General features: G+C 41.8%; 1 protein-coding gene and 1 pseudogene across 6 annotated transcripts; one reads left to right on the top strand and one right to left on the bottom strand.

The window, feature by feature from the left end:
* The first annotated feature begins 26548 nt into the window (after nt 1-26548).
* On the top strand, nt 26549-155897 carry Akap7 (A-kinase anchoring protein 7). 6 transcript variants are annotated; one of them, XM_057763016.1, is made up of 9 exons: nt 26637-26694; nt 34424-34497; nt 36528-36659; nt 41744-41883; nt 52887-53023; nt 56740-56900; nt 82829-82941; nt 104268-104415; nt 154735-155897. In XM_057763016.1, exons 3-9 carry the CDS (start codon nt 36620-36622, stop codon nt 154938-154940), a joined length of 945 nt encoding a protein of 314 aa, XP_057618999.1. In that variant the 5' UTR covers nt 26637-26694; nt 34424-34497; nt 36528-36619; the 3' UTR covers nt 154941-155897. The 6 variants fall into 6 exon arrangements, with proteins under 6 accessions (XP_057618997.1, XP_057618998.1, XP_057618999.1 ...); XM_057763014.1 differs by lacking the exon at nt 34424-34497 and having other exon boundaries at nt 26549-26694; XM_057763015.1 differs by lacking the exon at nt 34424-34497 and having other exon boundaries at nt 26549-26694; nt 153878-154878.
* A 69761-nt stretch (nt 155898-225658) lies between these two features.
* Nucleotides 225659-226908, bottom strand: LOC130869793 (glutamine synthetase-like; annotated as a pseudogene).
* Nucleotides 226909-269872: the final 42964 nt, after the last annotated feature.

Below are 269872 nucleotides of genomic sequence, written 5' to 3'. Positions count from 1 at the left end.
AGGAAAATGTCAGGATGGAACTGGTTGCCAGGGGAATGAACCACATGGCCAGATGCTTAGAACTGTCTGACCCATTCTGGAGTTCTGGGGAAGAGAAGGGAGCTAGAAATCAAATTCAGTCATCAGTGGCCAATGATGTAACTCAGTCATGCCTATATAAACTGGGTATAGTGGTTCATGTCTGTAATCTTAGCACTAGGGTCGCTGAGGCAGGAGGATTGCCATGAGTTCAAGTTCAGCCTTGGCATCCATGACACCAGTTCCAAGAGATCCAGCTGATGGGTATGTGGTGCACATACATGCATGCAGACAAAACATTCAGACACATTAAAAAATAAATAAATCTTAAAGAACAACCCCTGCTATGTTTAAAAATAAAATCATGCCTGTATAATGAGCCTTCATACACAGTCCTGAATAACAGCACTAGATAAACACCCTCATGCCAGGAGACCACTGCATCCAACACAGGGTGGGAACTGAACTAAATTATAGGATGCCAAGTTTGTGTCAAGGGAGTTGGAGAACGTCTTGGTGGTATAGATAACCCCACCCTCATTTTGGTATCAAAAATATTATGAGTAAAAGCTACTCAGGGTATTACATTTCACCTGAAAGCAAAGCCCAAGAAAAACATGAAGGAGAGAAAGTGGATAAAGTGATGTTTTCTTGCCATCACCTCCCAAGGGGTTTCAGAGTGTTCATTCCAAAGGCAGAATCTGGGGATGGGATGTGTTGGCTAGCGTCTCAGAATTCAAGGTTATCCTTGGGTGTCTCCTATGGCTATGTGAGACTCTGTCTTAAAACAAAACAAATGACTAGTTAAAACATAGCCTCCCCCCAACTCCCCCCCCCCACACACACAAGGGAATGAGAAGAGAGCATTTGTCTCCTTGGCTCTTGTCCCAGGCAACCACAGGTACTCCATAGCGCAGTCAGTACCTTCACGCTTCCTGAACATCTGGTGTGCCTTTGAATGTTAAATAGGACCCTGAAGACTTCCTATGTGCTCATTCAGGGAAGCCCATGGTTTAAAAGAGCGAGACCCAAACAATACACCCGAGGCAAAGGGCTCTGCGGTGACAATAGTGACAATTGCATGAAGATGCTAGTTACAATGACTAGAATAAAGGATGCCAAGAGGGCGTGAGACACGACGCTGGAAATGTTCAGTGCAGGAAGTTGGTGGAGACTCTGCAGGTCTGTGAATTCCAGTCCTGACTCCAGCTCCAATCACAACCCTCAATCCAAGATCCTTCCTCTGTTTCAAGCCTTTGGTGGTTAGTGTGGGCTGTATTAAGAGAGCTGACAGCTCACAAGTCATTCACCTCTTATCTCTTAGGCTGTCTGCAAGAAATATATAGTTTTAGAAAAACAAGGACAGTTATTTTCAAAAAAAAAACTGGAAAAAAAAAATGTAACCAAGTACAGAAAGCTGTGCAGAAAGGAATTCGACTACTCTAATTCATCATGTTATTGTTTTTGCCCTATGGCAGGGTTTCATGTAACCTAGGCTGGACTCAAATTTGTCATGAAGCAATGCTCGCATTGTTCTATTGGTCCACCTGTCTCCATCCAATGAGTGCCAGGATTATAGGCATGCTCCACTTTGCATGGCTTTGTTCATTTTTTTTCCATCTTTAAGCGGGTAGATATTTTGCACCCTTCTCTATTAGTAGATGAAATTGCTCATCCAAGGACCGCTAGGTTGGTTTCATCCAGAAATGGACCACAAATAAAGTAAAATAAAATAAAAAATACCATTTTTCAAAATTTTATTGTGCAAATATATTACATACTTGTTATTTCTATACTTTGATATTTTACCATGTTGCCTGTAGGTTCCTCTCCATTGACCACTGTTTTCTCCTTCACATAGAAGACAAAGCTCTTACATCAGGGACTAGCAATTTATATTTGGCTGGCTGTCTGCTTCCCTTCCTTCCTGCTGGATTGAACTACAGCCTTGCATGCTATATGATAGGCAAGCACTCAAAGGGCAAGTTATATCCTTAATCCTATTGATGCTTTTGTATGGCTTTCAAGATAAGAATGCTTTTACATTGTAAGTGGAATAAGAAGAATAATGTTTTCATTGCTTGAAAATCATATAAAATTCTAATTTATGTTCATATATAAAGTCTTAATAGGAGACAGTCACATACATTCATTTATATATTGTCATTGACTGGTTTTATTCAGAAAAGAACAATTAAATTGTGGTAAAGGGTTGACGATGTGACTCCATTGGTTGAGTGACTGCTTATCATGCATGAAGCCCTGGGTTTGATCCACAGAACCACCTGCAACTGGACATGGTACATGTATGTAATCCTAGCATTCTGGAAGCAGAGGCAGGGGGATCAGAGATTCAAATACATCCACAATCATACCTGAATTCCAGGTCAGCATGGGCTGTATTAGACCCTGCCTCAAAAATTAATTAATTAATATCAAAATGCCACAAAGACTCCTGGCCCTTCAAATCCTAAAACAATCATATGTGACCCTGTACAGAATTTATTTTTTCCCTGACCCCTGAACTAGCTGATGGCAGGATGTTCATACATTAGCTAGCCTTAGGTAACCCATAAATTTTCAACTACTTTGCAATGGAGATAATAATTTCTGTCTGAACATAAGGGGATCAAAGGGATTCAAATTGGAAAGGAAGAAGTTAAACTTTCATTATTTGCAGACGATATGATAGTGTACATAAGCGACCCCAAAAACTCCAGCAAAGAACTCCTTCAGCTGATAAACACCTTTAGTAGCGTTGCAGGATACAAGATCAATTCCAAAAAATCAGTTGCCCTCCTATACACAAAGGATAAGGAAGCAGAGATGGAAATCAGAGAAGCATCACCCTTCACGATAGCCACAAATAGCATAAAATATCTTGGGGTAACTCTAACCAAGGAAGTAAAGGATCTATTTGACAAGAACTTTAAGTCTATGAAGAAAGAAATTGAGGAGGATACCAGAAAATGGAAGGATCTCCCTTGCTCTTGGATTGGGAGGATCAACATAGTAAAAATGGCAATTCTACCAAGGGCAATTTATAGATTCAATGCAATCCCCATTAAAATCCCATCAAAATTCTTCACAGATCTTGAGAGGACAATAATCAACTTTATATGGAGAAACAAAAAACCCAGGATAGCCAAAAAAATCTTATATAATAGAGGATCGTCTGGAGGCATTACCATCCCTGACCTCAAACTCTATTACAGAGCCTCAGTATTGAAAACAGCTTGGTATTGGCATAAAAACAGAGAAGTCGATCAATGGAACTGAGTAGAAGACCCTGATTTTAACCCACAAACATATGAACACCTAATTTTTGATAAAGGAGCTAAAAGTATTCAATGGAAAAAAGAGCATCTTCAACAAATGGTGCTGGCAGAACTGGTTGTCAACGTGTAGAAGAATGAAAATAGATCCATATCTATCGCCATGCACAAAACTCAAGTCCAAATGGATTAAAGACCTCAATATTAGTCTGAACACCCTGAACCTGATAGAAGAAAAAGTGGGAAGTACTCTACAACATATGGGTACAGGAGATCACTTCCTACGTTTATCCCCAGCAGCACAGACATTAAGGACAACATTGAATAAATGGGACCTCCTGAAACTGAGTAGCTTCTGTAAAGCAAAGGACACTGTCACTAAGACAAAAAGGCAACCCACTGACTGGGAGAAGATCTTCACCAACCCTGCAACAGACAAAGGTCTGATCTCCAAAATATATAAAGAACTCAAGAAACTAGACTTTAAAATGCTAATTAACCCAATAAAAAAATGGGGCACTGAACTGAATAGAGAATTCTCAACAGAAGAAATTCAAATGGCCAAAAGACACTTAAGGTCATGCTCAACCTCCTTAGCGATAAGGGAAATGCAAATTAAAACAACTTTGAGATACCATCTTACACTTGTCAGAATGGCTAAAATCAAAAACACCAATGATAGCCTTTGCTGGAGAGGTTGTGGAGAAAGGGGCACACTCATTCATTGCTGGTGGGAATGCAAACTTGTGCAGCCACTTTGGAAATCAGTGTGGCGATTTCTCAGGAAATTTGGGATCAACCTACCCCAAGATCCAGTAATACCTCTATTGGGAATATACCCAAGAGATGCCCCATCAAATGACAAAAGTATCTGTTCAACTATGTTCATAGCAGCATTGTTTGTAATAGCCAGAACCTGGAGGCAACCTAGATGCCCTTCAATGGAGGAATGGATGAAGAAAGTGTGGAATATATACACATTAGAGTACTACTCAGCGGTAAAAAACAATGACTTCTCGAATTTTGCGTGCAAATGGATGGAAATAGAAAACACTATCCTGAGTGAGGTATCCCAGACCCAAAAAGAGGAACATGGGATGTACTCACTCATAATCGGTTTCTAGCCATAAATAAAGGACATTGAGCTTATAATTTGTGATCCTAGAGAAGCTAAATAAGAAGGTGAACCCAAAGAAAATCATATAGTCATCTGCCTGGAGAGGGGATGTAGACAAGATTGCAGGGCAATAACTGGGAACTTGCGGGTGAAGTGGCAAGGGGCAAAGGGGAAATGGGATGAGAAACATGAGAAGGGGAGGATGGGAGGAGCTCGGGGGATTGGAATGGTTGGGATATAGGAAGGGAGGATACGGGAGCAGCGAAGTATATATCCTAACTAAGGGAGCCATCTTAGGGTTGGCAAGAAACTTGACTCTAGAGGGGTTCGCAGGTGTCCAGGGAGATGTCCCCAGCTGGTACCTTGGGCAACTGAGGAGAGGGAACCTGAAATGACCCTGTCCTATACTGATAAATATCTTACATATCACCTTAGAACCTTCATCTGGCGATGGATCGAGGTAGAGACAGAGACTCAATTTGGAGCAACGGTCTGAGCTCTTAAGGTCCAAATGAGGAGCAGAAGGAGGGAGAACATGAGCAAGGAAATCAGGACCACGAGGGATGCACCCACCCACTGTGACAGTGGAACTGATTTATTGTGAACCCACCAAGGCCAGCTGGTCTGGGACTGAATAAGCATGGGTTGAAACTGGACTCTCTGAGCATGGCGGACAATGAAGGCTGATGAGAAGCCAAGGACAATGGCACTAGGTTTCGATCCTAATACATGAACTGGCTTTGTGGGTGCTTAGCCTGTTTAGACGCTCACCTTCCTTGACATAGATAGAAGACCTTCGTCTTCCTGCAGGGCAGAGAATTTGGACTGCTCTCCAGTATCGAGAGGGAGGGGGAATGGTGTGGGGGGAGGAGAAGAGGAGTGGGGATAGGGGGAGGGGACTGGGGGGAGGGGGCAATATTTGGGAGGAGGGAAATGGGAAACGGGGAGCAGGTGGAAATTTTAATTAAAAAAGAATAAAAAAGAATAAAAAAAATAATTTCTGTCTGTGGGTTGGGGCTGTAGCTCAGTTGGTAGAGTACTTGCCTAGTATGCAGAAGGTCTGGGTCCTATAGTCAGTATCTATTAAGTGTAAGGTAGTGATGGATCCCTGTCATCTCAACCGTGGCGAGGCTGATGAAAGAAGGTCAAGAGTCCAAGGTCATCCACACTATGTAAGGAGTTTAAGGCCAGGCTGGTGAGACTCTAGCTCAAAACTAGTAGCAATAAGATTGTATATGTGCTGAGCTGGAGAGATGGCTCAGTGGTTAAGAGCACTGACTACTCTTTAGAAGAACCTGGGTTAAATTCCCAGAACCCACACGATAGCTCACAACTGTCTGTAACTCTACTTCCAGAGGACCTGACACTCATGGCAAAATGCACATAAAATTTTTATATTAATAATTAATAAAAAACCCCAAGAATTTACATGTGCCAAGTGGTGGGTGGCACAAGTTTTTAATCCCAGCACTTGGGAGGCAGAGGCAGGTGGATCTCTGTGAGTTGGAGATCATCCCAGTCTACAGAGCAAGTTCCAGGACAGCGAAGAATGCACAGAGAAACCCTGTCTTAAAAAACTTTTAAAAAAATACATGGGCTGGAGAGATGGCTCAGAGGTTAAGAGCATTGCCTGCTCTTCCAAAGGTCCTGAGTTCAATTCCCAGCAACCACATGGTGGCTCACAACCATCTGTAATGGGGTCTGGTGCCCTCTTCTGGCCTACAGGCATACACACAGACAGAATATTATATACATAATAAGTAAATAAATATTAAAAAAACGTTTTAAAAAAATACATATATCACTAGAATCACTTTTTTACTAGGCCACTTAAAATCTGTGATAGGAAATGTTTTTAGTAAGTTATTTTTATCACAAATCTAGTATATCATGGTATGGGTTTAATATGTGTTTATCAGGTAAATGACTGACTCTGGTGTGACAGGTATTGTATGACCTCAGACAGATGCCAAGGAAGAACACATTTTTTTCTTACTTCATGTTTGATTGGAGCTTAGTAATGCACTTAAGGAAGCATGTCCGTGTTTAAGATGACACTCTTTCCCATGAAGAGTTTATGCAATGGGAAGGGGAGGGGCACCTCTTGTAGAGACCATATCGTAATGAGCAATACATTCAGAAGGGAAGCCTCATATAGCTGCTAACATAAAGCAGAATTACCCTTGAATCATTCCCAAAAGATAAGCTTACTATTTAATAGAAACAATTATCCAGAGACACCTTATGATTTCCTGTGTTAGCCGGCTCAGAACATCACAGCTAAACTCTGCAAAAGTCTCCCTGATCTTTGGTTTAGTCTTTATATAGTGGATGGGCATGTTTTTAAAGCGTGTGTGTGTGTGCAAGTGTGTGTGTATGTGTGTGTGCACATGTGTGTGTATGTGTATGCGTGCATGCATGTGTGTGGTGTATGTGGAACTTACAGAAGGTTGTCAGGCATCCTTCTCTATCGCTGTCCACCTTATTTCTATGAGATGGGGTTTCTCACGGAAACTGGAGCCTAGTTGACACCCAGCAAGTTGCACTGCTCCTCTGCAGCACTGGGATTACAGTGATGAACATGGCCACACCTGACTTCTTATGTGTGTCTTGGGGATTTGAACTCCAGTTCTTATGCTTGAGCACCAAGCATTCCTACCTACTGAGCTGTCCCCTGCCCTGCATCTGCTCCTGAACTATGAAAACAATCAATTCATGTGCTTCCATGACTTTTCTTTATTTACAACACAAATTCTCAATCTGGAGGATCTAGTTTTCTGACTATTGTCTTCTACTAGTAAAAAGAATCCACCAGGAACTTCTTACTTCCTACAAAACAATGGACCTCACACAGGGCTCCCGTGTCAGGGCTGGCTAATTCCCCAGCTCTCTGTCACTGTAATAACATATAGGGATCCATGGAATTTCATAGTGGCCCACTGCTTTGGTGACATCGTGGTGACTAGAGCAAGTGACAATAATGTATAAATATTCTTCATGTTTCTGTAGACGTGTCATAGAAGGTGGAAAATAATATTCCAATAAACTTCAGGGCCTGCTAACATGGTAAAATGCCTAGGACGCCTATGAATCAAGCCACGCCAAGATGGGAGCTGAGGGCCGGGCGGTGGTGGCGCACGCCTTTAATCCCAGCACTTGGGAGGCAGAGGCAGGTGGATCTCTGTGAGTTCGAGACCAGCCTGGTCTACAAGAGCTAGTTCCAGGACAGGCTCCAAAACCACAGAGAAACCCTGTCTCAAAAAACCAAAAAAAAAAAAAAAAAAAAAAAAGATGGGAGCTGAGGGAAAAGCTTTGTTTCTGTGGCTTGTATCCCCTACCGTCAAGGAACAAACTTAAACTGGATCTTGTATAGTCTCAGAAAATTACCTGTATTTTCAGTAAATCAGAAAATAATCTGATTTGTGATAATGAGTAACACAACATTTGTTGACAACACCATTTCTGGGTCATTCCCCTGCCCCCCACCAATATTCTCCCTTCAGGTCAGGGGCTGATAAATGAGAGGTATATTTCCCAGAGTTCCTTACCAGCAGGGTTCTAAATATAGTTTAGATTCTGCCCCTGAAGTGTCACATGCTTGAATGTGAAGGCAGAGGAGAGGCCGAAGCCGTTCCTCTTTCTCTGCCCACAGTGGTATATCTGTGAACTCAAGAGGGGAACTTCTAGCTGCGTGTGATGGCATTGCTGCAACTCTAGGGCATAGAAGGCTGAGTAAGGAGAATCATGAGTTCAAGGCCATCCTGCGTTACTCAGCAAGACTCTATCAAAAGAGAGGACACACTGAGGAGATGGCTCAATGGGTAAGTGTCTGATGTGTAAGTGTGAGGATCGGAGTTCAGATTCCCGCAACCCACATACATGCCAGGCAGATGTGGCATCCCATCTGTAATCCCAGCAGGAGGGAAGCAGAGGGGAAGTGGAGACAGAAACCCCAGAACAAACTAGCTGTCTTGATTAGCCATAATGCCAAACTCTGAGACCCTGCCTTAATGTGTATAAGTGGAGAGCAATGGAGAAAGACACTCAGCGTGAACTGCTAGGCTCTACATGCCTGCGCATACACATGCATGTGAACCTGTACACATACTCAAGTACGCAATAAATACACAAAAATCAAAAAAAGAAAGAAAGAAAGGAGGGAGGGAGGGAGGAAGAGAGAGACAGAAAAGAAAGAAAAAAAGAAAAAAGAAAGAAAGAAGGCAGGGAAGGAGGAAGGAAGGGTAGGAATAAGCTTGGGAAAGAAAGGAAAGAAACAAAGGAGGAAGGGAAGGAAGGGAGCTAGGGTGGAAGGAATGACCCCAGGGCTTTCAAGTTTATATTAATTTTAGTCTCTTGCATATTCCTGATTTCTACATGAAAACAAATGGTTCAAATTCTTTGGACTTTAACAAACATGAAAGCTGGATGAAGCTTCTATAAAGTCACTCCTAAAGATACTTCAAAGAGTTTTTTTATTGTTTTGGGTTTTTTTGCTTTGTTTTGTTCTTCGAGACAGGATTTCTCTGTGTAGTCTTGGCTATCCTGGAACCTGTTCTGTAGACCAGGCTGTCCTTGAACTCACAGAGATCTACCTGCTTCTATCTCCTGAGTGCTGGGATTAAAAGTGTGTACCACTACCCACTGCTAGGTGACATTTCAAAAATTTTAAGTACTGTAAATTAAATGCCATTCTGTGCATGGTGACACTTTTCTGTGATCCCAGCACTCAGGAAATGGAGCAGGAAAATCAAATTTTAAGTCAGCCTGAGCTAAATAACTTTCAATCCAGACTGGGCAACATAGTGAGAACCTGGCTCAAGAAACTTTTAAAAAATTAAGCGCTTTTATCTCTAAACGTTTAAGTGGATCTCCATTTTCTATATGCAGGAATAGGAGCTAATTCATGTTTCATTTCCAATAGTACCCAGTAGGTATTTGTGAGTACAATACAATCAGATGAGTAACTAAATTTTTTTTATATACCGTATTGTAATCATTCGACTTGGCATTAAACTCTTTTTGAATCACGATGTTTTTATTTTATTGTTTACGTTTTTCTTTCTCTTTTAAAATTACATTTACCATATAACATTTGATACATATGGCATTCCTTATAACAGTCCAGATAATTATGTGTAAGAAAGCTAGTCTTCCTAAAGGATTAGGGCATGGCATTATCACTCCCTGCCATCTGGCTGTCTCGTATGAAGATATAAACAAGATATTAGCTGTAGCAAACAATCCCTGTGGTTTTAATAATACACACAATTTGATCCTATGTTCTTACTATGTAACCTCAAGAGACCAGATAAAAATAAAATGCTGTAAAATAATCACAAAGTGATTTTTTTTTTAACAAAGTGATGTTTTATATATTCACAATCTTTTTTTGGAAATTATTAGCTTATTGAGATATAATATAATTTAATGCCATGAATTCACCCATGCAGATCATATACAATTCTTTTGTTTTTCATACATCTATATGATTGTGTGGCTAATGTAAAAATTTAATTACAGAACATTTTTGTCATTCCAAAAAGAACCTACAACTGTAAGCAGTCATATTCACCTAGGCAACTGCATATTTACTTTTTGTTTGGGGGATTTGCTTAGGCTTATATATGTATCTGTTTACTTAGGTTTAGTAATATATCTATATCACTATTATTTTACAACATATTGTTATATTTAAGACGAAATACATTCTCTCTCTCTCTCTCTCTCTCTCTCTCTCTCTCTCTCTCTCTCTCTCTCTCTACCTATCTATCTTTGTGTTTGGGGACAAGGTGGTTCTGTATACAGCAGACTTGCTTCTAACTCACTGGCTTCGCCTCCCTTAGCATCCTGAATACCGGGATAACAGGCCTGAGCTCCCACACCCAGTTCCCCAAGTAACAAAGGCTCACTCTTGGGCTTATTGTCTAAAGGTTTCATAAACACTGCTGGTTTCATTAGAACCAATTGTACATTTATAAATTTCATCTTTTAGTAATAATCAATGTTACTAGCCAGTTCTCCAAATCCTTGACGCTTTAACCAATGGTCTAATCCATCAGGACAGCGATTGCAGCTGAAGGTGCAGTGTGCAGAGGGAGCCTAGAAGAAACGCGAGCTAAAACTGACAATGGGACTGGGAGAGAGGAGAAAGGAGTGTCCCCACAAATGCAAAACTACTAGGGGGCTCTAACCCCGCTTTGCAAACCGGTCTTTCTTCAAGCAGCAATAAAACTAATCCGGGGCTAATCCTACAAGGAGGAGTCACAGGTGTGGCTCCAGAAAGGGCTATTAAGACACACCAGGTGTGGGATTCTTTCTGCCTGAGTCAGGAGACAAACCGGTGATGCTAATGGCAGCTTTAAAATGGCTTTGTTCTAACAAAATTTCCCCAAGAGATTATGCCTCTAATCCCAGTACTTGGGGACTGGAGGCAGGAGGATCAGAAGTTCAAGGCTGTCCCCAGTTACACAAAGGCTACCATGGACTGCGAGATTCACTATCTCCCTCCCTCTGGTTTTCTTCCTTCCTTCCTTCCTTCCTTCCTTCCTTCCTTCCTTCCTTCCTTCCTTCCTTCCTTCCTTCCCTCCCTCCCTCCCTCCCTCCCTCCCTCCCTCTCTCTCCTTCCTTTCCTCCCCCTTTCTCAATCTCTTCCTTCCTTCCTTCCTTCCTTCCTTCCTTCCTTCCTTCCTTCCTTCCTTCCTTCCTCCCTTTCTCCCCTTCCTTTTTTCCTTCCTTTCTTCTTCTTTCCTTTCTTTCTTTCTTTCTTCCTTCCTTCCTTCCTTCCTTCCTTCCTTCCTTCCTTCCTTCCTTTCTTTCTTTCTTTCTTTCTTTCTTTCTTTCTTTCTTTCTTTCTATTAAGTCAGGATGAGACAAAGTCTTACACTGTGGCTCAGACTAACCTGAAGTTTACCATGTAGCCCAGACTGACCTCAAACTTGCAGTAATCCTCCTGCCTCAGCCTTCAAGCGCTAGGGCTACAGGAATGAACTTGCTAGATGCCTGGCTTATAGTACTATTTTTTCCATCCTAAAAAATAAGGTATAAAAATGGACCTTTTCTCTTAGCTTCATGAATGTCCTTTCTGTACTGTTATGCCAAAGTTACTGGTCCCAAATAAATTTACAGAGCCGGGGCTTCCAATGCAAATTACATGAGGGTCTTTATTTTACAAATTTAAGTTTGGACCACACCTTTCCAGCATCCCAGCACAGTGCTGGGATTAAAGGCGTGCGCTGCTGTTGCCACCACCACCCGGCGAGGGGAGAACTTTTAAAAGAGAAACACCGTAATCAGTGGGAGTTCATGTCCTGTCATTTTCGGATTGGGTAAGGAGGGCATAGAGTAAGGTAGTTTTTTGAAACCATTGGTCAGTTTTGGGGGACAAAAACCCTAACATAAAGCCATTAATAACTGACAAGGTATCTTCAAGGACAGGATGCCTCCTAGTAACATCTGAACCTCGTTAAATTTTATGATCCTGTTCCCTAGCTCCTTAATTGGCTATTTTCAGGGTATTCGTTCAAATTCCACTATCACAGCACATTTCTGGAGCTGAGATCGGCCCCTCTCATTATATGGCTTAAGATGAAGCCCCTTTTCTGAAATGGAGTTTGCGCTGGGCGGTAGTGGCACATGTCTTTAATCCCAACACTTGGGAGGCAGAGGCAGGTGGATCCCTGTGAATTCAAGGCCAGCCTGCTCTATAAGACAGCAAGGGCTGTTACACAGAGAAACCTTTTCTCAAAATAATAATAAAACAATAATAATAAAGAAACTGGAGCTTGCAAAGTCAGGTCCCCACAGGACATATTTCAAGAAAGTGATACAAAGAATGCAGGAGCATCCAGGTTTGCAAAGGCATTCTACCAGAGAATCAGTCATTCTCACATCTTAATGACCTGGGGACCAGTTAAACAAATGATGGTGAAAATGATGGGGGTCTAGCTCAGTGGAAGAAGAGTGGCAGAATACTTCCCTGGAGTGTTCAAGGCCCCAAGTTCTACTCCTAGCACTGAAAAGGAAGAGGAGGAGGATGAGAGGAAAAACAGCAAGTGACAAATAAAACCATCATAATTTAGTATAAATAACACTACAGGTAAAAACAAAACCAAAACCAAAACAATTGAAACAACTACTTGAAAAACTGCCCAATGAAAGTGATGCAAATAGTTTTTTGTATTGCTTCTATATACAAGTGATGTCTATGAAATCCGCTACGATGTGATAAAGATTGAAAGAGATCAGAGGATCTTGGGTAAATAAGTTTGCTGAAGGGACTATTTCAGTTTGTTTACAAGTATTTCGGTGCTTATTTCACAACTGATTAAAAGACAGTGAAAGAAAGCTTTCATAAAATTTGAAACCTTGTCATACTTAGAAAAAAAATAAAAATAAAATAATTGTAAAATACTCAAGGTCTCTAAAAGAGTCCATGATCTCCAAGGAAACATTTTTTGGTTAATAGTGAATAGACTCAAGTTTTCTCCCACTTTCCTTCTATTTGACTCTTCTGCTCTTAAATGCCCCCTTTCTTCCTCATTTCTTATACCTCCTAATTCTTAATATTCAAGGAAAATCTCATAGTATACTTGTCAATTATATCCTGTGTAGAATGCAAATGGGATTCATCTTGCCAATCCTACATGACCTCTGCTTCATCTATTGGTCACAAATAAAAAAAAAAAAAAAAAAAAAAAAAAAAAAAAAAAAAAAAAAAAAAAACAAGGAATACCTATGCCAAATGTCCAGAGAGATGACTAACTGGTGAAAGAAACAAAATGTGCCAACACAGACACTAACCTCTACTAGGCGGGTAATATCTTTGAATAAAGAACTATCATAACCTTGAAAGTGGGTAAAGAGAGTTTAAACACCAAGTGCATCACTTTCTGGCTTAACTGATGAAAACTACACAGGACATAGCCCCAGTGATCCAGAAACAGGTGGTTGATTAAGCTTTTCAACCCTGTCCTTTTAATGTCTATAACATCTTAGCAAACAATAATTTAGAAAATCATAAAAAGAGAATGATCTATTGGCAAGTAAGTTAATGATGTTAATAACAATAAAAATGGCCAGAAAACATAGCATTGGGCTAAGCAATCTTGTAAGATGAACTGTTGAATGAGGAGCTAATCCCCAGCATTAAGCACATACAAGAAACCTACTTAGAGCTGCTAAGCCTAATCTGAGAACCTGGCATTTGTTCAGAATGTGGTCAAGAAAATGAACTACTCCGGAGAATAAAAATAAAGATTGAAAATCAAGTCTCGTCATGGAGGGCTCCCATCCTCAGTCTTGGGGGGTTGGAGCTGGATGATGGTGAAAGTTGAAGGCCAAGCTGGGCTATTCAATGAGTCTGGGGCAGTTTAGTGAGACCCTGTCCCTAAACAGAAAGCAAGAAGAGGGCTATAGTTGACTGGTAGAACATTTGCCTAGCACGTGTAAAGCCCTGGATTCAATTTCCTGTATTACAGACATGAAAGGATGTATGCCTGGATGGAAATAAAAATAAATATAAAAACAAAATAAATAAATAAAAATAGATTATATAATAAATAATATGCAGAACAAATAATATAAAACAAATGACATATGTAATAATATGTAACGTAAAAATAGTTCTATTACTTTGAAGAAGTACTATATAACACATCATTATCTTCTGAATAGCAAAACCACTAACATAAGAAAATGTTATCTTGCCCAACCAAGAGCCAATCAATGTTCTTGATAAAAATTCTTACAGTGATTTTCTTACGTTCACCTAAAAAGTAGAAATGTACAAAAGGAAAAAAAAGGAAAAAAAATACTGTTTCAGGCAATCAAATTATACATAGAAATCATTCAGATTGTCATTTTAGTTCTGTATACTCACTGTCTAAGTCTGAAGCCAGGGGTGCTCCTAACCACAGGAATGGTTTCAATGGCTCGGTGCGCACCTGTCCCTTCCATACTGGAAAGAGTTCTTCAGTGTCTTCTTCCTTTACCGTAGATGAATTCACTACCTATTTCCATTAAGAAACCTGACAGCTCAGGCTTGGAGATGTAGCTCAGTTGGTAGAGTGATTGCCTGCCACACGCAAAGCCTTTGGTTCAAATCCCTGCTGTCACAGAACCTGGATGTGGGGAACACACCTGAAATCCCAGCATTTAGGAAGTAGAAGCAGGATAGTCAGGAGTTCAGGGTTATCCTTGACTATTTAGGGAGTCCAAAATAAGTCTTGGATAATTCTGTTTCAAACAAACAACAAAAAATAACAAGCTAAACCCACTGAAACTGACATGTCTAGCAAAAAGTTCTTAGCTAGAGGTCTGTGGCATAGGCGTGTAACCGCACCTACTCAGTGGTCCAAAGCGCAGCAGGGTAGTTGGTCACCCTGCTTATATGTATGGCAAGAGTCCTAGGGGCAGGAAAGAACGCAGTGCTTTCTCGTGGCTAGCTACCGTGGAAATTCACAAAGCAAAAAACGGCCACACCACCTTCAGGGATGGAAAAGAGGATGCAAACGCTCAGACCTGGTATTAGGCCTAGGGGTGAGACCATCAGCTAAGCCTGCAGCCGGAAACTCTCCCTCTTTGGAAGTTTCACTTGGGACAATTTTGTTCCCCTTCCTTTAAAAAATGAACTGAGATAATCAAGGAAGGAAAAAGAAAAAAGAAATCCTCCAGACAGAGTCTTAATAAGGATAGAAGTGGGTAGAGAAAGTCCAACCTTAAGACCAAGAAGAAAATCTAGACAGGTAAACAGCCTTTTCCTTGTGCTGCTGTTACCTTAGGAACAGGCAGAATCAGAGCCATTCACTACCAGGAAAAAGAAATGAAACCCAGAAGTTAAAACCAAATTTTCTGGTGTTTTTCTGATGCCAAGTTGAAATTCAAGATGAGTTATAAAGGTTTGGAAAAGCAGCAGCCAATGAAGGAGTAAGAGAATCATACGAGAGTCTGGGATGTGCACCGCGGTCACACTGTGTTGGAGATACCAGCCTGGTACCGTGTTGGGGATACCAGCCTGGTACCGTGTTGGGGATACCAGCCTGGTCAGTGACGAAAAGAATGGGATGGGAGAACTAATATGTGTAGCACATATATAAGTAGTTACATTAAACACAGGAATGTTAAATGTAGAGACATGACAAAAGGAATGGAAGGTTCCAGAAAATCTAATTATCCCGAGGTACTACATATATTCGAGGACCGGTGGCCACACATTTTTGGTAGCTTTTTGTGTCGGTGACAAAATATCTGAGAAAAATAAACCTAAAGGAGAAACTATTTCTTTTGGTTCATGGTTTTGCAGCTTTCTGGTTATGGTCAACTGGCTTGGTTGCTTTAGGGCTTGTAATGTAATGAGGCAGGACATACAGCCTCAGGGCCAGGAGTGTGTGGTGAAGGAAGGCCGATGATGCTGTGGAAGTTGGGAGACACACACATACACAGAAAAAAAGAAGGAGAGGGAGGGAGAGGTGGAGGGAGGGAGGGAGAGATGAGGGGGAGAGGGAGGAAGAGGTAGACAAAGGGAAAGATGGAGGAAGGGAGGAAGGGAGAGAGGGAGGGAGGGATGGATAGATGGAGGGAAGGAGGGAGAGAGAGGGAGGGAGGAAAGGAGAGAGGAAGGAGGGAGAGAGAAAGAGGAAGGGAGAGAGGGAGGGAGGGAGAGAGAAAGAGAGAGGGGGAGGGAGGGAGGAAGGGAGAGAAGGAAGGAGGGAGGGAGAGAGAGAGATTGGGGGGGGATCAGGCAGAGAATGAATGGCAATTTTGGGACCCAATGGCTTCTTCAAAGGTACACCTCAGTGACCTCACTTCCATCCATCAGACCGTACCTCCCAAAGGTTAGATCACCTCTCTTTAGTGCTACTTACTACCTTGGCATAGAACCTCTGTGTCCTTGGACTTTGGGGATATTTAAGACCTGTTCTTGTGTTTTCCTGGTTGAATAATGTTTTATAGTGACTTTGGCAACCTTTTCCATATGGGTCTCTGGGGTCAAATCCCAATTCTGGGGTTGGGGTTGTCGCTCAGTGGTAGAGTGCTTACTGAACATGTGGATGCCCTGAGTCTCTGCCTCAGCATCCTCCTAAATGAACACTTCTCAGCTTTGGCCCTCATAGCAATACCATAGGCAGGGAAGCTGATAGGGTGTTGTGAACTCAGGATGCATAAAGTAAGCAAGGTTTTGAAGTTTCACCCCATACACCACTTGCATTGTACCCTGAGTGTTTGGCTTCACCCTCCCCTCTTCTTTCTCCTGCTTCTCATGAGTATTTTAAAGCAGTTTAATGAATTGTAAAATGTGAGCACTTGAATAAAGCATAAGAGTCTTTTTAGTGGATGTGCTGCTCATGCCTGTGTTTTCAATGTTAGAAGACTGAGTCACAAAGATTGCTGTGAGTTTAAGGCTGGCCGGGGCTAGAATAAGACCCTGTTATAAAATTATCAAACAAACACAGGCTAGGGAAATGGATTAATAAGTGAAGTTGCTTGCAGTCAAGCTCGACAGTTTCCCTTGGACCCACATGGTAAAAGGGGAGAATGAGCTCTTGAATACTGTGTGCACCCCCAAATAAATAAATAATGTAATGAAAATTAAAATAAACAAAAATTGTAAAGAGAAAACACTCTAAGTCATCAGAGCAAAGTTATAAAAACACTAAGTGAAATCAATATATAAAATAATAAATTATCAAGTTTTCATAAAACTGTTGCTTATAATACAAAGAACAGCCAGGTGGTGGTGGCACACGCCTTTAATCCTAGCACTTGGGAGGCAGAGATAGGCGCATCTCTGTGAGTTTGAGGCCAGCCTGGCCTAAAAGAGTGAGTTCCAGGACAGGCTCCAAAGCTACAGAGAAACCCTGTCTAGGAAAAAAAAGAAGAGAGAGAGAGAGAGAGAGAGAGAGAGAGAGAGAGAGAGAGAGAGAGAGACAGAGAGAGAGAGAAAGAAAGAAAAAGAAACCAAAGAACAAGTTTAAAACAAAGGTTTCCTTTATATATATGACAAATTATTGAGCTCCAGATGTAGCTCAGCCGGTAGACAGTTGGCCTGGTACACTCAAAGCCCTGGGTTCAATGCCCAGCACCACATAAATCAGAGGTGATGGTGCACACCTGCAGTCGTGGCACTTGGGAGGTAGCGGCAGGAGGATCAAAAGTTCAAGGTCATCCTTAGCTAAACAGTGACTTAGAAGTTAGCATGGACTATATTAGCTCTTGTCTCTTAAAAAAAAAAAGACAAAAACGAACAACAGTAAAAACTCCTATAGCTTAAAATCATTAATGAATAGATTTGTGAAGTAGAAACAAAAGGTAAGTTAGAAAAAAACAAGCAATTGTTTTCTATATAAAGACATGCAAGTGACTATCAAATGCATATGACTCTCTAGGAGTCAAAAAAATGTCCCTTCTATCTTCTGAAGATTCACCAATATGAAAGATAATAGACAAGTTATAGGAGCAAAGCCACATATATTAATATGTAGATGTTCATGGAACTTATATAAAACTCAATAAAAAGGCCTGAGCTGGGTGTGGTAGGTACAGGAGCAATCTCAGCACTTGTGAGGTCAGGAGTTCAAGGTCCTTCTCTGCTTCACAGTGGGTGTGAGGCCAGCCTGGGGTACCTGTGAGCTGGTCTAAAAACAAAATAAAACAAATTAAAACCCAACCAAAATAAACAATAAACATGAGAACAGATAATTAGAAACACTCCTCAAAGGAGAAAGGAAGAGAACTGGGTGATGAGGCAGGTTCAAAGAGGCAGTATGTGACGTGGAGGGGTAAGAAAGACTCAGAGAAAATTTCCTGTAGTGATGAATGTTTGGGTTCTCCATCATGATTTCAGTTTAATATTCGTTGATTAATAAAGTCACCGTTCGAGGGCTAAAGACAACCTGGCTCCTCTTTGGCGGATCTGGTTTTTAGATAAGTAGACCAGTGGAGGCGCTTCCTGACGCTTGCTGCTCCCCAGGGCCTTGCCGTTGAAGTTCAAAGTAGAACATTTTCTGAGACCCAGCAAAACAATATTCAGATTCGTTAACAATCAAATAAATAAGAGCTAAAATAACTGTTTGCACTTTGTAGATGAAAATAAGGGAAGAACATCAAAGTAGTAGAATTGAATGAACTTCCAAAAGCCTGTAATTTTGGTAGGGGACGGGCAGGATCTTGCTATAGAGTTCAGGGCTAGCTTTGGACTTACCGTGTAGTGTGACCTGATCTGAACTTGTGGCAGTCATTTTGCCTTAGCGTCTTCAGGGCTGGGCTTACAAGTGTGGACCACTGTATTGAGCAAGCATATACATTTGCGTGAACATTTTGGTGGTTAATTTGACAATAAGGTTCAAAAACCTTATAAATAGTCATGCTCTTTTATCTATTAAGCCACTTTGTGGAATTTATTTTAAGAAATAAAATACTGAAGAAAAAAGAAAAAGAAAGAAAATACTGGGGCTGGAGAGATTTTTGAAGAGTTAAGAGCGTGTATAAAAGGACCTGAATTCATTTTCCAGCATCCGCATTGACTCAGATCAACAGCCTGTAACTCCAGCTCCAGGAATCCGATACCTTCTGCCAGCCTTGAAGGGAAACTACATTCATATACACAGAATTAAAAATAATAAAAGAGAACCTTTTAAAAAGTAATAAAATATTTTCAAAGAATGACAAAATTTATCATTGAAAGGACTGAGATGTGTTGCAAGGAAGTGGGCCACTTGTTCTTCCCAGCTGCCTGGCTAGCTTACACACGAAATAATCACACAGAAGTTGTATTAACTAAATCACTGCTTGGCCCATTAGGTCTAACTTCTTACTGGCTAACTCTTACATCTTAATTTAACCCATCTCCATTAATCTGTGCATCACCATGAGGTCGTGACCTACCAGCAAAGTTTCAGCACGTCTATCTCTGGTGGTGGCTCCATGGCATCTCTCTGACTCCACCTTCTTCCTCCCAGCATTCAGTTCCATTTTCCCCACCTACCTAAGTTCTACCCTATCAACAGGCCAAGGCAATTTCTTTATTCATTAATGGTAATCAAAGAAAACATAAAAGACTCCCACATCAGAGATGAAATTAAATGAGACTGAATAATTAAGTCAACAGTAAAGTGAATATATATTATGTATCTTATATAAAGTTGATATTGTGATATAGAAGTGTCGACTGCCTTGGCAGGTTACTTAGTCTAGGAGTGTAACCCACCTGGCAGGTCCAGTAATTCCAGGGTCACAGAGAGGCGCTACCTGAGAAGACATGGGCAAGAGAGAGGAAGAAGGCCAAGCATAGTTCTTGTCAAAGCCTCCGTTTATTAGAGTCATTGTTACAGCTTATATATCCTCTGAATGAGGAGTTTGGGGGGCTGGGGCACGGGATCTTGCCTCGTGGTCCACGCTGGTCATGTAGGCCAAGAGGTTACAATCGGTCAGGTCACGATTCCTCGGCCAGGAGTTCGCAGGTTGACACACCTAGTTCTCTGGATAATTAGAGTGTGAGGCGGGTTCTGCTAACAGATAGCTCTCTATTAACAGACAATTTGGGTGTGGGATAGGCTTTGTCAATAACACAATTCTCAATACAATTGGGAAGTGGAGCCCTCTGCAAACTTCTCAGGGCGATGATCCCTATAATAATTTTTTGGGGGGGGCCGGGTGGTGGTGGCGCACGCCTTTAATCCCAGCACTTGGGAGGCAGAGGCAGGCGGATCTCTGTGAGTTCAAGACCAGCCTGGTCTACAAGAGCTAGTTCCAGGACAGGCTCCAAAACCACAGAGAAACCCTGTCTCGAAAAACCAAAAAAAAAATAATAATAATAATAATAATTTTGGGGGGGGAAAATGGCTCCTGACATAGAAGACTACTAAATGACATGAGAAATTGTTTCTAATATGTTGTTCAATTAGAAGTCAGGCTACAATGATGTATATATGATTTTTATGAAATGTATGCAGTCATAGTACGTGTAAACATATGTTTCTACATCAGTGCATCAATAACACTCCTGGATACTTCTGATTTATATACTGTATTGTGGTATTGAGGACTGAGGACTGAACGGAGATCCTTGCAAATGCAGGCCAAATGTTCTCTACCTCAGAGCTTCATTTCTAGGCCAGGATTAATGTGTTATTTCATTCCATAAATTCTCCTACATTTAAAGACTTTTCTATAAAACAACACAAGTGACTCACGAGAACAGGAATTTTAGATTTGTAGTTAGAGCTGTTGAAAATAGTTTTAAAAATTCAAATTCTAGCCAGGCGATGGTGGAGCACACCATTAATCCCAGCACTTAGAAGGCAGAGGCAGGCGGATCTCTGTGAGTCTGAGGCCAGCCTGGTCTACAAGAGCTAGTTCCAGGACAGGCTCCAACGCTACAGAGAAACCCTGTCTGGAACCCCCCCTCCTCCCCCCAAATTCAAATTCTAATAGTTAATATTATCAGATTGTAAGTGCATGGCTACTGAAAAAATAGTTATTAAACAGAGATAGGATCTGGTAGTTCAGTAGTAGAGCAGGTGATTAGGTTATGACAAGTCCTGGGTTAAATTCTCAGCAACAAGACAAATGGGGAGGGGGTGATGGTAGGAGGCATCTTAAAATTGTTATGTTAAAAAAGAACACATTTTATGGTTCCCTCCGACATAATGGAATTTCTTCCTGAATTACTACCCTTGGTTACCAAGAGACTTAGTTGATATATGACTATGTCTTGTAAAACTGTATGACTTCACCCTCCTTTGAAAGCATCTGCATCTGTCATTTATATGGAGGACAAGCAAGTTTCTAGAATAAGAATTAGAAAAACTGTTCTGGTGGATGTTCACAGGGAAAGGATGGTAGCCTAAAATAGAAGTGAGGGCCTTATCTAGAGAAAGGAGTCTGGTAGAATGGATGAGCCAATTATCACCAAGTTCCAAAGGTGGCTTTAGCTGCAGGAACCATGTAGGAATTTGAACCCGAACCCTTCTAGTGTAGCCATCTTGACAGTGTACACTCTTGAAGACTGAGCAGCTACTGTGTTTTCAGCCTTTTTCAGACTACTGAGACTACCTAGATCTTACTATAACACAGGATGACAAAGTGCAAAGAGACTAAGCAAAAGAAAAGAGGCTTTAGACTTGGGGGAGCAGGGTAGCAAGGGCAGATTGTGGGAAGATGACCAGCAAATGCATGGTAAATAAAGGCATTAAGTAAAGTCTGTTATACAGGGAAACTCTGCTCTCTGCTTTCTGGTATGGGAAAACAATAGTACCAAGCAACCCAGGGTTCCTTTTGGAGTCTTAAGTTTATTTAACAGAATAATTTAGAATTAGAGTTTGTTTGCAATGAAACACCATGACCAAAAAGCAAGTTGGGGCGGAAAGGGTTTATTTGGTTTATACTTCCACATCACTGTTCATCATCAAAGGAGGTCAGGACAGGAACTTCAACAGGGCAGGAACCTGGAGGCAGGAACTGATGCAGAACCATGGAGCGCTGCCGCTTACTGACTTGCTCAACCTACTTTCTTATAGAACCCAGGACCACCAGCCCAGGGGTGTCCTCACCCACAATGGGCTGGGCCCTCTCCCATTGTCCATGAATTAAGAAAATACCTTACAGCTGAATCTTATGGAGGCATTATCTCAAGGAGGTTCCTCCTTTCAGATAACTCTAGTTTGTGTGCCAAGCTGACATAAGACTAGCCACCAGAGTCTAAGAGAAAAACAACCAGAGCAGGGAAGCTGTAGATCCTGGCTGATGTTGGGAAGAGCAAAGCTGAGAGAAATCATGCTTTTTAAATTTGGCATGGAGGTCAGAGAAACAGTGGGAAAGGCCAAAGAGTCAGAGAGCATGCTTAGACCTTGGCCAGTAACTGAAAAATAGATAAAAGGAAAAGGAAAAGCACACTTAGTGCCTGCCCTTGAATCTGAGTTCACAGGGCATCCTAGTCCAGGCTCTTTTTGTCTTTGTTTTTTAAATTCTTCTCTCATACAATAAACCCCAACCACAGTTTCCCCTCCCTCTATTCCTCCCAGTTTCCTTCCCCCTCTCTTAGATAGGGTTTCTGTTGCTCTGAAGAGACACCATGATCACAACAACTCTTATAAGGAAACATTTAATTGAGGCTGGCTTACAGTTCAGAGGTTTAGTCCATTATCAGGACATGAAGCATGGTGGCACACAGACAGACATGGTACTGGAGAGGTAGCTGAGAGTTCTACATCCAGATTGGCAGGCAGCAGGAAGAGAGTGAGATACTGGGCCTGGCTTGAACATCTGAGACCTCAAAGTCCACCCCTAGTGACATACTTCTTCCAACAAAGTCACACCAACTCCAACAAGGCCATACCTCCTAATAGTACCATTCCCTATGGGCCTATGGGGGCCATTTTCATTCAACAGCTCCCTCTCTTCCCGGGAAGTGTTATAGTTCTGAAGGGAAAGGTATTCGGGCAGTCAGGAGCTAAGGAATACCACAGAATCACAACACACAACAAACCTCCCACAAGTGATTCATTGGGAAAGACACAAGAGGCTGGCAGCCTCTGCTTAGGAGAGAAGCAGCAAAGAACTGAGCAGGAGGCAGGCTTTATAAAGGGTTTCTTTGGGGGGGGGATGGAGCTCTCTGGGTGACCTGGGATTGGTGGGATACTGTGGCCTGATCTTGGGCTTTTTTTTTTCTGTAGAGTAGAACCTGGCTGCCTGGGTCTTGAGGTGCTGGAACCAGCCATTAAGACCCTTAGAATAGCCTGGGAAAGAGCATGGCCACTCACAAGCCTTGAGGGGTTTAAAGCCCCCTCTACCTCCTCTCTCCCAGATCCATTCCTCTCTTTCCCTTCAGAAATGAGCAGGCCTCCTAGGTTATACTGAACATCGTATAACAATAAGACTAGGCACAAACTCTCATATCAGTGCCAGAGGCAACCCAGGAGGAGGAAAAGGGTCCCAAGAACAATTGAAAGAGTCAGAGACAATCCCACTCCCACTGTTAGGGGACCTACAAAAACATCAAGCTAACAACCATAACGTATTTGCAGAGGACCTAGGATAGACCAACACAGGCTCTGTGATTGCTGCTTTAGTCTTTGTGAGTCCTATGAACCCTGCTCCCTGCTTAGTTGATTCTGTGGGCCATATTTTCCTGGTGTACTCGACCACTCTGCCTCCAACAAGTCTACTCCCCTCCCCTCTCTGCCTAAGGATTGACTGTGGGTCTCTGCATCAGCTCCCATGAGCTGCTTGAGGAAGCCTCACTGATGATGATTGGGGTAGGTATCAGATCTATGAATATAGCAGAATATTGTTAAGAATCTTTTCCCCCCTCTTTTTTTCTATCCTAGGTCTCTGGGATATCCAGTCCCTGATTCCTGGTCATCCAGGCAGTTTCAAACATGGGCTCCCTTTCTTGGTATGGACCTCAAATTAGATCAGTTATTGTTAGTCATTCCCACAAATTCTGACCCTCCATTGTCCCAGTACATTTTGCAGGCAGGACAGATTACAATCTATATGGCTGGGGTAGTGTCCCAATCCCACTGTTAGAAGTTATGTCACAAGTCTAAGAATTGCACCGCAGACACAGGGTTAGAAATAGAAACACTGGGAAATAAAGTCGAGGAAAGAAACCCCAAAGCATTAGACCACACATGAGGTGCAGCACCCACTTCGCCCAGGTTTGTATAGCATTTCTTTTTCTGCATTATGTTGTTTGTTACACAAAGCCCTGTGGCGGGGCGAGGCAGGGGCTCTAGCCTTTGCGAACTGGCTTCTGGCTTCTTTTGCATGTTAATTTTGCTGTTTCAGTCTGTTGTCGCTCCTCTCCAGTCACATAGATATACCTCTAAAATGGAAAAAATAAATCCTTACTAAGACAAATGTATGTTCTACTTCCCGGCAGAAGAGAGACAGGCAAAGACTCGTTTTCCTATCTGTGGCTTCTAAATAGATTTCAGCTCCAAGTGATCCTTATGACATAGTCCCTAACCTACCCAGCCCAGGTAATCTTGAACTCCCCTTGTAGCCTAGGCTGGCCTCTGAATTCAAGATCCTTCTGCCTCAACCTCCCTTACTTATTTTTGGTTCTTTCTCTATGATTAGATAATCTGCTCCAAAACAAAACAAAACAAAACAAACAAACAAACAAAAAAAACCCCACTATCTTAAATGCACAAAAGAGGCTGGCACCGTAAATATCTAGTAAAGAACTCTGCTTTTCTTTACCAGCTTCTTGGTGCTACAGGTATGGAGAAAAACAGTTAGAGGTCATAGGATCCCCCCTTTCAGGTTTTCCAGTGTGTACTCTTCATGTCAACTTTTAATTATTGTTTTTTTAAAGCAGGGTCTCACTATATAGGTCAAGCTGACCTGAAATTTGCTATGCATCCCCAGGTTGGTCTCAAACCCCAGCTACACAATTCTGAAGTGTGGTGACACAGGGTGTCCCCGCTAAGACAACTTGTGTCAGTTGCTGTAGTTATGTGGGGGTCTTCTTTGTTTCCATGTCCATTCTAGAATATATTCATGATAAGTAAAGTGTTCTCCAAGTGGGCTGGATCAATTTGTTGTTGACACTACAGCTTCCTGTTTTCTTGAATTAAAACATACAACCCCAGTTGTTGGGGAATATTATTTCCAGTTTGTTGCTTTTGTTTATGCTGCATTTGTTTAACTCTGTGAAGCTGTGACTCTTTGCCTGTCTAAAACACCTGGTGGTCTAATAAAGAGTGGACAGGCCAATAGTGAGGCAGGAGCAAGGACAGGCAGAGCGGATAAATAAAAGGAAAAACAAGAAAGGGAGGAGCAAGAGAACAAGGAGAGCAGGACATAAGGGGTCAGCTACACTGCAAGCCAAGGAGAAAGAAGTAAAGAAAGGTATAGAGAAACAGAGAAAGATAAAAGCCCAGAGACAAAAGATAGTTGGGATATTATAAGTTAAGAAAAGCGGGCAAGAAATAAGCCAAGCTAAGGCCAGGCATTCAGAACTAAGAATAAGCCTCTATGTGGGATTTATTTATGAGCCAGGTAGTGGGTCCCTCAAAAACACAAAAGAGGAAAACATTACACAGAACCCTGTAATGAGCATAGTAAAAAAACGCCCTTTAGACATGGAAAAATTGCTTAGGAAGTTCACCTGATAACCAAAGTCCAGTGATATCAAGACAACCAGACACTCGACTAGAATGCCACACCGCCCACTGGATAGTATTTAAGCAGAACAATGCTCTGCTCTGCCTATTTGGAGACACCCCACCTTGATTTGCCCTGCGGCTGGAGAGTCTCCCCCAGGATCCTGACCCACGAATCAGAGACATTCTGCTAGAGATTGGACCTTACCTTCAGCTAAGATCCACAGGTGAGCAGATTTGGGGAGATAAGCTTAGGACCGTAGTTAGGAATTTGGAGTATGAACCTTGCATGATGACCCTCAGCATGATAAAATATAACGTTTGCTGGATCAACTATGCTTAACTGCTTGCTTGCAACAACGCCCAGGCCCAAACCAACCAACCCCCACCACCAAAACCAAACCCCAAAACGCCACCATTTGCCCCTAGCTGGGAAAAACCAGTTGTAGTTTGTAAAAAGGCAAAAAGTATTCCTATCCTACTTTTTTACTTTTTTAAATTGCTTCCGCTTCTATTTTACTCAGATACGGAGGAACCTGTTGTGCAAAACTCAGTAGATGATTTCCAATTATCGAGCTATTCCCACTTGTAGCCATTAAACTGCTGTTTTTTAAAAAATAATTCAGACTAGTCCCAGTTTGGTCTTTCTTTCCTCCTCCTTTCTTTCTTTTTTTTTTTTTTTTGGCGGGGGGGGTAAAGCAAACTAAATAAAGCATCTCTTTATATCGGCGTACAAGACTTTGTACATTTCGCTCTTCCCACATATTTTGCAATCAGAACTGTGTTTTCAAAGCTCCAGGCTAAACCAAACACTCGGGTTCTCAAGAGACAACAGGCCAAGGAATGCTTCAGCCGGTCCCAATCTCGCCCCTCGAAGCGTGGGACGGAAAGGGCCGCGCCGCAGGAAATCACGGAGGGCTGCCAGAGGTCGGAGCCCAGCGTGGCCCCGGGGACGGCCCCGCCTCCCGAGCCGGGGCCCCAATCCGGGTTCCCGCGCTCCGCCGGGTCGGCCCCTTCCGGCTCCTCCCGAAGCGGCGGGCGCCGGGGATGCTGCGCCTTGCGGGGCTCCGCGCCTCCGCAGGCCTGGCCGCCGCGGCCAGGGCCCCCGCCGCCCCGCGCCCCCCGGGCCTCCGCCTTCGTCTCCTCTGCGCCGCGACCATGGAGCGCCCCGCTGCGGGTGAGAGCGAGCGCACCGCCCTGCGCGCCCCGGGCCGCCTCTGCCGTGGGGCGGGCTCGCCACCCTGCTCCGCCTCCCAGGCCTCCCGCTGCCCCACGCCCCTCGCGTTCCTCCCCCTCCTGCATCCGACTCTGTGCTGACCCTGCAGCCCGGTGCACTCCCGTGGTCAGGGTGATGTGCTTGCCCGGATGCGTCTGGATGCACCTCCCCACACCGCGGGTGGCGAGGGGTGTGATCCCACGAGTCGTAGTTTTTTATTTCTTAATCTCTTCGGATCTCGTGACCCATGGCCCAAAGTTTTTGCAACACACCCCTTCCTACTGGGTTGGGGCAGTAAACAAAACCAAGAAAAAAAAAAACCAAAATCTCCATTTTATTTTTTTATGGCAAATAGAAATGTCTGAACACCATCTTGTATCATTTAGGGTTTTATTCGAGGTTTGGAAACGAGCTCTTTAAAGCTAGCACCAATCTACTGGATCCCATAATGGACTTCAGCTTGGCTCAGCTTTTGCTATGTGCTGAATTTGGGTAGGAATTAGGGGGAAAAAAGGTGCTCATCAAGATCGTTATATTCTAAACGTTTACAAGGCATAAGAATATTAAAATACGTTGTACATGCTAAATATGTAAATATAAATAAGATAAATAGTGTAAATGTGTTTATAACTTTCATATGAGTGGAAAGATCCAAAGTGTCGCTGCTTGAGATGATTTTTTTTTTTAATGAGGTGCAGGGGCGTGGTAAATAGGGCAGATACGGAAGGAGGGAGGACTCATCCCGCCAATTTACACAGTGTGGCTTGGCAGTTTAGGATGCAGTTAGCATGGTTTACGTCTTTTCCATATAGTAACAAAGCTTAAAGTGGTTGTCAAAGCACCTTCCTGCACGAAGTGATGCTTTGGCAATTTCTCCTTAATAATATAGATTGTTCCCTTTTCGTGATGAGAATGGGGAAGCTTGAAGTTTAAACATTTCTGGAGACCTGCTATGCTGCTGCTCTTAGCTAAATCGGAGTAGCTAGACCACAATGAAAGACAGGCCCTTTCTATAGCTATTTAGCTCGGGGATTAGAAGAGAGCCTTGCTTAGTGGGGCTGTGTATCACTGTTCAGATATGAAGCCTGTTTTGTATGACTTAGGCAGTCTGTCTTTATGTTTTCTGTTCGCCTGACTTGAATGATCCCATTGGCTGACATGGACCTATGAGTTGAATATTTGAATGTAGGAGTACGGTTTTAGGAGACACTTTAAATATACATGATCATGGTTTTTCTTATAAAATAAATATTCAATTTAAAAACACTTTAGTACAGCAGTTGGAAAGTGTTTAGCATTCAGAAGTACTTTTCAGCCATTAGTCTTTTTTCTAACTGTAAATCTTGAGAGCATGCAGTTTTCCCTCTGCCTTTTAATTAATCTTCTGTTTATTTTTGTAATGCGGGGAGCAAACCTAGGGCTTTGTGCACACTAAGTCTACAAGAGCTAGACCCTTCACCACATATTTTTTGTTTTGTTTTGTAAGATTTATTTATTTATTCAGTGTTCTGCCTGCATGTAGCCTGCAGGCCAGATGAGGGCACCAGATCTCATTATAGATGGTTGTGAGCCACCATGTGGTTGCTGGGAATTGAACTCAGGACCTTTGGAAGAGCTGCCAATGCTCTTAACCTCTGAGCCAGCTCAGCAGCCCCCATATATCTGGGTTTTTTGTTTTGTTTTTGTTTGTTTTTCGAGTCACCTTTCCCCTGTTGTTACACTTGCCCCTCATAACTGTTACTGTCCATCACCAGAGTCTCCAGAGTGAGCATGCAGTGTTTCTCTCTTTGACATTTATGTTGCCCCCCCCCTTGTCTTTTTTCTTCAAGCAAGGTTGTGAGGAGTCTTGTTTGAGTGTATATGATGGAAACCCAGATTTCCAACCCTCTTCTTGCCCCTGATCTATTGGCACATTGCTTTCTGAAAGATCTGCCTCAGTTTACAGTGCTGCAGCCGGTATATGGTAAGGGCACAGGGTATTGTTGATTGTGGAAATTGTGGGTCATGTGACAGAGTCACTTGATCCAGACAGCAGTTCCTGAATCTATGTCCTCCTGGGCAAGTTACTAAACCATCTGGCTGGTGTAAGAATAGTCTTCCCTGATAGCATAGTTGTATAAATTGAGTTACTCCCCAAAGTGCTTCTAATGGAGTATGCCTGGCCTAAAGTTCCTATTTGAATGTTGGTTAGTATTAGTAATGCTAGTTTCCAGTTTCGATTCATGTTCGTTATTAGTATAACATTTACCCCTGTGGTTATTTGGATTTGTGCAAAAGATAAATTTTGTTTTAATTAATGACATATTAAATTTTGGGTGACTTTTAAAAATGTTTCGTGCCATTTAGCGCAGGCTAAGGACAGCCCATCCTCTTGCCTTTGCTCCCCAAATTCTGGGATTGCATGTGTAACTCAACATTCCTGGCCTAGGTGACTTCATTTATTTATTCACTTTGTAGAGTTGAATCTCAGCCTGGTACAAGGTACAAGGGCAAACAAGGACTGTCCCATGGTGGTATATCCCAAGCTTCATTGACTTTTAATTTGAGACAAAAATCTCACTAAGTTAGTTGTATAAGGTTCTTTTGAATTTACAGAATTTCATAAAACAGAATTTTTGCAGTTGTAAAGAAAATCTGTGGAAATCAGCGTAGAGGTTCCTCCATATCTGAAAATACAACCACTGTCTGGCCCAGCTATACCACTCCTGGGTATGTACTCAAAGGATGCTTAAGTCACTTAGCTACGGGATACCTGCACATCCATGCTTCCTTCTGCACTCTTCACCGTTGTCAGGTACTGGCACTAGCCCAGATGCCCATCAGTAGATGAATGGGGCAAGAAAATGTGGTAATTTAGAGTCTACAGAATTCCATAAAACAGAATTTTTGCAGTTGTAAAGAAAAGTAAGTCATGACAGTTGCAGAAATATCGATGCAACTGGAAGTTTTAATTATCTTAAGAGAAATAAACAAGACTCAAAAATATCTGTATGTTTTCTCTCATGTGTGAGAGCTGAATTAAAATTATATATATATATATGTATGTATTTATATATGTGTGCTTGTAGGTCATGGAATTAGAGAGGGGGTTGTGATGGGGAGGAAGGGAAGACTAATGAAACCTATGTAACAGGAAAGAGAAGGGGCTAACTGGAGGAAGATGGGGAAGCAGCTGGAGGTGGGCAGGGTGAACCACTATGAGCAAAGGACAACAATACCTATGGATGAAGGTGCCATAGTAGAACCAATAATTTGCTAACCCCCAAATTAAAGCTATAATTTCCAGTGTCATAAAGAAGAAAAGAAAAGAAAAAGAGTTATAGGTGGCATTCTTTTTTTTGGAAATAAAACTGTGTTTTTTTTTTTTTTTTTTTTTTTTTTTTTTTACAAGTAGGTGTGTATTGTTGTGTACCACTGTAATTCCTAAGAGGCCGAGATGGGGAAATTCAAGTTCAAGATCATCCTTAGCTACATGGTGAGTTTGAGGCCAGCTTAGAGTTTAGGAGACCTTGTCTCAAAAAATGCAAAACCAAAACCAAGAAAGTGAACATACACACAGACAAAAGATGGAGAATGCTATAGAGTAAATCATATTATGTCTCCATTTTTTTCTTGTATTGGTTAGTTCCTAGGTTTGGTTTTTGGTGTGTGGGATTGAACCCAGGGCCAGGCTAACATGGCAAGCACTCTGGCTAAGCTGCATCCCCCACCCCCATTTCTTAGTGTTTATTTTTGTGCCCTTTATTCGTTCTGTGAAAATGAGGGAGCCTGCCGTGTTCAAAGGCTGCTGTTAAATACCACTGTTTTTCATGGGTATCGATACAGCTGCACTACAGTGAATTAGGAACCACTCCCAGGTGTGTACTTTGTGCAGTTGTTCAGTAAAAATTTGTAGGGTACCTGCGGCGAGCTGGCTCCGTGCTAGGAGTGGAAGGATCAAAGGGGCACTGAAGGAGCAGAGAGGAAGGGACCATGTTTGCTGATAATTGTTGGAAGTTCCCACTTTCACCAAGTGTCCTGATTAAAGTGGTAGGTTGTTTCATCACTTGGGTTCAGAATCTCAAGGAGACAACAGACAAGTGGAGAGCAACAGAGTCATGTCCTTCTTGTGTGGCCAAAGGGATCTCTAGGTTCCTGGAAGGAAACTGGATTGCTGGCACCCTTAGTGGCCTTTTTACTTTGTGATTGATCATACTTTTTATTGAAATCCATCATTTAGAGGAGGATCAAGGGATAGGAAAAGTGAGAGTTTTGGCAGTGGCTTTCCAACTTCCCTTGCACAGTAGAATCACCCAGAAGTTTTTAAAGAATCGTGGAGGCTGACTTGGTCTACCCCACTGTAGACCTGGTCTGATTGGCTTGGGGTGGGATCCCGATCCTGATGGGTTTGGGGCTGCTGTGAGAGTCTTCCCTTGGCTTCATCAAGTGACTCCCTTAGCACTTGCTTTGCTTGCTTGATGGAGATGCTTAATTGATCTTACGAGATACTAAAAATTAAACTCGATCAAGGACTTCTTAAAGAATGACTTAATTCACCATGCTATTTTAATTATTCTCTTCGCCTTCAGAATGTATGACAACCCAGAAGCCAGTTTCCTCTGTTTTGTATATTGCCAAGAATCTGTGCTGTAAGTGTTCATTGTCAAGCGGCAAATACTGTAAGGGGAAAATAGGCCTTAAAATATACCTGGCCTGCTGAACATCATTGCTTAGCAACACAGTCCCCTCTAGAGTATTGAGTCTTTTATCTCAAGATCATGGGGCTACCTGGAAGTTGGGACTCCTTCCAACATCACAAGAGGGGACCATGCCTCATGTCCCTAGTCTGGAAAGAGTCAACACCCAAAATTTGAACATTTCTAATGAATGTTCACTGCTTTCCTGAATAGCTGTCAGGAAGGAAAGTTGAACAGAAAAAACAAGATTCTGACCACATCCCTCAGACTCTGTGGGTTCTGGAGACTGAACCCACCCCACACCCTGCCTCCTTGTTTCTGTGATCCTGAGCCCAACCCATGTCCTACCTCCTTGTCTCTGTGATCCTGAACCCACCCCATGCCCTGCCTCCTTGTCTCTGTGATCCTGAACCCATTCCACATCCTGCCTCCTTGTCTCAGAGATCCTGAACTCACCCCACACCCTACCTCCTTGGCTCTGCTATCCTGAACTCACCCTACACCCTGACCCCTTGCCTGAGATCCTGAACCCATCCATCCAACACCCTGCTTCCTTGGCTCTGAGATCCTGAACCAACCCCATGCCCTGCCTTTTTGGCTCTGAGATTCTGAACTCACCCCATGCTTCCTTGGCTCTGAGAGCCTGTGCCTTTCCTTCTTATCTCTGAGATCCTAAACCCACCCCACACCCTGTTTCCTTGTCTGAGAGCCTGAACCCACCCCACGCCCTGCCTCCTTGGCTCTGAGAGCCTGCACCCACCCCACGCCCTGCCTCCTTGTCTGAGAGCCTGCACCCACCCCACGCCCTGCCTCCTTGGCTCTGAGAGCCTGAACCCGTCCCATGCCCTGCCTCCTTGGCTCTGAGAGCCTGAACCTGTCCCATGCCCTGCCTTCTTGGCTCTGAGAGCTGCCCTTCAGTCACAGTAGTAGGAATGATGGCCAACTTTTGCACCATCATGGGGTTGAGAGGTTGTACTTGAAGCCATTGTGAGTCAGGAACTTTCCACGTGAAACATGGACTAAGGAAATAGTATTGGCATGCTAGGGTCATGTTGGGACTGTGTCCTGTCTCTGAATGCTTGGACTGAGAAAAAATTAGGAGAGTTGTAGTTGGGCTTATGTACTTCTTTCATTTTAATTTCTATGCAGTCTTCATATGTTATGGGTAGTAGTTTATAGGTGATATGTTTAATTGTATTCTGATTTCTATTCAGTCTTCATATATATTATGGGTGATAGTGTATAGGTAATATGTTTAGTTATATAAGCACTTTAAAAATTCTTTACTATTGATATTGTTATTTTGAGTTGCAGTCTTAGTCTGTAGCCCAGGCTAGCTTTGAGCTCAGCGTTCTTCTGTGTGCTAGGATTAGAGGCATGTGTGTATTCCTGTGCCTGGCTTACAAGTGCTCTTTTGTTGAAAGATTCTTTTGTGTGTGTGTATATATATAAGCTGCCTGGTGGGTGATGGTCCTTTACATGGAGCTGCCTGTGAAGATTCAAGATCCATATTGATCTCTTCAAACTTTTAAGTCTAAGCTGCATTTGTGTTTCTAAAATGCTACTGTCATACACAGAAAACTAACATTCAACTTATTCTCATGATGTTCAAGTACTCTGAGCTTGTGAGGAGACTTATAGTGGCCTAAAATTTGTTGAACATATATGTACCAGACACTTTGTCTTAGTTAATTTTCTGTTGCTGTAAGGAGCAGCTTATAAAAGAGAACATTTAATTGGGGGCCTTCCTTGCTTGTGGTTTCATGGGCTGAATAATCCATGACCATCATCTCAGGGAGCATGACAGCAGGCAGGCATGCATGGCACCATCATCTCAGGGAGCATGGCAGCAGGCAGGCATGCATGGCACTGTCATTCCAGGGAGCATGGCAGCAGGCAGGCATGCATGGCACCGTCATCTCAGGGAACATGGCAGCAGGCAGGTGTGCATGGTACCGTCATCTCAGGGAGCATGGCAGCAGGCAGGCATGCATGCATGGCACCGTCATCTCAGGGAACATGGCAGCAGGCAGGTGTGCATGGCACCGTCATCTCAGGGAGCATGGCAGCAGGCAGGCATGCATGGCACCGTCATCTCAGGGAGCATGGCAGCAGGCAGGTGTGCATGGCACCGTCATCTCAGGGAGCATGGCAGCAGGCAGGCATGCATGGCACTGGAGCAGTAGCTGAGAGTTTATATGTTCAGACAACAACCATGAGGCAGAGAGACATAGGGAGGGAGGGAGAGAAAGAGGGAGAGCAAGAGAGCGAGAGAGAGCACCCTCATTGGGAATGCCATGGCATGGGTTTTGGAACCTCAAGCCACTCCTGGTGGCGCATCTCCTCCAGAAAGGCCACACTTTTAATCTTTCCAAAATAATTCTACCAAGTGGGGATAAAGCATTCAAATATATGAGCCTATGAGGGCCATTCTCATTCAAACCTCTACACACTCATACTTCCTAAAGTCTGAATTGTATAAATAGCATTATTAAGAAAACACTTTTAGTGTCTTTATGATATTGAACATGACTGAGAAAGGTACCATCTTTTTTAAAATCCAGAAAACAGGTTGGGTGGGTGTGTTTGAATAATTTTAGAAATCACTCAAATTGTGATAAAATTTTGTATTTTAGTGTGCATATTAGCTATGAACTATTATGGGAATTATTATTATATTGTAAAATATAACATATACTTCTTAAAGTACTGGGGCCTTACACTTTGCTGGGAAGGCACTGTGCCACTGATCTATATTTCCAGTCTTCTTTTTTACTTATTTTCTGTCTGGAGGAGGAGAAGGTAGAGGAACTAGAGTTTATGATTTGTTTGTTTGTTTGCTTACTTTTAAAGTTTATGTTTTTAAAACCAAGACTAGTGATGTTCAGGTTGGCATTGAACTCAGGCTGTGGAAGGACTTGAAGTTGAGACCATCCTGTCTTCTAATCACTAGGATTATAGCCTGGACAGTCCCAGTTTGCAGACAGTATTCTTTTTTTGTTTTATTTATTTAGATTTTGGAGATGCCAGAGATTGAAACTAGGGCCTTGTTCATATGAGGTACTATACTTCTGAACTGTTTCCCTGAGTAAGTAAGTCACTTTATATATGTTTATGTATATATTATATATGTATATCATATACACATATATACACACATACACATTATATATACATTTATATTTTAAAAGATTTACTTATAATGTGTGCATGTGTGTGTATATGTGCATGTTTGTACATACACGTGTCTATGTGCACAAGTGTTCCTGAATGTATGTATGGTGGAGTATCCAGGTCCCTAAGGAGGCTAGAAGAGAGTGTGAAATTTCCAGAACAGGAGTTTACAGGCAGTGGGCAAGTTTCCAGATGTGGGTGCTTGGAGCTGGACACTGGGAAATGAACCCAGGTTCTCTGGAAGAGCAACAAATGCTATTACCATTGAGCCATCTCCCTAGCCCTGTAAAGAGCCACCTCCTCCTCCTTCAGATTTATTATTTTATTTTGTGCGTCTGCCTCATTTGCTGTGTCTTATATCTGTGTACTAGAAGTTTGCAGTGCCTTTGGAAGTCAGGAGAAGGTGTTGGATCCTCTGGAACTGGAATTAACAGATTGCTCTGAGCCATGTGGGTACTGGGAACTGAACCAGATCTTCTGGAAGAGCAGCCAGTTCTCTTAAACCTTGAGCCATCTCTCCAGGAATGTAAGCCATATTCTTAATGAAATGTGTTTTGCAATTATTGCATTTGAAAATAGAGGATTACAGCAGAAGGAAATGCATGTTTTCTTTTATAGTCTTCAGGGCAGGTCAGTCTTCACTGATTACACCGGGTGAAAATTATGTAAGTATTCCTGGGTTTTCTTCAGTCCAAATAACATTTGTGGCTGTCACTAGAGGTGTGGTGAATAATGGTACCGGGGAGACCACTGACAAGTAACTTGGCATTAACTTTATCAGTTGAAGTCTTCCTTTCCTTAGCCCTCCACCCACAACATTGTGGGTGTTCCACCCGTAACAAGAAGACAAAGACTAAATGTAAAGTTTAGTGCCTGACATGGCAGTGCAAAACACTGTGAGGGCGATTTGAGTCTCATAGCTGAATTTCAAAAAATGCATAGTTAGAACCATGTGTTGAACAATCTCTTGCATATGTGGGGGATATGTGTGCTGTGACCTATGGATGGAGGTCAGAAAACAATCAGAATCAGTTTTCTCTACCCATTCATGGTTCTGGGGATCCAGCTCAGGTGGCCAGACCTTCACAGCAGGAGCCTTTATCCACTAAGCTGCCTCAAGTATTTTTAACTAGATTTCCAGTGTTAAGTTTAATGGTGGAGTGGAAGAATTTATGAAAGAAAAAAAAAAGACTAGAGTTTATAGAGATTAGAACACAAAATGTGAGTGAGAAGAGGTGAGAGGGCAAAGTGTGTGTGTGCGTGTGTCTATGTGTGTGTGACCGTGATCAAAATACACTGTGTTCATGTATGGAAATGACTTAATGAAACCTGTAATGTGTAATTAATATATGCTAATAAAAACGGTAAACGATATATTTTAAAGTCCCCTATATAGCTGATATTACTGAAAATGAACACGAGAAGACACAATAAACAAGTGAACACTTTGTTGCCAGATGATGTGAAAAAAAAATGTGGCTTTTAAAGATGAAAGATTATAGATTTTCTCTGTTGTCATCTATGCCAGATTGAACACTGCATTTTAAAAAAGGACTAAAGCTTTAGAAAGCTTACTTTTTTTTTTATTAAAGATTTATTTATTAAGTACACAGTGTTCTGCTTGCATGTACACCTGCATGACAGAAGAAGGCACTAGATCTCAGTACAGATGGCTGTAAGCCCCCATGTGGTTGCTGGAAACTGAACTCAGGACCTCTGGAAGAGCAGCCAGTGCTCTTAACCTCTGAGCCATCTCTCCAGCCCTGAAATCTTACTGTTTAATGTCAAAATGCATCTTTATAAACAAACCTGTGCTAAAAGAGCAAGTCATAACCTCTCTTCATGCAGGATGCTACGTATTTTTCGCTTAGCTGAGGTGTTTTGTTTTCTGGATAGGAGTTCAACAATTGGATAATCTTTGTTTCTTTCTCTGGTTTGTTATAGGAGAAATAAATTCCCACGAATGTGAAAGTGTGTTAAGTAAAGACAAAGTCTCAGGGGAATTAGAAGCCAGCACTGTGGACTCTCTGACGGACATGCCGTTTGCTACTGTAGATATTCAAGATGATTGTGAAAGTAAGTACTGTATTATTTAAACAAATATTTAGAAGCAGTGGACAGTACATTTAGTCATGCACTTCATCTTTATTTCATTTTAAATACTTGTCATGCTTTTGAGTGCTAACAGTTATCTGATTCTTTGTTGTCAAAACTTATAGATCACAAATTGGCTAAAAACCCAGGAAACATCCAGAAAATGTTTGGTGTTGCTGCTCTTTGCTGCTGAACGGGGAGTGGGAGTTATTTTGCTGATAGGAATAGCCCAGCTTGCTTCCTACAGGAGATGGGGGAGAGCTTTAGTTTCACTGATCATAGTCATCTAGATTGTCAATTCTAAACAATCAAGCAACATTTTAAAAATTACACTTTTTTGTTTGTGTGGATATATATGTATGTCTGCATGTATGTAGGTAGATAGGTATGAGTGTGTGCATGCCAAAACACATGTGGAGGTCAGAGGACAACTTCAGGGAATCAGTTTTCTCTCTTCTCTATGTAGGTCCTGAGAATTGAAATCAGACTATCAGGCTTGGTGGCAAGCACCCTTACCTGTTGAGCTATCTCTCCAGCCCACATTTAAATCAAGATTCAAAACAAAACAAAAAAAAAAAGATTCAAAACAAAATATTTGAAAGTTGGTTTCTAGTTACATGGCTTTCCTAAATGTGAAATTCAGCTTTGTAGAAGCTGCTAATCCTTATTTTATTGTAGGAGGAGGGCCTGCTTGTTCGTCCTGGCCGCCAGGCAAGCTTAGCCCTGAAATAATCACACAAAAACTGTATTAATTAAATCACTGCTTGGCCCATTAGCTCTAACTTTTATTTACTTTTATTTTTATATTTATATTTATTTATTATATTTCTTTTTTTAAACTTTTTAAAAAAAATTTTTCCATTCAATTATTTACACTTCCTCCCCTCCTTCCATTCCCCTCCCGCTCCCCCACACTCCCTCCTCCCTCTCCCACCCTCCTTGAGAAAGGGCAGGGAACCCTGCCTTGTGGGAAGTTCAAGGCCCTCCCCCCTACATCCAGGCCTAGGGAGCTGTGCATCCATATAGACTAGGGTCCCCAAAAGCCAGAACATGCCGTAAAAACAAGTCCCAGTGCCTTTATCAATGGCTTCTCAGTCAACCCCCATTGTCAGCCACAATCAGAGAGTTCGGTTTGATCACATACTCATTCAGACTCGGTCCAGCTGGATTTGGTGAGCTCCTATAGAACAGGCACACTGCCTCAGTTGGTGGACCAACCCCTCATGGTCCTGACTTCTTTGCTCGTCTTCTCCCTTCTTCTGCCTTTCAATTGGACCTTGGGAGCTCAACTCTTTTTTTTTTTTTTTTTAAATATTTATTATGTATACAATATTCTGTCTGTGTGTATGCCTGTAGGCCAGAAGAGGGCACCAGACCCCCAGTACAGATGGTTGTGAGCCACCATGTGATTGCTGGGAATTGAACTCTGTCAGGAGCCATGTCCCCCCCAAAATTATTATAGGGATCACCTCCCTGAGGAATTTTACAGAGGGCTCCACTTCCCAATTGTATTGAGAATTGTTTTATTGACAAAGCCTATCCCACACCCAAATTAACTGTTAATAGAGAGCTATCTGTTAGCGGAGCTGGCCTCACACTCTAACTATCTAGAGAACTAGGTGTGTCAACTCGTGACTTCCTTACCAAGGAATCGTGACCTGACCGATCGTAACCTCTTGGCCTATGTGACCGGCATGGACCATGTGGCAAGATCCCATGCCCCAGCCCCCCAAGCTCCTCAGCCAGGGGCTATATAAGCTGCAACCATGACTCTAATAAACGGAGGCTTCGACAAATTTGCCTAGCCTCCTTCCTCTTATCAGCCCATGTCTTTCAGGTGGTACCTCTCCGTGACCCTGGAATAACTGACCAGCCAGGCGGGTTACAGACCCTAGACAGAGTAACTCGCCAAGGCGGTCTACAGAACTCAGGATTTTTGGAAGAGCAGGCAATGCTTTTAACCTCTGAGCCATTTCTCCAGTCCCGGGAGCTCAACTTTTACAACTTAATTTAACCCATCTCCATTAATCTGTGCATTACCACAAAGTTGTGGCCTACCAGCAAAGTTTTAGCATGTCTATCTCCAGTGGTGGCAGCTCCATGGTGTCTCTTACTCTACCCTTCTTTCTCCCAGCATTCAGTTCCATCTTCCTTGCCTACCTAAGTTCTGCCCTATCAACAGGTCAAGGCAATTTCTTTATTCATTAACCAAGAAAAGCAACACACAGAAGGACCTCCTACACCATTTTATGTCTTTAAAATTCATTTTGATCATATTTGTGTATGTTTTGAGACCGTCTCCTGGCCTTCAGAGCAGCTTCACAGTCATTATGTAGTTAAGGCTGGCCTGAACTTCTATGATCCTCCTGCCCTAATAAGCATTGGAACATAAGCATGTATCACCATGCCAGGCTTCTTCACACAGTTCTAATATAACTATTAAGGATTTTGAGATAAAGGAAATGACCATTTTATTATCTATTAACTTGTTAAGGCATATCTTTAAAAATTTAAAATATAAACCAAAAATCATCTAATTTTTTTTTGTATAGAAAAGATTTATCTTGGTATATACAGATATCAGCGATTATGCTGTGTCAGTTAAAAAGAGATAAATTATGTTCTGTGTCCTTTATATAGTTAGTTGGGAAGACAAATGCTCCATACAGTAATATGTCCTGCATAATGAATGGCTATGCTCTGAGACTAGGCTATTTATTTTTTATAATGTAATTCTTTATTGATTCTATGGAGTTTCACATCATGCATCCCATTCCTGCTCACCTCCCAGTCTCTCCATACCCTCCCTTCACCCCTGCAGCATCCTCCCCAAAGAAACCCCCATTCCCAAATCAATTAAAAACAACATACATACACAACAGTACCCGACCCTCCATCTTTCCAACACCTCTTCGCTCCTCCTAGTGGCACTGGGTGCTGCGGTGTGTCACTCAGTAGACCCTTTTGTCCAGTCAGCCCCACCCACAAAATGTTCCCTGCAGTGAGTCATTGGTCTGGTTCAAGTCCTCTGGCACACCATCTTCCCTGGACCGTCGCCAAACTCCTCTCAGACATCCTGTTGTTGCCCCAGTCTTGGGCATCCCGTGGTTATTGTTCTACAGGACCAGTCCCTTCAAGCACTGTAGATGGGGTAGATGTCAGGGTGGGCCGACCCATTGGGCTGTTATTATTCTTCTGAACATGGTAGAGAACGCTGCCGACTCAGACGGTTGTGATATCACTAGGTGACTGGGTTTTTTTTTTTTTTTTTAGATAGTGACTCTATGCATGGCCCCAGTTGGCCTTGAACTCAGTAGCTTTCCCTCCTAAGCCTTCCCAAGTCCTCTACTTGCAGATGAACAGAGTCACTCCCAGCCTACTTGAAAGATTTTTATCTGCTTAAGTAACAAGAAAGGAAACATCAAAACAAACTCTAATTTATTCTCAGCATTTTAATTAAGAGCAAGTGTGGAAACAATCAACCCACAATAACAGATGGAGTACTTAATTAAATCAAATTAATTTCTCTTCTAATTCACTCCTTTGTAGTTTTTGAATGAATAAATAGAATTGAGGAGAAATTAGATAATTTACATAAGATGGCACGTGGTGCTTTGTTAAAAAAAAATCTGCGGTTGAGAAAGTAATGGCCCTTGTCACTGACATCAAGTTTATCAGTGTACAATAAAAGGCTACTAAAGTCATTATGAAAATTAACAAGTATAATAAATTAAGTTTATGAGTTTGCAAGCTGTATTTCCACGGATGACTTTTTGCTCACCAGTAAAATTACTATAAATAATCTGGTGAAAGATTCAGGGCAGACAGCCAAAGTTTTTTGCACTTTGTGACCTCAAGTCACCGATTTTATCAGTAAACTAGATGATTATATAAATATTTGCTTTTTATCTTTTCATGTGAAAGCAAGCAAATGAAATAACAGCAAATTGGGCTTCGGAACACAAACTGTGTTTCAAAGTTGGGAGGAAAATGAAGTCAGGGAGTGAGAAAGCAGAGAGATGCTGTGTTTTGGTTCTACAGATAAACTTGGTAAATACCAAGAAGATCCTATAAACAAGAGAAAACATGACAGTGACTCACAATGTCACAAGTGGATTGTGTCAAAGGGCACTGGATTAAAGGCAGAAAACCCAAAACACACTATATGGGTATAAAATTATACCATGTGCACATGAGTGATTATTTTTTAGAATAATGGTTCTCTGACTTCTCCAGAGGTAACTGAATTCTGGTTTTAATTTTTTTCTTTTTAGAATCAATATGAAATGGTGGGTTTGATCATATCTGCTAAATTCACACTACCAAATTTTTTATTCAATTTGATGCTCATATTGTCTCCTCTTTAGCCTGTGGAAAGATTTGTAAATTGGCATTAGAGCCTGTCTGACATGATCCTCTTGCTACAGTTTGGATCATGAATATCAACAGTGGCCTCAGTACTAGGTCACCAGTTTTGCTGGGAAGCGGTGGGACATTGTGCTAGGAGGAAGTGGGCTAGCAGAAGGAAGCTAGGTCACAGGGAATGGGTGAAATAAGCAAATACAAACCAACCAACCAACAATCCACTTTTTTAGTGGTAGAAAAACCATGTTGTCAGACGTAATGGCTCATGCTCATAGTCCTGAACTTGGTGGCCTAAGAAGGGGTATTGGTTTTTATAGCAAGACCCTTCCTCAAAAAACAAAACAAAAACAGTGAGGAAAAAACAAAACCAACCCTTTGGCATGTAGTAGAGAATGCTTGTTAGTGTTGCCCTACCTAAAGTATAAATCTGTCTGACCTCCTTTTGTAAATAAAGTTTTATTGGGACACAGCTATATCCTTTGATTTGTTTTGTCAGAGTTAGGTAGCTGCAAGACAGACCCTGTGGTTTGCAAAGCTCAAACCATTTACAATTTTGTTCTTTATGGAAATTCTTGCTGACTCTTGCTTTACATTCGAAAATGATTGCTGCTTATTATATACACTGCATGACTTCTTCCTTTTTCAACTAGGTTATCTTTGTTTAAATGTGTGAGACACTTTCTCACTTTGTTTTCCTCTAGTCACTGACGTACCTCAAACAAATTCAAAAAGAAGCAAGGAAAATGAAGGCATCAAGCATGAGCACAGAAAGAAGAGAAAAAAACCCTCGAAAGATTATCAACCCAACTATTTCTTGTCTGTTCCGATCATCAACAAAAAGGTGATAGTCTCTAAGAACCTTTTACTATGAAGATTTATTCTAAACTATCTTTAAAGTGTAGTAAATGTTTATCAGCCCAGTTGCTTTGAGAGTCTAACAGTCTTTGATAACATTTTAGTAATGTATAATTTAAATGTTTAAAATCTCCTAGTTCTGCCAGGCAGTGGTTGTATGCCTTTAATCCCAGTAGGGAAATTTCACATTTAAGTTATAGCAAGTTGTTTACATAATAGTTGTGATTATTTAATTTTTTTTCAAATTTAATGATAACATGGCCAGGTGGAAGTCAGACACTTGGCGACCAAATGGTAGACAGAAGACAGTGACTTCCCTGAAGACATGACTTGTGTCCAGAAGAGAAACCAGGTTTTTTTTTTTTTTTTAAATTATTATTTGTTGCTTAGAGATCATTTCATTAAAGCCTCCCAATGTGTTCAGATATTAGGGAGATATGAGGGTAATCAGGTTGTGATATCTGCAAGCCCACTGCTTGCCAGTGTTGATTTGGTTGATCTAAAAGCCATACTCACAGGTCCCTGTCAAGATCATTTCCAAAGTCTTGCTTAGTGGAGGAGGCCCTGAGAGGCAGAGAGCAGCGAGCATGCGGGAGGAGAGGACTCTGAAGCCTTTGGAAAGATAGGAAATGGGGCATCTTAATTCACGGGCCTTCATGTGATGGCTATCATTGCAGTGTTGTTTCTTTAAACATTCTTCGTTGCTGAGTAGATTGAGTGTCCCTTGCTCAAAATGCCAGAGACCAGGAATGTGACATGTTTTGGACTCGTCAGGTATTTGTATGTACATAATGAATCTTGGGGTGACATCCAAGTCTAAACAGGGAGCATCTGTTCCTCATACTTACCTTCTTCACATATCCTGAAGGTAATTTAATGCATGGTTCCCAGTGCTTCTGGGTCTTGACTACACCCAAATGATATCAGATATGAAAAATTTCCTTTGCTTTGTGTTTTGGATTTGAATCACTTTAGATTTTAAGTTTTTGGACGAGGAGTACTCAACCTATACTAACTTAAGATTGCATATCAAACTCAGTATAAATCTATTAAAATCTGAAAAATCAGTGTTGTATAAATACAATGCAACCAGTCAGTGATTTCATACTGGGATTTTGTTTTTGTTTCTTTTTTTCTGCACATGCCTTAGAACTTGCTCTGTAGATCAGGCTGACCTAGAACTCATAGAGATTCATCTACCTCTGCCTCCCAAGTGCTTGGATTAAAGGCGTGTGCCACCACCGCCCAGCGAGATAGTCTTAAGATAGAAAAAACATACTGTATCTAACTGGAACTAATGCTGTGATGTGGGAATGAAAGCACTTGGGAAGAATACTACGTCCTCCACAAGGCTGACTGCCTTTACATTTTAGCCTAAGGGCACGGCCAGATCCGAATCTCACTGTGACTCCACATACTCTTTGACTAGGCCAGCGGTTCTCAACCTGGGGGTTGCAACCTCTTTGGGTGTCGAATGGAATCACATTCCACAGGAATCACCTAAGACCATTCATAACTAGCAAAATTACAGTTATGAAGCAGCAATGAATCATTTTATGCCTAGGGGTCGCCACAATGTGAGGAACCGTAGTAAAGGGTGCAGCATTAGAAGGTCGGGGACCAGTAGACTAGGCAGTTTTTTAGTGTTGCTGAGGATTCAATCCAGGGCTGTATATTTGCTAGGTTTGTGCTCTACCACTAAGCTATAATTTGAGACCTGCGAAGAATTTTAATTCAAATAAATAAACACCAGAGAAAAACCAGCTAAGTTTTGTTGGCTCATTCTAAGAAGTACCCCATCTTTGAGATAGAGTTTAACTAGAGAGACGACACCTTAGGGAGACAAAAAATGACCTCAGGTTCATGTGATGGGTTTTCTAGCAGTAAGGTAGTCCTTGGAAGAGTTTAGGTGACACCAACTGAGAGTATGAGCTGTTGCACATCATCTTTAGCTGCTTGTCCGTTGTTTGCCTTGGTTTCCTCCTGCTTTAGGGCTGTGTACACATGGACAGTAGGCCAGAGCAGGAAGCCAAGCTCTGTTGCTTTAGTGGGCAGATGGAAGCCAGGCCGCAGGAGGAAACCTAGTGGTAGACAGCTGGAGTGACTTCCCTGAAGACACATGACTTCTGGCTGAGAAGGCAGGTTTTGTTTTGATTCGTTGCTTAGCGACCATTCCACTAAAGAGTCTCCCAGTGTGTTTAGATATGAGGGTAATCAGCTTGTGATACCTGTCAGCCCACTGATCACCAGGATTGATTTGATTGATCTAGATGGCTAGGCAGGTGCCTCTTCCTCCCTCACCACCCCGACCGCATCCCTTCCTAAGCTGTGTGGTTGGTAAAAAAGAAAGACCTTCCCTAATAGGAGAGGGCTGGTCTTTGTTAAGGGTATGTGAGTGGCTGCACCCCTGCTAGAATCTTCAAGTAAGCTCTCAACATTTGATTTGCACTTCTTCGCCTTAACTAGGTAGTTCATTTTATTGGTTGATTGTACCTGTGGTTGCACCGAGAGGGCCTCATAATGTTAGGGATATGCTGTGCCACTAAACTATATCCCCGGTGCCCTTCTTACTTTCCTGTTGAGAGAGGGCCTCACTTCATTGTCTGTGCTGGCCTTGGACCTGTGACCTTCCTGCTTCAGCCTCCTGGGGAGCTGAGATTCCATGCCTAGGCGCAGGAGGACATTGGACTTATATTTCTCCCTTCATGCTTCTCTGTTCTTTGTATCCATCCTCGGGTGTCTCCCCCCCTTGCTGTCAGTGCTTGACTCCTCTGCTTTTCCAGTGAGGGTTGGTGGGGGGATGGGTGGGATACAGTGCAGGGAGAAGGAGCCAAGCAGAATAAGACAGAGGAACTCTTCCTGTCTTCCACAGGATGTGGTCCACAGGGCAGGAGGGAGGAAGGATGATGGAGTCCTATGTGGCTTAGAGTTCACAGACCTGGTAGCCTGCCACCAGTCTTAAAAACTCTTCTGGTTCAGGTGACTAGATTGTGAGTTTCAGTTTGGTCAGTGGATAGGTCTAACCTCAAATGCTTATTTTCCAGGCCTCATGCTGCACACCCCACCTGCCTGCTTACTTCAGGCTTTCCCCATTGACACCGGGATAGAGGTGTACTCCGAACCCCCATTTAAAGACGGCTGTTCTCATCTTCTCCAATTCAGTCCCTCTTTCTCTTTGAGCCTCTCGTCTTCTTGACCAGGTTGCCTCCCCTCTTCTCATTCCATTCTTAGTTAGAGGTCGTTATAGTTTCTGATTGTCACTTGTTATTCTTGCAGTTTAATTTTTTTCCTTATAAGATGTTTTGTTGTGTTCTCAGTGCCTAGATGGGTGCTTTCCAGGAAGGAGTAGGTGCTGGCATTTACACACACAGCTTCCCTTCCTACTGCATTTCAGGGACCTAAGAACACTTTTACCATACCAAGCTAAAATCAGAAGTCTTTTTTTTTTTTTTTAAAGTGTGGTGCTAGGGTTTGAACTCAGGTCCTCACATATACTAGACAAATGTTTCAGTTCTAGCCCCCAAAGTCTTAAAAGTAATAAATACAAATGCTGATTTTGTAATGTAATATGAATAACAATTGATTTTGAGGGGGTAGAGTACCTTATAGCCACGGGCAGTGCAGCTTAATTTAATGCTGCTGTCTTGGGAGACTTACTTTCTGGAGGGATAAGTTTATCATGCTTACATGTGAATACGGGGAGAAGACGGAAGAACTGGACAAGAGGAGGACATATGTATCAATTCTTTTGCAGAGTTTTTCATTTGTCTGTTTTAAAGTATCTAATGTCCACTTTCTTTTTAAACACTTAGGAGGCTGGGTAGGAAGGCCTGGGAAAGAAGGCCTGTTTGTCACATTGTTTCAATGGGAGAATATATTCCAAGTTCCAGTTTAGTGACCTGCAAACAGGCTCTTGGGAGCCAGTACATTCACAATGAGTTGCTCTACTTTTGGCCTCAGCTTCTTGGCACCCAGTTTTAAAGAAAAAAAAAAGAGAGAGAAAGCATTCAGAATTACATGGCTCTTTGATTTCAAACATGTTTTTAGTAGTCTAGAATTCTTTGTTGTGGAAATTTTTCATTTCATGTTTTTAAGAAGTAGGATTGGTAAATACATTAGAATTGAAGCGAGGTAATATCCTAACTGGTAGTGTAGGAGTGTGTGTTTTGCGGTTAACATGTAATTACATTTTAGTTTAAGAGAAGGAAAAGATTTGATGGCTTGTAATAAAGCTTGTTCTTTAATGGCTATGGCTGTATAATTATTTATCTGGCTGCTGCCCACGTGTGGTTTTATGTGCTTTCATACGAGAGGTAATATGTTGTCTCCGTAACAAAGTAGCTGGCTGAGATTACTGATTCATACAAAGAAATGCTATTTTGGCTCCCAGCTTTGGAAGTTGCAGTCCTTGATGGATTGGAATTTCTTTGGGGCCTAAGGCAAAATAACACCACAGCTTGGAGCTTGTGGTGGAACGAAACTTCTTTCTTGGCAAAAGATAGAGGATTGAACTTGGGTACGGAAATCCCTTCAAGGACACTCCGCCAGTGACCCACTGACCTGTTTAACTAGGCTCCTAAGGGGTCACATTTCAAAAGTGCCACCCTGGGAACTAAGGCTGACACATGGGCCTTTGGGGGGCAGTCATGATCAGAACTATCTCAAACAAATCAGCATTGAAAGGCAGGCAAGAACTCATCAGGAGCTGCTGAAATCAGGAGTATACTAATTTTAGAATGATTTTTTTGTATGCTAATGGACAAATTTTGTTCAGGACTTTTAAAAGCATTTAATGTCATGTTTCTTTAATTTTGTAATGTGAAAGTTGCTAGTCTTAATGAACTATGGGAGATTAGTGAATTCAGTCCTAAAAATAGAAAAGTATTTGAAAAAGAACACTTTTCTGTTTAAGGCTGATCTTTTTACTTTTATTCGACTATTGCTATAGTATTGGTTCGTCAAATACTTTTCATGGTTGTTGACAGGCAATGAGAGTACTTAGCTCTCTCTGTGTATTTTGTTTGCATTTATGTCTGTGTATCACATGCATGTCCAGTGCCTGTCGAGGCCAGAAGAGGGCATCAGACCCCTGGGCCTGGAGTTACAGATGGCTATGAGCTGCCATGTGGGTGCTGAGAATCTGATTCAGGTCCTCTGGAAGAGCAGCCAGTGCTCTCAATCTCTGAGGCATCTCTCTAGCCCCTGAGAGTATTTAGCTATGAAGAAAAGTTGGGTGGCATGCATATCACATGCATTTTCCCTCTTGTCTCAGAAATCAAACCTAGGTCATCGTGTATGCTAGGCAATACACTACCAGTGAGTTATCCCCAACATCCTAGATAGCATCCTGACAAAATTCTAATAACTCTTAACAAGGCAACAGACTCAGCAATGATACGCTAGCAGCTTGGAAGACTTCTAAAACCAAGGTCACAAGGTGAGGTCAAAGATAGTCTTCTACGGTGTACTAGAATATAGCATGTCTCTTTTGTAGAAGCACGCTAATTATGCCATTTTTAAAACTTACATATACGTTGAGTTAATTAGAAGGTTTCAAAGATGTAAAGATGGCTTTTCTAATTGCGTCAGTGTAGGCTTTAGGACTATGATGTAGTGGTGACATTTACCAGATGAGGGTGTGCTTTTCAGTTAACTCAGTGTGTAGAATATGTAAGATTTCAGTCAAGTTTTTATATGTGGACATTTCTTTTAGTGTCACATCTAAGTTACACTGTTAGGGTTGGTTTAGAGATGTACTTTGCGCAGTTACGCCAGTGGCGGAGGATTAGGATGATGGATAAGGTTTAATGGTGTCGGAGAGTTTTAGTTTCTTTTAATAACACGCAGTTAAGATTCTGGAGTGTTTTTCTTTTCTTTTAAAGATTGTAATTAGGAATAAAAAGCATTTAAAAAGTCTTAAGATGGCCGGGCGATGGTGGCGCACGCCTTTAATCCCAGCACTCGGGAGGCAGAGGCAGGCGGATCTCTGTGAGTTCGAGACCAGCCTGGTCTACAGAGCTAGTTCCAGGACAGGCTCCAAAGCACAGAGAAACCCTGTCTCGAAAAACCAAAAAAAAAAAAAAAAAAAAAAAAAAAAAAAAAAAAGTCTTAAGATGGTATCAGTGAATCTATAAATTAATTGGAAAAATCAAAGCATGGTTAGAAATATGTGACTTGATTAGATTAACTTTTACATTTTCCTAGATTTGAGGTTAATCCTATATTACAAGTATCATGTGGCTTCATGGAAATAATAGTCTTCAAAGCATTTTACAGTTTTTGATTTTTAGTTTTACAATTATTGGACAATTCAAAGGCGCACAGGGTCTAAAACCATCTCACATGCAAGACGTTGCCCTAAAATGCTGAAGATGAGCATGAGGCCAACTTTATTTGACCTAAAACTTGTTCCTAGTTATCTTCTCATCAAGAGGGTTCTGGAAGAATTTTTATAAGTTGATATAAAGGGAAAACTATCAGGAAGAAATTTGGACCGAGACCTGGAGTACCCTCCAAGTCCACAGAAACCTCTCTGTAACCTCTAAGCTGTCAGTCAAAGGAACCCTTGGACTGTTTTTACTCTTCCATGTGAGGGGGAAATTCCTACAGTCAGACTGGGACCTAAGCAATGGACTGTTTCTTGATAGATCTGAAGTTTCTGTATGGCGGCCTTTCAATGCTAGTAGAGTACATGCTGTAGGAGAAGAACTGATTTATTTCAGATTCTGTTTTGGTAGGGAACATAGTATCAGATTCTCTGTATGTTAAGTAAGTGAATTTTCCCTTGAATTGCAGGACTGACAGTGTAATGCTTGAGACAGATAAGCTGGGCCTTTAGTGAACCCATAGGGCGTATAGTCTGTGTGTACTGCTGATCATTAAAGGCAAAAAATACTGGTTTTCATATACCGGAATACCACAGAAGGAAACGCAGAGGTCCACTGCTGTGAACTGGTTAGAACCTGCAGACACATCAAATAACAGTGTTAGGGTCCAGAACCACCAGAATCCTAGAAATATAATTTCATTTATTACAGAGAAGTAGACAGAAACCTGTTTCCTCTTAGGTTTTTACTTAGAAGGATTGGGGTACCTCAGGCATCAGTTGGTAGGAGCTATTACATGACCTTGTTTTGACACCTACCCCACCCCCCATGCAATCAGTGATAGTGTGTGGACTGTCTACAGTTTTAGGGAGTGGGGCAATTGAAGCAATGGCCAGTCTACTTAATATTTTATACCTCAACTTTTTCCTATGCTGGTTGAAGAGGAAACCCATAAGTGGCTGGGGTTTTAGAGAGGTCTGGGTTTCTATTTTATCAGCTTCTGTTTTTGAAGAACAGAGTAGCCCTCAGACTTCAGAGAGTCAGGGAATTCTAGAAAGTTTTCTTCCTCCAAAGAGAATGTTATGTGTCCCCTCAGGTTAGAAAGCTCTTTCCAACTGTCACACAGTGTACTTTACTGAGGGGGAACTGGTCACACAGAGATTCTCTGGATTTGATTTGAACCCCATCCTCTCCCACTTTTTTTATACGGAGGAGTTTGTTGATTTACTATAGCAGAGTGTAAAGCAGGGCGGGTGGCTTTGTTTTCTTCCAGTAGTGTGTGCATGATTTCTCCATTGATTTTGGTTTGCTCAGGCTTATGAAAGTGTGTGTTACTGGAGTAATGTAGTAGCCCCATCAGCATGGACCTTGTTTCTTTCAATAGTTAAGACCCCGCAGGTTCACCTGATGGAGATGTGTCCATACCAAAAGGCATAGTTTCTCTGGGAGACTGGTGGCATAATGGACAGGGTTTTTTCTTTTAGTGTGACTGTATAATGGTGACAGAAATCTATGTTCAGGATTTCTTGGTTTAAGACCTCTTGAGGTAAGACTTGAGGCAAAAACCTCTTGGTCTTTGTCCCTATAGCTTTTTTCAATCACAAGGACATGAGGCTCTGCATTCTTTTTCTTATTTATTTTTGTTATGTTTTATTTAGCTTATATGACCAGAGTAAGCTTGTAAGAGTCATTCTCTTCTTGCAGCTTGTGGATCATGGGGACTGAACTCAGATCCTCAGGACTGGTGACAGGTGCCTTCACTCATGGATGGCGCTGGTCCTCATCTTGTTCTTATTCTTTTAGACTGTTTGGCTGCGGTTCAGTCTTAGGTTTCTCTGCAGGTCACCAAGCCCTCTGACGAACATCCATAAAAGTCATTTCAGTGCCAGTAAGAAATGCTACCACTTTGAGTCTGATTAACTTTGGTGTGTGAAGTTTTTATTTATTTGTAAGATTTTCTTCTTTTGTCATAGCAAGGTTTATAGAATTAAAAAGAGAAACACTCAAGCTGTGTTTTTAATGAAAATGCTTAACGAGCAAGAGTTGTAATCTAGCACTGCGATCTGAGTGAGTCATTTATTTGTTTTCATGCTTACATGATTGAATAATAGACCATGCAGTCTCCTGCGGGACGACAATGGGAACAGCCCACATATAATAGACCATTCAGTCTTCTGCGGGACGACGATGGGAACAGCCCACATATAATAGACCATGCAGTCTTCTGCGGGACGACGATGGGAACAGCCCACATATAATAGACCATGCAGTCTCCTGCGGGACGACAATGGGAACAGCCCACATATAATAGACCATGCAGTCTCCTGCGGGACGACGATGGGAACAGCCCACATATAATAGACCATGCAGTCTCCTGCGGGACGACGATGGGAACAGCCCACATATAATAGACCATGCAGTCTCCTGCGGGACGACGATGGGAACAGCCCACATATAATAGACCATTCAGTCTTCTGCGGGACGACGATGGGAACAGCCCACATATAATAGACCATTCAGTCTTCTGCGGGACGACAATGGGAACAGCCCACGTATAATAGACCATGCAGTCTTCTGCGGGACGACGATGGGAACAGCCCACATAGGCCTTTCGGCTGTTTGTCAGGCCTAGAAGCACCTTTGGAAGAGCAGTCAGTATTTTACTCAGGCATATTCTACCTGCTGGAGCTATAATGGGCCTGGTGCCTTCCTTAATTTGCTGCCTCAATGTCCCTCGAGGTCCCTGGGGTCCTCCTTTGAGGTCTGCTTCTGGCACTAAATTCTTAGAGGAAAATCTTGGGCCCAATATCATTTTTTAAAAGTTTGAGTAAGTAACAATTTGTGAATCGGGGACACCAGACTTAAAAGAGGTTTAGTCAGAGGCAGGTATTTATAGGAAAAACGTGGGGGTAAAATAAAGAAGTTGATTGCGCGTACAGAGTTGCCTTTTATGGGTCACCTTGTCAGAACACCCCTAGTCACATCATCGTCGTATGTTCGTTGGGCGCTTATGATTGGCTGAGCTTAATTTGTATTTCTAACAAAACCAGAAATGACTAGAAATGAGTCAATTTTTGCTGATTTTTTTCTTTTTCAGTTTAAGCAGAGTTGAGGCTATTTTTAAACTCCTTGGACAATTTTCAAGTCTCAGTTTACCATGGTCTATGGAAATGGGTATAGGAGCTAGGAGTTAGGAAATGGCCTCATGGAGAGAGATGGACGTTGTTGTGACCACAGAAAGTACAGTGGGAATTTGTAACACGGAACAGGGATAAAGTCAGTGGATAGAACATTGCTAAGAAGAAACATGGCTTGACAGAATCACTGTCAAAGGCAGGCCACAGGGAAGGTGGTCAGGATACCAAGGATGGGAGATTTTCTCCCAAAGTGACTTCACAAGATTCTCACTCAGAATGGGTTCTACAAGAACAAAGGAAAACCAGTGGGGCCCAATTAAGCAGTGGACTTGGAGCCTGGTTCAAGGGGAAAGTCTAGGTCCCAGCACAGTGTTATGATTTGCTCAGTACATTCCACAAATAATGGGGCCATTGTTGAGGATAACACAGCGGCTCCAGAATCAGAGCAGCCTGCTATGCTCGGGCCCGAGCTCTCCTCTCCCCTCCCTTTTCTGTTTTCTTTTACTGGATGCTGTCTCTGTTGCCTGCCCAGCGTTTCCTTTTCTCTTAATAATTCTGCTGTCCCAAGGCTTTTACGATTTCTCTCAGGCCTCTCTCTGGGCTTGCTGTTATACTTTAGATTGCTCTCCAGTGCACTGACATTTACAGCTGGGCTAGCATCTGTGGCTCTAACAGGAAATGGAGGAGGGAGATACATCCTGCCTCTTCCTGTTCCAGAGGAATCGGTACTGAGAGCAGCCCAGCCTGCAGACTTTCTCCTGGATGCATACTGTTATAGTTTGGGTTTCCTTCAGTTTTGTCTCCATGGTTATGCCCCACCCCTCACAAGTCAGGAAAAAAATGCCTGCAGTCATTCTTACTGGAATTCCTCCTATCCTAGAGAATCTTAAAAGCAGTGAGGAATAGGTCCAGCAATTCACTGTGGGACAAATAAATATTACTTCTAACAGAAATGGAATGTTGTCTGCTGATTTGGCCTTTCTCTGGAAGAATAAAGCTTTTTTTCTTAGGAATGGTCATGATTAGTGAGTCAGACGCTTAGTACAAGGACACATTTCTAAAAGGATGTGCTGCCATGGGGATTTTTCCCACTCAGTCTGCAAAATAAGACTGTTGCGCTCAGGGCCCGTCAGATGGACACACATCTCGTGATTGTCTAAATGTATATAGTGTTTCAGGCCAGCCCGGTCAACTCTCTAGCAAGTGTGAGAACAAGCAGTGGTTATGTGTTTGGTTGCGGAATTTTGATGTCATTTTAATTTTGTTAGTTGTTTGCTTATGTTTTGTTCTTTTTGTTTGTTTTTGATTTTAAAGACATGGTTTCTCTGTGTAACAGCCCTAGTTGTCCTGGAACTCGCTCTGTAGACCAGGCTGGCCTCGAACTCACAAAGATCTGCCTGCCTCTGCCTCCCTAATGCTGGGATTAAAGGCGTGTGCCACCACCGTCCAACTATTTTCTTATTAATTTAAAATTTGCCTTATAAAAATTTTGCTTACTTATATCTTTTTTTTTTTTTTGTAATTAGATTACAGCAGGAATTAAGGTCTTGCAAAATACAATACTACAACAGGATAAACGACTGGCCAAAGCCATGGTTGGTGATGGTTCCTTTCATATCACCTTGCTGGTGATGCAGTTATTAAATGAAGATGAAGTAAACACGTGAGTAGTGTGTCTTTCTTGAATATAGTTGAACCCAAGGAGGCTTTGAGATTCTAAAGAAATATTCTTTATCCTGATTGATAGTCATTGTACAGGGGTGGTTTTTTTTTTTAACTTTTTATTTTATGTAACATAGGCTAGCCTCAAACTTGATGTGTTAAGTGTGGTCTTGGACTTGTGATTCTCTGGCCTAAGCTGTCTCAGTGCTGAGGTTTCAGACACATTCCACTATAGTCTGTTTACATTTTTATTTTTTCGAGACAAATGTAGCCTTGACTGCCCTGGAGCTTACCCTATAGACCAGGCTGGCCTCAAACTCTTAAGAGATCTACCTGCTTCTGGTCCCTGCCCCAGTGCTAGGGCTAAGGTATGCACTACACTGCCCTGCTTGTATAAATATTCTTTCTTTCTTTAATTTTTAATTTATTTTTTTATTGTTTTTGTATAAATATTCTTAATTCAGATTTTTTCACTTCATTGTTATCAGTGGTATTCCTTGGTTGCACAGATGTGTTGCCTATGTGAATTATGCAAACTCCTCTGGAGTCTGATTCTAGAGTCTAGATTGAGACTCTAGGTGACGATTCTGGAACTATGACATAACCACCTTTTATTAGCAGTCTGACTTAAACTTGCTGTCCCAGTAAATAGTGCTTACACCAAGCAAGAGCCCTTAGCATGTTGCCCAGCATGTAGTAGGCACTTACTCTTGGCTGTCTGTCATCAGAGCTTCATTTTCCTGGGACAAGGTGGACAATTTCCACTTCAGCTTGCCTTGGTCATTCCTAGTGCCATGGTATTCCATTCCACACCTCCCATCCCCAACTTTCCCCACTCCCTAAAGGTTGACTAGAAGTTACTGATTACAAGAGTACAGAATTCCTTGCTGTCTCCTATGGAGTTTGGGGTCCTTAAATTCAAGCTTGGGCTCTTTGTAAACAAAAGCAGGGAGGAACTGCAGATTATTTGTGTTTCTGCTTTGGCCCAGATGGCTCCTGGGGGAATGAAAAGCAAGGCTTGTGTTGGGAAGAGAGTGAGAAAAAGATAGACCAAGAGAGGAAAAACAAACATAGCAGCCATTCGCAACTGGCCACAGACGATGACTCTTGACCCTCCCACGGAAAGCCAGCAGGCTTCAAGGACAGAGGGAAAGAGTGATTTTATTTGTTTTATTTCAGTTTACCACTCTAAAACATATAAAACAAATGCTTTCATGGTTTTCAGAGAAGACAAACCAAGGGATGGGGGATAGGTGAGTGATGGAGGAAGATCATTGGTTAATTAATAAAAAACCTGCTTGGCCCTCATAGGTTAGAACATAGGTGGGTGGAGTAAACAGAACAGAATGCTGGGAGGAAGAGGAAGTGAGCTCAGACTCGATAGCTCTCCTCTCTGGGGCAGATGCGATGAAGCTCCGACCCAGGATGGACGTAGGCTAGAATCTTCCTGGTCAGCGCACCTTGGGGTGCTACACACATTATTAGAAATGGGCTAGCTCCTACTACAGGTGAGGAAGAGGAGTCTCAGCTTGTGTGATGAATCAGGGTCCTCTAAAAGCACAACAGGTGGGGTGTGTCTTCTCTGTCCATGTAGTTGTATCTTTATATGTAGAGGTTTATTTGCAGAATTGGCTATGGCCCTGAATACAGTTAGGGACATTGGACTTGGGATGTGGGTGCGGAGGTTCAGGGAGAAACGCTGGCATCTACAGAGTGCTTCTGCAGTTCTGTGTTGTCGTCAGAACGTGACCGTGAAATACGTGCATGGAATCGGCTCAGAGCCGTGTGGAGATTAACTTAGAAATATGAAAGTGCTACAAAAATCTATTTTTTCACCTATTTGATGGGGGAACAGGATAATTCAATGATAGTTTTGTTAGAAGGAAGTTTGAAAATCCTCTCCTTACTGCCCATGCTCATTTCTTTCTTAAGTAACTGCTGCCCTCTAGTGAATTTAAGTTTTTTTCATAATAAGGTATATCCACCAAAATGCTTTTCAAGATGTAATTGATCATAAATTTAAAACCAGGCAAAACTTGATAATATCTAACTCATAAAGAGAAATAAAGATTTGAAACACAAAGTGGTCATAAGTGAACGTAGGCTAAACAGCTATAACAAGCATTTAGTTTTAGTTGGGAAGTACAGTTAAACTTATACTTTATTTGAGTCCAAGTACAATAAATCATTTTAATAAAGACATTGTATTTTAAGAGATAATGCCTGATTAAGTTTTTGTAGAATCTGTTGGAAACAGTAAGTTCTATTTAAGTAAGAATTCGTACTTTTAGCCGGGCGGTGGTGGCACCGGGAGGCAGAGGCAGGCGGATCTCTGGGAGTTCGAGGCCAGCCTGGTCTACAAGAGCTAGTTCCAGGACAGGCACCAAAGCTACAAAAAAAAAAAAAAAAAATTCGTACTTTTATTTTTAAAAATCCGAGACTTGGTCTGGGGACATGGTTTAGCTGGTAGAATGCTTACCTACTCCGTCATCCTAACACCTGGGAGGTGGTGGCAGGGTGACCAGAAGTCCAGAGTCATCCTTCTCCACATAAGAGCCTGCCTCAAAATGCTACCCCCAGAAACAAACCAAACAAACACAGTTTTGAACACTCCACACAACCTAACAAAGCTCTTGTGTGTGGTAAATTGTTCTGGAATGTATCATTATTTTAAAAAAAAATTAGTAAAAATTGGAGTTTTTTTGAGTTGTAGCCCTCTTTTTTCCTGGGGTCCTGGAGGTTGAATCTAGGACCTCATACATAGCAGGCAAGTGAGTAGCCCCAGCACTTTGAGTTACACAGGTAATTTTTTTTTCGGTCAGCAATATTTTGTTTGTTTGTTTGTTTTAATTTTTATTTTTTGAGGCAAGGTCTTACAGTACTCTAGGTCTTATGTAGTCCAGGTTGGCTTCAAATTTGCCGTCCTCCAGTGGGTCTCCAGAGTGAGTTGTTTACAGAAGTTTCTTGATGATTAATGATCATGACCACAGCAACACTTTTTTTTTTTTTTTTTTCCGAGATAGGATTTTTCTGTAGCTTTGGAGCCCGTCCTGGAACTAGCTCTTGAAGACCAGGCTGGCCTTGAACTCACAGAGATCTGCTTGCCTCTGCCTCCAGAGTGCTGGGATTAAAAGGCATGGCCTCACAGTAACATTTATAAAGGAAAATATTTAATTGGGACTGGCTTACACTTTTAGAGGTTTAGTCCATTATCATCATGGCAGGAAACATGTGGCATACAGGCAGACATGGTGCTGGAAAAGGAGCTGAGAGTTACATCTTGATCAGCAGGAAACAGGAAGTGGTCTGAGACACTAGGCATGGCTTAGGCATGTGAGACCTTAAAGCCCGCTTTCACAGAGACACACTTACTCCAACAAAACCATACTTACTCCAACAAGGCCACACTTCCTAATAGTGCCACTCCCTGTGGACCAAGCATTCACACGTATGAGTCTGTGGGGGCCATTCCTATTCAAACCACCACAAGTATCTGCTTTACTAGTAATTATAATTAGAAAAAAAGACTTAATTCACCTCCTCTATAGTTATTTAAAAATTAATATTGGTTTTAACCACAGGTTAAATCTGAAAGATATTTTGAACTTTGAAATAATTAGTATAAATATATAAAATTTCTTTTAAAAACTGGATTTGTTTCTTATTTGGCTTTGTCTATTACTTACCATGTTGTTGAAAAATATTGTCTCTCACCAGTGGTACTGATGCACTTTTGGAACTGAAGCCATTCATCGAGGAAATCCTTCAAGGGCGGCACCTGACTTTGCCCTTCCAGGGCGTTGACACTTTCCGAAGTCAGGTTGGCTTTGTGAAGTTAGCAGATGGAGATCATGTTAATACCCTTACGGAGATAGCAGGTAAGACAGACAGCGCTGTACTCAGGAAATCTCCTGTGTGTTTTTCTAGTGGTTGTCATAGAGATTTGGTGTCCTTGAATTTGGGGAACCAGCATAACCTCACTTTGCACACAAACTGCTTTGGTGTTGGTTATTTAAGTAGCAGCTAAAAGTGGGGTAAGTTCTCTTGAGGACACTGTTAATTCTGGAGCTTTCTAGAGAAGACACTAGACTGGTGTCAAGAATGAACTGTAAGTCCAAAGGGTCCCTTTGCTTTTCATGAGATTTGAGATATAATTGATAAGTATTGAAACAGATAAATATTGAACAAATGAGTGACCATCACTGTGGGAATTATTATCTCTGTTACAGAGAGCCAATCAATGGATCGATCAGCCACGTTTTCATTTTGTAGCTCCCTCCTCCACTCTGGCTATTATTTGCTGAGGAGGTTATTATTTGACCCTCCTGAGTGTTGAAGGCCTCACATTTATTGGGGGTGGGTGGGTGAATTTTGAGTTTGATTCATAGATAATAGGTTGGTGTTAGCCTACAAACTACAAACAGTGCCTGTGGTGTGACCTTGTGCCATCGTATCTAGGGCCTCTCATCCTTGGTCCAAACACACTTTCAGTGTTTGGTCTGTGCTTGGTTTACTTTTATGTTTGATTTTTTTTAAATATCCTTATGCTTTTCCTCTCCCCTCTTTTCTTTCCTCTCCCTCTTAACTGCACTCCCTACTTTGTTCCCTCTCCTTTTAACTATCTATTTAAGAAATAATTTAGTAACTGAACATCTGGTGCCAAAATGAAAGCCCAGGTGTCAATGAACTGTTGTTGTCTTTACAGTCTCGCCCTTGCTCTGCCTCCGTTTAATTTGGCCATCATCCTGAAGTTGTGTCTATTATTTCCCTGTATTCTCTCTCTATATATGCATATTTATTTAGGTTGATTTTCGCATAGTAAAAAGAATACCAAGTTGTCTGTGACCTTTTAAGGATATTCTTTCATTCTTCATGTTATATGACCTCTGTGTCTTAATAGTTGCATGCTCAAAAGCGCACTGTTAGTGGAAGGATGGGTGGAGTGGGAACCAGTTCTCACTGTTGGTTTTCCTTTTGTGTTTTACAGTATTTAAGATTAGTGTTCTGTGACGGCCGTGTTTTCAGAGGATTTCTCACCATTCAGTTATCTGTTAAAGGAGAGAGGCATTAGCCATGCTGCCATTAGTATGTCTAGTGTAGCCTAAGTTTGTTTAGTGCTATCCGTTCAGGTGTCTTAAGCAAAAGGCTGTTTATTTTTCAGTAAATGATTTCTATTATTTAGTTGGAAAATATCTTACATAAGACAATTTTATCAGAGTTAAGAATATAAAATTTACTATTGATGTTACTGGTCAAAGAGCCACATTCATCTTAACTAAGGTTTTGATAAATTTATATCCTCTAAATTTATTTCTTTTGCATAATGTCAGGCTCAAGGAATTGTACTTTAGTGGGAACTTCAAGCACCAAGTAGGTGCCTGGGATAGTCAACGGAAATGAAATTATTGCTCTTCTGAGAAGCGGTCTTATACAGGAACAAATGGATGAGCACGTGCGGTGGGACATAGTGATGTCTGTACCGAGGGGTGGGTGCAGTGTGCTGAGGGCACATAGGAGCAGCTTACGGACTGAGGATGTTTTCACAGGAGCCGTATAGCACTGAGCTCAGGTTTGAAGGTACTCAAAAGGCATTCTGGTTAAGCAAAATGGAGGAGGGCATTCCAGGCAGAGGAAGAATATATGCAAAGAAATCAAGACATGTTTAGGGGCTCTCAAGTAGTTCAGTTTTTATCTTTAAGTTTATTTATTGTTATTTCTGTATGTGGGACATGTGTGTGTCTATCTCTATCAGGGTGTGGAGGTCAAAGGACAGCTTTGTGGAGTGCTTTTCTCCCACTTTTACATGGGCTCTTGGAATTGAATCAGGCCACCAGCAAGGACCTTCCTGCTAAGCCATTCCCCCAGCCTGAAGTTCAGTTTTGTCTGAGTTTAAATTGCAAGCCTAGGACTATCGGTAGAAGGAGATTCATATAATAAGGGAACAAAGAAAGCGAAACAATAATTGTAGGATGATGGTGCAAGTTTTAAATAGTGGTTAAGGGAAGGAGAGGGGACTTTATGAAGCAGCGTGTGACGAGGTGGCAGATCAGTGCTGGCGTGGTTAGGATGGATTCCAGGGGCTCATAGGTTTTTATCTTGGGTACTATTTTGAGCATGGAATGTAGCAAGGAAGCTGAATTAATGTGTTTTTGACCCTTACACTCAGATGTATTGAAGGACCAAGAAAGCACGGACACTGGCGAGAGAGAGCTGGACAGTGTGATGGTGTGTTTTATAATTTCTGTTAGAGTAAAATAAAGTGGGATGGGATTGGTGTGCGTGCTGAGCAGTGTCTGATGCTGCGCGATCCATTAGTGGAAGAACAGGGCAAGGGGGCTGAAGATTAGTGTTAAGCCTACTGGTGAGTGGATCTCTGTGAGTTCAAGGCCAGCCTGGTCTACAAGAGCTAGTTCCCGGACAGGCTCCAAAGCTACGGAGAAACCCTGTCTCTAAAAAACAAAACAAAAATGAAAATGAAAACAAAAACCAACCAACCAAACAAAAAAGAAGCCTATAAATGAGAAAACTGTAAGGGTTAGTGATGTCCAGATAACACAATATTGAATTTTGAGAATTCAGGGGAGTTGTTCTTAACTGAGGCTAAAGGAATATTCTTTCTTTTCTTTAACAAAGAGGAGCAAGTGATATATAGAAATTCAAAGACAAAAAATGTTTAAAGTTCACTGTAGAGTTCAGTAAGGTTACTAGATAAAGTATCAGTATGAAAATATGGTAGATAATTGAGGTCAGTAAGATGGCCCTGTAGGTAAAGGCACTTGCCACCAAGCCTGAATTGGAGCCACTTAGCTCACATAGTGGGAGAGAACTGATTCCTGCAAGTTGTCCTGTGACCACCATAATCACTACGCATGTGGTTACATTTAATTACCTAATTTTCTAATGGGCCATCATTTATAAGCAACAAGATTGTAAGAATGCGAACAGCCTACCCAAGGATGTGCTAGTCTTTTGTGGAGAAAATATTTTAACTATATCTTTGCTAGGTGCATTTATCAAATGCTTTTCTCATTTTCTTTTCTTTTCCTTTTCATTTCTTATGAGAAAAATCTCTTCCACTCTGTGAGAAATACATTCTAGACTAAGTCAGACCATCAGCAAATTGCCTGCTTGCGTACGTTAAACCATGTTTCTGTGGAAATGATGTGGCAAAGTTGCTTTAAAATGTTTTGCCTTCTTTTTAAGACTTTGTAAGTTCATGATTTATAGAAAGTTTATTTATGTATTTAAAAGTAAATCTTAAATAACCTAAAAAACAGACTGTAAAGGGTTTTTTATTTTTTTTTCTATGTTCTTGTTTTAAGACAAAGTCTCACGTAATCCAAACTGGCTTTGTACTTACTAAGTAGTTGAGAATGACCTTGAACTTATTATCCTGACTTTATGTGCACCATTGTGCCTGGGGTATGTAGATTGAATCTAGGGCTTTCTGTGTGCTAGTCAAATTCTCTACTAACAGAGCTATAACCCTGTTCCAATGATTTTTTTTTTTAATTTCAGTATCATAGCTGTTTTAACATTTTTTTTTTATTTTTAAAGAACAGGCTTTTTGATTTTTGCTTTTTGTATCTTTTTTTAATTCTTACTCCATATGCATTGGTGTTTTGCTTGCATGTATGTCTATGTGAGGATGTTGGATCCCCTGGAACCTGAAATATAAACCATTGTGAGCTGCCATGTATGTGCTGAGAATTGAACCCTGGTCCTCCAGAAGAATAGTCAGTGCTCTTAACTGCTGAGTCACTTCTCTGACCCCAACAGATGGTTTTGACATGATGGTATTGGACGGTTAACTTGTGCTTCCCGAGATAGAAAGGCTTTGCTGGCAGAAGGCTGAAGTGTTAATTTTATTCAGACTAGAGGACACTTCATTGTCTGTCTTGTTTTAGTCTTCCTTTGTCTCATTTTCCTTATTATCATTTACCATGCTATACAGTTCTTTGGCGTCATCTTAAGTCCTGTTCTGGGGTGAGGTAAATTGAAGTACATATAAGCAGCCATTCAGACAGTAACATTTAGAAGCCAAGTAGGATGGAAAAAGCATGAGCTGACCAAAGGGGAGGCAGCTCTCAGAGCTTGGAAGGCAGATCGTTCCAGAATCGATGCCCACGGTTAACAAACCTAATCTATTTTTTTCTGACTACTCAAGAGAAAATGCTAGACTTAAATCTTTTCTTTTGTAATATAAATATCACTGAAACATTTCTAATTAGTCATTCAGTCATTGTCCTTTTAAATAATTCAATGGGCGCTTGCAACATTAAGAATTCCATTCATTCTCTGCAAATCTTCTCACAAAAATATTTTCCAGCATTGGTGAAAGCTCCATTGTGTGGTGAAGAATGTGGACTCTCACCAGCTTTAATGGGAACAGGAACCAATGGATAGTCTTTTGTCATTTTAGCAAAGGCCACTGCCCTGGTGTTTTATTTCTTTCTTCCAGATGCATTAGAGACTCCTGCTTAGAAACATTTATATTCTGAAAATTTTAGTGAAACATTGCAAAAAATGAAAGATGTAGGGAAAATATCAGTGCATGGTAAACTTACTTTTAACTTGTTGTGTGAGTATTGTATTGTTGCTTTTGTTTATAGTTTTCACATATACTTATAAGAAATCTAGATTTTTTTAATAGTCATGGGAAATTTTCATTTATCTATACATTGAAGCACAGATTTTTGATAATTTATTTATTTATTTATTGGAAAAGAATTTGGTCTGTATCCCCTACTGGCTTGATACTATGTCACCCAGGCTGACCTTGAACTCAAAGCAATCCTAGTGTCTTAGCTTCCCAACTGCTAACATTATATATGTATGCCACTGTGCCAGTTGTTAAAGATTAAGCAGTGCACTGAGAACCCCAGGCGCTGGAATTTAGTTGGCTCCTCCATTAATGGTAGTGTTCGTATAGTTTAGACATTTTTTTCAGTATTTTATTTCATTATATTCATTGGATTATTTTTTTGATACTGAGAATTGAATGCAAGGCCTTGGTATTTCCTTTTTTTTTCAGCCTTGGGAATTCTTAGTATATATTCTATTATCGAGTTCCATTCCTAGTCTCTAGATTTAGTTTTAAAGGGATTCTTCAGGATCAGATTATGTAGGTCCAACAGTATCACTACCAGGATCTCTCTCTGGTCTCCCCTCAGTTCCTTGATCTTTGAAAGGAGCCAAGGAAGGCACACATGTAGGTAAGACTTCTCACAGAGTAATGTGAGGCCCTCTGGAGATGAGAGTGGGCTGTGGCCAAAGGGACTTCTGTCCTGTCTGCACATTCAGTGGTTTCTAAGGTCTGTGCACCAGCCAGCTTCCCAGCTGATTTTTCTGTCTAGGTGATTGACCCTTTTAGGTAGAGTCAATGGTACATCCTTTTTTTTTTTTTTTTTTTTTTTTTTTTATCAGATAAAAAGTGCCAGATAGTACCCTTATAAGGGTTAGGGCTCATGATACCATCTCTAGAGATAGTTATCCATGACCTTCAGGACAGTTCAGGATATCATATTTCCTCCCAGGGCCAGAGTTATGACTCAGGTCTCATTCTTCTATCAGTAATGGAGTCCTACAGTTCTGGTCTTTGTTTATACAGGCTGTTGATTATGAGACAAGGATCTGCCCCCTAATAGCCTCTAAGCCTGCAAATATCTGACTAGCTACCTAATGGTATCAGTGTAGTAATTTATTGTTTTTATATTATATCATAATTGTTTGTTTAAATGGTACATTCTAACTTTCAGAAGAATATGTTTCATCTATCATGATATCATTAAATAACTTTGTTATAAACTGTGTGTGTGTGCGCACCTACATAGGAATATTAAATTTTCTTTGTTCAGAACAATGGGGGTAGAGCTGGTCAGACTTTATAGAAAGCAGGAGTATTTGGAAAGAGTATACATAGTGTGATTTATCTAATTTTAATCGAGAGGAGTTTTAGTGCTTAAGTTCTTAAAGAATTGCACAGTTATTATAAAAAGGAAATGCCTTAAGATGCTATTTGCACTTATTACTGAAGATTATCAGAATAAAGAATATTAAGAAACTGGGTGCAGCCTGACTCCAGCATTAGGGAGGCTGTGTCTGAAGGGCTTGAGTTAGAAGCCTGGTCAACACAGTGGAACCTTTTCCAAGAAAGAAGTATTTAGGAATTTTAGTGTATAAAATTGGGGAAAAGTCTTGTGTGCATTTAAACATAGAGTCTAAAGTAATGAGCTTTATACATTGATGGGATTTAGCATATTATGCCCTAAAATATTTTGTGTGTGAATATTCTTATGATGTATACATGTGTGTATGGTGTGTGTGTGTGATGTTCCATGTCTTGTCTTCTTTAGTTGTTCTTCACTTTGTTTTTTGAGGCAGGATCACTCATTGAAACTAGAACTCATTAATTTGGCCAGGCATGTTGGCCAGTAAGCTCTCTAGTGCTCTGCCTGTCTCTGCTTTTAATAAATGCATGATTACTGAATTGGCCTTTTCTGAGCTCAAGGCAATTGTGTGGTACCATGGCTGACTTTTTACATAGGTCCTAGGGATCTGAACTCAGGTCCTTCTTCTTGTGGAACAGGCTTTTTACCCACTGAGCCATCTCTCCAGTTTATACCCTAAGACATTTTTAATTATTTTAATGATTAATTTATTGATGGCGGAAGTTACAAAATAATCCCACAGTAGTTTAGAATTATGTATAATAAAGAGTTGCTTATTTAGGGGAGACTCGCAGATCACTGTCCTAGATCACAGTCCTCTTCACGAACAGAGACAGGAACTGAGTCTAGCAGCTGGAAGTGAGAACCAGAAGCAAGAGAGTAAGTACATGCTTTACAGCTTCATTTATAGTATAAGAGACCACGTCCAAGTGGGCTGGTATCTTAAAGACTATTGGCTGAAGGAGCTCCCACAGCACCTCTCCCTTTTATTTAAATAACCTAACATAAACTATATACACTAGGAACAGATATCAAGTATAAGATTAGAAATACAACCAGCATAAACAGCATTAAGCAAGAAACATATGCTAAATGTTTTAATTAACATTCTATCCTAAGGAGTCTAAGTTTTGTATTGGAATTGACTTGGCTAGGTCATAAGAGGATGGTAATACGACTATCAAATCTTCAACCCCATCAAAAGCCTGAGAAGGGAGATAATATTACTTGAGTAGGCAGGAATTGCAATCAAGGTGCTTCCAAAATGTGCAGTAGATGACAGAGACAACTGGCTGCCTGAGCAATCACCCAAAATCTCATTTGCAATGTTGAAGCAACCAACTTTGGCTAAGGCCTAGAGTAACTGACAGACCATTTTCAAAGGCAGGAAAAAATTCAGAACCATCTTACCCTGTCTTGGCAAGGTTTAGCAGTCTTTTTTCTTGTATCCTGCTTGTCCAGTCTGGACATTGTACACTTTGTTAGTGGTTGAGACATGGCCAAAGGCCATGTTACCCAACGGCCAGAAGAAAACAAACTCCAAGTGGAGTGTCTTTGGTGCTCAATACTCTCTCAGGAATAGATCGGTGCTACCCAGGAGCAATAGTGTCTCACTTCAACAGAACCCTAAGTTATTTAAATGCCATCTACAGATCTTTGAAGTATTTGAAGGTTATCTGTCTATGCAGAATACAATCTCTATGTATCTAAAGAACCTAATTAGTCGCCTGACTAAAAGTGTAACAAATATGAATGACTATTGACCTATAATATTTAATACCTATATAACTTAAAGATTAAGACTTCGTATCAGAATATTAAACAATCTTTAAACAACTGTTCAGTAAAGGAGAATAATGACCTCAAAATGTAAACAATGTATAAATATCTTGATCAGAGGTAGAAATATGTAATGCAATATGATAAATATACCCTAAAAATTGTATCAATATATAAAATGTCTTAAACAGAGGTAGGAACATGCATGCATACAATCTGACAAAATAACTTTGCATAGGTATAAAAATATTGTAAACAGAAATTGGCACATAATCAATATAACATAGTTTGAACTTGTATCAATCTATAAAAATCTATACCAATATAAACTGTCCATAAATAATAGTTCACAAATATTCACTGTATTACTCACTATTATTATTAGTGTGAGTAAGTTCACACTAATCTACCTATTATCCTATTCAATTTTCCCTACTTATTTTGTGATCTCTGGGCCTACATAATTTCCACATTAACTCCCAACCCTATATGACTAATAATCAACCCTGAAATGGTGTCCCTAACCCTGAGGAAAAACTTTGTTTGGAGAGGGGAATGTCATCTTCTAGAATTGCTTTAGCTGTCATGGGGGTGATGCTCTTTCTATGGGATCCTGTAAAAGTAAAATGATGGTTAGGTTTCAAGATTGCTGTTTTGTATAATTTCAAATGGTCTCTGAGTAGTCAATAGGGTTTTTTTTTGAAGTTCTTATTTAGAGTTCTGTCCAGAACACTGTAAAAAGGTGCACCATTTCTGAAGCTGGTACCCAAAGACCAGTCTCATAGTCGCACTGTCAGCATCATAACGTCATATCAACCAGGTGGAGTCATTGTTGTGGGGCCCCATTTTCTTCCTAGAAGCTTCAAAGATTACTGCAGGAAAATCTACTGTTCATTGTTGAAAACTTAAACATTATTCCATTATTTATATGGACATATATTCAATGAAAAATACAAATAGACAAAATGGGCATGGATAAACATTAAATATTTTATTAAGATCTATCTTCTTTCTGTCCCATACTAGATGGCTCCTGAAATGAAACAGAAATTCTGAATTTTTCTTTTAACAACATGCTTGGATTTAGGTAAGGATAGCCATCGTCCAACTCTAAAGCCAGCTCTGATTTTTAAGTAGAGATGTATACATGTCCAGATAATGAAATTTTACTATGCAGATAATACAACATTATAAGTCAGATTTCTCTTTGCTTGTTGGTTCTTTCTGGATAGATAGATCTTTTCACCTTTAGGCATCTAGATGTCTAAGGTCTCTCGACTCTTTGAAGATGAATATTTTCCTGCAAAGACAAGAACATAACCTGCTCCAACCAACCCTTATGAGGTTTTCTTACCACTTGTATGGTTTTCACCTCTGTGGATGAGCTGTCATTTCTCTTTCTCAAGAAGTTTCTCTTTTTCAAGCCAAATCTTTATTTTCATGGTATCCATAGTTTTCTTCTCGTGGAAACAAGAGCGAAACCCCTTCCCCAATGTAGCACATCTCCTAGTTTCCACTGTGAGGTCAACACATCCTTGAAATACATCAGCTGATTTAATTCAGAAGAGTTTTCCATTATCCAGTGTTTCTCTGCTGCTCTTGTTACTCTCTGTCCTGCCTGGTTTCCGTCCTCCCACCAGGTCCCACAGCCATTTAGCCCCAAAGAAATCACACAGAGGTCCACAAAGCTATAAACTGATTGGCCCATTAGTTCAGGCTTCTTATTAGCTCTTATAACTTATATAGTCTATTATTAGCCCATTATTTTTATCTGTGTTAGCCATGTGGCTCAGTACCTTATTCAGTGGGGCAGGTCACATCTTGCTTCTTCGGTGTCTGGGCAGGACTAGGGAGGAATGGGCTTCTTCCCAGAATTCTCCTGTTCTCATTGACCCACCTCTACTTCTTGTCTGGTTGTCCTGCCTATACTTCTTGCCTGGCTACTGGCCAATCAACGTTTATTTAAAACATGATTGACAGAATATAGAATTGTCCCACACCAGCCGTCTTTCCATCTCCAAAAACATTTTTAACTAAGGACTCTATTTGAGAAGCTGACAGGTCTCTGACCTCCTACCCACCCTCTGAAGAAGATTATAAACTCAGGAAGAGTTTCCTTACCATCCCTGGATGCAGGTTGTCTGGCTTATGTTTGAGAGGTTGTCGTCCTTGTACAATGTCTTCTTTTCTGAAGGTATGGGGGCACACATAGAGGCTTTGCCAAGTTCTCCCAGCCTGACACCATCAGTCACACTTTCCATCTGATTGTACTTCTCTGTAACTGTCCACTTAATTAAACCCACCTTAAAAGTCACACAGGTTGGGGGCCTGGAGAGATGATTCAGTGGTGAAGAGCATTCGCTGTTCTTCCAGGGGTCCTGAGTTCAATTCCCAGCAGCTACATGGTGACTCACATAATGAGGTCTGATGCCCTCTTCTGTTACGTAGGCATGCATGCAGGCGGAACACTATATACATAAAATGCATGAAACTCCCCACTCCCAACAGAGGTTTACCTGTTTTTGGGGGGTGTTGGGAAGAGTGTGGTCCTCAATTTCTTATGAAGGGTCTCAAGTCACATGAAACTTCTATTAAATAAAATTGTGTGTGTTTCTCATTACTTTGTCTTTTGTTATAGAATTCTGAGCCCTCTCAGCATAACAGAGTAAACCATGGTCCTGGGTTTCCTTGCCCCCCCCCCCCCCATCCCAATTATGCAAGCAGATATGCTGTTACTAACTCTTTCTGTTTTTCTGATCTGAGGGCTTGTTTTGTACTGGAGCAATGAGGAGGCCGAGCCCATCTTTGTGTTCTCATAACTGTGGGTTGTAAAGGGCTATTGGACAGACGTCAGTTATTTGACCTATGGGGCCCTGATTCACATCTTCTTACCTTGATTCTCAGAGTAAAACAACACCGGCTTCTTTTCTCTCAGGATCCTGTATAGCCTGAGGGATTATGAAGATACAGGCAACTGAATTTATATGACATTTCTTTACATTTGCAATGAGGAAATTTCTCTGAAAAGCTTTTTGCATAGAAATAGATATAGAATTTTGTTCATTTTTATAAGCTGAATGCGATTTTGTTAAGAAGGTTATTAGATTGAGAGATTGCTAAAACTTTAGCTGTTGGAATTGTAATGGTCTTTGAATATTTTTGTTCAAAATGAGAAAAGTGCCCTTGGTTAGCATGATAAATGACTCCAAGTACATTTTTCTCATAAAAGAGAAAATGAAAGGCTTTGGAATGCTCATTTGAGCATTATGCTCTCTCTTATTTTGACTGTCATTTTCCTCCAAGATGGAGAAGAATTTGTAAGGAATTTGTTCCATTCCCAGCATTTCTGGGCCTGCCTAGGCTGCTGTGCATGAAGATTTGGACTTCCAAATACAATCTGCTGGTGTCTCAGGAGCTTGCTGACCCTTCACCCAATGGCCTGGGTTAGGCTCTCTCTGGACACGTCAGAACAACTTTCCCACACTTCCTTCACGTACCAGAGACCAGGATGTCTGTGTTCCCTGCCCTGAGACAGCAGTTTCATTTCTGCCTGTTTGCATGCATCATTCTCCATGCTTTCTTTCTTTTCTTATTTCTCTCTTGACCCTTTCCCCTGTCCCCTCTTCCATTTACTTTTTTTTTTCAGGCAGACATATAAATGAACTTGCTTTGTGGCTGTTTTTTAATCATTTTACAATTTTTTTTTGCAAATATTTTAAAAAGATTTATTGTATCTTACTTTCTGTTGTATGCGTGTATGCTTTGAATGTATGTATGTGTACCATATGTCCAAGTGCCTGTGGAGGCCGGAAGAGGGCACTGCATCCGCTGGATGATGGAATCTGTACCCGGGCCCCCTGCAAGTCATCTCACAAAGAGGAATTCATTTAGGTGCAGTACAGCTGGTGGTGGGGCTCACCATCGCTCTTGCTTACTTGATAGAGAAAATAAGATTAAGTAACTTGTTGGTTAAGTGGCAAAGCTATCATATAAATCCGGGCAGTTTGACTCCAGAGTCTGTGCTGGGTAATCGTATGGTAATCTGTCAGTTTGTAAATTAGCTGCTGGACTCCCCAGACATTTTCTGAGAATACCCCTTGGCCTTCTTGGCTTAGCTGAAATCAGCTTCTGTTGGGGAGACCACTCATTTCCTCAAATCCGTCATACCCAAGGCCCAGAGATATCACCCCAGGCTCCTGGTACTTTGTAGCAGGTCTTTCTCTGGACCACCAGCTCCCGAATAAGACTTTTATTAATTATGCAAGTATTGCCTTATCTTAGGCTTGTTTCCAACTAGTTCTTAAAACTTAAATTAAACCTGTTTATAGTAATCTATGTTTTTCAATGTGACTCCTTATCTCTCTGACTTCCTCTGTATCTGGCTGGCAAATCTCCCACCTCAAAACCATTTTTTTTTTTTTTTTTTGTCACAGGTTTTTTATGTAGCTTTGGAGCCTGTCCTGGAACTAGCTCTCTAGACCAGGCTGGCCTCGAACTCACAGAGATCCGCCTGTCTCTGCCTCCCAAGAGCTGGGATTAAAGGCGTGCGCCACCACCGCCCTGCACTTTTATTTCTTTTTAGGTGACTGAAGAGTGATTCTAAAATTTTATTCATTTTTTTTGTATTATATATGACATAATTGTATAGTAACTTACACTGATATTAGAAAGACTTTCCCACTGAAAATCGTGGAAAGAAATCACTTGGTGTTGTAAGACATATTACTGCATCACAGGTCAGTTTTTGAAGAGATAATGACCTCAGTTATCGTTCTTGTTATAACCACATAGTAAAACAGGGTGTGCCATAGGCCATCTAGTTTACATTTCATTTGTGAGCTTGGTTTAGATAATGTTTGCAGTTATCGACTCTGGATCTGAATGTCACCATATGAAGAGAAAAAGGCATTAACGTATTTATAAAAATGAAAAAATAAATTTATTTACATTTCGACCAAACTGGCAAGATAAAAATTTTAATCTGCCTGTCTTGCCCACAGCTGTGTGTGACAGCCAGAGAGAAGTTGAGACAAAGGGTGGAATTTTGTGTGTATATAAATTTGGCTTAGGCTCCAATTACTTCCCCGAACAGAGAGGGAGGTGAGTGTCCTGAGCGAGAAGCTGGGATTTCTGAGGTTGACCATTTTTACCTCAGCATGCTATTCCCCTGAATCCTTTGTTTTATCACCTCTATTATAATTTCTCCTTATTTTGGCGCCATTCCTCAGTCTTGAGGGATTAAAGGACCTGTGCCATCTGGCTGTCTGTCTGCACCTGATTTATGTGTGGGTCCTATCACCAGCACTTGAAGTGAGAAGGTAAAAATGTAACTTGTGGCTGAGAAGAAACTGGAGCCAAGATTGGATGGAGGCTGTCTGATAGTGCCTCTAGTGGAAGGGTGGGGAACATGCTTAAGAGCTACCTTTCTGTGACCCTGCTTTGGTAGGCCATCCTGATAATCTACCTGTCTCTGAATGAACGTGTGTGTGTGTGTGTGTGTGCTGCACAAAGTGTGAGTACACATGCCTGTGCAGGGACGTGTAGAGGCCAGAGCAGGCTGTTAGTGCAATTAAATTTTTAGGAAAATCAAAGCTTACTTCAGCATTTGCCTGCTTTTAAGTTCTTTTTTTAAAATTAATTTTTAATTTTTTAAAATTCTTTTTGAGTAAAGTTCAATTTATAACTCAGATTAAATAAGATACTACTTTTAGAACATAAGTTTTACTGACCCAACTTTCATAAAAATGTTATGATTCTGGCAATCCTAAGTAGTGTCTGTTGTCTTAGCATATTCTACAAATAACAAAAACTGGTTCCCGAGTTACTGAACTCTGTGTGCACATAGTAATAATAATTCTGTAATCGTCACTCATCTGTCACTCTCTGCCTTACTGCCATGACACAGGTCTCACGGAACTCACCCTTTCAGTGAGACTGGCCAGCCATTGAGCTCGTGGACTCTGTCTGCCTCCTCCTGCAGCTGCTGGGGTTGCAGGCCAAGGCAGCCATGCTAGACCTGTGCTTGATGCTGGCATTCACACCCTGGTCCTCACGTTTGCTGAGGAAGAGTTTACTCACAGAGCCATCTCCCTAGCCCTGGATGAACTTTGTTCTTTGAAGTCGTTGATCACTGGTCCCCTGTGAGGGTTTGGTGTGGTTCCTGTGGACAGTCTGTTCTACATAGGAGGAAAAAGCAGGCAGGAAAAAAAAAGATCCTTTGCTACTCCCTTATTTTTATTTTATTATGATATATTTTTGCCAAATTAGAACAACAAAAGATGTTTTTTCAAAATTTTCCATAGAAAGAGTGGTCCTTAAGTTAACCTGTAGTCCATTCTCCATTATTAAAATGATCACGAGCATCTTTGTGTTTCTTTCTCTCTCTCTCTTTCTTTTTTGAGACAGGGTTTTTTTTTTTTTTTTTTTTTTTTTTTTTTTTTTTGGGTGTAGCCCTGGCTGTCTTAGACCAGGCTGGTCTGGAACTCAAGACCCCCCTGCTTCTCTGCATCCCAAGTGCTGAGACTAAAGGCATGTGCCACCAAGCATCTTGGAACAGGTGTACTTTCGTACAATTTTGACAGTGTAGAGTGACATTGAAACCAGGTTATCTGTAAAACCTGCGCAGTTCTATCAGAAGATCACAGCTAAGAACCACTGTTGGAGCAGCATCTAGGAAGAAAGCTCATGCTTACGGTTAACAAATTATAAAAACAAGTAGAAATATGTAAGGGGTTATCTAAAAAGTTCTGAGTTTAGCCTTTCCCTAGAATTTAATCATACAGAATATGAAGAATTAAATTTTAATAACTAAGCTGCAGTTGCCCTTGTGTTTATATTGATGACATTTTTAGAATTCCTTAGTCACCTGCCCGGGCTGTGGACTCTGAACACAGAACGGAAGAATTATTGTTTATTCATGAAGAGCACACATATAACAAAATTAAAAAGACATGATGCTTAGAGGGAGATGGAGTGGGGCCTTGAGGGAAAATTAGAGAGAAGAGATTGTAGATGGATAGGATCCATACACATTGTATAAACAGATGTAACTTTCAAGAGCACAAAATTTATTAAAAAGCATACATATCAAAACTACCACATTTTAAGTATGTTTTGCAGTATAACTTAGTTTTCAGTGCTTACAAATGAAAGTTGAATTTATTTAAGATTTCTGCCTTCTCCCCGCCACCACCTCCCATTTCCCTCCCCCTCCCCCATCAAGTCCCCCTCCCTCATCATCCCTAAGAGTAATCCGGTTTCCCTGCCCTGTGGGAAGTCCAAGGACCACCCTCCTCCATCCAGGTCTAGTAAGGTGAGCATCCAAACTCCCATAAAGCCAGTACGTGCAGTAGGATCAAAAACCCATTGCCATTGTTCTTGAGTTCTCAGTAGTCCTCATTGTCCATTATGTTCAGCAAGTCCGGTTTTATCCCATGCTTTTTCAGACCCAGGCCAGCTGGCCTTGGTGAGTTCCTGATAGAACATCCCCAATGTCTCAGTGTGCGGGTGCACCCCTCGCGGTCCTGAGTTCCTTGCTCGTGCTCTGTCTCCTGCTCTTGATTTGGACTTGAGATTTCAGTCCAGTGCTCCAATGTGGGTCTTTGTCTCTGTCTCCTTTCATCGCCTAAATGGTTTTCTTTGGGTTCACCTTCTTAATTAGCTTCTCTAGGATCACGCATAATAGGCTCAACGTCAAAATAGTTATTCTTATAAATCTTATATTAAAATTATAATTTTAAACTTACTTGAAATGAATAAAGCATGATTATTGACTTAACAGACATGACTCACACTATTTTAAAGTTATTATAACTGTGTGTATATATAGTGCTTAGTAACTCAGCAACCCAGTTTTAGTTATTTTTAGAGCCCATTAAGACAGTAATTAGACACTGTTATATTAGGAATGTTACGATCTTAAAGATTTTATAAAAGTTATGTTAATAAAATATATACTCTAAAAATAGTAGCTATTTAGTCTGAGTTATGCACTTCATTCAAAAGACCTTATAAAGAGACAGATGCCTAAGTAAGCTCTGACTTTGTTCTTTAAATAGAGCTCTTCTGTAAATCTATTAAGAACAGCCAGTATTATTAAACATAAAGGTCTAGTCTGTGCAGGAGAGATGGCTCACTGGCTGCAGAGGACCTGAGTTTGGCTCCCACAGCACACTGGGTGGTTCATAACTGCTTATGACACCAGCTCCAAGGGATCTGATGTCCTTTTCCAGTCTTTACAGACACATGCACACACATGCATGCATGCACACACACACATGTACACACAGAGAGAAACATAAAATAATTTTTTTACTGACCAGTGCGCTCACATGTTTACTCCAGACAAACTGTGCCTGTTATTTATGGATAAGGGATCCACATGTTCATGAGAAACAGTGTGAAAAGCATGAGGTTTTTTTTTGCCTCACAAAGCTTTTCTGTAAAAACACTTAAAGATGGCATTTTTAAGAATTTAGGGCTCAGGATGTAGCTCAGTCACAGGGTAATTGCCTAACACTCACAGAGCCCTGGTCTAATCCCCAGTATTTGAAAGGAGAAAGTCAAAAAGCAGGGAAGCAGCAGCAGCTCACCTATTTCAGAAAAGCAGGGAAATCTCTGTAGTCTTTGCTAAGACGGTTAGTGATGTGGGAGTCCCCTCGGTGTGCTGTGATTACCATTAATGAATAAAGAAACTGCCTTGGCCTGTTGATAGGGCAGAACTTAGGTAGGCGGGGAAGACAGAACTGAATGCTGGGAGAAAGAAGGATGGAGTTGGAAAAGCCATGAACAGATGCTGGAAATTTTAGCCAGTAAGTCACAGCCTCGTGGTGATACACAGATTAATGGAGATGGGTTAAATTAAGATATAAGAGTTAGCCAATAATAAGTTAGAGCTAATGGACCAAGCAGTGTTTTAAATAATACAGTTTCTGTGTGGTTATTTTGGTTCTGGGCAGCCAGGACGAACAAGTGGCCTGCTCCTACAAATTGGCATCAATCACACTAACAGATCTGATTGATAGGCTAAGAAAGCTGCATTTGCCAGTTCTATTTGGAGTAGTTTTTCTTTTTTCTTTTTTGGAGAGCCTTGCCATGTAGGTCAAGCTGACTTGACCCTCAGATTTTTCTGATTCAGCATCCTAAGTTACAGGCCTACATGTGCCACTCTGCCCACTGAACTACTCCTTGATTCGGAGTAGCCTTTGCAGCAAAACAGAGAGCTATCTGTAAAAATCTCACTACAATTGATGATGGCTGTTTTATAGCTCATTTATCAAGTACAGTTGCCTTATGCAAATTAAAAAGTCTAGATTTTTAATGTAACATTAAAAAATTATTTTTAGCTGGGCAGCAGTGATATATGCCTTTAATCCCAGCATTCAAGAAGCAGAGGTGGGTGGATCTCAATGAGTTCCAGGACAGACTGGTCTACAGAATGAGTTTCAGGACAGCCAGGGCTACACAGAGAAACACTGTCATAAAAAACAAAAACAAATAAAAATTGTAATGTGTATGGGTGTTTTGCCTGCATGTATGTCTGTGTAGAATGTAGCCTGCTGCCTTCAGAGGCCAGAAGAGGGCATCAGATCCCCTTGAACTGGAGCCATAGGTGGTTGTTGACTGCTATGTGGATGGTGGTAATAATGGAAAATAATATCTGTAATCATCTTAAGTCTTTATTGTTAGGTAGTGTTCCTTTGGAGGAAATAAACCATAAACTTGTCTTCTGAATCCAGCATTATTACCTGAGATCAAAACCAGATAGAGACAGAACAAAAAAGAAAAATTATTGTTCTCTTGGACATGAACATAGAAATTATCAATCAAATACTTGCAAACTGAATTCAGGAGTGTACTAAGAAGATCATATGCCACGAACAAGTCGGTTTCATTATGGGGATACAAGATGGTTAAACATAAGCAAATAAATTAATATAATATAGTACATTACTGGGCTTAGAGACAGATATCACATGTTCATCTTAATGGATTCAGAAAATCCCAGAATGATAGAAGCCTTAAAATGGAATAAATGTGCCTCAGCATAATAAAGACTATATATGACAAGCCCATAGCCAGCATTATACTATGGAGAAAATCTGAATTTTCTCTAAGGTCAGAAATGAGACATAGGTGCTAACTTTGATCTATTTAATATAGTCTGGAAGTCTTACCTGAAGCAACAAGACAGAGAGCAAAATAGAAAGGATAAGAGCAGGAAATAGTGAGGAAATAAAAGTATCCCTACTTGTAAATAACACAAACCTACAACCTAAATAATCCAGATGCTGCTAAGAAATTTGTAGATTAGAAAACTACTTTGAGCAATGTGCCAGGTGCAAATCAACAAACAGAAATCAGTGGTTTTAGCAAGGCATAATAGCATATATATGAAGCATGGTGGCATGTATCTGAGGCATGGTGGCATGTTCCTGTAAGGCCAGCACTCTGTGTTCTTCCTGCAGACGTCCAGGCCAGCCTGATCTACACAATGCTTGGTCACAACAGCAGTAATGGTTCTCTCCCCCAAATAAAACGAAACGATCAGAAGCTTTTTAGAAATGTATAATCTAATAATGAATTTGCAGAGAAAGAAATAAAAAAAATCACAATCATAATAGCTTCACACAATCAAACAACAATGAAAAGAAAACACACACACACACACACACACACACACACAAGTAACCCCCAACCTAGGAGTAAACCTAACCAAGGAGTGAAGATACTAGAAGATTCAAAGACTTCTTATACTCATGGATCAGCAAAATTAATATTGTATAGCTTTTTAAAAATAAATGCTTAGCTGTAGATTCAGCACAATCCTCATCAAAATTCCAATGATATTCTTCACAGAACTAGGAAAAAAAATCCTGAAATTCCCTAAAACACAAAAGACCCCGCCCCCCCAGCCAAAGCAATCCTCAGCAGAAACAACACTGGTGGTGGCATTGCAATACTGATCTTAAAATCACTACAGAGTGGTAGGGGCAGAACCAGCAAGATCCATGCATAGAATGGACTCATAGCTCAGTAGCGTGGAATAGAGGATTAAGGAATCAAAACACACATAGCTATAATCACCTAATCTTTGAATAGGTACCAAAAACATATATTTGGGGAAAAGAGTGCCTCTTAAATATCTGGTGTTGGGAAAACTAGATAGGCACACGTGAAAGAGTACAGCTATATTCCTGATATGCTGTGCAAAATCAAAATGGATCAAAGCCCTTAGAGAAGATCTGGAATTCTGAAAGAGTAGAGGAAAATAAGGCAAAACATTTCAAGGTCTACGCATAGATCAGGGCTTTCTGAAAAGCGTTGCAGTAGCACAGAAAACAATCCCAACAACTGACAAGTGGCATTGAGTGAAATTAAAAAGCTTTTGTAGCAGGGCGATGGTGGCACACACCTTTAATCCCAGCACTCGGGAAGCAGAGGCAGGCAGATTTCTGTGAGTTCAAGGCCAGCCTGGTCTACAAGAGCTAGTTCCAGGACAGCCTCCAAAGCTACAGAGAAACCCTGTCTCGAAAAAAACCAAAGAAGAAAAAAAAAGCTTTTGTATAACAGGAACAGAAGTAATTGTGCTCAGTAGCTATCTTATAGAAGACAGAGTTTATTTGGACACATGGTTCTGGAGGGATGAGAGTCCTTCATGACAAGGAGAAATGGCAGCAGCTGGCATGGTTGCTAAAGCAGGAAGCTGCATGCTCATATTTTCAATGGCAAACATGTAGCAGAGAGAGAACTGGAAAAGGCCAAGTCTTTAAACTGTGGAAGTGCACTCTAGCAACACACTTTCTCCATGGAGGCTGTATCTCCTAAACCTCCCCAAACAGTGGCACCAGAACTAACTGTTGAAATAGATGAGCCTGTGGGGGACATGCTCATTCAGACTATCACAGGAATAGAATTTGTGTGACTGGAAGACACCGTCAGATAATATCCTATGTGCTTTGTGTGTGTGTGTGTGTGTGTGTATTTTTATTAGGTCCGTGGCTGTAAAGCTTGGCTCTAGGCTCCAAGGAGGCCTATATTAATAGGAAGAGACATTGTGTGGATATGTCTGCATATATACACATACCTGTATGTATACCTACACACAGATGTATATGTGTATAAAAATGAGTGTATTTGCAATTTTGCACAAAATTGGGGAAAGGAATTCTTTACCTATCTTAGCTGCCTCCTCGCAGAAGTGTTGTAATGTATAGGAAAGGTGGGAGAAGAGCTAGGAAGTGAGTGCTGGTCAGGGATACCGAGAGTTAGGCTTCCCCTAAGAGAGCATTGGCTGGACTGCTTCCATTCTTAGCGTGGTGTTTCTGTCGGCTCTAATTCCTAAGGTTCCAGTTACACTGTTCTCATAAAAACAGCCTTAGGAAATGTTCAAAGAGAAGAAAGGGAAATACGTGGTTTGCAAAAAAAAAAAAAAAAAAAAAAAGGTATATAATTCAAAATATAGGATTCTGTTAAAATCAGTTTAATAGTTTCCTTTGAAATAATGTTTATGGGCTGGAGAGGTAGCTCAGAGGTTAAGAGCACTGATTGCTCTTCCAAAGGTCCTAAGTTCAATTCCCAGCAACCACATGCTTGCTCACAACCATCTGTAGGGAGATCTGGTGCCCTCTTTTGGCCTGCAGACAGAACACTGTATGCATAATAAATAAATAAATCTTAAAAAAACAATGTTTAGTGACTTCCTTATTTTTAAGTATGAGTTTATTGCTGCCACACTTTTAAAGAATTCATTTTAATAAAACCTATATGAAGATACATATGTAAAATCTAAAAAAATGAAGCTCTTTTTTTTTTAGGTTTATCAAAGTGTTTATTAAATGGTTCTAATTTTAGCAAGGGCTTCTAGTCTCTTAAAAATGTATTTAAACATTTGATTGCATTTGTTTTTGTGCATATGTGCATGCGGAGGACAACCTGCAGGAGTCTGTTGTCGCCTTCCACCACATGTTTGGACTCTGGTTGCCAACACTTTCCCTGAGACATCTTACCACCCCACAAAACATATTTCAAACAAATTGTTCTTAGGCAACTCTTTTCACCTTTATCTCTGAGATAAATTATATTATTTAGGAAGCACCCAGAGTTGACGTTTGAAGGATGCCTGATGTATTTGTTGTGTGATTTTCAATTTAGTGCTTGAGGGAATTTCTATGTTACATTGGAGGAATTGACAGCCTCTTTAATTATTCATGAGCTCCCCTCCAGAGTAAAAGTTAACACAGATGAAAAATGACGTGTAATTTTTACATTAGTGGAAAATTTATCTCAAAAGTGATGTATGTATAATCACTACCCAAAACTCAGGCTAAGCAATAGATTATGCTGTTATTAGAAACCAGATCAGTACCCCTCAGAAAGAAGACATTGCTTTCCCCGTTTCTATAAACCTAGAAAATGTACTATACAGAGAAGACACTAATGAAGTTAAATGTGCTCTGTGACAAATATTTAAGAGTATTGTGAATAAATATCACCAATGATTTTAGGCCAAGAGAGTAATCAAAGAAGTTATGTCAAAATCAGATGTAAGTAAAACCAGTAAATTCAAACATGTTTCTTTAGATGCACTTGATTGTTATTCAAATAATGTAATATGTAAAAATCTAATGCAGGTAGCAAAGAGTGGCTCAGATGCCTCCTGTCTCTGTGTGGACTGTTAGAATCCTTTTTTCCACTGCAGTTCCTGGTGATTCACAGAACCAGGAGTCCTGTGTATTGGACACTTGCCCTCAGAAGCTACTGTACCTATGCGCTGGGGGTATGTGCTCAGTAAATATAACCAGCAAATGGCGTTGTGTGTCCACATCTTTCTGCTGGATCTGTTCCCTGGGTGATAATTTTTCTAAGTGATAATTCTTTACTATTTAAAGATTGAGATCCAAATTTTCAAATTATACCTTAATCCTATGGGTCAAACCTTAGGAATTTAGTACAGTAGCCCACCCAGGTAGGGTTAAGCCATAGGATTTTGTCAATGTTCAAGTAGTTTTGATTTAAGAAAATAACACCTTATGTATTCAGCCTAATAGTTCATCTTTGATTAGTCTTCTAACAGCCAAGAATGTGTCAGTGTAGAAATGACCAAAGTGAAATTGCAGTAAAGGATAGTATGTGTGGTGAATATAGATTGCTTGCTTCATGACGTGCCGGATTCTGGGCTTTCTGTTCGGCTGCCCTTTGTATGGTTCCTCTAAACCCCATGCCTGGTCAGATGCCCTCTGGCTTCGGTGGGCCAGCTGTGGCACCCGGTGGTCAGGAGAAGAGACTTTGACTATCTTGGGCTCCATAGACCTTGGAGCATCTTCTTGACTTCATAGCCTTCCACGCTCCCTAGCCTCTCCGAAGTTCTTATGTGAACTCCTTCCCTGCTTAGCCAGCCAAGGTTGCAGTCTCTGCTCTCAGCTAACGGGCACTGATTTCCCAGCCATTTAGTGTTTTGTTGTATTTTTGTTGTATACTCTTTACTTCTGTAGAAGATGGAAGAAAAGCCATGTGATGGCAATAGCTAGCAGAAGGGTTTTTATACATGTCTCAAATTCACATAACATAATCAGGATATGTGTCACAGCATACACTGGCATTTAGAAAGCATTTGAAAAGCAAACGACCACAATAAGGGTGTCAGTACACAGCAGGACAGCCTGAGGTCGTGACTGAAGCTTCTCCTCCTGCCTCCTCTTGCTTGTCCCCGTCCACCCTGCTTCCCCCAGTGATCCAAATGAGAAACAGAGAAAGAGTAGAGATAGAGATAGTGGTTTCGACAGCAATGCACAGTAATCAGTTTTTTTTCTGTGCCTCATGTTAAGAGAAGATACAATTGTAGATGTAGTAGAGGCCAAGCAAAAGTGTGACTTCTCCCTGCCATCCTTTTGTGACCAAACTTCAGAAAACCACAGAGGCCGGAGCCTCTGATCCCTGGAGAAATGTACTAAGGCAGAAGTCAGAGTTCCCTGTACTCCCAGCTGTCAATGGAGAGGAAATGAAGGTATGATCACATATCCTGGTCCAGGTGGCCCCATAGTGAGTGTTCTGCCCCTCCCGCCTCAGTTCATAATACTTTGCTTCTTCCCTGTGCTCAAGAGTTGCAGGAAGGCAGTGAAGGACCTCAGGCAGTCTTGTTGCTGCTCTCTATACTGGGCTGGGAGGGACAGACACTGTAGAAAGTCCTTGTGTAAGGGAATAAGGGAGGATCTAGCGTTGTTACACCATGTAGAGATATGTTACATTTGTTTATGCTGCATTTGCTTACAATGTAAAGATGCATTGCTTTGCCAAACTAAGGCACCTGATGGGTCTAATAAAGAGGTGAATGGCCAATAGTTAGGCCATTGGTGGGATTGGTGGGACTTGTGGTCAGAGAGAATGAGTAGGAGGGAGAATCTAGGTTCAAGAGGAGAGAAGAGAGAATGAGGGAGAAGAAGAGGGAGACACCTGGGCCCAGGCAGCCACCACCCAAATGCTAAGTAGGACATACAGAATGAAAGAAAGGTAAAAATCTCTAAGGCAAAATGCAGATGAAGAGAAACAGGTTAAAATAAGTTATAAGAGCTAGTGGGACAAGCATAAGATAAGGCCAAGCATCCAGAACTATTAAGTCTCGGCATCATAATTTGATAGCTGGTTGGTGGCACAAAAGAAAGCCGGTTACAGACTAGCTTCAGAAATCAGATGTGATGCAGGTCTCTGTGGATCCCACATGGAGACTAAAGAGCCAGAAGCTTTCTGCCCAACCCCCACGCAACGTATTATGACAGTCTGTGAGTTTTCAACAAAAATACAGTCTAGGGAAGAAGTGCTCTTAGAATCGTCTGGAATTTCAGAATGCTTACTCTAGTCAAAATGTAAATGAGTGAAGACAGTTATTGTCACATAGAAATTTTTCTTGCTGAGCCTCCATCCCTAATTTCTTCATTATGCTTAGAATAAAATCTAAAGACTTTAGATCCCAGCACTTGGGATGTGGCATTAGTGAACGTGTCTGTGTGGTTTTGTAGTGAGGTGATTATTCAGGTGTTTCTGTCCTGAAACTCTGCTATTCTCTCTGAATTATAGCCATAGTCTTTCACATGGGCCTATTATTACAGTGAAGTCCTTTATTTTCTTAGCAAAGATGATATGTATCTGTTTATTTTAAGTTCTCTGGCCAAAAAACTGAACTCTTACACTAACATCCAGGAGGGTGTTTCTATGCCAGACTCTGTTTTTAATCCAGATAATTTTGCTTCTATTCATCATTCATGATTTCTGGTCTCCAACCGAAATTGGGGTCTACAGCTTATGCGTACAATTGACTCTAGTATTGCATAGAAAAATCCTTCATTTTTTGCATTTATTTGTGTGTGTGTCTACATGTGCTTGTCACAGCACACATGTGAAGGACAAAGGACAACTTGCAGCAGTCAGTTCTCTCTAAGCTTGGTGACATCTTGCTGGCCCAACATTTTTCATTTTTAAGGAGTTCTGTCTGAGGACTGTGGAGGGAAACATGACTAGAGTAGAAGTTAGGCCAATGCCACCCCACTTCCTTCTCCACTGCTGTAAGAGAAAAGCTGTCTTGAGCACGGGCTCATGAGGGAGATGTGCATGTGTGTGCATGCCAATGCATGTGCCCACGTACCCACATGTAGAGTCCAGAAGAGATGGGTGACTTACCCCGTCACACTCCATCTTATTCTCTTGAAACAGGGACTGTCTTGAACCTGGAACTTGTTATTTTAAGGCTCAGCTGATTGATTTCCTTTTCTGGTTGACCCTCTTGCTTCGGCTCCCACCCCCATAACAGAGGTGAAAGCCTTGCTGGACTCCTGTGGGTGCTGGGGATCCAAGCTTGGGTCTTTATGCTTGGGAATCAAGTGCTCTTACCCACTGAACCATCTCCTCTGCACTGCTTTTTGGAGTTCACCTTTATTCTTTGAATTTACTTAGTTGTATCAACCCTCCCTCACTTTTGGATAAAGATAAACTGGAAAGGTGTTTATGAACAGTCATTCAAGAGTATGAGTTTTCCATACATGGGGCAAGGAATTCCAGGTTCCTGTTTGCATGTTCTAGCATGTGACTTGTCAGTGTGGGAAACTCTAATTCTTTTTGTTAGCTGTGTAATAGTCTTTCCAGTATGGTTGTATGGTAATTTACCAGCCATATCTTTATTGGTGGAGATTATGTACAGTCTGTACTCATTCAGGATACTGTTACAGTATTTTCTATGTAGAATTTTATGTACCAGTATTTTTTCCTTTGTGTTCTTAAAGTGGAATTGCTAGTTCAGGATGCTCTATAGTTCATGTCTTCATAGTCACTGGAGAGATCAGTGTTGTGGTACTTCCACTACCTCTGTCCCCCTCATCCCTCTCTCTTGGTATTTGACCCCTTCCCTCTGAGTCTCCCTTCTTCTTTAAAGACACATCCATTTCCTTACTATCTTCTTTGTCCCCTCACAGTCCCTTTTCTGCTTTCATGTCTAATGAGCTCCTCCTTGAGGATAGCCCATCAGACAAATGGAAAAGGAAGCATTTCTGACTCTTGTAAACGCTGCCGCTGCTCCCTCCAGTGCTCAGTAATGCATGCTTCCCAGTGCCAGGCATTTTCCTGGCACAAAGGTCCAGTACAGCTTTAGACTGAGTATTCTGGGGAATGCTCTGTAGGTCCCCAGAGTGTGGCCTTGATGTGGGTTTCACGCCCAAGTACTCTGCTCTCTGAACTCAGCTGTCTTGATCTCTTTTTGCTCACCCTGGAAAGCTGATGGGCCAGCTGCATCTGGGGTTCTCCTCTTGTATACCCGAGGTTTTAAACTGTAACAATCAAAAGGCTTAGCCCACAGTGTTTGTTCTTTATTTTATAGTGTGTGTGTGTGTGTGTAGTGCTTGCTTGTGAGTATGTGGCTGCACACAGGTGAGGCCAGAGCAGGATGTTCGATGTCTTTCTCAATTACCTTCCTGCAACATGGTCTCTCACTGAAGTGTATTTCAGCTGGAGTAGCTGGCTGGCAGCTTCTCAGCCCTTCAATAACTAACGATAACTATGCATTACAGGAGCATTTGTGCTCTTATTTTCTTCAGAGACTGCACAAAGAATATTTCAAGAAAAAGGTATCCTGGCAGGAGAAAGCAGAAGTTTTAAGCCTCACTTGACCTTTATGAAACTGTCAAAAGCACCAGTGCTCAGGAAGCAGGTGAGTGCACATTTGTATCATTGGACTTATTTTCCAGGGCACCCAGGCTTTAGCATGGTTGCGAGTGTGACGTTTTGTATTTTTGGCACCCTAACCTCCCTGTTCCTGGGACTTCAGGTCAATTCATTTCTAATCCAAGGGTGCTAAGGATCTCAATGCTCCTAGGAGGCTATTACAGCCGTGCCTGATTGCTGCCCGGCTGTGGTTTGCGCACTGACACCCCTGACGGCTGCTGCTTCTTTTGCGATTCCTCCCAGGAGGAGCCTGTAGATGGCGCCAGAGGTCAGTTGTTCTGCTTTCTTGCTTCCGCCTCCTTCAGCTTCCAGGGCTTCCTGCGCCAGCCTCTATTCACTTGCTGCCTATTGCAGTCCTCTGTTCTAGCCCGCGTTGAGGGATGCTCTGGGGCTCTACTTTTTGTAGGCTTTTCAGGGATTCCAAAAGACAGCTTTGCGCTTCCAATAATCGCTTCCACTCAGGGCCTGGAACAAGGATACCACAGACTGGATGTTAAAGTATCCGTGGGACACCCCTACCCTGAGTACTTTTCCATAAGGTTGGGTAACAGTGACAAGCTAAGACTAGTGTCTTTGAACTTCCTTTAGCTATGGTGGTTTTACCCCTACACGCACACACGCACGCATGCACGCACGCATGCACTCACGCATGCACTCACGCACGCATGCACGCACGAACGCATGCATGCATTCACGTTTTCTTGATTTCTCCATTTCAGCCCAGGGTTTCTTATGTCACTTGCTGGCCTCTGTTATACCAGACTATCTGAGATAAGCATGCAGATCAGTGTCCACTGCCTGCTCCTCATTCTCTCTGCTCCTTTTAAGGCTCATTTGCAGCTCTATAAATGAAGGCCGTGCTTGTTACTAAGTATAACCTGCTCCCTGCCAGTTTAGCTCTCAGAGTTCTTTTTGTTCTTTAAAACGTGTTTGGCTGATCTATCCTGTGCTTTCAAGCTTTCTACACACTATTGTTAAAGATTCCCTCAAAGAGATATCTTGTATAATTTTGCTATCTATTTTTAAAAAGTCGCCAGTATCTACATGAGGCCTGGTTGTAAGATATGCTAGGGGAAATGATTATTGTACGTGACAGTGTTTGAAGCCTGCAGAGTTTGTAGACTGACCGTTCACTTCTTCACTCATTGTCTCTCTTGTTTTGCTTGCAATGGATTGCCTTCTCCCAAGTGGCTTCCCATTTAATCCCAGAGTGGCAAATCAGTGGTGAAGGTAATTCCCCTAATTCACAATGTTACTTTGCCTTGACAATATTAGTTTACGACGGGAGCACCCAGTGACACTTACCAAAGGGATGCGGAAATGTTCCAGGATCTCGATTTCACCTTCCAGACTGTTCTTGTGTGCTTTCTGGGCACTTCGCTGCACAGAACTGAGTTCCTCCCATTAGAGGACAAGGACTTGAGACTCAGAAGGTTTACCTGCCTTCAAGGAGGTCACATCCTTGAGTTTCAAAGTCCCAACTCTGTGTCTAAGAACCTATCTCATTCTCAGTCTCCTGTTCGTCCTGCTCACCAGCCAACTTCCATTCACTCACATTCATTTCTATATATGAGGAGCATCTGTTAGAGATTATGATTCCATAAATATTTATTTGGTATCTGTTGCATGCCAGGGATTGACTGCTTAAGTCTGAATTGGTAATCAAAATGGAAAGTTCCTGCTGGAATGGTATACAGACTTGAAATCAAATTGCATTCTGTAGAGATTAGAAGATTTAATCTATTGAAAGATTTTTATTAAATCTATCTAAAAAAATCACAATAGACTCTGTCTTCTCCACCCAGGAGATATAACAAGATCCCCAGTAAATGCCTGAAGCCACAGATAATATTAATCACGCTATATGTTGTTTTCTCATATGTGTGCTTATTCACTTAAATGATAAGTGTACTATGGCTTATCTTTGGCCTAGCAAATGCCAGCATTACTATGCACTTTGGGGCTATTATTATGTAGAGGTACGAATTAAATGTGAGCACTGTGCTGTGTGGTCTGTTAGCTGATGTGGTTACCAGTGGCTAACAGGAGGGTCCTGTGTTCTGATAGCTGATGTGGTTACCTAGTGGCTAACAGGAGGGTCCTGTGGTCTGATAGCTGATATGGTTACCGAGTGGCTAACAGGAGGGTCCTGTGGTCTGATAGCTGATGTGGTTACCAGTGGCTAACAGGAGGGTCCTGTGGTCTGATAGCTGATGTGGTTACCAAGTGGCTAACAGGAGGGTCCTGTGATCTTAACCATGTTAAACTAAATGAAAAATTCAAAGTTGGAGCTGTAACAATTTATTTAGGAAGTTAAATATCTCATTAAGATCATGGGCAGAGCCTGGTGCTGGCCCTGAGTGCTCCAGGAGTGCTCCAGGTTGCCCCAGGAGTGCCCCTCAAGAGTTCCCATGAAGATTCTCAGTGGTGGTCAGTTTGGGGTAGAGAAGTCTCTAGGGCTCTGGGGTCCTGTTCCCAGAAGGATACGTGTTTATAGGTTGCATGCACTAAAAGTCACCAACACCAAATGGGGAGCTGGAAGTTCTGTGTGTTAGGTTTGGAAGTTTGGAAATACAGAAACTCTCCCTTGAGTCTCCTGGTGTGGAGATTCCCCTGCACCAACAGAGCTGAGTGAGGTGAAGGACAGATTTGGGAAGCCGAAGGCTTTCCCTGGAAATTGCATACTTTACTAACAAGAGGAGAAATTTATTCAGTGTACATGTGAGTTTTGCTTATTTTTTATTTCACGATATTGTACTGGGTATATTGATACTGTGAAAATGAACTATTCTGATGGTCACTGTGCTGTGTAATTAAAAAAAAAACAAACAAATTTGGCCTCAGAACATCTGAGTAAATTACTCTGTGACCTCGTAAGTGCAGGGTGTTGTGTTTTCCCCGCTGCTGTCTGACATGCTGTCTGACTGTAGTATGTGTATCTCTGTGCTTTTCATAATGAGTCTTGTTGGATTTAAATTTCTCATAATGACCTCCTGCTTCTGTGAATTAAACTGGGAAACCTGCAGGGTTAGACGTGTATGCTAACACTTGGTGGCAGAAGAAGATCACTTTCAATCACACAGGGAGGGTCTCAGTGCACATCTGGATTCCTCGAGGCATAAATATGATCTCCTCCTGCACGGATCCATTGTTTTTAAATACACCTTCTTTTCTGAGCTCCAAAGTCCCTGGATTTATGGTTTTTCTAATTTACTAATATAGCATTTACTCTAATGCAGGTTTGGCTTTTTTAACTGGTACTGAAGCGTGTCCCTACCAGATGTTTGACTAAAAACCACAGATTTCTCTTTAGCCCCACACTCTATCTAAAGCAGAAGGCCTGAAATCTGACCCTCCTTGCGAGTCTACCTGTCTCCTTTGCTGTGTCTAAGGGCACAGAGGTAAATTAATATTTTCTCTCGAGTCACCATGAATTTTTGCAGAGTCTTCATGGCCTCCATGAAGACCAGGCCCTCACCCACAAGTGGCAGAAGTAAACATCTCAGGGACAACTACCTTGTCCCCTCAAATAGTAAGGACCACTTTGTAGAACTTGAGCTGGGACAGTAACTGTGACGAAGACTGCTTGATTATGCATACCCTTTACCTCCTGCCCCAAATGCTTTATTTATTTAAAACTAAAGCACATGTCAGTACTCCAAGAAAGACCTTGGATTAGCGGATGCCTTTATCTGTTCCTCTTCCCTTGTGACCATATTGAAGAAAGCTCTCGGGTCTTCAACATTACTTGTCTATTAATTACAGCCCATGGGTCTTTGCCATAAAAACTAATTACAGTTCCTTCCTGCAGCAGCTTTTCACAGAATCAGAGAGTGTCTGACATTAGAATAAAAGCATGAAAGAAACAGCCTTCCTGTGGTTGCTCTCGGTCAGCGTTGCTCTGTGCACAGGAACGGGTGAGGCACATGGGGGTGACGATCAGGAGGAGAGCAGTGAAGATGTGGGACAACCATGGTTTCCCTGCCAGTGAGCACCGGAAGAGGGTAGATGAGTGAAAGTGGAAATGCTGTTTGAAGTGGACGGGTGGAGAAACCCCAGTCCTTGGAGTCTTTGGTGATTCACGATACTGAGCCAGGATCGGAATAAAAATGTTGTATAGCACACTGACTGAACCAGACACTTCCTCTCCATGCCTCCCTCCCTGCAACCGCCGACACCATCTTGCTTCTCCTTCCACCCTTTCTGACCCCTGTACTTATCTCTCTATCTTTGTACAATCATATTTTTGTATCTTTCCACGTTACCAGTCTATCTGATTGCACATTTTCTCAAATTTTTGTAGTTTGCCTGGTGTGATTTGATTGCTGTGTGTGTGTGTGTGATATGTTTGTGGCAGGTTTATGCAGCCTGCTTGGCCTTTCACAGAGCCGTGGATGATCTTGAACTTCTGAACATTTCGCCATGGCTCTGAGTATTGGGACTGTAGGTCTCTACCAGCCTTCCTGAGCTGCGGTGTATGCTAGGTGTATGCCTTGTGTATGCTAGGAAAGCACTCCAACCAACCTTCAGCCCCGCCCAGTGGTGGCTGTCCATAACCGTTTATAAATAAGACACCAAAACTACTACTTTTTGAGGGGAAATCTCTGTAATAAATTTGAAGGAACATCAATTATCTTGTTTTATTTCTGTCATATAGCCCCAGAAAAATCACATTGTCTTTTCTGTATTTAATCATAGGGGAAAGTGAGTCTTTGCTCTTGTTCTGAAATATCTACTTGGTAAGCACTTTTGCAAATGGTCTGATTTCATTTTATATAGAATGGTTTTTGTTTTGGTTTGAACCTCCAGCTGGCTTCCTTGTATGTATAGAAGGAGAAAGACAAGGAAATGCCTTCAAGTTCTAGGAAGGTAGAGGTGATTTAGAAACCTCTCGACAGCACACATAACAATGGGGACCATGGAGAAGTAGCACACACAATGACACAGAATCTCTTTGGTATTCCTGGCTGGCTGAGAACTCACTGTGTAGACCGGGCTGGCTTCGAACTTGTAAGGACCTCCCATCTCTGCCTTCACAGTGTTGGAGTTACAGGTGCATGCAGCCGTGGCCACTGTATACACTGCATTCTTACTCAAGCTAAGAGGTGGAGAATTAATACAGATTCCAAATCACGTACATGTCTGCTGAGAATCAGTGAGGACCAGGAGGATCTGTGTGTGAAGCCTCCTTTGGGTGGGGAAGCAACCCTGATGGTGGAAGATGAGGGTCACTACAAATTCCCACTGCAGAGGAAGAAGGCATGAAGCGTATGGGAGGATCCCAGAAGCCTCCTAGAGCCATCACCTCCAGAAAGGGAGGAAGCCCCTCCAGCCACAGTGCAGGACTCACGGATGGTAGGGAGGGTAGATTTTCTGATATGAGGAACAGGATGAGTGTAGATGGAGCTGTGGGCAGGCCTGCTTTTCGTCCCACCCGGCTCCCCGCATGGCTAGCTTTACACCCGAAATAACAACACACAAACTGTATTCATTTAAACACTGCCTGGCCCGTTATATCTAGCCTCTTCTTGGCTAACTCTCATATCTTGCTTAACCCATATCTAATAATCTGTGTAGCACCTCGAGGTGGTGGCTTACCGGGAAGATTCTAGTGTATGTCCATCTTGGGCTGGAGCTTCATCGCATCTAACCCAGAGAGGAGAGGCATGGCGATTGTCTCACTTCCCTCTTCCTCCCAGCATTCTGTTCTGTCTACTCCACCCACCTAAGGGCTGTTTCTTTATTAACCTTCCTCCATCAGATGGGTAAGCTTCCCAGATCTGTAGCAGAGGAGGAGGAAGTTCTCCAGTTCTCTGTCAGAAAACCGAGAGACAGCACAGCTCCAGTTCTACCCAGTTCCTTAAAGACCAGACATAAACTGTCTGATAACTGTCCACAAAACAAGATGGAATAGCCCACTTTGTTCTTTTTTTTTTCTCTTTTTTGGGGTCTACAGATTACCTTTGTTAAGCTTTACTCCAAGCATCCACTCCAGATAAGCTCAAGACACTGAATCCTTGAAGCCAATGCTAATGGCTTACTTATGTACCATTCTTAGTTGTTTTTGAGCCATTTTTACATCAGTAAGTAGGTTAAAAACAAATCTTGATGACCTTTTAACTCTAAACATCCAATGAAGTCCAATGCCATGTGGAATCATAATTTCTCATGACGTGCTCTGCATGCCCTGTGTCAGAATGTCACTGACTGCACCAAGTGCATTGTTGTGTTCTCTTCACTTGCAGTTTTACACATTGGGCTGCCGTGTTGTCTGTTTCCATATACATGTCTAGTGATTGGAAGTGGTATGTGAAAAAGTAAACCTACCAGAATGCAAACTTTGAACCTCTCTGTACATCTTTAGGAATCATGAAACTGTTGAAAGTTTTCTGCGTCAGAATCAGCCAGAAAGTCTTTCTACAACATCAAAATTCACTGAATAGCAATATATTCACAGGCTTTGCAGGTTTCATTGGATACAGTTTGTCACATGATCTTAATTCCCCTTGTCAGCTAGTTGTTGGAAAACTAGTTTTAGTCGGAAAGACCTGGATAAATCCAGACCCCTCTAGCAGAAAAAATAGAGCCAAAAATCTAAGCAGGAAGAGAAGAGCCAAAAATCTAGGTTAGCCGGTCCAGTGACTCTGTTTTAGGAACTAGCTGAAGATAAAGTTGAGAATAATCTTGAGAAACAGGGAGTTACCCCCTTGTGATTATCACTGGTATTTTCGGAATTTTCCAATGATGCCCTCCCTAACCCCTTTGAATTACTGGGTTGTGGTTTTTTCCCTTGAATGCCCCTTTTCTCAGCTACTTGGGGTCGAACTCTCTTCCCCTGTGTGGGAAATGAGTCTCGGCCCCAGTGCACTGGCTCCTGTCCTGTCAATAAACCTCGTGTGATTGCAGCAAGGATGTCTCTCGTGAGTTCCTGGGGGGTCGTGTTATCCCGAGACTTGAGTGAGAGTCTCCTCGCTCCAGAGGTCTTTCAAGTCCAGTCTTAATTACTGATATTAACACTTAATTCACACATATCAAATTCTATCTGTATATTGTAGAATAAAGTTTTTATACACTGTAAATATTTGTCACTAGGATTGGTTTAATAAAAGACTGAATGGCTGCCAGGTGGTGGCGGCGCACGCCTTTATTCCCAGTACTTGGGAGGCAGAGGCAGGTGGGTCTCTGAGTTTGAGGCCAGCCTGGTCTACAAGAGCTAGTTCCAGGACAGGCTTCAATGCTACAGAGAAACCCTGTCTCAAAAAACAAAACAAAACAAAACAAAAAACACAAAAAACCCAAACAAACAAACAAAAATAATGGCCAGTATCTAGGGGGAGAGAAGCAGGGAGCTGATACAGAGGCAGATACAGGTCTCCTTAGTAATTAGGTTGATGAACCCAATTGAATTGTTGTTGAAAACTCAGCCAGAGTGTAAAGTCATGCTGAAGTTGGGTGTCAGAGTTGAGTTGAACTGCAAAGGTGAGATGTAGGACTGGAGAGGCTACAGAGATGAAGGGCAGGATGGGAGAATGGGGGGGATGAGCAGCAGTGTCAGTAGTGGGGTTGGACTGAGTTGTAGCCTGGAGGACAGTTGGAAGCTCTTTGCCAGTCAGGCCCTTGACACACCCCAGGTGGTCACATGACTTCTCAGCCTTAGGTCTTTTCATGGAGTCTAGGTGAGGGTCTGACGTTTGATAAATTATGTTAGGGTAATGCTGGCCTTCCTGTCACCTGGCAGGATGAACCCAGACAGTAGCCTGTCCCTTTAAGAGACAAGCTCCGCCCACCCTCAATTACTCCCTTTCCTGTAGATGGAAGGAGGGGTGTCCCGCCACCCGGCTAGCTTTACACCCAAAATAATTACACGGAAACTGTATTCTTTTAAACACTGCTTGGCCCATTAGCTCTAGCCTCTTACTGGCTAACTCTCACATCTTGATTAACCCATTTCTATTAATGAGTGTAGCACCACAAGGTGGTGGCTTACCGGGAAGGATCTTAACCTGCGTCCATCTTGGAGAGGAGAGCTATAGCGTCTGCCTCACTGCCTTCTTCCTCCCAGCATTCAGTTCTGTTTACTCTGCCTACCTAATTTTCTGTACTATCAAAGGGCCATGGCAGTTTCTTTATTAACCAATGAAAGTAACACATAGACAGATGGACTCTCCTCCATCACTTTCCAGGCAAGGTTTTTCTCTCTTTGCCAGTGTTCTGAAGAGACAGCTCTCTGTCTCTCTCCTCCCTTCCCCCCTCTCCCCTTCCTCCTCTCTCTTTCTCTCCCTTCCTCTCCTCTAGACCCCATTTTAATAAAACTTCACACCCCATCTCCCTTCGCATGACGTGTTCTCTTTCCTGCGCATGGTCCCCCACCCACAGTGGAACCTGCCAGGGTCACTCGGGCCAAATCTTTCAAATTTCTCTCCTATTTTTCTGATATGGTTTTAATATGTCCTTTTGCTCATATGGCCTCCATCTACTAAGCTGTGGGTGATGGCTTCTTACTTTTAGGCCTATGTGCACTATGTCTTATGTCAGTGAGTGCCTCATGGGTGGTACTGGGTAGGTGTTTGTTGGTGTCTAGAAAATGCTGCTTGTCAAATGGAGTTGCCCTGGGCGTGATATAACTTGAAAACCAGTGTTTCACACAATGTGGAGTAAGTTAGAGCAGGGCATAGCATGATGGCCACAGAAGTATGGGGGATGGTAAATGGAAAGCTATTTTAAGGAAAGAGTCTAAGAATTGGCTAATCAGTACCAGGATTATGACTGATTCCTTGTGGGTCCTGATTGGATTAGAGAGAAATAACACAATCTAATATTAAATCTTCAGAGTGAAGTGGAGATGTAAAACAAGTGTTTTCAGAGCATTTTTCTGGAAATTTCCCTCAGGATGTCTTCTGGTTTTGAAGAATTATGTGATAGAGCAGATGTCAACAATGATGTGTTAAATAAAGTAAATTGACTCTTAGGAGCTTGCCGTTCAGCCATTTATTGAATGTCACGTGTTTACAACAGGTTCGTTAGCACATGTCATGGGTTAAGATGGCTCTGCTTGTTGTCATTACATAGCACCTCCACTGAGCTCCCTTCAGCTGGGACTTTGTTGTCTTATGCAGAAAGAAGAGAATCGAAGGGTTCTTAACCTCTGAACGATTCTTAAACCTCTAAGTGCAAGCGTCATTCCTGGTCATGTTTTATTGTCCCAAGCAAATCTCGTGGTCTTTTGTGAGTTCACAGAGCTTGATGGCTCACCGTGCAGGGAATATTTTGAGCAACTGTAAAGTCATTTTCAAATTATTCTTCAAATCTGTTTGACCATCAAGTCCTGTTTTCTCTGAGCATTTTATAGCTCTAGTGTTTGGTAGAATGTCATTTAAGAATTTAAAAAGTATGGTGTTTATGTGTGCATGTGTGTGCATGCAGTTCTGCTAAACAAGGCAGCTCAGTTTCTGTGGTTTCACTTGACTTACAGTTGCAGAGTTAGAGCCCATGACTGTCACAGAGGAGAGCGTAGCAGCAGGCATGCAAGCATGGTGAAGCATGGTGCCGAGGTAGTAGCTGAAAGCTTATATCTTGATCTACAAGCACGAGGCAGAGAGAAGAGGTAGCTGGGAATAGTGCCAGCTTTTGAACCCTCAAAGCCCGCCTTTCCCCAGAGATATAACTCTTCCAGCAAGGCCACACCTCCTACTGTTTCTCAAATAGTTACACCAACTTGGGAGCAAGCACTTAAATATATGAGCCTATTGGGGCCATTCTCACGGACACACTATCACTTGTGTGCATGTGTGTTTATGTGTGTATGTGGGGGGAGCATGCATGTTTGTGTTCGTGCATATGGAGGCCAGAGTATAGGCTTGGGTGTTATCTTTAGAAATGCCATCCACTTCCCTTGAGACAGAGTCTCTCATTGGTCTGGAATTTACCATTAGGTTAGACTGACTGCCCACTGAGCCCGAGGAGAGCCTAACCCAACTGGAAAAACAACTCAAGTGCAGACAAAATGGAACTGGGGATGGAAGTTAGTATAAATCCGAATTTTAGGAGAAATTAGTTACCATGAATTCTAGAGTCCAGCATAGTTTCCATGCAGTCCTGAAGGGAGGAGGCTTCATGCCACAAAACATGCGCTCACCACAGCAAGGGGCATACACAGCATTAGGGAAGAATCAATGTCAAAAAGTATTTTTTTTCCAGATTTTGCTATGATTCAGTGAGCCTTTAGCAGTGATTAGTTTAGATTTTTCCCAATAGGCTGAGACTTTCTGGAAGTCTCTGAACTCAAACATCATAGGATAGCAGAGAGCTGTGCCCATAGGGATAAATGCCAGAGAAACTTGCTGGCGTGGTCCTGCAAGAAAAAGTAAGGCAGTGAGCAGGGTACATTTGTGCTGGGGGATCAGCTAGCCCAGCTTTGTCTGGCTTGGAGTTTGCTCTGGCATCTCCAGCTCGTGTTCACCAACAGCATCCCTCTGAGGCCAGGCTGCTGGTGATGTCCACAAGGCTTTGGGTCAAGGGTCTAAATGTGCTTTGAACTTCTTGTACCTGGAGCTCCCGTGCCTTCCCTGGTGTCCCTCTGGAGTCACCTTCCCAACTGTGGGTTAGCAGCCTGTGGCCCCTCAGGATTCTCTGCGCATGGCTAGTGCTGTACTGAAGGATGCTCTATCTGTGTCACATGTCACAGAGCAGAGGAATGCTTCAAACCCAAGCATCCCCAGGAGTGCTGCCACTCAGGGCGTCAATTTAAGACAGGTCACCTGCTCAGTCTGGGAGGCAAGAGTGACGGTAGGTTAGGCTTAACTGAGATGGTGTTTCTGAACGATTTACTCAGTAATATTTGAAACCATAGACAGTTCTAGTTTAAATCTACTTTTTAAAATAGAATTTTAGAACTTGCATTAAAAAGATATAATAGCAAAGTATTCAAGCTCATTAGAATTGCCTATGTTTGCTTTAACTTTTATTTATTTATTTATTTATTTATTTATTTATTTATTTATTTATTATGTATACAATATTCTGTCTGTGTATATGTCTACAGACCAGAAGAGGGCACCAGACCTCATTACAGATGGTTGTGAGCCACCATGTGGTTGCCCGGAATTGAACTCAGGACCTTTGGAAGAGCAGGCAATGCTCTTAACCACTGAGCCATCTCTCCAGCCCTGCTTTAACTTTTTAAAATCTAAATGTTCTGCTTCAAATTTTACCATGTGTGACAGGAAACATTTTTTTTTCCATGAAAAGCCATTTTCAGGGATTTTGGAATGTGCATCATCTGGGAGTTAATTGCATTTTCCTAATCAAGGCTAAAAGACAAAATGGAATCTTATACTCTTGTAGGGAACTGGCAAGCCTACAGTGGGTGAATGGTGGGTGGAGGAAGAAGAGCATCTATGGCCAGAAAACTAATAGAAGTCCCATGTAAGCAAAGCAGCTGAAGTTATTTGTGTGGTAGTCAGTTTTATCACTGCAGTGATTGGGCAGCCTCACCAGCCAACCAACTGCTGTTAATTATAATTATCCACACAATGAGAGAAACACTGCTTTCCTTGAGAGCCCCCTCCCGATGGGAGGAGAAATGAAGGTTGAAACACGGAAGTATAATTAGTTTACCTTGGAATTATATTTCCACTCCTAAATAGATGAGCCAATTTATTGTCATGATTCACTGGAGTCTTATTCTATGAAAAGTGATACTTTGAAAACAGAACAATAGGTCCTGGGAGATGGCTCAGCAGGTCACATGCTTGTGCAAGTGTGAGGACTGAGTTAAGTCCCCAGCACTGTGTTAGAAGGCCTGGCCTGGCACAGCTGTAATCCTGGCACTAGATAACAACTCTTGGCTACCAGGGTCCTAGTTTTGTTCTTGAAACCAACCTGACAACAGCACTTTTAAACTGTTCGTAAAATCTATAGCACCATGTTGAAGGCCTTATCGTGACATAATTTTCACACTGTCCTTAGGCCGATGGCCAGAACATAAACTGTCTTCTCTCCTCCCAGCTGAATTTGATTGTCATAATTGGTTTCATAACTTCATTTAGAGCAGAGCTTTTCTCTTGTCCATAGTGCCAGGTTGAGGCTCCAGCGCCTGTCCAAGAGACTGTTCTGTTGCCCCCCCCCCCCCCCCCCCGGTGCTCACACTTTTAGCATTCAGTTCTCCTTGTGTAAAACCCTTCCATCCTCTTGAGTTACATACACCTTGCATCTCTGGCTTCTTCACTTGCTCTGACATTCAGGAAACCCTGAACCAAATTAAGTCAGGGCTGGGAAATGGCCACCTGGAAAGAATCGGGATGGATGGGGGTACCCTGCATACCTCACCGCACATAAGCTTCCTGGCAGGAGCCTGCAGTGTACAGAATGAGGAGAAGGCAGACATAGGCACAGTGGGTCAGGCGTGGCTAGACTAGTCTTCTGCAAGGCCATGCTCACATGCTCACATGCCGGGTACCGACAGTTTATGGAATTTCTTCAACTCTAACCTCCTATGATGGTAATTCCTTCTGTCTGAGTTTTTCTTTTCTTACTAAGTACATTTTACAGTGCCCTGTAGGTAAAATGAAATGATTCTTTATTTTTATAATCTTTAAAGGAAAAGTGAATGTGGAAATTATTGATGGGCCCTCATAACATTTTTATTGTGCCTTTTAAAAAGCAATATGTAATCTGATTTTCAAAGATACACACCAACACCGAGTACCTTAGAACACATATGTAACATGGGTAATTATGTCTGGAGTGGAGAAGGGGACAATTAACAGTTAGACATTGAAATTTAGAATGTGGATGAAAGAAAGGTTACAATACATGTTGAAAATAAGCTAATCTTAAATAGCAGTCTGGGTCATGTTAAAAGGAAAGTCTTTGGATACATTTCTTGTTTGACCTAGAGAAAAACATTTATTTTTAAGTTGGTTTCAGGACTTCACCCAACTTCATATGTTTAATGGCTGTTCCATATTTAACTACTATTTCCTCCCCATACCAAACTTCATTTTGTTTACTGTGCTATTTAGGGAATATTTCCAACCAAATATGATGAAAAAGCCCAATGCATCAAGTGCTTTCGCTCCTGGCTCTTAGGACAGGCAGTGTACATCTGCACGCCATCAGTTGTCACCCAGATCTTGGAGAGCTAGGCTGCTGGAGCCCTTCCTCTGTCAGACTGGGGCTTCTGACCTAAACGCACAGAGAGAATTCTCCTGCAGAATTGGAGCAGGATGCGTTAGCTGAAGTAAGACATTCTGTTGAGATGGATCCTGATGAAGGGAGCGATGGGGGAGGAGAAGAATGGTGACGGGTGCGAGTCTGGGAAACTGATAGTTCCTAAGAGGGGAAGGGGGGGAGAGCACTGAGTACACAGAACAGGGTGTGCTGCGATTTGTTTCTGATCTTTCTTGCGTAATTACAAGGTATCAAAAGTGATGTCTGTAGATGCATTTGAATTATTTGTCAGTGTGCACTGCTTTCTGTGTGCACTCTGGATACTCCCCTCTCATTTAAACTGTGTCTATGCTAAAGTTAGACCTGTGTTATGGTTTCTGTCTATAGGAATCTAATTTGAATGAATTGTTCTGTACTCTGAACTTCTGACCCATAAGTACAGAATGTATTTTGTCACCATATAGCTATATTGCAATATGTAGGCCACTGTCACAGTACCAGGTAAATATGATGTGTTGAGATTTTTTGCATTACCTATTTCTAGTCTTCTGTAGATCACTTACCTGTTCAGGTCCTGGACATTTTTTTTTCTTTTTTTTTTTTTTTTTTGGTTTTTCGAGGCAGGGTTTCTCTGTGGCTTTGGAGCCTGTCCTGGAACTAGCTCTGTAGACCAGGCTGGTCTCGAACTCAGAGAGATCCACCTGCCTCTGCCTCCCAAGGGTCCTGGACATTTTTTAAGTTAATGTTGGAAATGTTGGAAAGCAGATTAGCAGGGAATGTTATCATACTGGAAGAGGGACACATTAGAACAGGTTATAAGTCTACAGAGCATCCATGCTGAGGACTTTTTATGGAGGCATATTATTTTTAGTGTTTAGAAATGAATGGGTAAGTTGGTCACTCCAGAACGCGCACCAAAGAGCAAACAAAGCCTTAGGGAGACGAATATGAGGTAGGTGTTAAGAAAAATCTTAATACGAGCTGCTCTGCCGACACAAAGAACTCCAATTAAATCAGATTAGACTAAATTAAATGCCCGTGTTTAATAAATGGCACACTCCTGGGTGGCCAGGAGCATGGCAAGGGGAAGACAGAGGGAGTGCACATGCAAACCCAAAACCACGTCTCTCCCCACCCCCACAAGCCTAAATACTCTGTGGGCAAAGTCAGTGCTTGGCAGGCTGGGAGTTGGAGTCCAAGCGCTTAGCAGGCTGGGAGTTGGAGTCCAAGAGCTTGGCAGGCCTGGGTGACACTTCCAACTCAATATTACAGTAGGCTGCAGCATGCTTCCATCCAGGCGACCACAGGGCTGCTCCAACCCAAGAAAACAGCGGAGGTTCATCCTGGGAAGTGGTTGATTCCAGCTGTCCTATGGCAGTCGTTCTTGGATGCCTACATTATAGGGCCTCTGTTTTGTTTCTTGGTTTACAAAGCCATGTGAAAGCATAATCCCCAGGCCTCTGGTCCATAGCATATGGTCTGTCTTGGTAGGGGAAACTGAGATCGGCTAAGAGGATGAAGCATGAGCATGCATGAGAAGAAAATGTGCAGGAGATGAGGGCACCTTAGTGTTCCGTCATGGATTGTGTCATGCCTGCAATGGTGAGAATGTGCACCCCAGTGACCTGTTAACCCCATGACTAACATGGCCAGGCCCATATAAAAGAGCCTCAGTCACTATAAATGTGAGTGACAGCCAAGTACCTCCCTTCTGATCGATGCTGGGACCAGGAAGCATGATGCTTTTTTCCTGGTGATTTTGTAGTGACTTTTCCCATTAGGATTTGTATAACCTTCCTTAGGGACCGTTTTCCTTGCCGCTGGATGCCACCGAGGAGCACGGGGCTCCTCTCAGGGTGTTAGGACAGAGAAAGGGAGATGCCAGTAGTGGGTCAAGACCCTGTACCTCTAAGCAGCTATTTCTGCCGTTACTTCCCGAATGTGTGATATTGTATATAATATAAGTGGAGACGGTCTGTGTTTCTTTCCTTAAAGAGCTGAGGTCAGACAGGCAGGAGTGCTAAAAGCAAGTTAATAAATAGAGGGATCATGGAGAAGGCATGCCTGACATACCCCAACTATGTAAATATTCAGGCTTAAAATAAAATAAGCAATTGAGAACTATTATGTGTTCAAGAAACCATTACCCTGAACTCTGGCAATCTCTGCTGGCATTTTACTTATTTGGATATTTACAACAAGAAAGGGATTCTCTTAAGGGACTCGATCATTTGCATATCTTTTCTGTGCTTAAACAACATCTGAGTTCTTTTAAAAATATGTATTTTTATTATTTTTACTTACGTGTGTGTACATGCATGTGTGCATGTGTGTGTCCATGTGAATAAATGAGAATGTATGTGACTGCCCACAGCAGCCAGAAAAGGGGGACAAGTCCCTTGGAATGGTAGTTAGAAGAGGTCAAGAGTCATCAACATGGGTGCCGGGAACCAAACTAGCTCCTCTGGAAGGAGGAGCAAGTGGCCTTAAGCGCTGATCTATCTCGCCAGCCCCTAGAAATTCTTTCACCCTCTTGTTCCTATTCATAGTGAATGAGAATCATTACTGTGTGCATATAGTTATCACTTGATCTAATAATATCAATGCAGCTTATTAAAGGCTGCCATTTTAGAATGCTAGAGGCTCCCAAACTAATTTTGACATTGTCTTGATTGCATACAACTGTTTCTCAAGAATGATTAACAGTCTTAGGATTTTAATGTCTTGAATAAATAGCATAGAGCTCAGGCATCATTCTGCTCTTTTTAGTTTGTTTGTGTTTTTTACTTGTCCTGATGGCTGGCTCTGTGTGTCCCTCGTAAGTGACTAGTTCTCTGTGGCATAGCTTCCTTATCCGGGATAATAATTGTTCTAATGTCAAAGGCTACTTTTTCTTTGTTTATTATGTAGTTTTAAACTTTCTTTTTTATTTTTTTTTGTGTCTTTCACGTCATGCATCACAATCCCCCCATCTCCTGTCCCCTTGCTTCTGCCCTGTGCCCCGCAACGCCTCCCACCCCCAATAAAATTTAAGATATAAAAGGAAAAAAGAAAAAAAGGAAAATCTCCTCACAGAAGCTGCAGTGTGACACAATGAGTCACAAAACAAATCCCTTCATCTATACATCTTTACATGCAGGTGTTCATCTTGAAGAGTCATTGGTTTGGTTCAAGACCCCTGGTCTCCACTACACTGTCAACACTGGGCCCTCACTGGGACTCTTCCTGAGCATCCTGTTGTTCTGTTGCTGTCCTGTGTTGGGAAGATCCTATAGTGCTGGGTCCACAGGACTGTACCTGCCCCGCAACCTGTGTTCTAGCAGATCACAGATGGGGTGGCTGCTGGGCTGGGCTGGCACATAACCCTGGCTCTGGGCCTAGGTAGTTGTGGGTGAGCCTGCCAGCTCTCCCCTGTATTCACCATCAGGGTGAACTCTCCAGCAGTATCCTGGCTAGTTCACCCCTTGCAGCCATGAGTAATGGCTGCGGCCAATTCTGCCCCTTTCACACCCTCAGGGTGAGCTCTCCCACACCTACACCTTCAGGGCCAGCTCTACTGTGTAGCCCAGTCAAGGTGGAGGGGCCACTCTTCTGAGTACAGCAACTGAGGAGGGACAGGAATAGCTCCCCTGCTCTTATGACCTTAGGACCAGCTCGCCCATCTGAGGGTGGGGGTTTCTCCTCCATTCATGCCCCCTCCTGACAGGTGAATAAAAGGACAGCTTTCCCATTTGCCTTCTCAGGCTTTGGTGAGGGGGAGAATCTCTGCTGCCCTCGCTGCCACTGACAGATGAGTAATGGGGACAGCTCTCCCCTTTGCCTCAAGTGTTGATGGGTGGGGGAGGGGGAAAGACAGGTAGGGAGTACTCTCCCTACCCATGTCAAAGGCTACTTTTTGAGTTCATATTTTCTACTACTGCTAGGTGACGGGAGGCACCATTGTTTGCAGATTGATCTAAAATAATAAAGCAGCAGCATTTTTTTTCTGTTTTCATCACTCCTTATGTTTCCACTTGTAAATTTATTGACAGGTACTAGTAGGCATGATGTCAGGGCCTTGGTCAAGGAGGAAATGGGTATGGTTGGTGGAGGACTAACTACATTGCCTGACCCATAGCGAAAGAAGAAAAGACAGCAAGGCCATTTTTGCCCAGGGTGGTTGTGTTTGCTGGATCCAGAATTCCCTCACTGGTCCTGAGCCAGTAACTGGGGCCATGAAGACACATGTCTTCTCATGGCAGTCACAAGCTAGGGTGAACCTGAGCTTGCTCGGATGTTCTGAATGGAAGAAGCTGAGGAGGTACCAGGGACCAGCAAGTGGTTCCTCTCAAGGTGCACATGCAACAAAGGGGTAAACATCAGAAACTGTAGCTACAGTAAGAGGGGCGGGGTGATGGGGGATTTTAAACCGAGCTTTCCTTCAAATCCTTATGGTAATTTTAATGTCTTTATAATTTTGAGTTTTTTTATATATATAATATATGTATGTATGTATTTAACAATCCAGCCTTCTTCTCCCACTCCTGAGAAGTATAGTTGCCATGGTTGCCTTTTAACCAGCCAATGCCAAAAGGATTGGACTAGTTTGGTTTGGCCTCTTGATTTACATTCTTAGCTTTGGTTTGTGTCAGGATTTTTTTAAATTGTCACATGTATTTCTATGAAAGCTCATTGTATCCAGGAATAAGCTGTTGAAAAACATAGCAGAGACCCTGAAGGTTAAGCTTGTTGTCAGTAGGACAAAGCCCTCCTTTGTTTTATCTGCAGACTGTGTAAATTGTGATTATTATAACAAAGAACAATAAGAAGTTACCATCTGTTACAAACAATCTCTTAACCTTCCTAATAAAATGACTGTTTCGTTGTTCTGAACACGATCACTTTGTCACAGATTGTGAGCTAATGTGAATTTTCACATTCCACTTCCCTAACTGTATTAAAGACAGATCTAGATGTTCGGTAATCTGAGTCTGAACACCCTGTGGCACATTTAAATTATGCATATCATTGAGTTGATGTAAATGATGTTGTGCGTGCTTCCAGAGTAAATAATCTCCATTATTTATCTTCAGATTCAGCCATCAGATAATTCTAAATGCACTTGCCAGGCTCTCTTGGCATCTCTGAGGAATTGGCTGTTTGGGTGCCAAGCTGCAATCTAGTGAAATGGCTCACAGCTTCACAGCACGCTGCATGCACCAAAGGCCAACAAATGACTTTGACCATCACTAATCATCTCCAACTGTGGCTCAAAGGAGGCTAAAGGGAAGCAAATTTGAGTCATCTCTGATAATTAAGATAGCCTTGAAAATTTCTGGTTTGATATCTATTTCCACTAGGTAACTGCTTCAAAATAATATCTGGTTTGTACTTTTAATAGAATATTTTTTTTATTTTGACAACTTCATACATGTAAACAATGCATATTGGTCATATCTACCTCAAAACATCTGTATTTAACTTCAATTATTCCTTTCGGTGTTATAGTGCATAACCAATGTGGTGCTTATACTGAGCACCATGGCATATCTGACATCCTTAAGACATACACCGTCCCTGTTAATTTCTAGGAAAATAGCCTTAACATGATGTATTAGATTATCATCCAGCCCACTTAAAGCACCAAGTTCACAGCGCTCTTTGCATGGAATTGTTAGAGATAGCCTCATAGAGACTTTCTGCATTTGAAGGAATCTCCACTCAGATTTTTGTCGTAGGCTGCGTTTTCCTGGATTAGCAATTTGAGGCTTTTCTTGGAGCTTTCCTGACGTGTTCACACCGTCTTCTACCTTAGACAACAGGGCGCCTTGGGGAGGGTGGGATCGGCCTGTGACAGTGAAAGCTGAGTTAGTTGGCGGTTGTGAGCCTGCATAGAATGACGTCATACCTGTCACTACAGCTTGAAGCTGCAGCCTTGAATGGTGATGCCTCTGAGGCTATTTTGGAAATCCTATAGGTTCCTTACAAAAATAGAATCCTTCTTACCTCGAGTGATGAGTTTTTGAGATAGGGTCTTCTTATACGGCACAGACCAGTCCATTTATTATAAAAGAAAAGCATCATTTGCTTTAGCTAGATGGTGAGATGAATTCCGTGTTTATTAGAAAAGAGAGGCCACCCAGTACAGTCTCTGGAGAGCAAAGATTATGCTAATATTCTGATATATATAAGATTAAGCATATTCTCATCTCTTTCTAGATTCTTTATTAAATTTTTTATTTTGATAGAGATAGAGCTTCAAGCTCTCCCAAGGCATCATGCATTTTGAACTGTACTTTCTGTGTAAGTTATGAGTTATGGAATTAATTCCATGTTACTTGTTAATAAAACCCAACACCTTAGAATGTACATCAGAAGTCAGTTGTGAAGAATTTTTGCAAAATAATTGCTGCTTGTCATCTTGTAAAATTGATTAGCCAAGGAAATTAGTTTATGGGCACTTTTATATTTTCCTTATTTCTTTTGGGTCAGTGAGATGAATCAGTGGCTAAAGGTGCTTTCAAAAACTTGAGTTCAGTTCCCAGACCCACATGGGGAAGGAGAAGACAAACTCCTCAGAGCTGCCCTCTGACCTCCAAGTGTACACTAGGGTGTGCCCCTCCAAATAAATGAATAAATGTAAATAACATAATAAAATGACACTTTATAAAAGTGAAAATGAGAACCCCTCCCTTCCCACCTTCCTAAGCACCCATGCACATGCAAACACACACACATGCACATGCAAACTCATACATACATGAATGCACACACACACACACAGAAAAACGCATTTAGGACATAAAATTGGTTTCATTTACTCATAACTTTTTTAGAAATAGGGACACCCAATTTTAGTTATAAACAAACAAAACCACTGTTAGCTTTAAAGCCACACATTATCCCAACACAGTGATAGTGAATAACTTCAATACCTGACTCTAACCTCTACATAGGTCAACGGGGGAAAAAAAAATCTAACCAGAGAAAGTCTGGAGTTAAATCACATCGTAAACCAGATGGACTTATACATATCAAAAGAGTGTTCCACCCAAACTAAGGGTATTGGATTTTATCAAGGATATCCCCCAAAGCTTTCAGCCTGAGCAAATAGAGTAGAATTACCAAACTGAGTTGGGAAGAGCTGTTAGTGTGTGTATGGGGGAGTGGCTAAGAACAGGAGGCCCATGTAGACACAGAACTCAAGCATGTTTTAAATATTATGGGCAGCAGCCTATTGTGTAAATAACATCATACAGTGGAGCACAGAGGCAAAAGCATTTTGCAAATCTGTGTGTTATTTTTGACTTGGCATACTTGCTGAAATAATGGAACTGGTTTTCAAGAAGTACTGAGGATAAAACCATATTCAGGTGAAAAGCAAAATGTCATTTTCATTTGCTCAGGAAAAATGAAACAGAACAAAAATCGCACGATTTCCTGTCCTGACTTAAAATTTTCTATAAATTTTTATTAGCAAACGAAAGGGGGAATTTTTTTTTAGTTAAAAAGTAAAAACTAGTGGAAAAGTGAAACTCGTAGACTGTCTTGGGCGTCAGGCTGAGGTCTCGGACCCTGCGTGATGATGGGGAGGGCTCTTACGTCCTGCTGGGAGGCTCCAGTAGTTCCCAGAGTCCCTCCTACAGTTCAGCCTCCAGCTGCCTCTGCTGCATTGACGAGGAAAGGCAGGCGGAGGAAGATGCAGAAAAGCTGCTGGCTTCACTGTCCCAGCTCAAATCAGGCTTGTCGTCAGGTGGTTTTTATGCAATAAAATACAAGTCAGCGTTATTAGAGCTTCGTCCTTGCCAGAAATTCCAAGACACGCATCCTTCTAAAACCATTCACTCACATCCCTGTCGTTGCAGATGATCACTCTGGGGACCGAATCATCACACATGTTCTTAGTTCTGAAACTTAAAGATGTGTGAGGTCCCAAGTGCTGCCACATCCAATTACACTCTTAATTGATGGCTCTAAATCAGCCCATCCCAGGCGTGGAGTCTTTAAAAACAACTTGTCAGAAATTCTGTGGCATCTGTTTTCAGGAGCCAGGGCAATCCTGAATCCAAAATGTAATCTCGGATTCTGAGAGACTGATAGAAATATGAACTGGCAGCCCCAGCGAGATGATTGATTGACATGATTTTGTTTTGTCATTTCAAGGGAGTGAAAAAAATAGAGCCCGAATTGTATGAACAATTCATCAACCACAGATTTGGAGAAGAAATTCTGTACCGGGTAGATCTGTGCTCCATGCTGAAGAAAAAGCAAAGTAATGGTTATTACCACTGTGAGGCTTCCATTGTGGTTGGTAAGTGCCGTTGAAAACACCGTTCAACATCTTTAGTTTTGATTTCTTAATGTCACTTCTAAAAATAAATATTTCAGGTTATTTGTTTTCCAGAATCTGTGTTTTTCCCATTTACTGTAGTGGCAAAGTAGAAAATGTGTAGAGAATTGTCCCCTGTCAGCTTCTATACTTCTATGCTTTCAACATGATCATAATGAGGTCTTGAAATGTTGGCCAAAAATTTGTTTCAGTTTAATTTTATTTATGAACACAAGGAAAGCACTTTCGTTAGGGAGGGCCACATGGCCACACTGCTCCCCAGTGACAGTGTCGTGGTATCTGACTACCATCACGGTTAGTGACCCGACCCTGGCAGCTTCACTAAAGGAAGGCGAAGTGTGGGTGGCCTGTGATGCTCAAGACTCTTCTGTAAAGAAAACATGCTTGGAGAGGAAACAGAGGGCCACACCCAGCTAGCTCTGTGCTCGTGCGTGAATGCTGTCATCTTAACCATTCGGGCCATCTCCCACCTTCTGGAAAGGGGATGCATTTCACAGGAGCCTGCTCTGTTGGACCCAAATGTACTATTCCCAGTGAGACACCATTGCAAAGAACTGAACTTGAAGACAGCCCGATTTACATGCTTTTAAAGTAGCATGGAAGCGAGAAGATAAATGTGTGTAAGTATTTCAAGTTCTTCAGCCAAAGTAATTTCTCTCCACATCAGTTCTGGGGAAAGAAAATACAAAAAGCCTGTATTGGACCTACCTACATCCTGAAAGAATCCTTATGTACTGAAGCTTTTTGAAAGATTTAAAAAATGTTCAAGAGGCAATTTTATTTGGAAATCCTCATTACAGATCTTTAGGGGAGCCATCATTTACCTACCAAAGATCATTTGGACCAGCAGGTTCAGATGTAGTCTGAGTTTTGTATTGTTGAAACACTTCAGTCCTGTTTTGGGGAGGATTTTCATGCTTTCAGAACCTGCGCAGGGGTTCTCTTGGTCAGGTTTTGTTGAGGTCCAAACATTTGCCCACAGGGGAAATGCAGATCCTTCTGTGTAGTGTGGATTTTGTCCGGCACTCCCAGTGTCCTGTGTAACTGCTGGACCAGGCTCAAATGGGGGAACAGCGCTTCATTTCCTTCCCTGCTCCATTAAGAAAAATTAGGGGATGTAGATTTTACTAAAGATCTGTGAGATTTGCATTATAAAACTAGTCGTGTGCATCAGCTCAGTTGCCAGTAGGGGGCGCTGTTTCACTAGCCCTATTTCAACTGGCTCCGGTAGGTTTCTGCTTTCCTGGTCTTTGGTCGACTTCACCCAATTACCCCGCTGTAGGGAATGTTCATCCAACCTGCCCCACATAGCCCAGCCCATCATCTCCTGATGCAGAGTAACTATTTCATTCTGTCCCAACAAATTTTGAATTCTTGCACTTTATTTATTTATTTATTTATTTATTTATTTATTTATTTATTTATTTATGCTTCGAGACAGGGTTTCTCTGTGTAACAGCTCTGGCCGTCCTGGAACTCTTGTTAGACCAGGTTGGCCTCAAACTCATGGAGATCCGCCTGCCTTTGCCTCCCGAGTGCTGGGATTAAAGACATGCGTCACCACTGCCCTGCCTTAAAGTGTTCTTTACTTATTACAAACACTTTAATTTTCCTATCATCTTTAGTGATGCCAGCATGAATTTTAAAACGATACCTGTCTCTAATGTCGTTTATTATAATCGAGTCTAATATAAATGAGTTTTTTTTCTTTTCTTTTGAGTGTGTGCATGCATGGAGGCCTGACATCAGGGCTGGGTTTCTTCCTCTGTTACTCTCCACCTTACTCTTTTGAGGCAGGGTTTCTCACTGAAGCTGGCGTTCACTGATTGGCTAGAGTGGCTGGTGTGTGGGCTCCCACAATCCCGGGTCTGCCTTTGCCGCCCCTGGAGCTGTAAACACTCCCCACCATGCTTGGCTCTCCCGTGGGTGCTGCAGATCGAGACTCAGGTCCTCATCCTTGTGCCCTGAGCACCATCAGCCTCTTCCCAGCTTATGTCTGAGCTGGTCATCATCAGGCGAAGGAGATTAACATGGAAATCTGGTGACTAAAAGTTGTGAAGCAGGGATTTGGTTTTAGGAATATTTTATTGCTTTAAAGGTCTTTGAATATTCCTCTAGCTTGGTACGGTATATGCTAGAAATCACACATTGGCAGCCCTTCATGCTGTATTTGATTGGCAAAGACTTTTTGTTTGCTTCATAATTTAAACCAATTGTTATGATTTGAATATAAAATATCTCTTAGAGGTGTGTGTGCGCGTGTACGCGCATGCGTGCACATGTTTGAACACTTCACCCCTGCTGATGACACTGTCTGAGGAGACTATGCAGCCTTTGGAGGTGGGGCTTAGCTAGAGGAGGTAGGTTACCAGGGGTGGAATTTGAGGCTCTCTGTTTCCTGAATTGTAAGAATGTGAACAGGCTCCCTCCCATCCCCACAGTCCCGTCCAAGCTGCTGTCTTGCTGTGGACAGACTGTAGCCCCAACTGTGAGCTAAAGCAAGCTTTCCTCCTCCTGTGCCGTTCTTCTTATCCAGACATGACAAAAGCAGCTGAAACACTTGCCAACGTTGGGGTGGTTTTGTATTAAAAACTTTAGATTTCTGCTTTCTTGTTAGCTCTTCGAATGTGGCTGCATTGTTCTGGTGTCCTTCAGAGTGCTACCACTTCCTGCAGGGAGTAGCGAGCAGGGCTTAGTGACTTTGAATGTAGCTTCTTTGATCACCGCGCTCATTCTCCCCTCCCACAAATCTGCTTAACTGCCCCACTCCCTGCGTGGCTCTGGAGCAAGTCTGGATATTCATCCTGTCCACTGTACATCGCCACCGCTGCCACCGCCACCACGGACCATTTCTTCTTCCTCTCCTCTGTACCTTCCCAGGGAGTAAATGTTACAGGAATTTGAACAGATATGTTGTCCCGCCCAGGCCAGTGAGGCTTGGTCTCCCAGGATGGAAGGAAATGTCAAAGATCTGTGTACGGTTAAGCATTTGAACTCGAGAGTAGTGCAAACAAAGCACATTTTATTTTTATTATTAATGCAAGCAAACATGAGGTGACTTTTCTAGTTCACTTAAGCAAATACAAGTCCAGTAAGGAATACACCTGGTGCTGTGTCTTACCATCTTTGGTCACGTGAAAAGAGCTAAGGTCTTTGTCTTCTTTTACAGAGATAACATGTGGGCATATCAGACCATCTCCTATATGTCTTTGTTTTTAAGCGTCTTCACTTAGCATAGTTTATGAGATTCTTTCTAGAAGGCCTTTCTGTGGGAAGAACAGTCTGCACTCTGTCCCATCCACAGTAGATTTACAGCTTGCTTTCACAGGCTCCCTCGTGTGCAGACCGTGCTCTCCAGTGTTAGAGAAGATACATTTTAGTTATCTCACAAATACAGCTCTGCATGATAATATGCTGCTTATCATTGAGGGCCTTGCAGACCTAACTTCAGTTATCAGCTAAAGTTTAAATCGAGGAAAAAGTAAGAAACCCAGTTTTCTTCACGTAGGCAGGAATGAAATTCAGCCCACGAACACTAGGGCTGTGTGGGCACTTACCGTGAGGTGGGCGTGTTAGTAATGTTCAGGCAGCAAGGGTGAGTGCTGCATTCACATTTCCTCAGGGAGGGCAACTGACCCCTTTCTAAGACCAGCAAGCAGTTTAGGGCTTTCAAAGACTAGTTTACTGTCCATGCCAGACATACTTTATGGGTAGCAGTGGCAAAACTGGAAAGGTCTAGAAGTTTTATTTCTAGACAGTGTATTTATGTATGCTTCTCTAAGCAGAGATAAAAACAATAATTTTGAGGTGATTCCACATTTTTTTGCTTAAATATTTATTAAACACTAATTTGGTGAACTAATACAATGTGTTACTCTTCTCTTGAATGCCACCATAGAAAGAAGAATAAGACCCAGCTCTGAAGAATGATACAGTGTTACTGGCAGCTAAGATAACTTCCGAGAAACGGAGAGGAAAAAGAGTAGAGGAAGAGAGTGTGCGTCTGACAACAGGGGCTTTGGTATGGGGCACCACGGAGGAAGTTTACTTTTGGGAGAGTGTGGGGATGAGGTAGAGGAGAGTTTAAATGGGCGGGGTGACACTGAGTGAAATGGATGGCTGGTGGAGTGAGGGGACTTTGAGAGCCGTGGGAGGAAAGCGTTGGTGGGAGGCACTGTGACAGCCGGAAACACCTTGAGTGATACCAGCAGTGTCAGTATCGCTGAAGCTGTAGGCTTGGAGCTTTCTGGGCTTCCATGTCTGAGCTAGTTGGTGAGTGCATGGGTAGGACTATCCATGCTGAGGCGGTGAATGGATTCTGAAGAGAACGGAGAAAATAGTTGAGGGAGTACATTGAGTTTAATACTCCAAGTCATGCAGATGCCTCTCATTTTGTGGTGGGGTTGCAGCCTGATAAACTCATGGTAAGCTGAAAATATTGGAAGTAGAAAATGCATTTGTAGGCATAATCTAATGAACAGCCTAGCTTAGGCTGGCCTTTCTTGGCGTGCAGGTTAACCTATAATTGGGTAGAATCATCCAACACAAAGGCTTGTGTGTGTATGTGTGTTTGTGTGAAGGTCATAGGCCAACCTTGGCTATCAATTTCAAGAGTGGTTCACCTTCTTTTCACACAGGGCTTTTCTACTGACCTGGAACTCAGTAGGCTGAGCTGGCTGGCCAGCAAACCTAGGGATCAGCCTGACTGTCTCCTCAGAGATGTTTTCAGTCTTAATTTTTTAAAAAAGTTTTTTATATAATATATTTTGATCACACTTTTCTTCTTCTCCAACTCTCCCAGACCATCACAGCTTCCTATCCACCCACTTCCATGCCCTTTCTTCTTTCCCTCTTTCTTTAAAAACAAGCAAACAAACCCCCAAGTAACACCCCCCTCCTCACACACACACACACACACACATCCACACACGTCCACATGCACAATCAGAAATCAAAGTATATAAGCAAAGTAATATGAGATCCTGAAGGACGGCTGTCTTACCCACTGAGACTCATTGGAGAGACTAATTTTTACCTTCTAACTTCTCACCAGATTTTTATGTGGGCTCTGGTGACTGAGTTCAGGTTCTCATGCTTACTCTGTTCAGCAGGCACTTTACCAACTGAGCTATCTGTCCAGCCTCCCACCCCACCCACTTTGAGACAGTCTCTGAAGTCACTAAATAGCTAAGATGACCCTGAACTTCTGATCCTCTTACCTTCCGCTCCTAAGGGTTGAGATCTACTAATAAAATTTTGAGTGTCTCATGTAATGTATTAAATGTGTGTTCAAAAGGCACTGGCTTCCCAGCAGTGTGTGTAGGGTGCTGATTGTTTGTGCTTATGATCATGTGACCTTCAGACAGCTGCAGCTCCACCTAGTGTCTGGAGACAAGCCATGCTGCACATTGCTAGTCCAGGAAGGGATCATAATTCGGATATAAAAGTATATTTCCTGCTGAGTGCCTATTGCTTTTGCTCCATTGTTAAGGAGACTTGGAGTTGAACCATCATTGTAAAGCAGCGTAGAATACAGTGTGTTGAGTCTGGTTGGTGCTAGGGGACCAACAGAGTACCAGGTCCAGACTGTAGGCTTGAATGCTTAGGAGGATTCTGCGTGAGTCAGTGAATTAACACAGAGGTGCTTCTGGTTGAGAATCTCTTCCTGGAGACATGGTTGTTCACTGTTAGTAACAGTTTACAGTTACTGTTAGTAGCCTGGCTCCTGTTTGTCTGAAGGGCTGGCTGTGTTCTACCTGGGCTTTTCTGTACTTGAACCAGGTGACGGATCAGCTAAAGGGAAGGGCTTTTGTTTTGCATGTGGAGTTGGACCTTTCTGATTGGGGACCCTTCGCTCTGACTTGAGTGTCCTCCTCTTCAGCACTGTTTGACTTGGGGGCCAGGATAGAACCCTGGAGATGGGAGCTGCCCTGTTGGGCTTGTATCCAGTTACAGAGTGCTGGGAGGGTGTGCGCTCCTTCTCGAAAGGTGTACTGCCAGGGGTGGAGAGATGGCTCAGCAGTTAAGAGCATTTGCTGTTCTTCCAGACCTGAGTTCAGTCCCCATACCCATGGGGGCTCGCCACTGTAAATAACTCCAGTTCCCCTTCAGGGGATTTGGTGCCCTCTTCTCTCTGCACGCTCCCTCTTCCCCCCTCCCATTCCCGCACTGCCCAGCCTACCCCTGCAAATGATCTTAAAAAATATAAAAATAAATCTTCAAATAAAAAAAAAAAGCCTGTCATGCTGTCAGTGTGACTTACCACTGGTTTGTACTTCAGGAAGGAGGAGAGGAAGAAGATCAGTGGGTTTTGTTTAGCCCCATTGGGTGAATAACAGAGAAAAACTATGGAAGCTTTCTAGAATCCTTGAGGCTAGACCGTTGTTTGATAAACAACACATTTAGCACGTTTAGCTTGTCAGTGTTTGTATGACTCATATCCACATGCCCGCTGACGGTCTACTCAGTGGAGAGAATTCCTTGATAGATACTACCTTAGCAGACTCTCTTCATTTTCTTTCTGCAGGAGAAAATACACTTCATTGTGTTTATCTTATGGATGAGTCACTGTTTTAATAACTTGCCAGGCTAAATACCTTTGTGGGTTTTAAATTCTTTAGAAAAATATTTTTGGTTTACCAGCTCTTCACAGTTGGTCTCTTAGATACTCTAAAGGTGTCCTTGAAGGCAAAGTTATTTTTTTATAAAAATATAAGACACCGTTTCCCCTTCTCACTGGGTCAACAGTTACACTGGTTATGCTACAGCTGTGATGGGTAAGAATGCAGTGACTAGGAGAAACCAGCATAGTGTAACTAAAAACACTTTAAGATTTATTAGTTTTTTAAAAACACACACTCTCTCTCTCTCTCTTTCTCTCTCTCTCTCTCTCTCTCTCTCTCTCTCTGTGTGTGTGTTTGCGCACGCGCGTGTGCATGTCTCTGTGTCTGTGTCCATGTCTGCGTGTGAGATGCTTGGGTGTGGTACATGTACTGAGTGTTCTAGCACATACGCATGCATGCAGAGACCAGGGCAGGGCACCCAGCATCCTCTGCTGTTCTTTGCCGTGTTACCTCTAGGCAGGTCTCACTGAGCTAGAAGCTTACTACGTTGGCCAGGCTTGAAGCCCATCTCTGCTCACAGCACTGAGTTATAGTCATACTCACTCATGCCCAGCTTTTCATATGAGTGTTGGCCGTCTGAATTCAGGTTCTCATGCTTGCAGAGGAAGAACTTTTATCCACTGAAACATCTGTCCAGCCACCCCAAGTCCAGTTGTTTTTAAAAAAGCATGTACTTTTAAGAATACTCTTGCTGAGTAGTTAAAAATTAATACTTCACCTTAATCTTTGTCATTTTTATACTTCATGTAACAAAAATCGCAAGTTCACACGAAGCATTTCTGATGAGTATCGAATCAGATTGGCTTGAAGAGAATTTCTTGAGTGATTGTGGATGTTACAATCTGCAGAAGCCATTTTCCTCACAAATGTTTCTTTTGAACAATTGACAAACTGTGGTATTGACAGACGCTTTCTTGAAAATAGAGAAGCAGACTTGTCACAGTATGTACAACAATTGGCCTTACTTATTATGGATGATAAAACTCAGACTTTGACGTAAAATTTGGGAAACTAGCTCTGGTGAGATGACTCAGCGAGTCAGGGTGCTTGCTGCCACGCCTGATGTCCTGAGTTCCATCCCTGGATCCCACTCATCTCCTGGCTTCGCAGATGCCATGCCGGGGCACACTCGTCTTCCAGTATAAGAAGAGTATTGGGAATCTCACCTGTATTGCCATGAGCTTGCTGGCATCCTAAAACTTAATCGATTCCCCCAATTTTTATTAGAGGAAATTGTGCACAAGGTTGAGATGGTAGTGTATGATAATGAGCTGTTTCCCCAGTTTGTTTTTATCTACCACATCATGTATAACTTAGAAAACTGTGTTTCTTGATATGTAGTGTGAGGCCCACACATTCTAGGAATGTAGCTGAGGAGGTCTTACCTGTAGATTTCCCTGGGAGAGGACCATCACCGTCAAGATACAGAACAGTTTTGCGTCCCAGACTTTATCCTGCCCTTGCCAGTCCACACTTACAGCCTTTCCAGCAAGTTGGGTGTGCGTTTTGATGTCATAAATGAAGTTGTGTTGAAACCTAGACGGTGTCCAAACTCAGTGGATCAGTATTTTCAAATGACCAGCTCCTCACACAGGAAGCAAAGATCCCCTGGAGGACTGAGACAGATGTGAGGATCTGAATGGCAAGTCAGAGAAGTCCACTGAGGCACAACTTGAAGAAATCACTTGTCAGGTTTGGGTACAGCATGAAGGGCTCTTCATGACTGTCTGGATCCAGTAAATATTTATAAATATAGCCTGTATAAAAGCTCTTTGGAAGGAGGGACTGTAAAACATCTTCTGTTGCCCAAGACTCCTTAGGCAAAGCATTTTAAAGGCCCTGCAGCAGTGCATGGGTCTAAAAGCCTTGAAGACTGTAATCTTTAGACAACTGTCAGAATTTTGGTCAATGTTTCCAGCATAAATAAACTAATTTTAATGGCTATTTGCTATTCTGTATCAGAATATAAACTACTTTGGTTTTCTGTCTTTTTTTTTGTAGCTGGAATTCTTTTCTTTATCTGGTCCAGCTGGCCTGGTTTCTCTCCTGCCCACCAGTCCCTGCAGCCACATAGAAATACTCATTCGGAGGCTTAGTAGTAATTATCATTGTTTGGCCGATGGCTCTGGCTTCTTACTGGCTAGCTCTACATATAAATTAACCCATTTCTAATAAACTGTATATCGCCACATACCCCATGGCTTACTGGTAATGCTGTGGTGTCGTAGTCCTCCAGTGGCTTCTGGTGTCTCCTCGACGCTGCCTTTTTAACTTCCTATATCTGTTTGGACTTCCTGCCTAGCTATATTCTGCCCTGCCATAGGCCAGAGCAGCTTCTTTATTAACCAATGGTAATAAAACATATTCACAGCATACAGAGGGGAATCCTACAGTACTTTTTTCTCTTCTCCATTTAATTTTCACCTGAAAGTTCTGAGGTAGAAATGTCACACCTGCAAAATACAGCATACTCTCAGAGACCAATCTCTAGGACATAAGTATTTTGTGAGATTTATAGTCTGTAATCTAAGAATGTCTGTTTTGTGATTTTTGCAGAGGCCGATAGAGCAGTGGCTGAGAACATTCTACATCTTCTTAGACTGAATAAGATGAACCCATTGTAATCGTGTTAGAAGAGAGAAGAGTTAGGAAACTGTATATCATTTTTTGTTTGATAACTTTAGTTAACTGGATATTTTCTTTGTTTAAAATTATCAAATAGTTTAACGACAACAATATAAGATAGCTATTTCCTTTGTAACACAAATTGGCCATTATTTAGCATCTGCATGGTATATTGTGCAAATGACAAAGAAGGCTCTTTTACTATTGTACTATGATAAAAGAAGAAGACCCAGACTCCCCTGGCTTGGCTGGGACTCGCATCACCTTTTTAGCAAGTACAGTGTTGTGGAAAAAGCCAACCTTTGACATGTTAAACACTGCCATTTCTTTTTATAGCTCAATTGTCCTCATATACTTTTTGATGAAATACGTTTCTTTTCTTCCTTCCTTTCTTTTTTACTTTCCTTGGGGGGCGGGGTTTGAGACAAGGTCTCTCTGTAGCTTTGGAGCCTGTCCTGGAACGAGCTCTTGTAGACCAGGCTGGCCTTGAACTCACAGAGATCCGCCCGCCTGCCTCTGCCTCCTGAATGCTGGGATTAAAGGTGTGCACCACCACCACCCAGCGGAACCATGTTTTCTAAGAAGGGAAAATTCAAGATTCCATTGTTACATGCCCCACATCCAGATGAAAAATACCTGAAAGTTGGAACTCTTGGTTCATTTCTTTTTATTTGTACAAGTAAGACAAAGGTTCAAGACAAGTGATGGAGAAGATACTCCTAGTGAGGCTCCTGGTATTTTAGCTGGTGTATCAGGTGTTAATCTGGATGCTGGCACAAAGTGGAAGCTGTGGTCCAGGCCATTCTGAAAATCCATTCATTTGTTATCTGGAGTCAAACATTATGGTTTATTGGGTATCTTGGGGGGCCTATATTAAAAATCTAGTGCTAAGTGGGAATTCTCTTCTGACAGAGTAAGCACTGTGAGAGGAAGGATGCAGTATTAAATTACCTTGTGAGTTATTTGTAAAGTCTTCCATTTTAAGTGTGTTTTCAAACAGTTAAATATTGAACTCCCAGTTAAAAAAATTAAACTATGTGAATAGCATTCTAGTCGAGGGAAATAAGTTTTCTTTGTGTGGTCACGGGTAAGCTGACCATGCTCTATGGGATGGCTGTGTGTTCAAGAGCATATGGGCAGCACAAACCGGAGTTGGCGGACTTAAAAACAAAACAACGAGAACACAATTTGGGTGGCTTGGGAAAGGGGTGGGCATGGTTGGTACATGTAATCAAAATACAATCAATGCATGAAATTTTCAAAGAAGGAATAATAAAAAACAATACAGGGGATTATATAAGTACTAGGAGATAAGCTGAGGGGCTGCAAAAGAGCATTCCTTAGACTTGGCAAAATGAATGTAATCATTAACTCACATGGATTGTAGTAACCTGCATGGAGCCCACACAAAATGAGCCTTAGCAACACTCAGTCAGAGAAGGCAGGGAGGGGCTCACAGGACTCTACTCTTTGCCTCTGCACTCTTGGCTTTCCATAGACTCTGGGCAGGGGAAATGACCGTCTATAGTTGTGCACCCTATTACCCTATGCTGAGCCAACCAGGCTCCAGTGGAGGCGCCAACCCCACAGGCACATGGATGGTCCTGGTTAAACTTGGGTCAGAAAAAGTAACAAATAGACATGAGTGCCAGAGAGAGATTTGTGGGGAGGGGAGTCTGTATGCAGAGCATACATATGTGAAACTGTAAAAGTATTTAAAAATATAAAAAGAATATAGAAAATTAGTATTGCTACCAGTTAATGTGAGCTAGCCCATCGTATCACCATGGTGCCTATGAATAAAAATTTTTACTATCCTAACTACTGTTTCTTAATATTTTCTAAATGCTTGGCATATAGTTTCCGACATCTGGTATTAAAAAGACTATGTTGTCATAGTGGATTGCTTACTGCAAACATATTCTTAGTTTTCTAATAACAGAGCACCTTTTTAAAGACTTGCATTATTCCTGAGCTCACTTAGATTGGTTCATGATCACCCTGCATTTCAGAAGCAATGATGCACATATGGGTTTCTGTGTAATGTTCGATGTTGCGTATATGTATTAGTTACCCTTTTCATTGCTCTAACTAGCTTCTAGCAGGTGGGGGAAGGATTTAGTTTTGACCACAGTTTGAGGACGTATACATCTCCATGGCTGGGAAGGCATGGTGGCAGGCATGGCAGCTGTGGCGAGATAGATTGTGAGATGGTTTGCTCACATCCCGACAGCCAAGAAACAGAGAAAGTCTGGGCTATCTGGCTTTCTATTTTTCTTCTAAGGAAACCCCAAACAACTAATTTTCTTGTGTGTGCATGCACTCAGAGGCCAAAGGCTGATGTTAGGGTCTTCTGCAGTTGCTCACTTAATATTTTGAGACAGTCTTTTGCTAAACCCTGATCTTGCAGATTCTACTAGATCAACTGGCCGACAAGCCCCAAGAATCTTCATATTTCTGTCTCCTCACTGCTGCAATTACAGTTGTACACCACTGTACCCTGCTTCTTTACATGGGGACTGGGGATCAAATTCAGGTCTTTATGTTTGTGTAGCCAGCACTTTATAAGAACACCATCTCCCCAAGCCTTCTTTCTTCCCCTTTCATTCCATCAAGGCCCCTAGCCTATGGGAAAGTACTCTTTCAGGGTGGTTCTTCTTTCCTCAGTTGATCCTCTCTGGAATCACCCATCAGAGATACCCAGAAGTACATCTCCTAGGATATTGTAAACCCAGTTAAGCTGACAAAGATGGGTAACCATCATGATGCATGTGTGTATACACACATGGAGGAAGAGTGTTTTTAAACCATGATAATAGCTGACGAATTTATATATTTTTGAAAATAATCTGAAGATGGGTTGAAATCACAGGAGACATGGTTGCAAAGCTGAACTAGCCCTCTTCCACCTCAGTGAGGTGTGGTAGAACCTAAGAGCAGAGAGACAGCCAGGAAGCCAGTGAAGTGCAGAGGGAGGACACAGTGAGGGTTTCAATACTCAGACCTTGTTCTACAAAACCCAGCTTTATGCACATTGCTTACAGACTCCAAACCATCTATAGGATTAGGAGAGTAGTGTGACCTCCCGAGTCTCCTGTAAGGTCATGGAGATGCTGTTAGCACCTGGCCTGACCACACTGTGCTTGCTGACTGGTGCTTGTGGCTGATGCTTTGTGACAAGTGTGTGTGGCTTTCCTAAGCCCAGAGAGGACTTGAGGAAAAGGTTAGCGAGAGAAAAAGAAGCCTGGGTTCTTCTTAATCTCTCTTGGGAGGACACGCCACAGGGATGACATCAGATGCTGAGAGGATGCTGAAACAGTGCATTGAGGGATTTGTAAAATGTCTTTGCTGACCATCTTTTCTGACGGGAGAGAGCACCATTGGTGTTTAAGCTGAGGTCTGAATCACCCTGTCAAATTCTATGATTAGGATCTAAACTTCATCTAAAACTGCAGCTTTTGTTGCAGCTGGACTTCGGTTATTACTGTATCTCTCATTAAATGCTAGCTAAATAAAATTCTCATCCCCCAGCTCCAGGTGAAAATCCAGTTTCCAGTCTTTTTTCTTGTATTTCTATCCTTAAAGCAGGAATGGGGAGAGGCACGGTGGTGGAGAGTAAATGGCTCTGGTTGCCACACTAGTAGACTGTGTTCAGTACTCATTGATTCCGCCTGCATTAATGGTTCATTCATAGCTCCCTGTAGGCAGCTGAAACACTGCAAACTATTGTGTATATAAAGACTCCTTCAATTTAGAACATCTTCAGTCCAGTTTGGATTGTTATAACTTCTCATTCAGCTTATTAAGCAGATAAATTGGAGTGGGTTGTGTGCCAGGCATTACGTTGTGTATTGAATATCAAAGATGGGCCAACAGGAGCTGTGTTCTCAAGTCGCCTTGCTAGTGGGAGGTCAGGCAGACAGTTACGGTTTAAAGTGGTGGTGGCTGTAATGGAGTTTATGGGAACTAAGCAAGGGAACGTCTTCTTGGGCCTTGTCTAAGAATAAGTACTAGCCTACAGATTGAGTATACTTGATGCCTTTTCTTTCTTTTTAAAGAAAGTTTTAACATCCAACCATTTAGCCTGCCCTTGAATAAGTAACATATCTTGTAATGGCATTGTTAAGACTCGCAAAGGACAGAGTACAGAAAGCATGACTGATACTGCACTTTGTTTAGTCACTGCTGGGCAGGCTTCGTTCCTTGGGAATTCTGGGTTTCCCGTTGCTCTTCTAGGTCTGTGTCTGAAAGCGTAGGACTCACCCACCTTTGGACCTGGCTTTCTCACTTGCTCTGGTTGAGCTTCTTCGTTTCAAAGTTGATTTCACCTTGAGTGCCTTTGTGCCCTTGCACTGGCACATAGAATGTGTTCAGTGTGCTGCACTGTTGGCTGCAGGCTGGAAATGCTGAGTGTTGCAGGCCTGCTGTGATTGTCAGTCGCCTTCTACCTCCTTACTCTATTGCTTCATGCTGTCCATCCACTGTGCTGGGAAGTAAATTCCCCCATGTAATTTATTTCTCAACAAAGAAAAAGACTTTGGCCACAGGTGTTGGCTGAAGTTGGACATGACTTGCAGAAAAGAACAGACTGCTGATAACCACAGAGGAGACATTTGAAAATTGACACCAAGCGGAACTTCATTAGCTGAGATTTGGAAACCTGTTGTGGATTGATGGGAAAAGAATGAGCTGGCTGTGGTGGCCCTTGCCTACAATCCAGTCACTTGGTAGATTAAGGCAGGAGAATTGCTGGGAGTTTAAGGCTGGCCTGCACTACAGAGTGAGACTTTGTATCCAAAACACAAACCAAAAGCCAAATAAAGGGATTTATTTTATAGCCTTAGTTTTCTACTTCTCTCCCTTTCCATAATGCACATATGCTTTGCATGGTATGTTCTATTTTCCTTCCCTATGCTTTACAGAAAAAAATCCCTTTCCGATTACTGCTAAAATTACACAGTGGATGGTAATTACTGCTACACATTTCTATCTCTTTTAGCTTTCAAGAAGGAGAGTGCTGCAGGGGGGGGGGTGTGCTGGATCACACTCATGGGAGTTATGATGAGACAGTGAGTCCCAGATGTCAGCGTTGGTCAGACCTGTACAGAGACACTGAAAGAAGCTCCTGGAGCTGGTGGGGGAGAATTGTCTATATTCTGTCAATTTGTTTATTTTGAATAAATGCTGATTGGCCAGGCAGGAAGTAAAGGCGGGCCAACCAGACAGGAAGTAGAGGTGGGGCAATGAGAACAGGAGAATGCTAGGAAGGAGGAAGCCCATTCCTCCCATTCCAGCCCAGACCACCAAGAAGCACAATGTAACCTGCCTGACTGAAAGGTACCAAGAGCCATGTGGCTAACATAGATAAGAATAATGGGTTAATATAAGCTATAAGAGCTAATAAGAAGCCTAAGCTAATGGGCCAATCAGTTTATAATTAATGCAGACTCTCTGTGTGATTTTCTTTGGGGCTTGCTGGCTGTGGAGTACCGGGTAGGAGGAAACCCCAACGAGCAGGCCCTTCATGTTACATGGAACATTTAGAGACTTTCTGTTCTACAGACAGACCCAGAGAAGGACAGTTGTTTGCATATCAGTTTCCAGTGATGTCGATTCAGAACCTTTTTTTGGTGTCAGATTGACTGCAAAGATGCAGAAGTAGCATCTTTTAGGTCTGGGCAACAGACAAACATTCCTTGTGAGTTTTTTTTCCCCATGTACTTAGAGAAATCAAGCCTGGATGTAGCTCAGTTGGTAGAGTGCTTGCCTAGCATGAACAAAGACTTGGGTTTCATTCCCAGCACCATATAAACCAGGAGTCATGGCACGTGCCCATGGTCAAAGCCTTAGGGAGGTGGAGGCAGGAGGATCAAAAGCTCAGCATCATGGTTAGCTCTGTAGCTATTTGGAGACAGGCTTGGCCTAGTGATCCTGTCTCTAAACAAACACAAAGAAATAAAATACAATATTGAATATAGTTACCCAATATTCTTCAGGCTCAATAACTTGTCTTTTGAGATCTTAGTGTTTGTGATTTATTTCAATAAATTATTAAGCATTTATGTGTGTGTGTACATGTTTGTATATATGCATGTGTTTGTGTGTGTGCAGGTACATGGGCACATATGGTGTGTGTGTGTGTTTGTGTGTAGACTAGTCAAGTCAAGGTAGGATGTCATCCTCATTTTTTTTTCTTTTAAACACTGCCTGGCCCATTAGTTCCAGCCTCTTATTGGCTAGCTCTTACATATTGATCTAACCCATTTCTGATATTCTGTGTAGCACCATGAGCTGGCTTACCAGGGAGGATCTTAACCTGCGTCTGTCTGGAGTGAGAGAATCATGGCGACTCCTCATCCTCATTTTTTGAGGCAAGGTCTGCCACAGATCTACAGCTTACCAATTTGACCAGACTGACCAGCAGTGGACCCCAGGGGACATGCCTTTCTCTCCCTTGCCACACCGGGACTGCAGACACATGCCGCCATTCCCAGCTCTTCCATGATACTAGGGATCTGAGCTCAGGTCTTTTGATTGTACAGCAAGTGCTTTGCTAACTGAACCATCGCCCAGCCCTCCAAGCCTCCTGGCTTACATTTCTGTCAAAACTGGCAATTTTTTCTTAATGGTTTCCTTGCATGCTACCTGCTGTGTCATGCAATCTTCCTGAAGTGTCCCTTGTTTTAAAGGCATGCATGTTTCTTAAGGCTCTGTTTTTGTTTTCTCAGAATTTAGAAGGATAAAGCAGGCCTTCTTTCTCTTTATGCTTTGTGGTCTAATTAATATCTTTTTTCTCACCACTATTTTGAATAAAAGACACTTCTTACTTTCTTTTTTACATGTTTCCATAAGTTATTAAACTCACACTTCCTTTAACCAATGGATTAGCAAAAAGGCCAAGAATAATAAATAATAAATAACAATAAAATAATAGTGATTGTAGTAGGAGCTGCGGGCTGTGTTTCTGCTGCCCCAGCTCCTGGTCGCCTGGCTAGCTTATGCCCCAAAATAACAACACTGCTTGGCCCATTATATCTAGCCTCTTCTCGGCTAACTCTCGAGACTAGCCCATTTCTAATAATGTGTGTAGCACCCAACGTGCGCTTACCGGGAAGATTCTAGCCTACGTTCATCCTGGGTCGGAGCTTCATTGCATCTGCCCTGGGGAGCAGCTGCATGACATCTAAGCTCACTTCCTCTTCCTCCCAGCATTCTGTTCTGTTTACTCCACCCACCTATGTTCTAACCTATGAGGGCCAAGCAGTTTCTTTATTAGTTAACCAATGACCTTCCTCCATCAGGTGATGATAATAACAGTAATTTTCCTAGCCTTATAATCATATTATTAAAGTTTGGTTTTATGAAACAGAGTCCCTCTATGTAGCCCAGGCTGGCCTGGAACTTGCAGCCCTTCACCCTCAACCTCCTGAATGCTGAGATTGCACGTGCTCACCAGTGACTCTGGCTTTAGGGTCACAATCATACAGAAACATTTTCCTCTTTATTTTGAGTAGAACTTTTCCTTGCCCTGAAATCCAATCACACACACACACACACACACACACACACACACACACGCTTAGTTGTTGATGGAAAAGATGACGCAGAGAACAGTTTCATCATAGTTAGGCATTATATTTTTCTATTAGAGATAGTACCTGGACCCAGTACTTCAGATTACAGGCACATGAGGCAGTTGCCACCTCCCATATGTTTTGGTTTTATTCCTGCCATTTTAACAGTTATAAGAAAAATGCAAAACCGTACAGCAGCTATCAAGTGTCCTGACTATCATTTGGTTGCGCAAGCCAGGCTCCCGAGAAAGCAAGCAGGAAAGGCTAAGGCTTTGAGGTTATACCAGCCATCTCGTGCTATACATGCCAGACGCGTCTCCTCATGGAGGTCAGCCTTTTCCAGCTTGATATTTTAAGATGGCCTTCATCTTATAGTCCAGACTGGTCTTCAGCCTCCTTAGTGTGAGGTTAACCTTTGAAAAATCTTCTGGTCATAGTGTATCTCCGTATTTGGCTAACGTGAGGATGTCATTCCTTCATAAGACACAGTGAGGTGGCTCAGGAATGGGCATAGGTTGTTGTCTCCCCTGCAGGTTAGCACCTTTCTGGGATGTTCTTGCTCTTGACCATGAGTGGGAGGTAACATTTCTAGACTTCGTCTCCAGAGGGCTCTTTTGTTAAGCCCTCTATCTTGAAATGGGATTATATCATGGTAGCAGTGCTAATAAAGGCATTTGGTGGTAAAACTTAAGGAACGAAGTTAAGATTTTAAGTGTACTCTTGTGGAAACCAGTTAAATTTTATAGTGTAATTCCACACATTTTGATTAAAAGCCAGACAATTTGAGATCATGCCCCACTCTAAATACCCCCAGATTTCCCCCTGACTTACCATTCTGAGCTTCAGTTGGAGATTGTGTTAGCTCTTGCTTCCCAGAGCTTTTTTGAGGATTAATTGGATGAGTAAAATATTTTACAAAGGACTTTGCAAGTACCTGCCATGTAGTAGTGTCAATGGGGGTTAGATCTTTAAATTCCTACTTTCAATTTCTCCATTGTTTTCTACCTTTTCATCGTGGTTTGATGCCTTTTTTGTTACCAGATCAGCTTTTTGTTTATTTGGGATGGGATCCACCTGTGTTGCTTAGATTTGCTTTAAATTCAAGATCCTCTTGCCTCTGCCTCTGAAGTACGGGATCACAGGCCTGTGCCACCATCGCCAAGGAGCTTAGCTTATGCTGGGTGTGTGTGGAGAAGTCTGTAACATTATATAGCCCCCCTTAGAATATCCTTATGAATACTGACACTTAGCTATGGACACATTTTTATACTTTGTGCATAATTTCGTGTTTTCGGAAGCAGCAGCAGTGGGGGTACTTAAAAAGGTTGAGCTGACAACATCCATCACAAGGCTATCCCCCACTGGATACTGTGTGTCAGGGGCCTTTTATTTGGAGATCTGGATCAACCTGGCACACTGGCAGGGCGGAAAGCTGCCAGAGGTGTAGGCAGGATTGCTAGCTGGGGCTAAAATATCTGAGGTGCATATAGATACAGACATTGTGTTTTCTCCTTCCTTATTCCCGAGTACTTTCTACTCTGCAATGATGTTTTAGAACTTGATAATGAATTGACCAGTGAAGGTATTCAGATTCTCACAGGTTAATCTTCCATAGTTGTGAACACCTGGCAGATCTTGGATCCAAACTTACGGTTTTATAATTCTAAAGGTCATGTCAGGTCAGTTGGTAAAGTACTTGCCACTCAACATGAGGACATGAGTTCATATCCCTAGAACTTGCAAGATTTGCTTGCTAGTCTTAAGAGGTTCATATATACTATCATTTTATGAATATTTTATAGTCACACACAAAATCTTATTTTGTAGTTTGAAGTTTTAGCCTCAAGTATTGGTGAATTTGAAAGGAACTAGTGGAATAGCGCAAACTGGTTCTGACGATGAAATTTGACTTAAACAATGGCTATGTTCATTATATAATCAACAGAGTACTCCCTTAAAATACACACAAACTAAGCATTCTATTTACAGTTAAAGTACTCCAAAAGGAAAATCCAATTAAGAATATGTAATGTTTCAAATATTAGTTTTAACTATGTAGACAGATGTGGGAATTTCACTTTGTCAAATAATGTTTGTTTTTATTACAATACCATTATAGTATTTAGAAGCTTGAGAAACTGAAGTACTTATTAATGTGCCCCACGAGCCACAGAAATAGCTCACATCACTTGATACATGCTAAAGTGTTCTCAAGATGCTTGTGAAACCCTTAAGTATCAGAATTCTAATATATATGTTGCGGTTCACACCTCCAGTTCCAGCTACAGCTACTGGAGTGGCTGAAGCAGGAGGATAACAAGTGTTGCCTGGCTACAAAGTGTGTTCAAGGCCTGCCTGTCTAATAGGGAGACTGTTTCTCTCTTATGGGGGTGGTGACTCTGGATGTAGCATCATGGTATATAAACTACACAAGCTAGTATGCCCAAGGCTCTAGGTTCAGGCACAAGTGCCATCAAAATTCTTTGGGAGAAGGCTGTTGAAATTGTATTCTACTGCAGGTCAGCTTTTTTTTTTTTTTTTTTTAAATGCAACACCTAGAATTTTTAAGATTAATGAATTTATTTTTCTAAAGTATACACTCTCCTGGTGTGCGTGACTATGAAGGTAGTGGTGCTGTGTTCAGATCCACTGGGAATTTTAACCGTGTTTCCCTCTCCTTGGAAGCTCGGCAGATTGATGTGTATGCCTAGCCAGGTCATGTAGGAGTGAAGGAAGAAGCTGCCCAGAGACCCTGGCACTAAGAGTCTTTCATTCCTGCCCTGACAACACACATGGCCACACCCTGAAGGAGACAACAGCTTTTAGATAGCTACAGGAAGTCTATTATTACCTTATAAATCTCAAATGATATCGTGCCTTTTGAAATTAGTAGTTTTGCTGCCCTTGAATTTGGCAGTCACCTTGTGGCTTCTTTCAGAATGATGCCCTTATTTGTTCTGGATCTGTTTCTCAGTCATACATCAAGATTTGTGGTTATTTTCTAGGCTACAGTTTCCGATTTCATTCATATTGACCAGTGCTTTAGTAGGAGAATAAGGGAGTGTTTCGTCAAACAGATATGGAACTTTAAAGATACGTGTTAAGTGCAAATAAGTTGATTCCCACCTCCCCCCACCCACCTCTATTGTTTATACAGTTTGTTAGGTATTTAATGGTACTTGAGACAAGTGGAATTTCCAGTGTCCTTCTGTGCTGGGTTTCTCTGTACACAGACGACAAACAAAAGTCTCTTGGGCATTAAAGAAAGCTCTTCCTCTTTAAATAGCAGGCAGAAATGATGGTTTAGTTTTTTTTCTTAAACCCGGGTTTGAATTGCGTGTGTAATTGCTGTATTGATCTGTGTGAATAAGGACTCGGTCTTTCTCCTTTACCTTTTTAAAGACACATGCTGACAACCTGGCTTCCACATGTGTCCTTATTTTCGGGTACTGGGAAAATTAGGCGAGCATATGGCCACTTCGCTCTCTAGTGCGTCCCAGAGCAGTCGCTGGAGCTGGAGGGCCGGGAGGAGGAGCCTTTTTGCAAGGCAGAGTTCCCTTCCTTTTCTCTCCGCAGAGGTGCTGAGCGCTGGGCTCTCACTCAGCACTCCCGAGCTCCAGCTGCAGGCTGCCGCCAAACAGACGCGGATTAGCCGCAGCCTTCCGGTGGGGTGCCCTCCAGGAAAGCCGGGGCCATGGGCCAGCTTTGCTGCTTCCCCTTCGCCAGAGACGAGGGCAAAATCTGTAAGTACCGCTCGCGCCTGGGTGAAGCCGTGGTGCTCGCCTATAATGTGGAGGTAGCCTTAGGGTTAGCTTTGGGCTTTTCCCGTGGGAATCAGCAGGGAAACGAGCTGTGGTTCTCAAATATGCATATAATGCAGTTGTGAAAGTACAGTGTTAGGCTAACACTGGAAACTCATTCCTGATTCTCCTCTGCTGATATTCTTACAGCCCTGTTTCATGGCACTATCTAGCCAGAGTTTAGTTTTGAGTTTCTTTAAATCACTGCATTCGGTTCATACATTATACAAGTCAGAGCCCCTTCCTGGGGGCTGAAACTGGCCAGCTTTGGGAGCAGCATTCAGTCATAGCATGCCGGGGTGCTGTTGGTTCCAAAATGATGGGGACTGGACATTTGCAGATACTTTCACGTGTCCTCTGCTTTGTTCTTGCGGGAGGGTTCAGGTGTAACCGGAAAGACATATCAAAGGAGTGGTGCTGCTTTGCCCCTCGCTAAAATCTGGGTGAAAAAAAAATACGCTAAATATTGTATAATACATTTTAGCAAATGTCAGATAGATTCTGTATCTGCTTCTGGCCCATGAGGAATTCAGGTAGTGGTGTGTGCATCTGAAGACCCCCCTCCTCCCCAGGCTTGCATGCATTCACTTACGTTCTAGCTACTGTGTAGGCTGCTGGCTTCAGAATTAGTGTGAACAAGCTGTCTTATGCTACTTACCCCGAAATAGGGAATTTTGCTTCCCTTCCAATGAAGTCTTTCCAGTCATACCTCTGAATTTGCAGCATCTATCTGTCACTCCAGTGTGAATCTCAAGTAGGTTCACAGAATTTCCTATCTAGCTCAGCTATTCTGAAGATCCCCATCTGGTTTGTGTTTCCTGCCATTCGTTCCTTAGAAAACCAAGCAAGGGCAGGTTTAAGAAGTTCATAGACCTTCCATGCCCATTATTCCCATGGGAGTCCAGTCAGTTTTCCTAGGAAACCCTTTGGGAGGACTTTGGAATAAACGTTGAGAGACTTTGGCACATTCAGCTTTTAACAAGGGCCAATAAATGTCTCTGAATTTACTTAAGAAAGTGACGCTGTGCAGTGTGACAGACACACAAGTCACTTTCTAAGAGTAGGCATAAGCATGGACTGGACAGCTGGACCCTTTCCAGTGTGTCAGAATGGCTTCTCTCTAGTTCTGGAGATCTGAATGCATGGAGTCACTTTCTGGAGGCCATCCCTGTCTAAAACGCCTTGGTGTGGACAGATACAAGGACAGGAGTTCCTGTCTGATCCTCTCTCTGTGCCTACTGTTCCTTTGTGTGGGCTTTCTGCCTGCATGGATTTGCTTTTGCTTCTGTCTGTGAGCAGTCTTCTTGATCTCAGTGCAGTGACTGTGTCCCTTGCCGTTATCTGGAACTGCTGGTGTGGTTTTGTGTTTTAGACACAGTACTTCTAAAACTGATTCATAGGAAGTTCTCTTTAATGCTTTTTGGGTTCCCTTTCTCAAGTTCCAACCTTCGTAAAGGAAAATAGAAATAGCACTCTGTGCTGGAAGAACTTGAAGCCCAGTGCGTTCGCGCCCTGCTTCCTTCCCACTCTCACCCAAGCTGACCCCTGGTCTTGCACATCCTTCCACATCATTCTTTCTCCTTCCTATCTTTGGTTTTTGTCTTGACTTCATCGGTTTCTTTCCCCACACTCATTTACACATCTCATGCACAATGCATGTGTATTGTAGACCAGCTTCTGAAGCTGTATTTCATTTCAACAGAGTGGCCTAAAGAGAAAGCATGTTGGGCATGACTATGCTGTCAATAATATATGCCTAATGGGACTTACCAAGTAGGGGGTGAGTGTGAGAACATGGAAGAGGTTTCATTGCCCAGTGCATCTCAAGACGAGTGTAAGTCAGCTCTGATTGGACATATCAGTAAGTTGTGTTGGTAATGGATGGGGAAAAAATCTACAAAAGGCATTCGAGAGGGCCCAGAGTCATTTTGCTCTTGTGACTGGGTTGTACAGTCACATCTGAAGGCACTGGCACATTTTCTTGCTGTGTTCCCAGATACTGAGTAGCGCTGGCAGTCTGATCCAAGGCAGCTGCTCTTTGATCATCTACTGGGGGCAGAGCACAAAAGTGCTCATGCCCATGTCCCTCTCCTACTTCTGGCATAAAGGGTCACTCTCCTACTTCTGGCATAAAGGGTCATGATCCTGCACTATTTTTCCAGAGGGTAAGCTCAAATTAGAGATCTATGGGATTTTGGTGAAAACTTCAATTTGTGGGTATCATTCTCAAAACACAGGTGAGTTGGGAAGCCCATCCTCCGCAGTCCTCCAGAGATACAGCAAGGATAGACCCAACGGGCTGAGTGGTAAGAGTCAAGTGGTACCTCTCTCCTCTTCCTGTTTTACCTTGTTCTGGTCCTTTGGTGGTGGTGCTGGTGGAGGAAAGGGATTCTAATTTAATTGATTCATTAGTGCTACCATTTTAATCAATTAATAGCAAACAAAATGATTCTCTAATTAACCAGCTGTACAAGGGCCCAAGTTCATGCTGAAAGTTATCTGTTCATACCTGGAACTCTTGTAAATGGGGTATTAGCAGAAATCATCATGGTTCGTGTACCAGGCGATCAACTACAAGCAGCAACACCATTTTTGTCTGAATCCCAGTGGTTGAACACACACACATACACACACACACACATATTATTTTGGATCACAGTAAATAGAATATGTTGAAAAATTAGTTGATGATTCTTAGAAAATTCTATTTATATATTTTATATAGGAATATTCCTGACATTAAAATCATTTCAGATGTGGTAACAATAACAAATGTTTTAGTTATTTTTCAACATCACTTTTTTTATAATTCAAAAAATTTCATAGATTTTTTTTTCTAGAACTTTTTTCCCTTAAATTACCGAGTTGTCAGTATTCTGAGAAGCAGTCACTTTTGCCTGAACGAAAGTGGCATGGCATAGATGTACCTACTATCACTTAATTCCTCATTAAGGAAACCTCGATGGAAACTTGACAATTAGATACCTCTCTAAGTAATTAGGCACCTTGATAACTTATTGCTCAGCATTCTCATTGTTCTTTTCCCACTGCACATTTTTCTGTTTTGAAGCACTCTGCCTTTGTGTAGAATTAGTAGGTGAATAGCCATAGATGGCATGAACTGCGAATCGAGACAGGTAGTCTCTTACTGCAAGTGTGCAAGCAGAAGGGGCCAACCACTCGTTATTAGGGATTTTACAAGGGCAATGGCCAACGAAGCAATAGGCCGACAACTTGTTTACTCTCCCGCATTGGGGTTCTGTGACGCTGCTCTTCTGTTTTCTACTTTTTACATGGCTTCATGGTTATATTTCACATGTCTGCTCCATCTTAGCACATGGGTTTCCAGCATTTCACATTCAGGACATGCTATGTGTTCCTGTGGTTATGTCAGACTCTGAAAATGTCTTACCCCCAGGAGCCATATTGTGAGTGCTTGTCGATGAAGAGGATGGTACGAATTTCCTGTTAGGCTGCTAGTGTGGGAGAACCTGGGATGCCTATGTTTGAAAACTATGGATGGTTGTTGTGGTAGCAGAGATGAATTAAGAGTTAAGAGCGCATGCTGTTCTTTTTTATTTTACTTTTATTGAAAACAGATCTTTTCCTACACAATATATTCTGATTATCATTTCCCTTCGCCAACTCCTCCCAGTTCCTCTCCACTTCCACATTCTTCCTTTCTCTCCTCAGAAAGCAAACAGGCATCTAAGGACCAATAATGAAATAAAATAAGATAAACCCCAAACAAATTGTAATAGGACAAAGAATAAAAAACGAAAAAGAGCCCAAAAAAGCACAAGGAACACGTATAGACGTAGAGACATAATGTGTTCTCACACAAGGAATCCTATAAAAGCATAAAACCGGAAGCCATAATATATACACAGAGGACCTGTAAGGTTAAAAGAAAAATGCCCTGACACAGCGTTATGAGACAAAGATCCAAAGATGCCATCGAGTTCGTTTTGTGTTGGCACCCACTGCTGGGCATGGGGCCCGCCATTAAGAGTGGTTTGTTTCCCCAGCGAGACTCTCTTGGAGAAAAATAGTTTTTAATTCACAAGTGGTTATCAATTGGAGATAGCTTCTGGGTTGGGGTTGGGAGCGTATGTCCACTTCTCTCTGCCCTGGGACCCCATCTGGTGCAGACCCGAGCTCAGTCTCTTTGAGCTCATGTGCGAGCACACACTGTTCCTCCAGAGGACCCCAGTTTGGATCCCAGGACCCACGCTGGGAAACTTATGACTGCCTGTAACCCCAGGTCCAGGGAACTCTAATAGCTGTGGCCTCTGAACGCGCTTGTCCTTGTGTCCACTCACCCAGTCCTCTCTCACACAATTAAAAATAAATCATAAACAACAACAATAAAACCCACAATACCCCAAACCCCCAAAACATACTAATGACAAGATAATAGGTTTTTAATCAATCAAAAACTACTATGGAGCTGGAGAGATGGCTCAGCAGTTAAAATCACTAGCTGCTTTTCTAGAGGATCAGAGTTCGAATCCTAGTACCAAGCTCACAACTGCCTGTAACTCCAGCTCCAAGGAATTCAGTACCCTCAGTTGACCTCAATGGGTACAAATGCACTTGTGGCATACATTCATGCAGACACAAAAACATAAAAATCTTTTTTAAAAGTATTAGGATTTTGAAAGTTTATTCATTCCCCCATTTGCTTCTTAGGGCTAAAAGGCTAGGGACTACAGGATTCATGCAGATACAGCTTTTTAAAAACTCTCTCCTTTCTCTTTTTCTACCTCCACTTTGGCTTTTTTTTTTTTTTTTATCGGCTATCATCTGCCAGGTACTGTGCCAGGATTATTTTCAAAATGTTCATGAGCTACAATTATTAGATATATGCTTCCCGGCTGCCTTGTTTCCGAGGGAAAGTTATTGGCAGCCAGAGAAGTGGGGAATTTCTCAGTTATAGTCCTCTGGGATATTGGGACTAACGCTGGCAGAAAGCCTGGATCCCAGGCTGCTCAGTATCTATTACCCCTTCTGACGCAGAGAAACCGGTGTATGGTGTAATCCGAGACTGCACTGTGCATAAAGTCTCTTTGGGTAATGTAGTGGTGGTGGCCATCATGTCATACATAGTAAAACATTTAGCCATAGTCAATACTGATTAGATTTCCCCTTGCTAAGTGATGTCTGCCCAGGTTTGTTTCTAAACTTGAGTATGGGAGTGTGAGAGCAAAGGCCAGCAGTTACTGCTCTTGCTCCACCTCTCTGCTTGTGTCAGTTCTGCGGGCTGCGGCACCACTGGATTTCTCTTCCTTGGTCTCAGGACTTTTGAACATTGCAGGAAATGCTGGTTAATTTTCCTTGGGAGAACCTGGGTTGTAGGAATATTCCCAGTCTTCAGGGCAGCCATCAGCTGCTGTTAGCCACACACAGACGTCCCATTCTCCAGCAGTGTGCTGTGACCTCCTTTGGTCCCCTTTCCTGGAGGTACAACAGAAAGGAGTCAGGGCTTCTGATGGATCGCGTTCTCCGGCAGTGTGCTACGACCTCATAGTCTCAGAGGAGTTTCAGGAGCTCGTCTAAACCTCACAACCTTTGAAGGCTTGTGGGAAAGCGTTTCCCATAGATTGTTTAATTGTGGCTGTTTTACCCACAGTAAGGAGACTCGGAAGAGCTTCTAAGTGTTTAGTGTTATGTGGTAGACCATGCAGGGTTTTGGGAACAGACTGACCCAGTTTGTAATTTTTGTTCTGATATTTACCGTTTAACTTCTTTACTTTGTACCCTGATATTAAGTAGTATATACTTGTCATGAAAATTAAATAACCAAGATTTGGCACATATTTATAACATGCCTGTCTGCTAGCTGTCCTTCTTTAGTATACTTGGTGAGTGTGGATTTTCTACAATAAATAAGGACAATGGTAATGGCAACTCAGTTTGGCCCAATAGTGGCTTTATTTTTCCTTTGCCACAGACAGGGAATTAGGATTTAGAATTTCAAATTCATACAATATCCTTTCTTTGAAAAATTCCCTATCTGTGTTCCCTAGGTCCTGTCTATCATAATGTTTTGTTTCCTGCCCTGGGAGAAAGGTGTGGTCCATACATTGTCAACCCAGTTTTCTTAAGATTCCATAGAGAGCCATTTTAAAACAAACTCTCAAAGATAATAGAGCCGGAAGAAGAAAGGCCACGTCTGAGACCTTCTCCACTCCCTCCATAAAGCAGTATATACTTGCCCATTCTTTGTTGAACTTAGTTCATTAAACTTTTATCACCCGCAGCCACAGACTTTGGATGTATTCTAGTGGACTTTCCATGTGTATAGTAGGTATGACTCCCAAGTTCTGCTAAGCTGATTTAAAATATAGCTGTGATTATACAATTAACACATACTCTTTGTTGTCAAGAAGTTATATTTACCAAGTTTATTATGTGCCAAACTCCGGTGTGTATTCTGGTAGAAAGATCATTAACCCCAGTAAAAAGCGACAACTCCGTGATTACTCCCTCTCCCCCTCCCCGCCCCCAGACAGGGTCTCTCTGTGTAGCCCTGGCTGTCCTGGAACTTACTCTGTAGAACAGGCGGGCCTCAAGCTGACAGAATCCACCTGCCTCTGCCTCCAGAGTGCTGGGATTAAAGGCAGGCACCACCACTGCCTGGCCACTCCCTGTCTTCTTATAAACGTCCATTCTGCATTTGGCTGCAGTGAGACCTGGCCTTTTGTGAGAGGCGCTCAGCAGAACGTGTCCTGTTTCAGCTCACATGCCTGAGCATTCCCTGTCTGGAAAGCTCTGACCGGGTGTTCGGAGGACCCGGGGATGAGTGATGCAAAGTTATTGTTGTTGGAGGTTTCTTTTTAAACTTACACGACTTTTAAAAGCTGAAAGCTGATGGATTTATTTTATTTTATTGTCCTCTCAGTAGTACAAGTCTTTTCTGTCTAGCAGGTGATGCCACGCCCTTCCTAGGCCAGGAAGGTTGCAGAACCAAGTCAGCCAAGGCCAGGCAGGGCAGGTTAATTGCCACAGAGATTGGCAGTTGCTTTAAGCCTTTCTTATAGGTGGCTTTTACAACCTGACATGAGCAAACACAGCTTCTGCAAAACACATTTTAGGAAATTAATTGCCCCGTGACGAACATTCATAATGTCAGAGTTAGAAGTTAACAGACCTTGGAACTATTAAAATAAATCTTTCAGTTGGGAAACAGTCAGAGACAAAACCTGAAAAAAGGAGTAAGTTTAACTTGCATTTCAATGCTGTAGTAACTGGGGTGCAAATGCTAGTTTCATTATAAGTCAAATATATTTGAAACATTTTTTGTTTCCATGTAGTGTTTCTCAACTTATTAATTTAGCTAAGGATGTTTATAAACATATGATACATGTATGAAAAACTAGGGAAGAAGTAATATGCGAACAAGATGCTTGGGATAGAGGGAAGTAAGGATTTTTTTATCCCCCCAGACATTAAATGATGGCGTTGACGGTGATGCTGCTGGAGAAGGAAGAAGGACCCTGTGGAATATAATGGTCCACACTTGCTTTCCTGCCCCATAGCTCCACCCCCATGTGACTTTGTGGTCAGAGAGCTGTCGTTGGCATTTGCCATGTGAATGACATCAAGCTTTAGTTGTATGTCTAACATATGTCAGTTAGAGCAAAAATAAAAAACTCACACTTTCTAAGCATTTTAAATGCATTTAAAACATTTTAATTTAGAGTCAAAGTTAGCTATAAAGTCAGCATTTTCAGAACTTTGAATGCTATAATTTATGGTTGCATATAAACTGGCAAATGGATGGTTTGTTAACCTAATGCTTTATGTCTAACTTTATTGTGTCAAGTCTTCCTTAAAGTCCTGTCAAACTGGAATCCATCCTAAGGGAGACCAGGATGGGGAGGAGGCTGCAAATAGACCCCAGGAGGCTAGCTGATTCCAGCTCCAGACTAGATTGAGAGAAGGCAGGATTATCTGTCTTAGAGCGTGTGAAAGTTGAAAATGCAGAAATGTCCTTTCTGGTTCTTTTGAGACAGACTTAGGAATGGTGGATGTTTTAGCAAGTCCATAGACTTATGGCCTTAGACAGCAGGTGGTTGACTGCTGAGATGGCTCAGTCAGTACCCATGCTTACTGCCAAGTCTAATGATTTCATTTTATCCTACATGGTAGAAGGTGAGACCTAATTCCTACAAATTATCCTCTGACTTCCACATATGTGCTATGGTATGTACACACACACACACACATATACACATGTCCACACACACGCACACATAAACACACAAATAAGTGAAACAAAGCCAAATGGTAATGGTAAATTAAGTCCAGAAACATTCTAGTTATGTTTACAGTAAGTTTTATATTAAACAATAAAAATATGTAAATGGTTGTTAATAGAGACATCCAAGTAGAGTTTGTATTAATAACTTACAATATATTGTGTGGCAGAAGGTTTTAAAGACAGAATTTCCAAACTGTTTTGTCACCAAATGTTAAGTAGAAGACCAGAATTTTTATGACTGTATGTACTTTTAAATTAGTTTCTAGTGACTATTGAGTTGCGTTCCAATTAATGTTTTTGAGATCAGCAAACTTGCTTTAAAATAGAGGCTAATAACAGTTTGGCAATCATGTAGGCACTTCATTATCTAATCTGTGTTGTGTTATAAATGTGGGTTATGAACTCAGTGATTATAAGCAAGTCCTGGTGCTAGCAAGCCTGTGTGTGTTGCCTGCTGTGTGATTGTCTTTGTAATGAAGTTGTTTTGAAATGTTAGATTTATTCTGAGATACTTTTTAAATTGGCATATTAAATCCAAGCTAAGAATTCACTGAGTGGTAGTATATATTCACTACTGTATATAATAGTCTACTTAACTTCTAATGCAAAATTAGACCCGTGGTTTTTTTTTCACAGAACCTAAAATGTGTACAACTGCATGAAGTTTGATGTTAAAAGACTATAATAGATTAATTTATGAGGAAGTTTATTCATGAAATATCCAGTTGTAGCTGCTTTAGCTTTGCAGCTGTCTTTGCCTTTGTACCCTTTGTTTCCGTACATGTTTGAATCATCTATGAATGCAAAACTGAGTGAGGGGAAATTCAAGAGAATAGCAGATATTAGTTATGACACAGCTAAGAAAACAGGGGCTACACCAGGTATTTTAATCGAGAGAATTAAAACTAGTTGAATGGATTTTGAGTAATGAGTGTAAAGTCCAGACTGACTTAAAGATATAGTAACTCTCGGGCTTGGGCTTGTGGGAAGGAGGGTCCTGTGTAGCTGAGAGCTTTGAGGAGGGGTTTTTGTCCCTAGGAAGGGGCCTCTGGGACTTGAAAGAGGGGCCACTAAAGCTGGGATTTGGGCCCATGCGAATAAGACATCAGTCAGGGAATCATAGAGGCCACCTTCAGGAGTAAAGAGAAGAAATGAAGACTGGAACCAGCTGCTTCTGGAACCTGTTGCCACCTCTGGAGGGGAGCAGTGAGGAAGAGTGGCAGGTGGTTGGAGCAGCAGGGACGGGGACAGTGAGCAAATGGCAAAGGGATAGTTCTGCCTCCTTAGCACAGTTTCCATTTAACCTCCATCCATCCTCCTGGGAGAACCTAGCAGATACATCTGGCCAAGGGATGACTTTGTCAGTCTCAGGCCTTGTGTCTTCAGTCTCAGAGAGGAGGGTGGGGTTGAAGCTCAGAGACCAATAGTTGTTGGCTATGTTTTAATAATGTCTATATTTTCCATTGTTCCAGGATAAACTTTTAGTTTGTGCCAATTTGTAGTTCTTATTTATTTATTTATTTATTTATTTATTTATTTATTTATTTATTTATTTATTTATTTGAGACAGGGTTTCTCTGTAACTTTAGAACCTGTCCTGGAACTAGCTCTTGTAGACCAGGCTTGTCTCTAACTCAGAGATCCGCCTGCCTCTGCCTCCCAAGTGCTGGGATTAAAGATGTGCGCCACCACTACCCAGCTATGTAGTTCTTATTTCTTTGGTGACAAAAGTATCAACCATATTTAACAAGAATGTAGCTTTTTAAAACCTATCACATTTATAGTTTAGATCAAAAAATTAACTCTATAAAATGTCTATTTCAAAATAGACATTGTATATGATGATTCAAATTAGTTAATATTTTTAAGGAAAATGCTTACATAAAATTAACAAACTAAAGATGGCCAGATTACTGTTTACTTTTTAGTTGGTATACTGAATTCTGGGTTTAATTATGGCATCTGCATACATGTGTGTGGATGTTGCTCATGTTCACCCTGTTACTCTCTCTTGCTCCATTCCTCCCTCCCTGGTCATCTCATCTGGTCACTTTTCTCCCACTACGTATTTCTCCTGTGTTCATGAAAGAGAGAAAATTATTTAAAAACTAATTTTTCAGCAGTTTTTGAATATCATTTTTAAATGCCTTATTTAGTTAGATACATGTCCTGCATTGTTGTTTATGCTGTTTGTAGGGGATAGTGGCTGTCTTTCATTCTGTGTTGAGGATACTCACTGTCAGTCCCTGTTGTGGGGACTTAGGCCTGCAGCCAGTGCAGATCAGCACTGAAAGTAAAAGATGTTTTTGCCCATCATCAGAGTTAAAGGGAACCAAAGGCCCAAGTCAGGGCCTAAGGCAGCAGAAAGTCTGAGGAATTCTGAGAAGTATCTGGGGATTGATCACAGTAAAAATAGAAAGGACAATAAAATGTATTGAGGCAGTGACAGGAATCAATATATCAAGACAGAGTCTTAATGAAAGGGAGGATCTGTGAGAGGATGCATAGACTCCTGAGTGCAAACAAGAGAGCCTGCTTGCACACTCTCAGCCTCCACCTCTCCGTCCCTTATCTCATCATGCACATACTCGTGTCCATGTGTGCACACACGTGTGTGGGGAGGGGAGGCTTTTATTTGTTTGTTTAGAGACAGAATTCCTGGCCTGGCTCTTACTCAGTTTGGCTAGGCTGTCAGTCCAGCTAGCCCCAGGGATCCTGCCTCTCTGTTTCTGCCTCCCTGGTGCTGAGATCATGAAAATGTGTCACTGCCTTGGTATTTTGTGTGGCTTCTGGGGGTTGAACTCAGCTCCTTGTGCTTGCGTGGCAACCACTTACAGTAGAATGGGCTCCTCCCCAGCCCTCTTTTCAGCTTTTGTGATCCAGCTTCTCAGCTTCTGCTGGGTGGTGGGGGGAGTGGCTTTGAACAGCTTCTGTTGTACTGGCTTCAGTTGTGGAGGTAGGACTTCCTTCAGCTCCGGGAAACAATGAGTTTTTTTCCTTCCCACGTGTGAAATCAGTAACTGCACTGAATAGCCTGTGTGCCACTGCTCTCTTACTTTGTACCGGGCTCCCGGAGAGCCATTGAGCTGGGCTGCCAGGGTCCGCAGGGTAACCTAGGTGAAGTTTAAACAGCTCTGCAGGAGCCTCGGGGAAAGTGGGGGAAGCTGGGACACCAGGGAAAAGTGAGTGAGTGGTCCGTTAGTCTTGTTTGCTTGAGGAAAAGGTGGAAGGAAGATATGGAAGGTGAAGGGGGGTGTGGAATAGATGTGGCCCCAAGGTCTGTGTAGCAATAAGCAGGCTGGTCCAGAGGGATCTTTGGGCTCCTGACACGGGGAATCACCATGCTGCTGCTTTCCCCTCAAGTTGAGGACATTGGGAGTCCAGTGGCTCTCTGATCCATCCCTCTGTGACCTGGGGTCTTTACTTGCTTATTAAAATTGCTTTTCATTGGTCCTGTTTTATTTTTCTCCTAGCTTAACTCTGCTGTTTTTAAGCTAATAACTGTATCAGCCCTTTTGGGACTTGAGCAAAAAGGAATGAATGACTGGAAGGAAGCTCTGTGATGGAAGGTTTGTCATGATTACCAGGAAGATGAGAGCAGCAAAGCTGAGAAGGGAATGACTGTGACATCTATCACAGATGCGTGACACACGTTCTGTAGTAGGTGTGTTCTTGGAGGGGTTGCATACAAATGGAACTTGAGTTTTACAATGCTACACATTTCAATTAGTGCATCTAGAAACCCAAGACCATCTGTATCATGCTATTTCTGGTGTAGTCTGTTTATATATCTGCTGGACATCTTTTAATTAACATACAGTAGTTTTTCTCTATATCAAAATGGTACATCATGTGATTGTAAAAGAGTGTAGTTTACGCTGTACAGAACAATATATGACCTTGCTAGAAGGCAGCTCCACTTCCCACTACACCACCTGCACATGCAATATAAACTCCTTGTTTGCAGTCATGTCCACACTGTTTCAAGAAACGGTGGTGATGCTGGAGAGATGCTCAGGATGCTGGGTAAGTGGGAGTACTGCTCTTGTGCAGGACCCAGGTTCGGCTCCTAGCATTTAGACTAGAGAGCTCATAATCATACGTACTCCAGCTTCTGTGGATCTGACAGTCTTCTGGGCACTACAGGCACCTGCACGCCCACACGCGTGTACCTACAGTCAGGAGACTGCTTGTTCTTTCACGGCTGCCCAGACCCAAAATCATCACACAGAAACTATATTAATTACACCGCTTGGCCAATAGCTTAGGCTTCTTATTAAGTAATTCTTACATCTTAAATCAACCCATTTCTATTAATCTGTGTATCGCCATGTGGCTGTGGCCTACCAGTAAAGTTCTGTCCGGCATCTGTCTGTCTCCTTTTGGTGGCTACAGGTGTCTCTCTTGACTCTATCTTTTTTCTTCCAACATTCAGTTTAGTTTTCCCACCTAGCTCTATTCTGCCCACAAGCCAAAGTAGCTTCTTTATTAACCAATGATAATAAAACATACTGACAGCATACAGAGAGGAATCCCTCATCACATAGCCTGCTCCTTTACAAATATATACAATTAGAACGGAATATCTTTAAAAACAATGGAAAAAAATGAAAGTGCTTACTGTTAAGTCAACTGCTTTGGTCAGAGCTTTGTATTGTCTTAATTTTTACAACAGCTCTGGACTGTAGAATTGCTGTTATCTGTATTTTATAAATAAAAATCGGGAGACATAGGAAGGCTGACTTCTACAGGGACACAGGTATGACATTCTGACTCTATAACTTGAGAAGAGGCAGTAAAATACTTTATGATTGTAAGTCTCATTGTAAAGAGAGATTAGCATTGTGGTACAGGGTCAAGTGTGATGTGTTAGGGCCACACTGATTTCACATTTGAGTTACAGTTTTGGCAGGTTTTAGCCAAGTGGATATTTACATTACGATTCAAAACAGCAACCAAAGTACAGTTATGAAGTAGCAATGAAATAACTTTATGGTTGGGGGTCACCAAAACATGAGGAATTGTATTAAAGGGCTGCAGCATTAAGATGGGTGAGAGCCACTGCTAAGCAGCTGCAGGGAGGCCTGATTCTGACTCTTCAAGAAGGGGAGCAATAGGATTAGTTCGGGTCATCTCTGGTCTCCTTCTACCCATGTTTCCCACACCCCTTTCCCTGTGGGAACCAAGCTTGTGGCCTGCAGAGGAAGCCTAGCATAGTGGTGACTGTCCCTTGTCCACCTGGTGCTATCTGTGCTTGTCTCTGTCATTGGCTGGTGGCCGTTCTTCTGTACACGGAACTCAAGTACTGCTGATGGATCATGTGCATGTCCATTTACACACCACCTGTGCAGTGTTCAACAAACATACATACTAGCTTAGTTTTCTGTGGAAGGTTTCTGATAGAAGTTTCTAGTAAACTGGTACTCATAGACACTGAGAAAAGAAAACTTCACCCTATATTACTGTCTTCGATTGTTTTTTTTTTCCCCTAATGTTAAACACATAAAGAGGTCACTAGGCTTCAGTTTTTCTAGGAAGGTGGTGCTGTGTTTCCTTATTCATTTTTACTGTATATGCTCAGAAAAGGTGGCCAAGGATGGTGCTTGTCTTGACTTTGTTTTGCTGATTGGTCACCTTATCTTTCATGCTAACTATCTCACCCATCGTTATTGCTTTGTAGATGTGGACTTTGTCCACAGTTAGCCAGGGTTCACAAGCAAGTGTGCTGACCAAACACTTTTGTTTACCCTGCTTCTCATGCTCAGATTTTAAAAGGGGTTTACTAGCCATCAAAGCAAAACAGGGGCATGTGACCTATTTTATGTGTTTATACCTGAGAAACTAGAAAAGTTTGCAGTCAGAATCCCATTCTTCTTACCCACCAGACATTTAGTTTAGGGTTAGGTAGGTGGTTGAGTTAAAGACAGATAAAGTGGAATAACTTAAAATATTTCATTTTTTGTTTAAATATGTATTTTCAGGTTCGGGGTGTAGATCAGTTGGTAGAATGCTTGCCTAGAATGCATGAAACTCTGGAGTTGATACCCAGTGTTGTATAAGCTGAATGTGATTGGCACATGCATGCTGTCCCAGTACTCCTGAGGTAAAGTATGAAAGATCAATTCAAGGTTTTCTGCAGATACATAGGAAGTTTGAAGTCAGCTAATATGCTAGAGACTCTTTAAAAAACAGAAACAAACCCATATGCGCGTGCACGCACATAATCACACACCTGTAACATGTGGGCCTGCTTTTCACCCTGGCCGCCCTGCTAGCTAGCCCCAAAATAATCACACAGAAACTGTATTAATTAAAACACTGCTTGGCCCATTAACACAGACTTCTTATTAACTTTTGTAATGTTAATTAACCCATTATTCTTATCTATGTTAGCCACATGGCTCAGTACCTTTTTTATTGGGGCAGGTCACATCCTGCTTCTTCAGTGCCTGGACAGGACTGGGGAAAAAGCTTCCTCCTTCTCAGTATTCTTCTGTTCTCATTGCCCTGCCAATACTTCCCTGCCTGACAATTGGCCAATCAGCGTTTATTTAAAACATAATTGACAGAATACAGAATTGTCCCATAGCACACATAATACAAATGTGAAATATTCATGATGTTCTCAGCTACTTTGTAGTTATCCTGATAGTTTAGTTCTCTCCCAAGAAGGTGACTACTTATTTACAACAAAATTAAGACAAATGAAGAGAAATCACTTAATCAATAGCAAATGTAGTATTTTTTTTTATTAAGTAAGAGGACTGTGTGAACCAAACCAGACTTACACACATTGCAGTGTTCTGAGAATTGATATTATACCTTAGTAGCTGGCGCAAGTCACCATTCCTTGCAGAAAAGCCTTACAAATTTGTGTATATTTTAGAATATGAAAGTTTAGTTTGGTTCTGTAAGGGAATGTAAGCTGACACCCTCCTCAGCATGGCCTCAAGCTTCCAAGCCTTGCCATTCTCCTTCTCACTTCCTTTGTCACCAGGCACTAGAGCAAGATGCCATTAGCCACACAGGCCACACTCGTGGTGTGCCAGGCCGTGTTATGTCCTGCCAAGCTCTTCTACTTGGTCTACCTGAGAAGCATTGACTCAAGTGTCATCCCCTTCCTTCTCCATGAGGACATGAGGTGTGGAGCACTTTGTCTTTGATTTGACCAGTCTTCTTTTTATTTTATTTATTTTTTAACATAGGGCACTTGGCCTGGAATTTGAGATATCTGTATAGCCCAGACCTTGAACTTACTGAGCTCAGTGCTCCTGCCTCTTAATTGCTAGCTAGGATTAGAGATATGCCCCAGGACCTGCAGTTTATGACCAGGGCTTTGGGCATATTAGACAAGTGCTCCACCAGCTAAGCCACACCCCAGCCCTTGTCTATAGTCTTTCAAATTTTTGGGTGTATTTAACATGTACAGGTGTTTTGTCTACATCTGTGTCGGTACCCCATGTGGATGCCTGGTATCTACAGAGGTATAGGAGGGTGTCAGATGCCCTGATGTTGGAGCTACAGATGGTTGTGAACTGCCGTGTAGGTGGTGGGAATTGAACCTTGGTTCTTTGGATGAGCAGCCTGTGTTCACCTGCTGAGTCACCTCCGCAGCCTGCCAGTTTTTATTTGTGTATCCAGTCTGTATTGTTCCTCTTTTCTGCGGAGTATCTGTGACCTTTTATTTTTTTACTGTCGTGCATTTCTATTGAATTGCAGGTTTTCTGCAGGTAAGGCTAGATTGGGTTCAGTTCTGTATTCATAATGCAGCTGTTCATCACAGGGAGGGTATGTAGTGGATGTTTCTGGAAGGAAAGATGGAAGTATGGAGGAGAGAAGGTAGAGAGAGGAGGGAGGGAAGAGACAAAGACAGAAGGAGGGACAAAAGAAGGAAGGGAGGAACGGAAGGAGGAAATATGCATACGCAGGCCTGAGAATTTACGGTGAAGAATGATGTACTGGGAGTGAAACCTAATTTTCCATTCTCCAGTCAATCATCTGGTCATTGGCATTTCTCACATTTACCTGCTTTGTCCTAGGATGAAAGTTCCACAGTCTACCTACCTGGGGTAGGTGTTCTGGGCGGGCTAAGTTTCATAGTCAGAGAACTCCAGATTTCTATTTCTGTGACTGTGGAATCCTACACAGGTTTTGTAAACTTGTGGTCTCATTCTTTATTTAACACTTATGAGAAGCTGGTGAAAACCAAGTGGGATAATGTTTCTGACCCTGCTTTGCAAAGCAGGGATCCCTCTAGGTGGATAGAGGAAGCTTTCCCTGTTATTGGTGTTGTGACTTATCGTCCTCCGTTGGTATTTCGTCTGACCTGGGTGTGCCTGTATTGCTTATAAAGAGCCAAAGAGGAATATGGCATATGTTACCTGATTAGATTGTTTGGCAGCATTTTTTTGCCTGATCGACCTTGGTGAGCATTGCGCTCAGCAATGGGAAAGTACCCTTTGTTTCTGCTCCAACTGAGCCTTAGTTTAGAATACAAGCTTAGAAAGAAAGGTGTGTGTTATCAGAAATAACCAAGAAATCAAAAGCTGGCTCTTCTGTTCAGCTCTCTTGAAATAGATGGCTAATCAGATAGATGTGTGCAGTAGTTAAGATTCTAGCATAGTGTCATCTTCAGGCTCCAAGAGACAATTACATGAAGATTTATACTTATGACCTGTTTCTTTGTCCTAAAAATATGTTTTCAATGGCATTCATCCTTTTCCTGATACTCCTGTGGACCCCGATTTGTATTGATAATACCTATCTAGTTTTTTCTATTCAGAATTGTCCATCTTAGTCTGTGTTGCACTGGGTGACTCAGAGTGCTCTTAATGACCAGTCAGGGACCTTGAAAACCCCCACATTCCAACTGGAAAAAATGCAGGGACTGATATTCAGGGAGGAAGCTCTGTGGTTTCTGTATGATAGTAATTTGTAATGTGGACTCATGGGTAGACTCTGCAAACAACACGGAGCGAATCCCGAGGAAGACCAACTGCAGAGAGTCCTGCTCCCTTTTGAAGCAGATTCCAACAACAGATCATGATCACCTGCCACTCCCACACAGGGAGCCGGTTTTGTTTTCTCTTGAGCAGATTGCAGTAGCTGATACGTCTGATACACAGAAGGGAAGAAGAAAAACAGTTTAGTTCCCATTTACAGTCACAAGTCACTCCAGTCAATTTTACAGAAAATATTTTGATATTGAACACCACAGCAAACTGTGACTCACAAGGAAAGCAACCAAGAAGCAGGCCTGCAGCTGTGAAGTTACACACTTTGCAGTTGAGGTGTGTCTTAAAATAGTGAGAAGTCAGGAAGTCCTCCTCAGGGGCAGCCACAGGCTGATGTCAGAGCTGGTCAGCGAGCCCTGTTTGACCCCATAGAGGCTACACTGGGTGCTCATCATTGGGAAGAAGCTGTTCCCAATCGCATTGTGAAAAGCAAAGTCTATTCTACATTTGGTCAATCTGCTCTTGCTCGTGTTTAGTTCTGTTTGTTTTAGTGAATGTAAGATTCATAGTAACCACTGCAAGTGAGAGCATAGACAGCTCCACCACCCTCCAAAATGGTTCCGTTCCTTCCTGTTGATCTCCCAGCTCCCGAGAACCGCTGGTCTGTTTCCCATCTAGCTCTGCCTTTTTTTTGTAATATCAAATGTGAAACCACATAGTATGTGACCTCTTCAGTTTGATTTCTTCACATAATGTATTTTAGAGATCTTTGCCGCATGTGCCAGCATTCCACTCCTCTGTACTAGTCTTTCACTGCATGAAAGTATCACAGCCTTGTGGCTCAGTTCATCGATGAAGGGTAGTTAGGTAGTTTCTGCTTTAGGGCACGTTTGAAGAGAGTGACTGCGGACACTGGTGTAAGTGATTTAGTGGGATACACTTTTGTCTCACCTGTTTTCAGGTCAAGCTAGAGGTGAGAGAGATTGCTGGAGAGTGTGGTAAGAGATTGTCAACTTTTATAAGAATTACCCCAAACTCCCCAAAAATGGGATTTTGTGTTTATTTAACATGTACTAGTAATAGTAGCGCTGCTTGCTTGCTTCATGGCCTTAGCAATCCTTCATGTTGGGTGTGCCTTTAACTAAGTCCTTTGAGTGGGTGAGTAGCGTCATCTTATTGTGACCATAATTACCTTTTGCTGGTGACTATTGATGTTGACTGTCTTTTTGCCCTGCTTCTTAGCCATCCATACATTTTTGTTGTTGTTTTGTTTTTGAGACAGGGTCACTCTATATAGCTCTGACTGTCATACAGCTCATGATATAGACCAGGCTGGCCTTGAACTCGGAGATCTTCCTGCCTCTGCATCCTAAGTGTGGGGATTAAAGACATGTACATCACATCCAGCCTCCATGCATACATCTTCAACTTTTGGGGATAACTTTTATATTTGCTTTTTTATTCCATTTAAAATTACTTTTGGGGGGAGTTTTCAAGACAGTGGTCTGTCTGTGTAGTTCTGGCCGTCCTAGAACTCACTGTAGATCAGGTGGCCCTTGAACTCACAGGTTCCTCCTGAGTGCTGGGATCAAAGGTGTGCACCTCCACCACCCAGCTGCTGTTTGGCTTTTTGGTCAAATTCTTTAAAGGCTTCACTTTGCAGATATTTTTTCTCACTCTGTGGTTTACATTTTACTTTATTTTCTTAGTTGTATTGTGAGGGGAATAAAAGTTTTATATTTTGATGTAGTCAGGAGTATCTTTTTCTTCTTTTTTGTAGTCTATACTTTTGATGTCCTAGGTAAGAAACTCATGGCTACCAAGAAGTTCTTGGGTAATCTCATCTACATTCTTTGTGTTTGAGACCTTACAGTCAACTATGCTCCTACTTGAGTTAATTTGTATGTGTGGTCTGCAATGCAGGATAAGAGGTGTGTTTGCTTGCTTATTTGGCATGAGTATCTAGTGATTCTAGTACCGCTTTCTAAGATCACCCTAGTATATTTAATTGCCTCCGCACCTGTGTTGACAATCACTTGGCTTCAATGGCCTTGGATCTGGCTTTTATTTTGAGACTTACTTTGAAATTACAGCAGCAAACATGGTATGGTATTGTATGAAGGTAGACACATGCATCAGTGAAAATAAAGAGGCATTTCAAAGATAGGCAGAAATCTGTAAGATCGCCCTGGCAAATCAATTATAGTAAGGAGTATTGGTCTGTAAAGGTTTTGTTTGCTTTTCACAGTGTGGTCTGGCTAATCAGGACGGGTGTGTGTTTGTTTGCACAAAACTGAATTGCTACGGTTTCTTCCTAAAATGTTTGGTAGTTTCTTCTTTCTGCAGTGTAGCCAGCTTTCTGGTCTCTTTTCCTGATTTTTAAGAATGGTTTCTTCCACAGGTGCGGACCGTTCAACTTATCAGTTTTCTTTTCCCCTCTGAAATGCTGGGGGCAGTTTGTGTCTTTCAGGGATATGCTTGTTCGTGGTGTCACTGAGATGAAATTGCTCATAGTATTTAAATATTGATCTCAGCATTCGTGTAGTTGATGGTAATGTGCTCCATCCCATTTCTGATATTAATGCATACTTACTGATTTTTGTTCCTGAAGAAGATCTACACAAGCTTTATCAGTTCCACTGATTTCTGTTCCCCAAACCAGCTCCCCATTTAGTGTTACTGACTTTTTATGGAGTCACCCAAGCTAAAGGCTGGTCCTTGGAGCGTGGGATCAAACCTAGCTCAGCATTCTTCCTGTAGCTGGCCTTGGGTTAAATAATAGCTCTCGTTCTCTGTGTTCTTCATGTGGCAGCTCTTTTAGTGGATCTCTATGTCTTCTCATTTTTTACCAAAATTCTTAGTAGTGTAACCTTTGTTATAAATTGGGGTAGGTTTCACATACATTCTCCCCTTTAGATAGTCTCTTCATATCTATCTCTATCTCATATCTATCCTTAGTGCTGAGGATTGAACCCAAGACCTAACTTACATTTGCTAGGCGAGCACCCTACCATGAGCTAAGTTCTCAACCCTGCTAAAATCTTCGGACCATATGAGTTATTTTGAGTATCTTCATTTCTTGAGTTATTTTGAGGGGCGCTGTTTTACTTCTACATTATTGAAGGATTCTCGAGATATCTGTTATGAATTTCTTATTTGATTCCATTGTAACTTGAGACTGTGGGTTGGGTGTAGTCATTATTTCTTCATTTTTCAACTTATGACTGAGAAGATGATCTCTCTTTGGTAAAAGTTTTCTATGCGCTAAAAATAATTTTATTTTTCTGTTGTGGAGTGGGGTCTCATAATTTTTATTAAGGTGGATTTATTTGTTAGTGTGGTTCACATAATCTGTATTTTCATGAAACTTGTTCATGTTTATTTCTGTTCTTGAGAGTGGTGTTGAAGTTTAAAACTGCAGGAGAGACTTATTAACTTCTTAATTCTGTCAGTTTGCCACACGTCTGTCGGTGCTGTAGTTTGAGGAGGCTCCTCCAGCTCAGGTGTTGCCAGTGTGAGGGATAGAGAGGTGAGGTGTTCAGCTGTGGCAGGAGATGAGGTGCTTTCATGAAGGCCTTGGTACCTGTGTGCCTTTCTGCTCTTTACCATGTCAGGACATAGGAGGGGACCCTCAGAAGTGCAAATTCCAGAGCCTTCATTTTGGAACTCCCTCCAGAGCTATGAGAAATTGAATTCTGTTACTTGTGGGTTACTCAGTATTCTAGAATAGAAGTATAGACAGACAACACAGTCCTCTTTAGGGATTTTATTTCCTCTTGCATTGATTCCTGTGTGTTACATGATTGTTCTCTCTCTCTCTCTCTCTCTCTCTCTCTCTCTCTCTCTCTCTCTCTCTCTCTCTCTCTCTCTCTCTCTCTCTCTTCCGAGATGTGCATTGTCTGGTATGGATTACCTGGCCTTCTTTTGGTCATAGTCCCTGGCTGTGGTGAATCTTCCATCCTTTACCTTTGATTTGTTTTGTGTGTGTGTGTGTGTGTGTGTGTTTATATTTGATTGAATCATTTTGGTAGATATTATAGTTAACTCTTGGTTTTACCCAAATTAAAAATCTCTGACCTTCAATTCGTGAGCTTGAGTCATTTGTAGAGCCTGCAAAACAGAAACACAGAAACATCTCTTAGGAAAATGAAGTCAAGAGACTCCTTAGGGAGACTGGCTTACAAATACAACTTTGTCTTCTCCCATCTTTGATATGACTACATGAACCATTGTCTATAAGGCCTAGGTGATAGGAGTCATCCTAAGTCATGTGACTTGGGAGCTCTTATGAGGATGTGTGGCTTGGGAATCTGGCTCCATACTGAAATTCAGGGATAATGGGACAAAGTGCAGGCACAGGCGGGCTGATAAGTGTGGATGAGAAGTCCCTTCTCCCTCCAAAAAGAAACCCAAAGGGCTCCTAGCTTTGTCCTTATTGACAGCTTTGGCTGTGGTTGCCTGGACAACTGCCACAGCCCCTCAGACTGTGAGACCTCATCTGCTCCTTATTTTTCTGAAGATAACAGTTGATACTCAGTTTAGTTGCTTTCCAGTTCCCTATTACAGTTTAAAATTGACAAGGGTGTGGTAAATGGAGGGACATACTACATGTGGCCCCTACCCTTGGATGCTCTTTGTACCTGAAGCACAATGCCTTTCCCACATACACCCTGTTACAGAATCCGGAATCAAACGTACCTGTATGAACCTGTGCTCTAAGGGGTTTAGCGCTTTGCTTGTGTTGTGGGGAAAGCCTGGGTGCTGACCAAGAACAGCTTCATTTATGTGAATGGTTTCCTAGGATGTACAGCCAAATTCTTTGACAGACAAGGGTCTAAGGACAGTATCAGTTTAACGTTGAGAATGTGGAGAGAGAAGCCTCGCCTGTCTTAGCACATTTCATTGTAGGGAGGGAATGTGTAGGGTTGGTGTGAGTGCTGTGATAGCTTTGTGAGTAGCCCACAGGCCTGTAGTTAGTGCTTCGTTAACTCAGTAGACACAAGACAAGATGGCCACAGTTCAGAACAGAAGTCCTCTTCTAAGGCAGACGTGATTAGGATTCTAGAGCAGCAGGTGTAAAATTATGCAAGTAGTGGGAACATGTCGAGGTAGCCTTCTTTCAGACCAACTGAAGTTGTGTTTTTCTTTCATTTCCTCCTTTTTTTTCAGCCCCCAGTCCTTCCTGTGTAACCCACACTATCACCTAACTTTTAGCCCTCCAACCTCGATCTTCCTAGTTCTGTGATTCTGGCATGGGACAGCGATGCCTGGCCATTTTATCAGCCCTGACTGAAGAACTGCGAGGTCATCTGTGAGAGTTCAGAAGCATCACAAAGGTGGCTTTCCCACTGCTTTGCGGTTCTTAGTGGCTCTGAACAGTTGTGTGGGGAACTGTTGTCACGCCTTACAGGCTACACACACACAGGCACACACACACACACACACACACACACACACCCCGGTCACTCTCAGGCTTGTTGGCCACCTGGCACATTTTCCTCGCACAGTCTTGTCTCCTTGTGTCCCAAGGCCTACCTTGCCCACACTTGCCTCACTGACTTCACCTTTGTTGGCAACTCTCAGGAGTTTTCCCTAGTGGAGGGGAGGGACTCTTTTCACACTAAGTGTTGGCGAGCCACAGGTGACTTCAGTTCAGTGTGAGATACAGGCTTTATGGAAGCATAAAGCCCATTCGGCTACTGAGCCTCTTCCTGTTGGGTTTCTCCCCAATCTTTCCAGAAAAGCTTGCCTCAGTAACAGCTTCTCCCACACCTTCCTTTTCTCCATTGCTGTTTCAGTAACTGGTTCTGTGCTGTTTTTGTTTATTTTGAATTTTGGTACAATATGTCTTGTAGCCAAGGCTTGTCTTGAACTTACTGTATAGCCAGTGATAACCTTGAACCGTGGCTCCTCCAGTCTCTGTCCTCCAAGTACTAGGATTATGGGCATGGTTGCCATAAGTATCAGTGGCTTTTAATACTTATATTTTTCCCTGGGTGCAGCGTTTCAGTTGAGAGATTTCCTTCCCATTTTCTGACTTTCCTTTCTTGCTATTATTATTTTAATCACATTGTAGAGCCCCTTAGGTCAGGTGCTGCTTCCTGGGGAACCTTGTCTTCTTCTCTTGCTGCACGTCTTTCCATGCATTCTTTTGTAGGTTTTCAGCATGGTATGGTGTGATAGAGCCCAGACTTCCTACCAGCTTCCCTTTGTATGTATGCCTTTGAGCACTCATAAACCTCTCAGCTTTTCTTTTGTGTTTTGTCTTGATAATGCAAACAGTATCTATAGGGCTTATGGTATAGTACAATATGTTCCTTTTGTGACATGGTGACAGCCACAGAGCTGCTGTAGGGGGTCAGAGGAAATTTGCTCTCTTAAATAAGGCTTTTGATGCTTGGTGTGTAGTGACAACTGCTAGTGTTCTCAGTGCGACTGCTCCCATTTTGATGTCTCCTCACTGTGTGGCTGAGTGTGTGTGTGTGTGTTTCCCCCTCCCTTCATCCTCCATTTCACTCTCTCCCTCTTCGATTCGTATGGTTTATTTTCTGCTTTTTAAAAAAATCAAATCGCTTTCTATTGATTTATTCCTGTCAGTACAAATAGGCACTTAGATGTTGTCAGTAGGCAGTGGCAATCTCTAGAGCCTTTCATTTGACATCAACCCAGCTTTTGTTGGGTCAGCTCAGCTAGCATGTTAAGATCAATGGAGCTACATGAAGACTCACTTTAAATTATCCTAGAAGTTCTAAAATTTTCTTCCTGCCCCTGAGGAGCTATTTTCTTTTTATGGTCACAAAAAAATAACCCTTTTCACTGGCTTGTATTGGTACCAAAGCTCTCAGGTAAATATAAACAGAGCCAAAGCAATGGGTGCAGTCCACGAATAAATGGCGCCACACTCTTATTGACTTGCTTACTCCTAATTACTCGTGTAAAGTTTGCTGAAATTATCCTAACTTTGTGCCTTTCGGGACATACCGTATTGAATGGACTTACTCTCCTCGAGTGAATGATATGTTTGGATACGTTCATTTCCTAGTCCAGAGCGGTCCAAACTCGCTATAAAATATAGACTAGACTTCAGCTTATCCTCTGGTGATGGTCTCCCACATGCTGGGATTATTGGCATGAACCATCACCTTTGACGGTGTTTTGTTATTTTAAAAGATTTTTCATTACTTTTATATTATTTAGGATTTTCTCGGAAATAATGTAGCTGGGTCTAGTGTAATGTAATTCCTGCATTTCAAAGGTTGAGATGGGGATTGTTGTCTTTTCTAGCCATTCTAGGCTATCTGATGAGTTCCATGTCTCAAACACTACCACTAAACATATGTCAGGGAGATTTCACAAATGCAGTATCAAAGGCAAATGTTAATCTGTTAAGTAGGTATGAGAGTCAGTAAACCAAGAAAGGATATTTTTGATCATGATTTTGATGCTTTTGTTAGGAATAGGAATATTGTTGTAAGTATCTTGCTGGAATTAAAAGAGTTGTGCATGTTGCCATCCTGTGGTGAGCTGCCATTGTTAAGGAGGCATCCGGGAGTGACCTGTATGTGGGAGGTTAGGGTGAGAGACTGCTGTCCTTCTGCAAGTATTAAGCAGAGGAAAAATATAACATAAGTTTAATCTGAAAATGTCTCTGACATTGAATTAGCTGTAAGTACTCGCTGGAATGAAGATTCTGGCTTCTTGGACAAGTGCATTCTTATTCAGCTCTGCCTTCCCAGGACAAATGTGTATGCGTGCATACATATGTAAAAATGTTTACAGGGTGCATGTATCCCAGTCTGGCCCTAAGCTCCCTGTGTAGCGCAGGATGGGCATTTCTCATCCTCCTGCCTGACCCTCCCCAAGTGCTAAGATTATCGTCATGTGCACCATGCCCAGTTTGCTGTGAGACAATATTAATAGCCTGAGTGGGTTTGCAGAAAGTATGTGAAGCTTGAGTCAGGTCTGATCTGGAAGATTTGCTAATTTGCTTATTTGGGGTTGGCTAATGTAATAATTTGTTATTGTGAATTGTTAATTTCTGATCATCATTGGGAGAAATATTTTGTTTTATTGATCAAGTTCATCATGTAAAACTAATGCAGATTTTTACATAGATATTTGAATTATTCTGGAATTCTTTGCTCTTGTTTAGATTTAATTTTGCATTTAAATTTCTGGCCATGTAAATTCCTGGCCGTGGTGTGCTATTTATATAGGACGATAATAATATTCAAAACTGTTGCTACTGCTTTCAAGGATTTCAATAAAAATTCACTAGGCAGAACCCAAAAAAAAACATTTATTGAGCTCTTATTGTGATGGATAAACTGTGCCATCTGTTTAGCACAGAGGAAGGGAACAGACTTACCATATTTTCTGTCCTCAAGCCTGTGTATGTGTGGGGTACATGTACATGTAGGTGGATGTATGCGTACATGCAGGTGTACACGCATATGTGAATGCATGCATGAGCGGCCAGAGATAGATGTCAGCTGTTTCCTTGGACATACTGCAACCTTATGTGAAGACAAGGTTTCTCCATGAATCTGGACTTTACCAATGGGTAGAATAGTTGGCCAGTGAGCTCCAGGCTCCTCCTTCCTCTGTTTCCCCAGTGCCAGGGTTACAGATGGGTACTACTGTGCCTAGTTTTTTATGTGGGTGCCTACCATCCAAACTCAAGTCTCTTTCTTGCATGCAGGCATGTTCCTTACTGGACCATCTTCCCGGGCATCAGACTATCGCTTTGTGAATGAATTCATAAAGAATGCCCATAATTTATAAAAGAATTAAAAAGAAAGTCAATAGGATCTCATTTTGTTTTGTTCTCTGTTGTATTTCTATAGGCTGAGAAAATGTAGGCTGTATTTCATAGGCATTTGGTAGGAACTTTAGGCATATTTGTTGAATAAATGACCAAATAGCCAAATGGCGATGCACTGCATACACAGAGTCCCTGGAGTCTAGAAGCAGTTTGCCATCCAGCTAGCAAGGCAAGGAACATTTCATGGAGTAAGTAAAATTTTAATTAGAAGGAAGAGGGTAGGGTAGTCTGGTAATAGGAAATGATCTGGAAGCTTCTACGGGTGTTGGAATTCGATCACAGAACTGAGGCAATAGCAGCTGTTTAGGCAAATTTTGGGAAATCTTCAAATGCTAGCTTGTTTCCCTGGTAAATGGAGACTGAAAGGGACATTTTATCTTATTTTTCATTAACAAATTAACTTCTTTCTTTTTTCTTTTTTTGTTTTTGTTTTTGTTTTTTGAGACAGGGTCTCACTGTGTAGCCCTGACTGACCTGGAGCTCGATATGTAGATCAGGCTGGCCTCAAATTCACCGAGATCCTCCTGCCTCTGCCTCCTAAGCACTGGGATAAAAAGTGTGTGCCACCACCCCCAGTCTGAAAGGGAAGTTTTAGAAAAGTTAATCTAGAGGCATTTTGTCAGGTGCCTTGTAGGCAGGAGAGATTGTGAAGCACATATTGACAGTGTTCTGCAATTAAGTGTGCTCATGAAGGGCAGGAAAGCCAGAGATAATCATGTCTTAAGTTTGATTGACTTGGATAATAGTAACAGCATGACCAAAAATAAGACAGCCAGAAGGGAAATTAGCATTCTATGGAAAGACTTTTTATATTTCAAACTTCTTTCTTCAGGAAAGGTGTTGAGGCAGGGTCTCCTCTGTAAACCATGCTAGCCTTGAACTTTTGTCCTGAGTATGGGAATACAAGTCTGTACCACAAACTCAGGGTATTTCAAATAATCTGAACATTTAAAGCCACAGAGACACTTCACTGACAGAAATAACAAGTTCCATAATATTAGACCTGAGAGGGATTTTGGAGAATGAGTTATTGATTAATTAAATCCAATCTTGTTATCTTATCAGTGAGAAAGCTGACAAGGGTTCTGGAATGGTCCACAAAAGTACAGTCACTGGTGTGGGTGAGAGATTTCGAAAGTCCTTTCCAGGGCTTTGACAGGCACTTAAATAGCATCTCTTCATTTGCATCTCATTTTCCGTTTTAAATTTGAAGAGCCGCTATACAAATAGTTGCATGTAATGCGTATAGAAATATCATCTGCACAGTAAATGCTGCGCTTTAAGATTGAGAGCAAATAATTTAAATATTAGGCAGCATTTCCTTGTGATCTTACTAGTAAAATCTGAACTTTTGCCAAAAGTTGTATTACTAATTAGTTAACGATTGCTTTCTTCTTTTCACAATATCATGATGTATCTGGTTTAGTAGATCCTCTGAAATTATCACCAAATCAAAGCTAACTCAATTCTGATCATGTTTTGCATTGTACATGTGCTTAAACTTCTGTTCTTTGTTGCTATATTGCCAGATTTGAGGGGGAAGCAGTTGCTAAGGCATTTCTCTAGGTTGATCCTAACCCATCCTTGCTTTCCTTTGCGATGTCTGTCCCTAGGCATTGTGAGTGGATATTCAGTAGTCCCTCATGCATGTTGTAGACAAATGACAGGACTCTGAAGTCCGTCTGGGGCCAGGCTTTACCTTTGGCACCTCTTCTTTTGTTCTCCAAGCCCTGTTATATATGAGGATGGAAAATAACATCTGTCTTCCTGCTTACACTCATGGTATCCTCCTGTCCCAGAACCCAGCATGCAGGTGTAGCACTGGCTTTGTGGTCATGAGCCCTTGGGTGATTGTCCCACACTGAGCTTGTCTTACTGTGGGCAGTGTGATGACTTTTCCAACACCATCCATCTGCTTTCCAACCTACATCAATGGAGGGAGGGAGTGCTCTTAGCGAAAGCTCCTTTGCCTTTCCCCAATAACGAGAGGATTTGGTTAGGTGGCAGGGTGATGTATAGCAAGAGGACTTGGGAGAAGTAACTCTTTTACACAACAGTAAAGTGAGTATTTACTTACACCTGGATCATCATTAGCGGGATGCCAGAATGATCAGAAGACGGTGACATCTAGGAAGTTACCATAAGGGTCTTAACTCTTTTTGGGAGAATTTCCTGCCTCTTGAGTTACAGTGAGAGCAATGAGATTCTAAACACAGAATGCTGGTCTTGCAGTCCTATTTTAAACCACGGCTACTGGCACTGGTTACTGCATTTGCCTTGGTGTGAGTGCTGGGAGCTTATCGACAGCCAATCTCCATGCCAAGTATTTGAGAATGAGTGATCCTAAGTCATGAGATAAGAGGGGACTCTTGATTCCCTGGTAATTAGAAGTGGCGAGGGAGCAGCAGATCCGGATCTTCTTGGTGAATTCATGTGCCTGAGACCTCAGGTGTGGGCCAGAAGTAGCTGAATGGCAGCCATTAATTAGCCTTGGGCGAGAGAGGAGCATGAAAAGCCTTGTAGAAATGGGAAGGCCACAGGCAAGGGCATGCCTAATGGACTGTCTTCAGCAATAGGCAGGCTCATACTTGGACAAATGTCATAGGAAAAGGCAACCCACTCTTGTTGGATTTATAGATCCCATTTGCCAGAGTGAAGGACACTTGCTCTTTTAACTAGCTGAACTAGCTGGGCCCCAGTGGCCTCGTTGCTATGGCAATATGAGCTCAGTGACCTCTCTTCTCTTGTGGAATGTAGGTGAGAAGGACCGAGGGGAGCCTGAGGATGCTGAACTGGTCAGGCTCAGTAAAAGGCTGGTGGAGAACGCCGTGCTCAAGGCTGTCCAGCAGTATTTGGAAGAAACGCAGAACAAAAAGCAGCTGGGGGAGGGGAACTCCACCAAAGCTGAAGAGGCCAATCAGAATGGCAAAGGCAGTGATAATAACAGGAAGTGAGAGTGGAACCTGTGCCCACTGCTCTGTGAAAAGCGTCCCTGCCCCTCTGCTAGGACGCAGACTGACTTACGATGTGCTATCTAAGTGTCTTGTTCAAGCCCCGGAGATGGCCTAACTCGTCTATGATTGATGTGTTGGCGTTGCTGCGACACAACAGAAGAGAATGGGGCGCTGGGGCCGGCAGAAGAAATTAATTCACAGAAGAGCAATCCCAAGTTCATGTATCATCAAGCGTGCACAAGGGAGAGTGGGCACTTTGGGAAGGCGTGCCAGGCTGAGGGAGAGGACTGGCCACCGCTGGAATACTGCCGTTTGTTTACATCGCTTAGAACATTTGACTACTTCATCTGAGGCCAAAACTTGCACACAGCTGTCCAGTACTGAGTTCAGTTTGTCGCTGTTGAGACGATCATGAGTGTACTGAGTTCACAATGTTTTACGTTTGTCCCCAGTGTGTTGTTACCATGCCGTGATCTTTATTTACAGTAAATTAAGTTTCACGTAAATTATATATTTTTGGCAAAATGCAACCTTTTCTATGAAACGTGGGTAACATTTTAAAGGTTTTTTCAGCCTTATTTTGATAACTCAGTGTGCCATATTTAACGTATTTCATTGATATTTGTACTTTAAATGTGTTATATAATCTTTTCCCTGTAGGCAAGAAGCCAGTTGGGATCCAGGACTTAATTAATGAAGCTTTGCAGCGAGAAAGGATGGAGCTGAAGTCCAAAGTGAAACAGATCAAGGAACTTTTGCTAAAGCCTGAGACTCAGGCCATGATTAGGAAGGAGCTTTTTGAAGGAAGAGTTCTTAATGACGGTAATCACACAAGCGATGCTGATTCCAGCATGACTTTGCTGTAGCTCTCTGCTGCGGTTCCGGCGGTGGAAAGTTTCTGACTCTCAGCCCAGTCCATAGATAGCCCTTTGGTAAATAACCAAAGTGTTCTTACAGTGTCTACCCGGCCCACGAACTAACATTTGGTAAGGAATTAACAACTTCTTGCCAAAGAAAACATATTTTTGCCTTATCATCATCATCAGCTAAAGTTGAGTTTTTGAATGTTTGTTTGGGTGTTGTTGACTCATTTTATAGAAATAACTTCTTAATTAGCTGTTGTGAGATGTTCCATGGGTCCTCGCAGATAAAAAACAAAAAAACGTTGACTATGAAAGATCCTGTATAGTCAAAACCAAAATGAAACCAACAACAGTATTCTAAGGGTCGCCTGCCTCTGTTGATATGGCCCTTTTCTTACTAGCGTTGTCCTGGCTTGTCCAGTCTCACATCACGTTCGATGACAGTTTGAATGCTTATTGAGTATCAGTACTTGAATGAACATTTGTAAATGTAATCATTGCAGTTGCTGGTTAAGAATGTTTTTTTTTTATAATATCCACATGTATTATTTTTCACTGATGAAAATGTAGTTTGCATTTTCATTTCTTAGTTAGCAAATGTTCAGTGTTTTTCTCCTTCTGTGAAGATGAGCCCCGAGTCTCACGGCGGTCTTCACAGTTTGGATAGTTTGCACTGGTTCATTTTCAAAAGAGCATTCTTAAAATGTTTCTCCCCATGTGATGTTTATTTGTAACAGCTTTTTCAGTCATCATTTAAAAATTGCTGCTACTAATAGATGATGGGGGAAGGAAATGATTAGAGATCAAATGTGTAATCATCTCACTTATACAATACAGTTTGCTCATGGATTTTTGGCTATTTTTTCCACTGGGTAAATGATACTACATTAATTCATAATGTAATACTTTATGAGTTCCTGCATTTTCATGCCTCTTAATAAATGTACTGCTTCCCCTGTTGCTTTTCCTTTTTTTTCTTCTGGAAATCACTGGGTCCTTGTTGGTGTCCCAAAGTCATGATCAGGGTCACTGCAGTTTAACTGCTTCCTGTCTTTGCACTAAGGAAGCAAGCACACTGTCACATCATAACCGACTGTTTCATGGATTCAAATCAGTCAACTTCATACACAAGTAACCACAGAACAGAAAATTCAAAGACAGGCTAAGTGACATCTTCAAAATAACTAATCCCCTGCCACTAGAGTTTTCATCACAATGAGGAAGAGAGCAAGTTCATCTAAATATACAAATCTGCTAGCTACTGGCTGTGAACCCCTTCCCAGAAGCCAGCCATGAACCCTGTGAGAGGGGCTATCCATGAACCCCCCTTAGTAGCTGCCAATAAACCCCCTTGAGCAGTTGGCCATGAACCCCCCCCAACAGCTGGTCATGAACACCCCAATGGCTGGTTGTGAAGCCCTCCAGCAGTTGGCCATGAACCCCTTCTGAGGGACTGACCATGAATCCCCTCCGTTGCCTACTGGGAACCGTCACTTAGCAGTGAAGGTCATTACAGATCTCCTTGAGTAACCCTAAAGGAAGGAAGCAAAGATGCTTAGGCCTTTCCTTGTTTTCCTAATGAGGACACGGAGTCCGAACAGAGTTCCGAGGTTGGGCTCCCTAGCCAAAGCCACAAGGATGTTAGGAATTTGGACCTGAGCCACAACCCGGTGGCCCCAGTGTCCCATTGCTGCTTTGGTGAAATCCCATAATACACATGAACAATTTCAGATTGGCATTTCTCAGAATCATCTATATCTTTTCCTCAAGGAGTTATCCCCAGTCTATCTGAGTAGAAAAGTATTGTTTTCAGCCCTGATTCCATGTCTTTCTGTTAGCTTTAGTTGCCCGTCTATTTCCATTGTTAAATACCCATGAAGACCTGGGCTATGTGCCAGGTGATTTGGGTACATGGTTAAATTCCTTCCCTTAAGTGATCCTAATAGGAAGTAATTAGTACTTTCTAGATTAGGAAAACTGGAGACCTATATGCTAAAATGGCTCAAGGACGTAAAACGAACAAAAGATAGGGCTAAATTTAAACTCAAATATGTTCTACTTCAAAGGTGACACTTTCTACAATGGAGTATTTCCTCCCTTTACCAAATATTTCAAAAGTTAAAGATGAGTAATAAAGGCCCTGAAATGTGCGCGCACACACATACACACACACACTGGAATTCCCATGTGAACTTGTTCACAAAAACACTGGACCAGGCAGCAACTGTTGCTGCTCAACTTGGCTTCAACACTGATGCACACAATGTGTTCTTGAGCAAGCCCATTCACTTTCTAAGCCTCCCTTCCCAGGCCAGGTGGTTTCAAGGAGCCTAGGGCTATTTGCTTTGGGACTTGCCTTGATGCTGCCAGTCCGCTAACTGCTCAACTGGGTCACATCCTTCTACCTTGTGAATTAATGCTTGAATTAATCCTGGAGAATGTCTTCTATTTTGCGTGTTGGTTGTCAGTTTCATGAAGGGAACCCCTCGGGGGAATATTCTCAATTAGAACCACATCCAATGTTGTAAGAGTTAGTCACTAGAAAAATAGGTCCCCTGAGAGTAAAAAGACATCAAAAGTAAAACTTTAAACGAAAGGACAATATTTTGTCAGCTTTGAACTTGGCCTCACTTGTAGAATCTTAGGTTTTATCAATCTCTTCTCAGCATCCTGTGTCCTGTGGGCACTCAGGTTATATGGGATTTCTGATTGTAGATTTTTTTCAGATTTTGGAGCATTTGTGACATTTTAGGTATGGGTCCATGTCTGAACATGAACTTCATATGTTTCATATAACATATTATATGTTACACTTCATCCTCAGGGACATTTTGTGCAGTTTTTAGTATTGCCTGCATTTTCAATGCAGCTCATCCCATGAGGCCAGGTGAAGAGTTTTCCGGTTATGTCAGCATTCAAAACATTTTGAATTTTGGAGCCTTTAGATTTCCTCTACATGTCCTAGGTTTGCATCTAGAATGTAGTTAGAATTCAAATGATTCTTTACAATACTACAAACGTGTCAGTCCGGAAATCTCATGTTCTAATAAGGAAGTAGTGACCACATTTAGACTTTGTGTCATTTCAGGCATTCAACCAGTCAGACATGTTTTGTCTTCTGTGTACCTAGTCACACATGGAGAAATGAGCCATCACCTTATAGAGCACATTAACAGTTTCATGCCATCGTCAAAACCATCACAGATATAACTTCTTTAAGTGTAACTTGGTGTGTAGATAACATATTGTAAGTTATTGTTCTGATCATTTTTTTTCAAGTTTTTGAGATTATTTTTGGTTTTGAACCTAGCCTTTTTATTAGCTGAGTCATCTTTCCAACCCAGGTTTTTGAGATTATAATTGCATCATTTCATTCCCTTTCTTCCTTCTAAATCCTTCCATGTTACCCTGCTTCCTTTATTATCTTTCAAATTCATGGCCTCTTTTTTATTGTAATTATGCATATATGTGATAAATCTCTTTCACACACATACATTCATATCTATACACACACACATACACACACATATATATGTATATTTCTAAGTACATAATGTAACCTGTTCAGTCTGTATAATGTTACTTGTATGTATACATTTTCAGGGCTGACCACTTGCTGTTGATAGCTAATTGAAATGTTCTTCCCTAGGGAAGACTGTTTCTCCTGTTCTCAGCATTTCTTAATTGCCTGTATCTCTTTTTTTTATTGAGTTATACATTTATCTCCACTCCCCTCCCTTCCTCCCTCTCCCCTGCTACTCTTTCCCATGACCCCCATGCTCCCAATTTACGCAGGAGATCTTGTCTTTTTCTCCTTCCTATAGATCCATGTATGTCTTTCTTAATGTCCTCTTCATTGTCTAGGTTGTCTGGGGTTGTGAATTGCAAGCTGGTTTTTCTTTGTTTTGGGTCTAAAAGTCACTTATGAGTGAGTAATATGATTATTTGTCTTTCTGGGTCTGGGTTACCTCACTCAATATGTTTTTTTTCCCTAGATCCATTCATTTGCCTGTAAATTTCAAGATGTCATTATTTTTTTTACTGCTGTGTAGTACTCTATTGTGTAAATGTAACACATTTTCTTTATCCATTTTTCAGTTGAGTGGCATCTAGATTGTTCCAGGCTCTTGCTATTACAAATAATGCTGCTATGAACATAGTTGAGCAAATGCCCTTGTGGTATGATTGAGCATCCTTTGGGTGTATATAACCAAAAGTGGTATTGCAGGGTCTTGAGATAGGTTGTTTCCTAATTTTCTGAGAAATTGCCATACTGATATCCAAAGGGGCTGTACCAGTTTGCACTCCCACCGGCAATGCAGGAGTGTTCCCTTTACCCCACATCCTCTCCAGTGTAATTTTTCATCAGTGTTTTTGATCGTGGCCATTCTGACATGTGTAAGAAGGAATCTCAGAGTTGTTTTGATTAGCATTTCTATGATGGCTAACAATGTTGAAAATTTCCATAAGTGTCTTTCAGTCTTTTTAGATTCTTCTGTTGAGAGTTCTCTGTTTAGGTCTGTACCCCATTTTTATTGGATTATTTGTTCTTTTGATGTCAAGTTTCTTGAGTTTTTTGTCCGAGGTTGAGGCTGCCTGAGCTTTCCCCCTTCTATGTTAGCATGTCTGCTGGTGTCATCCTTGTTTAGCTGGTCATGTTGATGAAATTTCATGGGTACAGCTTCTGACATTCATAGGAGACACAATCTCATAGCAAACACTGTCTTCTTCTGGCTTTCAATCTTTCTATTTCTTCTTCTATGACCTCCAAGTCTTAGATGTGGGAGTTGTGATATAGATGCATCAGGTATAACTGGGCTCACAACTCTGCCTTTTAACTGGTTGTGGTTTACTTTAATGGTCTCTGTCTGTTGCAAAGAGAAGTTTCTGCCAGGCGGTGGTGGCGCACGCCTTTAATCCCAGCACTCGGGAGGCAGAGGCAGGCGGATCTCTGTGAGTTCGAGACCAGCCTGGTCTACAAGAGCTAGTTCCGGGACAGGCTCCAAAACCACAGAGAAACTCTGTCTCGAAAAAAAAAAAAAAAGAGAGAGAGAGAGAGAAGTTTCTGTAATGAGGAGGGAAAAGTACAGTGTGTGTAGGTATAAGGACAAATATTTAGAATCTCTTCCCAGCATTTTTGAACATCATGTGTAATTTTATCTTTAAAAATGCTACAGATGCATTCACGAATTCTAGATATTCCAGATAGATTTAAAAAAATCTAAAAAACAAAAAGCAAACTCAGAATACATTCCAAACATTTCCCAGTCCCTACATTCATTTGATAGTTGTGCACACACTAACAATATAAAACCTTAGATAATTTCATTCACAGTTAAAATGAGGATTAGAGCCATTATTTTGGAGTCAGTGAATTTAAAATTATGATGGTAATCCACAAGCTACTCTTCCCTGGATCACTGTATTGGGGATGGTGAGGCTCATTTAGAAGGTAGTTTGAGTACTTCTGAAGGCAGGCACTCTTATTTTCTACAGTGTAATATACTCTAAACCACTAATTGGTGTTTATTTAAATGCAGCTGATCAATTCAGGTGATGGTTTTAAGATGGAAACTGTACCATCTAAACCTCTGTAAATCTCATTACTAGGCATGTGTTGGAAGACCATGAAATTCTCTTATAGCAGGAAAGCTAGGGATAATACACTAGAGACCGGACAGCAGAACGGAGGAAAGTCATTTGAGGTTCCCTGGAGACCTATGCTGCTTTCCCTCTAATGATCCAAATTATTTGAAATGCTGCTGTCATATGGTAATACCCCATATCCTATGTGTTACTTTCTTTGACTCCTGCTGGAAAAGTTTCAGAGTCCTTTTTGGGCTCCTGCCAGCTCAAGTAGCTATGCTGCTTCCACTGCTCTTGCTCTTTAAAACTGTATTGTAGATTGCTACAACAGTCCAGAATGTCTCCCTACAGTTCCTGCCCCAACCCACCTGGGTACAGGACCTCCATGGTGTCTTTGTACTAATGGAAGCTATAATTTCCTCACTGATTTTTTTCCCCTGGAGTATATTTCACCTCACCTATAACTTCAGAAAAATATTTTTATATATGCTTATGTGAGATATAAAAAGTTGTGGGAGGTGAGAGGACAAAGACACAAGAATCCTACAGCCAGGCAGAAATTATAGTGCTGGAAGAAACAAAAATGGCACATGTACACCAATGCACATATCTGATATGGTAATGGGAGCGGAGGAAATCCCATAAATATGAACTAGCGGGGAGAGGCTAAGTTTATCCTTCTGAGATCCTAGAGGACAAGTTTGTAAGCTGTTCTTGCTGCCTTCAGGGAAAGACTTGAAATGAGGGCTTCCGGTGACTTGGTGGATATTTGTCACAGTGACTGCTCGTCAGTTTTAGAATACCTTTCCTATATCTATTAAGCTTCTACCTGTAAGCCCTCTGTTCCCGGGGAGAGGCTACAGGGAGAATCCTGGAATTGAGCATCTCATTGGTGCACTGAGATTCCTATATGGGATCCAGGCTTCACCAAGAAAGAGGGAGATCCCGAACTGAGTCAGCCCAGTCTGGATGAAGACAGTGGCTGCTTACTGGGGCTGAGAGTGTGGCTCATCAGTAAAGTTCCCACCATGCAAGCTTGAGGACTTGAGTTCAAATCTCCAGCACTCACATTAAACACTGGAGGCATTTATCTGTAACCCCAGTGCTGGGATGGGTTGTAGAGATAAGTAGATCTTTGCAGTTCACGGACTAGCCAGTCCTGTCAATCAGTGAGTCCCAGGTCCATTGTGAGACCCTTTCTCACAATGTAAGGTGGAGAGCTATTGGGGAAAACAGCTGACATCACCAGACATCCTCATGCACATGCATACACACACATGCGCCTCTGCATGTGCATATGAACACAAGAACATGAATATGCATCACTCCCATATACATCCATAGCTTGGGTAGGCCTGATAAACTAACAGTGGTAGTGACATAGTGTTGCTCAGAGTAGCTGACAATGTCATGGGCATTGCTTTTTCTCTTTGCTTCCCAGCCTGATTTTATGTGTCTTATGGTTAGTCTGCAGCTACTGAGTTCTGGTTCTGCTTTAAAGTGGCTAAGGTTGGGCTGGGGAGAGAGCTCAGCAGGTAATAGCCTTTGCTGCTTTTGCAGAGGACCTGGGTTCAGTTTCCCAGAACCCACATGTTGCCTCATGACCATGTCTAACTCCAATTCCAGGGGTACAGCATTTGCAACCCCATCTCTTGGCCTCTTTGGGCACCAGCCACACATATGGTACACATGCATACATGCAGCCAAGACATTCATACTCATGAAATAAATGAATTAAAGAAAAAAAAACTGGCTAAAGCTGGTTTTAGTATTTGCAATTAAATATCCAAACTAGCACAGCACTTCATTACAGCGACTAGTGGACACTTTGTATCTGATTCTTCTGTGCATTATAGGAATGGTGTGTACATTACAGGAAGCCTCTATTCCTGAGCTATAGGCACTAAATGCCAGCAGCAGACTCCAAGTGTTATGACAATTAAATAGCCCCATACATTCCCCAAATCCCCTCAAATGAAGGTCATCCGTGCCCCAGTTGAAGCCATACTATTAAATTGCTCCCCCAACAGCACAAGAGACATCTTTCTTCATTTCCATCCTATCAAGAAGTAATTTAGTGTCCAAGAACGCAAGCTCACTGGAACACTCTACACATTAGCAGGTACCTAGATAGAAATGGGAAATAAAACCACTTGCATATTTTGTGTGACAAAGTCTTGGGGTCCTCTGAGTACCAATCTCACTGTCCCCTCAGGATCCAGAAGAGAACTCACATCAGCACAGGACTTACAAGGATCTGAGGGCCAAACTCTCCACTACATGCTTTTCTGCATCAGTTTCTTTATTTTTCTCCATCAACTCTCTTCTCTGTTCTGTGAAGTTTCCAGTTTATACACATACACAAAACAAAGACAATTCTCTGAGCTTTGGACGTCCCGCTATCTTTGAAGGTCCCAAATGTGATCTGTATGAAAGACGTTTTTCCTGACTGCATGTCCTGCCAGAGGAAGAAAGTTGCAGGGAGGTGGCTTTTAATGTATCTCAGGAACAGAACAGAAATAAGGCTGTGGGAACCAAGGTTTCTGGCTATGTGACTAAATTTTCTCATTGGAGGTCTCACGGGGTGGGGGAAGCCATCCAGTAAGTAAAAGAAGAAGGCAGTTTTTTAAATGTACGCAGTCCTTGTGGGACAAACAGATCCAGTTATGAAGCTTGTGCCAGTACATATTCTATATATCAGAACTATATAGCTAAATAAAAAGTCATCTTCCTGACCACCCACAGATACATGTGCCCATAAGATTGAGATACAATCATGAGATTACATATACACATCACATGAGATTACACACTACAATGCCTACAATGCAGGTATTGGGGAGACACCAGGCTGTTTCAGCAAAATTGAGCAGCAGCTTTCAGAGTCGATGGGGCTGCAGACCTTGTCTGGATAGGATTAATCCTCCATCAGATAACCACGCCTCTGGTGGGTTGACATCTGAACACTAGTTGCCACCTGCTTCTCATGACCTGTGACAAAAAAGACCAAAACACTTAAATTATTGCACTTAAAAATAATTGAATAAATCAATTATTATAAAGTCATCATTGTATCTATTTTCTTAGTTTACGTGATTGGGGAGCAGACTTACATAGTGAGAGAAGAAGGCAATCTCCAAATTCTAGCACCGTGTGGCCTGCTGAAGGTACTATTATTATGTAATTATAACAACAGGGCTACTTCTTGTTCAACTTCATCAAAACACTTAAAATATTATGTGCCAAATGAAAAAAGTCTCATTTTCCAATAATGATAAAGCTGTGTAAGAAATATGAGTATTTTAATATAAGAAAAATGTTAATTTTCTCTGAGTGACAGAGTAGAAAGATTTTAGATAAAAATAATGAGAAAAAACTCTTCTGTAGGCTTTCCTTCAACTTGAAGGGTGTCTTCCAGATTAAATGACATATGGAGAGGCAGAGAAGCGAGCCGAGAGTACCGTGTCATGGCGAGGCCTCCGAGAAGTTTGATGGAGCGTTCAGATGTTCAGATCAAAGGCGTGGAACAGAACAAAGAGTGCGTGTGCATCACCTTGAGCAGATTGTGGGGACTTTAGACTTTAAAATAGAAACCAGCCGTTTTCAGTGCATTCAGAATGTCATACTTGAAAATAAAAAAATCTGTGTGGTTTGTTTCTCCCCATAATGGATTATTTTAAGAAGTCAGTGAATATCTGACACTTACCTCAAGGAAACAGTTTGAGTGGGGATGCTGGTCTTGGGACAGCCTAATCTCTGTTTCCAGTTCTTCATCTCTCTAAATGCTCATTTTCTTGTGACTTCTCATGGATGGCCTTTTCTGTGTAATTTCATAATAAATTCCTCTGTTCTGTTGATAATGTTGCATGACCATGTGACTTATCTTGGAACAAGTCAAGGCTTAAACTCTGGAGATACATGAGGCAGACGGAACCAAACCTCTATCCTGGGAAAGACCTATTGCCTAAGGATGTGACTAGTGGCCCTTCCCTTGAATGCATAGGACTGAAGAAGAAAAAGGTGGTTCAATTGCTATGCAGCATTATTCTGGCAAAGACCGATGCTGTGGGACCTGTAAGTCAAACTGAAACACAAAAGCAAGCTTATGAATGTAAAAGAAGCCCACACTGTGGCATGACCATTTTGGAAGTAACTAAATCTCTTCTGATTGAATTGAGCACCTGTAACACAAGGAGTAACCCGTGCTTGGTACTTTAAACTGTGTCCAAAAGCTATGGCTAGGGCTGGAGAGATGGATAGCTCAGTAGTGCAGACCACTTATTCTTGCAAAGGATCAGGAGTTGATTCCCAGCCTCCACAGGGCAATTTACAACTATCCATACCTCCAGTTTCAGGGGATCTGGTGTCCTCTTTTGACCTCCGTGGGCACCAGGGATACACATGCAGTAGGGGCATACTTGCATGCAAAATACTCATACAAATAAAAATAAAAATATCTAAAAAGATTAAAGAAAAACAATCCTATGGCTATGGAGGTCATAGGCCCTAGTGGGGAACTTACAATTATTGTTGAGGTAACAGTGTGTCAGACTGCCTTCTAAATATCGTCGTTTGTATCCATAGACAAATGCTACTCTCACTCTTAATCAGAGAAGACTCTTGGTAGTGAAGGGCGGAGACTCACGGCTGCCCACAGTGCTAAGAACAAATGAAGGCTGAGGGCTCAGCCCTAAACAAGGCAATCCTACCACCCTTCTAAGGCTCAGGGAGCACCATGGAGGAGGGAATGGGAAGAGTGGTAGCAGCAGCTGATGTGGAGATCTTGGAAATGCCTTCTGGGTGTTTGCAAACACAAACACGCAGCAGCTGTGGTTCCCTGTGCTGAGCCTGCATAAGACTGGTCCTGGATGGAGGGATGGTCATACACGGGACCCAACCTTCCTTCTGCTGAGTTATTAGCTATTGTATAATAATAATTACAATAATTATATACAATAATATATATTATATATTATTTATAATAATTATAATCTATTGTATAGATTCTGGGAGAGGCCAGTTCTTGTGACATAGTCAGCCCTGGATAACCTCAGTAGTCACAAAGCAAAAAGATATGACTGTGGGAAAGGGATCTGTAGGGAAGAAGGGAATTGTTATGTATTGGGGTGAAAGTTATCAGAATGCATTATATATGAATTATAAAATTATCAAAACAAAATTGAACTAATAAAAAAGAGCTCTCTCTAGGGCAGTAGTTCCTAACCTTCCTAATGGGGTGTGACCCTTTAATACAGTTCCTCATGTTGTAGTGACCCACAGCCATAAAATTATTTCTGTTGCTACTTCAAAACTAATTTTGCTACTGTTATGAATTATAATGTAAATATCTTACATGCAACCCCAATGAAATGGTTCAGAACTGCTACTCTCGGGCATATTTACTACTGAAGAGAGTGAAGTTTCTTTGTTCCTGAAAAAAACAAAACTCATAACATTCAGTGTGGACATACTGGCTATATCAACGAAGTGTTATATAACTTAATTTGACATTTAAATTTTTTTTATTTTTTTTATTTTTTGGTTTTTCAAGACAGGGTTTCTAACATTTAAAATTTTTAAGTAATATTTTTTAACATGAAAAACCAAAGTGTTAACAGCCATGATTTTGCAGTGATTTTATTAAAGGTGTGTTTACTTCTTAGTTTATATAATTGGGGATTTTTGAAGATGTAATACAAAGTATTGTTATAAACCAATTCGTAAATGCTTCTTTAAAATAAAGAGCATGTAGTCATATAATAGCTAATTTATTTCATTTCAGACACGAATGCATGCTGTGTGAAGACCACATACTCTGCTCTTTCCTACACTCAGGTATTTATCGAACATTTGTAGGCCCAGGTGTGGCCCTGGGTGCTTAGTATGCAAAAGAGCCATCTGTTGGGATGAGGCAATGAGTATTGACATGGGTGTATTTTATTCCTTTCTCTGTAATCTCTTTGTTTCTCCATCACTCATTTTATTTGGAATAATATTCCGTCTTCGGTGAGAGGCTCGGAACAGATGAGAAATGAAGGAGGCCAGTTTTTACAGATTTGACATGTGATCACCGAGTGCCCCAATTATTAGTTTGGACAGTGCGATGAGATGTTGTGTGCTGCTGTGGCCACAGATGCTTCAGAGACTCCGGGACAGACTCTAGGTTCAGAATATTTGTGTGCGCGAGAGACAGTTCCTTGCCCATAGTTGCATGAGCAGAGAGAGTGTCACCCAAGAACACAAGAAGGGCCACAGAACTTGTGAAGACAAGGTATATGGAGCAAGCTGTATTTTTACTTTGTCTTCTGTATTGTGGGGATCACCTGCTGAGAATGACAAAACCCTTAAAAGGATTCATCTAAGCCCTCTGCATCATGTGACCCGACAAACTCTTCTATAGACTTCTAGAAGCTGAAGCCTGTGTCCCTATGATGTCGTGGCCACTCTTTGGGTTTCTGTCTGGGAAAGGACAGACCTGCTAAAAGAATGGCTCTTTGTTTTATCCAACAACAGGCCATGGGCCATTGCCTTCGTTTATTGGAACATTCACTAAAAATAAGTAAATAAATGAATATTAAATAAACCTTATGAGAACTCCTTCATTTATCCCTTTGTGTGTGTACTCATACAACTCTGGAGTGTCTGTGTTCTCTCTGGGAGAGTAGGAATCTATATCCTAGATGTCCATGAACATGACAGAGATGGTGGCCTACATGTTTTCTTTGGAAAATCTTATTTTCTTAAATATTTTTTGCCAGTCCTGAGATTGACTTTAAGATTCCGGGCCTGCTATCTAAATGCTCTGCCACTTAGTTATACTCCAAGTCTTTTTTCTTTGGGAGACAGGCTCTTTCTAAGTTGCCCATGCTGGCCCTGAACTCCCTTTGTAGCCTTGGCAGGCTTTATATTTGTGATCTTGTTTCAGCCTCCTAAGTCGCTGAGATTACAGGTCTGCCTCCACCGAGTCTGGCCAGCTGGAAAACTGTATCCCTCTCGAACTCTAAGCCAAAATAAGCACTTCATCTTTAAATTGTGTTTTGTCAGGTATCTGGTCACAAGGATAAGAAAATAGCCGGTACAGCTATGTTCAGGGGTGGGTACATAAGATACCACATGACAGGAGAAAGGTGCACAGGTTCATTTAATATGTTTCGTGTGATTGATTCTGCTCCAGGACTTGCTGCCTATCACACATAGAAACCAATGCTATGTCAAGGGTGTTTGCAAAAAGAAGCAAGCTTAATGAAGGTCTACAGACACGGAGACTGGAAGCAGCCTTAAATAGCCTTTCTGACTGGCCAATGATCATTTCAAGGTCTTTGAGGATAGTGCTTCTGATGTTTTGATCTCAATTGAGCAGAGATGCGTTTTGTTGTTTTAATGTGAATTCAAGGTTAGCTCCCTGAACTCTTCAGCCCACGAAACTTCCAGTTCTTAGTCTGTGATTCTGTGGTCTTGGCCTTTTAATCCCACCCAGCTCTAGATCATTCTTAGGTCATTTAAGGTGTCTGCCAGCAACTACTCTATAAAACATCTTATTGACAGTTAGAAATGCGGGAATTTTAAAATATCATTGACTGCAGAAAGGGGGTCACTCCAAGTTAATTTGGGGGTTCAAATGAGGGCAGGATACGGGGGCTTAGTAGAGTGAGAGAAGACAGAAGAACAGAGCTGGTTACTGTAAGCGACAGAGATGAAGCCAGCTGTGTTTGCTGACTGGGAAGTAGGGAAGTTAGGATTCCGTTGTCCCAGAATTCTGAATACAGAGGCTTTATTCATTGGATGTTCATGTTCTTAGGAACCGTTCTTTAGGTCCCCAGGGACAACTCTGGGTTACAAGAGATAGATTCACAATTTTAAATAAGCCTTTTTTAGTGAATGCCAGCTGACAGTGCTGGCCTGTTGAGGAAGGATTCAGTTTCAACAAACCCTTCAGTACTGGAGCCAGAGGAATGCCAAGTTTGAAGCCCTTGGATAGCTGCGGGGTCCCTGGGTTGGACAAAGGGACAGACTTTCTAATGATCCTAACTGGAGGCACACAGTCTTTGCATTCAGATTCTTCTCTGATCTCCAAGACTTCAGAGACTGCCACACCCCCTTCCTCTGTGTGGCTCAGCGCATCTCTCAGATGAGAACCTTATGGTCGTCACCTGAAGGAAGGTCAAAGCCTTCACCTGTGGCTTGCTTTCGGGGACAGGAGTGCCAGAAGACCATGGTATCTTCCTGCTTTTGTGGTTTTTTGATCTATTAGTGTGTCTTGGCCCACAGCGTCTGTTTATTCTCACTTTAACTGACACCCAGAGGATGACACTTTGTTCATCCTCTCTGCTCCCTTCAGCTCAAGCTTGTCTTGGTGGAAGCTTCCTGAAGACCACATGGATAGCCTGGGTCTCTAATTCCAGTAGTTAGGATACAGCAGGATAAAGAAGGTTGATGCCTGAGGCTTCAGAAATAGTCAGAGCTGACCACAGAGGTAACAGAACTGTCCCGAGTGACCTGGAGGAAGGTAAACTTTAGACTGGCTTCGGGAGGGTAGAGTTGGTGGGGACCTGCCTGCAGCCCCAGGTTCACAGCTGCTCCCCATGGGGTGGAAGCTAATCTAGGCTTTCAGTGGGATGCAGAGGGTTGCCGTGGCCGGAAGAGGTGGAGTGCTGGAAGGGATATTTGGCCACTATTTGGAACAGAGTTCCATTCTTCAGGGTAAGACGGAAGCTTGTAGGAACCCATAGCTGGGGGGATACCCCAGTTTCTTCTTTTTCTTTCTTCTTTTCCTCTCCCTCTCCTCATTTTTCTTCTTCTTTTCTTATTATTAGTTATTATTATTCTCTTATTCCTTCTCCTTCCTCTTCTGATCCTCTCTTCCTTTCCTTTTCCTCTCTTCCTCCTCCTTTCCTTCTTTTCTTCATCCTCTTTCCTCCCCTCCTCCTTTCTCTTTCTCTTCTCCTCCTTCCTCTTTCTCTTCTCCTCCTCCTTCCTCTTTCTCTTCTCCTCTCCCTTCTTTCTTCTTCTTTCTCCTTCTCTACCCTTCTTCTCCTGCACAATTTTGACTATGTAGCATCTAAAAGTATGCCCAGCCACAGTCCTGTGTGTCTCTTCCTGCTAAGAGGGTGAAGACTGGAGGAGGGATAGATATAACAGGGTTGAGAGGCCAGACTTCCTTCTCCACTCTGCACCCTCTGCTGCAGTACCCCAAGTGTGGGGCAGGGGAAACACTGGGCACCAAGCAGCATGTATTTAACTATTGCAGCACCAGGCACCGTAAGGCTGTGTTACAGAGGGTAGCTGCAGGAACCTATAACTCAAAAGAGGAACCCCAAATCTAAAGGACTGCAAGAATTTAGTCCTGGCACAGATTGCCAACGCAGAATGAAGTATAATGGAGCAGAGCAACAAAAGCAAAGCTGTGTTTGGATAATATCTCAAGTCCTGTTTATTCAACAAACTGGTCACAGCAAGATGGCTTGGCTGAATTAGACTCCTGTTGTCTCTACCCAGGGCAGAGAAAAGGCTCACTTAGAAGGGAGGGTTGAGAAGGGAGTGGAGAGTGGACTCGGGCTTTGGGCAGTGGCTGCCAAGCAGGGTGGGCTGCTATTTTCAGTGCTTTCTTAGGTGTGCCCTAGGCAGTTGCTTAGGAGTGCCCAGGGACCCTCTAGTTCTTTAAGTTTGGTAAATATGACCGTGTGCTGGGAGCCGATTCTAGTGGCCGCCATTACAAGATGGCGCTTGGCCCCGGCCTCGCTTGGTGAACAGCTCCATATTAGGCAATGCAGTGGAACTGTGCCTCTCGCATGCGCAGTGGCGATGATGTGCTTAGGGCCAATCCCGTGGCCAGGAGCATCAACAGGTGCGCATTGGCCAATCCAGGCACGACTTGTTCCCTTACCCCCTATATAAGCAGCCACCGCTTGGCGCTCGGGGCCCCTCACTTCCGCTCTCCCTTCAACCAAGAGGCTCCAATAAAGCGTGATTTGGGAAGAATCCTCGTCTGGTGGTCGTCTTTTCCTGCTGGTCAGGGAGTTCGCCGCAACCGTGGAGAGGTCTCTGCTTCATTTCTGGTGGAAGTGCTAAGTATGGCCATCTATAAGAGAAGGGGCCTGTGCTGTTTTCCTGGAGGTCAGCGCCATGAGTAAAAATGGCAGGGGCAGTGCCAGGATGTGAAGAGGCAAAGGAGGGCCCATGGGCCCCTGCCCTTGAGGTTGGTGGAGTCCCTGAGGCCCAAGTACCAACATCTCACTCAATTCTAATCATTTTTAGATCACTCATTAGTCACTCATTAATACAGCTGCTCCACCCTTATCTAGGGGCATATATATTATCCATCGTCCTCAGTGGAACCTTAAAGTTATGGCAACAACACAATCTTATATATACATTTTCCCTGTGTAGCCTATGGATAAATTTTAATTTTTTTTAAATTGTGCACAGGAAGAGACTAACAATCCCTAATAAAATGGAATAACTATGCTAGAACAATAACACTAATATGTTCAAATGTGTGAGCTACTGTGGGTAGCTGAAATCTCGGGAGAAGGGTGATAACAAATGAAGCTGGGGTTGATCAAGGGATGCTAACGCTAGAAAGTCAGACATATTAAAGCAACAATGAAATAACTCATAAAACCTGCGGGAGAAGATTAAAGAGTTGAAGGCTTGGGGGCAGGTGTGAGGATCCAGAACGCTCATATCCTTTAGGTTGGAATAGAAATTGATGTCACATTTCGGTAGCACAATTTGGTGAACTCTAGGGTAGTGAAGGAACTGGCAGTGTCAACCTTGAAATTAGCTCCACTTCACTGTTGTTCCACAATTACATTTGTATGATTCTACAAAATGATAAGTATTATAGTTTATGATGGCAACACTGGAAAAACTAGGAGAACCCAATGTTTCTTTAGGAAGTTAGTATACTGTTAAGAAGAATAAAATGATTGGGCATCACGGTCCATGTCTGTGATCTTACCCCTTGGCAGATGGAGGCAGGGAATACAAGAGTTCAAGGGCATCTTCAGCTATGTGACTAGTTTGAGGTCATCCTGGACTACATGAGATCCTGTCTTAAAAATCCAAACCCAGGGTCTGGAGATATGGCTCAGCAGTTTAGATCACTTGTTCTTGCAGAGAACCTGTGTTTATGGTGGCTCACAGCCATTATTAATTCCAGTTCTATGGGATCTGATGTCCTCTTTTGACTTCTGAGGGTACTAGGTACACACATGGTATACATATAAGCACATAGGCAAAACATTCGTACACTTACACAATTAATAAATAAATCTAAAAATGAAACAACAAAGGCATAAGGTGCCGCACAATTATTTTGAAATACGAAGTTCAGTAAATATGCTAAACAAGATGTACCATACAGGGCAATATGAATAAAGTGCTTCTATTCACAAGTAATATTTTCAAAATGTGACTAATGCACTTATATACAAAGAACATTCTAGAAGGATTACCCTCCTTCAATCACTGAACATGTTTCCTTTGGAAAGTGTGACTGAGAACACAGAGGATAGATGAGGTCATTTTCCACAAGTGCATGCTGGGAATTAAACAAAGCCTGCAGACGTATCTTTTTAGTTATAAATTTAAAAATAGTGGCCGCAACACTAGAGAGATGAAGTGGAAGCTGAGAAGATGGAAAGTCAGAGCTTCACAGGAACAGCTTGGGCTGTGTTACTTCGACATGAGGCACAGAGAGCTTAGCTGGCCCTGAAGTAACACTGTTGCAGTGATGGCAGACATAAGGCTGCAATGACATGCACATGATGCTGACGTAGAGATGGCACAGTGGTGCTGATGGAGGCTGGAGGTGGGATGCATGGCATCAGCATCTTTATCACAAGGGGAATCGTACTGACACACTGGCACAGAAATAGGCACCTAATACTTAAGTCAATTTAAAGTTTTTCTTTACAGTAAAATTGTTTGGGGAGGCTGTATACATTCTGATTATTACACCTGTGTAGATTCTTGTCCCCACCCTGTACAGCCAAGAAACAGAGATGTTAATGTCCTAATACTTTCAAACCGCCCAAGCATCCACAACCTGTCTTCTTAACCCTAGGAAATCTCTTATCCATCCCTATCCCTGTTTTTTAGTTTTAGTTTTTTTTTTTTTTTTTTTTTGCTTTTTCCAAAATGTCACAGAAATGGAAATATATAGTTGGTAATTATTTGAAACCTGGTTTTTTCACTTGGTCTAACACAGAAATGAAATCTTTACTGTTTTTATTTTTTAGAATACAAGATCAAAGGACGAGATCAGAAAAGACCCAGGGACTGCAGACATCTCAGGCATCCAATAAGAAATGGAGGAGTCAATAAGGCTCCTTCATGGGACAAAAGCTCCATCGAGTTAAGGCATATACATTCCAGCTTGCCCTTTCTATTTTGGGCATATTCTGATTCAGGTCCTCTAGAGACATTATGGAAAAAACTTCCCTCCCTGTAGGCTTTCCCTGTCTTAGGACATGGAAGCATTATTATCTGGCCTATAATTAAATTTATTTGTTAGCTGGGCACTGAGCAGCTATCTGTCATCAGTGAGGTGATCCTCACAGCACATCCCCTCGTTCCTAGAAAACCGCTGGCCGTCTTGGCTGTCACACAGTTATCCAGCATGGGCTGTATGGCATGGGCACAGTTGTGCACACTGCAAAAGTGAGCTGGAAATCTCTACGAGACGAGAAGAAGCACGACTCAGTCCTTCTCACTGCCCAAGGGATTACTTCTGGCTTCCATTTTGAGTAACACATTCTCTTTGCTGCTGAGTTCTGCTTTTTCATTACTGGAAACCAGTATTTAGGGAAGGGATTAGCTTTGGAATGCCTATCAAGGTAAGCATATTGAGCAGACGGATCAATACTTGCTGAGCAAATAAAAGAGCAATCTCCATTTCCAGCTTTCTCTCCTCTCTCCTTTACGCACGCACGCACGCACGCACACACACACACACACACACACACGCATGCACACGCACACCGTTGTCTCGGGATGGTGGTTTGCAATTTTGGATGAGGCGGCTAGGGACCTATTTGCAAACTACTGCATTGCTAGTGTTTTCCACTGGTGTGCTTCCACAATGCAGCAGATGTGTTGTGGGATGAGGAAGATGGGACACTCAGCTCAGATAATAGCTGTGTGAAAACCTGTTTGATTTATCCAAAGGACTCATATCGGGTTATTTGAATGGATCAAGTTTGCCAGCGGGCTCAATTCTGTTCTTCCTGGTGTTTTTCTTTAAAATACACTAGAATTACAAATGGCTTTGCTTTCGGTTTTAATTTTCTATCGCATTTCCTTTGAGGTTGACCGTGTTCTCTATTTGTGATAAAAAACTTCATGTCTGGAAATACGAGAAACTCATTTTATGGAAGAAGAGCAGTGGGGTGATGGGACAGGGCAGTGGGGTGATGGGATAGAGCACTTGGGGGCTCATTGTCCAGTGCTACCCAGAGAGGACACAACAAATTGCTGTAACAACAGTAGTACCCAATGTTATAAGGCATAGAAATTCCCTTAAGACTTATTAATACCTACTAATTACCACCAGTGATAATAAAACTAAGACGCAAACCTATTATAGATCGTGATATGAGCTTTTAAGTTATTTAGGGTAAGTATAGGAATAATAAATGGATGGGATGACAGAAGGAGGCGGGGAATGAGAAATCAGGAGGAATGGGGTTAAGTAAATGAAAGGAAAATGAAGAGAAGCAGAGAAAGTGCCATCCATTCAACATTGGACTGTGAGGTGTAACCAGTACAATGGAAAAGTAGAAACTGAGAAGATTGTTGGTGGAAAAGGTAATTCGAGTGGGTTTTGCTCACAAATAACATGTCTATATACATAGACATTTCTATAGACTGCTAGAAAGCCTATAGAATCAGCAAGAGTTTAATGAGATCATAGGAAACAAGGTCAGGGTATAAAATACATTGTTTCTTTAAAGACTCACCAATGACAGACAATTGGGTCAAAACTTTTAGAACTATTTGCAATAGCATCTCAAAACATGGTCAATTTAGAAAAGATGTAAAGCACGTGTTAGATTTACAGAGTAATCATTATAAAATGTTCCTGAAATAAATAAAAAAAGTCCTAAACAAATTGAGAGAAATCAAGGTTATGAGAGAAGGGTCGATGTTCTTCTCTAGATAACAGTTTTCTTCAAAATGACTTATGGGTTCAGCGCATCCCTGTAGCTGGAGTTTGCGGTCTCGTTAGGGAGAAGGTTGTCTGCCTTGGACATGTTCAGCCTTCCAGTCTGTGAGCTGGGATGTAAGCACTGAGCTCATGCTCCTGAGTTTAGACTGCATGCAGGATGTGACATTTTTATGTCTTTTCCCATTACATTCAATATTTTGAAATGTGTTTATCTAGGTGGAATGTTTTCTTTGATGGAAAAGGTGATGATCCTTAAAATGAAATATTGTAAAATTTTCTGGCTTCAAATCAAAGTTCCATTAGAAACCACCAAAGACCCTAAAATGATGGGTGAGCGGGTAGTAAGCACTCATGCTGAGGTGTTTCAAGTCTGTGGTGGCATTTCATTTGTATTTTAATAAATAAAGCTTGCCTGAGGATCAGAAAAGTAAAACAGCCATACTGGTCAGCCTTATAGACCAGGTAGCAACAACACACACCTTTAATCCCAGTAGCCATAGAAACCAGGGGATAGTGGTGCATGCCCTTAATCCCAGAACTAGAGAGGATTGTAAACAGGAGACATCTCTCACTCACAGTCTCATTCTGAGATTCCTGGAGGCAGGATCGCCATTTCAGCCTGAGGTAGAGGTAAGAGCCAGTGGCTGGCTGTTTTGCTTTCCTGACCTTCACATTGAACCCTGAGATCTGTCTCTGAGTTTTTATTAACCATGCTTTGCAAGTTATTTGGGGTTGCTATTAAATTTACATTTATTCTTCTTTTTTAATAAAATATATCCAAAACCAGAAATCATGGTCACATTGACAGTAACCCAGTGCTCCAGATGTAGTATTGGGAATGGAGTTGATAATATTAATTTTCTTCTTTGTGCTCTTATTTCCAGACAGCTGTCAATGCCCCAGGAAAATGGACAGCCCTCAGACATCTATTAGAGGTAGACAACTCAAACCCCATCATCATTCGATGATGATTCACAGGGCATTCTCATGGGTTTTTTAAATTTAGAAATGTTCCATGTTGAGTTTTTGCATAAAGTCCCCAGCCGATCTGGCTGGGAAGATCCTGTTCTAGGAAAGAGATAGCAGAAATAGTAGAAACAGTCCCAGTGTCTTATCCTCACCTGGACGACTTTCTTCTGGAAAGAACACATCAAATTGTCAATAATTTTGATTCTCTACTTTCCCCGACAAGATTTAGAAGCAAAAGAATTATTTTCAATGCACATATTCTAGAAATTTTACAAACTTTACATTTTGGAACTAATATCAAATACCAAATATAAGCTTATAAATGTTCATATATATGATTTCAGGAAAATTTCACATATAATTGGGCTATAGAGAGGGAAAATAATTTTATGATATGCCTTCTAATTTAGTACAAGCCATTCAAAATATTTTGCATATTAGATTCACTCATGCTCGCCCCCCCACTTTCCCTTTAACCATAGTTTTCTTATGTTTCATTTCACCCCAGTTAATTCATTTGATAGGTCACATTACCATCCTGGTTCAGTCCCCAGGCACTGGGTGGGGACTTGTCCAAGATTAATCAACTCAATAAGTCATTTCCCCTTCATTTTTTAAAAAAGGTTTCCTCCCTTGTGAATCTCACTATTTCCTGCAGCTCCTTGGAATATAAACGAAATTTTATCCTGAAGTCCAAATTGTTTTCCCCCTTCTCATTTGTTTCATAAGTTTGGTGGAGACCAGACAACTTGTACAACCTCAAATACAGACGTTCCTTTACTAAGAACCTACCATGTATTGGGTACTGCATCAAATGTGAGTTGTGGACACAGTTCTCGCTTTTGGAAAGATTTACAGCCTGGAAGAAATGCCTCGAAGCATCAGGGACTATGATAGAGCAATGTCAGGCTCCAGAACTGAGAAATTTTGCCTTGTTGAGAGCGTGTTTATCAGGGGCTCAACAGAGCAGATAGATCTTGGGTTGACCATCGAATGATGTTTGGGAAGGGTCAAATACAAAGGGGAGGTGATGACAATTTTTAAAATCCCATGTATTGCTTGAGTCTATTTATAAAAAATAATGTGTGAGTGTGTAGGTTTGTGTGATGAGCTTTGCAGATATAGAGAGAGTTATGGAAGAACAGCCACCAAAATGTAAGTGGTGCTGTATCAGGGTGGCTGAGATTCCAAGGGTGGGGGAGGAATAAATCCGGAAGGAAAACATTTGTCATTAGAGCAGTCAATTCTAAAATCTCTCTCCATTCCTTAGTGAATAATACTAGTATACCTTGTGAATTAGGCATCTCAAGAATACGTCTTATTTCCTGATTCTCATGTCAACCTTACAAGTTTGGGAGTATATATACTATTATCGCTATTTTACAGATAGTGAAATACAGACTCATAGACTAATGTCTCGTACAAGGTCTCCTGGATAGTGCACAAAAACTGGTGCACACACTTCCTAATACTCAATGTCTACAGTATTGTAAGACACTTTTGAGAGCTGACCTTAATACCTGTGGTAAATTGGCATATGGCATAGAATAATGTTTCTGTATCCTTTACAGATACAGAATTTAAAGATTTCATTGCAACAGATGTGCAGAACACAGTATTTCATCATTATCCATGTTTCACAAAAGAAACTGAGGCTGCAAAATTAAGTGACTGGCATAAAAGATACAGAGAGACTTGGAGACTCCCTGTTAGTTTCTTATGTTCTATTTCACCCCAGTTAATTTATTATGGTTCGGTACATTACCAACCTGGTCCAATCTTCAAGCACAGGATGGGGACTTTTCCAAGATTAATCAACTCAGTAAGTCATTTCCCCTTCATCTTTTTTTTTTTTTTTTTTTTTTTTAATTAAAGGATTTCCTCTCTTGTGAATCTCACTATTTCCTGCAGCTCTTTGGAATACAAACTGAGATTTATCCTGAAGTTCTGACGAGTGAAAATTGCTTTCCCCCTTCTTATCTGTTTCATAAGTTTGGGGAAGACTAGACAGCTTGTACAACACCGTATCCTCCATAGCACTCCACACGGTGCCCTGCAGATACAGACAGCGTCCCAAGAGGACTGCTGAATGAGCAAACGGGTGGAATAATGGGGTGGGTGAAACTGTGGCCTTATATCTGGCATCATTTGGAGAGACCGTCGTGAAGGCAAAAGCAGGGCTAGAGTCAGAGACCTGGAGATCTGGAGACAACGCAGTGCTGCTTAGTTTCGTGGCAAACTCCTGAGATACAAATCTTCAGCAAATAGTACTGCAGAGCCAAATTTAGACCTCTTGTCTGAGTTTCTCTTTATAGATGACACCTGGCAGACTCCACACTCAGAATTCCAATCTTCGGTTCAGCAGCTGGGAGAACAGACAGACTGCAAATGTGAGATTAGAGCCGGAACCAAACCCCAACGCTCCATCACGCACTCGTTAGATCAGTTTACGCTGGAGCCAGCCCCTTGTGGGCACTTGTTTTCCAGCTACGCTTCTGCAAACCAATGCCTGTTCACGCAGTCGTAATCCAGTAATCCAACTTCCTGTCAATGTTGATTGGATTGTTTGAGACATAAGGTGTATTTGATGGCATGTAGGATTTGTTTATATTCTTTTCATTTTTATTTTTTGATTAGTTTACAAAGTATCAGGCTTCTTATGACACTTGTATACGTGTTCAGTTTTGGTTGACTCACTCCACCTTCTCCCCATCTCACGGCAATATTATCTCCACTTACCTTCTTCCATTCCCTACATTCTGTCTTCCACTTTCATAACTGTGGGGGCCCCAAAATGTGAGCCTATTTCCACCTTGTCTGAAGGTCAGAGGGTTTCGTCTTACCCAAAGTCATTAACACGATTGTGGCTACACACCCTGACTTAGGGCGTGGTTGCTTTGTGTCTTGGACGTCAAGATGGCCCATTCAGGTAGATCCCCTCCACTCTGACCAAAGGCCAGAGAATTCAAACATGCTTCTGCTCCTTCTTTAGAATTAAGAAATTTGACCTAGGGAGTGGCCACCTTTAGGATACTTGGTCTAGGGTGGGTTCACTGCCTAAACAACAGAATGTTTTTCTCAATAATTAATGACTTGATGTCTCAAATATTGAAGCAAGTAACTATTCTGCTTGTCCTTTGTATCATGTTAAAGCAGTCTTTTGCCTTCTTCCCCATTTTGTATTGGGGTATAAAAGTGTATAAGAAATTAAATAAGGGCAAATTTCAGTATTCACTAGAACTCCCTCCTGTTACTATCCTATATTCTGTTTTATTATTTTCACTCCCATCTTTGTTCTCTTTACTAATTTCTCTAATCCCCAGGCCCCTGCCCTGGTAAGTGCTATACTTGTGGAAGATGGTCTCCGACACATATCAAATGTATTACTTTCCCCAGCTCTTTCTTCTCAAGTCCCTTTCTCCTTCCCCCATGGGCCTGAGTCCCATTTCATGCACTGCCACATAAACATACACATATCAAAGTTAGGAGCTCGGACCCACATAGGAAAGGGAATGTGCAGTACTTGTCTTTCTGAGCCTGGTTTGCCTAATCACAAAGATGATTTCCACATCCTTCCATTGTCCTTCAAATCTCACATATTTCTACTATCAAATAGTAGTCTGTTGGGTTATGTACCACATTTTCCGTATCTGTTCATCTGCTGATGGACATCCAGGCTGGTTCTATTTCCTTACTGTTGTGAGCGGAGCAGCGATGAACATGGATGTGGAAGAACCTCTGTGCTAAGATACAGGGCAGTGGTGGTGCACGCCTTTAATCCCAGCACTTGGGAGGCAGAGGCAGGCAGATCTCTGTGAGTTCGAGACCAGCCTGGTCTACAAGAGCTAGTTCCAGGATAGGCTCCAAAAAAACCACAGAGAAACTCTGTCTCGAAAAACCAAAAAAAAAAAAAAAAAAAAAAAAGATACAGCATTCCTGTATGTCTATGTGAATTTACCTGGCGCGAGTGAGAAGGAAACACAGAACACGCAAGAAGCCTGCTTAGGAGTTTATTAGAGGGGGCGTGTACAGGCCTGGGGAAGTCAGTGTGCAGAGAGTAAAATGACACATCCAGCTCTTAAAAGCTGCCTAGCGCATCTGTACAGGGGATTGATATGGCTACATATTACTCAGATGATGGGGCTCACGCATGTGCGCAAGGGCTTAGCTTAGTCGTACGTGGATGATGTAACCGCGCATGTGCACAAGGGCTTAGCTAAATCACAGCGGATGATGCAACCATGCATGCACGCAGGGTTTAGCTGAGTCATGATGTAATCCACACTGCATGTGGGTCACAGGGGCCCTTTAACATCCCAGGGGGCCATTAGGCACTTCTGCCTGAGGGCTTGTCTGCATATGCATGGCCCCCAGAACCTGGAAGTATCCAGCCTTATTGTGGCTGAAATCATTACACTATGTCTAGGAGTGATTTAGGTGGCTTATCTGCTAGTTCAATTTTTACATTCTGGCCTCCCTCTGATTCCCACATTATTGCACCATCAACTTCTGCACCGTATTTATCCTCAGCAAAGGTAAATAAGAATTCTTCTTTCCTACATTTGTTTTCTTTATGGTAGCCATTCTGACTTGGTGAGATGGAATCTCGAAGTAGTTTTAATTTGCATTTCTAGGCAGCTAAGGATGGTAAACATATTTTAAAGTGTTTATTGGCTTGCATGTAGAGATTTCTTAGCTTTAGTATTTTGGGATTTTATATGTAATTCCACTAGTGTTTTTTACAGAGATAGAAAAACTGTGAGCAAGGAGACTCAAGCACATATGACTGCTAATAAAAAGTGTTATACCTTAGAATATTTATTCAAACAAGTCTATGTTGAATCCCCCAATTGCTAAGCCCTAGGATGGAGGATGAACAGAAGTTATTAAATTATAAAAATTAGTGATAAGTCCTTTAGAAGTGGACATAGGTCAAGGAAGAATAACAAGTCTAAAGTCTAGAACTGGGGAAGCTGAAAGAAGTGAGTTTATACAGAGAGAGGATGAGTCAGAATGTGGGACGTCACAGCTTAAAGGACAAGTAGGGTATCGTCTGAGAACTGGTGGGGTTCAGCAGCATTGCTAAGGCCACTTTGGTGGAGTGGGTGGAAGATTATCCTGGCAATGAAGTCACGGATACCATACACTGAAACCCTTACTCCAGTGTGATGATAAATGGGGCGGGATCTTTGGGGATTATGGTACTGCTAGCATGATCCCATTCCTCATACAATAAATCCCAGAGTCTCCCCCAACCTCTGTTTTTAGACAGGGTCTTGCTCTGTAGCCCAAACCAGTCTGGACTCACTATGGAGTCAAGGCTGACCTCAAATTCATAGTAATCCTCCTGCCTCAAGCCTCTTCTAACACCATACACAGTATCTTATGAAAGCAAGGGTTGTCACCAAGAGCTTAAACCTGCTGGCACCCTGAACCCAATTTCCAGAACCATGAGAAATAATGTTTGTTGTTTAAACCTCCATATTCACAGTGTTTTGTTTATCAGCTAATACTAAGATAGAAATGAAATTGGTTGTTCTTTTCCCCTTTTAGTAGGAAAAGTTAAAGACACACACAGAGAGAGAGAGAGATTGGGATTCTGAAAATTCTATCCATCTACCTATCCATCCACCCATCCATCTATCCATCCATCCATCCATCCATCCATCCATCCATCCATCCATCCATGCATCTGTAACACCCGATTTTGTGTTACACCCTCGGTACAGTTTGCGCGCCACTGTACAGTACACGAGTCGGGCAAGGGCCTGGAGATTGAAAGAACACACAAAGAGACCTGGGTCATTTGAAAGGAGATCAGCCGAATGCCATTTATTCAAACTTGGGGAAATCCTTATGTACCTAACTGTTGCACAAGGATTTCCACCCAGGCAGGTGGAAAATTACCATACCAACAATGGAGTCAATGACCTACAGCTAATCACCAGGCGGGGCAAGGGGAGCACAGGAACAAACAGAATGTTTTAGTTAGCTGACCAGAAACTGTCCTCAAGATGCACCCCAGGAACAAGGGTAGACCGGGGCCCTACAGGTCCCCCTTTTATATAAATTATATGACTAGGCCTGTCTTGGGTGGCATTGGACGTCGGGCAATACCCTTACCCGTCATGGGAAAGCATCCAGGTCAAAACACATTCCCCATTGTCTCAGTATGTGCAGCCCCCCAAAAACCTTTTTCGTCATTGGCTCACTAGTCATCCATCACTGAGTTTAGCCAGATTTGTGCTGAAAGATTCTCTGGGGCAATAGCCAAGAGGACTTGCCATGTGGCAACATTGACCTGAGCATGCCTTTGGCTCTGGCACCATGAAACCATGAAGATGATGTTTTAGACTATATAAGCATTTCTAAGGAGACTGTGCCTGTTCAATCCTTAATAAGTCTGTCCAAATTGGAGCCCTTTAAGTAAGGTCTCAGTGCTGGTGAAATGAACCCCGGTATAGCTAACTAGAATACTCTCAAGAGCCAATTTGATATGGAAACTGTTGTTGTACCTTTTCAGAAGCAATTATATATGCAAAAAATATATGCATATATTTATATATACACAGATCTTCTCTCACACACATATACACATATATGTAATTGCATACATTTCATGTGTTTCAGATTCACGGTTATTTATTGAACTTGGGTTAAGCACAGATTCAATAGGCTGGAAAGGACACAACTGACATGGAGCCGGTGACTGTGGGGGTTGGAGGGTTTGCATATGAAAGTCTGTTAAGTCTATTCTGTTTATTCTTAGGCGTGTTTGAAATTCTGTGTAATGAAAGGTTAAGCAAACAATACCAAAACAGCAGTTCTTAAGATAAGTTCAGCCAACCCATGGATGGATTTTAGTGTCCAATAGCCAGCCTAGACCATAAGCTGTTGTGTGTGTGAGCACATGCACATTTTCTTTAAGGGAGGGCACCCAAAACTCTAATTAGAATCTTAGCAGTCTATTTTGCTGAAGTGTTAAGAACAATTAAAGTAAATAGTCTGCTTAACCTTTAGCCAGCCTTCTTTGAGGATTATTTCTTGCAACTGATGTTTATAATGGAAATTGGAAAACAGACATTTTTAAGCCCATAATCCTTTGTAAAGACTCTGAAATACAAAGGGGACTCGCCAAACCTTTTTGCATGAGGGTTCTTGAAATTATTGCAGCAGAATAACCAGAGCTAAAAGATTTAAGACTTTTTAGAGAACACAGAGTTGGGAGGATTGAATGTTGCAAGAGAAGCTGTGAGAACTGCCGCAAAATGCTGTAAATTTATTTAAAACAAAATAATTGGACAAAACATTAAATAAAGGAAGTGAGAGGGACGTGCTCAGTGGTAATTATGAGCCTCAAACAGCTAATTTCCATTTAGTTTCTGGAGAAACTTACTCATGGGCCTCTATTGAGCTCCGTTCAAATCCATTTGTTTTGCTGCTCATAGTAAGCACTCTAAAAGGCTCTCCCCCATCACACCTCCTGCTCATTGGCATGCCTCAGTCTTGGCTCAAGTGGTCAAGAGCTTTAAATTTTTGTCACTGGAAGGTGTTGATTTCCACCTCCAAGCCCATGGTGTTCTAGAGACAAAGAGAAAGGAAAGATTTCTTCACAAATGTTTCTCTGCCCTCTGTAAGAAAGGACTCGAGTTTGTGATTACTTTTCTCAACGTCCAACAGCACAGATGACTGCATTAGAAAATGGCTAGAGACATGTCTCTGTTTGTAGAATGTGGAGCATGAAGTCCCGGGTGTGGTTCCTAGCACCACATAAAACTAAGTATGGTGGCACATGGATACATGTGATCTCAGAACTCCAGAGGTGGAGGCAGAAGGATCCGGAGTTCAACTCTCTGCGTATAGTGATTTGGTGGCCAAGCTAGGATCCTTGAGACCTGGTCTCAAATGCAATAACAAAACACAAAAAGAATGGCTTTAATTAATAATCAAAAGATCTCAAAATACAGCTAGAAGGTATTGATGATGACCACTAGTGATTGCTGTAAACACTCTCTGTGTGCTTTGCATGTGTTAATCCATGCAATTTATACAGTACTCAGAATAAACCTGAACCTTGTAAACAGAAAAAAGAGACAGGCATCTTTCAAAGACACTGCAGCATCGATTTTTCTATGGCCTTGGCAATTTCCCAACTCTGTAGGTGCAGAAAAGTTAACTGGGAGATTAGGGTCAAGACACTGGCAATACCTATAATGTAGAGAGTTGGTGATGCGTGTTTGTGTGCACGTGTGTTGATACTCCTAAAAGTTTTGGTTCATTGCCTTCTTGGACAGTAACCAATTTTGCTTCTAACCCAATAATCTTATCCTAATATTCCTTTATTAAATTGTCTTTTAAATGCCGGCCTCTCAAATGCTCTTTGAACCAGTTTAAACATCTTACTATTGTCTCATTAATTTATGAGTTAAGTATAACGCTTGGCAGATGTTCTTTTTCCCCTCTATCTTTGAAAATTAGTTTTTTTAGTTAGTGTATAAAATAATGGCTTTTAGTATATTTTACATTGCTTTTTCTTTTAACATTTTGAAATTTATACTCTATCACTGGATATGATGCTTACAAGTCTGTGTGTGTGTGTGTGTGTGCGCGCGTGTGCATGTGTGTATCTGTATGTAGGCATACATGCATGTGGGAAGCCAGAGGTTAACCTTGGATATGGTTCCTCAGGTGATTTCTACCTTATTTTTTGGAGACAGGTTCTATCATTTGCCTGGAGCTTCCAAACATGGCTGACTGTCCACTGAGTTCAAGGGAGTTAGTTATGTAGTTCAGTGGGGGCTGATGAGTAAGTTTCTTCAGAGCAGAACCTAAATGGAAACTAGTTGTATGAGGCTCATGATTACCCATTGAACACATCCATCTCACTTCCTTTATTTAACGTTTTGTCCAATTATGTTGCTTTAGTAAACTTACGGTATATTGTAACAGTTCCCACAGCTTCTCTTGCAACCTTCAATCCCCCCAACTCTGTTTTCTTAAAAAGGTCTTAGATTCTTCAGTTCTGGTTATTTTGTTGCAATAATTTCAAACCTAGCTATTTGCCTTCTTAGTATTGGGATTATAAAACCTGGCTAACCATGCCTGTTTTTTGTTTCCATTGTTTGATTTTTTTTTATAGGTTCTGGGGACCAAATTGGGACCTGCATGCTTACATAGGAAGCACTTTACTGATTGTGGTATGTCCCCAGACACACAAAATGTTATGGTAGCCTTTGAGATCTTTGAGGATGTCTGGGCTCTATTGAGACCAGTTTGGAACAGCTATTTCTCTATCAAAAGAATGGAATTTATCTCTGGCTCTGAGTGGAGACAGTAAGCAATTCTAGAGGACAACATCCCTACTCCCAAAAATGTTTGTCCTTAGGGTTGTAAATTATTTACGGGTTGTTGATTATTACTTGTATCAGGTAGAGGGTTGAGCTGGAAACTACGTAGGTTCAGAAATAAAAAAAAGGGGGGATATAATAGTGGTGATACTTGTGAGCTATTATTTATGAATAATTTACATTGGTATACTTTTGGTATACTTTTTGTATATTTATACAAGTTCAAATTATATTTGTTATTTCTGTTTACAATATGTATACCTATGCAAAGTCATTCTGTAAGATTGTATACATGCATGTTTCTACCTCTGTTTAGGACATTTTGTATATTGATACAACTTTTAGGATATATTTTTGTATTGCTTTATAAATTATTCTTACCTCTGATCAAGATACTTATACATTGTTTATATTTTGAGGTCATTGTCCTCATTGGCTGCATATTTGTTTACAGATTATTTAATATTCTGACATGAAGTCTTAGTCTTTAATTATACAAGTATTAAATATTATAGCTCAATAGTTGTTCATGTTTGTTATACATATAGTCAGATTAATTAGGTTATTTGGATACATAGAGATTGTATTCTGGCCAAATAGGTAATCTTCAACCACTTCAAGGATCTGTAAAACATGGCATTTAAATAACTTAGGGTTCTGTTGACATGAGATATGATTGTTCCTGACAGCACCAATCTATTCCCGAGAGAATTTTGAGCACCAAAGAGCTCTTGTTTAGACAAAAGGGGAAGGTGATGGTGAAGCCTTGTTAAGCAATTATCTTTAAGAAGTGTGACCAAGTCAGGGTGTGGCTTTCTGGGACCTGGAGAAAAAATGTGGGCACAGCCCAGGTTCTCTCTCTCTCTCTCTCTCTCTCTCTCTCTCTCTCTCTCTCTCTCTCTCTCTCTCTCTCTCTCTGTGGTTCCCTTGCAGCACAGCTGAGCTTGGACTTCCTATTCTGGTTTTATGAGTTTTCCCCTTATAAAAAATAAAAATATAATTGTTTATCTTTTAGCTAGCCTGGTTATTTTCCAAATCAAGTTAACTTCTACAGTCTGGGTCTGACCTGCTCCAAAGATTAGAACATCATATACCATTATCTCATTTCTCAAGAGTTAATCCAGTTTGTCCTGCCAACCACCTGGCTAAGCTACAACCCCCCAGGAGAGTTGATTCACCTAAAGCTATGTTAAGGACATGGGAGGAATAATTATTGCCCTTCCCAGCAATCTTTCCTCTCTGTAGACACTTACAGAACTTCCATCACGTGGCACTGGAGCCTGTCCACTCTTCCGAGTGTCCTGGAAAATGTCCTTGTCTTTCTTCTTTCCCATTTTTTCTGTGTTATATTTGCCAAGTCCTGGGCATGTTTTTCTGGATGCTCTAGGCTTTTTTGCTCTTTGCTCTTTCTTTGAAGCTACCCTCTGTTTGCTTCCACCATATAACTGATTACAAATGACACAATTTTCTCTTCTCTATATTCCTTCTCTGGGCAGATGTCAAGATTTACAGCTGTTTTCTCTTAAATGCGAACAAATTGTCATCAAGCTTTCTTCTTTGCCTGCTTCTAAATTATTTTCTTTTTAAAGATTTAAAATTGTTTCATGTGTGTGTTTGGGGGAAGTATGCTTAAGTGTGTGTGTACACACTACATGCATGAAGGTGCTTGTGAAGGCCAGAAGAGGGCGCCATCCTCTGGAACTGGGATCACAGGCAGTTGTGAACTGCCAGATGTGGGTGCTGGTCACCAACCCCCGTTCCTCTGCCAGAACAGCAAATTCTCTTAACCAGCACACCTTCTCTAAATTCTCTTATTAACAAGGCTAAATACTTTGAAGAGGGAACTCCAATTTCTCTGGCAACAATGCAACTTTTGAGTGATTGTTTACTACTGTATTTTGGGACCTCTAAGAAATTTGTTCTATTTATACCAACATAGTAGGATGATAAGCTTGCTTTCAATATTTTCCTTTTAAGAAATGACATATTAAATGTTTTATGGATAAATATTTCATTATCTCAAGTTATGACAGCACAAATGAAATTTCTGAGTCAACACTACTCACATTTTAACAACTTCATTTAGATTTTGCTTCAGAGAGTTTGGGCCAGTTTATATTCTAGCAGAATCACAGAACATACTTGTTTTGTCTGGATTATTTTCAATAAGAGTAATTGGTATGAGGTAAAGGAAGGAACAGATGAGAACTCTTACCTACTGTTTTGAAGACAGGTCATATAGCTGGGGACAGCAGGCTGACTTACAGTGTAAGGGTGATGAGGTGATCTGAGAATCAGCCAAGTAGGGCTGGCTGTACGGAGCCCCAAGGAAACCTACCCAGCATGCCTGGTGCCTGCTCACCCCTGCTGTGTATAAGAAAGGGCTATGGGTTTTTCTCAGACAAAGCACAGTTCTCTTCCTTCCTTTTTCCTTCTTTTTTCCTGACCTGAAAACAAAGCTGAAGCTTTCCAAGATGTAAGCTTGTGATATCATAGAACATGGTAGCATTGATTTCAGTTTGGAAAATTTCATAATACTTGGGATGACTACCTATGATATTGCACAAATAAAAATATGGCACAATTGAGCATCCTTTGGGTATATACTCAAAAGTGGTATTGCTGAGTTTTGAAGAATGTTGTTTCCTAATTTTCTGAGAAATCGCTATACTGATATCCAAAGGGGCTGTACCAGATTGCACCTCCTGATCAGTTGTTTTTACAACTAAAATCAATCTTTTGCTTTTGCTTTAATATCTAAAAGGTGACTTCAGACAAAGGTCGAGTAACTGGTAATTTGTTTCTGGACTAAAAGACCTGAGGAGAGAGGGTCAGGGTCAGGACAGGAAGGGACAGATGCATGGTACTGCCTCCAGAAATACATCCAGTCCACTTCCTTCTTGCAGTAGAAAGGATTCTAAGATGGATGCCAAAAGCATTCACAACTGGTGTTCACCTTCTCACACTTTCTCATTTTAGACTCGGAGTGATCTCAAGGTGGGAAGGAGATACATGAATCAGCTGATATGAACTCACAATTAAATAAACAAACATAAATAAGCCCATTCGGAGACATGGAAAATAAGATTCCAGAGTAACTTGGATAACTCTGGACCCATCTTTAGAATTCTTGAGGAAGATAAGAAGTGAGCAGAAAAGAGGAAAAGGAGGTGGTGATGGTCACTGAGGAACCCAGAGAGCACACTCTCACCACCCCTAACCTTTCACGTCCCCTAATCTTTTTCACCTCCCCTAACTTCTCTGCTGACAACAGAAACAACAGACTTCTGTTTGAAACAAAAACAGCTTCCTGATGTAGTCCTGCAAGCCACAAGTTACCCTTTTGTGTCCCTATGGAAGCTCTGCTAACGGTATTTTCCAGTCCTTAAACACGTCACAGACTTTGAAAACTACTAAGGTGAATAACAACAAAAGGGTCGTCAAAGTCAGTAACCACAGTGGGTGCTCCAACATCCAGGATTGGTTGTTCATCAGAGGCATATAGAAATGACTCAGATGGCTTCGGCACAAGGTACGGGTGTCCTCCCAGAAGTGTTCTTAGAAATCAGTCCTTGAATACCCACTTGGGCAATAATTCCAGACTTGAGGCAAAAGTGAAACATTAAAGGGTTCTTTCTAATTGAAATATTTGAAGACGGAACGGAAGGTTTGATCAGAAGTTAAAAGTCGGGATCAGGGTAAGATTTAAATGGCAAAGAGGGTTGGAAGGATTGAGTTCTCTGCCTTCTATAACCCAGAACTTGGGAACATTCCAGTTCAGTTTTTGTTTTTTGAAATGGGTTGAACAGCATGAGGCAGTGAGCAAATGTTCTGAACTTTAAATTCATACTTTCCCCCAATAACTTAATTGCAAGTCTTCTGCTCCCCAGTTCCTATGAAAATCACTTCTCCCAGGAAGGCTGCTTTCTTTGAGGAGATATAAGAAGGGGTTATAGGGGGAGTCCCTCAGAGTTGGCACAGGACACACCCTGATACCAAGTTCTCAGCACAAAGGAAATTTATTACCCTGGAGGAGCAAGCAGTGTGTGTGTGGGGGGTGCCTCTGGATCGGGCAAAGGCACACAGTAGGCAGCAGATTTTGTTGTTGTTGTTGTTGTTTTAGGAGTGGGTTTTAAGGAGAAAGGAGGGGTGAGGGAGTCTGTGCTAGGGTGAGTTGGTAAGTCCTGATTGGACAGGTTAGCCCAGTGTAGCCAAATAATGCATTTATAGTTGGACTTTGATGATCAGTCTCAGAAATGAGTCAGTGGTCAAATAAGGGAATGAACCTTGGGGGCTAGCTTTAAGAATGTAATCTAACGGTTTAGCAAGGGAGAGGGAAGAAGGAACAGCAAGACTTGTCTGAAATGCTTGGGCTTGTTAGTGAGCCCTCCAAAAGCCTTTCCACCAAGCTCAGTGTTCACAGAACTCTACCTCATGTATTCCACTCCTCCACTCCCAGGGAGCAGCCAGCATTGCAGTTGGGATGCTTTTCCTGGGGACAATCTCAGGTAAGATCGGCTTCAGCCGCCCAGAATTACCCGGAACTGGTTGGGTGGTAGAGATGGCCGTGCTGAAGTGTTGATCTGAAGCACAACTGTAGGGGGTGACGTGTGACAAAACTTTTCCCGGGGGACACAACACATGCATCTACTCACCCCAGATAGGGATCCCAGGGCAGATGAAAACACGAAGACCACCAAAGTTCTACTTGGTGAAGCATGAATTTTATTGGGGTTACTTATAGGAATATCGGTGAGGGGCTACTTACCGGAGCAGAAGTGACTCAGAGACAGCTACATTTCCCAAACATACCCCAGTGTGGGTGACAGCTCACAAAGCTGGGAACCTGGAACATAGTGCACAACAGGTTTCTACTTCGTCCAGACAACAGGTCTGGTCTCAGACTCTTCTTTTCAGTTTGGCTTGATTGACAGTCTTTGCAGGTCAGCCTTCCACCTCCTCTTGGCTTTTACTGCTTACTCTGGCGGTGTGTGTGTGTGTGTATGTGTGTGTGTGTGTCTAGTGAATCTGCTCAGTTTCAGGGGCTTCCGGAAGTTACTTGGAGTTGTTTACCTTCCTGCTTAAGGAGCTTTCCTGCAGAATGGAATGTTTCAATCTCTGAGGAAACAGTTGTACAAACAGAGGTGAGGTGTAACAGGAAGAGACTGAGGGAAGGCAGGATTAACAGACTCCTGAAGGTTTGCTCAAAATGAGGTTAGATAGAACGAATTTGTTGATTGGAGAAGTTGTAATAGACATCTATTTTTCTAATGATGGATGAACTTAGAGTGGAATTTGCCTCGGTGAGGGAAGCCATGAAAGTTGAGATGGGAGCTAGACAGGTGGTTCAGTGGTTACCAGTACTTGTTGCTCTTGTAGAGAACCTGAGTCTGGTTCTTAACTCACAACTACCCGTAGCTCCAACTCCAGGATATCTGACACCCTCTTCTGATCTCCACAGGTACCCCCACCCTTACAACAAACAATACTAAACATTTATAAATTGAGATGACGCACCTCATGTGTTACTGAAAATGTTATCTTTTAGGACAGATATTAGGCTTTTCTTTAGACAGTTGGACAACTGCTTAAGTTCATCGGCTTGTGCAATAATGCCTTTATCATTGAATAGAGAACAAGGGGGAACCAATGGTGCCCTTGTCATTGCAGTGGTGGAGCTGAGAACGGGCTGAGAGGGTAGGGACTGGAATTTTCAGAGACACAGAAATGTCTTGGTCATGGTCTTTGAGGATGAAACAAGGGTTACCTCTGGACATTGTCCTGTGGAGGCAGCAAAGGATCCTGGGTAGCACAAGCAGGAGATCTGCCATCTCCAGGCCTTTCCCTGACAGTCTGCTCTTCTACCCTTTAGGCTCCGAGGAGAAAGTGGAAGAAAACATCAGGGATGGGCTCATCTGAGTGATGGCTGTGAACCTGAGGGCACAGAGGGAGCCCTTAGAAAGCTCCCGTCATACAGAGGTCTGAGACCCTTTGTTTCCAAATCACATTCTTACAGATACTGCAAGTTGTGATTCTGAGATAACAGGGTGTGGGCTATGCATGACTTTCCAAATAGAAGTTCACTGCCTTTGGAAAAGCTCTTAACCAAACCTGATTTGATTTTTGTACATGCACCCTGTGTTCTTTTCATTTCCCAGAAGGCAATTTCAGAGGTAAACAGTTATCTGTCAGATCCACTAGATTTAACAAATGTAGCATAATTCTATAATTCTTTGCGATTTCCCAATTACTCTTTAGCCCATGCTTCAAATTGCTGAAGGAGCGTATTTACTCATGACTTTAACTTGTTGGTCTAAATCCTAGGCAACTTAGCTTCCAAATAAATTGACATTTATAATCATTTAGTGCAATATTGCAAGTGTAAGGCAAATATTTATTCTGAGAATAAGTACTTCCAGCTCATGGGTTTATTCTAATTTCCTGTCTTCTTGTTGCTTTGGGGTTATTTTCTTCTGTTGGTTTTCACATTCTTACATAACCTTTAGGGAAACTCTTTGTAAATTTAAACATTTTTCCTTACGGAAATTTTTAATATTCAGATATGTCAGGTAATGAAATATATAGATTTATGCCCAATTTTTGGTATTAATGTAAATATAAAGACCAATTAGTGTGTGTGCGTGCGTGCATGTGTGGTGTAAGTGTGTGGTACAGTTATAGAAATGGAGCTTTATAGTTCAAAACTTTATCTAGTTCACACAGTGTATGAGGCAGACCCATGATCTGAATCCAGGCTTTTTTTTTTTTTTTTTTTTTAACCAAATGCTACATTGACAGAAAGACTCCTTAGGCAGATTTATAATAATAACATAAACACAGCCATACATCTCCTCAAGATTTATTAGTTATCGTTTATATTCAGATCTTTCTGGATTCCTTGTGCAAAACTCCATCTACATGAAACACCATGCCATTATGGTGTTTAGTATGTAAGACATAGGTTGATAGATTATACATGTACTCAACTTGATAACCATGGCTTTAAAATTAATTCATTAGTTTTTGGTGGGTTTAAAAATCACATTATGTGTGTCTGCTTCCTTGTCTTTGCGATGTCTCTCAGTTTTTATTTGTAGTTATGAAGATAGGATTGCAGCTGTGTATGTACCTCATCTAGTTATTTTAATTCCCAGGCCTTCTTTATGGCTGTGTACTTTTTTGCCTTGCATTTGACTTTCCACATAGGTAAAGCGAGAAGAGTGAGGACCTTTTAATACATTTTTTGTCAGCTCTGCTTCCAAGCCCATGTGACCTTGGTGGGTTAGTACTGAACGGTGCTCCCAACTGGCTTTCAGAAGCATGCCCCCTTCGTCTCCTGTCTCTTAGCTACATGGTCAGCATAAGCTGGGGTTGATAAAATTAACTTCTTCCTCTTCTACCTCATTGTATCATCTCATCCTGGTATCTATCTGTCTTCTAGGATAATGTTCAAGGGTTTATTAGCAGCCGTGTAGGTTCTGAATGATCTCATTTGCAATGAGTCAAGACCTTAGATAGCTAATAAGAAGGTTCCAGATTCCAGTTAGATAGTTTTTATTCTTAATTTTGGTCCAGAGATATAATTTCATGCATATGATATCTTACTTAGCCCATGTTCATTGCATAGCACACACGCACATACACACACACACATACACACACACACTCTACACAATCCTCAGTATGATTTCTGAGGTTATAACCTTTATTTTCAAGTCACTTCCAGATATTTCCACTATGATTGAATCAAGTCACTGTTGAACAAATTCAAAAGAAGATTCTTTCAATTTTTAAGTTTATTTCATGTTATTGTCTTGAAATAAAATATACTTGAGAGAAAAACCAATATAGAAAATAAAACCTACAGTGGAGTCTGTAAGAAGTGAGCCTTATGTTCTTTGCCACTTCCTCAAGCACATTTTCAACCTGCAAATGTTTCACAACGAAGTAACCGGTTTCATATAACATCTTTTGCTTTGGTCACAGTGGGACAATAGTAGCTGGAAAGGGTATGGTGCCTTTTCTAACTTGGCCTCTGTAATGTGGAGCTGATGTGGAAGCAATGGCAAGACTGTCAGTAGAGGAGAAGTAAATGAGCTCCCAGGATGACATCTGTTTCCTAAATGAGGAAGGACAAACGCCCTTCCTGACTGGCCTTCTCGGAAGTAATATCCAACTGTTCTGCCTTTGATCTCCTGGGGTGCCTATATTCTCTGAGAAAGAACCTGATAGAGAGGGGGAAATATAAGTAGCAATATTAGGCCTTCAGCATGGCATGTGTAAGGCAGGAGAGGGTGAGTGAGAGTCAGGAACGAATTAGATCAATTGCAAGTGTCGCTGAGATTACCAAAACTGTGAATGGCATTGACACCCTGCACACTTACAAGGGGCTTACATCACACTGCTGATTCCTGGGCACTTGCTACGGAGGGTTTTACCTGACCATGTCAAGTGAGGACTAAAAAGGACTGGATGACGACAAGTTGGTTCTTCTTGCTGTCACTGACATCAGTTGTCGATCTTTCCTCCACAGTGTTCAGTGGGATGACATGGAAGGGAGAATATGGTGGTGGTACATAGAATCATTTTCTGTAGCACAGCCAGTGCCATACCTAAGAGAATGGGCTACTGTATGGTAGAAGAAAGTATTAAAGTCCTCTGTCTATCTGTTTCTTTCTTCTGGGGCAGGGTTTTATTGTGTAGCTCTGTCTGACTAGGAACTTACTATGTAGATAAACTTGTTATGCAAAACTGGCTTCAACTTACAGAGATCCACCTGCCATTGTCTCCTGAGTACAGGGATTAAAAATATGTCTCAATATGCCCATCCTTTTTTTATTGACTTTTATTGAGCTCTACATTTTTCTCTGCTCCCCTCCCTGCCTCTCCCTAAAGATTCATTTTGTCACTTTTAAATTATATGCACATATGTCTGTGTGTGAGTCTATGCACGTGAGTGCAGGTCCTTGAGAAGGCCAGAGGTATAGCATCCCCTAGAACGGAGTTACATGTGCTTGTGAACCACCTGCTGTAGGTGTTGGGAACTGAACTTGGGTTCTATGCAAAGACAGTACAAGTTAAACAATATATTTATTATTTTTTATATGTGTAGGTGTGTATACATCTATGTGAATGAATGCTCTGTGTGTGGTAGTGAGAAGAGGGTAACGGATTAGAGTTAAAGGTGGTTGTGAGCTGGTCCGACATGGGTGCTGGGGACTGCACTTGCTCAGGTCCTCTGGAGGAGCAGCAAGTGTGTGTCATTGTTGAGCTCAGGTTCTCGGGAGGAGCAGGGGTGCTTGTCATTGGTGAGCCATCTCTTTAGCCCTTGTGACATTCTTGTAGAAGATTAATTTTCATCTGCATTAAGTTGTGCTGGTGGGCTGTACAGTAAACTTCTTATGCAAGGTGGCACAATTGGAATAATGACGTCTACAGAGAAATAACTTGATTCCATTGGTTCTTACTATCTAATGGGCCTCCCCAGATGTTTATTTACCACATCCCCAAATTAGTGACTTAAAATAATTGTACATATACATGTGTATATATTATCATCATAATATATATGCACATAATATATTTTTGTCATTCTTGGTTTCTGTGCAGAAATTCACAAAGGGCTTAGTTGAGCAACTCTGGTTCAAGATTTCTCACAGCTGGAGAGGTTAGGGCAGCGAAAACCCTGGAATAGCTGGGCACTGAGGGTCTCTCTCTTTCTTTACCCTTATAGAATTTATGCACATACAGACACTTATTTCTGTATCTAGATGCATGCATATATGTGCATATAAGTATACCCACATAAAATATATGTAGTTATATGCAAGCATACATGTGCACATATACATATATGCATATACACATCCACATATATGAACATACATAGAAACATATATGTGTGTATATACCTAGATCTGTACTGAAATATGCACACATCTATCTATCCATCTATCTATCTATCTATCTATCTATCTATCTATCTATCTATCTGTATGTATGTATCTATCATATGTGTGTGTGTGTGTGTGTGTGTGTGTGTGTGTGTGAAATGTCCAATAACCTTCCTAACAGTTTGATGGTGACTAACATAACTGCTTCCCCAGCAGTGGAAGACCTCAGTGCCAATAAAGTAGAAGGTGCACCATAGTTTTTTTCAAACCCAAGTTTTGGAAAACAACAGACGCACATCTGGAGCATCCAGTTGTTTATGAATGACTCACAGATCTGCCCAGACTCAGGAAAAGAGGAAGCAGACTCCACTTCTTAGTGAGAGAGTAACATGGTTCTAGAAAATGCATTGTATGGGAGATATGGCTGTGAGAGTCTCTGAGGAATACAATTTATGATAGCAGCTTTATAAGGAAGTATTTCACGGCCATGGTCATGATGTATGATACTGCTCTAATTTTTGTGGGTGTGCATGTTCATGTGGGTGCACATGTATGCACACACATATGGGTAGGTGTGTATGTGTAAGTATGAAGTCCAGAGATCAACTTCAGGTACTGTTTCTCAGGAGCTGTCCACCTGATTTGTTTTGTTTGATTTGGTTCGGTTTTTCGAAAAGGAACTTTACTGTGTAACAGCACTGGCTGTCCTGAAACTCACTTTGTAGACCAGGCTGGCCCAGAACTCACAGAGATCTGCCTGACTCTGCCTTCTGAGTACTGGAATTAAAGGTGTGCGCCACCACTGGCCAGCTGGCCAACTTTTTTTTTTTTTTTTTTGAGACAGCATCTCTCATTGGTCTGGAGCTCCCTGAGTACGCTAGGCTGACTGTCAGGTGAGTACTAGAGATCTCTCTGTCTCCTCCTCCCTGCTCTGGGGTTACAAGTTTGTGCTATTAAACCTGCCTTTTCCTGTGGCTTGTGAGACTCAAGGACTTCAAGACTCTTTCAGGCTTTCATGGCAAGAACTCTACCCATGAAGTCAGCTCCCTAGCCTGTGCTGCGGTATTTTAATGAGAAGCTGTAGGTATATGTTCAGGACATAACAAGTAACAGGCCCTTGTGCTGTAAGTTTGCTGTCCCTGATTTCTGAACTTTCTTCTCTCTAGAACTTCTGAGAAGTGAAGGTGACCTAGCTAATAGTTCTCAGGCTAGTTTCCCCTTTGGCAGGACAAATGAAAACTGCCAAACCAAACAACATAAAAACCCAGACCAACAACGAAAACAAACACCTCCACCACCCCTTTTGATCCAGGGAGAGTTTGTGGGTGGAGCAAGGAAGCCAATGTGAGGAAATGTGCAGAAAAGGATTCTGGGAAAGGTAGTTTATTGTGGAATATTATTTTAACTAAGCAAAGATGTGTTACATTAGTTTATGCTGTAGAATTTTACTTTAATTGTGTAAAAGGTGTGGAACATTTGTTTCTGCTGCCTATGTTAAGGATGTAAGGATGTGTTACATTTGTTTATGCTGTGTTTGTTTAATTATGAAAAGATGTGTTACTGTTGCACCTTGCCTGCCTAAGGCCCCTGATTGGTCTAATAAAGGCTGAACAACCAATAGCAGAGAGAGGGATAGGCAGGACTGGCAGACAGAAAGAATAACTAGAAGAAGAACTTTAGTCTCAAAAAAGAACTAGAGGAAGAAGAAGGAGAGAATAAGGGAGAAAGAGATGGACAGGCCTGGGGCCAGAAGATAAGCAATCACCAGCTAGACTTGGAGATGGCAGGAGAGTAAGATACACAGAAAGAAAGGTAAAAGCCCTGAGGGAAAACATAGATAAAGAGAAACATTAAAACAAGAGCTAATAATTCCAAACATTCAAAACTAATAATAAGTCTCTCTGTTGTGATCTGGGAGTCGATTGGTGGTCTAAAAGAAAGCCTGGTGCAGTAGTTGAAGACTGGCCATGAAGAACATTATAGGAAGCCAGGCGGTGGTGGTGCACGCCTTTAATCCCAGCACTCGGGAGGCAGAGGCAGGCGGATCTCTGTGAGTTCGAGGCCAGCCTGGTCTACAAGAGCTAGTTCCAGGACAGGAACCAAAAAGAGAAAGAACATTATAGGAAACTGCACTCATACAAACTATAGAATGTAGTATCTTTGGGGTGAAGATTATAGGGACTAAATGTATTAAGTAGGAGAAATGATGCCATATATGATTATACACAAATTTTTTTAACTCAGAAATTAAAACCTTCAGGATGACAAAAGAAAAAAAAAACAGGAGACAAACAAGGAAATAGGCAGGGAGAAATGTGTGTAATATCCCTAACAAAGGATTATATTTCAAAGAGCTCTGTTCCATGTGCAGACAGGCAAATTATACACATGAACAATGAGCTAAGGACATCAGTAGACAGCCACAGGGAAGAGAAAATGTTGGCGGGGAGAAAAAGTAGTGTCCTTCCGTTGTTCACCTATGGTTTATGTCCCCATAACACTAGATGGGCATAACACATTTACCTAAACAAAATATTAAGTGACACAGGAGTTTAAAAACATGACGACTCAAAGACTCAGGGAAAAATGTATTTTTCTGTGAAGACTGATGAACGAAGTGGGGGTTTCCGGCATCCATGTTGGTATCCGTGGTCCTCTTCCCCAGGCAATGTTGAAGCCCAAGGTTCATGTGCACATCTGTGGTCAGAGCTGCCGCTGGAGGCCACGTCAATGTCCAAGGCCATTGCTATTGCCTGAGGCCAGGTGGACTTCTATAACATGGATTATGAACCATGGTCTGGAGCTAATGGAGGCCATGTTGATGCTAATGACCTGTACTGCCCCGTGGGCAGTGTTGGCATCAGTGTTGGGGTTCACGGTCCTGCTGCAGCAAGGGGCTATGCTACCACCTGATGTGGGAGTGATTTCTTTATAATCTGTTGCTTTCATTGGTTAATTAATAAAGAAACTGCCTAGGCCCATTTGATAGGTCAACCCTTAGGTGGGTGGAGTAGACAGAACAGAATGCTGGGAGAAAGAAGCTGAGTCAGTGAGTCGCCATGATTCTCCCACTCCAGACAGACGCAGGTTAAGATCTTTCCTGGTAAGCCAGCTCGCTGTGCTACATAGAATATTAGAAATGGGTTAGATCAATATGTAAGAGGTAGCCAATAAGAGGCTGGAACTACAGAGAAACCCTGTCTCGAAAACCCCCCCCCCCAAAAAAAAAAAAAAAAGAGGCTGGAACTAATGGGCCAGGCAGTGTTCAAAAGAATACAGTTTCTGTGTAATTGTTTCGGGTATAAAGCTAGCCGGGTGGCAGGACGCAGCCCGCCGCTCTTATTACTACAATCACCAAAGGTTATATGGATGTCTGTGGTCTGTGCTTCTGCCTGAATCCACATTGATGTCTGTGGGCCACATGGCCACCAGGGTTGGGGTAGGGTAGTGGGGTGGGGGTGGAGTGGAGAATGAGGGCTTGTTGATATGATTGGGCTGGGCTACCTCCAGAGACCATATAGGTGTTTATGACTGGTGTTGTCCTGGAGGTCATGGTAATGTCCTTGACTTGTTCTGCCACTGAGGGCCACTGTGGCCAGTGCTGCAGCAGAGGGTTGTGTTGATGTCCTTGGTCTGTGCTACCTTGGAGATCATTCTGAGGTCTGTGGCACTTGTTGACCCTGGAGACCATGTGGATGACCATGATCTGTGCTCTTGCCAGAAACCATGTGGAAGTCCATGATTCAACTTCTCCCTCACTGTAAGGGGCAAGGAAGCTGTTTTTGCCGTGGTATTGATGACTGTGGACTCACAATTGAGAAAGAGGCTTCTGTCACAACACCTACCCCTATCCTACCCTTACCCTACCTACTCCCTTGCAAAAAAGTAACAGCCTAGACAGGAAACCATTGAGGAGAACTCTTAAAAATGGTGATAAGGATGCCGAAGTGTAGTTCTCCATAGCTGAGGGCTTCTTGTGGGCTGTTCAGGTGGGGAGGGCTCAATTTTCTTGAAGGAGCTGGCTACTGGAAGTTTGATCATGCGCCAGTGAGTGTATGGGCAACAGAAATTGGACTTGGGTTGTTTTTGTTGTTTGCTTTTTTTCTTCTTTTTCGGGGAGCAGAGCACAAGGGTTGGGGGTTGCCCTGAGTGGGGACTGAGAAGTGATTGTGATCAGGGTGCCTGATGTGAAACTTATAAATAATTGATAAAAATGTTATGATAGGAAAAAAATTCACTTAAAAAAGAAGTGGGGGTTTAGGAGAAACATTACTGATAAAAAGGCCCGTGATCTATTGCTGCTCATATACAAAGAAATGCGGCCCTGTTCACTCAGGTCTCTTGTGTCTGTAGGGCACCCTGTCTTCCAATGCTCAGTCCCATGGGGATTTTCAGAGAGAATGGAGGGAGCTGGAAAGTGACCTGCTAGGTAGTACAGCTTTGTTCCAGGGAGGAGACTTCCGGTTTCTGTGACCCGCTTCTGGGGGAGAGGATTCTAGCTTTTACAAGCCACTTCAGGGTAGTATACAGGGATGCAGTGGTCTGCCTCCCTTAGCTCAATCTGCCAAGGAAGCATTATACTTTGGGTATCACGTTCTGAGTCCCAGCAAGGCCAATGAACCTTCTTAGTCATCTGGGAAATAAAAATGGAAATGCATTATCACCTTCAACAAGTATTATATTTAAACTTGGAATAATATGGAAGGGAAACACAATATGGAACCTGAAATACACCACTTTGGCATCAAGATTATTTTGAGCTAAGTGTAATTGAGGAAACACAATGATAAGGACATTGTCTGCCCTCTACTCATTTGCCTAAACGCAAGACATAAACGTGGCCAGGTGTTCTCCTCTTGTGTTCTTCCAGGAAGGGTGGAAGGTCATCATGGGAGACAGACAACCCAAGACCCTTCTCCGGCCATCAGAAGACTAGATGTGGTAAAATTTACAAACTAGCCTTGATCTGCCATTAGCTTTATCCCTAGAAACCCAGCCCTTTTCTTTTGCTGTGCATTCTCAAAACATTTCTTTTCTTTTGCTGAGATGCTCTGCAAGCCTCTCTACATCCCTCCTGCCTGATGCATGTGTATGCATCAGCGCAGCACAATTTACTCTGATGATTCTGTTTTTTTCTTACTTGAACTGCAGGGTCCCAGTTGGACAGCCATGAAGACTTCCCCTCCTACAAAACCAAGTACTAGTCTGGGTGTGAGGAACTCACGTGAATTGTTGGTATGCTTATGAATGGCCTTATCTGGAATTAAAATTATAAGTGGAGAGCCAGTGAGATGGGTTAGTGGGTCAAGGTGCCTGCTGCAAAGCAGGGCAACCTGAGTTCCATCCCTAGGACCCACATGGTCGAAGGTGAAAGGAGTCTTCAGAGACAATAAATAAATAAATAAATAAATAAATAAATGTAATAATAAGTGTAAAAATAAATGTAATGGAAATTAAAATATAAATGAATATGTCTTTAACAAAGCAATTATGTTTTTGAGTATCTATTCAACAGGATGTATTTTCATAGAGATGTGTATGTTGAAGAATACTTATTGTGATCAATTTTTTTATTTACAAAAATCAGAGGAAAGGAAGATTTTTCAGTAAGTCAATGGCTGATTCTTTTTAATTATGAAATTTTAGATCATGGAGTACTTTAAGTAAAATGAGGAGGCATAGTACAGCTCATTGTTGTCTTAGACATAGCTCAATATGCCTAATGTAATAAGGTGAACAAAGGTATAATAGGTAATGTAGTTAAAACATAGTATTAAAGAAGATGAAAAATATATGTTCAAATGGTTATTTAAGTAAAGGAAGAAGCATAATCAGATTAATAAAGATTGATTAGCTTCCATTTGAGGTGTAGTTGGAGGGAAAACATTTTACAAACATTTCTTGTCCTTAGAAATGTTTCTGTATATATTATTGGGGTTTAAATCAAGAGACTAAAGAAAAGAAATGGCTACTAGATGTATAAAACTATCTCAGTTTTAGGTATAAATTACATACCTATTTAATAAATATAGGAGCTTTGTGGGCCTATTGTCATACTTCCTGGATTACAGCACCCAGGAGGTGGAGGCAGGTGAATCTCTGAGTTAGAGGCCGGCCTGGACTACATATTGAGACCTTGTCTCAAAGAAGAAAAGTATGGCACAGATGTAACCGAGTGTGGTGGGCCACGCCTTTCTTTCCAGAACTAGGGAGGCGGAGGCGATCATGAGTTGGATAGCCAGGACTACATAACTACCACCCTGTTTTCAAACAACGTGACAACAAAACTCAAATCACAGAAGATTCTTGAGAAAGGTGGTTTAGTAAATCCACACTGACAAATCAATCCTTTGTAGAATCCATTGCTCAAATAATCTGGTCAAAAGCAATGGCAGCGACTGGGAACAGGTCTGCTGGTGCTTTATTTAGCTGAGGAGCAAAGATTTGCTGCACAGATTTCCGTCTCGATCTGGTTCTCTGCCTAAATGGAGGAGAAAGTTCTCATTTCATGCAATTATAGGTCTTTATTGCCTTTCATTATAGAATGTTTTCCTTAAGAAACACATTTTTTTTTGAGAAAGAGTAATTTTCTAGAGTGATTTAAAAAATTGTAGCACCTCATTCTCTCAAAATTGGATTTGAAAAAAATGCAAGAACGGCTTCAAATTCAGCTCCTGCTCTGGAAGACATTCAGTGGAGATCTGTCAGTTCCAACAAAGCAACAGGTAAGAGGCTAAATTTTGACTCATTATGTTGTTTTCATCGTCTGATTTCAGTAATGGCTTAATTTTTAGATTAAAATTTGTTCTTCCAACCTGTATAATCTTTATTCCAACCTGGGTGAGCACTCAATGCACCTATTCCCAAGGAAGCATAAAAGGACCTTCTTCAATGTCACTGCTTCTGCTGCAGGTGACCTGGTTTGTGCCTTCCTTCTCCCCCATGCAACAAATGGGAGCCGCAGCAGCTTTGCACAAACCACATGAACGCCTTTGCCTCTGCATACAGTGCAGGCCACACGTCTGGACCAGTGCCTCCTTCCTGGGCTGCTCTGGAGAGGCATGTTGTACACTAAGTGAAGATCCTTCCCATGAACTTCTGTGTTTCTGGTTCCTTTGCTCCTGTCACCATCTGGGTGCCCTGCAGAGAGCCATGCCCTTCAAGAAGGGACTTAAAACTTCCCCCTGCCTGCAGACAGGTTGGGAAGAATATTCAGGTCAGAGTAGTGGACTGTATATGATGCAGTTGAGAAAACCTCAAGTGACATAGAAACAGGAAACACAAAATGCAAAGGCTTTGGGGTAGAAAGAGGATTTTCCCAGAAGAGACCCCCCAGTTTGTGCCTTCTCACATACTAAAATGAGCACGAAGCCCCCTGTGGTGACAGCAACAGGCAATCTGCAGGATACTCAGTCCAGGGCACTGAAAACTATACATTTGTCTCTGGGGACAGACAAGTTACATTACTACTGTGTGGTTAGGGCATGAGATAGAGCAGAGAAGCCCAAATGATGCAATCATCCACATGACCTCAGTATGTAAGACCAAGACTTTGAACAAGAGGAGAACGAGGAGATGACGGTTCCCATGGAGACCAGTCTGGAATAGAGGAGCAGGGCACAATGAAGGCTCTGGACAAAGGAAAAAAAAATCAAAAGTAGACCTAGAAAAACAGAGAATCTCTCTAATCGTATCTGATTAATGATTTTTATCAATTCCCAGCAAGGAGGCCTTGAAAGTTAATAAGAAAACAATCCACAGGGTACACATCTTGTGGTTTTAATTCGTGTGTGTGCACGTGTGTGTGCATTTAAATTGCATTTAAAATGCATCTATGCTTGCAGGACTTGAATTGCCTCACGTAACTGTCCCTTCTTTATGTGTTCTTGTCACCTTTCTCAAACACATATCAAATGGAGGGCATCTCAGTCTGCAGAGTCCCGAAGGCATGATCCCCACAATCCCACTATAGAGAAATTATTGACTCAGCCATCCTGGTGTGTCCTTCCAACCCTGGGCTCTGGCTGCTCTCTGTGGAATGAGGGGCTATGTGGCTCCCTGCCCTAGTCTTTGTCTTGGTCCTGGGTAATAGAATGTAGGGAAGTGATGTGTTCACTACTGTAGTTCATCCATTACAGAACTAAATAAAGAAGTCCAACTATAAACACATCTGTGATGCGTCCTCTCCACACTGCTGGCCGATGGAAAGGGATGAAATGCTGTGTACAGCCTGGTAAAGTCAAAAAAGCAAATCCCAAAAGCTTACCCATCCCGTGATTACATTTACAACCCACTCTTGAAGTGACAAAATTACAGAGATTTGCATTGTGGTGTTTGGGGTTTTTTAATGGAGAGGGCAGAGGGCAAGGGACTCTGTGTGTGAGCAGATGAAAGATCTCAGGGGACAGAGCAGTGCTGTACCAGCCTGTCGGGGTGAGTGCTCAGGCTATGACTTCGGTCTATAAATTTTCAGGGTGTTACCTGGAGGAGGAGGGTGGTTATGATTGCACAGGATCTCTGTCTTATGCACATCTATAATAACTTCAAAATGTTTCCTCTTAGAAAGGTTTGTTCTCTAAGACAAAGTTTGGAAACTCCTTTTTAAATTACAAATTCCTACTGAACAGTGTGTCTGAAGTGGGGCTGAGGAGTCTACTTTTCCGGTTAGAATCCTGGAGAAGGTAGTTGCAGGTGACCTTTTGTGCAGCATTGCAGGGAAGCTCACAACTGCATGAAAATGCAGCACTGCAGGGAAACTCATCAATGCAGGCAAGTGCAGCATTGCAGGGAAGCTCACCACAGCAGGAAAGTGCAGTATTGTTTAGGAAAAGGAAACTGTCTTATAGAAGGATCAGCAAAATACACTGAAAAGGAAGAAGGCATGGACTTCTGGGTATAGCAGGAATCTTCAAGCCCTTAGGATTTCTGTCTTTTTATGGGGACATCCTGTGCTAGCCATACGTGCAACTCTAAACAATATGTTCATCCCTCCCAATATATTTACAACAGGTAAAAGACGGTTTTGAAGTCAATTTTAAGAAATTTCAGAGACTGTTTTCCCCCCCCCGATATGGAGTCTCATGAAGGTTTGAAACTCATTATGTAGCTGGGGGTGATCTAAAACTACTTCTACTGATGGTGGTATGACAGATGTGTGCCATCATACCTGGTTTAGGACAAACCAGGGGATCAAACATAGGGTTGTATGTGCTAGGTAAGCACTCTGTCAGCTGAACCACACTCCTAACCCGTGCAATTTCTCTGAAAAGACCATTAAATGATTCAAGACAGGAGCCCCTGTGAAGTCAGTTGGGGTTTGCCCACCCAGGAATGCCAGAGTTTATTCTTCTTGAACCCTGTGTCTGTGGCTGGTGATTTTATGTTGGCTTTCTCCACAAGGACAACTCTGATCCAACTCAGAGTTGGCGTTGCAGTTCTCCCACCTTGTTCTTAATATCATTCTTGGCAAAGTGACATTTTGCTGATTATTCTAGCTAGCCTGGGCTAGTGAAATCTCAAAGAGCATCTGACTCTCACCTCTAGTGGTTTGTTAGCCGTCAAAGGTTAGACTAAGTGCTGCCTTCTCTTTTCTCATTGATGAACATGCTAAGAAATGTTGAGGAACAAGAGAGCTAAAAAGTGGGGGTGGAAGATACAGTTGCCAGTAGAACACAAGAGAATGTTCTCGATTCTGACTTTGACAGTCTAAATATTCTGCATAAATTCCTTCTTATTCCCCTACTTCATAGCCACAGGAGGCAAACTCCGTACATATCACCTGATAGATAATAATGCTCTATCAATATTCTGTATCACCATTCAGATTCATGGTGCCTCAGTCTGCATGTTTATAGTCACTTGTCTTGTTTTAGGTGGAGAGGGTCTGTAGTAGCTACAGAATTCAGCTCTACCTCTTCTTTTTCATGTCAACATTCATTTGTGCTTAGGTAACTATGGGCACCACTTCAGGTCTGGGATAATTGACAGTAAAGAAAGGAGAGTAACAAGGCTAAAGAATGTTCTTTGGGGCACTATGGAGTCTTCAGTTAAAAACAAAACATGACATAACAGTAAGTTTTACAGTGTAAGGTGTGTGAGGTTAGAGTATGTCACCTGCTCTGGGCATCAATTGGCTCACCTGTGCATCTTCTCCAATTAAAGGACTATGGCTGCAGTAATTAGCAAATAAAAACCATGTTTTAATATAAGTTTTGTCCCATGTAATATTTAGGAGCTACTAATACTAAAACATCTGCTGTTTATCTGAAATTCACATTTAACCAATGTTCTGTATTTTGTGTGACGTCTCCAGGAATAATGTGTGGTAATGGCATTCATTTTCTGTGTGTGCATTTTATGTACTGGACACCACCAGGTCCTTTATTTTGATCATAATGCAAGCAGCAGTTAAGGCATTTATTACTAATGATGATTTTGCATCTGGGCGCTGAAAATTTTCCAACACTAAGTAGCCAAAAAAAAAAAAATGGTAGCAAAGGCAAGATACAAATCCATTATTTCATGCTGCTTGTTCCAGAGATGAAAGCCCTTTGAACCTGGAACATTCCTGAATGCTTATGGTCCTCCATTCATTACCTCTATCCTGAGTCTGCCAAGGAGCTGTGATGGAAGTATGGGGATCAAAAAGCACCAGGAAGTGTTGAAAATAGCCTTCAATCACTTTTCTACATCCAGAATGTTGGTTTCTAGGGTTGCAAGAGCAAAGGAAGTAGGGGCTGTGTAATAGCACCACCCTCACCAAATGGAAGATTTATTGACTTAAATTGGTCTTAAAGGAACCCTAGTCACCTTTTTTTTTAATTATTATTTTTATTCTTTTTTAATTAAAATTTCCAACTGCTCCCCGTTTCCCATTTCCCTCCCCCTCCTCCCAAATATTGCCCCCTCCCCCAATCCCCTCCCCCTATCCCCACTCCTCTTCTCCTCCCCCCACACCATTCCCCCTCCCTCTCGATATTGAAGAGCAGTCCAAATTCTCTGCCCTGTGGGAAGACGAAGGTCTTCTATCTATGTCCAGGAAGGTGAGCGTCTAAACAGGCTAAGCACCCACAAAGCCAGTTCATGTATTAGGATCGAAACCTAGCGCCATTGTCCTTGGCTTCTCATCAGCCTTCATTGTCCGCCATGCTCAGAGAGTCCAGTTTCAACCCATGCTTATTCAGTCCCAGACCAGCTGGCCTTGGAGAGCTCACAATAAATCAGTTCCACTGTCACAGTGGGTGGGTGCATCCCTCGTGGTCCTGGTTTCCTTGCTCATGTTCTCCCTCCTTCTGCTCCTCATTTGGACCTTAAGAGCTCAGACCGTTGCTCCAAATTGAGACTCTGTCTCTACCTCGATCCATCGCCAGATGAAGGTTCTAAGGTGATATGCAAGATATTCATCAGTATAGGATAGGGTCATTTCAGGTTCCCTCTCCTTAGTTGCCCAAGGTACCAGCTGGGGACATCTCCCTGGACACCTGCTAACCCCTCTAGAGTCAAGTTTCTTGCCAACCCTAGGATGGCTCTCTTAGTTAGGATATATACTTCGCTGCTCCTGTATCCTCCCTTCCTATATCCCAACCATCCCAATCCCCCGAGAGGAACATGGGATGTACTCATTCATAATCGGTTTCTAGCCATAAATAAAGGACATTGAGCATATAATTTGTGATCCTAGAGAAGCTAAATAAGAAAGTGAACCCAAAGAAAATCATATAGTCATCCGCCTGGAGAGGGGAAGTAGACAAGATTGCAGGGCAAAAACTGGGAACTTGCGGGTGAGGTGGCAAGGGGCAAAGGGGAAATGGGGTGAGAAACGTGAGAAGGGGAGGATGGGAGGAGCCCTAGTCACCTTTTTAGCATTCTTTCAAATGATTAGGGTACTCTAAGTACCACTGCCATTGCCTATGGCAAGTGACAGCTAGGCAAAAGTGCCACATAGATTTTTCTACAGGTCCTCCCTGCCAAGTTGCAAAGGAATAAAATAATGTAGGGGCCTGGAGATGTAGCTCAGTTAGTTGTCAGGGTGCTTGACTAGCATGCACGAAACTGTGGGTTCAGTTCCCAGCACTGTATAAGCTGAGTGTGGTGGTCCACACCTGTTACCCTAACACTTAGGCAGAAAATATAAGCAAAGCAACCAGAATAGGAGAATTCTGGGAAGAGGAAAGCCTTAGTCTGCAGTGTTACCCAGACGCAGAGGAAGCAAGATGAGAATGCCTCACTGATAAAAGGTACCAAATCATGTGACTAACACAGACAAGAATTATGGGTTAATTTAAGATGTAAGAGTTAATAAGAAGCCTGAGCCAATAGGCCTACCAGTTTATAATTAATGTAGGCCTTTGTGTGTTTCTGTGGGACTGGTTGGGACAGAAACCTCTATCAATAAAATATGATCAGAATTTCATTCATTTATGCATGTATACATTCTAGATTCCATTATATGCACCTTCCAAGTAACTTATTTAATTCTCAGCTACCCTATAATGTATCTAAACAATGTCTATTCTTCTTCTTTTAAGGTCCCAAGGAAAAACAAACATTTGATCCCACAGAAGTTCCCCTGTGAAATGAATGAGTTTATTTGGCTTACTTACAGATCATGAATGAGGGGTTCTTAGTGGGAGTGTTTGTGACTCCAAAAGCCTTTACCCTGCACAGAAGACATTTTTCCCACAGCCACACAAATGGAGCCTTCCTACCATACTACTTACTCTAGCCTCTCCCTGAGATCCCAAGGTCGCTTGCAGTTGTACAAAATTGCATACAATTGATAGAGAGGAGTAGCTGGATGCTAGGTAAGGGTCTTGTAAGCCTCACCCCTCCTGCAGCCAGCAAGCCCAGCTGGGGTGATCTTTTACAAGCAGGTACAGCTAAACTCCTGAAGATGGCCACGCTCCAGTTCAGAGGCTAGTGCTGTACAGTGTCCTCCAAGGAGACTTTGCAGATATAACTAAGCATGAAGACTGTAGTATAGGGGTTTACTCTGTTGCAGGTGATTTACTAGAAGCAGTAAGTTGGGAGAGGCTCCATGAGCTCGATGGTTTGAAGATGCAGGCTGTGCAAGTGGCCTTTAGTTGCTGGGGTTGGGTCGGGTGGAAATGGGAATGGAGTGTGAGACAAGCAACCTAATTAAGGCAATACCCATGACAACTGGAGGCAGTTTCTTCTCCTGATGAGAACATGGTCTCAACTTCCAGAGTCAAAAAAGCTCATGTAAAATTCTGGGCCATGCAATGTGGGGTCGTATGTTTGTATTGTTTGGAGCTATTCAGTATGCACGGATTTTTATAGTAACAGTGGGAAACGAATGTGGGTGATGTCATTTTGCATTTCAAGATGGCAGCCACAGGATCCTTTGTAGGCAGAGTTTTACTGCCCTACCAGTCAGTTCCCAAATAACCACACAGAAACTTAATAATGATTATAAATGCCTAAATTTTTATTAACAATGAGAACAACAGGTCTTCACAGTGTACCAAAGGATTATTCCACAGCAGCCCTTATTTAAGTGACACATTTCTGCTGTAATTGAGTTGTACTACACAGATGAGAGGCTCAATGTATCATCCTTGGAATATCAATCCCCACCCAATTCTGTGATTCAGTTTCTACTCCATTAATTTAGCTGGGAGGGGAATGTGGTTTGGGGGTATAATGTACATTATATTGGTAAACTGTCCTGTGCTGTTGAAGTTAATTGTAAGTAGACTCTAGAGTGTGAAAGGCTGTCTTGTCCCAGACTCCATCATGCTGACTTCCAGTGTTCTCATGATGTCTTGTCTGGATGGGTTGTCCCCAACCCTGTAACATGGAGAAGGAATAACCCTAAAATACCCCAGGAGAACAACTAAAAGATAAATTATTCCAAATGAGGTTAGTATTTTTATTTTTATTTTTTATTTTTTGAGACAGGGTTTCTCTGTAGTTTTTGGTTCCTGTCCTGGAACTAGCTCTTGTAGACCAGGCTGGCCTCGAACTCACAGAGATCCGTTTGCCTCTGCCTCCCGAGTGCTGGGATTAAAGGCGTGCGCCACCACCGCCCGGTTGAAGTTAGTATTTTTTATCCCATAATATAAAAGTGCTGATAGTGGGAAAGAGAAGAAGGAAGCTTGTCCACGCAAAGGACAGAGGACCCTCTGCCCCCATCTTGTCCTTGGTGCGAAACTCCAGCACCTGCAGTCGTTTTCTGCTGGGCGACTCAGAGTGCCTGATTGACGATGTCACCTTCCTACTGTTGTTTGTTCTTTCACTTGGAAGCTTGGCCCAAGGGGACACTCTGCTCTGCCCAGGACTCTGGAACTACAACTGGTTGCCTCACAAAGCCTTTCCCGGTCCATCTTCTGGATGTTTATGTGTCCCTGATTTTATGACGCTACCTTCTATTTGTTCTCTCAATTGGGCTACTCCGGTCACCTCTATGGGATATTTTGAGCACCTGATTTGTCTGCTGTTTCTATCTGCATCTTGGGAGTCATTCATTTATTTGTTTTTACTTTTGCTTACCATATAATTGGTAAATCCATTCACTCAAAATGGAAAGCACTGCTGTCAGAAGTCACTGTCTGGGCTTTACAGAATAGGGGGACACTATAGAATAGAAGAGGAAGGCACACTAGCCATTTCTGGGCCCGCTTCTGTAATCCACAGCACTTGCTCCTTTGTTTTCCAGTTTTATCTACAGCTATAAAGCTATCCTTCTCCATCGCATAGGGATAGAGGTCACAGAGAGAGCAGTGCAGGCTGCAGACTTGAGAGAAAGACAGAGGTCAGATTCGGGTAGGTTGGCTGCCTGCACATCCTCAACTGGAGAGGGCATGCATGTGCATGGGCTGAGCCCAAGCCAAACCAAGAGGGGGACGAGGTGATGCGAAGCCGAGGAGAAAGCTGGAAAGGGGAACCATGTTGCAGCAGCCCCAGGCATAAGGTCAAATGCTGGAGACTGTTTTGTCCTGTGATGAGTCTGTTAGGAGTATTAAAGTCGATGCAAAATACTAAATATAATTTGAAGGTATCTATCACTGACGATGGCTCAAATTTGTATTTTAATATAGTTTTTATATAACGAGCGACCTTGAGTTTCCAATGAGGCATAGTTCTTTTCTCCTATTCAGTGTCTCTACATCTTAAACTCTCATTTAAAAAAATCTTATGCATGAGCCAAGAACAGCCTTGCCTTTTGTGGTTTCCAGGGAGCCCATTGAAAATAATAAATAACCATTATGGAACTAATTGTTTCGTTCGGCATGCATGAGAAATTCATCGATTCAAATTTAATTTGAAAAGCATAATGAATTCAAGGGCCTATTTCCCAGCATAGTTGTGTAGATAAGATTAAAAAGTCATAATCTGTAAATTTGATGTTTTAAGGGTATATTGTACTGTTAGTTAGAACATGTCCCTGAAACAGCCTGACCCTGATAAGAAATTTCCAGAAATTGCTTTTGAAAAAAAAATCACACTTGCGGAAGAAATTTAAAAATGGGGCTTCTGCTCTAAGATCAGTCTGTGGGGGGTGGTGGCAGCAAGGATTTGCCCGAGGGCTCAGAAAACCCAGCAGTATCTGTAGTTCGATTTTAAAGGTCTTATCTTCAATCACAGGCTGCTTAGTTCTCATGAGTTGTATTTGTAAAGCTCATGGCTCATCTACTCAGCGAGATGGATGGTAAGATTATTTTTGCCTTCTTAGCTATGTGATGCTGGACTGTGATCCAATGAAGTGTTTCGCTGTGGCAGAATGCCTTCTCTTTGCCAATGTAAAAGGGGAAAAAAATCCTATTAAATGGCAAGTTAAAAAAAATCTCAGAATGGCTCCCAGCTGAAATATTGTGTTTGTATTCTCCACGATAGATTCTCCCTTTGAAGTCATTGCTATTTCAAAGGAGATTGTAGGCACTTAAAAAAAAAATCTAGGTCATTCCTCACAAATTCCGGAAAGGAAACTGTGCTAGGCAAAGGCCCGAGGACCCATCTGGAGCTATGTGGGAACTGATGAGATTGTAAATAAAACCAGTGGGGAGTACAGGGCAGCCTCACACTCTGACCCCAATGCCAAAAGGACCGCTTGCTCAGAGCTGCGAGTGGAAAATAAAGCTGAGAATCTGAATCTCTATGTGAGTTCCTAATTAGAACACCAATTGTATTCACTTAATAATGAGGATTTTAACATTGAGGGAGGGTGACAAGCTCAGCAAATAATGATTTGCTGACAATCGACCATTCTTAGCAGCAAGAGTCATATTAGTTTTTTTTTTTTTAAAGACTGATTAGCTTTTAGGACAAAAGATTATATTGATTGGTAAATGAAATATTTGAATGGCAGCAAGTGGAAGGTTTTTCTCTGAGCTTTCTGATCTCACACATGCATATGCACACAAAATTGGATGCTTTTTAGATAGTGTCTGTGTGCGTATGTGTGTGTATGTATGTGTGTTCAGACGTGAACTTCTGTGTGTATAGTTGCACCTGCACATGCGTGCATGGACCAGAAGTCAGCATTGTGTGTCTTCTTGATTTGTCCTTCATGTTATTATTTTTTTTTTTTCCGGTAGGGTCTCTCTCATTGAACCTAGGGATCACAAATTCATCAACACTGTCTGTCTAGCAATTCCAGGAATCCTCCTGTCTCTACCTCCCCAGTACTGGGATTGCAGGTGAGGGCTGAGATTTGGCATTGGATGAGTGTTGGGCATCTGTGCTCACCTTCCTGTCATTGTGTGGCTCAATGTTTACTGAGGCACGTCCTCAACACCTCTTCCTGGGACTTTCCACTTTACTGTGCTTTTCCTATTTTGTCCTTTTTCTTTCCTTTTTTTTTTCTTTTTCTGTAGCCTAAGCTGGCCTTGAACTAGAGACGTAGCTGAAAACAACCTTGAATTTCTGATCTTCCTAGCTCCACCTCCTGGGTACTGAGATTATAGGCATGGGCACCGCTTCTGGTTTATGCACCATTGGGGATAGAACTCAAGGCTTTCCACATGTTCGGTGTGCACTCTATCAACTGAGCTACCTCGTTAGCCCCATTCTTTCGTATATTTTAAGGATTTGTAGTAATCGCAATGGATGGTGAGTACAGAGTAAAGGGTAGGAATACAGATGCTGGAACCACATCGAGTTTCAGTCTTGACTGTGATGGCTGTGTGGTCTTGAGAGAACTGCGTCCCTCTCCGTCTCTCTGTTCAATGGCGAAGGAGCTTTATGGAAAAGCATAAGTAGAGTGCTATCACCCTCATATCAACAATGGGCATTTAATATTGATAGGGTAATGCATGTCAAAGGAGTTACCACAGCTGAGTGTCCAGCGTGTTACCAGCTGCTGCATCGTTGACTATTGCTTTAGTACATTGACTGGTGCCTTAGTATTCTCTGATAATTGTGATTATCTGTGAAAGAGCACACTAAATTCATTTTTACTACTTAACAATTTCTCTCCATTATCTAGAAAATAAAAATGATTGTTTGCCTGTAACTCCAGACTAAAATACAACCAGCCACAACAAATGGTAAAGAAACAGTATTCACCCAAAGTGAATCCCGGGAGAACTGTGATGAGCTGGCCCATGTCTGAAGTGGTCGGGGACAGGGCGTTGTAATATACATGCTTACTGGGTCCCGACATATTTGATACTTGAATCTTAGGGAAGATCAGGATGCCATTAGCAAAAGAAAAGAAGGGATGTAGGTGTTCAAAGCCAGGAGGTGCCACACAATGCCCTTGATGGCTAACGGATGTGGAGGGTGAAGCCTCCTGCTCCAAATGAGTAAGGGCTTCAGTCCAGTACTTGGAGCAGCATCATTCGGCACAGGACAGTTCTCTCTCTTGAAATGCTTTCCCCATAGCTTCTGTCACCTCAGTTACCTAGTCTTCCTCCGGCCTCACTGATCCGTTTTTTCTCATTCTTCTTCGTTGCCTTTTCTATTTAAATGTGACGTGTTTTCTGCCCTAAGCTTTTATCTTTTCCTTATGAACATTCTGAAATGAGTGATCCAGGCAGTCTTAATTCTCAAATTACAACGAAATAGTAATGATACTGATAATAAGGACAGCAAATATTCTAACATTCAGTCCAAGTAGACTTTAAGTACTCAATTATGTATGAAATGAGTTAACATATCATAGTCCTGATGAAGTAGGCAGTAATATCCCTGTGGATAGATGAAGAGGCTCAGCTACTTGTCTGAAGTCACATAGGATGAGAAGAGCTGGATTTAAGGACACATGGTCCAGATTTCATGGTTCTAAAGGTTGCTGCAGACATTGCCAGTGACACCTCTATGTTCTTTGCACATTTGGGTCAACATTGGCTGACTCCATCAGCTGGTATCTGCATCTCTGAGTCTGGGCATGGATACCTACTCTGCTTGAACATGCAGCAGGCTAGGATGGTGTCTTTTGTAATGAGTCTTTCTCTGTCACACCTGCCAGCTCCCAGATAACCACATGGAGACTTCTTATTAATTATGAATATTTGGCTTATAGTTTAGGTTTGTTTCTAACTGGCTCTTATTGCTTAAATTAACCCATACCCTTTAGTCTATGTTCTTTTACACAGCTTGGTTACCTTTACTTTGTGATGCCCATACTGCTTGCTCTGCACCTCCTAGGGACCTGTCCTTCTTCTTCCCAGTGTCCCCTGGGCCTGGAAATCCTGCCTAGCTTTTGGCCATTCAGCTTTTTATTAAATCAGTCAATGACACATCTTCACAGTGTACAGAAAAGATTATTCCACAACAGTTTTTGGCTAATGACCTTAGGAAGTCACTAGTCATGGTGGTGGGGCCATTCTGGACATTGCATTTGGTACCTCCTCTTTGTTTGGCATGGTTTCTACCTACTTTGGTAACTGGCATAATTACATATTACCAATTGGATGACTCCCTTGTTTAAATCCCTTCCTCCATTCTCTGCGCATTCCCACACTTTTCAAGCAATCTGCTGGCATCCAAATCCTCATCTTAGGTCAGTTCCCATGAGAACTCAAGCGAAGATGAATAGATATTGTGGAGGTCACCATACTGATCTCTCCTAGTAAAGTGTCTTATACGTATGCCCAAGTATCCAATGGCCTCTACTGTGTGGTACGGACATGATTATTTTATCTCCTATTGAGTTAGCCCCTTTATCATTATATAATGACTATTTATACAACAGGTTTTGATTTAAAATATACCATTTTCTTATACCATTTTCTCACATAAACATAACTACCTCTGCACTCTCTTGGCACGACTTCCAGCTTCCTGAGGTTCTTTCACATAGCAGAAGGGAAGAAAGCTCCCTTGGGACTCTTAGAAAGATTGTAATCCAAAAAAGAGGACCCCATTCTCAGGAACACATCTAATCTAGATTTTTCTCCTAAAGATGTTGCCTCTTAACTGCATTACATCAGCAGCCAGGATTTTCATACCTAACTCAGTGGAGAGAGGGATACAAGTGCTCAGGCCCTAACATCTTTCCTTCACTTTCGACTTACATGTGGTTTTAATTCTGGGATGAGTCAATTGTTGATGGTTCATAATTAGATCTTGTCTTCAAAGTCCATTTAGCTATTTTATGTCTTTGATTGAAGAATTTAATCCATTTTCCTTTAATTATTGATAAGCAAAGACTTATTACTGCTATTAAATTATTTTCTGCCTGTCTTATGGCTCCTTTGTCTTTTGCTCTTTCCATCTGCCTTTGTGATTTGTTGAATTTTTGTGGTGATAAGCTTATCTCCCCCACTTATGGGTAATTTCCTCTGGCTTCTATGAGTCTTATAGAAAACACATAATAATTATGACAGCATATTTTTCAACCAACAACTTAATGGCATACAACACTGCACACATTTATTTCCCCTCAACTTTTTACGTTCTTGATATCATGCCTTTCATATGTTTATATTGTTTGCCTGTTAATGGAATGTATGTATTTGGGATGTTTTACTTTATTCTAGAATGAAAAGTGATTTGTATATGATAATTCACATTGTTATAATCTCTACTTGTGCACAGCTACTTCAATCAGCGACGTTTATACTTTTATGTTCTCATGTGCATATGACACATTTAGTATTCTTTCCTTTCTAGATAATTCCACTTAGCATGTCACGTAAGGCAGGCCCTTCAGCTTCTGTTTGTCTGAAGAAATCACTATCTCTTCACTATATCTGAAGGGCAGTGTTGCTCAATTTAGAATTCTTTGATGCCAGGGTTTCTGCTTTACGTATATTTTAAGTATACATTCTCATGTATGGCTTCAAAATTGTCTGTTCTATCTTCTTCCTGTCAAACAAGATAGAAACTGCCTTCTCCTACAGCACACTCGAAGACCAGGGACATTGAATACATGCTCCATTCTCCTCTGGCTTTTGAGTGAGAAGTTGTGTGCTTATGCAGAATCTCTTGCTAGTGTGGGAAGGGGACAGCATTAGTGAAGTGGAACTCTCCCCCTCACTGATCCCAGAGCAGCTGTTCTGCAGAATGCTCCTTTAACACCTGCAGGGCCTGTACTCCTTGACAAAAAGATGACTGTATCACACTGGTGTTAGTTAGATCAATGTTCCTTTATGGAATGAGGGCTAAGACATCTTGTTTTTCATCTTGATGACTAAACCCTCATCTTATTTCAGTAGTTGTTTGAATCCCTAAGGAATTTCAAAGTACGAATGGCAATTATTGTCAGTCACAAGATGTATTATTGAAGATCACAGTTTGGCCCTTCCTTAACTGTATCACTTAAGAGAAGATGTCACCGAATACATAGAGCATGTATATGACGTCATTTATGTCTCTCCGTGGCTTTGCTCCTAAGGATGACTTTGAGTTTGATGCTTTTAGAGCACACAGTGGCCTCTAAACTGGAAACATTTTAGAAGATAATGTGGAATTAGGCTGAAATAATCACTATTTGTTCCTAACCATTAAATTAGAAACTAACTTAGGCTATTTAATAAACATCAGGGCAAAATTGTTCCTGAAGCCTCCTTTCTGCACCGGGTTGAAGGAATACTGCAGCTAGACACAGGCTCCTGGGACAGACCTGTGCAGATAGGGGGTGGATCTCACTATGGGGAAAATAATTTGCTGTGCTTTTTCTTCTGGCAAGAATGGGGGAAACCAGTGAAAAGTGAAGATGAAAAGAGAGAGAGACTTAAAAGATGAGGTAGGTTCAGATAGGTTAGATGATCAAGTCCATCAAAACAGTGGGATAGAAGTAACACTTGAAGCTATTTGGAGGCTAGACCTGGTGGTCCAGGCCTGTAGACCAGACAGTCAGGGAGCTGGGGCAGTAAGATTGTAGATTCCAGGACAGCCTGGGACACATAGTAAGGATGCCTGTCTTTTGCTCAGCCATCATCAGAGAAGTTTCTTTCTGCAGCAGATGAGAACAAATACAGAGATCCACAGCCAGACAATGTACAGAGAGTGAGAGAACTTTTAACACCCATCCCTAAAAGGGATATATCCATCAAATTCCTCCCATCAGAGCTCAGGAAACTCTGTACCAGAGGAGGAAAGATTTTGAGAGCCAGAGGGATTGGAGGACACCACGGAATAAAGACCTCTAGACCCAGGGGGACTGGTACACATATGAACTCACAGAGACTGTGTCAGCATGCACAAGGCCCACAAGGGTTTGCACCAGTAGAGGTCCTAAACCTGAAAGAAGTGAACACAGTCCCATCCCTAACTGCGGAGCTATTTTCAATTGATAGCCACTTGCAAATGAAAGATCAGATTTCGTCAAGGGAGTATCACTGGGGAAACAAGCTCTTAAGCGTGAGTTCCATGCCAGAAGTAGATGATCAACACAACACAAAACAAACTCAACGACACCTTTGGAGGCTCTTTCTTTCATAAAGTTTATCAGGATGAACATTTCTTTTAATTTTGGTTTTCTTTTGTTTTTCTACCTTACAGATCCTTACATACTTATTATGCCTTCCACTTTTGTTTTTTTTTGGGGGGAATTTTTGAGTGTGCAGAAGTGAGTCTCTGCATCTCTGTGTTTCTTGTGTTTTTTCTTTGACTCTTTTTCTTGTTTATTTTGGCATATGCCAATTAATTTTTGTTTTGGAGTCATCTCATTTTATTTTTTTATTATTCCTTTTATGCCTGTTCTTGCTTCATAAAAAGAGACAGAAAAGGTGTCAATCCCCATGAGAGAGGAGATGGGGAAAAACTGGGAGGAGTTAGGGGAGAGGAAACCATTATCAGACTATACTGTATGGGAAAAACCTATTTTTAATAAAAGAAAAAATTTACACATTAGTGATTTTTCACCTAAGGTTCTCATATGTAATAGCACAGAAATAATTTTTGCATTTAGAAATGTATTCAAGAATGTGACTGTTAAATTCTCAATTTCCCTGCGTGAGTAATGTCCTTAAAAATGATGCTAACTAAGGGAATAAAAGAGAGTTTTAATTTTATTGAGCTATACATTTTTCTCTTCTTCCCTTCCATCCTTTCCCTCCCCTCTCCTTCAACCCTCTCCCATGGTCCCTATGTTCCCAATTTACTCAGGAGATCTTGTCTTTTTCTACTTCCTATGTACAGTAGATCCATGTACATCTCTCTTAGGGTCCTCATTGTTGTCTAGGTTCTTTGGAATCGTGAAATTGTAGGCTGGTTTTTCTTTGCTTTATGTCTAAAAGCCACTTCTGAGCAAGTACATATGATATTTGTCTCTCTGTGTTTGTGTTACCTTACTCAATATGATGTTTTGAGTGATCCATCCATTTGCCTGCAAATTTCAAGATCTCATTATTTTTTCTACTGTGTAGTACTCCATTGTGTAAACGTACCACATTTTCCTTATCCATTCTTCGGTTGAGGGGCATTTAGGTTGTTTCTAGATTCTAGCTATGACAAACAAAGCTGCTATGAACATAGTTGAGCACATGTCCTTGTGGCATGATTGAGCATCCTTTGGATATATACCCAAAATTGGTATTACTTGGTCTTGAGGAAGGTTGTTTCCTAATTTTTTGAGAAATCACCATACTGATCTCCAAAGGGACTGTACCAATTTGCACTCCCACCAGCAATGCAAGAATATTCTCTTCACTCCACATCCTCTCCAGCATAAGTTGTCATCAGTGTTTTTGATCTTGGCCATTCTTTCAGGTGTAAAACGGAATCTCAGAGTTGTTTTGATTTGCATTTCTCTGATGGCTAAGGATTTTGAGCATTTCCTTAAGTGTCTTTCAGCCATTTTAGATTCCTCTGTTGAGAGTTCTGTTTAGGTCTGTACTTCATTTTGTTTTTTATTGGATTATTTGTTCTTTTGATGACCAATTTCTTGAGTTCTTTGTGTATTTTGGAGATTAGCCCTCTGTTTGATGTGGGGTTGGTGAAGATCTTTTCCCATTCTGTAGGCTGTTGTTTTGTCTTGTTGACCATGTCCTTTGCTTTACAAAAGCCTCTCAGTTTTAGGAGGTCCCATTTATTAATTGTTTCTCTCAGTGTCTGTGCTACTGGGGTTATGTGCTACATAGGAAATGGTCTCCTATGCCAATGCATTCAAGTGTACTTTTCACTTTCTCTTTTATGAGATTTAGTGTGGTTGGCTTTATGTTGAGGTCTATGATCTATTCTGACTTGTGTGTAGTGCATGGTGATAGATATGGCTCTACTTTCATTCTTCTACATGTTGATATCCAGTTATGTCAGCACCTTTTGTTAAATATGCTTTCTTTTCCCCATTTTATATATTTTTTTTGCTTTTTGTCAAAAATCATATGTTCATAGGTGTGTGCATTAATATCTGGGTCTTCAATTCTGTTCCATTGGTCATCTTGTCTGTTTTTATGCCAATACTAGGCTGTTTTCAGCTGTACTGTAGCTCTGTAGTAGAGTTTGAAGTCAGGGATTGTGATGCCTCCAGAAGTTCCTTTATTTTACAGTATAGTTTGGCTATCCTGGGTTTTTTACTTTTCTGTATGAAGTTGGGTACCATTCTTTTGAGGTATGTGAAGAATTTTGCTGGGGTTTTGATGGGAATTGCATTGAATCTATAGATTGCTTTTGGTAAGATTGCCATTTTTACTATGTTAATTCTACCTATCTAAGAGCATGGGAGATCTTTCCATTTTCTGGTGTCTTCTTTAATATCTCTCTTCAAAGATTTAAAGTTCTTGTCATATACGTCTTCCATTTGTTTGGTTAGAGTTATTCCAAGATACTTTATACTATTTGTCGTTATTATGAAGGATGCTGTTTCTCTGATTTTTTTCTCAGTTTATTTATCATCTGGGTAAAGGAGGGCTACTGATTTTTTTTAGTTAATCCTGCTATATTACTGAAGGTGCTTATGAGTTGTAGAAGTTCCTTGGTAAAATTTTTATCGTCACTTATGTAAACTATCATATCATCAGCAGGTAGTGTTTGACTTCTTTTCTGATTTGTATCCCCTTGATCTCCTTTTGTTGTCTTATTGCTCTAGCCAGGACTTCAAGAACTATATTGAATAGATATGGAGAGAGTGGACAGCCTTGTCTTGTTCCTGATTTCAGTGGGATCGCTGTGAGTTTCTTTCCATTTAGTTTGATGTTGGCTATTGACTTGCTGTATATTGCCTTTATTATGTTTAGGTATTTCCCTTGTATCCTGCTCTCTCTAAGACCTTTATTATGAAGGAAAGTTGTATTTTGTTAAAGGCCTTTCAGCATCTAATGCGTTGATCATGTAGTTTTTATTTTTTCAGTTTGTTTAGATGGTAGATTACATTGACAGATTTCTGTATGTTGAACCACCCCAGCATTTCTGGGATGAAGCCTACTTGGTCATGTTGGATAGTGGTTCTGATGTGTTCTTGGATTCAATTTGCCAGTAATTTTACATCAATGTTCGTGAGTAAGATGGTCTGTAATAATGTCTTTATGTGGTTTGGGTATCAAGGCAATTGTAGCCTCATAAAAAGAGTTTGGCAATGTTTCTTTTGTGTGGAATAATTTGAGGAGTATTGGTATTAATTCTTCTTTGAAAATCTTGTAAAATTTTGCGCTGAAATCATCTGGTCCTGTGGTTTTTTTTTTAGTTGGGAGACTTTTGATGACTGTTTCTATTTCTTTAGCAGTTGTAGGTCTATTTAATTTGTTTATCTGGTCTTGATTTAATTTTGGTAGGTGATATTTATCTAGAAAGTTATCCATTTTCTTTAAGTTTTCCAATTTTGTGGAGTACAGTTTTTCAAAATATGACCTGATGATTCTTTGGATTTCCTCTGTGTTTGTTGTTATATCTCCCTTTTCATTTCTGATTTTGTTAATTTGCATATTCTCTCTCTGCCTTTTGGTTAGTTTGGATAAAGGATTGTCTATTTTTTTGATTATCTCAAAGAACCTACTCTTTGTCCCATTGATTCTTTGTATTGTTTTCTTTGTTTCTATTTTGTTGATTTCAGCTCTCAATTTTACTATTCTTGCCATCTAGTTCTTCTGGGTGAGTTTGCTTCTTTTTTGTTCTAGAGTTTCTCACTAGTGTGGGATTTTCCCAGCTTTTTTATGTAGGCATTTAGTGCTATGAACTTTCCTCTTAACACTGCTTTCATTGTGTCCCATTTAATTTGGGTATGTTGTGTGGTCTTTTTCATTAAATTTTAGGAAGTCTTTATTTTAATCTCTCCATTTATTTTTTCCTTGACCTATTGATGATTCAGATGAGCATTGTTTAAATGTGTTTGTGGGCTTTCTGGAAATAGTGTTGCTATCAAATTCTAATCTTAAGCCATGGTGATCTGATAAGATTCATGGGGTTATTCCAATTTTTTTGTATCTGTTGAGGTTGGAACAAGAGCGATTTAAGCACTGGTGTACTCTTTGAAGTGCTATCCTGTCCTTACAAACTAGAATTAACCCTAATATGTCTCTCACTGGGAGTTCTGTTTAGTAATTATGTTTATCTTAGAAAATTCCACTATTATGAATATGATTTTAAATAAGTAACAATATGGAAAAAAATTTTAATCTTGTATGAAAAAAGAAACATTTGTGGGACTAACCATTTGCTCCTAATTTTGGAACCAGAAATAGTAGTTCTCTCCTAAATAACTGAAAAAGATAGATTAAATGGTTCAACAACTTTTCCTACATAAAATTAAGCAAATTGTTATTTTTTTAAAAAAAACTTCAAAACTTAAAGATCTATGTTATTCATTTTCTAGTCAGGAAAATAGGTGATTTTAGAAAAGAAATCAATCTTGTGCTGAGAAATTAATTTCCCTGGTTATTTTTCTGTGTTTTCTACTGTTATACTTTAAGTGGGGTCTCCATCAATGACTAACACCCATGTGGAGAGCGTGACTCTAGTGTCTGCAGACTTTGTTTAGTTCCTCGACTTCCCTATTCTAGGAGAAATGCAAGACTTTTTCCTTTCCTCCTCGCTCTACTGCTAGTGCTTTTTAATGACAGAAGGGATGTGGGTTGTGGTGAGAGGGCTCAGTGGGTAAAAGCATTTGCTATATAAGACAGGGGTCTGGATTCAATCTCTAGCATCCACAGTGGAAGAGAAGATGACCCAACTCTCCCAAACCGTCCATTGACTTCCACATATTCACTGTTGTCTGTGCATGTCTGAATATTCCCCAATGCAATAACAACATACTAAAATAATCTTATTTTAAAAATATTGAATTTGGCCAACTGAAGCGTTATGAATGATGTAGAACCAAAAGTTCTGAAGACCAAGTTTCAAGTGTTATTTCTGCATATGAAATAACCTAATAGGACATAATAACATAAATAGGATTTATGTGGGAAGCAGAGACAATGAGAATGTCACTATGATTCATAAATTTAATGGTGATTTTCCAAGATTAGGTCATTGCTTTTGTTTGAAAGATGAAAAAGAAAACTAAGTCAAGTGAGAGGAGGAGATTTCTGCAATCTCATCGGAATAATTAGGAGGAGGAACCCAGATCTTCCACTGAATTTGAAAAATGTAGTTAATACACAAAATCCTAAAGAAACCAAAATCAGCCTCCCTTAAAGAGTTTCCCAAGATATGGGGAGAGGATTTCGCAATGACTATCCCCTAGCTGTGACCATCTCAGCAGGTTCTGAGCCTGGGTGGCCCTCTGTCACCAAGAAGATCCTCATTGATGCCGTAGACTATGGTTACTATGGTTACATCCTAGGTGTTGGGTACAAGCTTGTCACAGGTATTAAATGTTTATGGGGGCAAACATTAATTTTTAAAATCGGCCTACGATGTATTCAGGATACTTTTAAATGGTATAAACTTAAACTATAATAAAATAAAGAAATGGCAAAAATGTATTGATTTATAACTGGTAGGGGCCGTGGAAACCACCTTTAGGTTTCCATGTTGGTGTCCGAGAGCTGTGCCACTGTAAGGACCATGCTGATCTGAGTGGCCTTGCTCTCTCACCCAGGGCCATGGTGCCCTCTGGGCCAGGACTGCTGCTGAGGACCATGCCTGGGTCCATGACCCTACCTCAGCCAGGGTCTGAGTTGATGTCTGTGACTCCTGTTACCACCGACGGCCGTGCAGATGATCAGGGTCTCGTCAGTCACCTGAGGCCATCTCAGCCTCCATCCAGAACCATCTGTAACTCTAGTTCTGGGAGATGTGATACCCTCTTCTGGCCCCAGTGGGCACACAAATGGTATATAGACGTGCATGCAACCAAACACCCATACATCTAACACAACACTAAAAGATGGTGGTTTTGTGGCACTCCACTGTCTGTGCTTGGACTCCACTTTTACGTCTTCGCTTGTCTCTGCGTGGCTTTGTTTGTCAGCAGGTGTTCCCAGGTGCTCGGTAGCATGGCCACAGACACCAAAGGCTCACTGTCTACTGTTTAGGCCTCACAGGGGATGTTTCCCTAGAATGCTGTAGCAGAAAAGACTTTGGCAAGACTTTTATTTCCAAGGGTGTGTCACAGAATCTGACTCTTTGGAGAATTGGCCTTTCCTATCTGCATAGATTCTTCTTTCTGAAGAGTGTCCTCTTGACAGGAGAGGGGCCAGGGAAGAGAAGGAGTCTGATCCGGTAGCCAGTGGAGATGTGCCAACAAGTTTAGTGTGAACCATGTAGCAGGGCTGAGAAACACAGAAGGGGATGGCAAACACTGGAAAATATGGACAATGACATATACGAGGACAATGCAAAATTCTGCTTAAAATAATAGACTAAATAAGACCTAATTATAAAGTGGATCTCTTTTTTTTTTAAAAAAAAAAAACCCATCCTCTGCTAAACAGAGAGATTCGTTTTTTTAAAATGGCATTTGCTTTTAGTGGTATTTGAATGACTAGGGCAGTCTAACTTACAGCTATTAGGAATGAGATATTCCTTTCTGAACAAACACTTGGGCCGAAGTCTCCAGGGCTAAGTTCCAATAGTGATATCCCTTTAGATTAGAAGCTAATCATAATCATTCATATGCAGCTAATGGACATTTTAATTAGGCAGCACAATTTCTGCAAACAAAGAAGGAAGAAGCCCTGCAGATCTCAGCAACACCTGTATGTTGACAACGAGTCTTCTCATTTTCGGTGTGATGTGTGCACAACGTAGCCCAGCAGTAATTCCCCCTGACGTTCGCCTCTGTACTTCCGTAGCGTTGCACATTAACTTGATCGATCGTTGCCGTGCTCCCTCAAAGCAGGCATTGTTTCCATACTCCTCTGCATCTGCTAGATAAGAACGCTGAGGTCACGAAGCTAATGAAAGGACAACTTTAACCCTCCTCCTGCTGTCGTATCCTCAGGAGTTTCACCATGAGGGAGATCTGAATTTGAGTTCTGTCTCCACCACCTGCCTGCTACACACACACACACACACACACACACACACACACACACACACACACACAGACCATCACATATTTTTGTTTTGTTTTGTTTTGCTTTTAGAGGCAGGGTTTCCTCTGTAGCTTTGGTTCCTGTCCTGGAACTAGCTCTTGTAGACCAGGCTGGCCTCGGACTCACAGAGATCCGCCTGCCTCTGCCTCCCGAGTGCTGGGATTAAAGGCGTGCGCCACCACCGCCTGGCCCCCAGTCACATTTTAAACTCATCTCCACCAGGATGTAAAAATGTGACGGCCATGCTCAGCATTAGTTACTTTTATATTGCTGTGACGTGTGTTGACTCTGAACCCAAAGTGATGCAGAACAATGCAGTGCACGCGGCAGAGGCTGTCCACCCCATGACACACAGGAAGCAGCGAGAGAAATACGGGACGAAGAAAGCTATACTACATCCTGTAACCTACTTCCTTTGCCTTAGTCCTGTCCCTAATTTTTGTCACTTCCCAGTAAGGCCATCATGTGCATCCATTTGGGATTAATATGCTGATAAGATCAGGGTCTTCAGGATCCAATCATTTTCTAAAGGTCTATCAGTTGACAGCTCACCTTATGTGAGTCCAGGGGGCATTACATAATAAGCCATAGACACATTGTCTCTTATTGCAGGTCCTCTTAAGAGCCATATTTTTGTCACTATATGTCATCAAACATAGCCTTCAGGTGAGAGTGATGGTAAAGAAAGAGGACCAAAGCCCTTTCTCTGGTTTGGCAGAATTGAGAAATTCCCACTTACAGGGCGGGAGGTGGGATGTGGGGTGAGGAGCAGGGCAGGACATAGCCTGCCCCTTGTAGCTTGATGGACATCAATTCAAAGGCAAGAGATGAGTCAACATCTGGATTCTGCTTCTCCTGCTCAGACTCCAGCAGGAAGTCCACCTACAGGTGGATCCAGTCCATGCTGAATAGTCAACAAAAAGCCTTGGTGCTAGATCTCTGTGAGTTTGACGCCAGCCTGGTCTACAGAGTGAGTTCCAGGACAGCTAGGGCTGTTTCACAGAGAAACCTCTTCTCAAACAAAACAAAACAAAACAAAACAAAACAAAACAAAACAAAACAAAACAAAAAGGCCTGGTACACAGTGCAGCTTGCAGAGAGAGGGCCCTGACTTTTCTCCCCTTGGCTGCTGCTGATGGCAAGGTAGACGAGGCCTGTAAGGGCATTAGACTAAGGTCTCATTAGCCAAGGACATTTGGTAAACAGAGGGGCCTGGAAGATCCCAGAGATCACAGTCAGAGGCTTAGTTTCAGAGATCTGTAAGTCTAATTGACTACTTGTACCCCTCACTGTGACTATATATTCGAGTTTTATTAACAAAATTAACAATTAAGATTTTTTTTTTTTACAAATTCGTTTTGCAACCATTGTCTGGTAGCTCTCAAATCAAATTATTCAATAATGCTGTTCTGAGGCATTAACTAAGTATGGGATAACTATTAGGTTATAAGCAACAGAAGAACAATTTCTTTGATTTACATAGTCATTTATGTTTTTATTTTTAAATATTTATTGCCCTTACTTTTATTTTTATGTATGTGTGTAAGAGAAAGTCACTGGTATGTGGGCATTCCAGGAGCCCAGAAGAGAGCAGTAGAGCTGGAGTTACAGGTGGTTCTGACCCAGCCATTGTGGGTGCTGGGAACTGAACTGTGATCCTCCGGAAGATAGCCAGTGCTCTTAATGGCTGAGCCATCTCATCAGACCCCGAGAGCACAGTCTCTTCTCAGCCAACTTTAAATTTCTGTGGAAGAAAAACAAATCTCAACCTCCATCCATCAGCAGCAGACTTGAACTCTCATGTAAACAAATGCTCAAAAGTAACATTTTATTTATTTATTTTTTTTTTTGAGGAATAAAAAGACCTTGATATTCCATCCTTTGAGTTACATTGGGGGCAGAGCTGGGACAGGAAAGAGTTGGAGTGGGATGATTAGGAAGGGCTCAGGATCACTCAAAGCCTAGTCCACTTAGTTCTTGTATTGGAACGGCTCATCGCCAGTCTCGTTGAGAAGGCAAGTGCGGACGATGGCCTCTGTCACAGCAAAGGGGTCACAATTGGCAGAAGGGCGACGGTCTTCAAAGTAGCCCCTCTTCTCCTGGCCGACAGTCCGGGGAATGCGGATGCTGGCACTGCGGTTGGCAACGCCAGCAGAAAAGTCGTTGATGTTGGAGGTTTCATGGAATCCAGTCAGGCGCCGGGCATTGTCCAGGCTCCCCTTGGGATCGTAGGCGCGAATGTGGTACTGGTGCCGCTTGCTTAGTTAGTTTCTCAATGGCCTCCTCAATGTACTTCAGACCGTTCTCCTCCCGCATGGCCTTGGTGCTAAAGTTGGTATGGCAGCCGGCACCGTTCCAGTTCCCAGGGATGGGCTTGGGATCAAAGGTTGCTATCACCCCGAAGTCTTCACATACACGATGCAAGATGAAACGGGCCACCCAGAGATGATCTCCCATGTGGATTCCTTCACAGGGTCCTATTTGGAATTCCCACTGGGCAGGCATGACCTCGGCATTTGTTCCTGTAATCTTGACTCCAGCATACAAGCAGGCCCGGTAGTGAGCCTCCACGATGTCCCTGCCATAGGCTTTGTCTGCTCCCACACCACAGTAGTATGGACCTTGGGGCCCAGGGAAGCCATTGGAAGGCCAACCAAAGGGGTGTCCGTCTGTTCCCATGAGAGTATATTCCTGCTCCATTCCAAACCAGGGGTGCTGGTTGCTCACCATGTCCATTATCCGTTTACAGGTGTGTCTTAGATTGGTCTCTGCAGGCTTCCGGTTGTACTTGAAAACTTCACAAAACACCAACTTGTTGGGCTCTTTGCGAAAGGGGTCCCGGAACATGGCGACCGGCCTGAGATACATGTCACTGTTGGAGCCCTCAGACTGAAAGGTACTAGAGCCATCGAAATTCCACTCGGGTAATTCTTCTACACACTTGGGCTCGCAGTCCAGGGTGCGGGTCTTGCAGCGCAGCCCTTCGCCGGTCCCATCAACCCAGATATACATGGCCTGGACTTTCTCACCCTGAGGCAGGGACATGTACATTTGCTTGATGCTTTTGTTCAGGTGGGAACTTGCTGAGGTGGCCATGGTGGAAGGTGTTCTTAGTGGTGGCCGGCGGGATGATGGATGGGGTGGACAGGCCACGAAAGCGAGACGAAGAGAGCGGAGAGGAGATCGGTGTGGGGCTCAGTCTGTGCGCTCAACTCCCATTCTCGGCTCTGCGAAAAGTAACATTTTAAATGTGCATTTCTCGTCAGATATCACAGGAAGCAAAGAAGATCTCTTTTGTCTGGACACTGCCGTTCACAGAGGCAAAACACTCCCCTTTGGAGACGTGTGCTGTCTTCTCCCAACTATCATCAAAAGCACGGTGAAACCGCTAAACAGAACCACTCCTTGCTAGAATATTGAACTGCTGTGGCTACCAGGAGCGAGAGAATAGCAAAAGGTGGGCAGAGGTTTAGTGGGGGTGTGTTTGCTGTGGAAGGAAGCAGGCGAACAGGAACAGCCGGGAAGTTAGAGCAACAGAGGGTAGAATGGGTGCAGGCTAGAGGGCTTTGGGAGCTGCCTGGAAACTTCAATATGTATCACAGGTGTGTGTTGATAGGGACTAGGTGTTCCATTTTGGGAGGTAGGCTGGTGTAGGGGCAGCTGAGGGAAGTAAGGGCTCTTCCTGACAAACAGCAACCCACTTCACACGTTTCTGAGCAATGTTCATTTCAGGTTTCTGTTTATCGGCTAACAGTTTTTCTGGTCACCCAAGGGCTGAGCCCAGGTTGTCATTTATGACATTGTCATTGGTACAGCCATTTGGGGGTTTAGGAACCCACTTGAGACTTGACAACTACCCATTTGTGTGCATAGTTTCTTAACTTTTGAGTCTTGGCCCCTTGGTGCTAGGTAATTCTTGGTCACTGGAGCTGGTCCTTGTAGAGTGAGTCACATGTGGAATGGCACCCTTGACCTGAACTCATTAGATGCCAGGAGCAAGGATCAAGATTGCTCCATACCCTGTCACATGTAGCTCCGATGGGGTGGCTGGTGATTAAAATCGCTCCACTGTGAATCACTAATGGTCAGTAACTTGGCGATGCTCTTGGCCTATGTAAATCTGGCTTAAAGGAATACTAATATGATTTACATAAGATTTAAGGAAGAACACGGGTGCCCTTCTAGACACTTAACTACTTTGGAACTGCGTGAGTTAACCTGTAATAAAAGCAATTATCAAAACCTATCTTTTACGAAAGCACTTGCTGTCATTTCTGTGGGGCCCAGAACTTCTCAGGCACATCTGCCCATAGGTTACCCTCCGCCTGGTTGGGGTTCAGTCAGCGATACAGGAGAGCTTAGCTGGGGGACAACGGTGAACACAGAGGCCTGTGAGGTCAAAAGTGGAGCTCAGGGCAAAGTCCTGGCTTCTGGTAAAGTCTGCATATGCATCATTCTCTGGAGAACTCATTAATCCTCAGTACAATTACCAAGATAATCAAGGATCTTTTTTTTTTTAAAAAAATTCCTCAGTTACCCCTTTAAAAAACTATCTATCTCATGTTTATTTATTTCACTGTGTTATGCAAAGAATATTATTTATTCCATTGGTTTATTTATTTATTTATTTTGGTTTTTTCGAGACAGGGTTTCCCTTTGTAACAGTCCCAGTTGTCCTGGAACTAGCTCTTGTAGACCAGGCTGGCCTTGAACTTACAGAGATTCCTCGCCTGCCTCTGCCTCTTGAGTGCTGGGATTAAAGGTGTGCGCCACCACCGCCCAGCTTATTACATTGTTTTATTGACAAGTAAAAATGTATACCTGTAAAGATTGTGGAATGATTTCACCAAATGAATCATCATATATATATGATCTTATTTTTGTGTGTGTCATGAAAGCCTTGAACATCCATCCTCAAGGGCTGGTGAGATGGCTCAGTGGTTAAGAGCACTGACTGCTCTGCCAGAGGATCCAGGTTCCTACCCCAGATCCCAGCGCCTATATTTTGGCTCACAAGCATCTATAACTCCAGTCCTAGGCGATCTGATGTCTTCTTCTGACCTCTGCAGGTGCTACATCAGACATGCCATGTGGGTAAAATATTCCATACATATAATATAAAACAAATCTAGAATCTATTCTTCTTGCAGTCTTAAAGTAGAAGTGACATTGTTGTTAACTATAGTCACTGTGAAGTGTTTGAGATTGTTACTCCTGTCTAAATAAAATATTGTATCCTTTGACCAAAATCTTCCTCATTTTCCCTCTTCTTGCTCAGCCCCATTCAAGATGACCACTGAGAACAGGAACCGTGACATTAAGTATGAGCAGTGTGACAGCTATTTGGAGGGCCTTTCTTGGCATTCAGGGAGTGAAGACAATGCTTATTTAAAATCAAGGTAATGACTCTTATGAGCAGAATATTATGTCTGGGAAGGTGTATTGTGGTGTATGAACATAGAATTTTACTTTTAACTTTTGTGAACAGCCCAACTGAGAACATGGTGGTGTCATGAGTAAAGAGCTGTCTCCTCAGAGGGTTCTGTAATCCTTTCTAACAGACCCCTGCTCACTCAGTGCAACCAAATGACCTCCTCCTATTCCCTCTCCAGCTGACTGCAGGACGTCATTGTGTCCCAGTTAAAGTCTGAGAAGATGGGGCCTCTTACTCAGCAGGGCCGTTTTGATTATTTGGCTGAATTTCCCCATCACTTCCCTTGGCTGGACACATCTGTAGCCTTCTTATTTTTCTGAAAATCAATGTGCTCGGTTCAATTAGCTTATTTCTTTAGTTTTTTGAGAGAGAGAACTGAAACAGATGGATTTATGGAAGGCAAGTCTTCTTTACTTCTACTTGGAATAAAGTTTTCTGCAGCCTACCTTTCAGCGGTTGAAGGCCAACATAAACTCAGTCAGCAGGTTGCTGACCTAAGAAGCCATGGCTTCCTGGAGTTTCCTCGAGCGAAGCATTCCCTGGGAGTTGGCAGGAGATGGCAAAGTGCCAGCTTCACGTAAGAAGAGGACTCCTGCCTTTGGAGAAGATGGGACCACCTCATTCATTGCCCAGCAAGGGGATTCTGAGGACATGGCTCAGAGATTGTCAGCCAACATTCTCTATGACACCCCCACCACCACCCCGCTCCAAGCACCTCGTGATTTCTGTTCATTGCACATCTCCTGCTTGGGCAATAGCATGGATCTTATTTGCCAACCAACAGGAGAATGACGGCATGCTGTGAAAATGCCTGTTGACTGTGAAAAAGCAGTGTTTGTCCCTGATTCTCAGCTGCTTCTCAGGTCAATCATTTTCTCAGTGGGAACAAGGCTGCCCAGATAACCAAAGGGGTTTTGTTTTCGTTTTGCTTTGTTTTTTCTGAATCTAATTCTAATATGAGCATGCCTGTATCTATGGATACCACCCAATACAGTGAGATGAACGAGGTGGTGATTACACTTCTCAGATCATTCAGCAAATATACCTATTGAATATAGATTAGGCTATTCATTACAGAAAGTCAAAATAGGCCTGCTCTCCACCCCCACTGGGCTCAATGATCTTAATCAGAAAAATCACTCAAATGGCATTTGAAATACAAGATGAAAAGGACAGGTAGAGGAAATTATGGGAGCCCTTTTGCCAGAGACATGGGCTGGCCAAAAAGTCAGGGAAAGCCCCTGAAAAGAGTGAGGGCTGAATAGTGGGGCTGTGGAGGGGGAGGAGGGGAAAGATCTACAGGGACATACTTAGTTGAGTTAATGCCCCCCTCTTGTAGGGGTTACATGTCCCCTTTGGAGAACAAGGTAAATGTAGCTGGGCACAGAGAGCCAGTGAAGATGCGATCAGAAGACCATTCAGCTCAATGGTTAGTGTAGGCCTTTATCCTACAGCAGTGAGCATGTATTAGGAATAGGTTTGATCAAGCATCCAGTGGAATCGAATTTACCTTACATCATGCAAGTGATTAAAAAAAAAACTATTTCAAAATCAGGTTATGAATACGTTTTGGCTCAGTCTGTAGAGAATGAGTTAAAACAAGGTGCACAGCATTAACCAATATGAATGTCTTTATGAAGGGAACTTATGTTGATGTAAGTCATATCAGAGAGCAAACAAGCGAAACAACCAAGGTCATGTTTCTGTATCAGAAGGAGTCAAGACTGGACACAGCGTGCACTGGAGGGGGTCCAGGGACTCACACAAAGTTTTCAGAACTCCAGTGGGGAGGCCTGGTCTAGAACACTGAGTACTAAGGCTCTCAATGAGCTTGAACAAGATCTAAGGCCTAGATGAAGAGGCGCCACTCATGTAAATGGACCAAAGGGCAAAGACAAAGCGCCTACCCATGGGGCCATAGCAGCCTGGAGATTTTGCTTTGTGATGTTGGGATCATATTATTTTTCTAGACCATATTAAGCACCGATACACTTTGAACATGCCTGTCTTCACAGAGCAAAATCCCACTGGCTACATGCAGTTTTAGTTTATAGTTTGGGGGTTAGACCCTGAGAGCAGACATACACACAAGATGCTAAATAATCATTCCTTTAGGCCCCAGGACATTCTCTGGTAACTATTCCACTCCATCCGAATTTCTTCTTTTTCATTTTTTCTGGTTTCCCCGATTACAGCTTTATGTCCTTTTGTGTCCATTTTGCTAATTGTTTTTTCCTCCGGATGGGCAGGTGCCTTAAAGGCAAGCTATAGGAGAGCTGGCCATTGTTCTCCCAGTCAACTTTTGGACCCACAGGAAATCAGCTAGCATGCCGAACCAGTGTGGGTGCTCAGAATCCCACAGTGATTCCTGAATTAGATGTGAGAGACTGGCTGAACTTCACCTGAGGGGAAACTTTTCTACTGGCCGGGGAATGGGCCCAGGGAAGGATGTTTTATTTCACTGTGTGCTATTTAAATGGTTTACAATTTTTGCATACATGACTTTTATTTATCGCCCCCCCCCCACTAATGCTAAGAAAATAGCAGATATGCCCTTTAAATACAGACATCTGTCAGGTGACCCAGATCCTTGCCATTTTTTTTTATACAGGATCATTTCAAAGCATTTGTATGCATTGACTTGTATGGCTCTTCAAAGCAATTTCACACTGTAAGTGCTCTTATCTTTGTTTCACAGATGAGGAACTGGTATAGGAGGTCCTTCTGTATTTGTGTTGCTTTCATTGGTTATTAAAGAAACTGGCTTGGCCTAGTTGATAGGGCAGAACTCAGGTAGATGGGGAAGACAGAACAGAATTCTGGGAAGAAGGACTGAGCGGCAGATGCCATGAATCTCCTGCCTGAGGCAGACGTAGGTTAGAATCTCACTGGTAAGCCACAGTTACATGGTGATACACAGATTTAATAGAAATGGGTTAATCAAGATGTGAGAGTTGGCCAAGAAGAGGCTAGATATAATGGGCCAGGCAGTAATTTAATTAATACAATTTCTGCGTGGTTATTTTGGGGGTTAAGCTAGCCGGGCGGCGGGACGCAGCCCACTCCTCCTTACAAGAAGGAACTAGGTGAGGCACAGAGATGTTGGATAACTTGTTTAGGGTTGCAAGGCTATAGGGGCAGTCCCGGTCTCTGAGCTCATCAAGACAGGAGCTGAAGCACATAGCTACCACCCACTGCTTCACCCAGGACTGCTCTGGTTGTTATTTGGCATCTGGCCTTGGCTGTCTTGATTTGGTTCCTGAGAATATCTATCCCGACCTGTTAGAATGAGGTCCCTGGGAGTAGATTTTTACCTGAGGAGCCAAAAGTCCTTTTGAGCAATCACTCAGTGGGGGAGGAAAAAGCCAAGCGTGGGTACAGGATTGCCTGATGTCTGTCCTCGGACTATCTTCCAGACTAGTCTTTGTAACATTGTGGATGAGTTATATGGTAGATGGTTGTAGTGTAGTGCATGTCAGGAATAAATACAACAGAAAAAGAAGCCATGTTTCCCAGTGATGGTCACGAGAGGCTAAGGAAAAACTTACTCCATGTAGGAATCTCCTTGCTTGGCGCTGATCCTGCTTGGTTTGACTTGGACGTGGTAGATGTGTTAATTTTCCATCACTCTAACAAAATGCCCAAGGCAAACTTAGACAGAGAAAGGGTTTATTTTGGCTCAGCATTTTGGAGGTTTCAATCCACAGTCAGTTGATTTTGTGGCTTTGGGTCTGTGGTAAGGTACCAAACAATGGCAGAAGTATGTCACAGAGCAAAATAAACCACTAACCTCATGGCTAGGAAGCAAGTGATGAAGAGAGCAGAGGGTCAGAGTTGCACTGTCCCCAGCCACAAACATGCCACCCATGACATAAAGTCCTCCCTCTGGACCCTTCCTCTTAAAAGCCCTGCCATCTTCCGATAGTGCCTTTGGGAGACAGGCAGGCTACAAACTCTAGGGGAAGGTGACAGAAGTGGGGCTGCCATCAACAGAGTTCAACTTTCCAGTTAACAGTGAGTGACAGGATCCATTCTCACTGCTCTGTGAAATGGGCCACAGGAAGCAGCGGGTCCCAGTGCTGAGAGAAAAGACTTGGGAGACATATGGAGTGAGTTTAGACATTCCTGCAAACACTTCAAAGGAATTTTTGTGATACTTGAAATGTCTTCAAAAATAAACTGAAAGAAAAAAATAAAAATAAACTGGAAGAAACTGGAGAAACACTCTTGATATTGTTTAGTTTGATGCTGGGTACCAGCTATTTGATGACTCTTTAAGAAAGAAATTGAAGCAGAAGTTGGGGACAAACTTCTTCTGCTGTCCAAATTCCCTTCCTTTGCATAGATGTTTGCTTAAACATGGCCCCCTGTAAAAAATCTCATGCCTCCTTTTGCTCACCTGCCACTTCCCGCTGTGTTTGGCTTTTCTTGACAACACACTCTGTTGCAAAAACTGATTCACTGTTGCAAAAACTAATTTTTTTTCCTGTATTTCTGAAAATTACCAGAATATAAGGGCAACAAAACCTTTGTTATACCCTGTCCCTAGAACAGAACAGTAGCTCGATGTACATGCTTTTTGATTGAATGATGCCCATCCATGGTTCCTCACCATGGCTCATCCTCTGGGTGGAGAGCATCAGAGCTGTACAGAATAAAGCTACCACACTTAGAAATAAAGATACAGGATGACCACCCCATCTGAAGATCTAATAAACAACAAGTGGCGTTATTACATAGCTATGTCATGTGGAATATAGAAATTACAATCTCACTGAAAATAACATTGTTTATATGAAATTCAACTGAGTCTTTCAGGGAATCACACTTAGGTGATTTGTTTTTCAAATGTAGTTTATTTTCTTAGAGATCCTGAAAGTTTTTAAATTAAAAGCCACACTGCATTTCAAATTAAGAGTAATACCATATTTCACCTTGGTTGTAACTAGATAGAATTGTCTCCCATCTTTCAAATGTGGAAACTGATTGATAGCCCTTATCTTGTAAATAAGGAAAACACAAGGACCAAGAAAAGGACAATCACACCATCATGAGACACTTCAATCATTCTCTGAGTATACTTTGCTGGGTGTGTTTCCTGTGCTTGTCACTGTGAGGGACTAACACCAGGTAACCGTTACACTGATATTGTTGGACAAAGAAAATAGGCAGCTATAGCATACAGGAAATGCTTGACATCTAAAATCCTGGTGTTGAACAAATCCATCGATTGTCTGGAGGCTCTCAGGAAGGAACACTACCTGATTCCATAGGCTGTTGTCCAAGGTCAGCTCCATCCTGCTTTGGGCCTGAGGTCCCTGCTTCTTCACTGGCTTTTAGTGGGAAGCAGGACATTGTTTCTGCTTCTAAAGCTGGCCTGTCTTGCATGGCTCTCCCATATCTGTCTGTCCGCCTTCATGGTGCTCAGTGGTGGCTCAAGTGTTTCTTGTGCTTTGCATCTCTGACTTGCTGTACTGTGTCCCACTTCTTTTGCTATTGCTGAAGGAAGTAGTTGCTTGATCCCACTCCTATAATCAAAGATAACTTCCATTTCTTTGATTCCATAACTAAGGCTATTCCTTCAGCTACATCTATCTTGCCATGTATTGTAGCATATTCACAGATAAAATGTCAAGGACGAAGATCATCGGGACTCAAATCCTGCTTACCATAGCTACCTCTGACCTTAGGAAAACGAAAACACCACACGCACATGCACACACACACACACACACACACACACACACTCCACACACCACACACATGCATGTGCGCACACACACACCACATACACTATTCATGATTGATGGTGGCTTGGGACTAGAAAAGGAGCGTTGCCTGAGATGACCCAGAGCAAAACATTGGATACCATGTTTATTTTAAATAAGGCAAATGTATGGTCTAGTTTAAAAATAAGTGAATGTCAACCAAAAATTAAAAACTGTATTAACATAACTTTTGTATAATTTAACTATGCCGTGGGTGCTCAGCTTGGATGTTATTTCTGGCGGAATATGTGAGGGTGCTTGCCAACAGATGATGCTGGGATCGGATCTATTGATGCAGTGAAGTAGGTTGTTCAAGTGGGCGGACATCACTCAGCCCGTCGAAGGACTATGAAGAGTAGCGTAAGGAAGACTTTACCCAGTTTTCCTCCCCACCTGCCTAATTGACATATATCTTCTCCTTATCTGCTCCTGCAGTTCCCAGGCCTTTAAACTCAGGCTAGCTTCACCCCTCCAACATTCCTGAGTTTCCAGCTCACAGACACTGGCCCTCACTCAACACCATTGATCATATGACCCAGTTGTTTATTATAATCTGCCTCACCTTCCCGACTTCCCTCTTTACCTTGCTGATTTTACTTCTCTGGAGAACCCTGACTTAACACAAACAATCCAGCAGTTCTGTTTCAGGGAATATATACATGGAATCAAAAGCAGGGTCTTAAGGTGATCACTTGCATGCTCATGCCTGTAACAGTGCTACTCACATTAGTCAAGGGGGCAGAAGTAACTCAGATGTTCATTGGTGGGTGAATGAATAAGAAAAATGTACTATAAACATAGAACGCACTATTATCCAGACCTAAAAAGGAAATTATGGAACATGCTATAACATGATGATCCTATGCTAAGTAAAATTGTATGGTCTATCTAAAGTAGTTAGTTTCCTAGACCCTAGAATAAGGATACTATGACCCCATAGTTAAGCAAAGCTGGTCCTGGCTCTTTTTGTCAGTGGCTTCGCTAATATGAATGCTCCAAGACTACGTTCATGGGATGGGGACTGACTCATCCCATCCGCAGGCATTGCTTCAGATAGGATTCTCATGGATCTTCAGTCTCTACTTCTCTGGATTTCATTTCTGTTCCTGGAAATAATCACTTGCTCAATGATTGGCTGTGGGAATGTCCAACTCCTTCATCTATATCCCATTCTTAACCCAGAGCCAGTTATCTTTGCTCAATGTCCCTCAGTGGAAAAATGTTACTAAATACAATGAGTTTAACAATACATTTTGATCATGAATGCACCAGAGTTTATAGGATGGGAATATCAATCATCTTTCTTTTCATCTAGGTTGTAAAACTAAGAACCTGGTCCAATTTGGCTTGCATTTTTACTTCATTTACTGATAGTTTTTTCTCTTCTTATCACCTACAAAATATAAAAAAGAATATATATCTCAAATATTCTATCAAAAATATTATCAAACGTTCTATGTATGTACTTATGTATCTATCATCTCTCCGTCTCTCCTTGATCCATCTGAGGCTGTTATGGACTGAGTTCTGCCCCCTTTCATTTGTGTCCTGGTATATAACACCTAGTACTCCAGTAAACAGCTCTGTTTGGGTCTAGAATTGCAACAAAGTTAATTAAGCTTAAACAACTTCACTATAATGGGTCTTCATCCAATACTCTTAAAAAAGGGGGAATTAGAAACAGAATGGGGACCATGGGAACACATCAAGAGAAGACAGTTATCTGCAAGCCACAGAGAGAGAGAGAGGCCTCAGAAGAAGTCAGCCTGCCAGCATCTTGATCCTGGATCTCTAGCCCCAAGACCTGTGAAACAATACACTTCTGTTGTTTAGCCCCATCAGTCAGGGGTCCTTTGCTGTGGAAGCCCTGGCAAGGTAAAACTGGCTGACAACTTCATTTCCTAGGAGCAGGCAGGCACCCACCCCAGAGTAAACACACATATTTCTAGAGGAGCCCAAACCCAAAGATGCAGAGCATTGGCCGCGGCCACACAGACATATTTACCTTACCAGAATGAACCGTTACAGACTACAACATCTGTTCTAGTTTGTGTGTGTGTGTGCATGTGTGTGTGTGTCTGTGTGCCCGTGCGTATGTGTGCGCTTAACCTATCTCCAGATTCTGAAGTACAAATAGAGAGGCTATGCTGCTAATGACTATAAAATACATATGCTCTAGGCACACAGGTCAGAAGCAATAGCCAACTGCCACTTGAGAAAAGTAGAACATCCCTGGGTGATGAGAAGGCACAGAAACCAGACCATGCTGTAAGCCCCTGCTCTGATTTGAATGGCATTTGTCCCCTCAAAAATTCAAGTCTGGGAGGATTTGGTTTACAGGGTAGTAGCGGTGCTGGGAGGCTGAGTAAAGGTGCTGAGACCTTCAGGATGGGTTAGTGATTTTTTTTAATTATTATTTATTTTTGTGGGTGCTTTGTTCTTGAATGTCTAGGATCACAAGCTAAACCATCTTTATATATTACTCAGTATGACGTTATGTGGTGTTATGTGTCATGTGTGAGCAATGTACAGCGGACAACAGCAGGTGCCTTTCACTTTAAAATGTCAGCTTCTCCACGTCTCAGTGGGAAGAGTCACTCTGCTTTGTTCTTGTTAGCATGTAGGAGGAAGGAGCTAGCAAGGTGACAGGCTAGGGATGCTGGAGACATTCTGGGTTACAGTTACGGTGCTTTATTGGCATGAGTTATGGGCCCTAGCTCTGTGCAGTGGTCTGTAGGCTATGACAGTGGGCTGCCAGGGTGGACAGAATTGCAAACCTGACTGCCTTCCTGAAGTTTGGGCAGTATGAAGGGCTTCTCCTTTCAGGGCGTGGACCGGGGTTGAGGGGGAGGGCTGCAGCAGTCTGTACCTATTGGTATTCTTCTCTGCTTGCTCATGTGCCACCGGGGTGACGTGAGTGATAAAATGCAAGCCACCCTAATGGTTTCTTTATAAGCATGTTTAGTCCCAGATAAAAGGCTGAATACTAAATGCAGGATAAAATGGCTGATTTCCGTTCTAGCTCTTCTGCTTTTTGCTACAGCTGAGTTGGAAGGAGAGTGAGCATGAAGCCTGGGGGGTTATTTCTGAATACACACCACACACACACACACACACACACACAGCCTGCAGCTCTGATTTATTTATAAACATGCAGACGTTACGACATATCTCTGAAAAAAGACTCTAGCCTTCTCGCAAGCTCTGAGTCTAAACACTTTGCTGTTTTGTTTTTCACAGGAAAGTCACTTTAACTATGACTTCATTGATCTAAAATCTAAACTGTTTTCTAAACCCTGATTAATGATGAAACCGACAGGGAAAAGTGCACAAAATTACTATAGGTTTGAAAAATATGAATATAAATAAAAATACATTGCTTTATACACACACACACACACACACACACACACACACACACACACACACACACACGATGGATATATCACTGATGGAAGTGGAGACCGTAAACCTTCAAAGTCTGTATGAGATGTGCTGGGACAGAGAATGGCTATGTATTCAGATAGGTAAAATCCCACAGGCTGGAACTGAAAAGGGCGTGCTTCCTGCCCACAAAAACACCATCAGTAAAAACAAACTCGTCATTTGTTTAGTCAGCTTGGGTCTGGGAAGATTTTGCCTATTTATACAGATGCATTCAGGGCTCTGACGATGGTATTCTAAACACAGATCTGTTGACCACAATAAATCACCCCTGAATGGTGGAATGTGCAGCTGGTCCAAGTCAGTGTACAAAAGCAGTCAGACCTGGCAATGGCCTGCAGGCTGTGCTTAGGGTAGACGGACAGTGTCACTGTAGCTGGGATGTTACAGAGCACCATGGAGCTGGGTTGCCTGTCACACAAGTGAGCCAGAAATGCCAGTCCCTGTGAGACCAAGAACTCACGTGCTACAGTGGGAAAATTAAACCCTCTCTGTGTTTCCTAAACTATGATGCACAATAGTAGTATTCTATAGGATGGAGTAAAAAGGATTATAAGGGACTGGATGTATCTCGAATAATAAAAATCTAGAGACAGATATTGTGGTTCAACCTGAAGACCAGAAAAGAAAAGCATCCAGCCACTGGCTCTTACCTCTACCTCAGTCTGAAATGGCGAACTTGCCTCCAGTAATTTCAGAATGAGACTGAGAGAGAGCTGTCCCCTCCTGTTTTATATTTCTCTTTAGTGCTGGGATTAGAGGTGCACACCATTACCACCTGGTTTCTATGGCAAGCTAGTGTGGCTCCTGGGATTAAAGGTGTGTACCACCACTGCCTGGTCTATATGGCTGATCAGTGTGGCTGTTTTACTCTCTGATTTTTAGGCAACCTTTATTTATTAAAATACAAATGAAATATCACTACAGCTGGAGAAATGGCTCACGGGTAAGAGCATTTACTACTCCTGGCAGAAAACTCATGTTCAGTTAGTAGCATCTACATGGTGACTCCCAAACACCTGTAACACTGGTTCTAAGGGATCTGATGGCCAATTCTGACCCCGAAAGAACCACACATGCATGTGGCGCACATACATACATGCAAGCAGAACACTCACACATGTGATAAACCTTTCAAAACAAGGATTCTAGATAAGTTTAGAAAAGTCACAGTTAATAAATGAAATAAGATTCCTGGACATCACCTAGGTTTAATATAATAATACTGACTCCCCTAAGTGGGAAGAGGGTAAAGTATGTTTGTCAAAGGCTCTGGAATACAGAGAGGATCCTTTGAGAAATGCTGAGCAAGCAGGTGTGACGTGACAAGAATCTAGGGAGAGAATCAGGTCACCGGATACAGGAGAAGGTGAGGAGAGATTCCTGGGTCTGACTTCTAGTCCCTCCTCTATGCTCACCAGGGAGGAAGAAGCTGCAAAGGCTCCTTGGTTGATCAACCTGGGTCGGGAACAGAATCCACGGCAGTTTCATGTGGAAGAAATTAAGAAGGAAATTGAAGCATTATCCGTTGGCAGAGATGATATCACATGCTTGGTCTCTTTGGGAAACTTGGGTCCAGCTACCCTACCATCTGCCATCTTTACTCTGAGTAAAGAGGTACCTGGGTATCAACAGGCTCAGGGATGCTGATTGTCCCATCTCAATCCAGAGCAGGGCAGAAATTCCAGACAAGGAGAGCTTGGTAGAGCTGAGGGCACTCTAGGGATGAAGGGTGGTGTGAATTCTCTGTGTATAATAGAAATTATATTGGTAAATTGTCATGTGCTATTTGCGTCTATTGACAGCTGACTCTGAGATGGACTGCCTTGTTCTAGACTCCAGCGTGTTTAACTCAATAGTCTGCATAACTCTCTAGCAGGCTGGCTCCCTGACTTGGTGACAGGGAGAACAGAAACCAGCAAACAGCAAACATATAAGCATCCTCCTGAATATTAACCTTCATCAGGCGATGAAAGAAGACAGAGACAGAGACCAACATTGGAGCACTGGACTGAAGTCTCACAATCCAAAGGAGGAGCAGAAGGAGAGTGAGCACGAGCAAGGAACTCAGGACTGCGAGGGGTGCACCCACACTCTGAGGCAATGGGGATGTTCTATCGGGAACTCACCAAGGCCAGCTGGCCGGGGACTGAAAAAGCATGGGACAAAACCGGTCTCGCTGAACATAATGGACAATGAGGACTACTGAGAACTGAAGAACAATGACAATGGGTTCTTGATCCTATTGCATGTAATGGCTTTGTGGGAGCCCAGGTAGTTTGGATGCTCACCTTAATAGACCTGGATGGAGGTGGGTGGTCCTTGGACCTCCCACAGGGCAGAGAAACCTGCTTGCTCTTTGGGCTGAGGAGGAAGGAAGACTTGATTGGGGGAGGGGGAGGGAATGGGAGGTGGTGGCGGGGAAGAGGCAGAAATCTTTAATAATTAAATAAATTAATTAATAAAATAAAAAAAAATCAAACAGAAAAAAAATAAAAAACAAACAAACAAACAAACAAACCACTGCATCCCTGAGAGGAGCCAGGAGAATTGTTCCCAGCAGAGGTTATTATTATTTATCATTATTAAAATTATTATTATTATCTCCTAATATAGAAATGATGGGAACAAGAAGTCAGCTCATCCACAATGAAACTCCTCTGCTTTGCCTAAAAATCTCCCACCCAGGAACATCAGGCTGCTTCAACAAGGCTCCCCCACCCCGTCATTTTTGCTGGATGCTGCAACCCCCTGACCTGATGGTGGTTTGGCATTTATCCGATGCTTCTGTCTCTTGTTATTCATTCTTCTACTTTGATTTGCTACATGATTAACAATGTCATTCATTCAAGACCAAAAGAATAGCTCTCTTGATCTTCATACAAAAATATCCATGGTTCGCATGCTCAGTGACCACATGAAATGAGAGTACATGGGGCAGGGTACTACCTGGACTCACGCCACACCCATTCAGAACTGGTGCTATCGAACTAACAAAATTTCAAGGAAATTCCAGGTGAAATGGTTTATAAAATCCCACACTTTCTTCCTTCTACTGGAGCCTTGAGAGTTGATTCAAGGAAGAAATTCTTCTCTAGTGAGACATTGTTACCCGTGGTGGTCTTTAACCATGCTCTAAGCCTTGTTCTCAGTTCTAGTTATTAGTAAGAATTGAAGGAATTGCCCCGTTCTCTTGTCCGTCTGGATTGTTGTCTCTTTGTAGTGAAAGGATTTTTCAGAGGCCATCCGATGTGCCCACATCCTACTGAGCAATGCTAACATTTTAAAGTGGGGGGAAAAGGTCAAGTGTGCTGTTATCTTTGGAAAAGAAGAAGCTGGTTCTGTGGCTTTCATATTTCTCATAAATCTGCCCACAAAAGAAAAAAAAAGTACAAGAAATCTTCTGCCTTTCAGCTCTTTCCCATAAAAGAATTCTGGATCTATTTCAAGTAGACTTTAAAGAAATCCTTTGTAGTTTTTAGAGTATGAATAGAGTAATATGCTTCTGGTAGGTGATTAAATTAATTTGCTTCGTGGTTATTATTTAGCTATAACGTCTTTATGAGCTTGAGCCCTGGGAACTGTAAAGGGCTTATATTTACTTTTTAAAGAGTCTCCAGTTGGTCTGGAGAGATGACCCAGCAGTTAATAGCACTGGCTATTTTTCTAGAAGACAGGAGTTTGGTTCTCAGCTTTCACAACTCTCTGTAACTTCAGTTCCAGGGGATCTGATATCCTCTTCTGGTTCCTGTGGGTGCTGCATGCATATGGTGCATACATATATATGTTGGCAATGCACATAAAATAAAAACAAATAAACCTAAAAGCCTCCAGTTCCCTTTTCTCTACATTTAAGATGGTTGTGAGGTGGTTCTGCTGGATGCCTTCCCTTATTCTGATTACATGTAGCAACCTTATTTGGAGAATCTCAATGCCCTGCCTGATCTATAAAGTGTGGTTCTTGTGGTGGTTTGAATGCAAACAGCCCCCATAGGCTCATGCATTTGAATGCTTAGCCATCAAGGAGTGGCACTACTTGAGAAGGATTAGGAGGTGTGGTCTTGGTGGAGGAAGTGTGCTGTCACTGAGTGGATTTTGAAGTTTTGAAATCTCAACCCAGGCCCAGTATCACTCTCTTCTGCTGCCTGTGAATCCAGATGTGGAACCCTCAGCTACTTCTCCAGCACCATGTCTGCCTGAGTGCTGCCATGCTCACTCTTATGATGATAATGGACTAAGCTGTTGAAACACAGAGCGAGTCCCAATTAAATGCTTTCTTTTTATAAGAGTTGCCATGGTGTCTCTTCAAAGCAATAGAATACTGACTAAGTCAGTTATAGAAGAAGCTCAAAGTTTTGGAAATTTCTTGAAGATTCTATCAGGAAATATTCTCTGGCATTCCAAGAGCTAAGAATCAGAAGTGTCAGAGAATTAAAAAAAAAAAGACAAATGGTGTATTCCCAGGGCTACCCATCATCCTTATTAGATTCCAGAGACTTTTCTGAAGGGGAATTTTCTTTTATGCCCCTAAAGCATAAAAGTTACTTAAAGAAAAATTAAAAATTCCTCAGAACCCTGTCTGCTGGTGAGTCTATATTCCTTTTGATGTTTATGGGATTCCATTTTCTAGAAACCATTTTCTATCTTCCCCTCCTCTCAGGGGAAGATAAAAACTCAGGTTTTTAATTTTCCAGACTTTGGCTCTACATTCACATTGAAGCCCTCAGAAGTCCAAAAATAATAGTTACCACTCAAAAAAGAATCTATTTTGTCTCTTTAAAATGCTTGGCATATGTAAATAAAATGTTCTAGAGCTACCAAGTAGCTCGGTCTGCTATGAATTTACAAAGTCAATCCAGCAATCCATCTGACTCCAACCTCTTCAGGTGACAGATCAACGTGCATCTACCTGCTGTAATGAAGCCAAAGTTTAGCTGTCATGGTGGCATTCCACAGAGGAGGACAGGAAAACAGCAGCCTGCACTTCCCAACATGATCACAGCATCTCAGGATGGGTTTGTAAAGCTAAAGGTTTCCCGTGACTATGGCAAATGTTCCCTGCAGGTAATGAGAAGAGAAAGCCATCCCCACTTGCTGCCCAGCCAGCCCTAGGGAAGATACCTGGTCCTCACAAAATGAACTCTCCTCAGTGGTGGAGAGACATCCTCAGATGTAATCACCAGCAATTTTCTTCTTTAGCTCCTAGTTCTAAATTTATCTAGTTAGAGCCTACTCCCACCCCACCTCCTCAATTCAAAAGACAAATAGCTCCTACTTCTGTCTAATGCCAATTCTGGAAAGTGTCTACTCACCTCATAGAAACAGGCTCAATGCGCCTTGTGTGTTTTCTCCAGATGCCAGCGTCTGTCCCATCTGTGGTACTACTTCTGTGGTCCTGCATCTTCATGCTCTCCTTTGTGCTATATTTTCCTAGACACCCCTTCCCATGATGCCGTGAATAGCTCGAGCATAAAGACCTTACCTATTTGTGTATTCTTGCCAGGACATTCACAGTGCTTGCCTGTAATTAGGTGTGGTTGGTTGGATTGTGGGGCATGTGTGGAATGGGTCGTGTTTCTCCAGGCAATGAAGGTGCCAGAAGAGTGGCATTGGGGAAACCTCTAAGAAAGCTATAATAGCAGTCCACTCGATAGGTAAAGAGTGCCTTAGATGGGCAAGTGTGGCAGACACAAAGGGAGAGTTCAGAGCTCATCTCAGCAGGCTGTGAAAATGACTGTGATGCAGAAAGGAATGGAACCAGAAAATATTCCAGATTTCAGAACCTTTTAAGTTTTTTATTTTATTTTGTGTTTGGGTAGTCTATGTACATGTTCACATGGGTGTGTGATAAGGGTGCACATGTAAGTATGTGAGCATGTGTGTGGAGGCCAAACGTCGATTTTAGGGATTGAGGATTCAGGAAATTATAAATCTTAGTGGTGGGGAATATTTTGCACATGCACTGGTGGACATATAGTGTTCGCTCTTTGGAGAGTACTCAGATAATTAGAAAAAAACATTTGGTAGTCATTATACAAAGGGAATACTTGTTCTGTCAATCCACAGGTAAAGCTTTCAGGAAGAATCGAGAAGGATGCATGATTTTCTAAAACAGCAGTTCTCAACTTGTAAAGTTCAGGAAGAATCGAGAAGGATGCATGATCTTCTAAAACAGCAGTTCTCAACTTGTAAAGGGTTGCAACCCCTTTGGGGATCAAAAGACCCTTTCACTAGGTTTGTCTAAGACTATCCGAAAATAGATATTTACATTATGACTTATGAGTTATGAAGTAGCCACGAATACAATTTTGTGTTTGGGGGTGACCGCAACGTGAGGAACTGTATTAACGGGTCTAGCATTAGGAAGGTCGAGAACCACTATTGTAAAGAGTTTGAAACATAATAAAATTTCCTAAAACATTTGAGCAAAATAGTGGCTATTGTTTTCTCTAGTGACTACAGACTAATGGATATTGATGGTAGGAGCTGAGAAAGTCACTGTGGTTAGCCCCGAAGAAGAGTGTTGCATACGCTTAGCTATTCTTGAATTGTGGGGCTTGCTATACTCAGTCAATTCTGAACAGAACAATGGGGCCCACCTATAGTCACACTTTAAAACACAGGGCACGGTTTGCTCCTCCTCCACCCCGCCCATGTGCCCATTTACTCACATATCCAAATGCTCTCCTCCTTTCAGTTGGCCAAACACTGAACAAGCACATCAACAGGTCTTCTCTGATGATTAGTGTTGAACATGTATCACATATGAAAAAGAAATCTATCTTTGGATTAAGCCACGTAGCTTTGATCATTGTCTCTTACACCTTAACCTAGACTATTCTAACTGATGTACAGGCCAAGCTGTATGACAAAGATCTCCCATCCAATTACTAACCAGGCCCTACCCTGCTTAGCTTCCAAGATCAGACGAGATCGGGCACATTCAGGGTGGTACGGTCATAGACATGACAACTATCTGAAAAGTCTGGTCTATCACGTGGTGATGTAGGGTTCTAGGTTCCTTCTATTTTATAGACTTCCCAATTCCTGTGCATTCCCTCATCCATGTGGTTGAATATTATTCCCTGGTTTCATCGCTGAACTCCAGTCTCAGGAAAGGGATAAAGGGGAAACAAGGAGCAATGGATTGCTTTGAAGGCTCTGAAGTTAAAGTTGCATGAATCACCCCCATATCCTACTATGAGAACTCACCACAGAGTCCCACCCGGCACCACGAGAGGCTGGGAAACTGACACCATTAGGGCCTTGCTGAATCCGAGTGAGAGTAGGGCAGGCTTGTTACTACAATGAAGAAGGGAGGAATAGACAACAGGCTGATTGAAGGATGCGTATCATGTTCTGAAAAAAGATGGCAAAGCCGCAGATTAAATTGAGGCATGAACAATGACTGAAAACAGGCCATAGAGTTAAAGGATCAAAACCAAGGAGAGCTAGACAACACTTAAATGTATTGGAAAGTCAAAGGACAGAGTTATTATTATTTTTTTTTTGATCTTGTTAAAACGTTTTGTTTTGTTCTTGTTTGAGACAGATTCTCAGTATATATCCCTGACTGGCCTGGAACTTACTATGTAGAGTAGTATGGTCTTGGACACACAGAGATCTGTCTGTTTGTATTTCCCATGATCTGGGAGTAAAGGTGTGAGCCACCACAATTGACTTCAAAATTTTTTATTAATTTTAATTAATGTGTGTGAATGCATATGTATGTGCATACCAAAGCATACATGCAGAGGTCAGAGAAGAACCTGTGGGAGTTGGTTCTCTCCTTCTACCATGCTGGTTCTGGGGTTCCAACTTAGGTCATCAGATGGCTAGCAAGCGCCTTTACAGTCTGAAGGACAGTTTTAAATAAACAACATGGTCTTCAAATATCCTGAGGACAAGATGAGCATTGTATTAGTCAGTGTTCTTTAGAGGAGAAGGACTCCTATGGGATTTATTAGAGGAGCTTACAGGTATAGTCTGACCAGTCAGCAATGACTGTCTCTGAAGAATCAGTCAAGGTTCTGGTAGCTGTTTGGTTTACAAGGCTGGATGTCTCAGTTGGTCATCAGTCTATGTTGGAATCCTGATAAAAAGTAGGTTCTATTACCTGTGAAGGAATGCCTCAGCAGCAGGCAGGATAGATGAACTTGCCAGAAAAAGTGAGGGCAAAAAGCTTCCTTCTTTTATGTAGACTGTCACCGGAAAATGTGGCCCAGGTTGACAGTGGATCTACTGCACTCAAGTGGTCCAATCAAGAAAACCCTCCACAGATGTGCCCGGCTACTTCGGCTTTAGTTGATTCCCGATGTAGTCAACTTGACAAGCAAAATTAGCCATCACAGTGCTATTATGAACATAATGTTTAATGTGTGCTCGGGACCATCCAAACAGAGGCTTTTGGTAGGCAGTAATACATGTACACACCGAGTTTAAAGAGGCAGAGTCTTTCCAAAGGGTAGGAAATGGTCAGTGTATAATTTTTTCTTACGTGCTGGGAGGTGGATGGCATGACCCAGCAAGATTTTCAGTTTAAAAGAGTCTCCAGCTATAGGAAAAATGATGGACTAAAGATGAATCAAGCAGGCTCTGGAGGAACCCAATAAGAGCTGGTGATACTTGAGATTGGCAACAGGGCCGTAGGAGGATGACCAGGAGTCCCACTGCTGCCTCAACACAGAATCAAGAATACTGAAAAAATGAGTCACCATGTAAATTTTTCTGATGAATAAATATTAGAAATTAAAACTCCAATCCAGTAAATAAACATGCAGGAATGTATCCTGAACCATAGTTACACAACACATATAAATATTCATGTAACATTACTCACTGCAGTACTGTTCATCCTGGAAAATTACCAGGATCCAAATGCTCTTTCCTGGGAGCCGATTGGCTGTACCAGCTTTGGTCCTTGCATAGAGCACAAAGCCATGATGGGGAAGGAGACAGTTCTTGACTCAGTGGCAAGAAGAAGAGAAGCCCAGACTCACTGTCCCTTGGCTATCTGGAGGCAAACTTGCCCAGGAAAGCTGCTCAGGATTCTGCTCTGGCCCTAGTGGAGAGGTATGCTTATGGTCCCTTTCTTATGCTAGATCCTGTCACCACAGTCTTTCCAATGCCAAGGGTAGCAGAACCTTCTCTTATGTTACAGAGGTATAGAGACACTTCTTGACACAGAGGCTTACTTTCCCTGGGGCTGGTGAGAACCCCAAGGGCCACACTCTCCAAGTTTGCTCCCAGAGGCCTTCTGAATGCCGGAGTGAAGCGTAAGTCTAATTAATCTTATCAATAAAAACCCAGAGTCAGATATCAGGGTAAAAACCCAGAAGATCAGAGAACTGGGAGCTGCTAGCAGTTGCTTCCTACCTCTCTCTGTTCAAAAAGGCTGAGATCCTCTTTCTGTCTTTCTTTATCACTTCCTATCTCTCTAAACCTCTATGATTAACTAGTGGCCAACCCTGCCCTCTGACTCCAAACAAGCCTTATTTTGTCAGAACACAAACCAAATATCACATCACACTGGGTGGGAGTGGGGGTTGATAAACAAGTATCTGAACTGAGGACTTCTGCTAAGATGGAGAAAGAGAAGATGGGTCAACAGAGCTCAGGCTTTTGCAGGGGGTGGAGGAGAAGGGGTATGGAGGGGAAGAAAGTAGGGTCAAGTTTTCAGTTCAAGACGCTGAGGTGGATGGATGGTCCTGTTGTTTTTCTGGAGAGAAACATTTTTTTGGAGCAGAATGATTGGGGAAGAGAAGAGTGCTGTTATGAATCCAACGTGTCTGCCATGCCAGGGACCACACGAACAGAGCTTTCCCACAGGCAGGGTCTGGCTTAAGCAGGCAGATCTAGGATAAACAGAAAGGATAGGGAATAGAGAATAATCATTATGTGGTTACTACTTGGACTCATGAGAGGGGATGAACAGGGTGTTCCGAAGGACAGCCGTGCTTAAGCAAAGGGGAGGTGTCAGCTGTTGCAGTTGGGAAGAAAGTCCTAGAAGGAAGGCAGCCAGCAGGAGGAATGCGCAGGCAGAAACTGCTACTCTGAGAAAGACACTAACACGCAATGACAAGATGAGCTGTAGGGGTGGGAGAGATGGTTCAGTAATTAAAAACACACTAGCTGCTCCTGCAGAGATTCTGGGTTTGGTTCTCAGCACCCACATGGGGGCTCAGAACTGTCTGTATCTCTAGTCCTAGAGAATTGAATGCTCCTTTCTACAGGTACTCTGTGTGTGTGTGCCTGGTGTGTATGTATGTATGTGTATGTGTGTGTGTGTGTATGTATGAATATATATAATTATTTTTCTATTGTTGTGAAGGAACACCATGAGCAAGTAACTTATAAAAAGAAAGCCTTTAATTGGGAGCTTGCTTACAATTGCAGAGGGCGAGTCCATGGCCACAAGGATGGGGAGCCCGGCAGCAGAGCAGCAACAGCTGGAGCAATAGCTGGGAGCTTACATCTCTGTCTCAAGCAGCAGACAGAGTTGGGACAAGACTGAGCCTGTCAAGTTTCAAACTCCACCCCCAGAGACACACCTTCTCCAGCAAGGCCACGCCTTCTAATCCTTCCTGGGAAAGTCCATCAACTGGGAACCAGGCATTCAAATATATGAGACGTTGGGGACCATCCTCATTCAAACAACCATGATATCTTTTCTTTCTTTCTTTCTTTCTTTCTTTCTTTCTTTCTTTCTTTCTTTCTTTCTTTTCTTTTTGTTTTTTTTTTTTTAAAGATAGGCTGTGGACTAGGAGAAAAATCTTTGTAAAACATATATTCACTGAAGGATATATCCAAAACATACAAATAATTCTAAACAGTAAACAGCAAAAAATAAACAAACACCAAATTCCAAAAACAGCCAATGACCTTACCAAAGAAGATATCCAGAGGGGAAACAAGCAAATAGAAAGGTATAATAAAAATAAACTTGACTGTGGATGCCAATTAGAAGATAGCAAATGTCAAAAGCACCACACCTCTTAGAACAGCTTAAATAAAAAACATTATAGTATTTTAGAGAAAAATCTTGTATTTTTAAAGAGGGGTTACAGCCAGCCAGCCAACCAACCAGCCGAAAATATATTAAAACTGGAAATAATCAAAACATCTACCCAAAAACATCATAGCTCAATATTCTGAAATATCCTCAGGCCAAAAAAAAAAGAATCACAGAGAGGTTGAAACAAATAATAGTCTAAAGAAATAATAAAATTCAATTGCAGCAGCGAAACTGGACTAAAAAGTAAGGTATAGATAACTGCGCATAGTATATATAGCATTGTTTACAAAGCAAAGGTAAATCTGCTGTTTAGGGATGGATTCAAAGTCAGAATGTCACTTTTAAAAACATATAGGAAAGATGCCCTTAGTGCTGGGTAGTGGGTTCTTCAGGGTAGAGGGTGGAAGAAAGGGAAGGCCCCACAGGAGAACTTTATCAATGTGTAGCCAAGTCCCAGTTTTTAAGTCAGGGATGTGTGTGATATTTCATTTGTGCTGTAACAAATAAGGCTTGCCTGAAGATCAACGCGCAGAGCTAGCCACACTAGCCACAGAAACCGGGTGGTGGTGGCACACACCTTTAATCCCAGCACTCGGGAGGCAGAGGCGGGCACTTCTGTGAGTTCAAGGACACCCTGGGCTACACTAGATTGATCCAGTCTCAAAGAGAAACAGAGCCAGGCAGAGGTGGCTCACACCTTTAAACTCAGCACTTGGGAGCCACACGCCTTTAATCCCAGCACTAGGAATGTGGAGACAGGAGTGATATGGCTGGGCAGAGAGAGGAATATAAGGTGGGAGGAGACAGGAGCTGAAAGCATTCAGTCTGAGGACTTGTAGAGACAGGATACCCCATTCTGTCTGAGGATTTTGTAGATGTAAGAACTAGTGACCAGCTGCTCTGCTTCTTTGATCTTTCTGCTTTCACTCCTAATATCTGACTCCAGGCTTTTATTATTAAGACCAATTAGGATTTGTGCTACAGGAGTGAGTTCATTTTCAAAAATACGTTTGGAGCTTGTAAGGGAACCTGCTTTCAAGCTTAACAGCCCGAGTTCGACTCTCAAGACATAATATGGTGGGAGGAGGAGAGAATGGACTTTCTAAAGTTGTTCTCTGACCTTCACAAAGACACACCATGGTGTATATACTCCCCACCTCCCATATAAATAAAACAAATGTAATAAAAATTTAAAGCTACATTTATACTTTATGCCTTACTTAAAGTTTTTATATATTTGTTTCCATGTAGCAGATCTAACTTAAACATGTTAAAAAGGGGTGTCCATGTAACCCTGGTGAAAATGATTTTCTTCAAGAAAAGTTCAGTGTCAGGGTTAAAACGTCTCTCATGTCATTAAAACACATTCATAATACAGCACTTTCAGATGCTTAAAATGTAGTTTATACTGCTTCTTATTGGATACTTTTTATACTTGCAAAATGTGATTTTTGCTTAGCATGATGAGTTGTAGTCTCAAGTAAAATATGAAAGTCATTTCTTTTCCATAAATTATAGCTTCTGCTTTGGCAGTGTTCATTTGTCCTTCCATCAGCAGGATAAATAGAAGGCAGTCAGGCTCCGTGAAGACGGTTACTGTTGTGTGACACTGATCAAGTTCCTTCACTTGCAGGAACGCTCAACGGTCTCATTCCTGACACAGGCAGCTCACCCAAACGTTTCCGGAAACCCAGGGGCTCAGGGTGCACCTCCCTACCTCATAAACATTGTCATCACACCAAATGCAGGCTGTCCCCAGACACTCTTACCTTGTCCTTAGCCAGTCTTTCTTACTACCACAATTAATATCGGCCTAAGATTTCCCATTTGTAATTTATCAAGAACACATTTGATAAAGACATTTTGTGGAATATCCAATAAGTGACTGTTTAAAAATGGGACAGAATAGATTAACTTTTTTATTTTTTAAAATGAGTACAGATTATCTGCATCCAAGCAAATGACACTATCAGAATGTATTCTGGTAAGCAGAAGATGACAGTGTTTCTGGAAAGTTCCAGAGACAGACAACACTTCTTAGGTGCTTAAGTTTCCTAGAGGTTTCCATCCAACCCTGGGAAAATTTAGTAGTCAGAAGTAAATATCAGAGTTTTAAAACTAAGTATTTTGTGAGATTTAAAAATGGGCCTATGTCAATACCAGGCTGTTTTCAGTACTGTAGCTCTGTAGTAGAGTTTGAAGTCAGGGATGGTGATGCCTCCAGAAGTTCCTTTATTGTACAGGATTGTTTGGGCTATCTTGGATATTTTGCTTTTCCATATGAAGTTGAGTATGGTTTTTTTTTGAGGTCTGTAAAGAATTTTGCTCGGATTTTGAAGGGCATTGCATTGAATCTGTAGATTGCATCTGGTAATATTGCCATTTTTACTATGTTAATTCTACCTACCTAAGAGTATGGGAGATCTTTCTGTTTTCTGTTGTCATACGGGTCTTCCACTTGTTTGGTTAGAGTTACTCCAAAATACTTTATGTTATTTGTGGCTGTTATGAAGGATGATGTTTCTCTGTTTTCTTTATCAGCCCATTTTCATCTGTATAAATGAGGGCTACTGATTTTTTTTAGTTAATCTTGTATCTTGCTACATTACTGAAGGTGTTTATGAGTTGTAGAATTTCCTTGGTAGAATTTTTGGGGTCACTTATGTAAACTATCATATCATCAGTGAATAGTGAGAATTTTACTTCTTCTTTTCTGATTTGTAATCCCAATGTAACTGAATCAAAGGCCCGGATATCAACTGATACACCTACAAACAAGCAAAAAATTTTTGACAAAGAAGCAAGAAATATAAAATGGAAAAAAAGAAGGCATATTCAACAAATGATGCTGGCATAACTGAATATGTGACCTCCTGAAACTGAGAAACTTCTGTAAGGCAAAGGACATGGTCAACAAGACAAAACGGCAGCCTACAGTATAGGAAAAGATCTTCATCAATCCCACATCGGACAGAGAACTGATCTCCAAAATATACAAAGAACTCAAGAAATTGGTCATCAAAAGAACAAATAATTCTAAAAATGGGGTACAGACCTAAACAGAAAACTCTCAACAGATTAATCTAAAATGGCTAAAAGACACTTAAGGAAATGCTCAACATCCTTAGCCATCAGAGAAACACAAATCAAAACAAGTCTGAGATTCCATCTTACATCTGTAAGAATAGTCAAGATCAAAAACACTGATGACAACTTATACTGGAGAGGTTGTGGGGAAAAAGGAACACTTCTGCATTGCTGGTGGGAGTGCAAAATGGTACAGCCCCTTTGGATGTCAGTGTGGCGATTTCTTAGAAATTTAGGAAAAAACCTTTCTCAAGACCTAGCAATACCACTTTGGGGTATATACTCAAAGGATGCTCAATCATACTACAAGGACATGTGCTCCACTATGTTTATGGCAACATTATTTGTCATATCTATAACCTGGAAACAGCCTAAATGCCTCTCTAGAATGGATAAGGAAAATGTGGTACATTTACACAATGGAGTACTACACAGTGGGAAAAAACAAGATCTTAAAATTTGTGGGCAAATGGATGAATCTAGTAAACATTATATTGAGTAAGATAACCCAGACCCAGAAAGACATATATCATATGTACTCACTCCTAAGTGGCTTTAATACATAAAACAAAGAAAACCAGCTTATAGTCACAATCCCAGAGAACCTAGACAACAAAGAGGACCCTAAGAGAGGATCTAATCTACATGGATCTAATCTATATAGCAAGTTGAAAAGACAAGATCTCCTGAGTAAGTTGGGAGCATGGGGATCATGGGAGAGGGTAGAAGGAGCTGGGGAAGAAGGGAGGGAAATGGAGAAAATATATAGATCAATAAAAATTTTTAAAATGCTGGCCTATTTGTCAAATGATGGTTCCATTTTGATTAACCTTCCTCAGTGGAATCAACATGAGATTTAACTGGAAATAGGCTGAACACGTTTACAGAATTTGAATGTCCAAAAGGATGCTGAACAAGGACCATATTCCTGCTCAGCACCATGAGGGAAGATGCTGCCTGGTATCAATATCAATGTGATGTTTCCATTCAACACCATGTCACTGTGAAGTCAGATGACCCTGCTGACTTCACAGCCTGGATCTTCACTGTTTGCACAAATCAATAAACATAAAATGTGTATCTGTGCTAGACAACACAAAGCAGGGAGTATGGAATAATCGGCTTTACACCAGTCTATTAGCGTAGTTAACTCCTCACAAGCAGATCAAAGGTCAAAGTTTGGAAAATTTGTTATCCCCTCCACTTTCTCTTCAGTGTTTCTGTGTGACTGCACCTGAGTCTTAATGACTACCCAGCTTCTTGTAAAGTATTATTTATATCATCATGAGTGACCGCCACACCCTCACAAAAATTTCCATCGTTCCAGAACTAATTCAACAAATACACAGTGAACTCCCACTCTAGATTCAAAGAACAATGCAAAATGCCTCCCTGGAGGTGATTGACGGTATAAGCCTTTATATATATATATACCTATATATTCAGATGTATGTATGTATTATGTATGTATGTATATCCAGTATGCTCATTGTACACTGTTCTCTTCCTCCTCAATAGGCTCAGTGCTCCCTGACAGCTTGAGTATGCCTTTAAACAGACCTTCAGTGACTTACCTTTCTGGGTACTGGAACCTTCTGTTCTCTTAGATTGCCTCTCCTTCATGTTTAAACAAGGTACAAAGTGATGCTTTGCTCTTGGGGAAAATGCTTTCTCTAATGCAACAGTTCTCAACCTGTGGGTCTGGGGTTGAATGACCCTGTCAGAGGGGTTGTTTCAGATCACCAAAAAAACCACAGAGATTTATATTATGATTTATAACATAACAGTAGCAAGATCACAGTTTTAAAGTGGCAACAAAAGTGATTTTATGCTTGGGGCTCACCACAATTGCATTAAAGGATCTCAGTATTAGGAAGGTTGGGAACTAATGCTCTAATATGAAGTATCTTCTATTCAATGAATCCGTAGATACTTACAGCAAAGTCTAAGTGGGAAGGGGGATTTAGTCAAATACTTAAAAAAATGCATGAGCTCACACCTTTATCTGTTGTTTGGTACAATGCTTAAGAGAATTCTGTACAACCAATCACAACCATGAATTTTAAACATTAAATAACTTAAAACAGAAAGCTACATCATTTTGCACTGAATTCCAGATCCTAGCATCACAATTTCATACTGTGAGTTTTTGGAGTATTTTTGGATTGTTATATTTATTAGTGATTGTCTATGAATAGGTGAGTTCAGGGATTTTTACTATGGCACATGGCTAGACTTTCCAGATCTTAGAGACCAATAGTTTCTCCTCTAACACTGTCCTAAGGAAATAAAGTATAGGGACAATTTTAAAACACTGGTGTAAAAACAAATTAGCAAGAGTAGAATGGGTCATTATGCAAACATGTAAAAGACTTTCACAAGACAGTTAAAATGGCAAAAGTGAATTAAAAAGAGAAAGAATCACAGAAACCATCTCAGTGATTTCAATTCTTGACAATCATGTGTTGGCCCTCTTCAGCAATCATATTGGTTTTCTATGACGCCAATGAATTTAGCTCTACAATTGAAATAGAAAACTATCCTTCTGGGATGGAAGGGATGGCTCAGTTGGTAAAGTGCTTGCATTGCAAATGCAGAGATCTATGTTTCATCCCCAAGACACACATAAAATAAGGAGTGTTATGGTGCGTGATTTCAGTTAATCTCAGAGTTGCTGCAGCAGAGACAGGAAGACTCCTAGAGACTAGCTTTCCAGATAGTCTAGTGTAATTGGTGAACTCTAGGTCATGAGAGACCATGTCTAAAAAAAAGTAGATGCTGTTTCTGAGAATGATGGCCATGGTTATCTGCTGGTTTCCATATGTGCACATATATTCATGATGTTATACTTAAAATTATTACACACCCCTCCATTGCTGGTGGGAGTACAAACTGGTACAACTGCTTTGGATATCAGTATGGTGATTTCTCAGAAAATTGGGAAACAACATATCTCAAGACCCAGCAATAGCACTTTTGGGTATATATCCAAAGGATGCCCAATCATACCACAAGAACATGTGCTCAGTTATGTTCTTAGCTGCATTATTTGTCATAACCAGAAACTGGAAACAATCTGAATGCCCCTCGACTGAAGAATGGATAAGGAAAAATGTGGTACATTTACACAATGGAGTACTACAAAGAAGAAAAAAATAATGAGATCTTGAAATTTGTGGCCAAATGGATGGATCTAGAAAACATCATACTGAGTGAGGTAACCTAGTCATCAAAAGACAAACATCATATGAACTCACTCATAAGTAGATTTTAGAGATAAAGCAAAGAAAAACTAGCCTACAATTCATAATCCCAGAGAACCTAGATAACAAAGAGGGAGACATACATAGATCTAATCTACATTGAAACTAGAAAAAGACAAGCTCTCCTGAGTAAATTGGGAGCATGGGGATCATGGGAGAGGGCAGAAGGGGAGAGGAGAGGAAGGAAGGAGAGCAGAGAAAAATATATAGCTCAATAAAAATAATTTTAAAAAATTATTACACTATAACCTGGTGCGGGACAATTCTGTATTCCTTCAATTGTGTTTTAAATAAAGCCAGTAGCCAGGCAGGAAGTATAGGTGGGACAACCATACAGGAAGTAGAGGTGGGGCAAAGAGAATAGGAGAATTCTTGGAAGGAAGAAGCCCATTCCTCCCCAGTCCTATCCAGACACTGAAGAAGCAGGATGTGACCTGTCCCACTGAAAAAGGTACTGAGCCATGTGGCTAATATAGATAAGAATAATGGGCTAATATAAGTTACAAGAGTTAATAAGAAGCCTGAGCTAATGGGCCAATCTGTTTATAACTTATGTAGACATCTGTGTGATTTTCTTTGGGGCTAAAGGGCTGTGGAACCTGGTGGGAAGACAGAATACCAACAAGCAGGTCTTCCATGTTACAACAACCAAATGGGCAATGAGGACATAAAATACTTTCTTCTTGATGCTGGATCTAATCTTTCTTCTAAGCTCCATGCAACTGGGAAATTGTAAATTGGACATATCAGTAAATATAGCACAATTCAGTGACTTAAGGAGTCTCTGTAGATGGCTCAGACTGTGGGTGATTTTATGTTTAGATTAGTTGTCTCCTTGATGCTCTTTAGAATGGTGTCTGGGAATTTCCAGGATTTAACAATTCAGTGTCCAGACAGACATACACTGCTGTAACAAATATTGATTATGGCTTGAGGTCTGTTCTTTTGTAATTTAATAGTCTTATAACCTGATTACTGACATTCCTTCCTTTGCCCTTGGTCAAGATTCAGACCCCTAAAGTTTGGCAATGTATATATTATACTGATATATTCTCCAGCTACAGAGTCTCTTTACCTTAAGGACAGTGACCCTCCACCAAATATCCATCGCTCAACAATACTCTTGGAGAGCCTTTAGTGGTCTCTTAGATGCCATGCACTCCACAGAGAAACTGACAATGACTGGGAAGGCTCAAACCTAGGTCCATGGCCTGCCTAGCTTAGTCGATGACAAGGACTACCTGTCAGTTGCCTTCTTCCCATTTTCTAAATGGAATGTGGGCAATGGATGATGCCCTCTCTGTCTCCTTTCCCATTATTTCTCTCCACAATTTCAGATAAAAGGACACAATGTCTCAGATCCTCAAGGACTCGCTTTTCCTTCCTCTTTTCATGATTTCACTTGCACCCAGAATCTTATGAGATGGATGTTGTAGGAAGTCACTTGTTTTGTTCCTGGCTGTTCAGCCCTGAAATAATCACACAGAAGCCATATTGTTTGCAGTATTGTTTGGCTAATAGCTTAAGCATATTTCTGGCTAACTCATATCTTAAATTAACCCATCTCCATTAATTTGTGTATTGCCACATGGTTGTGGCTTTACCAGGTAAAGTTCTGACCCTGATGTCTGTCTCAGGTGTGGCTACATAGCATCTCTGACTCTGCCTTTTTTCTCCCAGCATTCAGTTTAGTTTTCCTCACTCTATTCTGCCCTATCATTCAGGCTAAGCCTGCTTCTTTATTCATTAACCAATAAAAGCAACACATAGACAAAAGGACCTCCCGCATCAGATGGGTTTCACCCATTTCATCTTAACATCTTTCTACATCTGTGATCCTCCTTTCAGAGGCCATTTTTTTCCTCTGAATCTTTGGCAGGTAATAAGGCAAGGAGCTATCCATGATTGGAAAGTGGCTACCAGAATAGATTTTCATATCCAGAGAGCACATTTTCCAACTCCATAGACGAATATTCTATGTCCCATGCCTTCAAAACTCTAAATCACTCTCTATTTGTTGTTCAGATGTAAAGTGCAGCTATGCTCCTCTTTAGCTCAACCCTGAGAACCCTTGTTACAGTAAACACAACCCAAAAGACTATGAGCTAAAGTTTCTTTGTGCTTGACAAAAATACTTGCTTTGCTGAGTGTGTCAGTTCAGGATAGAGTTTTTGCCAGTCAATTCTTAAGATGGCTTGACCCCAGCAAATTAGTGGCCTCAGCTTCTTTCCTGAAAAGGATAAAAGATTCAACATGATATAAGGTCCCTTGCAGGGACTCTGTTTTGTATTACAGTCAAAGCTGAATCTAGGGAAAGTGGGAAAAGGAGAACTATTTTTTAATACTCATTTTTGTTTCCTTGCAATGGGCTCTGTAAAATGCCTTATTGATTTTCCCCTAACTTCAAAGAACTTTAAACACTTTTCTTGGTTTTTGTTCTTTCTTGTCTGATCACATTAAGTGAGTAATTTACCTTCATTCTTCTATATAAAACAATCGTGATTGTAGTGCACACTTCAGAACATTATTGTGAAGATTTGATCCAAAACAGAAAAGACTTCATACCTTACCAAGTGTTGTAGGCTCCACTGAGTACAGTTTTGGTCAAGGAGTCTCACATGAACTTTAAGCTTCTAAACATTCTGTATCACTTTTTTCCCCATAGCCTCCATAAATCAGGAGGCCAAGGGTAATATATAAAAGCTTAAAATGCAATGGCCAAAGCCTTGAGAAATCTGTCAAAGTAGTTTGAGTTGGGATGTCACTAGTTGGAATGTTCTAAATGACCTTAGGAAAGACATTTGGTCTCTCTGAGCCATATCATTTTGCAAACTGCAGACAGTAAACTTCTTTCTCACTTGAAAGAACACAGGTACTTTTTAGAAAAAAAAACTTTAATATTGAATTAAAAAATGAGAAGACAATTGAATGCATAAATAAGTAGACAAAACACAGCAAGATAGCAGCATATGCTCTGGACAGGCAGGATTTATTTTTTTATTTTTTGGTTTATCGAGACAGGGTTTCTCTGTGGTTTTGGAGCCTGTCCTGGAACTAGCTCTTGTAGACCAGGCTGGCTTTGAACTCACAGAGATCCACCTGCCTCTGCCTCCCAAGTGCTGGGATTAAAGGCGTGTGCCACCACCGCCCGGTGACAGGCAGGATTTAGTTTGTATAATATGAAATAGTGTCCAAATTTAGGAAGACAGGAACTTAAGACTGCTAGAAATAATACCATTGATATAATTCTCACAGGAAAAATTATTTAGGTTGAGTAAATTTTACACATATATACTTATGTTAAATATATAAATTATATACCTATATATGTGTTAAAGATGTTTAAATGTCGTTCTCTATAATGGGGCACACTGCCTCCCCAAGACATTGTTGGTTATCAGATAAAGAACCCAGAGGTAGGAGTAGGTGTCCTCTTTTCTAATAGCTTGTCAGTGAGGTCGCATAAACTCCCAAAATATTATTAACTTTGCTTTTGGTTATCCTCTAGAACTTGATGGCTAAACCCTATTGCCAAAGACACAGACACCACATACTTCAGTCAGTGAATATGAAAAATCAAGCTGGTATTAACCTAGAAGCTTTATCCTTAGTGGCTCGTTTCCATGGTGACAGAAAGTGCTTATCCATCATAATGAGAGAAAAACATCATCAACAGTCTAATTCAGCTGTGAATCCTATGAGGTACAAACATGGTCTGGCAGGATGTGCCCATTGGTGCAATAGTGGCACAAATGTTATGGGAGTAACAAATCACTTTCTGATTTGATTTAAAGTCCACTCCACAAGGTGGAGCCTATAGCTGCTACCATTAATTTGGCCAAAAACTTGTGGCTGGCTAGTTATAGACGCTAAAGGAGAACCTAATGCTATTATTCTACTAAATAGAATAATAATAATAATGACAAACTGTTCCCCTAAGTTCTTACCTTTATACTCATAGATTACTGCATCTCTCAACTCTTATAAAAAAATCTTCCTTTTTATAATAGATAGTGGTTAAAACAAACACCAGTAACTGGTGAGGATGAGTGTTCAGCCTTACATAGGTCATAAACATCACCTTCCTTCCCCCAAAGACTCAAGGATCAACTCAGAAGTGGGGACAGAAAGATTGTAATATCCAGGGATAGTAGACATCTGCAAGGGAACAGTATCACTAGAAACAACAATATAAACTCATAGCAGCTGGAGCTGCATATATGAGACTTGCTGAAGATCAAGTCAGCTAAAATCCCAGCACAGATGGGAAAAGGGCTCAAAATATCTCACTGCTATTTATTGAGATGCTATTTGATGAGATGCCATTGATAATGATGGATTCTGGGGAAGGGAGAGTCAGTTTTCTTCAGGGACACTGGTTCTAAGAAGCTACCCATGTTCTAGTAGGTGGTCTCATACCCACGTTCATACAGGCAGTACTAAATGGACTCTGTGAGTATTTTTAGAGAGAGAAAGTAAACACATTAAGTTGAAAGAAAAAAGTGGTAATAAAGACAGAGAAGGCATTTGATCTAAAACTTCACATACATATGTAAATACTAAATATAATATGAAAGATAAAGTAAACCCATTTAATTAAATTTGCTCTTTAATTAAAAACCTCTTTTGCTGGACAGTGGTGGCTCATGTGTTTAATCCCAATGCAGAAACAGGCAGGGCTCTGAGTTCAAGGCCAGTCTGGTCTACAAAGGGAGTTCCAGAACAGTCAGGGTTGTTACATGGAGAAACCCTGTCTTGAAAAACAACAAACAAATAAAAAATTTAAACAAACAAACAAAATACCCAAGCTCTTCTGAAAAATAAAGAAAATTTACCACTTAATGATTCTATTTTCTCATGAGCATTTTTAGAAGCACAAGGAAATGTGTGAGAGGAGAGTTAACTGCATATTTCTCAAATCAGCAAAACTTTGAGACTTAAGTTTTTGTCTTTTGTTCGTGCATGTATCTGTGTGTATTCATGTGTATGTGTATGTGTACACGTGTGTATGCATGTGATCCACTTCACATGTCATACCTCAAGAGTCATCCACTTTGCTTGTAGAGACAAGATCTCACATTGGCCTGGAACTTGCCAAGTCAGAGAGTCTAGTTGGCAGGGATCCCTGGGATTCCCATGGTTTTACCTCCCCAGTGGTTGGGACTGTGAGCACATGCCACTATGCCTGGCTTTTCTATATGGTTCTGGGATTGATGTTTGGCAAACCCTTTGCTGACTGAGCTAGCTCCTCAACCTTCAAAATACAAATCAAGCCAGGATAATTGTAATGTTTATATACCCAAATATTGCATGAGTCTAAAACTAATGAAAAAGATAATATCTGAACTAGTTTTATGTCAACTTGACACAAGCTAGCGACATCTGAAAGGAAGGAAACTCAATCGAGAAAATGCTCCATAAGATCTGGCTGTGGGGCATTTTCTTATTTAGTTATTGAAGGGGAAAGGCCCAGCCCATTGTGGGTGGTGTCATCCCTGGCCTAGTGGTCCTGTGTTCCATATGAAGGCAGGCTGAGCAAACCATGGTGAGCAAACTAGTAAGCAGCACCCCTCCATGGCCTCTGCATTAGCTCCTGCCTCCAGGTTCCTGCCCTGCCTAAGTTCCTGCCCTTATTGCTTTCTGATGATAAGCTGTTGTTATATGGAACTGTGAGTGAACTAAACCCTTTCCTCTGCAAGCTGCTTTTGGTCATGGTTTTACTAGTTAGGCTGTTTCTCTTTACATCATTACTGTGACGGATAAAGTAACCCTAACTAAGACAGATAACATATACCTATAACAGGCTGAGTTTTGACCTGGATAGATTTTAATAACTGAATGCTAACCAAATCCTCACTGTTAATAAATGCACAAATCAAGTGTTCAGACTGCCTCTGTTGAAAGAATGAAAACACACTGGAAATGGGAATAAATCATATTGTTCGTTTATTCTTTTGAAATAATACTGTTGTTCCTTTATTCCTTTGAAAGAAAGGAAAAGAAATACAAGCAGTTCTAACAGTTCTTAATTCTGTGCTTAAGTATATTTTTAATTTATTTCAAGATTATCACTTATTTTCAACTCACACTTTTAGTTCCATTAGTATAACTACAAACAAACTAGTGAATTAAAGAAAAGTTAAGAACTGATTCAAATGAGCCCCGCATTTACTTACTGGGTCATAAAAGTGAGTTAAATTTAATGTCTATGGCATCCTGTGGCCAGATTTTGGGAAAAAGGAAAACACGGTGAAAGGATGTTATGTTCCTGGTGGACTGTAGTGTCAGCAGTGTGAGCCTTAAGGAGGATGAGCAGAACTTGTCCAAGGCACAGATTCGGTCAAGTGATGCGCAGGCCCCAAGGTTCTGATGTACCGTGTGGAGGCTGGCTATGGCCTGAAATAATTGTAATGTTTGCTTGAAAATAGATCAAGTGTTTTTGACATGCACATTCAATAATAACTATGTGTGGTTACAGAGATGCTAAGTAATTGTTTATGATAATCATCTCATGGTGAATATACATATTAAGTCGTCAAGTTTAACCTCTTTTGCAGGTTTTATTTATCCTATTTATACAACGAAAGTAGGGACGAGAGAGATAAACCTTTCCCGGTTTATCTTTTGAGGCTTAAGTCTGCTTGTTTTGTTTCTTTCTGATGTCTTCCCTGTCTTTCTCTTGGATTACTCCCTTAGATATTCATTTCAAGCCAAATTCATCTATATTAAAATATCAAAGTTGGGAAGGATGGCTCCAAGATTTTTCATGGATACAGATTGAGAAGTTCCACCTGAAGGGACACTAGCCCTCTCGAGTGTATGCCTCTGGTAGACTTTGCCCTTCTCTCCCGGTTCCCTCTGCTGTGCTGAAAAACCTTAGGTTACATTCCTCAAGCTGGTCACCAAGGTCTATATTTCTTTGTTTGGTCACTTCCTGCTTTTGAGGCTATCAAGGTCCCGCTATCAAAATATTGAAATCTGGCAATCAAAAGCTCCCTTTGGCTCACCTAATTAACATGCCCAATTAAAATTACACACCTCACCCTCACACAGGGTTTCCCCCTTTGCCTTTCTAAACCACCATATACCTATGTGCCTCCTCTCTATCCAGAGGCAGTCCCTTGTCCCCCCCTCCCCCCCTCCTCTGCACCCCTAGGACAAAGGCTCCTGCCTCCTCTCCCTTGTCCCCCTCCCCTCTAGCCCATTCTAACACAGACCTCCCCTTTTGTTCCCTTGAATTCTTCTTAAAAATGACACCTGCAAGGTCATTTCTGCTGCTTTTCTGCCCGAGTCAGAAAGCAGCTACTTTACCCTTTCTCCCCCCTGTTTAACAAGGATCTCTCTGTGAAAACAGCTGTGTGGGCGTGGTTTGTGCCTAACCAGGTCCGGAGAAAGCTGCCACTGTGTGTGTGTGGGGGGGGAGGGGTCCCCTTTCCTACCATTTATTTGTTCATTTGTCTGTGTCAGTTAACAAAACTCCGATTTATTTTCTTATCATGTTTTGGGGATCCTGGATTTGAAAGGCTGTCCTCCAGCCTACAACAGTAATATTTGAACAGTGCAACTCTCAGACTTGACGTTAAATATGAGAAATTTTGAGGCCAAACATAAAAGGACAAGTTGGTCATCGTCTTTATTAGGTCATGTACTATTAAAGTGAATTTTACTTTTTTTAATCTTGTTTTTGCTTCATGACATATATGCTCCGTTGCCCTCTCTTGTTCCCTGACCTCTCTCTGTTGACCTCTTTATTCTGTCCTATAACCTTTTCAAAAGCTTTTATGTCATATATAAATATATATACACACATATGAATTTTTAATACTATATAATCCAAATTCCTTAATTCTAAAATTAGTTTACACACATGACGGGAAACGGCACTATCTATGTTTTGAGTCTGGCTTATTTCATTTAACATAATGACTCCCAGTCCCCGAACTTCCCTGTGAATGTCATTTCATGTTTTGCGGCTGAACAGGATTCCATACGTATACGTGCCACATCTTCTGTATCCAGTTGGCCATCCAACCTAAAGTTTAGACTGAGACGGCCACATGCACCTCCTCACTTACTAACTGAATCCAGGAGGAGTATCGTTTATTGACATTCTTATTGGTATCACTGATTGATATTCTGGAAACTGACGTATTTTGAGACATACGAAGTGACAGGAATGACCGAGAAGAGAGAGAAAGAAGAATGAAATCGCAAACTGCTATGACTGGCCCAGGACCGACTTCCAGACTCTACTGAAACCGGTGACACATTGTCTCCAAATTGACCACATCCCGGAGGAGGTCGACATGGAAAGTAAACTCTACTACACTCGATCAGTCTCTTGCTCTTTGCTGTGGTAAAACATCATTGCCAAAGTGACTCATGGGACAAACCATTTTATCGTACCATTTCAGAGTAAGAGTTCACAGTGGCGAGGGAAATATGGCAGCATCCAGCGGGAGCAGGAAGCTGAGCGCTCGTATTTCTACCTCTACACAGAACGCAGAGAGAACAGATAAAGCCGGGCAAGACCCTAACCCTCGAATCCAGGAATGGTGCACCTAATCCTTCTAAATGTTCCATAACCTCCCCAAACAGTGTCACCCACAGGGGGACAGACAAATAATCAAATCATTGGATCCAACGCCCGAGCCCCCCAAACGGCAGTGCCACTGACGATGGATGTATTAAAAGGCAGTTGACGACAATGTCCTAAATGCTATCTCAGTTCAGCCTAGGCTGGACTCTAACCAGGTGCTCAAAAGGAATGCACTTAAAGTTCCTCAGAAACCTGGTGAAGTGGGTTTCTGTTTGTCAAGAAAAGCCAATACTTCTCTTACTACTCCCATCCCTCTTTATAGCCAACTACCTCTGTTAAGGGCTTCCAGTTGCCTATTAACTCAAACAAGCCTCCCGCAGATTAAAGCCCCATGCTGGTTCCCAGGCTGTTACAGCTAATTTTTCTACCTCCCACTTCCCCTAGCAACCTGCCTGCTACCCGCTAAGACTCTCCCGCCACTTCATGTCTCTCTGCGTGCCTCCAGCCCCCAGAGACAGCCTTGGCAGTAGGAATAACCTTTCCTTTTCCTCTCATGGAGTGGCCTGGTTTGGTTGTCTCACTGTGCTCTTACTCACAAAACTATATATGAGCCTACGGAGGGCATTTCTCAATAAAACATCACAAGCAATGCAAAGAAGGCAATGGGAGATGAAAAGGATCAGGATGAATATTTTTATAGTAAAATGTGTGTGTGTGTGTGTGTTGGGCATTGACCTAAATCAAGCTGCACTCTGATTTTTGATTTAGTGGCTTTTCCTATGGTTTGTCCAAACAAGCTACACACAAAATACAACTCTCACACAGTATATCACATGTGTTGTACATACTCGTGGTCTGGATTCCATTGACAGACTCCTTTCTTCGAAGATTGGCTATGAGATGCTATGTGCTATAACTCTGAATTTTCTAGGATTTTCTTTTAAAAGAAACAGTTATCCAAAGTGGGTATTTTATCATTAGGAACACACCACCACCACCAGTCATGACAAAGCTATTTCTATCAACATAGGTTAGTGAAATATGCTTTCAATTTCTTGTCCCTCTCAAACACTTTTTTGAGCCATAGCCCAGAAAGAAAACATTGTAGCTAATGTGGCAAAGAATCAGCATTTCAATATTTAATATTTTTATGACAAAGAGCTAAGACAACTGAATGAGAAACTTTCTATCACATAATTAAAAATTCCAACTACTTTGTCATGGAGACAGTCTTGATTTCCAGCCCCATGCTGAGCCACAGAGAAGTGGTTTCTGACTTCAGTATTTTTGGTCCACCCTAACTTTGTGGTTTTCCATGAAAGTGTTCCCAGGGTGGGCCTTGCGGTCTCAACGTCATGCTGATTCTTTTTACACAGCCCTACTTAACTATGTGCCTTCCGAAGCCTTTCCTCTCCTAAACCTTTCAGTAACTGGGTTCTTAGATGGAGCCACTCACAGGTCTTCCAGTGGTTTCCTTGTTTACAAAAAGTCAGTAGGAGAAGTTTTCATGCTACAGCCTTTGGCAGAACAGTCTAGGGCGCAACTCAATGATTATGATGTCTGTCTTCAGGTGATGCGGTCATCCTTTTAAGTACCTTGTAGCATCTCAAGTACATTTCAAAGACAAATTATTTCTTTCATAGTGAGGAAAAGTATCCTGATCAAGTAACCTCATATTACAAAAGAAGGAGCAGAAATATGCTTGCATATCCTGACCATCTGTCAGGATGGAATGGATCTACTTGTATGCGCCATCTTAATGTCAAAAGAACCAAGTAACCACATCCGGAATCAGAATGTGTAGCTATACTTGTTGTCAACAATTTTGAGCAACCTCCAAACTCTCTGGCCATCTGACAAGGTGGAAATAGACTCACATATTTGGGCCTCCACATTTGACAATGATTCTGAATGAATTGTTACATTTTTGTACATCATTATAAATGACCACAGAGTCTGGTAAAAGATTGGCTAATCACTGCCTTTGATATCTATGCTTGCTGATTACTCTTAATGCAATAAGCCCAATATTTCATTAGCTAGGACCTTTTCAGTAGATCCCAGGATGGCTCTTCTTTATACCCAGTTCCAAATTTTTAAATCGAATTACAAAGAACTCCATTATAATGAAAATCACTGAGAATAACTATGACTTATTTTTATCTGCATGTGATTGTAACTCTACTACAGGAGAAAGAGTATTCTAAGGAAAGACCCTCCAGTCTCCGTTTTTAGCTATCATACTGTTGAAACAAGAGTCCCCAAGAAATTGGAATTTCTCCAGGAATGCAATTGTGGGAGAAGGAAAGAGCTAAAGTCTCCTGCCAGAAGGAGAAGGAACTGTTTCAGGAAAAGAGATTTCCAGCAGTTATGACAGCTAGTCAGGCCACTTTGCAGGGAGACCAGAGCAGGAATAACAACTGACCAGTCATAGGCAAGACCAATCTTGGCCAGAGCAGTTTAGCTATGTATACTCGGGGGCCTGTTTAAACCTGTTCCTTATGTGAAGACCTTGAAGATTAACTTGATGGCCACTAGACATCTTTGTTTCTTGAATAAATCCCTTTCCTCTGCTTTTGACTATTGCTTTCCATTGAGAATGGGTGGCTAAGTCTGGTTTGTTAAGGCTGCTAGGGCCTAGGCTTTGACCCTAATAACTCCATAGTAAAATACTTCCATGTTATTTTCATATAAAATAAACTATAAAAAAGTATCACTTTGATTCAAAATACTTTTTTTCCAGAAGGTATTTTCTTTTTAAATTTTATGATCATTGGTGTTTTGCCTGCTTGTATGTATGTGTGAGGGTCTTAGAAGCTCTGGAACTGGAGTCACAGACAGGTGTGAGCTGCATATGGGTAATAGAAATTGAATTCAGATTTTCTAGAAGAACAGACAGTGCTCTTAACCACTGAGCCATCTCTGCAGACACTCAGAAGAGATTTAGTTACCTTTGATTTTAAATGTGAATGATGGCCACACCCACTGTGTTGATTTGAATGAAAATGACCCCCCAAAGGGAGTGGCACTATTAGGAGGTTGGTTTTGATAGAGTAGGTGTGAGCTTGTTGGAAGAAGTGTGTCACTGTGGAGATGGCCTCATAGATACCCAAACCTCACCCAGTGAGGCAGACCACTTCCTATTGCCTGCAGGTCAAGATGTAGAACTTTCAGCTACTTCTCCAGCACCATGTCTACCTCAAAGCCATCATGTTACTCCATGATGATAATGGACTAAACTTCAGAACTGTAAGTCACCCCAATTAAATGTTTTCCTTTACAAGAGTTGCCATGATCATGGTGTCTCTTCACAGTGATAGAAACTCTAACTAAGATGCACACTCTCCTGAAAAGTCTATTGAAGATGAGGGCTCTGTGTTTCACTCCTAAATTCTTATTATTTAGCAATAGCATTATACAAAACTTAGAACTAGTAAAGAGGCAGGCCTTTTGTAACTACTTTAGATAATAGCTATAGCTCTGGTTATCTTGGCTTTGTGAAGATAATAACCCTAGGATTATTGGAGAAGCTATATATTTCTCAGGAACTGTCCTTTATGAAGAATCATCACCTTTCAAGTACGGGATTGCTCAGAAAAGCAACATCTACAGCTCATATGCTGCCATATCTAAGGTGCATTGCTAGCAATCTTCCATTGCCTTTCCTCTTGAGATCCACCTACATATCCTGGTCCTCATTTTCTGTGGCTTCTGGCTGGATTCAGTCAACTGGAAATGCAGGGAAAGTTCCTGGGGAAAGAAAACAGGATAAATATTTTTATTTGGCTCCCTCTCTGAGTTGCTTCCTCAGACAGCCCACAATGCCTGACAAAGCATCATTGTTGCTGGACATGGTGGTTCACGCCTTTAATTTCAGAACTTTGGAGACAGAGGGAGGCAGATCTCTGCCAGATAGAGACCATCCTGGTCTATGTAGCAAGTTCCAGGCCAGCCAGGGATACATAGTGAGACCTGGTCTCAGGAAAAAAAGTAATTACTATTAAAGACTATCTCCCAGAAGAGCCACCATCCTTACCATGGTATCTCTTTTGTTTCTGCTAACACCATGTTCCTGACCATTCTTTGTTCTTCTTCTTTTGTAAAGATTCTTTTCTTTTTCTGTTAATAAATGTTTCCTGAATTCCATATGACTGTCCATCTGTTTTCTGTTGGGAGTCCATATGGCACAAGCAAGAAAGGGACATAAATGACATACATATCTATGCCACACCCTACTCGCCAAGGCTCATGGAGCATCATGGAAGAGGGAATGCCAGAGGAAAGAATGGAGTGCTGCAGAACATGGTCTTCCAACCATGACACGACCATTGCATTCATGAACGTACATGAATGTATTCATGTTCACAAAAAGTTAACTAAATCTAGTTACAGCTACATCTTCAAAGCTGCAAGAACAAAGAGAATTTAGTGTAATTGATAGCATTTGAGGCTCCTGCAACGTCAGGGACAGCAAAGCCAGTCAAGTGACCGAGAGCAAACAGATAGCCAAGGTCAATAACTAGCAAAGCAGCAGTTAGAGATGAACAGAGGAGATTTCAACTACTCCTAACCAAGTGGACAGCACATGCACTGTTGCAATCATCTCTCTAGTTAGACCAGGATTAAATAGAGCATATGGACCCTCATTGGTTCAGCCCACAAGAGCCAGGGGACTAGCCATCCTCACAGCAGTATGCCCAGTTTCTGACAATACCCTGTAAAAAAATTCCCAGATGAACAAGTCCAACAGGTAATTTTTCTTTTTGGGAATTTCTCTCACTTTTCCTTAATTTCGTACTTTTTTTTGTAAATCTTCTCAATAAAGCTTTCTTCCACATTGTGTACTCACACAAGAATATCTGCATCTTTAGTCTTTATTGGCATGAGGCAATGATACTGTCTCATTTCATCTTAGGTGATATTGAAGGACCTAATGTGACCTAGATCCTTGGTCCTTGGTCAAGCACAACTGGGCCAAGTAAGGCCCAATCACACTCAAAATTATTGTGCCTGTGGGAAAGAGGAAGAGATTGGAATGAACAGGACAGAGAATAAATGGGGGAAGGATAAATGATCTCAAAATATATTATAAAAATGTATGGAAACATTTTGATGAAACCCATCACTAGGCATGATTAATATATGTCAATAAAAAACTTGGAAATGAGCAAGGGTTGGGTGTTACTTCTTGGGGTGGTGTGAAAGAAAATGGCCCCCAAAGGCCATTATTAGGAGGCATGGCCTTGTTGGAGGAAGTGTGTATCTGAGGGGCGGGCTTTGAGGTCTCTTTTCCTCAAACTTCCCTCAGTGTGACAGTCAGTTGACTTCCTGTTGCCTCTGAGACAAGGTACAGCACTCTCAGCTCCAGCACCACATCTGCCTGCATGCCTCCATGCTCTCCATCCTGGTGATAATGGACTGAACCTCTGGAACTGTAAGTGAGCTACCCTCAATTGAGAGTTTTCTTTATAAGAGTTGCTGTGATCATGGTGTCTTTTCACAACAATCAAAATCCAAACTAAGACTCTGCTTCTTTAAGCGCAGCTCATTCGGGCAAAGCTCCCCATTTTCTATCTTGGGATGTGACAGTTCTGGTTG

This window comes from Chionomys nivalis, chromosome 2 (assembly GCF_950005125.1).
Source record: "Chionomys nivalis chromosome 2, mChiNiv1.1, whole genome shotgun sequence".
NCBI classification, from domain to species: domain Eukaryota; kingdom Metazoa; phylum Chordata; class Mammalia; order Rodentia; family Cricetidae; genus Chionomys; species Chionomys nivalis.
The sequence above is the reverse complement of the archived record's forward strand: the minus strand, read 5'-3'. Positions and strand labels throughout refer to the sequence as shown.

Bases quoted from the DNA above. Each gene is read 5' to 3' on its own strand.
- Akap7 (XM_057763014.1), top strand. From the start codon at position 26,565: ATGCTGCGCCTTGCGGGGCTCCGCGCCTCCGCAGGCCTGGCCGCCGCG. The intron at 36,660-41,743 runs GTAAGTACTGTA...GTTTTCCTCTAG, and splicing joins TATTCAAGATGATTGTGAAA to TCACTGACGTACCTCAAACA. The intron at 82,942-104,267 runs GTGAGTGCACAT...TGTCATTTCAAG, and splicing joins CACCAGTGCTCAGGAAGCAG to GGAGTGAAAAAAATAGAGCC.